This window comes from Cupressus sempervirens, chromosome 9 (assembly GCF_028749045.1).
Source record: "Cupressus sempervirens isolate cs-2001-9-10 chromosome 9, ASM2874904v1, whole genome shotgun sequence".
Lineage (NCBI taxonomy): Eukaryota > Viridiplantae > Streptophyta > Pinopsida > Cupressales > Cupressaceae > Cupressus > Cupressus sempervirens.
In genome coordinates this window covers 513,034,064-513,322,421 of record NC_143126.1, presented here as the reverse complement: position 1 = coordinate 513,322,421, position 288,358 = coordinate 513,034,064, and the positions used below count along the sequence as shown (strand labels likewise).

General features: G+C 34.8%; 2 protein-coding genes across 7 annotated transcripts; one reads left to right on the top strand and one right to left on the bottom strand.

Moving 5' to 3' along the window:
* The first annotated feature begins 56,354 nt into the window (after positions 1–56,354).
* On the top strand, positions 56,355–251,593 carry LOC149539611 (varicose-related protein-like). Of its 6 annotated transcripts, none has more exons than XM_089800837.1 (13): positions 56,355–56,491; positions 115,005–115,504; positions 133,366–133,415; positions 133,652–133,802; positions 133,957–134,181; positions 135,724–135,852; positions 171,462–172,955; positions 173,141–173,482; positions 173,901–174,005; positions 195,672–195,839; positions 207,077–207,217; positions 207,445–207,579; positions 250,629–251,593. In XM_089800837.1, exons 2-13 carry the CDS (start codon positions 115,205–115,207, stop codon positions 250,935–250,937), a joined length of 3,549 nt encoding a protein of 1,182 aa, XP_089656963.1. In that variant the 5' UTR covers positions 56,355–56,491; positions 115,005–115,204; the 3' UTR covers positions 250,938–251,593. The 6 variants fall into 6 exon arrangements, with proteins under 6 accessions (XP_089656963.1, XP_089656965.1, XP_089656961.1 ...); XM_089800839.1 differs by having other exon boundaries at positions 56,447–56,584; positions 173,141–173,374; XM_089800835.1 differs by having other exon boundaries at positions 56,447–56,584.
* On the bottom strand, positions 102,553–103,743 carry LOC149539612 (uncharacterized). The gene is made up of 2 exons (XM_089802597.1): positions 102,916–103,743; positions 102,553–102,793 (listed from the first exon to the last, which is right to left on the bottom strand). Exons 1-2 carry the CDS (start codon positions 103,338–103,340, stop codon positions 102,553–102,555), a joined length of 666 nt encoding a protein of 221 aa, XP_089658723.1. The 5' UTR covers positions 103,341–103,743.
* Positions 251,594–288,358: the final 36,765 nt, after the last annotated feature.

Genomic DNA, 288,358 nt, shown 5'->3' with positions numbered 1-288,358 from the left:
ATTTAGATAAGACCTATTAATATTTTACTCTATTAGGAGGAGATGGGTTAAAGGACTTTAGAACACAAGTTAATTTGTCACCCTGTTAAGGGATTTATACTAAGAACCTGTTAGGGTCCACCCTCGATGGGATTTTTTGTTGTAAAGGTAATTAAAGAATAGAGAAATGATCTAACAATTTAGATTTTGAACTTAGCTTGGTATAGATCCTTTTTTGACTCTCTTGACCAATCTAAAATGATGCTCAACCTTCTCTCAACTTTAGAACTTTGTTCACTGATCACTTGTGTGCTTGCCAATGTCTTCTTGTGCACATGATACTCTTTGTGTTGTTTGGTCACACTCTCCTTTTATTAGCATAATCACTCCTTGAAGATGATCTCTCTGATCACTCTTCTTCAATTTATGAGATTCCACCTTAGCTCGACTCTTTTAGCTCTTTGGCTCTTTTCTTGGCAATTTGGCCTTTACCCTATCATCTTTGTTTTATTTTATACTTTTTCATTGCTTCTCTTGGAAGATTTGATTTTGGAATTCAAAATTTGAATTCACACCCTATTCACTAGCTCAACCTTCTATTGTAGTTGTGTGTTTCTCTTGTTAGGTTGTGGCATATTTGTATGGGAGTCATGGAATTCTCAGTGACTTGCTTTAGTTCTAAATGTTGGAGTTGATGAAAGCCAACTCTGAAGACGCCCAAGATCACGTACATGCAAAAACATGTCAAAGGGAAGCCAAGGAAGGAAGAGCGTGGAGCAAGGAAAAAAACCTAAATGGACATGAGAGACAACCAAATATGAAAACACAACAAAATATGTGTTTACAATATGCAAGAAGTGATGATGTTGTGTTATACAATGAGGGAGCCCGAATATAAAGAGCTCCAGGAATCTCCTAGAACAAGCTAGAAGATGCTAGGAGATAAGTGTGACAACTAAGCATACATCCACATAAGGTGGAAAGTCCTCGAAGAAGGTGAGAGGATAAGTATAACTTTGGAGAGAACAAACTCTCGTGTTGTCAACAACTTATAACTAACTCCTAGACTACAACTAATAAATAAACACATTTACCTAAGTAAGCTTAAGTAGATAGAATAAATAATTAGTCAATTAATTATTTACTCTAACACTAAAGCATTTAATTTTGAATTCCTTTGACTATTTTTTCATCATTTCTCCCATCACCATTAACTACGATGTTGAGTGCACTCTTACCCTCTACATGACTAGGTAGTCATGAGTTTCTTGCTTCATGCTCATAAATCAACTCATTGTTGTGTCTCTCATTTCTTCCACTTCGTTTCCTTCTATTCATGTAGACTTCACATAGCATGTTTTTTCTAAGTGGAACACTTTTGTGATTGCCTCTACTGAGATTTTACATCTCCTCTACTCTTATTACCCTTGTAAGTTAGAGCCACACATTAGTGACTTGTTGGTTGTACTTCTTTACCGGTCATGATTCCTTCACATGTGTTTCCAACAATGACAACACTTTTGACAACTAAGTCTACCAATTAGTTTTTAAGAAACTTACGCCATCAATCTCCCCCTTTGGCATTGATGAAAACACTTAGCCATGTTAGCACTCTTTGTTTTGTGTGTGCTTTCCTCTACTTCTTTCACTATCTCCCCCTAAGATAGTTCAATCTCATGCTTTGATCATCTACAACTCCTTTTTCTCCTTTCTCTTCTCAACTTCCCCCCCTTTGACAACAATTTCAAAGACGACCAACTTGCATGAATTTTCTTGGAGAATTCTCCCTCTATGGATTAGTCACTTGTTCTCATCTATCCACTTTTGGTTTGCTTAATTTCTTGATCATAGATTGATATCTTCCTAACATGACTTAGTTCAGGCCAAATAGGGGTAAGACCCATAACCTTTCTCTTAGATACTTGAAAGTATCCTTCTGAAGAGGCTTGGTAAAGACGTCAACCATTTTCTCCTTAATTGGTATCTAAATAACTTGACCTCTTTTCCTTGCACCTATTCTCTTAGAAAATGGTATTTGATGGATTGGTGTTTAATCTTCGAGTGCATAACAGATTTTTGGATATATTGATTGCACTAATGTTATCATATTGAGAACTACCGATTCCTCCATTTTCTTTTGAATTCCTTTAAATAGTTGTTTGGTCTAACCAAATTGAGTGCAATTTATTACTTCAAAAACATATTCCGCTTCGGCAGTTGATTGTGATGTGCATTTTTTTTTAGTTGATCCAAGAAACCAGTCTTCCTCCAAGAAACAATGCACCTCCAGTTATGTTCTATCTATCATCTATGTTTCCTGTCCAACCAACATCAATAAAGACACTAAGTTCAAAATTACCTTTGCAAGGATACCATAGATGATATTCTTCAGTACCTTTTAGATACTTGAAGACTCTCTTCATGGCTACCATGCGTGATTCTCTGGGTCATCTTCATTCATTTTGTTTCAAAACACCCACTTTGTGGCAATGATATTCTTGTCATCAATTCAAGCGGCTAAGGTCCATGTGTCATTTTTTACTATCTTATCAATCTCTTCTTCTATGGCCTTTCTTTGGTATTCATCCTCCAGAGCTTCCTTTGTATCCTTATGCTCTATGTGTAAGAGTAGACACATTGTCTCTCTCACCTTTGTCCTGGTTATTACTTTGACATCGTTATCTCCAATAATATAGTATGCTAAGTGGTTCCTTCTTACATACTTGGCTAGCACCAGTTCTCCTCTAGGTGGCTTTTGTTGTCTACTTTTCAAGTCTGGCTTCTTCTACTCAAGCTAGTACAATTTCTCATAGGGGTTCTACCTCAACTAATACTCTCTCCAATGTTTCACTTAGTGGAATGTATTCAAATTGTTTATAATCTTTTGGTTCCTTTTTGATGTCTTCCTCATTCTACTCTAAGAAATCATCCACCTTGACATTAACAAATTCCACAATTTAGTTTGTTTGAAAATTTAGACATTGGTAAGCTCTGCTCTTGGTAGACTATCACAAAAAGATACCTTCATCACTTTGTATTCATCTCTCTTGATATAACACATACTTCTGAATACCTTGAAGTAATTGATAGATGGCGTCTAACAAAGCCAAAATTTATAAGGAGTCTCCTTTATCCTTCTTTACTTGTACCCTATTTATGGTGTACACTGTTGTGCTTACAAATTCTCTCCAGTAGATCAGTGCAACATTGTTTTGAATCATTAATCTTTTAGCATAGCCTATGATAGCTATGTTTCTTCTTTCAATGAAACCATTCTGCTAAGGTGTCTTGGGACCTAACATTTTCCTTATAATTTTGTGCTCCTTATAGTAGCTTTCAAATTATTTTGAGGTAAACTCACCTCTCCAGTCTAATCTCAAGTACTTTAATGCTCCATCAATATCTCTTTTCACCTCTTCCTTATATACTTTGAACATATGAAAGGATTTTGCCTTTTCTTTCAAATAAAAAGTCCACATCATTCTAGAAAAATTGTCAATGAACAACATAAATTATTTGTCACCAAATACACTCTTTTTTCTTGTAGGACCATACAAGTCAATATGAACTCGATCCAATACATATTTCAAAGTGACTGAAACGCTAGAGAATCTTAAATTACTAACTTTCCTAGTTGACAATCCTTACACATAACATTGTCAGGTTTGGTAATAGGGGATAAATCCTTTGCACAACTCTTCCTTCCTACTTTGACAATGCTTTAAAAATTTAAATGACACAACCTCATATGCCTTAACCAACTATTATCATTTCTAGGTACCATACAAGTATTACCAAAAATATTGAGGTAAAAAGGTTACCTCTATTTTGCTCTCATGTAGCCAACATCTTGCCTATCTTGTCAAATATTTTGAAAGAACCTTTGTTGAACTTGAAATTGTTACCTTTTTCATTAGTCAAGGTATGCTCGACATGTTATATTTCTATTCTTTCACTAGATACACATCTTCATAAGTGGTGGATTCATTTATAGATACAATACCCTTACCTATCACTGTGCATGGTGAACTATTGCTAAACTTCACCATTCCTCCATTGTAGACATTGACCTTGTGGAACTTGCTTCTATCACCTAACATGTGGTGTGAGAAATTACTATATATTATATAGTTCTTTTGGATACTAGTACTTTTTATCAGGGCTCTCTTTACCCTTTCTTCTATGATGGTGACAAAGGATGCTTTATCCTCATCATCTTTCTCTTCGGTGTTTGACTCTTCATCAATCACACTTTCTTAAATGATGTAGCATCACTTCTCTCTTTTTATTTTGACCACTTCTTGTTGGCATCCTTCCAATTGTTATTTTCTCTCCAATTGTTGGTCTCCTTTATGATTGGATTTAGACATATAGCAACATAATGTCTTACCTTTTTGCAATTAGAGCATTTGAAAGGAAGCTTACCCTTGTAATTCCCTTTTCCTTTGATCATTATTTTTGCGAACAAATCCTCCAACTCTTATTATTCATCTTCTTCAACATACATGCTCTCTCACTCTTTCTCGTGTCTAGACATACTTGGCTCTCCTCTTTCTCTTAGTGTTGCAGCTAGTGCAACCAAGGCCTTAAATGTAGTTTCAACTTTTGGTGGTTGACTATTATCAAAGTTGTTGAGTTAAACGTAGTAAACTTGCATATCAAGGCATCAAGTGATATCTATATCTTGTCTATGGTTCTCAACTCTTGAATGGCTAATACCCTTATGACATACTTGGGTAGTGAGGTTCTCAGCATCTTGCTCATGCACTCATCTTTTGATATTACTCTAATGCATGCTCTAATGGCTAGCATGATGTATTTTAATCACTTGTCATAGTCTATCACTTGTCATAGTCTTCAATCTCTTCACCTCTTCCATTCTCATGTCAGCAAAATTTCCTCTCAGACCCTTAGCTTTGGTCCTCATGACATGTAAGATCCAAATGTACCTATTGTCAATCAGGATTGCACCTATAGTGAGATAAGAATCTAGCTATCCTGTTGGAACATGGAAACCTCTCTCGGATGGTGGGGTTAAGAACAAGAGAAGAATCTTCAAATTTAGGTCGTTCCTATATGATATCACCTATGAAACTAACTTTTAATTGGGAAAAGGATAGAGAATGTATTTGAATAACTGGATACTAAAACTTAAAATAAGTGATACACCAAAATCTGAATGTAACTTTGACCAAAGAACCATAGATTAATATTGATTTGAAAAGGTTTACAATACTCAAACAACTTGCAATCACATAAATATTTCCTTATTAGGACCCAAAATCTAATGCTTTGAAAGGAAAACTAAAGTTTTCACAATTTTTTGCAATAAAAAATAGGACACAAACAAGAACCTGTAATCACAAGTATCACGCTTCAACATGCAACTAGGAACATAGCTTGAATGAAGGACGAACACAATCATAAAAGTAAGGAATTCACAAAATTGCACAAGAATCAATGAGAAGGAACTGTTGAATCTGTATTAATCATTGATAAATCAATCTCTACTACAACTAGATACAATAACTCGATAGCACAATAATCTCGCAAGAAATCAAGGCTCTCATCAAACTGCATCCCTTTCTCATGTAAAATGAGAAGTATTTATTAAATCTAACTCCTAGATTAGTTCCTAATGCACTGGTCGAATTTGCATAAATTTGACCACTAAAATGTACTAAAAATATTGAAAATCATGCAAACTATATGCAAAACTGGCTAAATCATGCATGTGCATGGTCAGACTGAAAAATCCACCCCTCTGAAAGCCAAAAATAACCCATCAATAGCTTGTAATCTGTCATTTCATCTACCATGCAAACTGCCCCATCTAATCCATGCAGCTAAAAATATTGCTAATCTGCTCCATTATCGCATGAGAAACTCAACCTATCCTTAGCCTCCAAAAATAACTCCTTACTCAAGTCTTCATACTGCATGTGACGTTCAATTATCTCCAACAGTCCATCTTTTCCAAAAATAAAGTCCATCTTTGCATGAAAGGGTTAACTGAATGTCCTTGCATTTAGGCATTAAATATTTGAAACTCTTCTAATTCCCTTTAATTAATTAATATAATCAACAGTTTTATAATTACAACCACTTGATATATTAATTTTACAATCAAAGTTCTTTTTATTATATTTACTAATATTAATGTGTTTATCATTATATTTTATCAGTTTTTTTAAAATAACATGTTAGTATTAGTAAATATAATAAGGGAATTATTCTATTAATTCTTTTATTTTTATTAGTATTAATATGTTTAATAATTAATGTTATATTTGTTAAATTTAAACCATATTAGTATTAATAAAAATAAAAAGGAAATTATAAAATATAATTTTTTATTAGTTTTATATGTATAAAATGACTAATATTAGATGTTATTCATTTGATTCACATAAAACTTAATAAAAATAGAGTTTTCAAAAAATATAAAACTTAACCCTATTGCCTTGCATGGACCCGAAATTTTCTAAAATATAACAAAGGAAAGTATGAAAACGTCAAAGGCAAAGGCATTTGCATTTGCTCTCCATTTTGTTTGATATTCTACTCACGCATGAAGGGAAGATGAAATGTTATCAAACTCTACCTACAAATATGGATATCTTGCTACAAATTTCTTGCTTTGGACGTTGTTTCTTAGCCTCCATGATTTGGATGTTTTTATCTACCCTTATTCTCTATGTTGGGTGCCATATTTATTTGTTTTGGCCGCAAATTTCTGTAGGTTTAATGTGCTGGTTTATTTTGGACGTCATATCTTGTATGGCCGTGTGGTGAAGATGCCATATCTCTGCCTGTGTGAGTTTCTTTCATGCTACTGCTATTGTTGGAAGCCATGGGTTTTCTTCATTGCTAGACATGTTGAGCCCTCCATGCATGAGCTTTGATTGCAAATTTTTTCATGGGTTATGACTTGAGTTGTTGGATTTGCAATTTTTATGGTTGGATTCTAAGATATAAGGGTTTTCTTTTCCTTTCAAATGACTACCATAATAACTTTGGTAAGTTGTCCTTTCAAGGCCATGAATTTACTAGTTAAAACTCCATATTTCTTTCAAATTTGGGCTTCTTCATTGGACGGGTTGAGCTTGTTGTTTTTGCATATTATACAAAATTTCTTTAGTGTGCTTGCTGGTTATGGTGCTTTAATACTTGAGTCTGGGCAATCATCTTTAGACTTGTAATTAGGCATAGAAAAACCCAGAAGTGAACAACAATTAGCAAGAGCTCATGATATGATTGTTAACACATAGTTTCTTGTGATGTGAATATCAGGATTTAACTGTGTGATTTTGAGTCAAACTCGATGACCCATGTTTCATGAGTAGTGATTCAGATGTGTAATAGTATTTGCTAGAGCTATACAACAATCTCAAGTATTCATCTGAGTAAATCGTCCCCTTAGTCTTTCTTGATTAAGATGTGTAATAGTATTTGCTAGAGCTATACAACAATCTCAAGTATTCATCTGAGTAAATCGTCCCCTTAGTCTAATCTATTAGCCATATGTATTCTATTTTGGTTAATCTCCACATTATGCAGTACTTCTCAGTTTGCCCATGGGTTGGTTCTGTCTATTTTAGAGGAAAAATAAGAAATATTCTCCATTGATATGTTTTGGCTTCATTGAACAAGTTCTCTTTTGGTTGTTGGATTAACACTAAGTTTTTACTATTATCTATCAGTTCTATTTTTCCTTTATTACTATAACTATATTTTCCTTCAAAAGATTCCTTTTGGCTTGAAAACCCTACATCCACAACTGGTTGTGAGGAGTGTCAAGTCTTTCTATTTCATATTCATTATTTTTCCTTTTTCTTCCATTGAGAAATAATTCAGTTGACACTTAAATATTATGCATATTTCCTTTCGCTGAGGACCTTTGTTAGTGAACAGATTGTCCTTCGAGAAATTGTATACAAATCCGACCCTAAATGCCCAAGTGAAAGGACAAACTAGCACCAACAGTTGGATAGGTTATTATTAGATTAATAACCTTCCTCTAAATTTTATCGGGTGCAGCTCCTCGTGCAAGATTTATAGTGAATTAAATATGAGTGCTTTTACCAAAAAGCATGAAAGGATATCTAACATCTACCTGTAAACACAGAGTAGACGTGAAACCTAAGAACTAAAAAGAAAGGATACAGAATGAAACAGATTACACAAAGTTAACCTGCTGTATACTGCATTACAAAGGATAAAGTTAAAGAACGATTCCCATTCTCCTGAGGAAAAATGAATCAAAGCTTCCAGAAGATCCTGATATTAAATGCATATAGAAAATAGCATATCTGATGCACTTAAAGAAAATTGAAAGTTACAACAACATAACCATCAGTGGAAAGAAAACTACATAGACTCAAAGTTCTAATTTGCAGATATCTTTCAAAACTCCCCTCTTTAAGATGTAAAAGACTACAAAGATCCTATTACACATGCATCAGAAAATGAAAATCATCTCCCCTACATTACATTTCAAAATCAAAATCCCCTTTAATCACTAACACAAAGTCTAGCAAATAAAGCTCTCTTCTGCTATTGCTTCAAAGTCTGTATTCTTTCCCTCAAGATTGAAAAATCTTCCCACCTGCTAACAGCACACAGTCTGTAGCTGCTGGAAGAAAAAGTGGACCTCAGAAGATGAAACTATATCTGTCCAAATTTCCTCCTTCCTTGCTTGAAGCCCAAAGTCTGCAGTTTTGGAAATTGGAAGAATTCGGAACCCCTCCTTGTTTAATGCTTTCATCCTTTATAGAATTTGGCGGCTGTTCAGTTCCCGTAACTTTTCCACTTCATAACTGATTCTCGGTATCCCCTTTTTAGCATAACATGGTGTTTTAATAGAATCCAAGAGACTCGATGACTCCTTACTAATGACATGTGGAAATTAATGCTTTGGTAGTTATAACATCTACAAACCGTAAAAATATTGAGGCACCCCTGCATAGTAGATAGACTGATGATGTGGCCACGGTATTATTCACTTTTATACTATAAATGATGTGTCGATTTCTTGTAATGAGCACAAGTTAATAAGTAGCCGAGCCTTAAAGGAGGTTAAGATGCCTCTATCTCCTGCCAAATTTCCACATTTTTGAGCATTTCCATATGCATCACAAAAGTCTTCATAACTGTATGGTGCAACTTTTTGAGTTCTTCGGATCTTTAAATGGTATACCCGTGCTCCTCCAATTAATTCCAATGGCTTTTACTTTAGCTCACAACAATGATGTCCTGTTTTATCAAACGCTCGCAGTATCTCTGCACTTCAGAGTTTCAAGACTTCTGGTACGCATGGGAGGCCATGGCAGCACTGCGTATGATGGAGGATTCTTCAGATTATACTATCTCAGTGGTGTCAAGCAATCCATGTGCTCATCAAGTTCACTTCATGGCAGTTATCAATCAGCTTTTGCTCCACCTCTCCCACAACTCTTGGTGCAAATCTCGCCATTGTGTTCTAGATGCCCAGTCCAAGTGCACCAAGTTGTATTTTCACGGGATTCATACTTTTTGAACTTGTGAGCATGATTGCCATAACCAAAGTCATGTCTGTTCCTGTAAGCTATGGAGGGACAAGCTGATGAAAGGCATGAATTGACATGAAAAATATTTCCTCTTAATATCCCCTTCCTGGCAAACCGAACTAGAGTAACCCGAAGTCATCACTGTTGAAGATTCACCCTTCGACTCTCTTTTCTATAGTCGAGTTTACTCTATGATTGATTTAATTCCATTAGCTTCCCGAGTGCTCAAATTTGCACTTCAGTCGTCGAGCACCATCTTTCCACCATCAAGCTCGAGCTTGATATTTTGTTGATGCTCAATATATTTTATAATCTCTTCATTTCATTCACAATAGCTTTCTTGCCACAATGAGCATTGATAATTAACTCTTCAATAATATCTTCAATTAATTCTTTAACCTTCTCAAGGTATTCATCACATTGAAATGCATGATGTTGAATAGCTGATGTCATAAGTATATTGGGAAGTTTGGCTTGTGATGTCAAAAATCCGCCACTATACATGCAGCCTGGTCATTGTTACAAACAAAAGCTCTCACAACAATGGCTTGAATTTGAATCTTAAGTTTTACACCGTACACTCCATAGGCATTTGACTTTTATGGATGTATGAGGGAAAGCATACTTAGTGAACGCTTGTTGTTTCCTTCTTCATATGTGGCAACCATACAACTCATTGAGCATGGCAATCAAAGATGGAGGATAATCGATACATCCAAAATAATGACTACCTCTTATAATTTGTATCTATCCTTTTAACTGGTAATTTTGAATATGGTTTTATCAGTAACTTTCCATTTTAAACCGAAACTCTTACCCCAAAAAGCTGACACTTCTTCACATGGGGCTTGAATTCATGTTCCCATTTCAAATTCAACATTTAGGTCTGAACTCTGCTTCAGCATTTCCATCCCTGAAATTTTGTTAAATCTATGTTTGGATCACAACCTTGAGTTTGTAATACGCGACTTTGAACTTCAAAACTCTGACCTCTGAGCCTGTGGATATTTTTATGTAAACTGAACCATTTATAGCTGAAATCCCGAGCCATATGTCTGCTTCTTTGATCACTAAAAATTGAGTTGATATGCCCAGAAAGAACTTGATAAATTTGATGAAGCTTTCTTGTGAAATTTGAATCTAAACTTAATGGTCTCTATACTCCTACACTGGATCATCGAACTTGAAGACATTAAGCCTAAATGTTGTTTCTGAATCTGCATGTCAAAATATTAAACCACTTCTAACTTCTGAACCACTAAACCATTCTGAACTACTTTGAACTACTTCGAATTGAAGTTCAAAGTGGTTCAAAGAGGTTCAACATCTAAAACTGAAAGCTTTAAGAATGTGACCATATTGAATACTAACAGGGGCTCTAACTGTGGGACTGATTTTGATACAAAATCAGAGAACTCCAGCAATCTCTTGGGAGAGGAACAATGCCTTATCCATTGGGCAATAGAGTCAGCCAAAAGAGAAGATCGGGAGCTACTTGTAGAGAGGGCGGAGGGGAGCAGGGCAAAACCAACCAACAAAACAAACACCTACACTACTGGCAAGCACGAAGCTTGCACATTATTCAAACTACACTATGCACACCAAAAAGATATTTACAATATTTACAGAGGTAGGAAGAGAACCTACCATGAGGACCGAAAGAAAAGAAAGGAATCACATGAAACCATTTATTGGCTAGGAGAAGTAGCATCCTTTCCGGAGCAGCAAGTCATGTCTCATTTGAGCAGCTCTATACCAGTACCTACGGGCAACATCTTTAATGCCAAACCGCATGCTGAAAGCACATATCAAGATGTTGACCAACCATTCCTTCCCAAATAGCCACAACTCATCATAGCATTCTTTTTCATCCAAGGATTGATCTTCAACATATGACACGCCAGATTTCATTCCGAGCTCTTGCATATGGTTATTAATATCATGATCAACTTGCAGGCAAAGGAACACCACATCCATCATAGAATTAATTCCCAAGTATATGTTATCTTCAGCTTTTTCAAGAATCAGACCATCATCAGGCATGTAATGCATAACATCTTTTATCTTTCCCAAAGTGCCATCACAGTTTCCAACACTACTTCTACAATCCAAATCAGAAAAACCATGCATAGAGGAATGAAAAGAAAATTTATCAATGAATGCTTCATTCTCAATCTGATTTGAATCAATACCTGAGTGGTCATCAAAGGGATAATCCGACTGGAGTGATGATAGAAATCTACCTATAATTTCCTCTTCTTCATTGGAAAAAGTGCCTTTTGACATTCTATATTCTTCCATGCGCTGATTACAAATTTTTAAACATGAGAGATCATCGTTATCTTCCATAAAAGTACAAGATTCAATCCCGGACTGTATGTTATTCTGAACCTTCTTACAAAGGAAACTCTCCAAAGAAAGATCACTTTAATCAATTTCATTAACAGTGAAAGATTGATATTCTAGCAGCATGTTGTTGTCAAATTTTTTACATACAGGAACTTCTTTATTCATGTTTTCCTGAGTATCAGCATGATCAGCGAGAACGGAAGGATTGTGAGTATTGAAGTATGATGGTATTACCAAGGAATCTTCTTCTTTCACCGTCACCCTTTCTTTATCTTTGTTATCACTGCTGCCATTTTTTTTACTTTTAGCTTGAATGTCTTTATCTACCCATTTCTGGTTGTCTTCAGGATGAACTATGGCTGTAGCTTCCCCACTTTGTTGAGATATGTCTATACTGCTAGAATTTACTAGACAACCTTCTCCTTGCTCTCTTGTTATATAGGAGATCATAGGGTACAAAGAGAGGGTTGTCTTTAACATTTTCAGTATATTCAGAAGGTAAGTATAATGCATTCACGATGCCCCAAACAATCTCACCATCAACATCTTGGGATTGATTCCTTACTGCTATCACATCTTCCATATTTTTTCTATGGCACATAAGAGGGAAATCAGATTTATTACTCTCTTCTTGGGTATCAAAAGATGAGCTATCCTCATGGTATGGCAAGGATTTTCCACAAGTCTCTATATTCATAGGAACAAACTGAAAAGAGACGTCTTCCTCTTTTTGAATGTATTTAAAATTTTCTCTAGAGGAAAATGAAGATGGGCAATCCAAGATATTTACCTCAACCTCATGACTCACTAGATGTGATGTGGAGATGGGAATCATGTGCGGCTGAAGAGCATCTAGATATTCATCATCTTGTCGGCTTCTAGTTTGTTCTCCTTCAAGATCTTTCCCTTGCTTGTGTTCCACTTCAGCTATTTCCTCTTTTTGACATGCCTGTCCTTCTTTTTCTAGATCTTGCACTTGGGGTTTCTTCTTTATGAGGATGGCACCGTAAAAGGATCTTAGCCAGTCTACTTGCTTTGCAACCTCTTCAGTAACCTCTCTGATAGGGTTATCTTTGAAAGGTGGCATGAAGATAAAGATTTTTGAGTTATCTTCATCTCTTGCTAGAACCCATTCCTTCAAGATTTCTTGATATGTAAGGAAGACTTTCTGACTTTCTTCCTCAATAGAGCCGCCAACCTCCATCCTCGGGGAGGTACCTTCAGATTTCTAAGGAAAGAAAAAACTGAAACTGTGATTCTTTCCCTAGCAGAGTCGCCAAAAATTTGTTAGTGAACAGATTGTCCTTCGAGAAATTGTATGCAAATCCGACCCTAAATGCCCAAGTGAAAGGACAAACCAGCACCAACAGTTGGATAGGTTATTATTAGATTAATAACCTTCCTCTAAATTTTATCGGTTGCAGCTCCCCGTGCAAGATTTACAGTGAATTAAATGTGAGTGCTTTTACCAGAAAGCATGAAAGGATATCTAACATCTACCTGTAAACGCAGAGTAGACGTGAAACCTAAGAACTAAAAAGAAAGGATACAGAATGAAACAAATTACACAAAGTTAACCTGTTGTATACTGCATTACAAAGGATAAAGTTAAAGAACGATTCCCATTCTCTTGAGGAAAAATGAATCAAAGCTTCTAGAAGATCCTGATATCAAATGCATATAGAAAATAGCATATCTGATGCACTTAAAGAAAACTGAAAGTTACAACAACATAACCATCAGTGGAAAGCAAACTACATAGACTCAAAGTTCTAATTTGCAGATATCTTTCAAACCTCCCCTCTTTAAGATGTAAAAGAATACAAAGATCCTATTACACATGCATCAGAAAATGAAAACCATCTCCCCTACATTACATTTCAAAATCAAAATCCCCTTTAATCACTAACACAAAGTCTAGCAAATAAAGCTCTCTTCAGCTATAGCTTCAAAGTCTATATTCTTTCCCTTAGGATTGAAAAATATTCCCACCTGCTAACAGCACACAGTCTGTAGCTGCTGGAAGAAAAAGTGGACCTTAGAAGACGAAACTATATCTGTCCAAATTTCCTCCTTCCTTGCTTGAAGCCCAAAGTCTGCAGTTTTGGAAATTGGAAGAATTCAGAACCCCTCCTTGTTTAATGCTTTCATCCTTTATAGAATTTGGTGGCTGTTCAGTTCCCGTAACTTTTCCACTTCATAACTGATTCTTGGTATCCCCTTTTTAGCATAACATGGTGTTTTAATAGAATCCAAGAGACTCGATGACTCCTTACTAATGACACGTGGAAATTAATGCTTTGGTAGTTATAGCATCTACAAATCATAAAAATATTGAGGCGCCCCTGCATAGTAGATAGACTGATGATGTGGCCACGGTATTATTCACTTTTATACTATAAATGATGTGTCAATTTCTTGTAATGACCACAAGTTAATAAGTAGCCCAGCCTTAAAGGAGGTTAAGATGCCTCTATCTCCTGCCGAATTTCCACATTTTTGAGCATTTCCATATGCAGCACAAAAGTCTTCATAACTATATGGTGCAACTTTTTGAGTTCTTTGGATCTTTAAATGGTATACCTATGCTCCTCCAATTAATTCCAATGGCTTTTACTTTAGCTCACAACAATGATGTCCTGTTTTATCAAACACTCGCAGTATCTCTGCGCTTCAGAATTGCAAGACTTCTGGTACGCATGGGAGGCCATGGCAGCACTGCGTATGATGGAGGATTCTTCAGATTATATTGTCTCAGTGGTGTCAAGCAATCCATGTGCTCATCAGGTTTGCTTCATGGTAGTTATCAATCAGCTTTTGCTCCGCCTCTCCCACAACTCTTGGTGCAAATCTCGCCATTGTGTTCTAGATGCCCAATCCAAGTGCACCAAGTTGTATTTTCACGGGATTCATACTTTTTGAACTTGCGAGCATGATTGCCATAACCAAAGTCACGTCTGTTCCTGTAAGCTATAGAGGGACAAGCTCATCAAAGGCATGAATTGACATGAAAAATATTTCCTCTTAATATCCCCTTCCTGGCAAACCAAACTAGAGTAACTCGAAGTCATCACTGTTGAAGATTCACCCTTCGACTCTCTTTTCTATAGTCGGATTTACTCTATGATTGATTTAATTCCATTAGCTTCCCGAGTGCTCAAATTTGCACTTCAGTCGTCGAGCACCATCTTTCCACCATCGAGCTCAAGCTTGATATTTTGTTGATGCTCAATATATTTTATAATCTCTTCATTTCATTCACAATAGCTTTCTTGCCACAATGAGCATTGATAATTAACTCTTCAATAATATCTTCAGTTGTTGAGAATCGATGAAGCCCGATCACTATTATCATAATATGAAAATCTGAATGATGAAATTGAGTTAATTAGGTTTTTCATAATGAATAATTTCCCTGTAGTGCATCAACCAAACACAACTTCTCCCTTTCTGAGCATTATGCCCGATATTCTTTATCGGCATGGAGATCGGGAGGAGTAGTATCACCCGTAGAAGCTGCAACAGAATGTGTATCCTCCAATTCTTTAACCTTCTCAAGGTATTCAGCACATTGAAATGCATGATGTTGAATAGCTGATGTCATAAGTATATTGGGAAGTTTGGCTTGTGATGTCAAAAATCCGCCACTATACATGCAGCCCGGTCATTGTTACAAACAAAAGCTCTCGCAACAATGGCTTGAATTTGAATCTTAAGTTTTACACCGTACACTCCACAGGCATTTGAATTTTATGGATGTATGAGGGAAAGCATACTTAGTGAACACTTTTTGTTTCCTTCTTCATATGTGGCAACCATACAACTCATTGAGCATGGGAATCAAAGATGGAGGATAATCGATACATCCAAAATAATGACTACCTCTTATAATTTGTATCTATCCTTTTAACTGGTAATTTTGAATATGGTTTTATTAGTAACTTTCCATTTTAAACCGAAACTCTTACCCCCAAAAGCTGACACTTCTTCACATGGGGCTGGAATTCATGTTCCCATTTCAAATTCAACATTTAGGTCTGAACTCTGCTTCAGCATTTCCATCCCTGAAATTTTGTTAAATCTGTGTTTGGATCACAACCTTGAGTTTGTAATATGGGACTTTGAACTTCAAAACTCTGACCTCTGAGCCTGTGGATATTTTTATGTAAACTAAACCATTTATAGCTGAAATCCCGAGCCATATGTCTGCTTCTTTGATCACTAAAAATTGAGTTGATATGCCTAGAAAGAACTTGATAAATTTGATGAAGTTTTCTTGTGAAATTTGAATCTAAACTTAATGGTCTCTATACACCTGCACTGGATCATCGAATTTGAAGACATTAAGCCTAAATGTTGTTTCTGAATCTGCATGTCAAAATATTAAACCACTTCTAACTTCTGAACCACTAAACCATTCTGAACTACTTTGAACTACTTCAAACTGAAGTTCGAAGTGGTTCAAAGAGGTTCAACCTCTAAAACTGAAAGCTTTAAAAATGTGACCATATTGAATACTAACAACCTTATAAAGCACTTCACCCCAACATTTGAACCTTCTTTTTAGAAAGCCTATATCTCAGATTTGTAATGTATCACCATGTTGATCACTTGTAATCACCATTTTGTTTCTATTATGAAATAACGATCATGAGTGTTTGCTGCTATAAGTCATGGAAGTTTTTGTTATGTTGTTGATGGCATGATCTGTTATTATTCTTGCATGCTTTTTGTAAATCAAATATTAATAAAAACATACTTCTTCATTGTTGTTTGGAAATAAGATATTGCTAGAAACCTTACTTCTACATTGTTGTTTGGAAATCAAATATTACTAGAAACCTTACATCTGCTCTTTCTAGTTGTTGTTTTTTAATTCACACTATGTTCTACTTGTATACTTATGAAGATCCAAATCCTTTAACTTGTAGACTAAGAATACTATGAGCCCTCCATGATTTGATTGAAAGGTTTCATACCTGTAATACAATCATGTCCCTTTAATAATCTCCTTATGTCTTCAATCTCTTGCTATGGTTCAATCGGAAGGTCCCATAATTGTAATTTATGTATGCCCCCTCGACAATCTCCCCATGTCTTTAGTCTATGCTACTACATGATTTGACCAGAGAGTTCCATGCCTGTAACTTATGCATGTCCCTTCAATGATCTCCTCAATGTCTTCAATCAGCTACATTGGTTTAACCAAAAGGTCCCATACCTAAAACTTATGTATGCCTCCTCGATAGTCTCCCTAGTGTCTTCTATCTTTGCTCGAACAAACTCAGCTAGAAGGCTTCATGCATGTAACTTACACATGATCCTTTAATAGCCTCAAGTCTTCATACCTGTATTTGCACATGGAACAAACTTGATTAGCATAAAACATTATTTTCTAATCTTTTCTTCTTCTCCTTTTGGCACTTCTTGATTCTAATATCTGATTTGACATGTTATGACTAAATGATATGAAGTAAAGGTACATAGGAATGGTTTCATTACTCAATTCGTATGAACTAATTCCTTTCCTCATCATTTTTTGCAGGTTGTTCCTGAGCTGGATGTGGGCCTGAGTCTTCTTTAGCTTCAACCATCAGCCTCTTACTCAAGCAACGAAGGCTTTCCTTCTATCTCTTCTTTATGTCATTTACTTGTAGCATGTTTTTATTTAGCTTTGTAGTTTTATTGCCTCCACAAGTTGTGTGGATTCTTGAATGCTCTGTAAATTACTATATATAAAATGTGAACACTTGTACATTAGCTGAACATTTCGTATTCTTTTATATCTGTATATCAACTCTGAAATGAAAGTGATCAAGTTTTCATTACATCAATATTTTGTAATTTGTTTTCAGCATTCAATTTACTCTAAAACATATGATATCTACAATGTAAAATTTAGAGTTTAAATCCAACATCAACTTGATAGTTAACCATTTAGGTGGTAGGCTAAATAGGTAACAGTACCAATTGAACAACACTTAAAAAAATTCATATCTTCGTATTCCATAGCTCAGTCTCTACTGTCAACTATTAGCAACATCAACTATTTGTCCATTGTTCTAAATATAATAGACTTGCAGAATGTAAACGTTAATCGGTAGAACATCATAATAACATCCACACAAGTTTGATGCTAGGATTTAACATGGAAACCCAATTTGGGAAAAACCACTAGCAACATGTCACTAATTTTCACTCGTCTAAAGTGAGCCATGTTAGGAGCCAACCCTATTAAAGGTTACAATACACATTGTTAAATGTAACCTTGTTAAATGATTTAATCACCCTATTAGGAGTGGCCTTGTTAGAGGACTTTAGAACATTCCATTAGGATGCCACCCTATTAAAGAATTTACATATGACTATTAGGTCACTATGACTCTTAGGTCAACCCTGATTGAAGGATTTCAAATACTTTTTACAATGGTTAAAAAGTAACAGCCTATTTTGATCTGTTAAGTATAACTCACTTTGCATGTAAAACTCTTTGTTTAGTTCTTAAGTTTATTCACTGATAGGCCTCCATTGTCATCTCTATTTCTGATTCACTTGGCAACCATTCAAGCAATCACACTTCACTTTTTCTCAACTCATCTTAGCCTTTTTCTTAGACTTTCCAATCAATAACATCAACATCATCTCCAATTCTTTGAAACTCCTTCACACATGCATATATTCTTTGCATATACTTGGACATCTTGAAAGTTCACCCTTGTATCTCCTTAAATAGGTAATTTTGATCTTTTGTCACTTAAACAATACCATAGATCTTAGAGTTTACAATTAGATCCATCAAATACAATGTATCTGAACACCATTTTATTTTTCTCTTCTTCTCTAGAAACTCATCCCTTAGGTCATTTACCTAATCCTCTTTTATTATTAAGTGATCCAACTCATTGATCCTTATCTTCAACATGCTTTCCATATTCCAAGAAATCAACTTAGTCAGTAGGAAATTTAATTTCTCATAAATAGTTAAAATGTTGTTCCTCAACCAATATCGTATTTTGTCACATTGCCATCATTGGGTTACTTGAACATCACTAAGTTTCTTGCTTGGCACATGCCCTATCACTTCGTCAATATTGATGCTTGTAATGTCCCCATTTTGGCTGACATCATTTTGCGTGCTGGATTAGTCTATCATGGACTCTCATAGACTGGTGGTTGTGACGAGTAAGTCATTCTGGCATTTATTTGGAGATTGGATGGTTTATTATGCTCTTGGAGATATTATTTATATTTTATCATTACTTCTTATATTGAGCCTACACGTTATAATTCTAAGTTGAGTTGCACTTTTTATTTTATAAAGTTATTTTATTATAAAAGTGCATTATAATGGGATTTTATAATGGATGTTTCTAGAAGTTCTTAGTAACTTCTTAGAAAAGGATGCTTCTAGAAGTCCTTAGTAACTTCTTAGAAAAGTAAATAAATAGAGGGCTTGGCCTCTTATTTGGAGGGATAGGAATTGATGATTCTACTACCATTTTCTTTGAGCATTTGTGGCACCATCCAGGTCTGCAAATATTTAACATAATCCTTGAGAACGATACCTCTCAAGAGATTGCATAACTGAGGAAGTGAAAGATCTTCTAAAGGGTTGCACTTTGGAAGTGGTATTCAGCCATTTCAAGTTGAGCTTAATTTGTATACTTAGACTACCTGAGGATTTGAGTTTTAAAAAGAAGTTCGAAAAAGCAGAATTGGAAAAGCAGCCCAAAAAAGTAGATCCAAAAAATTAGTCCAAAAAAGCAGATCCAAAAAAGTAGTTCGAAAAAGCAAAGCAAAAAATTAGATTTGAAAAAGCAAGTGAAAAAGTAGAACAAAAAAAAAAAGCAAAGCAGAGAGGCAGCATTGGAGAAAATTATTACAGCCATCTACAACCAGGTTCGTTTGTTAGCATTGCATTTTAGGTGTTATAAGTTTCAGTTGTAGGTGTGCATTATACCAACATTATCATTTTTTGTAATCCATGTAAATGCCAAAAGTCTTGACCATATTTTATTAGCATTGTATTAGAAATTTTATTGCAATTAAGGAGATAATAGTTGTTGGTGTCATTTGAGCAATTCAATATCATTATTTATCAGGTAGTTAGTTTGCATACCAACTGTTTGTAAAAATGCCAGTTGGTTGTAGGCATTCATTTCTCATGCTTAGATCATATATATGCATTGAATATTTCCAAAATTAGTTGCACATTCATGTTAGGTCATTGTTTAGTCAATTCAGAATCTACTTGCAAGCATTCTTATTGATGCTAAGTGAAGGAAAGAGCCATAAAAGCAAACTGAAATTTTATATCAGTCATATGACCCTTGTATGCAAAGTATTTTCTTGAACCTTTATTAGCATTTTGGGATCAGTTTGAGCAGGGCCATTACAATGTGTGATCAACATTGATTATTCTTGTCACTTACTATAGCTCGGTTGACACTAGCATCACTCCACATGTACTTCAAAAATTATTTAGTCTTCTTCTCTATTGATTGGTCAAGCCTATGCATTTGATCTATCTTTGTCCATACTTTCAAGACTTAAACATTATTGTCTTCTCCACTTGTAACATGATTTAAACAATCAATCTATCTTGTCAAAGTGTAATTAATCAAATGTCCATTTGTAGTTTCCTCTTCAAAACTCAACCTATCCTCTAGATTCTTTTGTTATGAAGAACAACTCAAATCCTCTTCATCAATCAAATAGATATGACATTTACATTAGATAGAAAATTTTCTCACCAATAGGTTTGACATCAATGACAATGCAACAATTGTTTCAATTATAGTTTCCAACAATCTCCCTCTTTGGCATTGATGGCAACACCTAAAAAAAATTTTAAGTTACCATACAATCCAAAACTTGTACATTCTCCAGAAACACCCTCAATGTATTAGTTATTCATTAATATCCTTAGTTTCTTTCTAATTCATATATTTTGGAAACACCTCAAGTAAATCATATCAACTCCCTCTAAGTAATCACTCCCTCTTACTTGGATATCTCTGTTAGCTTTCATTATCTCCCTCTATCATTTTGATCTTCTTATGATGAATAATCTCTCCCTCTTCATTAGATTTTTTTCTTCATGGTAACTAAATTACACCTTCTCCCTAATATTGGATGGTATCTCCCTTTCCAAGGTAACTTAGATAATCTATAATCTCTCCCTCTTTGACAACAATGCCAAAGACTCTTTTATCTCATGTATCTTTCTCATGTAGTAAATTTCATATCAATTCCAAATTCAGTGTCATCTATCATCTTTGTATGACTGATCCATCATTCTATCCTTCTTCCTTACTACTACCTTAGGCCACCCATAAAGTAGAGTGTTTTGTGTGTAAGATAGTTCGATCAACACATTTGATGTAAAGCACCATCTTTGCTTAAGTAGCTTTGTCTAGGGGAATCACCCCTAATTTACCTCTAAGATATTCACAAGCATCCTTCGGTAAAGATTTAGTGAATATGTCATCAATTTTCTCTTTAGTATTCACATTTTCCAATTTCACTTATTTGTCTTAAACTATCTCTCTCAAGTTATGATACTTGATAGCAATGTGCTTTGTCTTTGTGTGCATCACATGATTCTTTGATATGTTAATAGCACTTGTGTTATCACAATAGATAATCACTAGATCAGCAATTTGTTCCTTCATACCTTTCAACAATTACTTGATCCATATGATATTTGAACAATTCACTGCTACTACCACATACTTAGCTTCAACTATTGATTAGGAAATGTAGTTATGTTTCTTGCTTGTCCACGAAACTAGTTTCTTTTCTAGAAAGAATGCATCTCCACTTGTGCTTTTTTTGTCATCAACATTTTCTGCCTAATTAGAGTCAGCGAATACCTTCAATTCAAACCTACCATTCTTCTTGTAATACAATCCATAGTCTCCTATTCCTTTCAGCTATCTTAGTATCCTTTTCACTACCATCATGTGGTTTTCTTTAGGACTTGCAAAAAATATTTTAACTATTCCAACTACTAATGCAATAGCAGGTCTACTATGAACAACATATTGCAATTTCCCAATCATTGATCTGTATTGTGTCTAGCTCACATCAGTAGAATCATCATTCTTAGATAATTTATGTCTAGTAGACATAGGTGTACTCACTAGTCTTGAATCTTCCATCCCAAAAGTTTTCATTATCTCCTTGACATATTTGGGCTAAGTAATAAAGATGCATTGCTTCATTTGATACACTTGTAAACCAACAAAGAATTTGATCTCTCCAAACATTGACATTTCAAATTCCTTCTTCATTTCATCATAAAATGCTTTGAATAATGCTTCCTTGCCTCCAAATACAATATCATCAACAAAAATTTTAGATAGCAATACCTCATTATTCATACCAGTCTTTAAGTACATGTTGTTGTTATCATTCGTTCTTGCAAAACAAATCTTCACCAAATAGTTATGCAGTGTTTCATACCATGATCTAGGGGCTTGTTTCAAACCATATAAAGCTTTTTGTAGCTTACACACCATATTCTTCTTACTAGGATCCAAAAATCCTTCACGCTGTTCTATGTATACTACTGCTTCAAGTATAACATTTAGAAATGCAGACTTGACATTCATTTGATATACCTTAAGTCCTTTATAAGCAGATTATGCAAACAGTGTTCTAACTCCTTCTAGTCTTTCTACAGGGGTGGGTGTTTCCCCATAGTCAACACGTTCTTCTTGTGCATATCCTTTGCATACCAATCTAGTCTTATTTCTTATGACTTCACCTTTTTCATTCAGCTTGTTCCTGAATACCCACTTTGCTCCAATAAAACTTTTTTCTTTGGATCTAGGTATCAATGTCCATATTTTAGTCTTTTTAATCTAGTCAATTTCTTCATTCATTGCTTGTATCCAATCTTCATGCTTTAAAGCATCTTTCACAGATTTGGGCTCAAGCTCAAAAAGTAAGCATGTATCACTTTTGAGTCTTTTTCTTGTCATAACACTAGATTCTTTATCTCCAATGATTTGTTTAGGTGCATGGTGTCTTCTCACATATTTTTCTAACACATGTTATTTTCTTCTTTGTTCTTCTACTGGTTCGTCTTGAAAAATAATTTCAAGCTCATTTACTCTCTCTTGTTTAGGTTCTTGTTCATGTCTTGCACACTCGGTATTGCATTCATGATGTTTGACTTCCTTTGTTTGTGACTTGGCATCATTTCCTTGTTTCTCAACACCCAGAGTCTATTGCTTGGTAACTAACTATTAGAACTTAACATTCCTGATCTACTACAGATTTGCAACTTTGTTTTCTTGTTCAGGTGGAGTGCTTGGAACACCGTCATTCACATATATGAATGAGTTGTTGTCTTTAGATTCTTTCTTGCATTCAACTTTATTTTTCTCTATATATTCATCAACTTTCATATTTACACCTTCCACAACTTTTTTAGTGTTAGAGTGTAAACACTTATAAGCTTTGCTTTTAGTGGGATATCCTAGGAATATGCCTTCATCACTTTTAGCATCAAGTTTTCCATTTCTATTATCTTTGAGTATGTAACATTTGCTTCTAAAAACTTTGAAATACTTCACATTATGTGAATATCCAAACCATAATTCAAAAGGTGTAGCATGTGTACCTTTCTTGACTTTCACTCTCTTCAAAGTATAAACAATTGTACTTATAGCTTCTCTCTAGTATTTATGTGACACATTTTTCTCCATCATCAATGTTTTAGCACAGTCCATTATTGATCTATTCCTGCTTTTAGGTATTTCATTTTGAGGAGGGGTCCTAGATGCTGACATCTATCTTTTGATTATTCTATCATTGCAAAATATGTTGAATTCATTGGAAATGAATTTACCACCTCTATCATATCTCAAACACTTCAAACTCTTCCCTATCTCCTTTTCAACTCTGGCCAAATACCACTTAAATTGCTAAAAAGCATAAGATTTTTCTTTAAGAAACATCACATCCATCATTATAGAGTAATCATCAACAAATAGAATGAAATTTTTGTCTCCGCAATAGCTTTGAACACTAAAAGGTCCACATAAGTCAGTACGAAAAAATTCCAAAATATCACCAGATGAATATGTTTTTTTTCTTGAAACTAAACTTTGTCATTTTTCCCAACTGACATTGTTTAGACATGGCATTGTCAGGTTTCTTCATTTTTGGAAAACCTCTTAGTTTTTTCATTTTACTAATGCTAATCAAATTGTCAAAATTTATATGACATAAGCTCTTGCGCCATAACCAAATATCTTCATGTTGTGCAAACAAATATGTCTCATCAGATAAATATAAATAGAACAAGTTACATCTTGTTTGATCACCACTTCCAATCACTTTACCATCAACATCAATATTTTGGCCTTTCCATGATGCAATTCAACTCTATATCCTTATTTGTTTAACCGTGAAATACTCAACAGTTTATAGTTAAGTCCTTCAACCCAATAAATATTGTCAAATTTGATCTTATCATCCAGTTGAATTGATCATTTACTTTTCACAAGACATGGAACATCATTACCAAATTTAACACAACAAACTTTGCATGGTCTACTGTTCTCAAATTTACTTCTATCACCAATCATGTGATTTGAACAACCACTATCAATTATCCATCTATCACTTGTATTCACATAAGAGACTAATGTAGTTTTCTCATCTTCATCAGAGTCTTCTTTCATAGCAACATAGACTACTTTATTATTACTATCAGATTTAGTATTAGTTTCTTCTTCAACAATATAATATGATTTCTTATCTTTTTCTTTGTATTCCTTGTTCTTCTCATTATCACAGTCATCTCGTCTTCCTTTGTCTTACTTTTCTTTCTCTCATCCTTGTCTTCTCTATCAAGACATCTAGTAGCAATATGACCAACTTTGTTGCATGAAAAATAGATTATTGGAAGTTTACCTTTGTATTTGTCTTTGCCTCTTCCAAATCTTCTAGCTATCAGTTCATCAAGTTCATCATTAGAAGTATCACTATCACTTTTCCTTTACCTTTCTTGCTAATAACTAGTTATGATTTAAAATAAGATTCAACAGTGGCAGGAGTGTAATTATAAAAATTAGACATCTTAAAAGTAATAAGCCTACCAATTACACCTTCCAGAGTTAGGTCATTACCTGGTGTACATCTCAGTTCTTGTATTGAAGAAACCCTAATAACATATATAGGAAGTAGATTTCTCAATTCCTCGTTGATCACTATTTCATCCTCAATCTATTCATTAGCATCTCAAATAACATTAACAACCTTTTTGATTCTTGCATAGTATTGAACTATGTTCTCACCTTCTATCATTCACATTTCATCAAAATTACCTCTCAAGCTTTATGATTTGGCTCTCAGGACATTTTCATCTCCTCCATAGATGTTCTTCATTTTATCCCACATTTCTTTTTCATTATTGCATTATTTTATGTCTTAAAACTCAACATATCTTAGGGTTGAAGCAATCTCCAACATTTCCTAATTGTGCTCTTGCTTTTCTTTCAATTGTTGACCAATTAGAGGGACTGTTGTTATATTTTCATATGCATTGTCTAGGAAGTCTATTGCAGCATCAACAATACTAGCTATATGTAGCCTCATCAACAACCATCATGCAAGAGAATTCTCTCTGTTTAACTTTGGTACCTCCTTTTTGTATACCATAATCTTTAGCTTTGAGTACCTTGAAACTTATCTTTACAAGCACCAATTCTCTAATACTAATTGCTAGAATATTTAGAATAATTGAGAGTGGTGGGGGGGGGGGGGGGGGGTGAGTTAGTTATCCAAGGTCTAGATGTACCAATTGAACAAGAAAATACTTAAATGACTTCATATCTTATCATTCCATAGCTCGATCTTTACTATCAACTTTAGCAACATCAACTAGTTGTCAACTATTCTAAATATAATATACTTGAAAAATGTAAACATTAATCATTAAAACATCATAATAACATCCACACAAGTTTGACACTAGGATTTAATGTGGAAACCTAATTTAGGGAAAACCACCAACAACCTGTCACTAATTTTCACTTTTCTGAAGTGAGCCCTGTTAAGAGCCAACCCTGTTAAAGGTTACAAAACATGTTGTTAAATGTGACCTTGTTAAAGGATTTAATCACCCTATTAGGAGTGGCCTGGTTAGAGGACTTTAGAACATTCCATTAGAATGTCACCTTGTTAAAGGATTTACATATCAGTATTAGTTCAACCTTGATTAAAGGATTTCAAATATTGTTTACAATGGTTAGAAAGTAACAACAGGTTTTGATCTGTTAAGTACAACTCACTTTGTATGTGTAGATATTTGTTCAGTTCTTAACCTAATTCATTTGATAGTCCTTCATTGTCATCTCTATCTTTGATTCACTTGGTAACCCTTCAAGCATTCACACTTCACTTCTTCTCAACTCATCTTAGTCTTTTGCTTATATTTGCTAGTTAATAACATCAACATCAGCTCCAACTCTTTGGAACTCCTTCAGACATGCATATACTTTCTACACATACTTGGGAGTCTTAAAATTTTACCCTTGTACCTCGCTAAGTAGGTAATTTTGATCTTTTTCCACTTAAGCAACACTGTAGATCTTAGGGTTTACAATTAGATCTATCAAATACAATGTATTTGATCATCATTTTGTTTTTCTCTTATTCACTAGAAATTTCTCTTAGAATCCATCCCTTAGGTCTTTAACATAATCCTCTCCTAGTATTAAATGATCCAAATCATTGATACTTATCTTCAACACGCTTTTCATATTCTAAGAAATCAACTTAGTCAACTAGAAATTACAATATCTCATAAATAGTTAAAATTTTGTTCCTCGGCCAACACTATATTTTGTCACTTGGACATCATTAGGTTACTCAGCCACCACTATATTTCTTGCTTGGCACATGCATTATCACTTGGTCGATATTGGTGCTCGATCAACATTGATTATTCTCAGCACTTACTATGGCTCGGTTGACACTAGCATCACTTGACAATGTATTTTAATATTCTTTAGTCTAATTCTCTATTGCTTGGTCAAGCCTATGCATTTGATCTATCTTTGTTCACACTTTCAAGATTTAAAAATTATTGTCTTCTCCACTTGTAACATGATTTAAACAATCAATCTATCTTGTCAAAGTCCAACTAATCAAATGCCCATTTGTAGTTTCCTCATAAAGCTCAACCTATCCTCTAGATTCTTTTGTTATGAACAACATCTCAAATCTTCTTCATTAATCAAATAGATATGACATTTAGATTAGATATAAAATTGTCTCACCAATAGGTTTGACATTAATGACAAACAACAATTGTTTCAATTATAGTTTCCAATAGTCCCCAATTCCTCCACATCTTTATACTCCAAGTATGACAAGATGCTTGATAGAGCATCCATTATGGTTGTCTATATCTCCCTCTCCTTCAACTAGTTTACATTGAGTTGACCAATAGATTCAACATATTGTACCTCTACATGGGTCCAATAAGCATCTCTAAGAGTCTTCAAATGCAAACACGTCTTTCTACACAAGAGCTATAGTTCTCCCTAGAGAACTTTGGTGCATCCCTTTTAAACATCTTGATGTTTTCCTCAAGATTTTATACTCTCAATTCCTAAGGACCTAATCTTTGATACCAATTGTTGGTCCTAGCTACAAGTCATTATATTGAGGAGGGGGTGAATTAATATACTTACTATGGTCTACTTTTTCTTTCAAATCACACTCCTCACTTATCTATGACTTAGTGCAGACTACAATTCAATTGATCAGGGTTAAGGAAAACTTATCATATGAAAAATATCACCACATAGCACAATATTTATCTTGTGGAAACTTGGCTAGGGTAAAATCCATGGTGTGTGAGTCTATCCTCACAAGTTTTCTCTCTTGTGAAGTGCACCCATTCAAGAGCTTATCCTATTAAAGTATTACAATGACATTATAAGGTGTCATCGTGTTACGAGATTTAGATGAGACCTGTTAAGATATTTCTCTATTAGGAGTAGCCTAGTTAAAGGACTTTAGAGCACAAGTTAATGTGTCACCTTATTAAGGAATTTATACAAAGAACATGTTAGGGTCTACCCTCGATGGGATTTGTTGTTGCAAAGACAAGTAAACAATAGATAAATGATCTAATAGCTTAGCTACTAAACTTATCTTGATAAAGATCCTATTTTAACACTATTAACCAGTCTGGATTGATGCACTGCCTTCTCTTGACTCTGCAAATTCATTCATTAATCACTTGTGTTCTTATATGTCTCTTCTTGTGTACATGATACTCTTTGCATTGTTCAAGAAAACTCTCCTCTTCTCAACACAATCACTCCTTGAAGATGATCTCTCTAATCACTCTTCTTCACTTTATGAGATTCCACCTTAGCTCGAATCTTCTAGTTCTTTGGCTATTTTCTTGGCAATATAGCCCTTCCCCTTTGAAATTTGTTTTCTCTTATACTCTTCTCTTTATTTGCTTGAAAGATTTGATTTGGGAATTTAAATTTAAATTCTCACCCTATTCACTTGTTCATCCTCATGTTGTAGTGGTGTGTTGCTCTTATCAGGTTGTGGCATGTTCGTACGAGTCATGGGTACCATGTGTTCTCAATGACTTTCTTTATTTGGAAATAATTCAAGTTTGAATTCTTTCGATTATCCCTCAATCCTTTCTCCCATCACCATTAAATGCAATGTTGAGTGCACTCTTACCCTCTACATGACTAGGTAGTCACATGTTTCTTACTTCATGCTTATCATGCTGACCTAGTTGAATCAACTCATTGTTGTGTCTACCATTTCTTTCACTTTGCTTCATTTTCCTTATGCAGGCTTCACTTAGCATGCCTTGTCTAAGTGGAACACTTTTGTCATTTCTTCTACTGGGATTTCACATCTCTTCTACTCTAATTGCCCATGTGAGTTACATTCACACATTGCCTTGCTAGTTGTGCTTCTCTACTGGTCATGATTCCTTCACATGTGTTGCTAGCAATGATCACACTTTTGATGATTAATTCTACTGGGTAGTCTTAAAGACACTTAGGTCAACACTTTCCTAATGTCAAACTTTCTATTAGGGCTATTAGTTTTTCCCCATTACTAGTTTCATTTTTATTTCTTTTGCTATCTTTGCTATTTCCCTTTCCTCTAAGTTATAAATAGTGCATCTAATGCCTATCTTGCCTAGATTACCTCTCAAGGCTCTATCAAAACTGATCTTGAACCACCCCTCTTAGGGTGGTTTCCATTTATTATTTTCTCACTTGCATTTTGTAGATTCCTCCCAATTTTGGTGAAAGGGGGTAAATTTAGACCAATACATTTCCCCTTATTTTGTCATCTCAATGAGACATTCTATTACCTTTTTGTTTATTCAGTACTCTACTATTGATGATTTCTATGATAGAAGCCTCAATATTACTCAGAAGTTGTTCAACATTCATTTTCCTATCCTCAAATATTCTTCTAGTGTATTCCTTCCATAATTCCCACAAGACTATAGATGGAGTGTATACCCATAATGATCTATAAATACTTCCCCCTCCCCATCAAATGGGCTAGGTTTGTAGCATATCCATTATTGTCTTTGAAACTAATGGAGACAATCCCAGTTGTGAACAAAGCCATTTCCAACACTGATACACATAAGGACATTGCAAAAATAGTTGATCTAGGATTTCTTCCCCATTTTCACATAAAGGTCTGGCATCTTCTTGGGCCCTAATATCTCATTTTCTTAAATCTTTATGTGGTAACGACTTTCCTATTTAATATCAACCATGTAAAAAAAAATCTTTAGGTAGATAAACTTTATTCCAACATAAATTTGTTGAGAAAGAGCCTTTTGCATTTATTTGGAATGATATTAGGTGTTTATAGATCTCTTTTGAGGAGTATTCTCCACTCTTGCTCCCATTTCACATCAAAATTTCTTTACCATAATTAAAAGATATTTTTCTATTAGATAAGGTTTCCCTTAGCCTCTCCACATCTATGGTTGGAATATTCAAATCACTAAAATATTTCCAATTCTAATCTCTCCCTCATCATCAAAGACCACACAATTCATCACTTTGCTTCCCATTTTTACTAAAAAATGGGCTAGGTTATCGTCCGTATTCAAAGCCTGATATCTCCCCCCCACGAGTCCTTCCAAAAGAGAGCCTCTTCCCCCTTCCCAAGGTTCCATGTTAGTTTATCTAGGATGATAGATCTACAATCCATCATAAGCTTCCAAATTCTTGAACCTTTAGGAGGAGATTTTTTTTCTGAATATGCTAATTGGATCCATTTTCATATAGATATTTCATTATTAGAATCTTAGCCCATTTTCAGGTGTAGATTTCTATACATTCTCCATACAATTTTAGCTCCCATAGCCTTTCCTTGAGTTTTGATATTTCTAATTCTAGCTCCTCCATCTTTCGGTCTACATACCTTATCCCACGATAACAATGAGATTTTTTTCTTATCCCCTATACCTTGCTAGAAGAAAGTCCTAAGAAGTTTGTTAAGATCCTTTCTATTTGGCTTCAAATGTAAATACAAAATAATTATTAAATAGGTTGAGCATAGATGACAGATTGAATCATTGTTACTCTTCTTGCAGTGCAGAGCCATTTCCCTTTCCAAGATTTCATTTTCCCTTTAATCTTCTATGTTTTTTATTTCCATAATTTTGTAGGTTGTACTCCCAAATCCAATGGTAGCCCTAAGTATTTACAAGGAAAGAAATCCTTTCTAAATTTTAGAATATTACAAATCTAGGTTTGCACATTAGGATGTGCATTGAATATGAAGATTTCTAATTTTTTAGAGTTTATCTCTTGACCTGATGCTTTAGTGTATATATTTAAGATGTTTTTATATGTTTTTGCTTCCTCTATGGCACTTTGAAAATAGAGCATGGTGTCGTCCACAAACTGTTGGTAAGTTGTCAAATCTAACCTTTAATTTTCTTTTCTTATCTAGCTTTATTAATAGATCTCCCTATCACTTATGCCATTATGATGAAAAGGAAAGGCAAAATTGGATCCCCTTGTCACACTCCCTTATTGATCGCAAAAAATCCTTTGGGTCATCCATTTACCAGTATGGAGAATTTAGGTGTAGATATTCATTCAAAGATCGCATTCACCCACTATTTTGTGAACTCAAAGGCCTCAAGGAATTTTCTCAAAAAACCCCAATCGACTTTATCATATACCTTTTTAATATCTATCTATATAAGCATACTCAGTTCTTTGTTTTTTTGAACTATATGTATGGCTTCTTGAGAAATAATTACTCCATCATAGACTGATCCACCTAGGACAAATCCATATTGTTCTTTACTAATCAAGTTGGCAAGGAGTTTTTGAAGTTTGATTGTCATACTTTTGGTGAATAATTTGTAAAGATTATTACATAGGGCTATGGGAAAATACTCATTTAAAGTGTCTATTTTCTCTTTTTTTTTGGAATAAGGGCTATGGCTATGAAGATGTTATTCACTTCCCTAAGGAGTTTCCCAAAATATATTACCTCTTCCAAAGCCTTTGTAACCTCTTTTCATATGAAGGCCCAAATTTTTTGAAAGAAACAAATGAAAATCCATCTTGACTCAAAGCTTTATCTAGATTAATTTGTTTAAGAGCCTCACTAACTTCCTCCAAGGTGAGCTTACTTAGAAATATTTTTTTTTTCACAAGATATGAGTCTTGGTATGTTCTTAATAAAACTATTGTGTGCCTCTAAGTTTTGATTAGTATTACTATTTAAAACTTCTCCAAATAAATTTATTGTCTGCTTTAAATTTTATTAGGGTCTTCTACTTTTTCCCCAACTTTATTTTGAATGGTAGTGATTATGTTGATAGTTCTATGGTGTTTGGTACTATTATGAAAGAATTTTGTGTTTTGTCACTTGCTTCTAGCCATGTTTCCCTAGATTTTTGTCTCTAGAACAACTCATCTTTTGCTAAGATATCTTCCTGTGCTCGCATAAAACACTTCTCCTTTTTTTATAAAGCTCAATGTCTATCCCTTTATCTATAACCTCATTATTTAGATTCTTTAGTTCATCTTCTAAACTTTCTTTTTTCTCAAAAATATTCCCAAGCTATTTAGAATTCTAGATTTTGATTCTTTGTTTTATGATTTTTAGTTAGTTGACCACTTGGTAAAGCTTAGACCCAAATATCTTGATCTCATCTGACCATTTTTCAAGCAATGGCAAAAAAAATTCATCCTTAAACCAAATTTATTTGAATTTGAAAGGACAATTTGTTGGCTTACTATCATTAATTATAATGAGCTCAACAAGGAAGTGATCTAATTCAAAGATTGATTTTACTTCAGATTTCAAAGTAAAGGGGACATCTGCCAGATTCCCATATGGGAACAATCTACCTAGTTTCTTTGATATAAAGGTAAGTGAAGTAGTCATTAAAGGAGATGATTTCGATTAGTCCTTTCCTATTAATCCAATCATTAAAATTTTATTCAGCTCTAGGGAGATTTTGAGATCTGCCCCAATTCTTAGATGTATTTGATATGTTATTAAAATCTCTACCAATGATTGAAATTTCTCCATTGAATTTGATTAATTTTCTTTCAATTTCATTTCATACTCTAGTTTTCTCTAAATTTGGAACATGACCATATACATTATAAATCTTAAACCCCAAACCTGTCTGATGGCATCTTACTAAGCCACAACACCAGTTAACAAGACATAAACCTAGGATCCCAAATTAATGCTAAACCTCCTGAATCTCCCTTTACTAGTAATCCCTGTATTTCCTTAAGTCCTAACTTCTTTTAAAATCTCTATATCATTTTTATCCAACTTTGTTTCTTGTAGAAATATAAGATCTTCTATTTTAGATATACAACATTTTAAGATCTATTTCTTGTTAAGGACATTTGAACCCCTAACATTCTAGGTTAGTACATTCACAGAAACTTGGGAAGGCCCTTCGCCTTCTCAACATCAAAGATATCAGATAATTTGGTTTTAACATGGGCACTCCCATCCCTCAATCTTAGTTCCTTCAAGGATTTTATTCCTCTCTTCTTATTTATTTTTTTCCATGTCAGGGACATTCCTTCTTGGGTGAGACAAAGCAATCCCCAGTTGTTCTTGATCTTTTAGTTCCATATCTTCTAATTCCCTAAGAAACTATCCCACTTCATTTTTCCCCAACTAGTCTTCTTCCAAAATTTGTTTAATCATTAGTTCCTTCTATCACAATAGTTATGTCTATTGCAATAGTTCCTTCTATCACAACATTTCCTTCTATCACAATAATTCCTCCATAAACTCATCCATCAATTTATTCACAAAAAATTACATAAATGCTCTAACATTATTCCAACCTCTTCCTTTACCCTAGCAGGATTGTCAAGTTCCTCTTCTGTAGGGAATGATGCACTCAAAGATACTTCTTGAGTATTTTTTACTTTTACCACATCATCACCATTTTTATCCCATGTTTCTACACTTTTGTTGACCTCGATACAAAAGCCTCCTCCTTCCATATTAAGTTTGATGCCGATGTTTTTCCTTGAAACTTTTGCTATGGATTTAGTATCCCTTCAAACTATTGTATCTAAACTTGCTAAAGTTGATTTTTCTACAATCTTGCCCTCTTCTAATTCTATAAACTTAGGTTCCTGAGATTCTTCACTAGAAGGGGTTTTTATGTCTAGGCCCTAAGGTTTTTTATTTCACTTTTGAATCAGCTCCCCCATACTCCATCCTTAAATTAGAATCTAGGAATTTGGGTTTAATTTCATAACTCTCAACACAACTTCAAATCAATATTAGTTCTAGGGCTTTGATTTTAATATCTGTATTAACAATCAAAATGTTTTTTGATTCAGGGGTTCCTATTTCAAGCATCCCAACATATTGACCCATGTGATTTCCTACATCCCTAAAGAAAGCTTGGTTGATTAATTCCATAGGTACATCAGGAAGGTAGATCACCATATCTACTTTAATTTTTTTTAGGTTACTAGGATTACATTTTAGTTGCCAATCTAAAAATGTGAACTCATTGCCTTTAAATCTAGGGCTAGTGATATTGAGAAAATTAATTTTAATTTCTAAAGAACTACATTTAAGAAAAATAAAACCATCTAAGAGAAAAGCAATATTTACCTCAACTCCATATTTGGATTTAAACCAATTTGCAGTTTATGCCCAAGAGGTACCATATCCAGTTCATCTCACTAGCACCCCATATTTCTTGCAAACATATACTACTTTCTTTATGCACCCTATTTTCATTTCTATAATAGAATTTGATCTTGACATCTCTATCTCAATAACTTTCCTAATTTATCGGATCTAGGGTTTAGTCTACCTTTGCATTTATAGGTTTGGTTTTGTTATTAAGGGTGAAAATTTGTTCTCCTTATTTGGTAGGAGGAATTTCTCTGTTGTTTCCTACTTTTTACCAAAATCCTCCATCCTTTTCGTCCTGATCTGAGCTAAATTTTTTGATTGATGCATCTAGCTACTGGCATATTTTGTGTGCTCAAAAAATTTGATCTATTTATCAAGTTTTTCAATAGTAAAGAATATTTTTCACTGGGAGGATGTCTAATTGGGGAAGATAGATGTGTGATATTGATAATGAGAATTTCTAGAGACATGGTTTCCCTTCCTCTAATGATTCTCACCAAAACTTCCAAAAGAGGGTATGCATTGAAGCTGCTGAACGATATTAATATAGACTGGATTTTGAGGACCTTCTTTTCCCTAGTGTACACGGGGATGAGACCTACGTGGTGAGATTTATTCATTTTGCAATAAAGATAGAGGAAGGAATTTATTAGAGTAGAAAAGCACACCATGTTCATAGTTTAAAAGTGTCTTTGTCCTTTTCTAGGGAATCTTTTTTTCTATTTGACAAATGCAATTCAGTAGGTTTGCATAATTGATAGTTTTTCGAAGTAAAGCCATTGATGGTGATACTTTTAACACCTAAGGTGGATATTATTATTTGATTCTTTTTTAAAAATTTATTTTCCAGCCTTCATCCATTGGAATAAATGTTTGCTTGAAATATTTCTCAATTTTTTTCTCCACATTGTTTGATATGATTTTTGTCCTCCACAATTCACCTTCTTTTTGTTTTGAAATTAAATTTCAAGTAATTATTATTGCCTGGCTTGATCTTATTTTTGCATCATTGAAACCTCTTTTCAACTAAATGCATACGAAATTTGATGACCTTTGCTAGAAAAAATGTTCTCTCATTTTTCCTTTGAATCCCCTTCGTTAATTCCAAGTTAATCTAAAATTAGAAAGGAAGCAAATATCAATGTTGGAATTATAATCAAATTGAAAAAAATGGGAAATGAATCCTACTGTACTTTTCTCCAATTTCCTTTTGTTCGTTGATTACCACCTCCTTCCCTAATTTTGTAGAAAATTCCCTTAAGCTTCAAGATCGCTATCCTTCAGTTTGTTGCATAGATGAAATCACTTCTCTATTTAGAAAGATATTAATTGCTTTGATGAATTCGTTGCTCTCTTATTTTGGTATTTTCTCCTCTGAGTATATTTTCTATGATGCATTTGTGAAATGCATTTTATAGAAGGAAATTTAATGAATAAGACAATGTCTTTTCTTCGTTGAACTATTTAGGTTGACTGCTAATTCTTTATCATTGACGGGGAATTGTCTTATCTATTTATCTCTCTTTTTTTCCTTATTTGTGGTTGAAAATACATTTTATGTCCTATGTTCTCCCTATCTATTCTTGCATTTCATTGCTTTTGAGGTTATATTGAAATAAATATCTTGGTACATTTCTTGTTGTATGATGTTTGATTTTATTCTTCTAATGTTGCTTATTGTTCACAATATCTTAGCTCACAATTTTTTTATTTTTTAAAATAAACTAAAAATATTATTTATATATATTTAATTTATCATGTATATAAATAAAATGATCATCTAAAAAGCTCTCCACATGAAAAACCTATTATGAAAAATTAATAAAAAATAACATGAATAAAATAGAACAAATAAATATAAGATATAAAAACTAAAACCTAAACTAATTTTAAAAAATAAAATAGAAAAGGTAAAAGCCTACAACACAAAGTTGTATTCTAAGCCTCTCAGAGGTCTTAGATTCAAGCTCACTCAAACTTAATAAATAATAACAATTAACCTTGGCTTCAACCTATTAACCAAAAAAAGAAGTGGTGGAAGCATTGCCAATGTAGAAGATATAAGTCTTGGTAGGAAAATAAGGACTCCAAAGGTATATCTTAAAGGAGATTCATTAATAATAGTTGGTGTGATAATGACGAGTTTAATGCTAGTATGACTATTACTCACTTTTCACACTTGTCAAAAATTCATTTTATACAATGTTTATGAGAACATAAGTTGCATATTTAATTGCTTTCATCACATGACTAAGTGATGGATCAATATATCATTCCAAATAAAAATGCATAATATGATTGTACTTTGTATTCCACATAATAATGTATAATCAATATTTACAGACTAGATGATAATGAAATACTAAAAGTAAAATAACTCTCACGCAAAGTGACCGCAAGAGTAGTCCCTATTGGTGATATACATTCCTATTCTATAAAAAAAATCATAACATGAAAGAAGAGGATAGAGTAAAGGAAAGGTCATGGGCACCAGTCATTGCTTGTAATGATTGCTAATGCTGCATATGTTGAAAATAATTGAAAAGATCATGAATGAAAAGAACAATGGAACTACTAAAGAATGTTTTCAATCATTGCTTTGTCATTGATGTCAAACTTGCTACTTGCAGGAATGACAATTGCTTTAATGATCCAAATACTATTAATTGGTTGATTGACAGGGAGGTGGCAATCAATAAGATGTAACTAGAGTACCTAGAGAAAGGTTGAAGTTATGATGATGTAATGAAGTATAAGGATCAACTAAGCCATTGATAAAATAATGTATTGATGACATACTCTAAGACACAGAGGATGGACACACTAAGACATATCAAAGATGTAAGGATTAACTAAGTTCATTAGAAAGAGCTGAGCAAGCTAGTTAGAGTCAAACAGATTCTCAGTTGAAGCCGAGCAAGTTCAACTTTAGTACAAGCTGAGTGATTACTAAGATGCCAAGTAACACAGAACCCTTTAGGTGCCAAGTAGTAGAAAAAGATAATGGATGCCAAATAAGTTTTCAAGTGCCAAGCAAAGCCGAAATGCTTCAGGTGCCGAGCGCCAGTAAATAACATTAAGAAGTCGAGTAATACAAAAGGTGCCGAACATTAGTTAACCAATAATGCCGAGTTGCTACATTATTTGTTAAAGACAAGATTCGCCAGATCAGCAGCAATAAGGTTGTTACATAAAATTTTGTGAAGTAGTTGGAAGTTATGAATGATGAGTAGATGTCACAGAATTCTATGTAATCCATGCAAACCAATCCAAGGCAAATGCTAATGGATTTATCATGAAGTTTCCAGAAGAAAGAATTTGGAGTGAAAAACAATATCATTTTCTCAAGAGCAAATTAAGTGGGAAATGAAGAACATAACTTCTTTATAAGGAGTTACAAGTTAGAGATCAAGCGCATGCATGAGAGGGAGTTGGTCATAAGTGTAATCATGCAAAGAAGCCAAGAGGAGTAAGAACAAAGCATTAAGACTCTGAGTTGATCGAGTGACCAGAGATATTGCATTGGCATAATGAGTGGAAGAACTCAAGGAGACAGATCTTGAAGGGTGAACAAGATGTCAGCACTACAAGGAAGAGAAGCCAAGCAAAGAAAGGAATTAAAGAGTAATATGAAATCTGCATAGTTAGGGCTGCAATCTGTATTAGGTCAAAAACCCTTCTAATACTTTCTTACCATTGTATTAGATATTGAAAACCCTACATTGCTAGGTTAGCTTAACAACTAGGTGGATAAGCCTCAGGAAAAGAGTAGAAGATCCTCAAGAGAAGGATAAAGAGATCCTTAGGAGAAGGATAAGAGATCCTTAGGAGAAGGATAGGAGATCCTTAGAGAGGGATGAAAGATTCTTTTGAGAAGGTGATTGAAAATCCCATGGACTTGGGTGAGTCTAATATCTCTATGTAAATCCTTTAACAGGGTGATATTCCAAATTGAATGTTCTTAAATCCTTTAACAAGGTCACATCTAACAATGTGTTGTAGCCTTTAACAGGGCATACCTTTAACAGGTAAAACCATCAGAAGTGGTTGAAATCGATTGCGCAGTTATTTTGTGGGTATCATCCCCACTCCAGTTTTACCTTCTTATTCTTGGAGGGTTTTTGGGTTATCAAATCCTTAGTGTTATGGTGTGATGCATGTTTACTTTTCATGTTTGTTCAATGTTTAATTGCATGCATGATAATTTCAATTATGTGCCATCAAGGATTTGTAGAAAAAGTTTTATTGGACATCATAGGACCTTGGATAACTGATTCACACCCCCCCCCTTCTCAGTTATTCTAAAGAATTCTAACAACATACATTTGATTTTGTCCATCCATTGCCTCACACCACATATTCCTAGAGCTTTCAAACACTGTATTCAAAAGGAAGATACATTAGATCCATTAGATCTAAGCAATGCTAGTGTCTCACTTCACCTCAACTTTCATACTCTTGCCATGGCACACTTTTTTTCAGAAAAAAGAATATCTACCAGCAAAAGGAAAATAATCACGACAAATGCTTTATTATTAACATGTGTCTTTCCTATTCAACATGATCATAACAATTTGAATTATTTGCGTGTGGTTGATTCATAATAGAAAACAAAAAGCATTAAAGGGACAAGTCACTTTGATTTGAAACCTTTTTGCTTTCAATAACTAAAGAAATCAAATACTAATGCAACTAGTGTGATAAGGACACACATCTTTTGAACATGAGACCTTATGGTAAAATAGTATATATATATATATATATGGAAAGCTACAAGAGGGGATAAGAATGAACTAGTGAATGCTACAACCAAATACATATTATTTAGAAATGCAACAATAAAGGGAAAAATTAGGAATAATAGAATGAGTTGAAAAGAAATATACATAGTCAGGCCAAGTAAAAAAAGTGGAATGATCAATAAGGATACTACATAAGAACAAATCAGAATTAAGCAGATAGAGGGTGTCATTATTATTCTAAGAAGAATTAGATGAAAAATACTTAGGAAAAGACATCAGAAATCCAAGATTCAACATGTGCTATAGAAATCTCAAAGAAAAGAATTAGGGCTCGAAGATCATTTTCATAAACATCTTAAATTATGAATTTGAGAAAGTTACCATATCAAGTAAAGGAAAATCAATAAAGGATTCATTTTTTTGGCTCACTTTAGGTTTGAAATGTTATAGAAAAATATTGATGAAGTGATGCAAGTTTCAGAACAACAAAAAAGCATTGAGACACAAAAAATAATAATAGACATCTATTACATGATATATCAGATTTTTACTATATCCAGAAGTTAAAAATGGAAGAAAGCATATATGTTTTATCATGTCTAGATATGGAAATAAAAACATGGAGCAATACTACTGCAACAAGGAGTATAAAGATACAAATATCCACACCTATCAGATGCTATTGGACACAAATCATCACATAGAAACAAAACATTTTAAAGATGGTAAATGATAATGAAGTTCTTACATTGAATGTTACCCGCTATGAAAATATTTTAAGATTTGTTAATCACAGGTAGAGCAATAATATGCAAGGGAAGTCATCTTGGCTTTTAGCAAGTAGTGAAAACTTAAATTGAAAAAAAAAAAACTCAAGAAAACTTACAGTAGAGCAATTCTAGCCTGGGCATCACACTCTATAGAATTAAAATGGTGTTGAAATTAGTCATAAAGTGGTAGAAAGCTCATGGCTATAGCTAGAACCCAATGCCATAAGTAAATAAACACAACTAGAAGGAGATGATCAAGGAAACCCAATATTAACTTCAATGTCTTTAGAAAATCATAGATAAGAGTCATGGTGTCTCCAGCAATCATGCCATAACACTCAAAAGAGCCACAATTGTCGTAGCCAGTCATGGCATCTCATACAACAATACCTTGAAATATGGCTAGAGAGATTTGTAGAACTAAAAGATGTAGCCATGATAACTTCCCAAGAGTCATGGCATTACAAACAACACCAACATTCATGGCATCAACACCTAGCCACAATGAGAAGGAAAAAAAAACTCTCTATTGGCAGTTAAATAACAATTGCTTTGCCATGATAACAAAAAACAAATGAGCTACAGATAAAAGGGGTCAACAAAACTCTAGTCAACACCTATTTTGGCATCATAGAAGAGCAGTAAAGAAAGTAGAGAAAGGACTCGTGATAGCAAGATAAATCCTCCAATATGGCTTGAAATACCATAGAACAAGTCGTAGATCAGCATATAATAGCCAAGTATCAAAAAAGTAGTCATGAAAAGAAAAGAAAGACCAAGCAATGGAAAGAAACCTCCAAAAATGAGATCTAGAAGAGGGCAAAGTAAAGAGAAAAATCTAGAATTCCTTGCATTTTGGCTAGGGTTTCTTCAAACCCTACTTCTCTTTTTCCATGAATTGACAAAAGCAATGAAATAAGATAGTGTGTTATTGTTTTACCTCTTTTCATAACATATTACTGCAAGTTTCATAATATGTTCAGGTCCCTAACCTTGCTTTTAGAGATATTTTATGATAGTATATGACTTTTTAGTCTATGTTATTATTTTTATTAATTGAGTATTTTTTTATTGTAATCATTTTTATTGTAATTTTTACTATTATTTTAGTTGATATTTCATTAATCAAGTAATTAATAGTAAAAAATTAAATGCAACAAAATAGTTAAGGGAGAGTTTAGTTTGATAGAATTTGACAAGTCATTAGTTGACTAGTTGAAGTTCTTAAAATGCCAAATTTTAAGGGGGATGTCTCTGTTACTATTTTTAGACTCTCACATCTAACTCATGACTTTGGAGTCAATTATGGAGTCATTTTTGGCATTTATGGACTCTTCTTGGACTTGTCTACGTGTGTAGTTGATCAAGGCATAGTTTGGAGTGCATGTGGCATGTTTTTGGAGCTTTTAGGCTATTTTTGTAAGTAGTTTTCTCTAATTTTTGACTCTCACTTATTGATTTTGTGGGAAGGTGGTGTTGCTTCATCATTGTTATATACCTCTCTTTTTGATAGAGAAAGGGGTTCATTTTTTGATAGGAGAGAGGTGCACATGTGATTTTTTGTCCTTGGCATCTTTTTCTCGAATTTTCTGAGCTATTATGTAGATGTAATGTTCTTTAGGCCTTTGATCATTATACAATTTTCATTAGATTCAACTTTTTGGAGTACAAGATCTAGTTGTATGCTTTGTGGTGATTAATGTTATCTAGTTGTGTTTTATTGATAAACCTTTTGGGTAATGTCTCATCTTGCATCTTCCATGTCTAATATCTGTTATTCATAGGTTTTGAGTTGTGTTTCTTTGGTGATATATTGGATTGTGATTTATTTCCTTTCTTACATTCATTTTTTAGCCTTCTCTTTAATTATTTATGTAGATTAATAGTTCCTTCAAGGTGTATTTTGTGACTATCACTTGAAAGCGTTCATTGTGTTACAAGTATAATAATAATTTTCATTATTATTTATAGTGTATCACCTTAGTTTTCATCATTTAGGTTTTCCATTTTCAAGTTTACGTCTTTATTCTTTTCCATACAAAATTCACGTCTTCATTAGTATAAGTGAGATATCATATAGGAATTGGCCTAAAATTCAAACATTCAATCAGGTCATAGGTTATCCACAACCTCTGATTGATCCAATGTTTCTCCAAAATTGTTGAGGGTTTCAAGACTTAAACCATTAGGGTGCAGATTTTGAAGATAACAATGACATTTGCAAAAATACATTAATATTATTTAGGAAGACACTTTTCTGGGAGACGAATTGTCGAATGGGCATTAAGGTTGACAATCAGTGAATTTCAACGGGATGATTTAAGTAATCTTATTTTGATTGATGATAATTGTGCTGAGGTAAGACAATAATGAGGTGTAGTGAAGTGGATGCTCTTTCCATAAATGCTTAGTGGCTATGGCTTTTGGAAACCTAATGTATAGATTGTAATACTATATTTAGATGACATTATTATTTTTAGCAAGGACGCTATTGATCATATTGTTCATCTTAGGCAAGTGCTGGAAAGATGCAGAGAATTTGGTATTTCTCTCAATCCTAAAAAGTCTATATTTGTTGTTCATGAAGGAAGACTTTTTGGATATATTATTTCAAAACATGGCACTACTATAGATCCAGAAAGAGTGCATTCAATTTTAGAATTACCATTGCCTAGCCATAAAAAAGGGTTGCAAAGTTTCATTGGTAGGATCAATTTTGTAAGGGATTTTATACCTTATATTGCAAATATGTTAAAGCCTTTAACACCAATGTTAAAGAAAAATATTGTTTTCGGTTGGACCAAAGAAGGAAGGTGTTGTTTTGAATCAATCAAAGAAGCCTTATCCACTGATCTCACTTTGGTTAATCCAGATTTCACCAAGGATTTTATTTTATATGCTTATGGCGAATTTGACACCAATTCTGTAATGCTAGTAGAAAAGAATGTCGAAGGATTTGAGAAACTTGTTGCATTTTTTAGCAAAGGTTTGCAAGATTATGAAAAAGGTATAAATTTATTGAAAAACACATTCGTGTTGTTATAAAAGTCTAAAAAAAATTAAACACTTGATTTCTAACAATAAGATTCATTTAATAGCCCACCCAAGTGTGAAATAATTTTACTATGCAGAGATTTAAATGAAAATCGAGTAGGTTGGATAACTTGTGTCATGGAATATGATGTCGACATTCATATCACCAAAATTGTTAGAGGTAAGGGTTTGTGTGAACAATTGCTTGATGACATTGTTTAGGAGATAGAAAACAACCAAAATTTGTTGTCGGTTAACAATGATTAGGTTGGAAATGATCAATCAACATGTTAGTTGACTAAGATGACTCATTATTTGTGAACAAGGGAGTGCCCTTTAAGGTTAGGTAGAGAGAAACAAATGTATTTCAGACTTTAGTCTATTCCTTATGTTTTAGCTAATGATGTTTTGTTCAGAAAAGACCATAATGACATGTTATTGCATTGTATAAATATTGATTAGACCAACAAGATCCTGGAACAATTCCATGATGAAGGGGGTCACTTTTCCCCGAAGACAACAACCTATAAAATATTAAGAATAGGATTTTATTGGCTTGATTTGTTCAAAAATGCCCATACATGGGCAAGAAAATGTCATAAATGCACTTTATTTGCTGACAAGGAAAGGCTAGCAGCCTTACCTTTGCAACCGATCTTGGTTGATCAATCGTTTATGAAATGGGAAATTGATTTTGTGGGCCCCGTCAATCCAAGTTCTAGTGCAGGTTGTAAATGGATTCTAATAGTTATTGATTATTTTACACATTGGATTGAAGCAGTGGTGCTAAGAGAGGCTAATATGTTAGTTGTACTTAACTTTTATAATGATCTAATAACAAGGTTTGAGATTCTCGATTCAATCATTTATGATAACACTTTAGCTTTTGTGGGAGCTAGAGTGATTGAATGGGCATTAAAGAAGGGTATATATCTTAATACATCATCAAATTATTATCCTCAAGGTAATGGTTTAGTAGAGAGCATGAATAAGAAATTAAAAGAATGCTTAAGGAGAATAGACGTGATTAGCATTTAAAGTTAAAATAGGCCTTGTGGTAGGATAGGATCACCCCTAAATGAATCATAAGTGCATCTCCTTATGTTTTTGTATATGGGAAAGAGGATAAATTGCCTATTGCTACTAAGCTTCCTTCCCTACAACTTGTAGATCAACTAGTATTATTTGAAGAACAAGATCACCTCAAGCTAAGGTATGTTAAATTTTTGGAGTTACAGGAAGAAAGGAGTGAAGCATTGCGTGAAATAGAATATCAATAGTTATAGATGAAGAAGACATTTGATAAAAAGGGAATGTATTGTCATTTTAAGGAAGGAGATATGGCACTAGAGTGGGATGTCGTCAAACGAAGACTAGGACAACATGCAAAATTTGATCATTTTTGGGTAGGGCCTTTTTAGATAATCGAATGCAAAGAACACAATATGTCTCATCTCGCTACTCTTGAAGGAGATGTTCTACCAATCCTTGTGAAAGAGATACACCTTAAGGCTTTCTTTGAGGTATTATCTATCTTTTATTTGTTTTCTTGGATTAGGTTTCATGCTTTCAATGAATACATCTACATATTAGTTATTTTTTCCTAAGTGTTGTCCAAGAGCATGTCAGTTTGTTTTCTTTCTTACGGTAGTTTCCTATTTTCCTTAAGTTTTTTAGTTTTTTCAAGTTGTTGGTTTAGTTTGTTTAAGTTTCATTTCATACCTACCCACCTCATTTATATATATTAATGCACGAGTTGAATGCATGAACCTAATTAACACACACATGCATATGCATACACTTGGTATCACAACCATTTCATGTCATACTGTTAGTTTCATTATCCCACACATGACTGTCAACCCTAGCCATATGCATATACATACATCTACTAATCATCTGCATCCATCCAATTCATACACTCGTATGTGCATGCTTAAGATGGATAACTATGAAAATTTTAACTTTTAAAGGTCATACTTAGGTCTGATCATGCATGTCAATCAGTCCAATAAGAGTTTTTAGGTCTCATTAGGCTCATTCACATACATCCCAAACCCAACCAAAAAATTTATAAGTCATGTTAGGTCTAGTCTAGGTCCAAAGGAATGTATAAAATTTAGACTCTCATGCCGCATGGATATCAACAGCAACTGGTCAAGTGTCTAGCGAGTAGACAATCAACAAAAGTTGCCAAAAATGTTACTCAATTTTCACACTTGTCAAAATTCAATTCTATACAATGTTTATGAGAACATAAGTCACATATTTAATTACTTTTAGCACATGACTAAGTAATGGATCAATATTTCACTCCCAAAAAAATGCATAATATGATCTTATCCTTTGTATTCCACATCATAACATTCAATTGATATTTACAAATTGGATGATAATGAAATGTTGAAAGTAAAATATCTTTGACACAAAGTGACCACAAGAGTAGTCCCTTTTGCTGATATACTTTCCTACTCTATAAATAATGTAGAACATGAAAGAAGAGGATAGAGTAGAGGAAAGGTCATGGGCACTAGTCATTGCCTGTAATGACTAGTAACACTGCATCCATTTGATTCTGCCAATCTGTTACCTTACACCACATCTTCTCCAAGCTTTCGAACCCTGCATTCAAAAGGAAGATACGTAAGATCCAATGGATCTAAGAAATGTTAGTGTCTCACTTCACCTCAACTTTCATACTCCTATCATGCTACACATTTTTCATAAAATAAGAATATCTACCACCAAAAGGAAAACAATCACGACAAGTGCGTTAATATTAACATGTTTGTTTACTGTGCAACCTGATCATAACAAATTGAATTATTTGTGTGCGGCTGATTCATAATAGAAAAGAAAAATCATTAAAGGGACAAGTCACTTTGATTTGAAACGTTTTGCTTTCAATAACTGAAGATATCAGATTCAAATGCAGCAAGTGTGATAGGGACACGCATCTTTCGAACATGAGGCCTTATGCTGAAAATAGTATGCAACTTGAATCAAGTGAATGAAACATCAAAGGGATAAACTAAATTAGTTTTGAAACCTTTTATTTCATATATATATATATATATATATATATTTAGCTATAGCATTCACTAATTCATTCATATCTCCTTCTATATATATATATATATATATATATAGAAGGAGATATGAATGAATTAGTGAATGCTATAGCTAAATACATATTATTCAGAATTGCAATAACAAAGAGAAAAATCAGGAATAACACAATGAGTTGAAAAGAAATATACAAGTCAGGCCAAGTAAAATAAGTGGAATGATCAATAAGGATACTACATAAGAACAAACCAACATTGAGTATACAAAGGGTGTCATTATTTTTCTAAGAAGAATCTGATGAAAAATACTTAGGAAAAATCATCAGAAATTCAAGATTCAACACGTGCGATAGAAATCTCAAAGAAAAGAATTAGGAATAGAAGATCATTTTCATAAACATCTTAAATTATGAATTTGAGAAAGTTACCATGTCAAGTAAGGTAAAAGCGATAAAGGATTCATTTTTGGGCTTACTTTAGGTTTGATATGTTACAGAAAGATATTGATGAAGTGATGCAAGTTTCAAACTAGCAAAAAAACATCAAGACAAAAGCAAAATAATATACATCTATTACATAGTATATCATATTTTTAAGATATCCAAAAGATAAAAATGGAAGAAAGAATATATGTTTTATCATGTCTAGATATGGAAATACAAACATGGAACAATACTACTGCATTAAGGTGTATAAATATACAAATATCCACACCTATCAAATGCTATTGGATGCAGATCATCACATAGAAACAAAACATTTCAAAGATGGTAAATGATAATGAAGTTCTTACATTGAATGTTACCCACTATGAAAATATTTCAAGATTTGTTAATCACAAATAGAGTAATAATATGCAAGGGAAGCCATCTTGGGTTTTTAGCAAGCAGTGAAAACTAAAATTAAAAAAAAAAAAACTCAAGAAAACTTACAGTAGAGCAATTCTAGCCTGGGCATCACACTCTACATAATTAAAATGGTGTTGAAATTAGTCATAAAGTAGTAGAAAGCTCATGGCTATAGCTAGAACCCAATGCCATAAGTAAATAAACACAGCCAGAAGGAGATGATCAAGAAAACCCAGTATCAGCTTCAACATCTTCAAAATATCTTAGAGAAGAGTCATGTTGTTTCCAGGAGTCATGCCATAACACTCAAAAGAGACACCATTGTCATAGCCAGTCATGGCATCTCATACAACAATACTCAGAAATACGGCTAGAGAAAACCATGGAACTAAAAGATGTAGTTGTAATAACTTTCCAAGAGTCATGGCATTACAAACAACACCAACAGTCATGGCATCAACGTCCAACCACGATGAGCAGAAAAAAACTCTCTAGTGGCAGTTAAATAACAATTGCCTTGCCACGATAACAACAAGCAAATGAGCTACAAATAAAAGGGGCCAGTAAAACTCTAGTCAACCCTCGTTTTGGCATCACATAAGAGCAGTCACAAAAGAAAAGAAAGGACTCCACAATAGTAAGATAACTCCTCCAATATGGCTTGAAATACCATAGGATAAGTTGTAGATCATCATATAACAACCAAGAATTATAAGAGTAGTCATGATGAGAAAAGAAATACCAAGCAATGACAAGAAACCTCCAAAAATGAGATCTGAAAGAGGGCAAAGTAAAGAGAAAAATCCAGAATTCCTTGCATTTCAGCTAGGGTTTCTTCAAACCCTACTTCTCCTCTTTTTAAGAATTAACAAAAGTAATGAAATAAGATAGTGTGTTATTTTTTTACCTCTTTCCATAATATATTACTACAAGTTTCATAATATGTTTGGGTCTGCAACCTTGCTTTTGGAGATATTTTATGATAGTATATGACTTTTTAGTCTATGTTATTATTTTTATTAATTGAGTATTATTTTGTTGTAATCATTTTTATTATTATTTTAGTTGATGTTTCATAAATCAACTAATCAATAATAAAAAAGTAAAATGCAACAAAATAGTTAAGGGAGAGTTTACTTTGATAGAAATTGATAACTCATTAATTGACTAGTTGAAGTTCTTAAAATGCCAAATTTTAAGGGGATGTCTCCATTACTATTTTTAGACTCTCACATCTGACTCATGACTTTGGAGTCAATTATGGAGCAATTTTTGGCATTTATGGACTCTTCTCAGACTTGTCTACATGTGTAGTTGATCAAGGCATAGTTTGGAGTACATGTGGCATGTTTTTGGAGCTTTTAGGCTATTTTTGTAAGCATTTTTATCTCATTTTGACCCTCACTTCTTGATTTTGTGGGTAGGTGCTGTTTCTTCATTGTTGTTATATACCCCTCATTTTGATAGAGAAGGGGTTCATATTTTGATAGGAGAGAGGTGCACTTGTGATTTTTTGTTCTTGGCATCTTTTTCTTAAATTTTCTGAGCTATTATGCAGATGTATTATTCTTTGGGCCTTTGATTGTAATAAAAATTTCATTAGATTCAACTTTTTGGAGTAAAAGATCTAGTTGTATTATTTGTGGTGATTGATGTTATCTAGTTATGTTTTATTGATAAACATTTTGGGTAATGTCTTGTCTTGCATCTTCCATGTCTGATATCTGTTATTCATAGGTTTTGAGTTGTGTTTCTTTGGTGGTATATTGGATTGTGATTTATTTCCTTTCTTATATTCATTTTTTAGCCTTTTTAAAAACTATTTATGTGGATTAACAGTTTCTTCAAGGTGTGTTTTGTGACTATCAATTGAATGTGTTCATTGTGTTATGAGTACAATACTAATTTGCATTATTATTTCTAGTGTATCACCTTAGTTTTCATCATTTAGGTTTTCCAATTTCAAATTTACATCTTTACCCTTTTCCATACAAATTTCATGTCTTCATTAGTATAGGTGAGATATTAGATATATTAGATAGGAACCAACCTAGAATCTAGAGGTTCAATTAGGTCACAGGTTACCCACAACCTTTGATTGATCCAATGTTTCTCCAAAATTCCCGAGGGTTTCAAGACTTAAAGCATTAGGGTGTAGATCTTGGAGATAATAATGACATTTGCAAAAACACATTAGTATTATTTAGGAAGAATTGAATTTATTTTGAAGAGTTTAAAGTTACACATACCAAACAAGAGGACAATATTATGGCAGACACATTGGTGAATGGGTGTTAATGTTGACAATTAATGAATTACAAGGGGATGATTTCAGTAATCTTATTTTGATTGATGATAATTGTGCTGAGGTAAGAGAATAATGAGGTGTAGTGAAGTGGATGCTCTTTCCCTAAATGCTTAGTTGGGAAATGTGTGATGAGATGGTAAACATGTGTGGGGAGTCTTTAAGAAGGAATGTTTGCATTGATGGCTTGGTGTGGATGTTTTTGGTGTCTTAGAGACGAGCGAAGGTAACCAAATGGAGTTGAATTTCACTCTACTCACAAAACACCAACAACAAGCCTTTTTTGGCAAAGTAAAGGGTAGATGTCTGAAGTATTTTTTGATGTGAAAACACAAGAGGGTGATGAAGCTAGTCTTGAAGGTTTTTAGGTGGATTTTGTCACAAGAAAACACTAATATCACATCACTATGGCTATTGTGAGTATTATATCAATTGAGGAATGAAATTGGGGGAAGATGTGATGATAATCAAATGGGTGATGCAAAATTTAATGGTTGAGGACACATTGAGGTTTGACTCTATCTTCAAATGGGTGTTTTAGGTGTAGGTTTCAACATTTTAAAGACCATTAAGGACACAAAGGAGGTGCAAAAACATGGTATTGTGGCATTTGTATGTTGGTCAAGTCATGTAAATAGAGATACAGATAAAAAAACATGAGAGGGACGTGGACATGATTTAAGTGTGTGTTACAAGTTGAGGATGCTAAAATCATCTAGGCTCTCAATAGGAAAGCACAAATGTTGGATTTAAGGAGCGGATATGTACATAGGACAAGATGTGGGCATGAAAGGAGGAATAAGAAAGTTTAGGGGTAGGGTTAATTGGTGTTGGTGTTAACATTTGGTAGTTGTAGTTGGATAAACTTATGAGACTAAATGAAGTGATATATCTATGTGACACACACACACACACACACACACATGTATATTTCTGTGTAATTAAATAATAAACTATTATATTAATTAAATATTAATAAATAGACATGTCCCATAAAGGGACACGTCTATCCATATCTCATCCACAATATAAAGAGAGATTGATGCACTTGGAACACACATACCAAGAAGGCAATGCTACTACATCTGCAAGCCATCCTCGTAAAAATAACATGATATTAGAGAAGGTTCCCTGCCTGTCCATGATCCTGTAAGTTTTAATTAAGAGTTTATAATAGATTAACATCAGTGATGATGGATCTATGGTCATAGAGTCAAAGCATTACCTTTTACTTGATTGGAATTGCAAGTTAAGACTTCATAGAAGGGATGCGCTCTGTGTAAGAGACCTTCAAGTGATATGAATGTAAAAATAATGATAGATGGGGATTGGTCCCAATAAGGAATAATAGGTCTCCATTATAAACATTCGCCAGTCTTATTTAATACTTGATGTATGTGTTTTAACAAGGGTTCAATACCAAAAGCTTTACCTCTCTATTTTTCTCTTTCTATTGTAAGTTAGTGATACTAGATAATAGAATTAGGGATACAAGATACAAAATCCACTAGTGAATGAATATTATCTATACAAAGAGCATAAGTAAATATTCAGGAATTTCATTATATTGGCTTGTGAACATGCAAGTATTGCAACTAGTTATTGAGAAAACATATATCTGCAACTTCATCTTGGGATAGAATCAAAATCATACTATAATGAAAAATTTTAATCATTCCAATAATAAATAATGGTCACGATGTTGACTTAATATGATTAATGGTCAACACATATAAACAAACATTTAACCAACAAATAAGAAAGGATTATGATGCATTTGGACATGAATGACTCAACAAATCATATTGTTCATTGGTTACAATGACTGTGATAATTTACACACATCATGCTAAACACTCCAACATCACCCCCTATCATCCACGACATGGCTATCTAGAGGCTACTTCGATGGTTGATATCACATATTCTAAAAGAGAAGTTATCACAGAGTTTGTGGCTGCAATGCTGTGATAAAGAAAACTCATGTTTAGCTATAGAGATTATTGTTGAGAGACTCTCGCATTGGACATGAGGCAAAGAACTTGGGGTGGGAATGTCGAAAGAGGTGATCATCGTAGATTGTAGGTCATTGGTGAAAGCACTTACAACTACATACATAATTGTGTGTATGTAATAAGGTATCTTCTTCTAGTACATATGCTCGAACTATGTGTGGTCTACTACTAGGAGAGTTGGGACTCGCCAATATATTATACATGCATGTGTTGAGAACACAATAAGGGGAATATTATGTTTGCAACACAAAATCATATTTAATAGTGACTTTGATTAATGATATCGACAGTTGGAAATTACTCTAGAACATAAACAAAATTATTAAGTTTAGGTGGTAAAAGGATGTGTGGGCCAACCTCTCCAACTACACGTGGGTCGAACTAAGAGGGGTTAAAAATATCTAACAATAATGGTTATGTATTAATCATTAACAATTAATGACATAAGTTTTATGAAGTTGCAAATGAGTATTGATAAGGATGTGGCATAATGTGTAAAGAAAGTATTTATGAATCGACACAATGCATGTCCTTTGACTAGTGACTTATGAGTTTAAATACAAAATATGAGAACATGGTCACACTCATTAGGAAGACGAGAGAGTAGAAAGACTTATCCACACTTGGATATAATAATATGGAGAAGTGCTCTTTGATTGGATAGAATAATAATAGAGGGATTAAGAGCAATTTGTATTAAGGATGCGTATGAGATAAGTATTTATTATTATTGTATATTACATTTATGTCTCATATTTTTCTATGTACTATAAGAGTTACTTGCCTTGATATTTTTCGAGAAAGTTCTTGCAGGAAAAGGAGGATTAATATCAGATTTAGATGGAGTCTAACACTTCTTCAAAGGTGAAGGAGCTTAGAAGATTGATGTTTAGAGGGAGCCTAACACATTCATTTGAAGGAGTAGATAGAGAATATGTTTCAGTTTATCTTTGAAGATCTTGATCATATTAGATTTAGAAGGAGTCTAATGCTCCATCAGAAGCATCATTGGATGAGGAGCTCATATGATTGATTTAGAGGGAGTTTGGAAGTCCGTGTGTGTGACTATATGATTTTAATGGGTCTACCTCCTGTGTAAATCATGAGAAAGTGACAACTTCAAAATGATTATCACTTGTATTTGTACAAGTTATTGAAAGGTAACAATCTTACAAAAACTTAATTTTCTAATATGATGGATATCTTACAATGTCTATGTAGGTCATGATAGATTATAATTTGCATAGTAAGAGACCATTATTCATAGTACTTGGTAAATATCTTGCATCTCGACATTCTAAAGGCCATTACTTAGAGTAATTTGTGAATATCATATGTTGATATTTTGGAGGTCAATACTCATGATATCAAATCTTATTGAGTACATGGTGAATATCATGTGTTGATATTCTACAGGCAATTTGGTGAATATCATATGTTGATATTCTAGAGGCCAATGTGATGTCAAAATGGTGAATATCATGTGTTGATATTCATCATACCATTATTTGGTGTATCTGGTGAAAATTAAGTATTCTGGAGATCAATACTCATGATAACAAAATGGTAGATATCTTTTAATAAAACACATCCTTAAAATTTTTCATTCCTAATATTACCAATGGTGTAATATATGTCTTGTGTTTATCCTCCTTAGCTAAGAGGGAGTGTTAATGTTTGGTAGCTTTAGTTGGATAAACTTATGAGACTAAATTGAAGTTATATATATTAATTAATTAATTAATTAAATATTAATAAATAGACATGTCCCATGAAGGGACACATCTATCATATCTCATCAATATAAAGAGAGATTGTTGCACCATGTAAAGTTGGTCTTGGGAGATATCTGTTATTTTGATTTGTAAAGGAGGAGGTCTATCGATGACGTAAATAATATTTTGAAGTGTAAAGTTGGATATCATATGATTGTAAGGGTGGTAGAAGGTTGATGGACTACTGCAATAGTAATTTTGGGGTAGATAGGCTAAGGTTTTTGGTATACCGTAGTTTGAAAAGGCTTTTTAAAAATGTACTTGCTTTATTACTATTAATAAAATATACAAAGCTTATCGATCAAAAACAAAAAAAAAGCTCTTTCTTTCCAAACATCTTCCATCTTTTCCAACACCCAGATTCACAATAAAACTAACAAGTACTACATAGTGACATGTACTTGCAGTTAAAGTGCATTGTAAAAAATAGCATGTAGGATGATAATTGTTAAAATAAAATTGTTATAGTAAATTTGTAATAATCTAAACACAATTAAATTTGTAGTAGTTAAAGATAAAGTATACTAAAGATTAAAAAATAGGCGTATAATCAAATTATTATTAGTCTCACCTATATAGGCGGAGACTTATGTTTTCATCTCATTTTCTACAATTAATTTGGCCACCTCGTAAAAAATTACATTATATTTATAATGTTTTACAACTATCTTATTTTTATTTTTATTTTTGAAAGATTATTTCTTATTTATGATTGGTTCATCATATTTTTGTTGGTGGTTTTTTTCATTTTTCTTCTAAAGAAATAAAAATATTCTAAGATTACACTTTACATATTCTCGAGTATAGGTTGATCTAAAATTTTTACTTTTAATAAAAGTTGATTTTAATATTTATATAATTCAACATATAATTATATTTACATGTTTAAATATTTTAAATTACAATAAAAATAAAATTACGTTTTACAAAATCAACATTTTATTTTCTAAACTTTACATACTCTCTCACAACTCTCAAATAAAAGTATAGGTTGATGTAAAAAATTTACTTTTTTATAAAAGTTGATTTTAATATTTATATAATTCAACATATAATTATATTTATATATTTAAATATTATAAATCAAATTAAAATTAAGTTTGACAAAATCAACATTTTATTTCTTTACAAAATATTTATTAATAATATATCTAAACTTTAGTTCATAAGTTCATATACAATAATTATCTATAATTTATTAATAGAAAAATGTAAAAGTGCGTATATATATATATATATATATATATATATATATATATATATATATATATATATATATATATATATATATATATATATATATATATATATATTTGTAATAAAATAATATTTTAAATAATATATATTATTTATATTATTATTATTATTATTAAAATTCACAATACTAATTTATTGTAGATCTATTTAATCAAAGTCTATCAAATATATTTCATTTCAATCTTAACTCATTTTGCATTAGGCGGGACTTCAGTTGTATCACAACTCTTGTTAGTATTGAATTGTGTATTATATTATATTTTAGTACTATAAATTTTGATAAGTAGGAGATAATTTCCACAGCTCGTCAAATTGTGATATTACTATCAAGATTTAATTATGTGATTTTTGAGTCAAACTCATTGACCCATGTTTCATGAGTAGTGATTCAACATGAATCCTTCTCTCATGAGAATAAATGGAACACTTAGCACTCATTGGATCTAGGTGATGCTCACAGGGGTGAAGCACCGAGACTTCCCGGGAGGTCACCCATCTCAGTACTACTCCAGCCTGAGCGTGTGCTTACTATAAATTTTCTTTTTATTAATTTAAATTATTTGTTTTCTTTACTAACCACTAAAATGATAGTAAGCATTTAAATTGAGCTAACCTAATTTTAACATAATTATCAATTTTTTATATAGTGTTATATTAAAGTAATCTATAAATGATTTCATAAAAAGTAAAAATCTTAATATTAATAAATGTATTAACTAGCCGAAAATCTAGACGAAAATAAATGAATATGGGAGAGCCTCTAGAAAAAGGGGTCCTATAACACCTAATGAAATCAACCAATTATGGTTGAGATAAATAGTATATATAAGATATTAAAATACCAAATTAATATAGTAACTTTATAAATATTTGATTATCTAAAAAATAGTTCATTCTTATTGGTTGATTGATATTGAACTAATTCACTAATTGAACAAAGTGAATGCAATAGTACCAACCACAAGTATAGTAAGAGTTTTATAATTCAAAATAATTTATCATGTTAATCTTTTGTTTGAATTGAAAAATTATTAAATCTGTTTAATATTTTTATATATATAGACATCTAAATAATTAGTGCTTCCTAAAATCCAAATCCAGACACAAATATATGAACCAATCAAATTAATGTAAAATGATTTTAATGATTTTATACTTAAAAAATTTCACATATAATTAAAAACTAAAACTAAAAATAAAAATATTTACATTTGAACAATCCTCTCCCCTAGATAACAATAATTTGAAATTGTATTCCAATACAAAGCTACCAACACTCTGATCATCTTGTCTAGCTTTTGAGAGAACCCTTTTGATTTGTTCTGCAACATGGGGCACGCATTTTCTCTTTTTGTTTAACCATGTACCGTACGAGAGACGAGACAGTTCACCTTATACAAACAAGCAATCAAGCAAAGTCACAAAACGGCATTTAAAAGTGTGGATTGGAGAGAAGCGCTGAGAATGAGTGTGCTCGACGAAGATTTTGCCTTAAATCAAAGGAACAATATTGGCTGTACTGGTTGGGGTCCCATGGCGGATGTGGATGGACTGTCCCACGAATCGACATGACAGTATCATCACAGTGTGAAAGAGTAGAATATGGAGGAGGGCTTTTACAGGATAAGTTGCATGTGAGGACAATGGTGACATCAAACGGTCAAAGCCAATTTGAGAAGGTACTTCAAATGCTTTGCCATGTGGCGTTTGGAAAGCGACTCAAGTCAAGAACAAGAGCACCGGAAGGAAAGCAAAGGCGTGGCGCTGTCAAATGGCCATCATTTAGGGAAGATAAGGTCATGGGGGACGACGGAGGCGAAAACGTGTGTAAAGCAGACAAATGGACAGCAGCAGCACTCATTATTTATCGGTTGAGTGGGATTCTCTCTGACTTTTTGGGAAACTTGTCATGTCATGTCGTAATCAGTGTCCAAAAGGCTTTGGTGGCTTCGTTCAACAAATTCGTCATAAATGATGTATTTACTGCGGGAAGAAGCAAGGAATCAAGGTAGGCCAAGAGGGTACATAGGGTTACAAATAATAACGTGGCAGAGGTTGCCACCCTGACCTTTCAACGTTGAAACTTTTACATGTCGATCAGATCATGAATTTCAGCCGTTAATAGGATTAAATTTGCGGGCTATGGAATCATGATATGTTTTATTTGAGAGTTGTTTGAATTGATGACAATGATGATGTATGGATTTGATTACACTGTTTATTGTAGTTTAAATTTCGGGATTTATACCAGGTTATTCGGTTTGTCAACTTTTCAATGATTTTACAAATCCATTCTTCTGTTCATGACAATTTAAACGGAAACTTCGTTCTTATTTAAATTTTAATTAATTCATTATTTTATAATATAATTACTATAATGAAATATTTCCTCAATAAAATATTGATAGTAGTCTTTAATTTCGACACGGCCGCTAGGCTTCGCGGCTGTCACGTTACTCATGATTGTGATGGTGATGTCGATGTCTTGTTGCGAACTTCAGACACAATATTTTCGTCCTCCACTGTTCAATTTTTTTTTCGTAAAAACCCTCGAAAAAACAAACCAGATAACACATGGACAAAGGAGGAGAGTTTTAGACGTCTGGCAAGTCACTACAGCCCAAATCCTACATTTTGTCTCTGTGTTGCTGTTAATCGTTTAGTTTCTTGCGCCCTAAATTCGGGTCAGATTGCATTGGTATAACGTTGAATCTAATCAGCTTCCTTCTGCATTTAGTCAGCAGTTCATCGTTTTAAAATTCTTGCAACTTGTATTTTTCTGGAAAGTCGTTGAGCAAGGGAATTGCAGCCCCTGTGTGTATTTCAGCCATTTTACAGATGATTTTTTTGTAATTTGTGTCAGGTTTTATCATATGCTCCACTCATTCTGCAAATAGTAATACACAGCGATCCTTAAAACTATGGCTCATTATTTACGTAAACTGCTCTCTATTTGAATTTTATGTATGGTTATCAGCAAATTAGTTTGAGAAAACATAAACTGGCTATTTTATGGACGGTCTTGAACTCAACTATTTCGATTTTTGTGCATTTTTAACGGTATTTAAAAGGTTGGTGTCTTTTGCTTATGAGGCCAGGTATGAACTACTGAAGAATTCTGTCTTTAAAAAATGAAATGAAATGTTTTGTGTTAAGGACATGTTTAGCTTCACGATTCCTTCTGTTAAGCCCAATTTAAGCTGTATTTAAATGACACGAAATTTTGGTAAAGCACCCGTGCAGATGCTTAAACATTGTTGATATTTGCTTTTGAACTATTTTAGAGTAGTCAATAGAGATGATTGGGCATGTGTCATATCTAGGGAAGGCTTTTCTTTTCAAATTGTGCAGAGAAATTTGGATTATTATTAATGAATCCTTAGGTTTCTTGTCTATTACTTCAAACACATTAAGATTGATTATGGCAGTGTGTTTCCCCAATGCAAAGGACTTACCATACTATTAATCCAAACAGTCTCCAGATTACAAGAGCTTAAAACATGTGTTTCTGTTTAACTATTTTCTTACAACAGGCCTCTGGTATGAGAAGAGAATCTGATATGGTATGAGGAGAGATTCTTGCAAGTTGAATGTGCCAGAGATGTGCAAAATTAAAATTGATGTTCACATTTGTTGCCTAGTAGAGAAAGACAATACCTTAGCAGGGGGAGAGCAACTTTCCTCTTGACTCTCTTGCTGCTAAGTGATAGAAGGCGTGGTGCGCTAGTGCATAGAACAATGCTGCCACATGGTGCCCCTGTAGAATCATAAAGGGTGGGGCTTTTTTTTTCTGAGGGCTCCTCTCTTTAGAGTTACAGGGAGTTCAGCTCGTTATTGATTTTTTTCTGTAATTCTTCTTCTGACATTTTGTGACAGGAGAAGGGAAATGATATCTCAGTGTGTCTTCTTATGTTGCACAATGATTCGGGTCCAGAACCCCTTTGTCTAAAAAGCTTTTGCCTCAAGTATTTCTTGCCTCAGCAATTTCATGAAGAACAAGAAGCAGATTAGGGTCTGTTTTGGGAAATTCTGAAGGGTTTGGAGTGTTAGAGCAAGGATAATGAGACTTGAAAGAGCTTATGGGAAGTAAGCTTGGTTTAAGGAGTAGACGTCCATTGGACAAACTGTGTTATATTTTTTGGAATGCTTGCAGACAGATTTATGGTGGGATTGGAAGCGCAAGAGACTTAAATGGACTATTTTGATGGGATTGAGTCCATTCCTTGTGAAAGTGTGATCAAGAGAAGCTCAGGTGCTTGCCTTCAAGAGGGTACATATAGAAACAAAAGGAATTTGTTGCGATAGATGAGCCTTAGGATAATGGAGGGCTATAGGAATCTGAGAGATATCTTGGACGGGGGCAGCCAACTTTACTTGGGTAAGAAAATTTCATTTGGGATCGGAAGAAATAAATAAATGTTTGAAATGTGAATGGCAGTAAAGTGTAGATCGGGGGAAATAAATAAATGTTTGAAATGCGAACAAAGGGATAAAAATGTGAAAGCATAAGAATTAGAGGATTACTAGGATCCAAGGGTTTAAAACATGGTGACTTATGCACGACATTATTATTATTATTTAATTTAATTAACTACAGGTTAATCTGAGTTTGAAAACTGTTAATTGATTGAAAAGAGCCATTATTTCACTCTCTTTCTCTCTCTCTATGTATGTATTTCCAAGAGATAGTTTAGTAACATGTGCAAAATTGACTTCGGCGTTTTCATGCAATTCGGACACCTATTTCACTTTGGATTGTCTCTAACTTACTTTTTCAAGATCATCAATTGTGCGAATCTTGCAATGGATGACCAACTAAAGCAAAAGTTTTAGTTTGAACTAAGGGATTAGGAGAATATGTGATTCCATTGATGTCAATTGATTTTTGAATCCAATTGAACATGATGTGCTATGGAAATAGTACAAATACCTGAATTTGTATGAGGCAAATTTGTTGGTCTAATAAACATTCGCTAATTATACTTTACTTAAGCTTACTTAGGATAATGCATTGCATAGTACTTTTTCATTGAGACACCTAGGAGTTTGCACCTCAATTAAGCACCTTGCGTTGGAGAATTCCACTCTATGGTGATAATTGTTATCTCAATCCACCAATAATGCACATATCACATTATCATCCTCATTATTGCACATACTTCATTACATAATGGAGGATGATTACCTTTGGTGGACATGTGATTCCATCTTGTGTAGTTGATAGCTTATCTAGTTCTTATCATTGTCTCTTATCACCTTTTCTATATAAGGAGGCCCATTATGTCGAATAAATCCATTGATGTCTATTATCAATAATCTCATTCTTACATCTTGTCTTGCCAATCTCTTATGGAAGTTATCTTGATTTTTCATTCGGTCCTGGTGGTGTTGTAGAGTCATCTAAAACTCTAACATTGTATCAGAGCAATTCTGCCATGGTATCAAAGCTCTCAAGGTGTGAAGATCTCTTCTCAAGGTGTGAAGATCTCTTCTCAAGAATATCAATCTTGTCTTGATTCAGTTGTGGATGGAGAATTTGACAGTTCGGGCATCAACATTGCATAATCTATTTGGAGGAAGTTTGGGGTTTTGTATTTTTTGACTTTCTATTGTAGGTGAAAATTGGAGCTTACTCATGCAAATTAGAGGTTGACATCATATTAAGGAGGTCCAAAACCCTTAAATCGAATTTTATTTCATCCAAATTGAACATCTGAGAACAAATCTAAAGCTATTTGAATTTTGAAAGTGGGGTGCTGGTGATTTAAAAATAATAATTTCGAAGGCAATATTCAAACAACGATATCTCAGTTATTTGGGCTCCTTTTTTGGAGCATTTGTTGCGTTTTGGGGTGGAATTTCACGATCTACACTGTGATGCAGGTGATTTTGGGTCTTGGTTCTTGAGTTTTTTTGAAATTGCAAATCCCATTGTTTGTAACTTTCAAAGCCTCGTTTGGGCTCATATGAATTCATTTTCAGGTGCATTTTTTTTGAAAGTGCATATTTTTCTGTATTTTTCAGAGCTGGTAGTAGTTTCTAGTATCTATAACCAGAAATTCTACTTTTTGAATTTGGCTTAATATTGCAATTATAATGCATAGACCTTAGTTTGGTCCTTTGCATAGTGATCTGAGTCTACTATAGCTTGATTGTGGGGTCTAATCATTTGTGATCTCAATTTGTAATATTAAAAGTGTATCATTGATGTAATCATGAGATATGGTAGACGTCATGCTATAATAGATTTGACTAGGGATAATTTTGAGTCATGGGCAAAAGGAATCATCACATGTTGTAGATGGTTTAATCTCTTACCTCATCTTTATGGACTCATTCCTGAGCCAAAGACAAAGCGGAAGAAAATAGTTTGGGAAGATAAAAATGGTTATATTAAAGGAGTGATTGGTATGAGTTTCTTTTCATATTTACACCATCCAATTTACTCCAAAATCAATGATATTAAACGTGCATGCACAATTTGGAAAATTGTCTAGGAAGATTTTGGAGATCCACACGTTCCTCCATTTCCAAATGATCCTATTGTAGATTGTCTTATTCCACTTGACAATGTAGATAATTTTCCCTATGATGATGATACATTTAGATGAGATTGAGTATAATGCATATATTGAGAGCAAGGATGATCCATTGACTCATCATAGTTGGAGATTCTTTTACACCTTTTTTGGAGATTGACATTCTTGATTCTTCTCCTTCACTTGGTTTGTCACATCTCATGGTTTAGTTTGATGATGTGATGGATCTTTGAGCTTAGAGATACCTATCTAGTCTTCAAAGGTGCATATTGGGAGAGCTTCCTCTCATTTCGATTAGGATTGGTTCGTGGCATCATCATCATACTTCAATTGGATTCCACTTCCTAGTTCTTATCCAAAATGGGAAGCATTCCTGTATTTGTACTTTGTCTATTTTCTTCCCAAGGGGAGAAATGTTGTTTGTAGGCATTGGACTATGGTTTGTCTTCAGACACTCACCATTCTTGCAGGAGATTCTTCATTATGGGGGTTATATCATTCTCCTACTATCCTTCTTATGCGGAGATCATTCTTTGTATATACATGATGTATGTAGTACTTGGGGGGTCTTGAGTACTCCATCCATTCATGCATCTTTTGTGTTTTTATCTATCTTTTTTGGGCAGGGTTTTTCCCATGAGGTTTTCCCTTTTTCTTTGCTTTATGAGAGATTGCATTTCATGTATTGCATTGCATATTATACATGGGTACCTAAGATGACCTTAGTAGCCGGGACCCATAGTGCATTGTGAGTTTAAGTGTATTTCTCTAACTTTCACTTAAGGGGTGGTGATGGTGTAATAAATATTCACTATTTACTCTTTACTTAAGCTTACTTAGGATAATGCATTGCATAGTGTTTTGTCATTGAGACACTTAGGGGTTGGAGCTCAATTAAATACATGGTGTTGGAGAATTCCACTCTAGGTGGTGATAGTTGTTAGCTCAATCCACCTTTAGTGTACATATCACATTATCATCCTGATCAATGCACATATATCATTGCATAATAGAGGATGATCTGCCTTTGGTGGACATGTGATTCCACCTTTTGTAGGTGATAGCTTCTCTAGTTCTTATCATTGTCTCATATTGTCTTTCCTTATAAGGAGACCTATTATGTCCAATAAATCCATTAATCAATAATATCATTCTTGTGTCTTAATGCTACTGTCTTGTCAATCTCCTGCAGAAGTTATCTTGGCCTTTGATTTGATCTTGGGGGTGTTGTAGAGTGACCAAAAATTGTAACACGTTTTTTTAAATCAGTTTGGGAGGTGAACAAGAATACCTATTTTTATGTTCCTAGTTTAGTAGTTCGGATTGATGAGATAAATGAGTAGAGATGCTGTCCATTAGACTGTGTTGTAATGTCCCACATTGATTAAATTGATTTTTGATAATTTAAGTGTTAATGCAAGATCCTTTCATCTTTTAATTACTAAGACCTTGAAATGGGCAAGGTAAGAGTATACAATGATGATGTGAGTACCCCTACTGGCTCTAATTTTCATCTTAGATGCTGGACATTTTGTCAAACACTTCGCGTGCAAACTAGTAAGTTGGTTTCATCAATATCTGATTTTCAGTGAGATTAACTTGCAAATAACTAAGGAATATCATTCAAATTTGCTTAATATTTAACATGACATTTTGTCATACACATTGTCATTGATTAATATTAATAATATTGCATCAAATAAGACAATTAAATCATGTATTAATAATGATCAATGCATAAAAATATAACTTTATTTACCATATGAAGAACTTGGGAATCTGAATCTGCAATGATTGTCAAACTCTCTGATATATGGCGCAGCTCTTTGAGGAGGGACAATTTCTTGATGTCAGGAAATAACAGCACCCAAACATGCCTTGTATATTCAAACGCAGGCCCTTGTAAATATATTGCAGCCTTTATAAATTGATGAAATGGGGCTGCTAATAGTTGATCTCTGGAGTCTGCAAACAGTGATAATTATCTTGGCCTCTGGATGAAGCCAAAGCTATGACATAAATCATTGGGTGTTTCATCTATTCACTATGCTGAAAAGCCTTGGAAGAATATACGATTCTTCAAGCTCAAATCTGAAACCCTTGTTTCAACTTCTCCTCCACACAACCAAAGCAAATGCACAAATCATGAAGGAATGGATTTGCTCACACGAAGACTTTTTATTACAGTCAGTAGGAAATGACCAACTAGCTTCCAATTCATGTGTTACATAACTTAAAACACCCCCTAGCCTTTTGAATATAGTTGCTTCTGGATGTAAAAGCTTTTGAAACATTTGAAGTATAGTATATAATCATATTCCCTCCATAACTAGGCGCCAAGTATTAAACTGATGAAATAACCATTTATTGCACTTGACAACACTTTATAATAAGCTTAAAAATAATTATTAATTATAACTTAATAATTATAAAACAAATAACTAACTTATTAATTCTTCCAAAAGATCTAGATGTTTAGTGCTCGAACTTGATGCCTAGGCGCCTTACACAAATAGCAATTGGCCAAAAATGACTTACCATAAATAGCGAGTCCCTCAAACTGAGCTGATTGACAAATGAGTCAACCACTGTGCACACCATGAGTCTGAGTGCCCTTTCTAGATATAGCAACTCCTCAACAACGACTTACTATAACTATTAAGTCTTGACATTTGTGGCAAGCTGTTCAGGTGCCTGCTAAAGATAGGAACCCTGACTTTCCTGAAATAGACACTTACTATAAATAGTAAGTGTGCCAAACTGATCCAAACAAAGAGCAATCTTGAACATTTCTGACCTCTGGAGTGGGAATTAGCCTCTGGTGTTGCCAATTGAGACCCTCTTACCAATTCTCTTAGTTTACAAGGGCCATTGATAGGCTAATCCAAACCACCAACCATGGTGGGCTAAAATGGGGACATTATAGATGAGACTATAGAATAAGTCACTATATTTGTAAGTGACAAGGTACGCAACTCTATAATGCATGCAATTACAAAATGGTAAATAACTAGCTTTGACCAAAACCCTTCCCAAACAAATACACAAGTTAAACTATAAATTAGTATAAATTACATGATAAAATATTAATCATGAAATTAGGAAAACTCTCAACATCCTCATTGTTATCATCCTCAGAATCTGTATCCAGAACTTGCCTTTCATCTACATTTGAATGAACCTCAATGAGGTGTCCCTTGCCTTTCCCAAGGCACTTTTGTCCTGACTCACATGGCTCCTTACAAGTAAGACACAAATTCCTCCTCCTCAACTCATTCTTGGACTCCTAAATCTAACTTGGGAGGTGGAGGTGGCATGCTCTAGGCTTGTGTAGAAGGCCTTTGTGATGACTTCGTACTCTTGGAGAGCTTATCTTTCTGATAAGAAGATGGAAGTGGTGGTGTATCAAGTCTAAGTGTAGTCTCAATGGCCTCATTAAGGGTCCTGGGCCTAAATACGCGAACGGACCCCTTAAGTGTCTCCTGCAACCTGTCAATAAAAAACGTTACAACACATTTTTGAGGTATCTTCTGTAGCTTAACTTCAATCCTTTGGAACTCACTGATATATGACTCAAATATCTAGTTTGTCTCATTGAACCTAACTCCTTGTAATATAACACTGTATCCTTCCTGTCAAATCTGGCAATAAGTCTCTCAGTGAAGTCTACATAAGAGTGAACAATACCATTTTCCTGGGTCTCCAAACCATGGTGCCACCAATTGTAAGAAACTCTTTCAAGATGTAAAACTGCAAACTAGCTAACCTCTCTCTTAGGCATGGGTCTAAGTGATAGGTAGATATCTAACTTGTGCATTCATGCTCATGCACTCATGCTCCCACTCCCATAAAAAAGAACCGAGTTGAGCTTGCCAAAAGCTCTCTTGAGGTTCTTGTTCTGTTGGGGCCTAGGATCTCTATCACCTCTGAATCTCATGTTCTCATGATGCTGAGCACAATACTGAGGCAATGGAAGTACCTCTTTGACCTTTGGGGGAAGAGGCCCCCACTCATCTGTGGCTGCTAATATTGTCTTGTAAAACCCAACTTTCTCCAAAGGATCATCTTGAACTTGCTACTTACTGGTAGGGACATGTGGTGAAGAGCACATGGATATATTGAGAGTGGGGGTGAATCAATATATTAACAAATTTACCCATTTAAGCTTTTATCCAAACAATTAACTTCAAATGGTGAAATGAACAATTATGCACATGGACACAATAACACAAATTTTACGTGAAAACCCAATGCAGGAGAAAACCACGTCAAATTAATTGCTTTTATATAATTTTGATCTTTTACAATATTTTGTAGGCTCCAACCTACAAGAGGCTTCAATCTCGATTTTTACAAGCAGCAACCCGCTGGAAGCTGCAACTCTCACTGTCTGAAGGCACCTACTTCACTTCTGAACTTAAATCTGAATTTCCACTTTTTTTTTGTTGCTCTTACAACAGATAATGGATACTATTTAATCCTCTTGCTTTGTAGTCAGCCAATATTCCTTTAATATATGTCCCTTCTTTCAGCACTCCTCACAATGTTTCTATAATTCTGATTTAAATATATATCAGATTGAAATATCTGAATACACATTTCTTTTTTTGTCCCCTGCTCCTGCTCAAAACTGCTGATTTATTTTCATGAAGAATGAAACAATCTTTATATATATCTTATTTATTTTGGAATGTGACTTTTTAAGATGAAGAGTCATGCCCATTTTTAAATATATTACTTATTAAGTTTGCACCTTTTCTTAATTACACCATTTACACTAATATTACAAATTTTTTTTCCCAAACTTCTTATTAAGTTCATTGGACTTAATAATCATCATTTTCCATATGTATTTGGCATGTACATATACCTTCTATTCTTCTATTCCACAGGCTCCAGGAGATAGATAAATTCATTTGTCTTTTTGAGCAGCATCTGGCAAATGAATATTGGGGTTCACATCACACTCTGATTCCTCGGGAGAAATAATCCACTTACAACCTTGACGCTACCTCTGCAAGACTTGTATACCGCTATAATATTGTTTCACATCTCATTGCCATTTTAACTTATAATCTTTCCTGTTTGTGTTCTTAATTTCTGTCAATGATTATACGTGTGCTAATATTTCATTGCTCATGGTATTTGTTGAATAATTTAATATAGCCTTCGACTCGTGCTCTATATTGTTCATTTGGCAACAATTTTTCAAATTTGCCGATTCATCGCCGATTCACTGGCGATTCACCCCCGATTCACGATTCGATTCGGCCGTACTGATTCCGATACGATTCCGATTCACGTTACTTTGGTATAGACTCACGATGATGGAATAAATATACAAAAGGGAATGAAGATCAAGTACATGTAGACTGCTGCTTTGTGTTTTCGCATCCTCCACTCACTATGGAAACTCACGATTAGTATTAAGTTAGCTTCTTTGTTGGGTCTGTCAGTTCCAGATGAATACGTAGTCTTCAGGGTGAAACAAAGTAACGTGAATCGGAATCGGCACGGCTGAATCGAATCGTGAATCGGGGGTGAATCGCCGGTGAATCGGCGATGAATCGGCAAATTTGAAAAAACCTTTTAATTGTAAAGATTTTAATTTCATGCACCCTTTATTGAATATAACTTAAAAATACTATAACATCATCAAATAGAATCTAACATACATAAACATGAAACATAAAATCCATCACATACATAACTATGTTATCATTATGTACTAAAATGTAAATTGTATGCTAGCTGAAGTAAATAAAAATCAAATGATCATAATGATTCAAATCATAGAATCAGTAAGATGAAATCATGAAGATCTATAAGACATCAAATCATAAATGTATGTATAAATCTAAGATGAAGATCCATGAAAGTTTGAAACATATGTCTATCAGTGATTCAGTATCACTATCAATATCTATACATTGTAAACAAAATATAAAAACAAGGCTCTAGCTCAAGCCTCATTATCCTCATCATCATCCTCTAGCTCTGCTGCAGCCTCAACCTCAGCTTCTGAGTATCCAGTTTGCCTATGAGAAAGGCGTGTAAGGTAGGTCCTAGAGGACCGCCGAGCCATGTCCCCTGCATGGGCAATGGGCTCATGAATAACGTCGCTAGGGCCTGCGTCTGTGCGTGCGCGTGTGCGTCTACCAATGCTTGAACGTGCTCTAGCTGCCTCCTCTGCCTTGGCCACAGCCTCAGCCTCTACATCCACCTGGTCAACCCACACACGGTCTTCCTCAGTGAAGACTAAGTCCACGGTCTCTGTGATCCACTCTGATTTTGGATCAAATTTCAATCTCCTCCAGAATGATCGGAGAGGAGTCAGTGCCCAAAGTTATCTGATCCTAAGACGAAGGTTGTAATGAACAAAGACAAGATCATTCAACCTCTGCACTGTCAACCTGTTTCTCCTCTTCGAGTGGATGTGCTCGAACATGGACCAACTGCGCTCACATCCAGAAGCGCTGTTCGGTTGACTCAGAATGCGGATGGCAATTTTTTGAAGGTTTGGAGTTTTGCCGGTTGGAAACCTATGGCTTTTCTTTTCTCTTCTTCTCTCTCACTTTTCCTCTCTTCTACTCATGCTTAACAAATAGAAGGCCCTTTAGGGTTATAACAAAGAGAATAGGTCAAAAACAAAGTGAAAAAAACAAGTGATTTTAAAAAAAATTTCAACTTCCCTTTTTACATGCTGTGGGCGATTCATGGCCGATTTTAAAGGCGATTTTTGGCGATTTTTACATGAATCGCCCGAATCGGCGATTCATGGCCCAGAAATCGGCGATACCGATTCGCGATGCAAAAAAAATCGCCCAGCATGAATCTGGTCGCGGAATCGCCGATTCAAGCGATTTTTGGGCGATTCTCGTTACTATGGGGTGAAATGCATTTGCAACTAAATCTTCATATGACATGGACAATTTAGGATGATACATCAGTGCTTATGCGTCTGTCTTCCCTAATTGATATCACCTTCCAATTTTGACTTGGCTGATCATAGTCTTCTACCATTATTTCCTGAGAACTCATCACTCGTTTATGAACGCACTTGATGACACAGAGATGGTTATTGTTTATGCCTTTGTTCTTGGTCAATACATATCAAGTTTTTGCATTTTTACATTTCTTTTCATAGCGTGGCTGTAGGTATTGATTTCAATTCAATTACTCTACATATTTTTGCAAGAGTCTTTATATTGCTGGCTTGGGTCTGTCAACTGCAATAGAAACACATGGTTCAGATAATATTACTGTCCATATCTGAATGTGCTCTACCTTCATATATACATCGTGACTATGAAAAGGGAACTCTCCACATCAGATCATCATCACATGTGATCATTATCAGACTGTATATCATATGTAATAGAATCAGGCACCATCTTATTTTGTGTTCTTTTCATATATAAGGTATGTTCAGTTTTGGCTAATCATTTCTTTCTTTACAAATATATGTCATGGAGTTTAATTGTAGTTGGAATAACTACATTACTTCATTTTTGTATCATTCCCAGTCCTTTGTTTATGTGTCTTGGACTCTTGGTACTATAGAATCATACCTTTGTCAATCATATTTATTAGTGCTTTTGCCATCAATGATACTTCCAACAATCTTATTGTACCTTTGACATCAATGACAAATTTCCATCATGTGGTAGTAATGTCCTGTCTTTGGTATGATTGTGAGTCCGTTCCGGTCTAGGTGAACCCAAGGTGCTGTCATCTGGTGATATGGATCTGTCACTCCTACAACTACTAACTTCTGGTCCTGATCTACTCCTGTCATGTCTACCATGCCGACCTCTATGCTGTCTCTGCTTCATCTGGTGTAATGCGTCCTGTAATCTATCCAAGGCTTGTGTATCCTCGGCTGGGTAGCAATGCGAGTTCTCATCAACTGTTTCTCCTGATCCTCTTTTGGCCCTGTTCATTGCCATGCTGGCCCAATCTACTGCCACCCTGAAGATTACCCATGTCTGCAGTATTTCCTGTACCCAAGGGCAATTACACTCTCCTGTGAGAGTACTTTCTGTAAATCTCTGCTCTACCCGGATGCATAGAATAGTGTATCAATCCCACAGGCTGGCAGAGTCATGCTCTGATAGCGTTGAAAGATCCCAAATAACATTTTGGAGCAATGCTGGTGTTTTAATCAGAAAGATCATTGGCAACGAATTAGGAGCTTGTTTTTTTTTGGGTTTTGTTGTGTTGTGATTTTTTTGTGCTTTAAGTGTTGTCTTGATTTTTTTGGATTTTCTCTCCAATATTGAATGCATGAAATACTAAATGTCTGCACTAAATAAGGATTTGGGAAATTCTATGATAATCATATGGAATACTCTTCAAGTACTTTAAAACTAAATGGATAGAATAGCTATTCTAATTTCACTTTCCATATCTGAACCATACGGTAAGTTCTTTGAATTTATACCAGGTAGGATAGCAATGTATGTATGCTGAGCAATTGAGATATCACCGCAATTGAGTCTGAAGCCAAGAAATGCTGAATTCTGGACATGAAATTAGGTCTGATCTGCACTATTCTATCCGTCCAATTGATACCAGCAAGTTGTGAAATAGAGAATGACTGCTGATTTGATTAAAGCCGCCCCAAATGGATCCTTGGACCGATACTGCAGAGTTGTGGACAGATATTCATGACTGGTCTGCTAAGCTGGGTTCCAATAATGACATGGATGGCTGTGTCATGAGGCCTGATTGATCAAATTTGTAATTAAAATTTACTATAATTCATATCAATATATATAAGTGTATTTTTCAACACCCATAGTTTAATATATAAATTTGATATTTGCATATCATAATTGTCCTAATATGAAGGAATTAAAATAATATATAAATTATTCAAGTATAAATCGAATAAAACACACCTTTAAAATACTTTACAATAACATATATATTTTACAATAATAAATCTGATTAGTAACTTGATATATCATAAATAATAAGAAGGCCTTCCTATAGTCAATTAATGGATTGACTACGTACTAATATTTATATTAACATAACCAATCATTATAATTTATAATTAACATTTAATAAAGACAAATTGGGTAGGTCAAACCGATTTGAGGATGCAACTTATAACCCCTATTCCAAGTAATATATAAATATGGATTATAAGCATGATGAAGCAAGGTAGGAAGTTTTACATGGACGAATGTATCAATATAAAATAGATCTCATTCAAGGCATATAATGACCACCAAAAAGAAAGGACTAAAAAGTATGGGACTAAAAGAGATATGACCACGTGGAGGGAAGCAAAAGTCAAATAAATTGAATAGGGAATCTCCATCATTATAAAAGCTAGGTATATCTATTATGGTAAAATAATGAATGTGTTATTAAAGAAAGATCATAAATGATCTATATAAACAAGTATACACATGAATATTGCTATAACGAATAAAGAGAGAGAAATAGAAACATTTTGAAGAGAGAAAGAGAAAGTGTCCATAACAAACAGAAGGAGTTTATGGAAACATTACAAAAAGAGTCACCATTAGAAATAGATGAAAGAGAGTATAAATACAAACTATCTAATATCGTAATACCCCCCCTTAATGGTCAATCTATTTTTAAAAAACAAAAATTTGCATGTCCTCAAAAAGCATAAAAGGTAGCCTTAGGTTGATTAGAGACGTCTGCATGTTTTGCAATGTTGGCTTGTGGCTTAGACCCCTCCCCCCCGTTTGCTGGTTAGAAGCAATACGAGTCTTGCATTCTTGGATCACATGACCAAATTTGTGGCAATAGTTGCACTTGATTTGCTTCTTCTTGGAGCTCTCTTGAGACTGAGCAAATGACAGAGATGTGCCTTTATCCTTGTTAAAGGAGTGGGCTGAAAATGCTTGTTTAGAGGAGGATGAAGGAGCACTATTGCCAAACTGTTGTTTCCAACGGTCCTGTTGCAGAAGTTTGGTGCACAAATCTGGAAATTTGAGGTCAACAAGAGTTGCAGTAATGTTGAGCATCTCAATAAAGCGCTCATAGGATGATGGTAGACTTTTCAGAGTAATGATCACCATATCCTCTTTCTCTATTGTATGACCAATGGTCTCAAGCTTATCTCTGATGTCCTTAATCTTTAGAAGATGTTCCTATAAGGACATGTGCTCATCCATAATAATAGAGAATAGTTGATTTTTTAGAAAGAAGGCTTTTCTTTTATCTGATGTCTCGTGGAGATCCTTCAGTGTTGTCCAGATTTCTATAGTTGTCTTGCTAGACAACACTCTAGGCAATTGACATCAGTAACTGAAAGCTTAGTAAGCATAACCGCTTCACAATTACGCTCATCAAACTTCTCTTGAGTAGCATTGATTGTGGTAGGGTGAGTCTTGGTACCCAAAACAAGCATCTCAAGGCAACGGTACTCAAAGATCGTTATCATTCTTTGTTTCCAGGTGTTGTAGTTCTTTCCATTGAAATGTTGACTGCCTTCTAGCATAGGACTTGTGATAGATGCTAGTGTACATTTTTTAATGAAGAGATGTGAAAAAACTAAGATGACACAAACTTCAAGTCAGATTCACGAAAGACCTAAAGAATTTGAAGAGACTCGGGCAAGAGCTCAAAAAATGTAGATAGAATTTGCTGTCAGATTTTGACTTTGATAGCTTGAAAGTCAAGGCACGAAGAACAGTACACCTGGAAAAAAGCGAGACTAACCCAATTGAAATCTGCGAAAACTCACCATGAATATGCAACAAGTTTTCTAATTCAACACCAGAATCGTGGATTTTCAAAAAAAACCTTAGTCAAATTAAAAAACTTTAAAATTTAAAGAGTTCTTGAACAGAGGGCGGATTTGAAGAAAAAGGCAGATTTAATCCATGCAGGGGGTCGTGTTAGTTGAAGAATGCAGAAGATGGAGGCAGAAATTGTGTGAAAGGTCAGAGAAGCATTGCGTTTGAGCAAAAAGGTAGTAGATAAACACTAAAAATGGCAATGAAACTCACGCGATTTGTAGAAAAAGAGACAGTGAGTGAATAGAAAAAGGTTGAAGAAGACTAAAAAATGCCAAAGTCATTGATAAGAAATAGGAAAAACACAAGACGTAGCTACAATTAGGAGGAAGATGCCCACAATTTTGAGGAAGAAATGCGATTTTAATGACTTGCGATTTTGCACAAAGAAAACTGAAAAAGAAATTGGATGCCAAATCCGTGGTCGAGTTTGGAGGATAAAAAGGATGTAAATTTTGAACACACTTGGGCAAATATTTCAAAATTTTTGAACTAATAATTTCAACAAGAAATTAATTATTTCGAAGAAGCCAGGAATTTTCTTTGGTACCATATAATGGTAAAATAATGAATGTGTTATCAAAAAAAATCATAAATGATCTATATACACTAGTATACTCGAGAATGTTTCTATAACGAACAAAGAGAGAGAAATAGAAACATTCTGAATAAAGAAAGAGAAAGTTTCTATAACAAACAAAAGGAGTTTATGGAAACATTACAAAGAGAGTGACCATTAGAAAAAGACGGAAGAGAGTAAGTAGAAACTATCTAATATCGTAATAATATTTGCTTTTGAATTTAAGTTATTAATGGTTTAAGACTAGTTAACAAGGAAAATATGTCATTTATAGAAATGAAGGGGAGTATAAGGAAATTTTAATGAAGGGACATGGAAAGTAATGAGAAAAAAGGCCTCCTTTGTAGGAAAAGAAAGGAATACATACCATTAAACTATGAAAAGTCATCCTCCCTTTTAAAGTTAGTAAAGATATTATATATATGAATATGAAATTAGTATTGGTATAAATATAAATTAGCTATAAAAGAAACTTATTTTACATATTAATTATTAAAATGTATAGATGCAAATCAATAATTATGTATTTTAATTATACTATATATATGTTTTATATATAATTACTAAAAATCATAATAAGAATATTAATTCATAGACTATTCCTTAATCTCTTGCTATAGCCCTAGGAAATGATTAGGTGGTGTTGTGTATGGAAAGGCAGAGTGAATTTAGAGAATGTAGTGGTGTCAAACACTTTACGACAAGTAAATCCGCACTCTCCTTAGGGTTGAGTTCAGGAGAGGAGTAAGGAATCAAGCTTAAACATGTTAACTACCAAATGTATTATGAACTATTCATTAATTGCATAATGTTTGTTAATCATTGGAAATTTATGACCATGCAGTCAAAGGCATGACAACTATATATGATAGTAATATATACTATGTCAATTCTTTAATCTCTCATTAATACAACTAAGGGGATAGGGAGTTTGCATAGGGGGACGTGTAATCGATTACTTTGAGTCAAAGTAGTCCTAATATAGGTGAGAATTATGAGGGAGCCTCAAGTACATTGTTTCTATACTTGAGAGCAGTAATTCTAGCATCCACCTTAGGGATAGTGATTAGGAGAGAGTTAAGGAATTGAGGCTTAAGTACATATTATAAAATAGTGATTATTTCTTAGTCTAAAAATGATGAATGTAATCATTAGGAATGGACATTCTCTTAAAGAATGCTTCTAGAGATCTTTCACAAATGCAACCCAAAACCTAAATTAAGAATTTTAGAACAAACTAAGACAGACCCTATTAGGGGTCATTACAGACTGGATATAGCGGTGTGATCCCCATTTGTAAATTGGGTGCTGATTGTAGACTATTGATTTTCTATTAAATGGATGAGAATTGCGCACCAAGTTTGTTGTAACCCGATATGCAAGATTCCGCTAAAAGGGCAAATGCTGGAAGCATATGTTTAGTAGACAACTTATAGGCGAAATATATGTCCACTGGAAATAGTTCAGATTACATTAAGTTTAGTCACTTTGTTGTTTGACCTGCAAGCTACACATTCAAACCTTAACTTTTTATTTCTGATCCAATTTCCTGCCGCTATATCTTCGGGATGATGTGAGTTCAAATCTAGGCACTCGGGCAATGTTTTGTCTCCCTCTATTCCCCAGATTTATACTTCTATTTTTGTCTCCCTCTAGTCTCCCTCTATTCTCCAAATTTATAATTATAATTCCCGCTTGATTGATTCTAAAAGTTATCATGGCCAAGAATGCAATGCCACAACTATTATTAACACATTTCCTTCTCTGTGATGAATTGAACCTCTTCCAGTTGGGCTGAGGGCCACCTCACAACATGAGGGCATGAGAGTTCTACATTCTAAAACCTCAAGAGCATTGCAAATTCCACCTACAAACAACTGCCATCAATCTGTGTGAAATTTATTTCCAAATCACCAAACATGTGAATAGAGACTTCTTACCTCCTTTTAGTTTCTCTAGTTTCCCTTGCCACCCAAAATCTTCTAGTTCACACTCCGACTTTATTTTAAATCATTTTTCCATACAATGCTCCTTTCACAACAATAAATAAATCTTTTAATAAATTATGGAGGTCCTACCAAAGTCCCATAAAATTAATAAATAATTTATTATAAGGTCTGAAAAATGGCGATGTCCATGCCATTCAAATTTACTAAAAAATTGGCTTTATTTTAAAATTAATGAAGCCTTTTATTTATTTATAAAAAATTGATTCCCAAAGGCTTTTTATTTAATATTAACTTTGGCCCATGACTTCACTACGCTTAGGATGATGGGCTTATGGCCCCTTATTATAAGTTATCTAACAGAGTGAATAGTTTTAATAATTTATTTAGAAACCAACTTAGGAAATATTTAATTGTTTCCTTATTAATTAGTAAAATATGGTTCAAAGTTCATCATTGGCCCCTATAGCCCCCGACTATACTTTGAGAACCGCTTGATGAATTCCCTAACCATCCTGTTGGCCTATGACAACTTGGGTGATTGGCCAACCTTCTACTCACCTCCCTTGCGTAGAAAGGGTAATAGTATTTGGAATTAATTTTAATAATTTTCGCTCCACTTTACCCTTTTGAAATAAACTGGGACATTACTCTTTGAGGGTGGGGTGTACCCTTTTGAAATAAAATGGGACATTACACTTTGAGGGTGGGGTGTTGAGGTTCGGAGGTAATCTTTACCGGTTTTCTTTATTTGGTTGTTGGTAACGATCTCCCCAAAACTCTGATGTAGCCTTGTGTATTGGGATGTCAGGGTTTGGTCGAAATCAGCACCTTAACTTTGTGATCATTTGATTAGAACTCTGTCTATACTCGGTGGAACCCCTACTTGTTGGGGTTTTATAAAATTATTTGCTTTTGGACTTCCCTGAAATTAAAACATCAAAAACTTTGAATTTTTCCTATTTCAACCCATTAAGCCCCTCTGCAAGATGGAGTCATCACTTAACCTTTTTCGGAAGCAAATCAGCCAAAACCCACCAATGTTGAATAGAAAGAGAAAAAGAGAACTTGAAGTTTTTTTGGTTTATGTTGATCGCTCATGAATTCAAATGCTCCTTCATTGTAATAACCACCCTTGATTTTTTGAAATATAAGTTGCAAGATATAAATTAATGAAGAGTGACTTGCTGATTGCTAGTTCCAGAGTACATTCATGATAATAAATCTGCATAAAAAATGCTCTCAATAGCAAACTAGATGAATCGGGAGTTTGTCGCCATTGCCACTAAGTCAATACATTAGCATAAGAAGAAAAGAAAATTGTAACTAAGTAGATGAAGTGGAGTTTTGTCACCATCGCCACTTAGTTTGCTACATTAACATACAAAATATCATAGTATTATAGGAGAAATTATTCTTCACATCAAGCATATGATAACTTAATAACATTATAAAAGAGGTGTGATTAACAAACAGAAGTCAGACTTCCTATATAAAATCAATCATGAAATTATCTTAAAAAATCATTGAAGTCTGTTAAAAAGTGTTACCAGCATGAAGCAAGGCATAATATGGACTTGGGAAATCATTTGCAATAATAGAATATGTCACTGGCTACTCCAAGTCTGCCTCAACTCTCCTTGTTTGTGAGTAACAGCATTAAGCTCTGTTGAAGACTACTTTCCAATGCTCAAATAACAGCCTTAACCTTTCCTTACCATAATTATTTCAGTTATTCACCAAGATGACAAAATGATCGCTCAAAATGCATTGTCCAGCAAAATGGAATACTCAAACATAATACCCAATGATAACAGGTCTGACCACTGTCAAATGAGCGAATTTTTGATTCCCAACTACTTGGAAAAAAGCATATGATCAGTACCAAATTTAAACAGAGCTCTAAAATGACACACACCAGACCAAAACAAAGAAAACCACATCAGAAACATAAGAATATCCTTATCGTTCTCAAATCTAGAAACACCAACAAAGCCAAAATCTCCGTAAGACTTGAACAATGAACGCCAACCAGCTGGGATTGATCTCTCACAGAACCAGTAAGATGGGAAGAGGGATTTTGTTCTCAACTAGAAAAACAACTCCTGGAGCATATTCAAGCAGCATAACATTATCTTTACAATATTAAACATAAGGAAATCGAGAGATAGAACTCAATTTTGTAGAGATTCAGTGAAAAGTTAGGGCAACACTACTTAGGGTAACTCCAATAATAAAATAATAAACTTTAGCCGTTTTAATATTTCACTTAAAAACAACTTAAAGTAGTCACTATGTAGGCATGGCCCAAGGGGTTTCTTTTGAACACTTTATTTCAGTGTTACCTGGCAATGCGTCCCCAACATCATTTGATATGTTCTGGAAACTCAGAAATGCATCCCTTGGTTGTCCCATAGTATTAATGGTTGAGTTTTGATGATTTTTTCTATTTTAACTCTTACGCAAACTCTCAATTTAGATTATTTAACGCAAACCTTATATATCAAGGTTCTATAATAGGTTAGCATGTTTTATCCATGCCTTTATATGAATATTTAAAAATTTCCTATATATTTAGAATTTCCCCTGTCTTTTCTATAGCCATCCCCTCAACCCCTTAAAATGCCAAAAAAGATATCTGTCTTAGAAACCGATTTCCTCATTCCCATAGACCCCTGTCCTTGAAACTCGGGGTAACGTAGCATTATTTCACTTAAGAAGTTAAATCTTGAAGTCTCTTTATAAAATATTTAAGTGAAATAATAGAATTATATTTCCCAGCCTTATGAAAACCTAAAATTGAAAACTCTGCACTTTAAAGCTGAGAAAAGCTTGAGATTGGTACTGAGGGGAACTGTGATAGGGACCTGTTAGATATGTCCCTTACTGAAAATAGTAATATGCTGAAAATAGAAACGTTCCCCGGAAGTTTTGAAACTGAAGATGCTTCTTGTTGAAGTCGAGAGGAGGCTGAAGTTATAACCAATTGCCAAAAATAGAGGTTATGATAAATAGTAACTACTAAAAATAGTAATTCAGCAAAAATTCTTCTCATTGAAGTTGATTGGAGGCTGAAGTTATGACCAATTGCCAAAAATAGAGGTTACAATATATAGTAACTACTAAAAATAGTAAGTCCGCCAAAACTCCCAACTAACCAATTGGTGTCCAAGCTAATATTAATTAAAAATAGTAGTCTGAGATTCGTTGTGCAAAATCACTCTAGAAAGTGTTGTTCATCTCCACTGATCCATTTGAATACACTAGTGACATTGAAATACCCCTTTGATCCTATTGACACCAACCCAAAACACCAACACTGGTTGCATTACAAGAAAACTGAAAAATGGGAACAATACATGCATCACCTAAACAATTCACTGAAAAATAAATCAGTTACCTGAGGTACCTTATGCTTAGATGGTATGGCAAAGAAGTCAGCATATTTTGTGAGTCTATCCACCACTACAAAATTATAGTCCTTACCCTCCACCAAGCCCTATGATGAAGTCTTTTGAAATTCTCTCTGTAAAACAAATTTTCATAATAAAATAAAGAATAACTTATATCTGGTTTCACATAGATATGAAAGAGTTTTTCATTAACAAACTTTCGAAACAAAACATCTTAAATCCTTTTCATGAGACATTCACTGATTTAACTACTAACGATTAACCAAGATAACCATTCAACTGAAGTAACTGGAATAACAATTAACTGAAGTAATTGAAATAATGATTAATTGAAGTAACTGAATTAACAATTAATTGAAGTAATTGAAATAACAATTGACTGAAGTAATTGATATAACGATTAACTGAAGTAACTGAAATAACGATTTCCTATCTTTCATATAGTAAAGTAATTACATGATCAGTTACAAGAGGAATATAAATGCATCAGGAATGGAAAGAAGAAACATACAAGAAGTAACTGGTGAGTCTTTAACTAGTTGTGCAAGCCGTAGCTTTCGGTAAGAGGAGAAGCATTGACCTAAGCTTAACCTCCCAACCTTGGACCATATCCATCCCCACACAATCTTTTGAAAAGAAAGGCCCTCCCTACCCTGAAATTAGGCTTGGGGTACTATTAGTCTAGACACCTGAGCATGTTCGGTTTTTAGAATGTCCACACAGTTTTGGACGAACATGTTTGAATAACTGGCATTGCTGACATCAAGTGATCAGAAGATGACAAACATGCCTTTAACAACCTTGGCCAAGGTTTTTGGATGGGTTCAATTACCCGATCACCACCGCTCGACTTGACAATAGGGGAACAATAAATATGAACATGCATGAGCTATTAAATGATTATTCGTTTAAAATAATACCTAATTGTTATGTCATATCTGATTCTGTTTCTATGTTATTGTAGATTTCTTTATCACTTCTTCACCTCTTCCTTGGCCATATAGCTGGGTGAGTCCTTGGTGTTTATATCTTAGAGTAAACCAACTCATTCAGCTGATCCTCAGCTAGTATATGAATACTATATGTTTCAATATATAACAACTTATATGACTTGAGGGAAATAATCTTATGACTTGTAAAAAAATACAATTCGGTTCTGTCATACAACAGTAAAATAAAGATGTATAAACTTGTCATGAACTATTGGTCTCGACTCAACATGGGAATATCTGACTCACTAAGAACCTATTCAGTGATACCAAACAAAAATGAAGTTCAGCATTTCATGGAAATATACCTTATTGCTGTAAGTACAAATGTAGTAGTAATTTGATAAATAAATAAATATATCGATTGAATAAGGAAAACCGACCACATAACCTGGTTGCTGAAGAAAGAAGAGCCTTAGCTGGATGCTAACAATCTAGTTCCTTCATTGTAGTAATTCCGAACGCACAACTTAGAGTGATTATCAATCACGATTTTCAGCAGAGGTAAAAATGAGAAGGAAATGACATGACATGAACTATAGAAATTAATTGGAAATAGTGGGGAAACAGAAAATCAATTCCTGCTTTCGGGTTTCTCATGGCTCCCAAATATATAGAGGCATTCGATATATCAAGGCTTCCAAGAAGCCGTAACTCTTAAAGAATGTTTTTGCTTTCTTGGACACCGATATAATATGCCAAGTGTACAATTCAGTTTCTAGCAAAGAATTGAATAAATAAGGAAAAGAATTTGAAGGTTATAAATCAAGAATAATTTATAATATATTTATCTACTTGCACATAGATGTATTTATAAGATATCATATTATATGTTTTATCCAAGGTCGTATCTTATATTATGTATATCTAAATACATGCTTTTTTTGAATTTTTATTTTATTCTCTTGTACATGCATTTAAATGTAAGTATTAGATAGAATCTTGTATAAAAATGATATTATGGTGTCACATTTATTTCTATATCTATGTGCACGTACATAAATATGTGTTATAATGAAATGATGGAAATGCCAACCATGAGCCGTTTAAGGTATGTATTTTAATTAAGTTAAAATATTAATTTTTTTAATGTTTATCTAATAGTTCATGCGTGTCCAAAAGATTGTACCTTGCTATACAAGTTGCTAGGTCCTTACCAAGATAGTTAGAGGTCATACCTGTCCACTAGATAAGTGGACTAAGATAATGCTTCTCCCTTTCGTCTTCTGTTGCAATCACCTGTGCAACATTTTTTACAATAATAACAAGTTCCATGATAAATCCATAATAACATTTAATGTAGATACTAGCAAAGAATTTAACCCTAATTCCGAAACCAAGCAACTGTTAACTACTATCATCATTGTATGATAAATAATGGATAACGGCCATCATTATTAAATAGTTAAACATTTTTATAGAATACAATGGTTATATTTAACTACCCTTTTCACATGATCATGAAAGAAAATCCATTTGATTCAACAGCTATAAATAATTTTAAATTAGGTCAAAAATTGGGATGTAACACTCTCCCACATACAATTTGTAGTAGGTAGGGGCAGCAATAAGCTTTCTAGAAATGTTTGCTCCATCTTGCTCTTTTGATAGGCACTGCACACTCTAGTATGTTTAAGGACATCAACCTTAAGCTCTTTCCATAAAAACATTTCCCAAATTTGCTTATATTTCTTGAAGTATCTGGGAGGACCTACCATTGGTATATCATGAACCATTATCAAGACTTGATTTTTCATCTTTGGCTTGGGGATGAGATAAATTGTATCATTATGGAAGATGAGTTCATTTGCTATTCTGAACTTGTCATCTTGCAACTTTTCTTGTAGGATGTTTATAGTAAAAGAATAATTAGTATATTTTACTGTATTCTCAAATTTCCAGTCAACAAGGATGTTGCACATAGACAAAACATTAGCTAATAGATTTTTCTTTCCTGTAACATACTCTATAATGGTGTTATAGGATTGAATCCTACTTATCCATTTTTGTTGCCTCTCCTTCAAGGCCTTTTGGCTAAGGAAATATTTCAAACTGTCGTGGCTTATCTTCAGTACAAATTTGTCACCTATCAGGTATTGCTTGAACTTAGTTAATGTGTGCATGATGGCCAACATTTCTTCATAAATTGAGAACATTTTTCTGCTTCCTTCAATTTCTTGCTTTCAAAGGCATATTTTGTAAAACACTACTTTGACCCCCTATTATGAAGAATCGCACTCTAACTAAAGGGAAGGAGGAAATCAGCAACCAGTAGCATATTGCACGAGCTCATTAGTTATTTGAGTTTGACCGAAATATCTTTATGTTGAACTAGTTCATGGAAAAAATCCTTTCTTTGTTTAATTCTTTAAGGGTTCTATTACCTATGACAACCCTTTTATAGATCTCTTATAATAGTTAAAGAGCCAAATAGTTGTCTTAGCCGAGTCAGTGTCTTTGGAGGAGGGCACTTTGTGATTGCTTGTATATGCTCTTGATCTACCTAACTCTTTGAGCGTCAACAACATGCCCTAGATAATTTCTATCATCTTGAACTTGCATTTTGACTTATTAGTGTAATGTCCCCATTTTTCACCAGCATTAGAGTTTGAGGGATTATCCTATTATTGTGATCTTTGCAGGCAAATTATTGTGGATTGAGGGTCTTCTAAGGTAGAGGCTCAATTATGGAGGGTCTTGTGTTCACAATTATGTATGTTCTAGTTTGGTCTTTATTTGACTCAGATTGGACTTCGTTGGGCTTAGTTTCATGTACTTACTATTTATGGCATGTTTGGTGATGATTGAGAGGGACCCTTTCTATTTTTAAAAAGTTCATTTGGTTATATGGGGAAATAATAGATGTGACTCCTATTTCAGACAGTATGTTAAAAGGAGGGAGTCAATATTATTATGGTGACCAAATTATTATTAAATCAGAAAATGACTTATTATAAAGTTATATAATTTAACTTTATAATTTCACTTAAGTTTAGGGTTGACTCATCATTGGATCATTTATTCAATAAATTCATGCAAGCCTATGCCAAGGTATTAATTAAAAGGGTACACAGAGTAATTATTTTTCAAAATTCAAATATGCAACAAAAAAGCAAAGTTTGCATTTAAGTGAAAAGTGTATGGAAGGAGCAATTAGTCGTTGGTGTGTTGAATAAGATTTTGGCTTTTCATATTCTTCGTGAAGGCCTATAATTTTATGGTAGACGTAATATGTTTCTGCATGCATGGGGTTCTATAGTAGTGGGTGGCCTTAGAAGAGAATTGAGATATTCCGTACTAGGATGGCCACTTAAAGTATCAAAATTTTGGTTTGCAATTTTACAATAGGGTGAGGATATGATGATTAAAAATTCTTCTGATTTAGGTAGCTATTCAACAGTTGCTTCATCCAAATTCAGGAAAGAAAATTTCTTTGTAACAAGAAATTGAATAGACAGCAATCAACTACTTAGTTTCAAATAATGCAAAAAAAAGAAACCTGAGATTTTTTTTGCTTCCAATTAATGGCATCTTTCCCCTTGATTACAATCCGATTAATCATGTGGATATCCAACTACCGCGCGTTCTTCGCTATCGACTGTTACGACGACCTTGGAATCAGATACTTGTCGAGCTTTACCCGTTTTGAGCGATAGCATTATTTGATAAATCGCGACTTAATGAAGATGCCCGACTGATGGAAACTAAGTTCGTGGAAGGTCTGTGAGACACAAGGGGGACCAATACCAAATATCAGTCTTCAGCGATATCGATTCCGAAAATCGGGAGACCCTAAACGATCTTGCAAAATAATCTGAATCCTTGAATATCTGATGCTGTAATTCCCTTTACACTCCTGTCCGTCAGAATACGTTTGTTTTGAGATTGCACTGCACGAAATATGGGTCTGTTACCAAGTTAGTTCCAATCTTCAATGGAGGTCACGATTTCGTCTTGCAACAATTATTCCGGGAATCATTGTGGTGGCCGTGCTTCCAAAATACTCCTGTTATAATGCGAAACCCTCAAACTCGACTCTAAAAATTCATTGTTGTAGCTGCTTCAACAACTCCCGGCTCACGATTTTAATTTAATAATCTTCAAGACTTTTGCCCGTGATGAGGTGGTTCAATATGTGTTTGCTGATGCTCGAAGGAACTCCATAATTATTGTTTATGAAAAAAACACGGCTTCAGGAGAGGTCAACCTGCGGAAAATATCCTTGTTGAATCTCGAAATTGCAGTGAACCCAGTATTAGATAGTGCCCTTCTGGATTGTAACAAATTGCCTCGCCTTCCTCGCTAGTTTCAGACCCTTGATAAAAATCGATTCTCTAATTCATCCACCATGAAATGGTTGAATACCATGTCCAATGAGCAACCCTTCAGAAGATATCTCACTTCCTCAGTTATGCCGATCCAAGGGAGTTTTCGTTCCCAAAGACCTAATGAAATGAAAAATAGTAGAAACCACAAAACGCTTGTCCAAATGGGTGCCTTATGTCCTTTATTTATTCACTTCGCTGAGAAGTTACTGGAAGTTTTCCGGAATCATCTTTTATGATGTACTTTAATTATTAAACTTTATAAAATTAAATAAATAACTTTATAAAGTTAGAGTACAACCTTAATTTAATATTAGAACGAGTAGGCCCCACTTACTGAATTATTATTCTCTGAGAGCAAAAATGTAATCATCGGAAGACAAAAATGACCCTCTTTCCATAAACATTTGCCTACGAGAGTCGATGATAGGAAAATTCCCTGTTAAAGTTATGTCGCTAGAAAGGGGACATGACAGTCCGCCCTTCCTGAAATTGCTTGCCCTCAAGCAATCTCAAAGCTGGATGCTGCAAAATTGTTTCATTTTCCCAAGTAGCATCTTCGTCTGGTAGATCCTTCCATTTAACCAAATATTCTCTGATTACCCTTCTGCGGAGCTGTTTTTCTCTACTTTCTAAAATGAATTCTGGCACTAGGATCAATTTCCCTTCATCATCCAAGGGAGGTAATACTGCAGAAGGTATCACTTTCTATCCCAACGCCTTTTTGAGGCGTGATACATGAAACACATTATATACTTTGCTATCTGTTGGAAGCTCAAGCTCATAAGCCAATTCCCCTATTCGCCTGGTGATCCTGAAAGGTCCATAATACCTAGGTTTAAGCTTCTCAGACCCACTCTTTTTGAGAGTAGATTGTCGAAATGGCTGAAGCATTAAGTAAACCATGTCACCTACCACAAAGCTCCTCTCCGTCCTCTTTTGATCTGCATATTGCTTATATTGATTCTGTGCCCGAGCTATGTTATCCCGTAGAGAGCTAATAATGTCTTTACTTTCTTGCATCAAATCCCCGGCACGTGGAACCCGAACATCACTCATTAACAAGTCAATGAAACTCGGTGTATCATAGCCATATAATGCTCGGAAAGGTGTCATCTGGATAGACATGTGGAAGGTTGTGTTATAGCAATATTCACACAAATAAATCCATCTTACCCAAGCCTTTTGCTGACTAGCCACGTAATTCCTCAAGTAGCCTTCCACCCATTTGTTTACTATCTCTGTCTGTCCATCGGTTTGCGGATGATAACTGGTACTGGGTGTGAGCTCAGTGCCACATAATCGGAACACCTCTTGCCAAAAATGACTCAAGAATCTACTATCCCTATCACTTACAATACTGCAATACCTCGGCTACCTGTACGGCGGTATAAGTAGTGGTGATGGGAAAGAAATGAGTATATTTCGTTAGTCTATCTACCACTACATAAATGCAATCATGATCCTGAGCCTTGGGCAACCCGGTAATGAAATCCATGGATATGCATTCCCACTTCTGACGCGGAATGGGAAGTGGTTGTAGAAGTCCTGTTGGAAAGGTGTGCTCCTGTTTATTTTGTTGACAAACAGAACACTCACGAACATACTGCAAAACATCCTTCTTGAGTCCTTTCCATGTAAACCGTTCTCGCACCTGTCTATATGTTTTAAAGTATCCGGGGTGACCAACTATAGGTGAATCATGAAGAGCTCGCATAATAAATTGCTTCACCTTCGATCCTGGGACTAAAAATATCCTGTTCTTGTAAACAATCAACTCATCCACAAGTGTATACCTGGTATCAACAATTGTCCCATCAACTATCCCAGATGCCCATGGGTCTCTAGCATATTCTGCAATAATCAAATGCTTCCAGTCCTCAGAGATCTCAATCATCGAACTAAGATGTGGTTTGCGTGACAAGGCATCCGCTACCACATTCTGCGTGCCCTTAACATAAGATATATCAAAGTCATATGCCTGTAACTTACTGACCCATTTCTGCTGCCTATCATTGAGATCCCTTTGCCCAAGGAAATGTCTTAAACTGTTGTGGTCAGTTTTTATGCAAAACTTGCCACCTACTAAGTACTGCCTGAACTTAGCTAATGCATGCATGATAGCTAACATCTCCTTGTCGTAAATGCTGAATGTTTTCTCTGGCCCACGGAGTTTTCTGCTTTCATATGCAATTGGGTGTTTATCCTGCATCAAAACAGCCCCAATACCATCTTCTGAAGCATCACACTGGAGTTCAAATGGCTTCGAGAAATCAGGTAATGCTAGTACTGGACATGAAGTCATGATCTCCTTAAATCTGTCAAAACAAGCCTGTGCCTTTGCTGTCCAAACGAAAGCTCCTTTTTTAAGCAAATCTGTCATAGGAGCCGCGTGTCACGAATATCCACAAACAAATCTGCGGTAAAAGCCACATAAACCAAGGAACCCTCTTAGCTGTGTTAGGTTCTCTGGAGTAGGCCACTCCACAATAGCGCGAATCTTATCAGGGTCCATCCGTACTCCTTTACTAATAATATGTCCCAAGTATAATAATTCGATCATGCCTAAATCACATTTAGACTCTTTTGCATACAAGGACTCTGCTTGCAAGGTCTTCAGTACTGTCTCTAGATGCTCCATATGCTCATGCCATGTTCGGCTGTATACCAAGATATCATCAAAAAAAACTAATACAAACTTCCTCAGTTGATGATGGAAAACCTTATTCATGGTGGACTGGAAAGTAGCTGGTGCATTGGTCAATCCGAATGGCATTACTACAAACTCAAAATGCCCACAATGACACCTGAATGTAGTCTTCTCAATGTCCTGTTCTCGGACTCTAATCTGGTGGTAACCTGATCTCAAATCAATCTTACTAAAGTAGCATGCCCCATGCAGTTCATCTATTAGCTCATCAATCCGTGGAATAGGATATCTATTCTTAATGGTTTTTTTATTCAGCATCCTGTAATCTATACACATCCGCAACGAACCATCTTTCTTCTTAACCAAGACTACTGAAGAAGCAAAAGGAGACTTACTGGGTCTGATGTGTCCCATCGCCAGAAGCTCTTTGATGGTTTTCTCTATTTCATCTTTGAGCCTTTTTGGATGCCTGTATGGAGTGATCATGACTGGTTTAGCACCTTCTTGTAATTCGATGATGTGCTCAATCCCTCTATCAGGTGGTGTACCAGGTGGAATATCACTAAATACCTTACTATATTTTTCCCTCAATGTTCGTATGTCAGGATGATATTCTATCTTTTGTTGTTCCTCCTGTGTAGGCATGAGAGTACACATGGCTGCCCATTCAATTTCCTCATGTCTGACCAGTCTTTCTAATCGTCTGAGAGAAATTGTTCGGATGTCGCTATTCCGGATAGCTCTCAACACATGCTGTTTCCCATCCACTTCAAACTTGATCTCCATGTCCTAGAATCGAAAAGTGACCTCACCTAATAAACGTAACCATGTCATCCCCAAAACGATATCCAAGTCGCCCATATTGACCACATGGTAATCTGCCTTGAACTCATAATTGTTCAGGTGTAACGGCATGTCTTTAACCATCTTGTTACACTTAAGAGTGTAACCATCAGCAACCTGTACTCGAAGACCTTCAAATTCTTCTGTCTTAATACCACGGCGCTTGACCAATCGTGCATCGATGAAATTGTGTGTAGCTCATGTATCAACCAATGTGATCACCTTCTGTCCTGCTAGAACACCACGTAATCTAAAAGATCCTTCCTGCTGAATGCTAGACAAATGCCCTTGTTGTAAATGCAATTCAGGTTCTTCTTTTTGTTTTGAATTTCCTGTCTCTTCCTCAGACTCTGAACCACTGTGTTCATCCTCTTTTGCTGTACTATCGGAATCTGATCCTTCGTAATATGCCCACATAACCCTATTGGCTTTTCCTTTAGGTCTCAAAGGACAATCATGATCCCTGTTATATGGACATTTGCAATAGAAGCATAATTTCTTCCTGCGCAAGTCGTTTAATGCTTTTGCATCTAGGGGTGTAGTAGATTTTCCTTTGGTTTCAATGCTCTTCCCTTTATTCTTATCAAACTTCTTATTGTCTCTGAAAGAGGTAGTACTCCTGGAAGTGAACCTGCTAGAAGGTGCTGTAAGCTCCATACTCCGTGCTTTCCTCATGGCTTCCTGCAGTGTTGGTGGATCAAATGCCTTAATCCATCCCTTGAGAGGTTCAAACAATCCTTCTGTAAATAAGATAACTAACCTCCTTTCAGACACATCTTGTACCATGACTGACAACCTTTGAAATTCACTAATATAAACCTCCAAATTGCCAGACTGTCTTAACTGTGCAAGTTCGCGAAAATTAATTTCTGGATCCTTCTTATCAAAACGTTCAACCAATCTATCCACAAAGTCCTGGTACGATGTTACCTGATTGTGTTGCAAAGTAATCATTCCATGTGACCACCAATCATGAGCTGCGCCTTCCAGATGCAAGGTAGCATACCTGATGGCATCTATTTCAGACATAGGCCTTAATGCTAGGAAGGTGTCCAACTTATGAATCCAAGCTTGTGCTGTCATCTGACCACTACCATCGAAAAATGGTAAAGTGAGTTTGCTAACAGCTCGCTGTAACTCACTATCATGACCTCCTCTAGGCCTCCTATTCTGGCGGCTGCTCCTCATATGTTCTCTTCTTTGGTTTAGATAGCGATCAAAGTTCAATAGTTCACGCACATGCGGCGGTAATGCTTGCCATTCTGCAGTAGCAGCCCTAAGATCATCCTGGAAATCATCCGGTACATCATCTTCCCCCATCTCCTGAGCCTCTTCCCTTAGAAAAGTGGGATGAGTAGGCCTATTTGCTGTCCACGATCTGCGCCTAGGAGCACCTTGTGATCCGGCCACACTTCTATTATCATGATCAGATGTGCCTCTTCCTTGTTCCTAAATCCTGGGCTGAACAACCCTTTCCATTATGGTAGTCAAAGCCTGTAGTGACTGAGTTATTTCTTGCTGTCCGGTAGTCATGATTCTGTAAAACTTTCTGGTTTCATCATCATCGATTCTGGGAAATCTCGGTGGACTTTGTGATTGTCTTTCACCCATATCTCTGTCCTTAAATATTGTTCTCCTGCGAATATAATACTTGGAAAATGGTTGCATAAAATATTTCTACCCGACAGGATGGCAGGACTACTGCTCTGATACCACTGAGATATTCCATACTAGGATGGCCACTTAAAGTATCAAAATTTTGGTTTGCAATTTTACAATAGGGTGAGGATATGATGATTAAAAATTCTTCTGATTTAGGTAGCTATTCAACAGTTGCTTCATCCAAATTCAGGAAAGAAAATTTCTTTGTAACAAGAAATTGAATAGACAGCAATCAACTACTTAGTTTCAAGTAATGCAAAAAAAAGAAACCTGAGATTTTGTTTGCTTCCAATTAATGGCATCTTTCCCCCTGATTACAATCCGATTAATCATGTGGATATCCAACTACCGCGCGTTCTTCACTGTCGACTGTTACCACGACCTTGGAATCAGATACTTGTTGAGCTTTACCTGTTTTGAGCGATAGCATTATTTGATAAATCGCGACTTAATGAAGATGCCCGACTGATGGAAACTAAGTTCGTGGAAGGTCTGTGAGACACAAGGGGGACCAATACCAAATATCAGTCTTCAGCGATATCGATTCCGAAAATCGGGAGACCCTAAACGATCTTGCAAAATAATCTGAATCCTTGAATATCTGACGCTGTAATTCCCTTTACACTCCTGTCCGTCGGAATATGTTTGTTTTGAGATTGCACTGCACGAAATATGGGTCTGTTACCAAGTTAGTTCCAATCTTCAATGGAGGTCACGATTTCGTCTTGCAACAATTATTCCGGGAATCACTGTGGTGGCCGTGCTTCCAAAATACTCCTGTTATAATGCGAAACCCTCAAACTCGACTCTAAAAATTCATTGTTGTAGCTGCTTCAACAACTCCCGGCTCACGATTTTAATTTAATAATCTTCAAGACTTTTGCCCGTGATGAGGTGGTTCAATGCGTGTTTGCTGATGCTCGAAGGAACTCCATAATTATTGTTTATGAAAAAAACACGGCTTCAGGAGAGGTCAACCTGCGGAAATTATCCTTGTTGAATCTCGAAACTGCAGTGAACCCAGTATTAGATAGTGCCCTTCTGGATTGTAACAAATTGCCTCGCCTTCCTCGCTAGTTTCAGACCCTTGATAAAAATCGATTCTCTAATTCATCCACCATGAAATGGCTGAATACCATCTCCAATGAGCAACCCTTCAGAAGATATCTCACTTCCTCAGTTATGCCGATCCAAGGGAGTTTTCGTTCCCAAAGACCTAATGAAATTTTGCAGACCGAAGACCACAAATTGCTCCAATATGAAAAATAGTAGAAACCACAAAACGCTTGTCCAAATGGGTGCCTTATGTCCTCTATTTATTCACTTCGCTGAGAAGTTACTGGAAGTTTTCCGGAATCATCTTTTATGATGTACTTTAATTATTAAACTTTATAAAATTAAATAAATAACTTTATAAAGTTAGAGTACAACATTAATTTAATATTAGAACGAGTAGGCCCCACTTAATGAATTATTATTCTCCGAGAGCAAAAATGTAATCATCGGAAGACAAAAATGACCCTCTTTCCATAAACATTTGCCTACGAGAGTCGATGATAGGCAAATTCCTTGTTAAAGTTATGTCGCTAGAAAGGGGACATGACAAGAATTGCCTACTATTCTAAGGATCTGCCCTACCCCTACAACTATTATTCGCTCCGCTCCCCCCCCATTTGATAGGCCCTTAATTGTCATAAAAGCAAGCCTCTAGATTTGATTTAATCATCCTATTGCATATGTATTTGTGAGTTTGAAGACTTTTAAGGGTTTGAGGAGTTTGGTGCTGAAAGAATTGTAAATTCTTATAAGATCTTTGCACTTTGAGCTGGTTATCTCATGTCAATGAATTGTGTGTTAAGTACTGCTGCAAATTGAATAAGGGATTGGGGGATTGATTGACCAAGAGACTAGACCAAAATTGCTGCAATCTCCTGGGTATTGGGATGGCTAGAAGAGCAGATCGATGTTTGGCATTGAAGGCCAGGTTTGAGCGGTATCATGACTTCCATGTTGGGAAGGAATTGCCCCTAGCATAGCTGCATTGGGTTATTTGGAGGTTCTGCAAATTATTACAATGGCTATGTATAAAGTAGAGGGCTTGGAATTGACTTTTTTTTGGCCATGTGATTCACACCAGCAGCCATATCAACTGCTGGTCTGCAATTGGGTTGCTGCAGATCATTTGAAGACATCATCTTATTTTGGGCATTATCAGGTTCCTTACAAATTCTGAATTAATTGTGTTGCATTCAGCATTGTAAATAATTTTCATATTTCCTTACAGTGAATGAAGTTAGTGTGCAATTTGGATTGTTTTCAATTTCTATGCATTGTTTCATTTCAAATGCTCAAAAAACAAACCAAAAAAAACATATATATCAAACACAGAAAATTGAAAAAACTTTCAAAACTCAAAAAACACAATTCTTCAGCATAGAGCCAACATGGCTCATTATAGTGGTATTAGAGGAGTTTCTTTCCATATTGCTGGGGGTTGGAAAGTAAAACTCATAAAACTCTTACAGGTGATATTTGAGTGACCAACACTCTTGCTTTGTTTCAATCATGGGTACAACAAAATCTATAGAGGATCTCATGCCAGAGTTCATGCATGCCTTTCAACAGTATAATAATGTCTTTCAACATTATAATAAAAATTAATTAGGGCTTATACAACATCTAGAAATCTTGGATCCTTTGTTTGCACAGAAAAAGGAAGCAAACACTTGTTCAATAAGAATAAAAGTTCTGATTTTTCTGACAACGGTCATATTGGTGAGCCTATGCATGAGATAGCAGCCCTTCTATGTGTGAAAGATGGTTGCACAAAGTTTTGTACTGTTGACACTCGTGTTTTGGATGTTAGAATCAGATAATTAATGCACATGTGAGCAACGGTAAATATGATTTTTCAAATCAGACCTGGGAAAATAAATCAGAAAAGTCAGTGGTTGGTAAAAGGTCCTAGGATTGGATGTTGGATGGACATAAAGCTACCTTGGCAGAAGTGACTAAAGATACTTTAACATCAGCAGCTTCAGCATTACTAGTTGATCCATCTGTTGAGTTGTTTAGTAGTATGTCTGCAGTTGTTGATGTGTGCATTGATGATAGCACGCATGTTGATTATGAGGCGAGTGATGTAGAGATGATGTCATGTTATAGTACAGATCAGCACAGTGGTGAGGTTCGCTTTGTGGACAATTCTATGTTTGAGATGGATGTAGCATTGTCTTATTACAATCTGTTTTTTGAGGTTTGATGCTGATCGCTCACTTTAGAGGACTTGGACACAATTCAGGCCTTTAGCAGCAGTTGGCAGTGTTTGTTTGTTGCTTTTCCTATAAGACCATTTAGCCACTCAATTCACTATTCTCCATCATGTTATGACCTTCTGGTGTTATTTTTTGCATTTATATTTTAATTCTTTGAATGTATAATAGCATGACATCTTTTGCCTATCAATGAATTCATTATGTACATTTTCTCAAGAGTTTAATCTATATTGCATATTGTTCTCGAGATGAATTCATTTATCAGTAATTCCGTCTACATTTTGTGTCGTGCCTTAGATGAATTTATTTCTCAGTAGTCTAGTCTATATTTTGTATTGTGCCTTCAAATTCATTACTTAGCAATTTAGGCTATATTTCATGTTGTTGCAATTTCAAAAGCACACATTTTATATCCAAAGATTGTTTAAGAGGAAAATTTCTTTCTTAGTGTTTACTCTGTAAAATCCAGATTAAATATTTTTTTGGATATAACATAAATATTCAGATCTCATAATAATAGAGTGAAACACAAGGGCTGAGAATGGAAATTTGAAATGAACTATTATATAGAAAGAAATTGGTATGGGGGGCAGAAAACATGTTCGTATAGAAAACAGATACCAAAAAGAGACTTAAGAAGGCTGCAAAAGAATCTTTGTTGATTTTGAGTAACATCAAGCAACTTTGATTTTAGGGGCACCTATGTTCGGATGTCAGGAGTTTTTGTTTGAGTGTTTAGGGCTTGTACTTGAGTATCATGTGCACGTCCTCAACTTTGAATGGCGTATAACTTAGAAGATTAGCTTGCCAAATATTTTCAAGGATTTTTGTCTTTGCAAATTCTTGACACAAAATTTTTGTCATCTACATCTATGATCTATTAGGATTCAAATGTATAGTTTTTGAGTCAAACTCATTGATTCATATTTCATGCGTAGTGGTTCACATGAACCAATTTCTCATGAGCATGAATGATGCATATGAAAATTATTGTTTTAGGGCAAAGTTTATAGGAATAATGACTTACTAGGAGGTAACACATCCTTGTATTAGTCCAACCGAAGCACGCTTCTCCCAAGATCAAACTCACTTAGCTAGAAAATCGATTTACAAAACATTCATCAAGTATTGTGTATTATGTAGAGAAATGAAAATTGCCGCCGCGATTCAGGGGATTTGATTCATGTCAGGCGATTTTTCATGAACGGTGAATCGGATCTCTGATTTTATGGTGTGAATCACCCAAAATCACCAATCGGCCAAAATCGGCCATGCGGGAGCTGAAAGTTGGGACTTAAAAACAAAAAAATAACAAACTTTTTAAATTTTTTATTTATTTATTTAACATTTCTCTTTCTAATAACCCTAAAAGGCCTTCTATTTCTTTAGTATGACAAAAAGAGAGGAAAATAGAGAGAGGAAGAGAAAAGAGAAACCATAGGGTTGCAGCCAGCAAGAAAGAAGAGCATCAAGGAGATCAATTTCGGGATGCCACATGTTTGCATTTTGAGCATTAAGGAGTCGGTTGCAACACTCCTCAATTCATTTGCAATTTGAGCATTAAGGAGTCGGTTGCAACACTCCTCAATTCATTTGCAAGAGGTAAGTGTTGATTTTTTTTGTATGTTAGTGTATTGTTCCTTTTTCGTTAAGTTTTTTTAGTTTTGATTTGTAAATCTTGAATTTTTTTTACTAAATTGCAAATGCAAAGTAGGGTTTGCCGTTTTTTTATTACTCTAAGACTTTAAGTTTTTAATTGAATTTTCTTATTGCAGCAGGCCTTAACTTTCATTTTCCACAATGGGTAAAAAGGATGAAGCTTGGAAATATACCCAAGAATTTCTTGGAAGAATAAAATATCTATTAGTGTATCAAACTATATGTGTAATACTATTCTGAATTGTTCTCCAAAATAAGAATTGAATATAAGATTGTATGATGATCAGGGAAAGCAGAAAAATGTTTATGTTATATTCGCTGATATATACGCTGGAAGACTGAATAACTTATGTGTTTTGTGTGCAATATAATCAGTGAAGATGATGTATTAATATTTCGGAGGTTTGACTATGAGTCATGATTGATAGCCATGACTCATACTTGGGTCACTTCTATCGGGCGTGACTCAATAGTCAAACTTCCCACATATCGACCTTTTCAATATCAATAATCTTTTCAATATTGACAGGAGCAATATGATTAATAAGGCAGTCGATAACTTAATTAATTTATTCATATATGTTTTGTAGTATATCTGCACACACACACACACGAGTATATTTAAATATCCTAAACATATAATAATAACATAAATATCAACATAAGAGTTATTAATAAATCTTCAACTAATCTATACATTAACGCTCCCTCTTAGATTAGTAGGATAAACACACATAAGACTTTGATCAGAAGACTTCTTTATACAATGTCAGATAAGTGTTGATTCATCAATGATAGGATATTAATCAACTTATATTTGACATTATGTAACATGAGAGTTGGCCTATCAATATATCAATTACATGATATTCACCAAGCTGTCTAGAGTAATGGCCTATTAGAACATCAACTGAATGATGTTCACCAAGTACTCAGTGTGGTATTGGCCTATTAGAATATCAGGGCAAGATATTCACCAAGAACCGAAAATATATCTATACAAGCAACTTGTAGATAATCAAATTAATGATATCTAATGCCTAGTTGTTGATTTATAAGATAAAGCCTTTACATGAAACAATTGCACAAAATGAAAATTGCTACAAGTTACTATAAGGATGTCACTTTACAACAACTTCTCCTAATACAAGTGAAATCATATTGAAGTCATCACTTCGTAATGATTAATAGAGGTTTTATAAATTTATAATATATATAATGTACAATAATCAATTTCTCTGAGACATTTCCTCAAATTCTACAATCATACCAAGTTCTTTACGAAAATGCTCCACCTTTGTCTTCGCAAGTGGTTTGGTAAGAGTGTTTGCAATTTGATCCTTTGTACTAATATATTTCCACTTGATTACATCCTTTTCAACCATGTCTCGAACATAGTGGTATGGTATCTCGATGTGTTTTGATCTGTTATGAAACACTGGATTAAGAGATAGCTTGATCCAGCTATGGCTATCACAATAAATAGTAGTAGGTGGAAGTGGCTTTCCAAATAATCCAAATAGAAGTTTTCTCAACCATACAACTTCTCTTGCTCCAATAGATGCAGCTATGTACTCGGCTTCTGTAGAACTTTGTGCTACTGAAGACTACTTTCGATTAAACCAGGATATCATTGCTAAAGCCAAGGTAAAACATCCTGAAGTGCTCTTACAATTCTCTGAATTTCCTGCCCAATCAGAATCTGTATATCTGCTTAGATATAGTTCAGTTTTAGTGTATTTGAGACCATATCCAATTGTACCATTGAGATACTTGAGAATGTGTTTTGCTGCTACTAAATGAGTTTGTTTAGGTTTACACATGAACTGACTGAGAACATTTACAGCATAATAGATGTCAGGTCTTGTGTTTACCAAGTACATTAAAGCACCAATTATCTGTCGATATAGAGAAGGATCAACATTTTCAGAATCTTCTGTTGCTTCTTTTAGTTTCTTGAGGTTTGTTTCCATAGGAGTCTTCATTGTTTCCATAGGAGTCTTCATTGTCTTGTTTTCCAACATGCCAAATCTTTTGAGTAGGTCCAGAGTATACTTCCCTTGATTTAAGAAGATTCCATTTGAATGCTGCCATACGTCTAGTCCCAAGAAATAGTGCAGTATTCCTAAGTCTTTCATTTCAAATTTAGATAAAAGATGTTTACATTTTTCAATTAGGTGATCTTATCCTGTTATCAAAAGATCATCAACATATAAAACCATAATTAACATATCCCCCTGTATTACTTTGTAATATAAATTTGGATCTGTAATGTTTTTAGAGAAATCAAGTTTAGTTAGATGATGATCTATTTGTTCATACCAAGCTCCGGGTGCCTGTTTCAATCCATATAAAGCCTTTTTTAATCTGCATACATGAGATTGTTTATTGTGTACTTCAAATCCTTTAGGTTGTTCAAGATAAACTTCCTCTTTTATAACACCATTCAAAAATGCAGTCTTTACATCAATTTGATGAATTTTCCATCCCTTGGATGCAACAATGGCTAAAATAGTTCGGATAGAGGTATATTTAGCTACTGGAGCAGAAGTTTCTTCATTGTCTATTCCTTCCTTTTGAGAAAACCCTCTTGCTACAAACCTTGCTTTGTACTTGTTGATACATCCATTTGCAGCATGTTTAATTTTAAATAGCCATTTTGAGGAGACAACTGATTTATTTTTGGGTCTAGGAACAATATCCCAAACATCATTTTTAAGTATGGAATTATATTCTTCTATCATGGCATCTTTCCAATTTTGATGTTTTATTGCTTCTTTTACATCAGATGGTTTAGATTTGGATATTTCACTCATTAATGCAATGTAACTAGAGTATATGTTAGGACTTTTACTTTCTCTAATGAAATATGAGGGAATGGAATTGTTCTCTTCAATTAGTTTTTTGGCCCATAGAGGCCTTTTCTTTTCCTCAGAAGTGTGAGAAATGTCCATAGGTTCAATGGAGTTATCTTCCTCCATTAGAAACTCCCTCTCATTATTAGAGTTTTGTTCTTCTAGTGTTTCTTCTGAATTTGATTCGGTTTTGTTACATCCCAATTTTTGACCTAATTTAAAATATAACTGTTGAGGTTCACATGAAGTTAGTTGACAATTCATTTGGTTATAATCCTATGAAATGGTAAGATGGTTAGTTGTTATAATTTCAAGTGAAGATAACAAGCTAGTTGATCACTTATCACAAATTCATGGAATTGAGAAGATGGTTAACCGTTATGATTAAATAATTTATTATGATAATATGATTTAATTGTGGGAAATTTTCTTGCAGGAAACACGTCGAAGAGGTGGAAGCATTGTCAGAAAAGAATTAGTCAAGGAGCATCACCGTCACTGGGTAGATGGGTTGAGGACCTGGTGACTTGAAACAGGATACATCTGTGGGACCCACATGAGCTATTTAAATAAATACATTGAGAAACATAAAATAATTGAGTTAAAATATAATACATACCTTTAGAGATTGTTTATTAATTTTTATCTTATCATTATAATAAACACTTACATACAAACACATAAATATAAAAATGAAATGACACCAATAAATTATAATAATATAATCTAATGATGTCACCTCATCAATAAACTTATGCAAACGTATATAAGAGCATATTATAATAATAAAATAAGTTTAAAACTCTTCAACTCTTTATTTCTTTTCCCTCTTTATTTCTCACCTTTTTAAATTCGAATTTATGATGTATTTGAATGGTCTTCTTGATAACCGATGGTAGCCGAGGAGTCTCGGCCAACCATTAAAAGAATGCCATGAATCGATTTGGGAGGCAACCCTTTCTGCATTCTTCCTTCACTCTTTTTCCATCTGCTACGTATTTTTACCAAGCCGAGTTGGGACGTTTTCAACAGAGTAACCATCCAATATTTCTTATTGCCGATTTTTTCATTCTTTCTTTAACTCTACCGGCGATAGGAATTTTGAGGAAAGTATTTTACAAGTGAACAAGAGTTCCGACCGCGGGTGGAAGAGCCAAATACAAATCGCAGGTCATGTGTCTTCCTTGCTCTGCTAAGTCTAAGCCCGATTATAGTCGGCTTCCCTTATTTTCCTTTTGCTGAATGAAATACCAAAGAAGCAATGCTATACTTAGTTCATTTTACCATTGAATATAATGTTGTTGCCGTACAGTATAAACAACAGACTAAGATTAAAAGTGTATTAAAGATGCATAACTCCCATCTTTCTACCCATAGTCGGATTTACATGCAGTCTGGTATCTTGCTGTTGTTTTTCCTTGTATTACATTGAGACCCTTTTTGATCCTTATCGAGTATCCTTGAGATTATAATATTTATGAATTCAAATGATAGAAAGCTTGATTTAATTGCATGAATCAACATTAATGCATGTGTTATCACAATTTTCCAAACAAATTCAGAATTCTTGAAACACCGAGGAATTAATCGACAAGATGCCATAGAATTGGTGAAGAGGTGTAGATAATATCAGTATGCTCATAATCTTACGAACACCAAGTAATTCACAGGCAAAGAAGCCATGGAATGGTGAAGAGGTGTATATAATAACAAGGTGATCTTAATCTTTTAGACACCTAGGATTCACTTGGGCATAGAAGCCACAAAAGGGTGAAGAGGTGGAATTAACCTGCCAAGAATCAACAATGAAATCAGATTTGAATAATGAATAATTAATAGCTCATACATGTTTTGGTAATGGAATCTGTTGTCAAGTCAAGTGGTGTAGATACCAAGATTGCTCGGTAGATGACAGATGTTCCAAGTCCAATTCCGTGTAGGGAGGGCCTTTCTCGTTAGAGATTGTGTGGGGAATAAGTTAAGGTCTGAGGTTGGGTGGTTAAGCCACTGACAATGTTTCACCTCTCTCCAAGTTATCGTACGAACAACAGACAAAGATAAGCTATACATTCAATTGTTGTTGGAAAACAGATATTATCACTTTTATGATGTATATGCAAGAAGGTAAGATTAATTGAGTTAGTTCATGATTACAATTATTTTACACCTAGAGGCGAGAGATAGATTTATGGATTGTTTTTCATTTGTATGAATATCGAATTTTGAGTTATTGCCATAGTTATGTAATCAGAAGGAAAGGAATGATACAGTGGTATCTGAAGCCCTAATTGATTCAGTGGTAATAGAATCCTAAATGATACAGTGGTATCGGAACCCCTAATTGAATTAGTGGTATTAGAAGCCCTAATTGATACAGTGGTGACTGAAGCCCTAAATGATCCAATGGTAATCGATGCCCTAATTGCTACAGTGATATGTGATGCCCTAATTTTATATAGTGGTAATTAATGATAATCATTATTAGATTTTGATATAGTGGTATTGGAAAGAATTTCGTTATTTGATATTGTTATAGTGGTATTTGTGGACTAACTTGGGTGGTTGCAGAAGCATCCCTACAATGATTTATCTCTTCAAATTCCAAGGTATGTGGATATTATTTTCTATATTAAATTCATTGATGGTGTTTTAAGTTCTTAGTTAAGAAATTTTGTTTAACTGATTTTAATCATCCATCCCTTTCACATGAACATGACTAATATAACTGTCTTCTTATGAAATTAAAGTAGTAACTATATTCCTTTGAGTATGTTAGTCGTTAATTAAGACCCTGGGAAAATGGGATGTTACTAGTTTCATCATTAGATCTTTTGAAAGTTGAATCTTCACCAAATATTACATCTCAACTTAGTTCAATATTTCTTTGTCCAAGAATATAGATATGATAAGCTTTTGAAGTTTCACTGTATCCTACAAAGATTCCTTTCTTTCTCGAGGGATCTAGTTTTGTTCTCTTCTCCTTAGGAATGTGTACATAGACAGGGCAACCGAAAATAGTTAGATATTTAAGATCAGGTTTCTTCTTTGAAAATGCCTCTTTAGGGGTCTTGTATTCAAGATGAGAGTGTGGACATCTATTTTGAAGGAAAACAATAGTATTTGAGGCTTTCCCCAAAGAAAAGTTTCAAGATTTTGATCATGAAGATTGCTTTAGCAGCTTCAACTATGGTTCTATTCTTTCTCTCAGCTATTCCATTTTGTTGAGGATTATAGGGAACAAAACACTCCCTTTTGATCCCAACGGTTTTATAGTAATTTATCAAGATCTCAAAAATGTATTCTCTACCATTGTCTGTTCTCAAAACTTTTATTTTCTTTCCACAAAGATTTTCTACAAGGGCTTTAAACTCTTTAAATTTTGTCAGGATTTCTTGAGATTCTTTATTGCTAAGAAAACAGATCCAAGTCTTCCTAGAGAAATCATCCACAAATATGATATAGTATAGAAAACCTCCAAGTGAAGGAACTAACATAGGACCACATAAATCTGAGTGAATAAGTTCTAAAACTTCTTTGGATTTGCTTTAACTATTTTGAAATGTAGTTTTAATATTCTTCCCTAGAGCACAACCTTTACAGGTTCCTTCATGGTACGGGTGAAGTTTAGGTAGACCTATTATCATTTTTCCTAGAGAAGGTAATCCTCGAAAATGAAGATGACCTAGTCTTCTGTGCTAGATTTCATTTTCTTTGAAAGAATCATGAAGAAGAGCTGAATGAGTGTGAGAGTTAATTTGATAAAGACATCCATGTCTGGAGCCAATCTTGTATGCATTTTTATGTTAGAATTCTTAGGCCAAGCTAAGACCTTTCTTTCCATAAATGTAACTCTGAATCCTTCATCTTCAAGAGCAGAGATGGAAAGCAAGTTTCTTTCTATACCTAGTACATCTAGTACCTTAGTAAGTTCAATTGTTCTCCTTGATTTCAGATGAATAGTACAAGTTTCTATTCCCATTATGGATAGCTTGTATCATCTCCAATGGTTACTTCATCAACATAGTCTTCCTTGATAGATTCCAAGTGTTCTTTAAAACCTGTAATATGTTGAGAGACTCCACTATCAATTACCCAAGTAATTGATCTAGTTGATGCTTCACTGGAAAGAGTTGAATAGAAAGCATTATGTTTAGAATTTCCATTTGAGTTTTGTGTGGTTGCAAATGAAGCTTGTTGCTTAATTCTATCAAGTCATCTAGATGCCGGATACACAATTTTATCACATCTAAAACATTGCATTTTGGAGAAGTCAGGATGCTTTCTCTTCCCTTTGAATTTTCTTTTCTTCTTATTTACATGAGTAGAGAGAACTTGTAAATCTTCTTTTGAGGAGGAGACATTTTGGCCTCGGGCTACTTGCATACACTCTTCTTGTATATAGTCAGCTTTAAGTCTTTCAAATTTAGAAAGTTTAGATCGAGAGCATATCCCTTGTTTTAAGGTATCCCATGATGATGGAAGGCCTTTTAGAGCCATTTTTGTTAACTCCTTCACATCACTGAAGAGAGTTGATTACAAAGTTGAGTTATTCTCATAAAGTATGAGAAAATTTTCTCTCCGTTATTCATTTTAATATTTGACATTTTGTCCTTTAATGTGATAATCCAAACAACATTATTTATCTCAAACATATTTCTAAGAGCATTGTACATCTCATCTGTAGTGTCTAGTTCTGAGATTATAGGAAGTAGATGGGTTTTAACCAAAGTAACAAGAATCGGAATCGGCAAGGCCGAATCAAATCGTGAATCGGCAATGAATTGGCGATGAATTGGCAAATTTGAAAAAACCCTTTAAATTTAAAGATTTTAACAATTTAAAACTTATTTCATGCACCCTTTATTGAATATAATTATATAACTTAAACATACTATAACATCATCAAATAGAAGTTAAAACTTAACATACATAAACATGGAACATAAAATCCATCACATACGTAACTATGTTATCTAAAATGTAAATTGTAGGCTAGCTGAAGTAAATAGAAATCAAATGATCATAATGATGTAAATCATAGAATGTATGTAAGATGATCCATAAGACATCAAATCATAAATGTATGTAAGAATCTAAGATGAAGATCCATGAAAGTTTGAAACATGTCTATCAATGATTCAGTATCAATATCTGTAAACAAAATATAAAAACAAGGCTCTAGCTCAAGCCTTAGACTCATAGTCATCGTCATCATCCTCAACATCATCTTGAAGCTTGGCTGCAGCCTCAGCCTCAGCCTCTGAGTATCTAGTCTGCCTAGTAGCAAGGCGTCTAATGTAGGTCCTAGAGGACTGCCGAGCCATATCTCCTGCATGTAAGATGGGCTCATGAACGTCGCTAGGGCCTGTGCCTGTGCGTGCACGTGTGCGTCTACCAATGCCTGAAGAACGTGCTCTAGCTGCCTCAGCCTCTATATCCACCTCGTCAACCCATGCACGGTCTTCCTCAGTGAAGACTGGGTCCACAACCTCTGTGAGCCACTCTGATTCTGGATCAATCTCCTCCAGAATGATCGGAGAGGAGTCAGTGCCCAAAATCTGTTTGATCCTAAGACGGAGATTGTAATGAACAAAGACAATATCATTCAACTTCTGCACTGTCAACCTGTTTCTCCTCTTGGAATGGATGTGCTCGAACATGGACCAACTGCGCTCACATCCATAAGCGCTGCTTGGCTAATTCAGAATACGGATGGCAATTTTTTCAAGTTTTGGGGTTGTGGCCCTAAACATTTTCCACCATCTATTTGCAATAAGGGAAAATAGAAACAATTAGTCTCATTTACAAATTACAAGTTAACTCTAAAATTACATAATCAACTTTAAGTTTAGAATCTAGATTCATGAACATTGAATATATTATTTAATTTTTACCTGGCTGTAGTGTTGTCTGAGCATTTATGGCCATCCTGTTAGAGAAAAGTGGCCCCTCTTTATTGTTGAACTGGTCTAGCTCAACAATCGCTGTAGCACTATCTTCATCGCTACTCAACCTCTGAATCACTGTGTATAAGCCAGTGAGAACCTCCGCATCCGCCTGGAACTCAGGACGGAAACGAAATGCCGGATTCAGAAAGTAAGTTGCTGCATGGATGGGTCGATGGAGCTGATTCTGCCATTTGCTATCAATGATGTCCCAAATAGGGCCATACCTCTCCTGCGCTCCTGCATATTGGGCTCTGATGGCCTCCTTGGCCCTATCCATGCCCTCATAAATGTAGCCCATAGAGGGCTTCTCCCCATTAGCAGTTCGTAGCAAAGCTACAAGGGGCTCAGTGACCTACATATAAAGTAAAACAAAAAATTTGAGTCAAAACTTAAATATAAAATAATATAACTTAAAGTAAAAGTAAAATACTAAATGTTAAATTGCAATAAATTTACCTTCAGGATTTCTCTAGTGGGTTTCCAAAAACCATCCTCATCAAATATGCAATCCGCCACATCTATCCCTGCAATGGTTGTAGCATAGGAAAAGGAAATCCAGTCCCGCCCAACAAACATGCTCCTCAATTCATCCCTTGATGTCAGCAAGGACTGCAGGGTGATGAAATTCGAGGCAAACCTCGTGATACCTAGGCGAGCTAATTCCTTGCCTTCTGTGTACTTCCTCATTGTGCTAAGGACAAATGAATGATTATAAATGAATTTGCATATGTTTTTTGCCTTTTCCACACATGACTTGACAAACTCAAGTTTGCCAATTTCCTCCAACATGAGGTCAATTCAGTGTGCCGCACAAGGGGACCAAAATATGGTGGGGTGCCTCTTCATCAAAAGTTTACCTACAACAATTTTAAGTCAATTAAAAATTCAAATTTCAAAATTCAAATAAATTTATTTTCAAGACTTGAAAAGTTAAAAGTTTACCTACAACAACATAACTTGCTACATTATCCGTCACTACTTGGATCACATTTTGTTCTCCCACCTCTGCTATGACTTCCTCAATAGCCTCACATAAGTATGTGGCATTTTTTACATGTGCGGAAGCATCGATGGATTTGATGAACATTGTATATCCTACAAGTAACTAAACAACGAATTAGAATATTAAATGGATCATCAACAAATTAGCATTCAACAAATCAAAATTTACAATTATGTATGTAGGAAAGTAGAATGATCAATCACCTCCACAGGATACAAGAAAATTGAGGAGTGTTCTATTCCTCCTATTTGCCCAACCATCAGTCATGATGGTGCTACCCTTTGCAATCCACTCCTTTCGGTTCTCCTTGAGCTCAGCCCTCATGTCCTCTACCATCTCATCCAAGAGGTATCCGCTCAACTCAGCCTCAGTTGGGGCTTTAAACCTCGGACCACAAATAGCAACCGCATCTATCATGTTCTGCCAATAAGGAGCCCTGTCACAAATAAAAATTTAGATGTCAAAGGCTCAAATTATAAAACAAGTAGATATAATTGAAGTTTTACTTTTACTTTTAATTTTAACTTTAAAGAAAACAAAGAAAAAAGAATCAATTACTTGGCTGCAATAAATGGAATGTTGCAAAAGTACCAAAATTTGCATATCTCCTTTCTGGCAGCATCATGAATCTCCTTGTTCAAACCCATGCCCTCAAGCATGGGTTGGGAACCAGGAGTAGTGCGGGGCACAAAGTAACTATCCATTCTATTTTTTCGCACTCTAGGCTGCAATAGGTTGGTGTGGGACTCTGTCTCAGTATGTGACCGACTAGCACTAGCACTAGCACTAGCACGAGCAGAAGAACTAGGATAAAAAGAAGGCCTAGAAGAACCCTCTCCAACACAACCTACGGATGCGGAAGCTGATGCAGATGTAGATGTGGATGCGGCTGCGGATGCGGGAACATAGGAGCCAATACCCCTTAACCCTTCAAGTTGCATTTTCCTATTGGCTTTGTCTTTTTCAATTTTTTCTAATGCCATTAAGCAAGTGCGTTTTGCCTTAGGAGTTTGGTGAGTGCAAATTGTAACATCGTGTCCAGGTATAGCAGCAATGTGGTATTTCAATCTATAAATACCCCCAGAAGTTATTTTTTCTTTACAAAAATTACATTTTGTTTGATATTTGGTTCTTCCAGGAAACTCTTAGTTATATTTCCAACATTCATCTTTTTTACCCACTGTGAATTTGCGAAAAATGAAAGCAAAGGCTGCTGCAATAATTTTTTTTAATGTAAAATATCAAAGTTTGAAGCTAATAAAAGCTACAAAAAAACAAAACCTAGTTTGCAACTTAGTAAAAATAAAGAACATTCAAGATCTAAACTAAAAATCTTGAAAACTATAAAAATTTAACAAAAAATGCATAATACACTAACATGCAAAAAAAAAATGAGCACTTACCTTTTGCAAATGAGTTGAGGAGTGTTGAGATTGTCTCCTTAATGCTTCCAATGCAATTGATGGCCTCCCCAAATAGATTGCTGATCTTTTTTGTGCTCTATCTTCTTGGTGGTTAGAAACCTATGGCTTTTCTTTTCTCTTCTTCTCTCTCACTTTTTCTCTCTTCTACTCATGTTAAACAAATAGAAGGCCCTTTAGGGTTATAACAAAGAGAAAAGGTCAAAAAGAAAGTAAAAAAAACAAGTGATTTTTTTTAATTTTACAAGTCCATACTTTACTGGCCGTGGGCGATTTCTTGGTGATTTTATCAAAATTTGGGCGATTTTTTGGATGAATCGCCGATTTGGGCGATTCAGGCAATTCACTCGATGAAATCAATGATGGCGATTTCCAACTCCAAAAAAATCGACATCCGTGAATTTGATCAATGAATTGCCGATTCACGCGATTTTTGGGCGATTCTCATTACCCTGGTTTTAACACCATCCACAATAAGCTTCATGGCTTTATTATTGTCATTCTCCCATTTTTCTAGTTCATTGTTTCCTTTGGGTGGTGGATCAAAATTTTCAATGAACTTATTTAGGCCATGTTCTTTCAGTATGAGTTTTAGTCGTAGTTTCCAGCCTTCAAAATCTGAATCACCTTCTAATCAGTCTTCTAACCTCATGTTGTTCACCATTTTAGAATTAATATTTGACTAAAGTCTGATTTTGGATCGCTTCTTTAAACCTGCTTTGATACCATATTAGTGTATCAGACTGTATGTTTAATATTATTCTGAATTGTTCTCCAAGATAAGAATTGAATATAAGACTGTATGATGACCAAGGAAAGCAGAAAAATGTTTATTTTATATTCGTTGATATATATGCTGGAAGACTGAATAATTTATGTGTTCTATGTGCAATATAATCAGCAAAGATGATGTATTAATATGTGGGAGGTTTTTCTATGAGTCACGACCGATAGACATGACTCATACTTCGGTCACGTCTATCGGGCATAACTCAATAGTCAAACTTCCCACATATCAACCTTTTCAATATTGATAATCTTTTCAATATTGATAGGAGCAATATGATTAATAAGACAGTCGATAACTTCATTAATTTATTCATATATGTTTTGTAGTATGTATATATATCCTAAACATATAAGAATAACATAAATATCAACATAAGAGTTATTAATAAATCTTCAACTAATCTATACATTAACAATATCAAACAAAATGTATGTTTTGTAAAGAGATAAATTCTGGTGACATCTATAGATTCAAATACCATATTGCAGCCATACCTGGACGTGTTACCTTGTGCACTAAACAAGTTGCTGAGGCAAAATGCTTTTGTTATGTGGCATTAGAGACACTTGAACAAGAGAAGTTAAGTAAGAAAAGGCAACTTGAATAGTTAAGTGGTATTGGCTCCTGCAGCCACATCTACATCCGCATCCGCATCCGCAAGTTGTGTTGGAGAGGGTTCTTCCACGCCTCACTCTCATCCTAGTGGTAGTGCTCGTGCCTCTGTGAGTGCTACTGCTAGTTCTTATACTGAGCTTGGCCCTTTTATATATGGACCTAGAGTGTGGAAGTCTAGATCAGATAGTTACTTTGTGCCATGCACTTCTGCTGTTGTACAACTCTCTCTTGAGGGCATGGGTTTGAACAAGGAGATTCATGGTGCCGCCAAGAAACAAATTTGCAAATTTTGGTACTTTTGCAACATTCCATTTATTGTAGCCAAGTAATTAATTCTTTTTAATTTGTTTTATTATTATTTATTTTTTCTAAGCAAGAGGCCGAAGCCATATGTTAAATATAAAAAGAGCACAATCCAACTCTTGAGGCACTGAGAGGACGAAGTTGGGTAATAGTCCCTTATTTATGCCTAATTTCAAAAAAGTATCCTTTAGTCCTTATCCATTGGCAAATAATTTTTCACATTTTCCAATGAGATCATCTCTGCTGATTTAAACGATCTGAAACGTCACATAAATACTAACAAAAATTGGCAGCTCCACATTTCTTTGTTAGGGGTTAGAAAAATCGTAGATGAAGATGCAATTAAGTAGATATAACCATGTAACCTCAGGATGCTTTCAAATAGTAATTGAAGAGTAGATATCTATTTAAAAGATTTAGAAGGAACAAATAAACCATAAAGCAAGGCAACAAAAAGACATATCTATAGCATTCACAGAGTAGACTAATACCGTCTCGAAATATCATCCTAAATACATCCAGATACCAATCAGAATGATACATCCAAAATACCATCCAGAAAAAATGACAAAAAGGATTGAGAGAGGGAAGAGGGGGGATTAATCCTCCTGCATATGAACAGGTGATAGTGGATCCTCTTCCTTCGGGACTTCTACATCCACCAATATTAGGAGCTCCAAACATTCCATGCTTACTTCATTCTTGTTTGCCAAGCTCCAATGCGTTCCACAGCCACATACTCTAACCAATTACTAATTCTGGATCTTTTTTTTTCTTATCCTTACAACTAATAATTAATAAGGAAGATGAGACAATGATTAAACATTGGATGCTAGAAAGGTATTAATCCCCATGTTAGCTAACTCATCCGCTCGCTTGTTACCTTATCGGTAGATGTGGTTGAAAATAATTCTATCAAAAAATCTGCAAAGTTCTAGAGCTATAGCCAATTTAGAATCTATTCGCTAATCGGGAAGGGTTCCTTTTCTGAGGGCATTTATTATGATTGCTCAATCCACTTAACTTCTAAATGTTTAATATTTAAAGATTTGCATAATTGGAGGTCCTCCACTAGAGTAGAAATCTTTGCCCAGTTGTTAGTAGCTTCACCTAAATATTTGGAAATATTAGCCTCTTCTATCCCTTGATTATTATGAATGCAACAATCTATGCCTGCTTGTCCCATGTTTCCTCTAGAGGCTCCATCGAATTTGAGCTTGAATGAACCATCCTTCGGAGCTTGCCAAACACAATCCAATCTTTTTAATTTACCTAGAGTTCCCCTTTCACCCAGGAAGGGAGGAATTTTCAAACCAATCCATTGACCTCTCATCCTTTCATCCCAGTGAGACATCTTTGCATGTTTGGGGAGAAAATTAAGCAATTTGTTGTTTGTTAATTCAATGATAGAGACTTCAATCTTTTGCTTAAGTTGATCAACAAACATCTGCTTGTCTTGGAAGATTCTTTGGTTCCTCTCCTTCCATAGAACTATGGAAGGGGACGAGATCCAAAGGCTATGATATATACTATTTGGTCTCAAGAGGGGCCAAGAAGTCAACATACTCTTAATTGAACTTGGAAAAGCCAACAAAACTCCTAGTTGCGAACATAGCCATTGCCAACATGAGCTTGAGCAAGGACACTTAAGAAAGAGGTGGTCAGAAAATTCCTCGTCAAATTCACATAAGGGGCATCTGCTTGGACCCTAAATACCAAGCTTCTTAAGTCTTTCTGCGGTGAGGGCTCTATGATGAAGGACAATCCAAGAGAAAAAACTTGTCTTGGGCAAGCAAAAATTATCCCAACACAGGGGAAGAATGAAAGGAGACAGAGAGAAACCTTGAAGAGATTCAAGATACAAATAACCTATTTTTTATCTATACTCTCCATCATTACTTTCATCCTAGATGAGATTGTCATCCCCTCCCTTGAAAGAGATCACCCTGGAACTTAGGACAGATTGAAGAAGAGTTTTCTCTTCCAAGGGAATGTTTACAACATCAAAAGCTCTCTACTTCCAATTCAATCCATCTTCTCCAAAAATAACATAATCTTTACCCCTTGTCCCCCATCTCTCTACTAAATAAGATTTGGCTCTTAGAAGGGAAGGATAACGGTCAAGGTGCTTATACCCACCCCATGAATCATTCCAATACAAAGCCTCCTTACCATCCCCTAGATTCCATGAGAGCTTATTTTGAATAATATTTCTACATTTTAGGAGGAAATTTCCGAATCGTGAGCCTCTGGGAGGGTTGGCCTCCCTAAAGATATTGACTGGATTGAGGGATGAGAGGTATTTGTGGGAAAGAATTCTAACCCATTTGAGGTTGAGGAATCTAACCAACCTCTCTAATAACCTTGCTCCCAAGGCCATTCGTTGACGTCTGATATTCTTGATTCTAGGTCAACCTAGACTTTTGGATCTACATACTTGGTCCTAGGAAAGAAGGGAAAACTTTTTTCAATTTTGCATTACCTTGCCAGGAAAAGGTTCTAAGATGACCATCAATTTCAGTCAATTTGCTATTTGCGATATCCAAACATGAAAGCTAGTAAATAGGCTGAGTTGACAAAACTACAGAGACCATAGTTTTCTTACTTGCCAAGGAAAACCATTTATCCTTCCATCCAGCCATTTTTACTTTCAATTTTTCTACTAGGGGATCCCAAAGTTTGGAAGCATTATGACCCGAATTGAGAGGGAGACCCAAGTATCTGCAAGGCAAAATACCTTTGTTAAAGTCTAAAATGGCACATATTTGTGCTTCCAAATTGGAAGAAGTGTTGAAGAAGAAGATATCAGATTTATCTCTATTTATCTCCTGACCTGACGCTTTGGTATAATTACCCAGAATATCTTTCAAGGCAGAGGCTTCTCTAATTGATCCCTCTCCAAATAACATAGTATCATCTACAAAACGCTGATGTGTACATGGTTTTTCACTGCTGGTTATTGAGATACCTTTGATGGCTCCTTCCATTCTTGCTCGTGAAATTGACCTTCCTAATGCATCCGCCATTATAATAAATAGAAACGGAGAAATAGGTTTTCCTTGTCTCAAACCTCGAGAGATACTAAAAAAGCCCATCGGGTGTAATCACTTAAAAATGGTCATCTAGACTATGAGCCCCCTTTCTAACATTTTTGCATGATTCACTAATCATTCATCTTTGATCAAATCCTCAAGTATCTATTTATTTGATTATAACCTATGGTTTGGCGACTTTATCTTAAATCTTTTATTTAATTGAAAGAACTTGCTTCCTTTTAATTAAATAAAGTCCTACAAAATTGACCTTCCTAATGCATTTGCCATTATAATAAATAGAAACGGAGAAATAGGTTCTCCCTGTCTTAGACCTCGAGAGATATTAAAAAAGCCTATCGGGTGTAATCACTAAAAAATGGTCATCTAGACTTTGAGCCCCCTTTCTAGCATTTTTGCATAATTTAGTAATCACTCATCTTTGATCAAATCCTCAAAAATCTTTTTATTCAATTATAACCTATGGTTTGGTCACTTTATCTTAAATCTTTTATTTAATTGAAAGTACTTGCTCCCTTTTAATTAAATAAGTATCCAAAATTCCCTTATCGTAAGTGTGGACACAAATCATTATTTCTACACATGAATGCACAATTTTTTGTGGGAGGAATCTTCTATTTTCAAAATAACATTAATTGTTCTCCACACATCTTTTGCTTCTTAAAGTCAACCATTGATCTTGATTAGGTGAGATGCTTGTGCACATGGATCACTCAAGATGCATTTTGCACCCTTGATTATGCCTCTCTTACTTCTTAATCTCAACCATCCACTTTTCTTTAAAAGGAGGGCTCTCTCCTCATTCTCTAATCATATGCTTTTGTACTAGCGTTATGCTATAGGATTTCTAGGTGACTTTGGAGCTTTGAAGGACTTGGAGCATTCTTTAATTCTAGTTTAGCTTTCATTTTACTTGCATCATAGCTTCATGGCATTCTTAGCTTAGCTTTCTTTATGCTCTAGATTTGTTCACATAGCTTAAGTGGGAGGCTTTGTTATATCCTCATTTTGTTAGCTTAGCTTGCATCTTGCATATCATATTAGTTTATCTTCCTTGCATTGCATTCTCATTGTGATTCTTGGATGTTGGCACTCATTGCCTCTACTCTTTGAGTCTCTCGTTCTATGGTGCACCTTGTAAGGGTTGCATAGCTTTGGTTGCACATCATATTAGTTTATCTTGCCTTGCATTACATCCTCATTGTGATTCTTGAATGTTGGCACTGATTGCCTCTACTCTTTGAATCTCTTGTTCTATAGTGCACCTTGTAAGGGTTGCATTGCTTTGGTTCATTTGAGAGCCACCATTCCACTATTTGCACCTCTACACGTCATAGATAGAGAGCTCTAAGTCGCCATTCAAGGTTCCTAATCTATTGGATCCTTTGGATAGAATGTCTTAGAGAAGTGTGACACATTTTTAGCACACATTGGGGCGCTATATATTAAATAGACATTTTCGAATTCGATATACATTCAAAAATTAACTCTATCAATTGTTTAAAAAACCCATAAGCTTCAAGGCATTTACATAAAAAAACACCAATCTATCCTGTCATATGCATCGTAATATCCAATTTGATGAGCATATGGGTGACTTATTATTCTGAACCGAATGAATAGCCTCCTGGGCTAAAATGAAGCCATCATATATCAATCTTCCTAGGACAAATCCCGTTTGTTCCTCACTTATAAGATTAGATAGCATCCTTTGAAGTTTGCAGGCCAAAATTTTAGTAAAGAGCTTATAGAGAGTATTACATAAAGCTATGGGTTTGAAGTCATTGCAAGATTCTACATTATCCTTTCTTGGAATGAGGGCTATAAAAGTATTATTGACTTCTCTCAGCAATTTGCCAGAGTTCCTGACTCCTTCAAGGCTTTTGCTACATCTTCTCTTGTGAAGTCCCAACATTTATGAAAGAAAAAAGGCTGGAAAAGCATCAGGACCTAGAGACTTGTCCGGATTCATTTGTTTGTGGACTTCTTCAACCTATGGCTTAGTGATCTTTTGTAGCAAGATTTTGTTTTTTTCCATAGAGACTAATCTTGGGATGTTAGAGGGAACACTCTGCTGAGCTAATAGACTAGAACTTGTACCATCATTATAAATACCTTCAAAAATAAGAAATGACTTCCATGTTGATATCCTCAGCAGATTCCTTTGGATTCCCATCCATTCCTTTGATGGAACTAATTTGGTTAATGGCTCTTCTTTGTTTAGAGCTATTAAGAAATTTTTTGGTGTGATTATCCCTTGCTTCCAACCATGTTTCTCGACTTTTGTCTCCAGAAAAGTTCTTCTTTAACCAAAACTACTTCATATTGTTGCATAAGCTTTCTTTCTTCAAGGAATTATGCCTCTCCCATACCATTTTCCATAACTTTCTTGTTTAATGATTCCATCTCCCAGAGTTATCTTATCCTCGAAGATATTTCCAAAGAAATCTGAGTTCCACTCTTTTAACTTGCATTTGATTACTTTCAGTTTACTAACTACCTAGAACATCTTACATCCCGAGACTTCAGTCTCCTCCCACCATTGCCTAATAAGATTAATACAAATTCCATTTTTGAGTCACATTTGCTCGTATTCGAAAGGATAGTTGCTAGGACGTTTATTAGCCAATATTTTAAGCTCCATAGGATATTGATCTGATCCTAATATTGGTTTAACTTCATATTGAAATGAAACTGATACCATTGACAAATCTCCTTGAGAAAAAAACCTGTCTAATCTTTGTGCGATATTACTAAACCCCTTCCTTCTATTGATCTAGGTGAAGTTGTTGTTGGATCTAGCCAATTCCAAAAGACCTAACCTATTTACCCAATTAAAAAACTCTTTTGATGCTAATGAGAGAGTGCTGGTACCTCCACCTTTTTCTTGAAGAACGAAGAATAGCATTAAAATATCCTCCTAGAATGGATAGACCTTCTCGTTTTAACATTAGTCTGTCTTGTAGTTCCTTCCATAGCCTAGCCTTATCCCCATTGTGAATTGGACTGTAGACAATAAACAACCTATATCAAAATTGAGATCTGATTCCTTTCACCATTCCACTTATCCAATTTTTTGAATTTTGATAGATGAAATTGATACATTCCTAGGATCCCATATTATGGCAAGTCCTCCAGAAGTCCCTTGAATAGGGGAATCTTTTTTCTCCCTCCATCTAAACAATCTTCTAAACTTACCCATCTCTTCACTATTTAATTTTGTTTCTTCAAGAATAATTATATCAATTTTCGTGTTAGTAATGCAGCGCTTTAGGAGCTATTGCTTGTTTGGGGCATTGAGGCCCCTAACATTCTAGGACATTCATGGCTCCTGGGGAAGACACTTCCCTTCCCAACAATAAGAATATCGGTTAGTTTAATCTAACCCTCAGCTAACCCATCTTTTAGACACAGTTCTTGCAAGGGTTTCCGCCCTCGCTTTTTTAATACTTTCGCACAATCAAGACCTCCCTTACTTGGGAGGATGACCCCTAAATCTAAAGGACCTATCATATCCTCAGCCAACTCTTCTAACCCATCTTTGACAATAATGGGGCTTGTCTCCCTTTCTATGTCCTCTGCTTCCTGAATTTTAGAGATCAAAATAGTTTTTTGCAACTTTAGTTCCTCCTCATCACAAATCTCATCAATGAACAGATTCATAAGATCTTCAACCACTATATTATCTAAAGCTTCTATCAAGATGTTAACTTTTTCTTCCTTTCTTTTCGGGGTTTCACTTCGGCCTTCCTAAGTGTGAATCGGCTGACTTAATAATCTTTACTTTCCATAGTGGTCTGGACTCTCTGGTTGACTAACAATTGAGGTGGAACCTCCAAAGGTTGACTTCCTCATCTAGATTTGAAATAACAATGACCGAGTTGAGGCAGGGTGGGCAATCCCTAATTTCCCCTTCCTCTGCCTCGTCATCTTGGTGGTTCGTTAAATCTCTCATCTTCATTTTTGCATACAGTTAGAGTGTTTTCTGCCATTCTCTGAGTTCCCCCAAGATGGGGGTTTTTATTTGTTTTCTTTAAGTTTAAAGTTAAATTTTAATTATTCCTACTTGTGTAATCATAGATTCATTATACATAATAATTTGTCATCTAAATTTCTAAACATCATCTATTTGTGATAGGTCTGCTTATTAGCAAGGCATGATAGATGCCGTAACTATTTGTGGTCCGGGGTTTAAAGCCCCTATTGAGGTTGAGTTGAGTGGATACCTCTTAGATGAAATGGTAGAGGATATAAAGCTTGAGCTAGAGAACCACTGAAAAGAATGGACTGTAAAGGGTTGCACCATCATGACTAATGGTTGGACGGATAGGAGGAATATAATACTCCTCAATTTTCTTGTTTCATGTGGAGGTGATTGATCATTCTATTTTCTTACATGAATTGTGAATTGTGATTTAATAATTTAAATTTTGATTTGTTGATTGCTTATTTGTGGATGATCCATGATAATTAATTGTTTTGATCAATTTAAATTTTGGAGGAGCCACCATGTTCATCAAATCTATTGATGATTCCTGTCATATCAAATGCACCACATACTTATGTTAGGTTATTGAGGAGGCCACGGTAGAGGTGGGGGATGAAAATGTGGTGCAAGTGGTGACTGATAGTGCAACGAGATATATTGCTGTAGGTAAACATAGGGTTACCAATGTACTCCAACATAGATCAAGATAATGTGCTAAACAGGGAGACCAAAATATTGTGAGGTACCTCTCCATCAAAAGTTTACCTACAACAATTTTAAATTAATTTGAATTTTACACATGTTAAGAAACTTAGAATTAGAAAAGTTCAAATAAATTTATTAAAAAAACTTGAAAATATATGTAGCAAGGATTTCTGCCCTTGCTTTCTTAATACTTTCGCATAGTCTGGACCTTTCTTAGGATTTTCAGAGAGTCCAAGCAAGAATGAAAAAGAGGTGGTAAATTAGGGTTATAAAGTACATAAATATATTGTTCAAGTCAAATACTGATTGGAGAGTTTGCTAGGGAAGAATAATTTTTTATTCGAGGTTTTGGGAGCTAAATTTGAAATTAGAGTTTGGATACAAGCATCTCCAATAATTACGGCGTTAGTGGCCTTAAGGAACAAGGATCCCAACTTTCAAGATTGGGATGCTAATAGAGAATGGTTGTGGTTTGCTTGTGCATAACTTATTAGAAATGGGTTTGAAGTTGAGGAAACAAGTTAAATGTGATCTAAGCATGTCTAAGCAGTGAATGCCAAACGAAGCGCTAGTGGCTGTGGGCATTGCTTATGGTTCTCATACATCGGTATTGAAATCATTAAATATTGATGATATTTTTTATTAAGACCCATACGATGCTGAAGCACTATGGTGGATTGCTGACATAATTTTTTATTTTAATAGTGAAGTTTAAAGTTTAAACAATGAATATATTTCATGACAACTGAATTTGGATAATTGACATTGTAGTATTTTTAATTTTGTTTTGATTTATCTTATTATTTGAAGCTATGTGGTATTTGGTTATATATTTTTCACAACCTCCGAATAATGATACAGGATCTGTCAATTATGAGATTTTACTTGAATTAAATTTACATTTTTGTGTCCAGTACCAGTGAAAATGATCAGTATGGAATTGTCCATTCCATCTTCTACAAAAGGCTTTCCATGGATGTATTCAAAAGCTTATATACATACATGCATTCAACATGTAAAGCTATATACATGCATTTAGCATGTAAACTACAATCAAAATGAAGGGCTATTTGTCAGAAGAAAGCTTAAAAGTCAAAACCAATCTTAAAGTTTTCAAGCAATGTCATAGCTGTTTCTATGTACCAACTCAGACACTGCAATGTGGTGATTTGTATATATATATATATATATATATATATATATATATATATATATATATATATATATATATATATATATATATATATATATATATATATATATGTATATTTCAGGCCCTAAGAATTATAACATGGACCCTGTCAATTCTGAGATTTTACTTGAATTAAATTTACATTTTTCTGTCCAGCCTGGGGAATTCATATACAGAACAGATTTGTCCTTTACATATTTTAACAAAGGCTTCTCATGGATGCATCAAAAACTTATATAGATTTATGCATTTAACATATAAAGCTATATACATGCATTTAACATGTAAAATAAAATCAAACCGAAGATCTATTTGTCACAAAAAAACTTAAAAACCAGTCTTTAAATTTTCGTGAAATGTTATATCTTTTTCATGTACCAACCTGGACACTGCATTGTTAAAATTTATCCTTACTTCGATCATAAATGTTCAGATTTTCATCATATGAAGTAGATACTTCTAAAGTGATAAAAATAAGAGCAAAATGAATAACAGAATGGATGCAGAGGTATCCTTTTTCTATTAATTTGTTTATGTTTACACATGCATACTAATATTTTAGGTGCTTGTATTACTGTAGTTATCTATCTGGCTAGAAATTCAACAGCATCAAGCATTATCTGTCGTTTCCTTGGACAGACATCTCAGTTTCTACAGCCCGCTCTATTTTTTTCATAATAACTTTGTGGAACATCCATGGTTAATGGGTTTCAGCGTCAGTGAAATGGTTTCTTCTCGAATTCAAATTCCACACATTTCTTATCGGCATTATGCAAGCTTATGAAGCTACCAATTCAATATTGCTCATCTGAGAATATGTCAGGAAGCAAGAGTCCCAAAGGTTGTTATCTTTCAGGAGAGCATGTGGTGTATTATGTTGATGACTGGCTTCCTGTACAAGTCAGTTCAGAACTGGTACTTTTTCCAAGTAAAGTTTTACAGCATCAAGATCAAACTTTAAAGATTGGGAGTCAAATATCAGCAAATAAGCAATATATTGGCTATTGCATTCAATCAGGGACAATTTGCATCTATAGTAGGAAAACAGGACAACACTGCCTTCTTCAAGGGCATCAACAGGTTTTTATTTCTATTTGCTTTTTCTTTGCAACGAAATACTGATATTTTTACTCTTTTGAAGGTCTAAGCAGTAGCACTTGTGGATTTAATACTAAATAAGTCATGTATATTGAGTGTTTGCAATGCATGTACCCTAAATAAGCTCCTAAAAATTTCAAATTTTTACATACATTGTGTGTGCACCTCCTAGATTACCTTGTGTACTTTATTTTTTTGATTCAGTCCTAGGTTGAAAATTCATTTTCATCAAATCATTTGTATGATATTCTAAGTATGGTTGAACTCTTTTCCAATTATATGATGATTTGTCTTGATTTGGATTATCCATTTCTGTAGTTGGCATTGAGAAAAGTAATTTAGATTTTAACTCTTTGAGGAAAGTAGATCAACATGAAGTTGCTAGAGAATTTTAAACTGTAGGTTCAGCACTCTGTAAGAATACTGTATTTGTGCCTGTTAAGGTTTGAGGATTGCTGCAAATGAACTAAGCACTGCCTATTTGGTATGTGTTCTCCTAAGGCAGTGACCTCTTGTACTTATATTAAAACTATGAGCCAAAGGGACATGTCTGTTCCTTATAATATAATTAATATATTACCATTTATTATTTAATTATATAATATCTCACAAAATTATTGATTATTTAGTTTATATACACACACACACACACACAAACACACACTGTCGCACATATATATACACTTTAGTCTCATAGTTTATCCAACTGAAGTTACCAAACATCAACACTCCCTCTTAGCTAAGGAGGATAAACACATGATAATATTACCCCATTGGTAATATTATGAATGACAATTTTCAAGGATATATTTGATCAGAAGATATCCACCATTTTGATATCACATTTGATATCATGAGTATAGCTCTCCAGAATATCAACATATGATATTCACCAAATACTCTGAGTAATGGCCTGCAGAACATCAACATATGATATTCACCAATTACTCAATGAGGTAATGGCTTGTAGAGTATCAACACATGATATTCGCCAAGTACCTATTATATTTCTATACAAACAACTCATAGACTATCAAGTGAATGACATTTGACACTTGTTGATTTACAAGATACAATCCATCATGATATGTTTCAACATTTACATAAAATGTATATCATGACTTAAGTTACTATAAGATTGTCAGCTTCCAATAATTTCTGCAAATACAAGTGATAATCATTTGGCATTTGTCACTTCCTCATGATGTACACAAGGAGTAGGCCCATTAAAATCATATAGTCACACATACGGAGTTTCAAACTCCCTCTGAATGTCAATCATTTGAGCTCCTCAACCAAAGTTGCCTTTGAAGAAGTGTCAGACTTCCTTTCAATCTGATATCAATCTCCCTTTCCTTGCAAGAACATTCTTAGAGGAAAAGATCAAGGCAAATAACTCTTACAGTACATATTGAAAATAAATAAGAGACTAATATAATTCTCAATAAAATATAGATAAAAATATACTTTGAACATTTATGCATATATTCAATCTTCTATATATATACTTTAATATATAATTTCAACATATGATTTGCTTACCTAGCCATTCATACAAGAACAACCTCAACTCTACACTAACACGTAGCTATTCATATAGAACTAAGCATAGTTCCTACACTAGCACTATAGAAATTTTAATTAATTAATCTCATCTATAGAATTATATTTCTATCTTATTGTTGGGTGGATATTTTGCAACTGACAGTTTTGGGTTAAATCCAGTCACAAAATAGGATGACCAGCCACAGTATAATGCCCCGCCCGAAGATCCTTGGAACAAGTATAAAACATGCACTGAATAATGTTTTTTTAAATAGATAAGTTACTTAACAACAACATGAAGTAACCCAGTGCAAGAGTGAAACATCTTAAACAAGTAATAAGAATAGGGAACACGGCTAAGATCACATGTTCACTACACTAGTGGAAGTCTTACAAACACTTCCAAAGATCCCCAAGCACCAAAAGATAACACAAACCATGAGAATACCCAAATGAACTCCGGATGACATCGACAGATTCAAAGAGGGAATACAAAACTAATAGTCCCAAACAAGATATCCTTTTTAACCCAAAAAACAAGTTCCTAATATGGTTATACATACAAGTCCATTTCCAACTAACCATGGCATAATTAAAAATTACAAACAGAGACCAACAACGGCCACACATAGGATGAGGGCTCAAAGTTACAACCACTCATCTACTAAACACCATGTTGGAAGATAAATGCAGGATCCTGAAATTTGGCCAAGTCTGAAATCCTGAAGCCCCGAGATTTCTTAGATTCTTTATCTTAACTCTGAGAAGTCTGAAACCTATCTCAAACGAATCATCGCATATATTAAAATATATCTTAAGCATAAGGGATTACTTAAATGATATATTTTAAACTCCATAGAAAGACTGTTTTGAATTGGAAAGGTGTGAAATCCAACAAGGTGTCCAAAACCAACTTTCAAACTTTCCTTGGCCAAGCCTAGATGAGCCCTGTTTCTCGCGCGGGGAAGTGCACCAAAGCACGTGAGAAACTACCCTCTCGCACGAAGGAATACCTAGCCTAGCCACCAAACTCACAGAACTAGTGTCAAGGCTCGCGCGAGGAAGTGCAAAGAACCATGTGAAGAAGTGCAAAGAGCTACGCGAGGAAACACAGAAAGCTACGCGAGGAAATGCAAAAAGCCATGCAAAATTTAACACTCTCGTGTGAGGAATCACAACAGCAAGAAAGGAAATCTAAAGATGAAAAGAAAGGTAAAACTATTCCTCCATATCGGGGAGTACCAGATCCACAAATCGAGGCTTAGATACTCGAACACCATAACAGAAAGATGGAAACTACATCTAGCCACTTGAAAACATAGCAGTAAAGGAAATGAACAGAAAGCAACATCGCAATAAACGAACATAACAAAACTCATGCGCAGTTCCTTCCAACCATAATAGCATCATGAGACCTTGAAGGTCCTAGCCATCCCCCGTGTGTAACATCCCAAACTGCCAACTAGATAGTCGAAGATGTCTTATGAGGACGTCACTAATAAAGCATAATAAAATCATAAGAATAGGAAATCCAACATGGTAATTCAATAAGCAATAGATAATCCAACTAAGAAAATCACAACATCTAGTCATATGCTAAACATCATAATATAGGAATGCGTCAAATAAACTAACATCATCTAAACATGATATCCAAGCATTCCAATGTAAGCATAAATCACAAGAAAGCATACTCCGGAACCCATAGTACCAAGTGAACATCTAGCAATCGTCGCACTGGAATAATAAACCGTCTCTATATAACGGTCCGTAGTAGTGGTATAGGTAGCTACGTCTCCCAAACACGTGGAACCCATAGGTCCACTTTTGCCGTGCTGATGGAGATAATGAACCAACTACAAACACACATAACAAACGTGTCCATGGCTATCACTCACGCCAGATAGTAAAGAGGATTGTAACCAAGATCATTAGACAATGCAAATACAATAGGTCCTGGTTAGACACTTTATGGGTCAACTATGCAGGGACTCTAATGGAGTGTCACTACTTGCCATTGGGTAGCGCAAGTACTTCGAACTTTCGGTCAATTCCCTTGAGAGGCCAAACTCGGAAAGTATCTTTAATCAACTCCCATAGGATGCCATATATTGTGCCTTCAATCAACTCCCTCAGGAGGCTAGGTATTTTAAGATCTTACCTTTCATTAAGTTTTAGTACCCATTTATTGATTTAATTATCACTTGTTAGAACCTCAAGCAAAATAACACTCAACTGAATACAAGCTCGAGAGTACGGATTCTGCATGAATCCCAATGAACAGTAAAACCATACATCACGAACTCACTCAACTAGCCTCAATCCAGGAGTACAGATTCTACACCAATACCAATGATTGCAACAAAACCAAACATTATGAACTCACTCAACTGACCTCAATTTGGGAATATGGATTCTACACGAATTTGAATGATGCAACAAAACCAAACATCATGCACTTACTCAACTGGCCTCAATCCAGGAGTATGGATTCCACACAAATCCTAGTGTCCATGAAATAATAACAAGGTTCGAAAGAAACCATAACAATAGGTATAAAATCACTCAACCGAACACAATGTTGAGAGTATGGATGCAGCATGCATTCCAATGCAAACATAAAGATGCAACAATGGTCGGATTGACGTCCTACGGATAATCTAAATCCACGACCAACACTATGGCAAGAAAATCTGAAAAAATTGGGCAGCACGAAAATCGAGGCGAAAAACCTGAAAATTCAAAAACTTAAAAATTAAAACCCATTTGGTCTTACGGCGCAAAAAGCCACAAATATCAAATAAAAACTAGGTTTGGAGTTCGATGCAAAAATGACCAGCATAATGGTGCAAAACCCTAAACTCTCATCTTAGAAAAATGCTCATACCCACCCAACTAGGTAGAGCTAGCATACAAAAATGGAGGGGAACACTAGTTCTTAGCCTCCTAACAAACGGCTACCAAAAACAAAAGTAGAAATGGAGCTGGAACAATAAAACGAGAGCCCTACCTCGCAACCAAAAGGGCAAAACGAGAATCTGAACCATAAAATAAGAATCTCGCAAAAGTAGCCGAAAATCGCGGCAATCCAAGGTCTCCCTGAGCTGGATCCAACGAGACCAATCTCGCACGATCCCACGCCCCTAGTTCCCACAATGAACAAAACAATAATTCCTAATGAAGAGGATTTTGGGTTTTACTCTTGAACTTTCTAATTCAAAAGTGAGAAGTGAGGAATTAAATTTCTTTTTGGATACATTTTCACTTTTCGAGTGAATAATGGATTAGGGTAACCAACCAGGTAACCTAGTTAAACCTTGAATCAACCCAAACGAGAACAGGCTATTCCAAGTAATTGAAATTCATCTATGGCAAGTTGCCAAAAATTAATATTAAATAAAATAAAGCCCGAAACCCCAAAATCACAGAATTTTCTAAACAACTTTCGCGACAAATACGAACCTCTAAATGCACAGACAAATTCACAGGTCTAGTCACATAATGCAAATGAGTTCGGATTTAATCAAATCACCGAAAGGTTTAATTTAAACATTTAAAATAAGATACGTTGACCATACAGGGATGACATTGGTAAATATGAATAGCTGAATCACTAACTCCATATGCCATTGCCAGGATTATAAATCCTGCACACTAAACAACACGATCAACTACAATTGCATATAATAATATAGCCGAAGCGATAAACGCATTAAATCACCTAATTTAACCATTTATTTAATTGTATTGAAATAATCCATTTACATCATTCACTCACATAAAACATCACAAAAGGATGACTTACATAAATCCATTGGGAGAGGCACTACACACAGCGTGTGAGACGGAGTCTCTCCTACCTCAAAGGGAAGGCTCCCCCTTCTCATTGTTCCTTGGATCAACTCAAGGTAAGCAAGAAGTTGAGAGATTTTTTAAGGGGTGTTACTAATATTCTTTCCTCTTAGTTTTCAGGAAAGAATCTACTTACCCGTGGAGAGTAATGGGCAAGATGAAATCTCAAACTACACTTCTATCTAAAGTTGTAAATGGTGATACTGATAAATCAACACTAACTCAAAGGCTAGCTGAAAGCGTACTAGTTTGGTGCTAAGTCTTATTTTAAACTATTCTATAAGAATAACCTCTACCATTGGGGCACAAAGAATTCTAGAAATAGGGAATTCTAACTATTTTTCGTGAATTTGAGATGGTAATACAAGCTATAGTCAAAACTCCTAGTCTATGTATTGTCACAACCAGGCCCAGTCAAAGCTTCGGCTCCGATTGCTTCTCAAATCACTATGCTCTATTATTGAACACACAATAATAACATGAATTGAAGACAATAGGCACAAATTACAATCAAAGATTCTAATTTGCTCTATCACACTTGCTTCTAGTCAAAGCTTCGAATCCAGTTACTTCTTTTATTCACTTTTCTCCCAAATTTGTACTACACAATCAAAGTTATGCTTGCACAAGTTTGACAAAGCTTTCTTCTATCCAACAAACGATGATTTTTCCAATGACGGAGCACTCTTTTATATAGGCAAAGGAGTTGAGAAAAAGATGGAGAAAAAAGTGGGAACAGCTCAACCAACTTTGACCTAGTCTAACTAAAAGAGAAATTATTGGGTTACATGCAACTGCACATGCAACTCGCATTACATGTAATTATACATTTTCATGTAATGCATCCTCTTCAACTACAAACATGAAAGAAGAAGAAGAAAGACATAAGAGAACTGAAACAATCCTAGGGATTGTTTTGAAGGACCTTGTACTTGGCGATGCAATCTCAGATGATCACAGGACCAGGAGTTCCTGTATTTTGTGTCATTGCATTCACCTTGATAACCATGGTCTTGTGTCTTTTGATAGCCTTTGACTCTCTTTGATGAATTGTCCTCTTTCATTTGAAAACTTGATGTGATCAAACTTTTCTCGCTCAAGTTGTTGTGAATTTTCCTTTGTAGATTGACACATTTTGGAATTTTTGACACTTTGAAAACCTTCTTGATGGCGTCTGAATGTAAACTCGGAATAAATTTCCATTAGCACCTTTAATATTTTTTTGAAACAAAGTGCCTTATGCATTCCGACACGAACTCAGGTTGAAGATCAAATGAATTATTCCGTTTTGAAAATCAAAACATGCCTTCTTGATGGGAAAGCATATGTATTTGGATGGAAAATGGTAGGTGAAGTGAGAGTGAAAGGAGATGGATATGCTTTAAGACATGAAGGTGGAACAAATGGGAATGTGTGTGAAAGAAGGCTCTTAACTTTTAAAAAGTGACTTGGGCTTTCAAGATGTCATTGCATGGAAAGTGGATTACGTGTATATGCAACATGTAATGAGAATCGAAAAGTGAGATGATATGCGAATGTGGATGGAGGATGAGATGAAATGCTTTATGACATGGAATAATATAATTACATGTATTTTGTTCATGAAGTGCAAGTGCATATGGAAAGAATAAATGCAATGTGCTTTGAGGCGAACTGAGATTTTATAGACGTCTTTGAGGAAAGGTGAATTCCAAGTACACGAGAAAACATGCACATGAAATTTTTTAACCTTTTAAAAAGTGACTTTTAGTTAAAAGCGGGTTTCAAGATGCAATTACATGTAAAAGACTTTTCATGTAATCTTGACATGCGATTGGGTTTGGAAAGTAAGGAGTGAAAATGGAAATGGTGAATGCGATTACATGTACGTGCAGATGATGGATGAAAATACATGTAATCGTATGTGAGGAATGAGATGTGAAGTATTATGACATAGAAAGATGGAAATAGAATGAAATGATGCTCTTGCATGAAATGGAAGCTGAAGTGAAATGAAACATGCTCAAGTTCTTTCCCCTTCTTTAAAATGAAGAAAAACCAAAATGTAAACAAGCAAACACAAAAACAATCACAAGAGAAAAACGTACCTTTGGCAAAAGAATCAAACACGTCAATAAGAAAGCCACTTCAACATGCAAATTTAAATTTGGATTTTGGGAAAAAAAACCAAAAACATGAAAATTAACCATTTCATCATTTTTAAAGGGAAAATGCACTTTTCATATCATCTAAATTAACAATTGTGAAGCATCAAGCCAAAACATGCATAAAATCAGCAAGATAAGCATGAATTAAATTAGCAAGAACGAAAATATCCACTTACTTGATGATTGTGTGCCAAAATAGCAAGTTTTATAGACTTGAAGACCAATTCTCCCTCAAATTTGGATTTTCAAATAACTTTTTGACTTCTTCTGTACTTGCATGTAATGGACATTCTATGGTCGAAATTGACATGAGAATGCCATAAAGGTAGTCTCCAAAGACAATAGCATGCATTAAAACTAAAAAAGACCCCTCTTGATCAAAGATATGTGCTGGAAAAACAATTTTTTGAGTTTTTTGAACAAAACAACTTTTTGATGCAAAAATATGGGCCTTTTTTGCAAAAACGTTGTCAAAAAATGCATGTTTTTGAGTTATTTTTGTCTTGAGAATGCAAAAACAACTTTCCCAAATGCATATACAATGATGAAAACTCCAAAACGACCCCGTATTTGGCCAAAACATGAATTTTGAAGGCCCAAATCTGGGTGTTTTTGTCCAAAACGTGGCTCCAAATGAGGCTGAAACAAACCGTGTTTAGCATGAATGAGGTTGCCAAATGCATGAGGATGCAAAAATGCCTCTTGAGAGAGATTTCAAGTCAATTATGGAAGAATCTAAGAGAAATCACCAAAAACGGGTTATTGGAGGCCAAAGTCATGAATTTTTTTACAAATAGGTGTTGGAAAAGCAAATGCATGAAGCTGAATGCAAAACAAACGTTTTTTTGTGTGATTGCATGTTTTAAATATGCACAAGAGACCCAAATACACCTTTTAGAGGCCATTGCATGTTTTGAAAACATGTAATGGGCTCTTTGAAGGCAAAAACACACCTTTTTGGTGCATATACATGTTTTGAAAACATGCTTTTTGCCCAAAAACGGGTTTTGGGGACGCATTTACATGTCTTTGGTGCAAAGCACACCTTTTGGATGCAAATACATATTTAAGTTACTTGCATATGCAACTCAAGGCAAAAACTCACATTTTAGATGCATTTTTAGCTCAACTTTTTGATGTCATTGCACATTTAAGTTGAGTTTACATGTAATTGCATAAAAAATGTTTGCTTTTAAGATGTCATTGCACATTTAAGTTGAGTTTACATGCAATTGCATAGAAAAGGTCTACTTTTTGGGATGTAATTGCATATTTAAGTGACCAATTTAAGCACATGTCAATTTAATTTTGATAAAATATTACTTAAGTGGGACATAAAATTATATTTACATTATCATATTAATAATACGTGTAAATATTATTCAATAAGTAATATTTACGAGAGCATTTGATTTAAATATCTAAAATTAAACTGAACTACATAGTTAATAAAGTCACTTAAGTGAAAAATTAAAAAGTAACATAAAGTGCACTATAGTTACTTTAAGTGAAAATTTAAATGATAAAGTAACTTAAAAACGTAACATAAAGTGAATTTAAGTTATATTTTTTCAAAAAGTGAATGTCAGACTAAAAATATAAGATGATATTTTTAATTTGTCCAATTACATCAAAAAGGTCCACCTTTTAGGCACCCTAAATTGGTCATATCTTTTGATTGTGAACTCCAATCAAGCCCTAAAATAGATCAAATCAAAGGGAAAACCAAAAGCAATGACTTGAGTAAAACCAAACGACTAAAAACCAACAAACACACATTCAAAAACGAGAAAAAAGGATTTTGAAGGCTCAAAAAAAGCATAGGCTCGACAAATAGAAAAATGAAAAAGATTTGACGAAAGCCTCAGTAAAAACATTCATTATCTTAATTGGAGTTGATTGGTTGATCAATACGAACCAATTAAATAAAGAATTAAACTTAGAGAAATGCAAAACTAAGTTGAAAAAGTTTCATATTGAAACCTGCATTTTGTGGTGACAACACTTACTATACATCAATTTTACATTTAATAATATTAGATGATCAAATCTTATCATAAATATCAAATCTCATTATATATGTTTTCATATTTATTTACATGCCATATATATTAACATATTAATGATATAAAAAACATAAATAATATAATCCACAATAATATGAAAGGAAAATTTAAATCACATGTGCTTACCTTTAAGGGATCGGTACCCTAAGGTCCTTTGCAATCCCTTGATATGTCTTTAACATCAAGAATGTCTCCCCTCAATGTTTGATCCTTTTCATTGCACGTCACCCAGGGTCTTCACCATTGACATATGCTAATCCTATTTCAGTTTCTAAGGCCATACCTATAACAAATCTGACTCCATATATATGGTAAGTGCCATTTAGTAATGTTTGGCCGCTTCATTCGATTATGCTTTGGGTGCGCTCGATAAAGGGTATTTCAAAACAATATTCATTCACTATGTCTTTTTTTGTTTTCCTATTCGATCCTTATGTCTTTGTACTAACATCATACTTTCTACTTATCTCTCTAATTGTTTCTTTTGGTGTTTTAATAACCTTATTTTAGGGTTTTAAAATCTTTGCACATATTACCATTCGCACACTCAACCATAGGATTATGTAGCTTGTGAGACTACAATTTCAATAAACACAAGGAGGGTATCTAAAGTTAGATCTGCAAAAAATAGGAGGAAAATGCAACTGATGATGCCTCCAACACTAGCAAAGGACAAGCACATCTACAACATATGCATCGTGCTCGTCTTCGCAGCCGTACTCTTCATTGTCCTACATGTTATTACTTGTATTCCTCTTTGTCATACTTTTACAGATCACTGCCACTAAATCTAAGATTAAGCTCAAGAGCCTATGTAAATGACTGTGTCCTTTGTCGCTCTTACTTGGAGGGTCCTTCGCTCTTACTTGAAGGATCCCTAGTACCCATGATTGGTACTTTGGTAGTGGTGTTTCCATGGGAGGCTTCCCTTAATTGCCTGCACTAACGGTTCCTTGATTTCTTCAATTTCCACGATGACAACAATGTTTTTGTTTTATGTGTGAATTTCTCACTAAGTTTGGCAATGTTTTTGTTATATGTGTGAATTGCTGCATATGAATATTGCTCGTCCAAATACCATTCATCAACTCTTTTTTTAATATCTATTCTTACATTTGCAATTGGTTCTAATACCATGTTAAGGTTTGAGGATCGCTGCAAATGTACTAAGCACAACCTATTTGGTATGTGTTTTCCAATGGCAGTGACCTCTTGTATTTATATTAATAATAAGAGGCAAGAAGAGACATGTTCCTTCATGGGACATGTCTGTTCATTATAATATAATTAATATAATAACAATTATTATTTAACTATATAGTTTCTCATAGAATAATTGATTATATATATATCACACGCATGTATACATCTGCACTTTAGTCTCATAGTTTATCCAATTGGAGCTACCAAACATCAATAGTGGCAACACGTGGAAGGATAAACCTATTAGACTCTCTCTCTCTCTCTCTCTCTCTCTCTCTCTCTATATATATATATATATATATATATATATATATATATATATATATATATATATATATATATATATATATATATATAGGAAATTAATATAATAATGATTCATGAAAATTATAATTTTATATATATTCATATAACTAATTTCAATTGTCATTATATAAATGAATAGACAAGGACATGTATCTTCTTGGTTTATTCTCAATATAAAATACAAGAGATCGCTGCCTTTGGAAAATACATACCTCACAAGAAGTGCAATTACATTTGCAGCGATCCTCATAAAATAACAAAATCTAAATACCAATCACAACTTGTAGTCTAGAATACTCTAGTCAGATTCCATTTGAATAATTAGAGATTAGAATAATGGGAATGGTGGAGACTCAAAATACCTACATAAATTACTTTAATAGTCATTCCCTAGACAATTAGTAAATGAGTCTAATAATCTTGAGACAGAGCATTCATAAGGGTTAACTTGCATGAATAATGTAGCTTCATATAAAGAGATATATCCTATTTGGAATGATCACAATTGTGTGTTCCACCAACTACTTAAGTGCAAAAATCTACAAAAGAAAAATATAATTAAACAACCAGCATCCTATAAAAGAGAAAATAACTTGGATCATATTTGTGCTCCAGTAGTAATAAAGCATAAAGAAAATAAATTTCACTTCTTGTGCTAGACAGAAATCCAACATTTATTTTGCAATTTCCTAGAAAAACCATGTCTGAAAAGTATGGTGAAATAAGACACAAAGATGTATTTCTTGCTCATTATGCTGTGGTAATCTGTTTCTTCTTAGACTCTAGAAAGCAAGAAAAATGTCTTCATCTAGGACACAATTTCAACTTTTGAAGGGAAACTCTGCAAATTCAAAGTAAACTTTGTTACTTAATATTAAGTGCCCTGAAAAATATATAAAATTTCATTGGTAAAGAAAACAATAACCTTCAACAATTGTACATTATTCCTAATTCACATATTTAAAGTTTCAAACATGAAATGATACCATTGTTCCATGACTCTCCATGAGTTGGGCAAGTATCTCGGGTCCGCGAGTCGGGTCAGCCTTGCCGAGTCCATGGTCCAGGTCAGCGAGCTGGGTAAGCCTTGCTAGTTTCAATATATAATAGCAAAAGGGTGAAGGTAAGGGTAAATCTTCATAAAAGTTTCAAGGGTTTTGTCGCTTTGGGGAGTCATGACAGAGTCCAAGCCAGTTCAAGAGTCAAGTTACCCTTTCCGAGTTAGGGTTGAGTTTGAGTTTGGGATCTTTGAATCATACACACACACCCACACACAGAGACACACTATTCTTCCTTAAGTTTTGCAAGATGTTTAAGAGAATGTTGCAGAACTTGCTTCTATAACACTAAAGTGTTCATATACTCTTAAGAGTTACGAGTAGTTTGTTTGTGTAAGGTGCCACTCTTGTTGCTTATTAGAATACTATAATGTTTCTTTAATTGTTATGGTTGGGCATACTTTTTCTAAATTATATGCTGCAGTGTTGCACACTATTCTGTCTTAGGAGCTGGATCGATGTCATTCAAGCTAGAGGGCAAGATGGTTTTTGACCGGATTTTCAGACTACGGACCACATTTTGACACATGGAGCTATTATTGAGGAGGCTTGATATTTTTCCTTGAAGGTCTACTATTGCTTTGTGGATTTTTGCAAAGCTTTTAATTGTGTTTCCAATGTGGCTCTTTTCTAGAGACTTTGCGACATTGGTATTTGTTGAGATTCTCTTGAAGGCTATCACGAGACTTTTATGAGATAGTTGTGGGTTATATTAGGACCCCTAGGGGGTGTTAGACTTTATCTGGAGCACCATCGAGGTGAAGCAAGGTTGCCCTCTTTTCCCTACCTTAGTTTTTATCTACATTGACGAGATCGAGGCTTTCCTTCAAGAACATTCACTTCCAAGGGATGGTTGGTCTTTCTACTAGGTCTTGATCCCTATTATGCTCTTGTGCACAATGTGGTCCTCTTGCCATCCTCTTCGAAGGGTTTGCAAATACTTCTTGATAGCTTTGTCTTTGTTTGTGATTCATAGCAGCTGGTTGTTAATTTGGCGAAGAATCCGGTGATGGTTTTCAATAGCTTAAAGACCTCTCATCTCCACTTATTTTTCTAGGGCGCGGAGGTTCAACTTTCTTCTTCATACACATATATGGTGGTCAAGTTTTCTCTACCTCACTTTAGATTGAGACTTGCTATGCAACCTCTCATCAACAAATGGTATGGTTCCCTAGCCCTCGTGGAGAGACAATGTTTCTAACATTACTTCCAGGACACCATGTCCAAGATGACTTTGTTGGACACCTTGATCAGACTAATAGTGCTTTATGGGTTTGTTTTTTGGGGTTCCTTGCTATTTGTGGTAGACTAGGTCTTAGTGGAGTGGGTCCAAACCCCTACTCTTAGGTGCACCATCAGATGCAATCAGTCTACTCCTCACAGTATTATCTTGTTTGGGTTTGGGGCTCATCCTTTCAGATTTGGTACCATCTTTGACCTAGTTTGGTTTTTATATTGTCTTTGGTGCTTCATAGAATCGTCTGAGAGACATCACAAATATTCTTACTTGGCCCACCACTCCTTAGAGGCAATTGCGACTGCTGACCCCTCTCGTCAGGCCTGATGCTGGTTTGCTCAGGTTTTTTCCCTTCTGGGTTTGATTGGGATTGAGATTAACTGTCTTAACCCTTTTCAGTACTCTTTGAATGCTCCCACTCCTCTCCTATTGTCTTTGGAAGAGCTGAATATGCCTATCAAGATGGACATTCACAAATAAAATATCCTTACTACTTGGGTCAACCCCATGGGGTCTTCGTCCAAGGATGGCTTTCTATGTAGAGCAGTTTATTGATATATAGGATTTGATCATTGTGTGTCCTCTATACTTTTCTCATCGTTGGTCACATGCACGCAACATCTCCATGGGCTCTTTTAGGGTGGGTTCATATCGGCTTCGCATCGAGATGAACCATCAGATTGATAGTGAGGACTGTATCTACCAATTCTATGATATGGGGGAGGTTGAAACTGAGACACGTCATTTTCCAGTACCCCATCTCTATGAGGTCATAGGGAGATTCTATTGCTTATTTACAGAGACTCGATCTCTCCCCTCTTTCAAATACATTGATCAATGGTGTCTTGTGCTTTATCTTTAGGAGGTCATGATACTTTGGGACCACACCCTATAACATTAGACTCCTTCAAGACAACAACCCGACTGACTCATCACCTCCTTCATGTTGGTCCCCCCATCTTGACATGTCAGGCCCGTGAGGCCTCACAAATGTTACATGTAACATAACCTTCTTTTAGTGGTCCCCAAAAATGGCTCATAGCTTCCTCTTGCTACAGAGCGAATTCTTTGGTTCTGGATTTCTTGTCGCCTGCTTGGGTAGCTAGCTTGTTTACTTTTGCTTCTTGTTTTGGGTTTTCTTGTTCTGTTTCCCCAGGAACCATTTCATGTTCCCATTGTTGGTTGTCCTTCTGCTGTTCTTTTGTAGTCCCTTGGACTCTCGTTGTGGTCTTTTGTTGGACATTAATAAATTTATCTTGTCTTAATGGTCATCTTAGTATTTAGTTTCTATTTCCAGTCTTAGCCACTGATTGTTTTGTTTAAAAATTGTCTTTGTAAATCTATATAAGGAGACCATCTTTATTTGTAATTACTTGTTTTTGAAGAATGAAATATTTTAACATGGTATCAGAGTGGGTCGATGGGCTTGTTTAAGATTTGGCACTTTTTTTTAAAGAATTCCTAACCCATTTTGCACTGGATTTTATCCCAAATTTTCTAAATTGTTTTTTTATTAAAAAACAACTTTGCAAATTCATTGGCAGATTTGAATATTTTTCGCTGAAAATCATGAGCTTGGTTGAGGCTTTTGGCTGTGCAGTTTTCTTGTTTGAGCAAAAGTCTGCAAATTTCATGAGTTGCATGTACTTGCATGTGCATCTTGTGAGTTGCATGTTGTTTGCATTTTCAGTTTTACCACACGAAGTTAGGTGTTTTGACATGCAAAGGTTTCTTTGAGGGGTTTAATAATTTTTTTGCCTTCAAAGAAACATTTGGTGGGTTTAGATTTTGGTCCCTTAAAGAATTATTGACGGGTTTACTAATTTTGGTCCTACAAAATTAGTGCACAGATTTTTACTATTTTTTTTCTCCTTAAATAAACTCTGTTGGGTCTTCAAAATTTTTTCGCTAAAAAATTTATTGGAGGGTTTTATAATTTTGTCCATAAAAAAATTATTTCGGGTTTTTCGATTTTGTCCTAAAAAATCATTTTTGGGTTCTGTAATTTGTGAAGTTGCTTCTTTGTGTGAGATTTTATGTTAAGTGTTCTTGTTTTAGGGTTTTTACTATTTTGTTTTGAAAAAATAAAGATTTGGGATTTTGAGTTTGGCAATTTTTTCCTCAAAAATTGTGACTTTTTGTCATGGTTGCACAAGGACGGAGGTACTTGGGTATGACATTTTTTTAAATATAATTTTATATTTATAGAAAATCTGAAAATATGGGTCATGAAAATTGGTTTTCAAAACAAGAGCAATGATAAAGTTTGCAGACGTAATGTATTGTTTTCAGTTTCAGATTCGCAATATGTTGGTAATAATAATATATCCTAAATGGTTAGATGCACAACAAAAAGGGCAACCATTAAACATGAACAGCAAGATCATAAATCATATAACAATGACATATTAGCAAATAATAAAATTCTGACTTGAACAGTAATAAAGTTTACTATTAATCAGTATTGTACCAAAGTTTCAAACTGATTATCTATTGAATTAAGCTTGATAAACACCAAGATGATACATAAACAAAAAACTGAAACAAAAATAAGAAAACTTAATCATGGTCCTTGCAATGATGCTCTCCACTAAGTACCCAGTACATGGGTACATGTGCCAAGGACTTGGGTATGCCGTATGTGCACACACATTCTAGGGATGTGGGTATACATATCCATGCAACATATCATTTTGGAGTCTGTTTTGGGGTGTTCCGTTTATCTACAAAAGTTTGGAGGATTTGCTGACTCTCTAGTGCGTAATATGTGATTCCTTCTAAGGTGAGATGTGTTATATAGGGGCAATGAGTAGTTTCTTTGATTGACATAGGAGCAACACATAAATTCATTGATGAGATGGTAGTGACTAGAATAGGGCTGCAAATGGAAGAGCATTCCAGGTTTAAGGTAATGTTGGGTGATGGGTAAAACTTTCCTTTTGGTTGCAAAATTTCAAATCTAAGTATGCAGTTGAGTGATTATCATCTGCAAGAAGAGTTTTATGCTTTGTTACCTAGGGATGCTTTTCCATTGAAAATCCATAGATACCAGAAATGAAAATAGTTTCAGGGACTTGTGGACGACCGGAAACATTTCCAATCCATCCTCGGACAAGAAAGAAAATAAAAAATGGTTCCTGAAACTTGGGTACTGCCAACATAGGTATTGGAAACACTTGACCATCCCTAGTATGCTTGGGAACATCCAAGATGTCCAATGATTGTCCTTTTTTGCTGTTATCTAAACTAGGCTTTGATACCATGCTAAGTTTTGCTCAGAAATTTACGATAAACAACAATAATGAAGAACAAGATAGGTACAAACAACACAAGAAATTATCCTGGGAAAACTCTTTCACTTGAAGGGAAACACCCAGCCACATAACAAAAAAATCACTTTTATTGATAACGAAATGTTCAAGTACAAAACTTTTCACTTCATGATCTTACAATACACCAAGCAATCACATAAATACATTGCATTTAAACTTTTCATCTTCCACATGAAGTTCTCTTCAAATCCTAAATGCAAGACCCTTCATATTTCCAAGTATTCAACACTTCATATTTCCATACGTATACCTCTTTGCATGACGTATGACACGTCTTTTTATATAATATTATCTTAAATATTATCACAAATGTCTCTTTCAGCTGAAGATGATCATAACAGTCATAACAAACATATTTCTATTTAATAAAATCAGAGATTAAGATATCTATTGCAGCTACAATCTTCAACACATCTAGGTGTCCTCTGGCTGTTCTGGGGATGGCTAGCTGTGCCCAATTCTTTTTCAGTAAAATGCAAAATGCCCATGGGGGACATTTCCTAATGGGGATGGCCCCTTTTAGGACATGGATGTGTCCTTGAGTAACATAGGAATGAACTCTAACAAGGACTTTTTTGTATCATGCGCAATAAATACAGAAGGAAATTCATTATGTCATGGGTAGTGTAATTTATTATTTTTCACATTGTGGGATGTTCATATGAAGGGTACAAGGCACATTATAGGATGTTCATATGAAGGGTACGAGGCAAACTACATTGATCAACATAAGACAAATGGTTCAGTTTACCAGCATGAGTCTGATGCATGTTCTCTTACAACATATTTGTATCTAATGCATAAAAAAAGAGCTAAAATTGTCTTCTAAAAAAGAGGCATAATTGCCTTGTTAAAGATACTAATTACACAGACATCTTTGAATTCTAAAACTAAGATTTGAATTTCAAACCTTCTAGGCATCACATTACATTAAGTAAGACATCATGTTTGATTTTACGCTTCTTTCTTAGAGAATTATGGTCCATAGATGCATTGGTTGTTTTGTATACTTGAACTTGACTTCTGAACCTTTCTTTCCAAATTAATTGAAATATTGAATAAGTTGCTAATGTGTTGCTATTACTCGGTTTTCTCAGAGAGTTACTGACATGGCATTTTGTGGTGATCAAGTGGGCCTTTTAGCAAGGTGCATCTTTAGCCTACAAGAATACATACAAAATTCTCAACATTTCCACACTGTTGTATGTTCTTTGATGTGAAGGTTTATGCATATTCAGCTATGTTAAGACATACCTTTTTTTTCCTCCTTATCTTTCTACATTAATCTAATCAGAGAAGAATGGTTCAGCAGCTAAGTGGTTGTTTCTCTTCTATTTTTTACTTATCCATTTGAACATATAACCATTCTGGGTTTCTTGACAGTGCAAGCACAGATGGCTATGTTTTCATATGGAGCATTACAGAAACATTGGGAAAAGATAATGACCAAATAATGAGAGGGAAAATCTTGCTCTCTATACAATTACTGGGAGAGTGGGAAACAGTTCACCCACTTGTTTGCTGGCGTAACCAGGTCTAAATTACAGAACTTATCAAAAGAAATCTGTGACAAGGAATTGATGTGGGGCTGTCTTAACTTTTTCATGTGCAGTGCTACTGTTTCATGTTGGGGATAGTTTTGAAGTCCTCTATTACTTTCAATAAGGAATCTAGCTATGCTTATGCAGGATTTGGCAGTTGGCATCGACAAATATGTTCTAGCCTTAACAGCAGAGGAGTTGAAGCAGAATTTTGTATCTTCTGGTTTTGCATTTGACAATCCCATGAGATGTCATGTGGGAAATCTTATGAGGGGCGTTAAATTTGCTGGTGTTCATGACCTTGAAGTAACAGCTTTGGCAGTCATCTCTAGGTGTCCCACTTTGATTGCCTCATCATCTAGAGATGGCACGGTATGTATTGGTCAAATTTAATGGTCAATGAATTTTTTTCTAGAATGAAAGTATTCTAGCACATTCTCACTTAGTTGGATAGAGAGATGAGTTGAGGGGATTTCTTTGCTTAATTTACTGCATCATTGGAACACTTTTTTATCCTGATGTGTAAAAAATGTTTCACTTGATCTGTTTTGATTCTTCTACTCATCCAGATGAGAGATGCTAAGTAACTGTTTTCATAAGATTATGAGTAGATTCATGATCGACTGTTCATTACCATTTCTGCTCTTTCTCTGTTTTCATAAGTTTATGACTAGATTCATGATCAATGGATCATTATCATTTTCTGCTCGTTCTTTATTTCTCAACCCTGTCTACTTCACTTGCATTTCTAAATTCAGGTCTATAGCTCACCATGTGCTCAAGGTCCATGACCTTTTTCCTTACTCCCTACATGCTCTAACATTTATATGCCCCCTACCATTTGAAAGAAAGCCTATTTGAAATTCCTAAATCATCTTTAAGCTATACAATATCCTGTATGAGACAGCGACCACTTCTATTAGAGAACATAATCCATACATTAGTGGCTCAATGTATTGTTCTGACTTCAGAGAAGTAATGTGCTCAGATTTGAAGTGTGCGTTTTTGACATTTGTTGCATTATATAGTCCGGAAAGATGTTTATGACTCCTCTATCATGTTTTATGTTGTTAAACTGATCTAGCCAGTGAAGAATTAGAGGCGTCAAGGACTATAAAGGGTCCAAGGGTTTTGCCCGACAAATTTAATTTGAACAATGGATTGGTTCAATGCATTTATTAATTAGGTTAGTTCATTCTTAAGGAGTCTTTCTGAAACATCCTGGGCAAGTCTAGGTTGAATCTGGTTTTGTAAACTATCTGAACAAATTATTAATGAAGCTAATTCTAACTATAACATGGATTTAATATAACCTCGCCTGCTTTTTGATATCTGACAGAACAACAATGGTGGTTGATGGTATCTCTACTAAGAATTTTCTGACTTAATTTTCATTTTCTATGAATTCTCTCCATTAAAGAGCTTTGATAGGTTCTGGCTTGTATTTTTAAAATTCATCTAAGATGATGGCTTGCTTTATATCGATTCACTGGCAGAGCCCTTCACTGTTAATCCATCTTTGTTTTACATGGGCCTTGTTTAACAGGACAAAAATGTGCATATGACATTGTTTGTCTTCAAAAAATTATGATTTGCCTACATTGTTCTCATGAGGGAGCTTGGCCTTTGATTAAAATTTTCCTTTTATGTAGGGAATTTACAGCATACGCTTGGTGACTCTGCTTTTCACCATCCAAATCACAGATAGTTTTGAATCAATCTATCTTCATATATATGCTTTTCTACTTCTATTTTTCAGTTCATCTATTTTATCGTCTGTTGCTTTTGTTCTATTATATAGCAAGAGGGAGGTATGGTAAAGTTACTTGAATGTATGCCTATGGCACACACACACTAATATGTGTGAAGGTTTTCATGCTAGATATAATGGCTTTTTGATTGATTTCAACTCAGGTCAGAATATGGAGAGATCAGGAACCTGTTCCAGTTACCAGATTTGCACCATATGAAGGATTGCCTGTTGATTCGGTTTCATGCTTATCTCCATTTGAGAATGATCTGCATATGATCCTTACATCCGGGGTAATTGTCTTTCTTTTGGTTAATATCATTTCAAAGTAAGACATTTCACATATAGTTTTTTTTTTCTTTGATTGTCACATGGATATTTGAATATAGCTATGGGGAACTCTATCCATATTGAAGCGGTGATATGTCAAAATTGTTGAGGAGTAGCTCAGTGTGTTCAGTGTTCAAAATATTTTGTTTATTCTTATAGGTCTAGATTGTCATTTGTGAATCACTGCTTGTTTTGCGTTTCATTTGCATTGCTTCTTAGAATTCAAAATTGTATGCCAATTTGGTTTGAGTCTTCCATTTAGGGGAACATGGAGAAGACATGGTTCCCTTAAAATTACACATGATAAGTCTAGATTTATTTTTTGTTACCAGTGAAGCCTATTGTTAACAGTAAACAAATATGACATCTTGGAGCACCAAAAAGTAGCCCTTATTTTGCAGCAGCGCCTCTAATGGACCCAGAATTTTAATATGGATTGATTGAACATTTGAACCCTAATTATATTTGATACTGGGTATTTGTGTCATATGCTTAATGGACTAGTAAAAGCTTACATTACTATCTATTTTGATATATGATGTATATTTATATTGCAAAGAGAGAGTTCCCAATAAAAGCAAATAAGGAGTTGTGAACAAGAGTGCAGGAAGGTATTATTATTACAGAAGTTTGCACTCTTGTGGAGATATCAACTCAACAACCTTGTGAAGCATGGAAACAACCTTGAAGTGTGGGACCTTGTGCAATAGGGTTGAATCTCCATAGAAGGCCAACTTCTTTACTGATAAGGGTGCAAGTGTTGAACCAATTGAATACCTCAAATCTCACTTCTAAATCTACTCTAACCACTTGCAGACGAAAAGAGAAGATGGAAACACATGAAAATAAAAGGAGCTGATGCACCAATATAAGAACTTGTTTCTCCTTGCCTAGTATTGTTTGGAACATCAATGAAAGACACTAAAGCTTAGACAATTTCCTACTTTTATCAGTCTCCAAGTCTCACACAAAGGTTAGAATGTATGAAACATTGAAAGAAAAGGGAAGACTTAACAATACAATATCCATGGGCATAATTAACACAATCATAGAGTCTGCAAATAGAGAAATGAGCATTCAAATACAAGGGCAAGATTGTTTGCTCAAGATATTAAAAATGAGCAAATAGGCAAAATAATGACTTTCCTTAATGAATAGGCTAGGCAAATTTAAAGTTACAGAACATGAATTCTGTAAGAGAAAAGAGGGGAGAACAAGGAGAACCAACAAAAATATGTTACAGAATCACCTATATGCATCAAGCATAACTCAGATTTGAGGTTTGAGCACAAAACCACAAGTCAACTTATAGTTGTAGAATGATTGGTTAGACAAGTCAGATTGTAGATCTGATATTTAGCATGTAGATTGATCTTCTAGAAGGAGAAAATCTGCATCAAGAATGTTTCTGTAGTGGAGGAGGATGAGAAGCCTGTGAAATCAGGGTGGCTCTTAGATTTGATAGGGTGTCTGATTGTTCTTTGACAACACAGAAAGGTCATTTGCAAGCCATAGAATAGCATGGGACACATGAGGATGCATGTACAAGGTTCGCAGAGAGTAACTGTGTCATTCTTGTCGATAGATTCAATCAAAAAAGTTGTTGGAGTAGCTATGCATTGAATGTTTCTCTCATTTCTAGGTTGTTACTGACTAGCCATCAAAATTTCAAAATGGGCCGCAAGTTTGAATGTTGACCAACGATCTTACAATGGCATGACAATGAATGGCCAAGATGGGCCCAAAAGTCTTCATGACTTGATTTTAAAACATGGCCATTGATTTTCCATCCAACAATGCAATGCTGTCCTGCAAGACCAAGATGTGACCCACCACATAGAGCATGGGGGCACATGTAAGATTCCCTTATTAATTCTGCCTGAGAACTCAGATTGGGCTGACATTCTGGCAATCACTTTATGTAAGCAACTGAAATCTATTTATTAAGATCTTATGGGTTTTGCATATCTTCATTTATGTTCATGGATGATAACAATATCAATCAAGGAACTGAAACAAAGCTAGCAGGATATAAAATCAAAATGGGAGCACGCGCTTGTCACACTTGATTCCTTACCTTTACAGAGTGCTTATATTTTATTTGCATCTACAGATAGACTCAACTCTCCTACATAGAAGGAAATGTACAAACATAAAGAATGGAAATATTGATATTCCAAAGACAAGCATATGCAACTCAAGCCAGAGCTACCAAGGTTTTGCATCCCGAGAGAGAGCCAAATTGAACTACTGGCCATTGCTAGATTATATATGAACTGTGTCAGAGAGAATCACCCACAATCTATGTCACAAGGTTCGCCGCACTTCTGGCTTGAAGTTCGAAATTCAGCGAACATCTTAAAGCAGTAGAAAATTCGTCAAAAATGCGTATCAAATTCGCATGGCAATCGGGTCGTTTTTTCACCAAGTATTTTCCTAAAGCGTTTCCTTAGGTTTTTCAATCTGCTGGTTCAATGGAGGGTTAACCTACCAATAAAAAGAAGCTTGAAGCCGTAGCTTGTTCAGTCGCTGAAACTAGCAACTAGGGCAAAAAAAAATTGCAGCAATTGTTCTTTTTTCAACACGTTTTCCCATCTGCGTCGTGAAAGGAGTGAGTTCAAGCATCAAATTCATCAATCCGTTGGTAACGTTTCACGTCGCTTCATCCTGCATAGTAGCATCGATTCTGTTCAAGTCTTTAAGAGATTTAATCGAAGTCTATAAAAACTAAGTAATTTTAAGTTTTACGATAGGAAATTAAAAATCAATAAAAAACTTAGTAATTTTAAGTTTAACGATAGTGAATTAAAAATCAAATATTATTAATTTTTAGTTTTACGATAGTGAATTAAGAGTATATAAAATTTAAAAATATAAATATTTTATTAGTTTTTTTGACTTATAAAAGTTACGAATATTTTTAAGTTTATTACAAATCATTTATATTAAATAAATTATTTATAAAGTTTTAAGAGTTATGAATTGTGTTTCTTTACATAGAATGATTTCTTATGGTTTATATTTTATAAATGTTAATCTATTTGATATTTTTATAGATATATTATTTATATTTTTAAAATATTAAATTTATATAAGGCGAATTTAATGTCGAATTTTTTTCGAATTTTTGCCCTTGTCGAACTTCATCCGAATTTTATAGTTGACGAATTCGAACTCGAACTCGAACCTTGTGACTTAGCCCACAATAATCCTAGTGAATCCTGCTATGGAGTAGGAATCAAACCATAGCTTCAAAAATGGGAACCAAACATGAAGTGGTTAATCAAAGAAGATCCAGGTTAATGAAAGAGCACTGCCACAATGCACTTAGTCTTGCATTTGTGTAGCCCAATGCTCAGGTAATTTACACAACTATAGAATTTACAATGAATGGCTTCAGTTACAATGCTTCATGGGATCAATGCAAATAGGCTACAATAATGTCATGAAATCTCTAGGACCAATCACAAGCTTGTGCCAACATTAAATTTTAAAACTTTTTTTAAGGTTCTCATAATAGTTTCCACTGCTGATGATATAGTCAGCCTTCACCTTCTAGCCACCACTTAGTTATTAGTTCGGTCTTAATAAACTTCCCATGTTAATACATTCTTCCTTGATAATGCGTACCGCACATAAATATTGGACCCCTTGATAAACACAATACTTGGTAATGGTTTAGCGCATTGGATATTGAATTTGGGATCCACCAAGTTTGAATCTAATAAGTTATACAGAATAACCTTTACTCACCAGTCTTTTATAATATAAGGTGTGATATTATAATATTTTCCTTAATTTTGTACCTGTACTAACAAGAGTTTGGCCCCATCAAAATGCAATATAATAAACAAAGGATTATTTGCGCTTAACTCGAATGATTAGGATGCATACAACCAAACCAAAAGGATTATAAAATTCAGAATATAAACTCTCACCGTCAATGTATCAAATGCTCATATTTTTTCTTTGGCATTAGATTTTCAGAATTAATAACCTTAATCCCAAATAGAAAATATCTTAATTTCTAGAACAGATTTCAATTCTTACAAATCTGGAACAAGTGTGAATTCCGTCATGAATGCACTCACAGGATGGACCAAGTTTTTTTTGATCAATTTTCGAGGGTTTTCATTTCCAGAAATCTAGCTAATGTTAATGCAGCAGACAAATTCCTCAAATCAAAATAACACCTGAACATAACAAATGAATGAAAAACCCCTCCATTTATAACAATTAAGAGAAGCTTCTAGAATTTCTTTATGAAGTCGCTTCTCAAACAAGTTGAGAATTAAGTGATTTCATAGTGTAACTTTATTTTTTCAAGTCACTTATTTATTAAATCAATTAAATAAAGTCATCCATTTTAATATTTAATTTATTTGGATAACTTCAAAATAATTCATTTAATCAATTATTTTGCTAAAATTGGGGACATTACAGTCCTCCCTTCATTGAGTATGCTTGTCCCTAGCAATTCACACCTGCATGCTAAAAACCAATGCCTAGATCCCATATCAACCTCCAAAATACTATTTTGCCAGCTAGTGTCAAATGATGGTGGGAGCTCAACATTTTGCCAGCCTCTTTTAGGGTAAGGATGATACAAATCCCTCCCACTGGCTCCTCGAAACATAACTATCCATGGGAATGTTCCACTTGGATCCCACAAGCAAAAGGGCCATCCACATTTCCTATTATTTATAATGTTGTGTTGCTCCAAACTGATTACAAATGGAATGGTCAACTGCCATAATGCTGCCTCTTTAATCAATATCCCAAAATGGTGACCATATGGGAGAAGAAAACAACTAGTCTAACTAGATCTGACCCCTTCCTAAGTAGGAAGCCAACTATTTATCCTACTTTTATGAAACCGTCTCTCCTTCTGGGTACATACTTTCGAGAGCTATAGCAAGAGGTGCAATCTGTTGAAAGTAATTTGTCTTTCCTGTTAAAGTCTTAACCTTCAAGGCTGCAAGTTGTATAATTATGTGGCCCCTTCTCCACAACTGATTTACAATGTCATGGCTGCAAATTGAATCTCCCTGTATTAACTCTCCGATAAAGTTCATCGATGAATCCTATAACCTGATTTTCAGCTTCATAAAGTGCCACTAAGGTAGCCTCAAGGGTGTCCTTACTATTTGAGTGACTGAAGGTATGGGTGTCTACTTTTTCTTCCTTATTTATCAATGCCTTTGAATTAATATCTACAAGATCAAGGAGATGATCTTAATCTGAAAGAAGATTTAAATACTCTGTTTTCATTGTTTTCATCCCTTAATTACTTGCAAATGTGAGAATTCCTCTTTGAGCCCCTTTTGTCTCCTATTTAGTCGTTCCTTCCAAAGGTGCTTTTCAATCATCCCATATATATCATCAAAATAATGTTAAAGCTGCAGCAATTTTATTTTCAGAAACTTTCACTAAATTCTCCAAAACATGTGAGCTAGCACGTGTGTGAGAGAAATCAGATTCACATGATTGTCCTTTATTACACATCCATGCTATTAATGCCATCTTTCATGCCCATTTGTGTAGGTGAAGTGAGGACATTACTATGGTCAAAAGTAGATCCAGCCAAACAAGGACCCACAGCATATGTAGGGACCAATTCACTTGGACGAACATAAGCATTGACACTCACATAAGATGTGGAGCATCGTCATTGGCTGATTGGACAACTTCTTCATGTGGCCTATCAACCATTTTCTCCACGTCACCCACTAACAGACTCTTGCACTTCTTTGTAGATGCCTCATATTCTTTGTAAAATTGATATGAATGCATGGCTAAGCTTGCTGCTATGTCTTGATTATTATGCATCTCTTCATATACGAAGATTCATGCACTTCATTGGAGACATCCTGAGACTCAAATATACTCCTTCCTTGAGTTAAGTAATCTTCAAATTTTGTAGCCACATTTGTTTGGATGTTCCCAACACTACTTGGCTACAATAGTTCCCTTTCCATATTAACTCCACACGTGTGATTAATTGATCGATGTTCTTGAAAAGCGAAACAGATCTGTTCTTTCCTCATCTCATCTTATTCTTGCTCTTTTCTGGATACCCAGTATCTTGTGTAGTAAATTTCTCTTGATTCGTCGTGTGATGTCCCCTTTTCTAACCCTTTATTTTTTGATGCATTGTTAGCTCTTTCTGCCATTGTCCTGTGAGCTAACCAGGTTGTTACACTGATCAGTGTGGGTTTTGGCCTAGGCACTCCATATTGTAGGCTGGTCGGAGTTGTTTCGACAGGGTTTCCAAGTACTTAGTATTTTTCATGCTATTTTTAGTATCTTTCATGCTATTTTTGAGGCCAAAATTGATCCAAATCCCCAAAGGATGGGGAGCCGCCGAGGATAATCTGCTTTTGTCTTGGTCTGCAAAGTAACAGAGCAGGCCTCCATTTACATAAATATTATTGATTTGGCTAATATTTAAGCACGGGAAAAAGATTATGACCCTGTGGATATCTCCAAGCGGGTAACGTGAGGACATCATGCTCTTCATTACCTTCTCCATCCATGAATTGCTAACTCATTACTGGCGTGTCATATGAAATGAGCATCCCACCCCAAATTTAATATATGTATATACTCCTATGTTGTCATCTGATGAACAGAGAAGGGGGATTACCCATGAAGAGAATCTTGTGTCCGAAAAGAATGAAGCCAAGAATTTACTCCCCTCTAAAGAAAGAGCTTTCCCCCAGTTGAACGAAAATGAAAGCACTGCAAATGAAATAATTTGTCGAAACTTAGGAATATAGAGTAATGTAAAGGTGGAAAAAACCATGATAGAGCCAACACGTTCGAATGTTATGCATACAAAATGACCCACCAAAGAATAGTAGATGGGATAGACTCATTTTTTGTTCGACTCAAGGTATGAGGCAGGTTAGCAAGAATTGAACCTGGAGATCCATTTTAAGTACAAAGATGGTCAAAGTATTGGGCAACATTCTCAAAAGTAAGTTAAGCTAAAGTACATTTAAAACTTCCTTACACTATTGAGATGAATTAATATATCTAGCCATATATAAATGCTTATGGAAATAAATTATGATAAATATATTAATAATTATATGGAATAGTGAAATAGAATTAATTCATGATGAATTAATTATAGAATCAAATTTTTAATGTTCTTATAGTTAAAATATAATAATATTATTATTTGTGTTAGCCCCAAATTTGTCTTGCTGACTATAGATATTGATACCCAGAATCTCGCTAAATCGAAGTTTAACTTGAACCTAGTACCCATTTATTTCAACTTCTACTTCAAGCCGGTATCTTTCGCACAAATACTGAATCCTTCTTTCTCATGTCCCCATCAGTCCAATGGATCCCATGCAAAGGAGTTGAAGTTGAAGCAAGAAAAGGTAGTTTCAACTTCAACTTCATCTCTTTTATTTCTAACAATTACACTTGTTTTCTTCTTGCGGGGATTTAGTTAAACAAGGCATGTACGTTTTACTTAAAGGAGGCCCCACTTCCTTGCCATGTGTCGAAGATGTAAAAGGCAATAAATGTGACAGTTAAGTGGCATGTGTCAAGTACCAATTATTTATGGGAAAGTAAAAGTAATGATTATCTGGCATCATTAAAATGAGTCGCATGTTGATGTGATGGAGACGAGCATTGATAAATGGCTGGAAAGTCTTGTCAAATAAATTCACACACCGACATTAATGATTTCGCAAACTCCACATTTGTCCTTGATTTTCCAAAATCTCGTGCTTTAAAATCCTTCCTTTTCTGGTTTAATTGCCTATCTTGCTATGTCGGATCCCAAAACATTAAGCTGGTAAGAACAAAACTGGAAGTGCTTGACTTAGCAGAAACCAGTGAGTGCACATTTTGGTTTCCTCTATATATTTTGGTTTCTTGCTCCTGTTTCTCTGGATTAAAGTTTTCTTTTTAAGCATTTAAGTTTCTGATTCCTTGTCAAGGCAACCATGACTCTTTTTCGACCTAAGCTCCCTAAACTTGAGAAACTCTATTTATTAAGCTCTCTGTCTAAGATATGGGATACTTTCGTAGTCAATGTAGGCCTAACTCAACTAGTAGAGAGAGTAAAGAATGCACTGTTACCAATTTAGCATACCTCCTAAATTGCTATGTTATGATTTCTTTTATACTGAGCTAGGTGTTTTAAGTTGCTCAGCATATGTATTATGAAATGGATGTAGAAAGTAAAGTACAAAGATCAATAAACAAGAATAATTGATCATTTTTATTCGAGATACAAGTACCAAAATAATACATTTTATTGAGATATTCAAAACTATTTTGATAAGGTACAAAGTGTTCAAAATTTAAACAGTACTTAATATAATATATTCAGTTACCACGCAAGCATTCTCAGCTCCTAACATAATATTTGAATAAACACATTGTATAAATAGAAAAGTACTGATAAGATAAAGGGAAAGGCCTCCATTGCCTGAATGGAAGGATCGTTGTTTTGAATGTTAAAGGTTTGAGCCCACATCTCCATCTGGGAATATTCCTGCAAAAAATGTAAAAAAAAGAGGAAGGTTAGTTCATATGAATTGAGCAATGGAAATCTTTCCAATTATCTCTACACTACTCGGTGTTCCTACAACATGGTTATTTAGATAACTACATTAAAAGATTTGAAGGCAAGATAGATATCTAAAAGCAAAGTAGTTTTTATGCTAATAAATTTGTTTTATGTGCAGATATAGGTATGAAGTTTGAGGTTGTTGAAGGATCTTGCATAAATTACATGCATGAAGCCTTTCGATTGAATCATGTAGAGGCCAAGATTGAAGGACTGAGGAGACTATTGAAGGGACACACATAACTTACAAGTGTGAAACCTTCTAGTCAAACCATGTAGAGGCGAAGACTAAAGACATGGGGAGACTATTGAAGGGGCATACGTAAATTACAAGTATGGGACCTTCTAGTTGAACCATAGTAGAAAGTTAAAGACATGAGGAGATTGTCAAAGGGACATATATATGTTACTGGTATGAAACCTTTTAGTTGAATCATGGAGGAATTGGAAGTATACAAGTACACAGTCAGGGATAAAATTTTCAAGCATGTACAGAAGGAAGTAAAAATTTATCAACAAACAGAGATTTTATTGAAAAGATCTAGATATGTGATGAAACTGAATAAAGCTACAGCAAGCAACAATAAGACTTATATTTTTTATTGGTTGGAAAGAAATCATTTTTTAACAGTCTGAACTCTCATATGCCGGATAATAAACTGGGACAGTGATTAATGTTTCCTCATTACTGCCACAAATATTTCAGATATACATGATTAAAATCTGAAATAACGTTGAAGACTGCAATAAGGGTATGCACAGAAAATAAATATTATGTTACACAATTTGGGACAGATTTCATGGGTAAGATTGTTATTTATATAGAAATTCCTTCTTTCATAGTCAAGGTATGTGACTCATTCAAACAATGCTGGAGTGAGTCTTCAATCAATTAGAATAATGGAGTCACAACAATAAAAAAGGGAAAATAAGCCACAAAATAGCAGCAAGTATCTTAGAACAGAGAGTATTATAAAAAAAATCAGTTCAGAATCTATGAAAACTAATGCTAGTTCATTCAGCAGGACAGTACTTTGACATAGGAGATACAAAACTTGCTTTTGAAGGAGATGATAATATAAATGATGATACAGGTTCAAGGTTGTCAGAAGGTTTTGAAAGTGCTATTAATGTAGCAAATTCTGCTGGACATGGTGATGCTGATAAAACTTTGGATATGTAAACAAGTGCAGCAAGATAGTAAATTTTGCACAAAACATACAAAGAAGTCTCTTTCAGTGACAATATAGGAAATACAATCTATCAGAATTTGTTTACACTAGAATGAAAATAAGCAAAGCATTTTTTTTAACCACCAAACCATCATATACAGCAGATAAAGAAGAGCCATCTCCAAAAAAATGTTAAGACCCTGCTCCAATCATGAAAAGATATCATAGTAATGGCTAAATCCTCAAGAAAAACACAAAATGCAACTTTGGCAAGTTTAATACCTCCAGAACTTGTGCCATGAGAAGGAAAATCGCCCAGAAAATGACATCAACAGCAAGGAAATAATCCTCAACAGTGTAACCAGTCATGGCTAAGAAAGAAACCCAGATTGTAACTCTAGCACCAAGAAAATTGCAGAGCAAGGTGAATGGAATCTGTGCCATCATCAGCAAAGTATCTCATAGCATCAAAGCAAGCCATAAACCCATGAACATGAAATGGAGTTACGGCATGGAGGAATAAACTCATGGCGTCCATAACCAGTAGATAAACTCATAAAAAAGCAAGCCATAAACCAGTAAGTCAAAAGAATCATGAAATGAAGTCACGACAGTAATACCCTGCAGCTCATGCACTTACAAATGCCATTAACCCACGGCTAGTAGTGAATGTCGAGAACAGCAAAAAACGTTTGAACCCTAGCCACTGCAAGAAGAATAGAAATCAACAGCAGAGCCATCAAATGGAGGAACCCATGACTGAATACTAGACGTCCAACAACGACAAGGAGGAGAAAAAAACGTGAAACACTGCAGATATGGCAGCTAGGGTTTCAACCCTATTCTTTTCTCCCATCTTCTCAATTCAAAATGTTGAGAATGATTATGTTTTTACCTTTTGATAGCCCCTTCACCACATTGCATAATATTTCGGGTACATGGTAAAAGCTTTTTTGTGTTAAAACTATAAAGCATTTTTATAAATGTTTATACATATCAAATGAAGTTTTATATTTATCTTTTGATATATATAAAAATTATAAAAATGTTTTATTAAGCCGTGAGGCTTTCTACAATGGCAGCAATCTTCAATGTAAACATTTTTCATTTTGAAAAAAAATTGACGTTCATTTACATGTCAGGAAAACAAAATAGAAATAGACTAAATATTATTATAATTAAAATCGTGAAAATTGCAGAGAGGAAATGGAAGTAAAAATGAGGCAGATCAAGAGTCTTGAATCATTTCCTCACACCTCTTAGGCTCGAATAAATATGCGATGATGAAAATTATGGGATTATGAAAATAGTTGCCCCGAGAAGGATATCCCTCGGCTTATTTTATATATATAAAATACTAAGTTACCGATTCGGATGCGGATTCCGAAGTGGATTCCAGAAGCGGATACGGGATGCAGGGATTTTTGTTTTTTAAGGATGCGGATGTGAGAGGAAACGTATATATATATATATATATATATATTATAATATTAACATATGCAAAGAAATGCAAGAAATACACAAAAAAAAATCATTTGATAAATCATAATATGACTATGAATCTATGATACTAAACAGTTAACTGGAACCCTTAAACAAAATTCAAGATATTTCAAAATTCATATGATATTCATATATCAATATCAATATGTGCTTGTCCAACATTAGCGTTTATTCTTGACTCTTAAACAATAAGTTCAAATAGGTCATGTTCAAGATTCCAACAAAATAAAATTTAAAAACATGGTAAATGATTGAAGTCTGAAGATTCAATCAATCAGAGTCTGACTTTGAATCATAGGGATTCACAAGAAAATCCACATTCTCATTGTCATTTCCAACTGCTGAAAGATCATTTGAACCAAGCATGGTTCCACTTATGTTAGATGCACCACGTGCCACACTAACATAGCCCAGGCTTGTGTAGTCAGCTGGTGATTCTTTGATTGCTGCCACCATTTCCTTCCAATATGGTGATCTCACCAAGTTGAAAGAAAGCCCACTCGCATAGAGGCAACGTGCAATAGCTTCTTCAGCGTGGTCTCTTGCCCCCATTTTAAATGCGGTGTCCAATGGGCCTCTTTTATAAGAAAATAAATAAATTTTAATTAGTTCCTAACAACTATGAATATCAATAATCATGCATACAAGTGGAAAGAAGTGAGAAAAACTACTAAAATAGATACCCAAAGTTGCTTCTACATATCTTTCAAAAAAAAAAATTGAAAAAAAACTTTAAAAAAATCTTCAAGAACTTGAAAAAAATCATCAAAAACTCAAAAAAAATCATCTAAATACTCAAGAAAAGAATTGATCATTTACCTTGAATGGTTTAAACTTCTTTGAGAAAGTTATCTCTCCCTCTTCAATCGATCCTGTTCGAAAATGCTGAACTTAGCTTCACAATGAAGGAGTGGCTGTAGGTGCAAACAAAATTCTAAAATGACTCTTGTGAATACTTCTATGTTGTCTTCTAGGGTCGTTTTAGGGTTTTATTGTGAAAAAACACTTTAAAAAATGCTTTTAGCCACATGTTGTTATGAAAGTTTAAGTTAAAATATACTATATTTTATTGTTTTCCCGCCTAACTCCCGCGGATGCTCCCGGATTCCCTGCGGGTGCTGCTCGGAAGCCACCCGCAGGCATCCAGATGCGGTTGGAAGCTGATACTCAGCTTCCAACCGCATCCGGATGCCTGCAGGTGGCTTTTGGGCAGCACCCGCAGCGCATCCGAAGGCTTCTCGCATCCGTCCGCATCGGATGCGGAAGCCAGGCCCTACTGGCACGAATCGGTATCTGAGATAAAATATATATAAGCTAGTTATACCCCCCTTTTATCATATTTATCAATATTAATCTGTTTAAAATTAGTAAAATAAATGACATTGATTATTAAACACATTAATATTTATAAATATAATAAAAGAAGAATATTGGTATAAATATCGTAAAATTAATATATCAAAAGGCTATAATTATAAAGCCTTTGTTATTATTAATTATTATAAAAGGGGGAAAGAACAAATTGAAGTAATACAAAGTTGGGAGTTTATTTTAAGATCCGAAGTGATATTAAGTCTTTCATGTAAAGACAAAAGTTCAATTTTTAGTACAGATAGACTGTTTGAGTTAACTAAACATTACATGCAGTGATGGAGCACTTTAGTGCTATTTTTGGCGATATATGGAGCAGCTAAGGCCATTTTTTCATGTAGTTCGTTTTGGGAGCCTATTTTATGCGCACTTTGCATATTTTTGAAGAGTTTTACATGTTATATTTTTGTGTTGATTTTGAAATCCGAGTTAGGGTTTTATGCATGATTTTAAGGAGTTAGAGGCAGTTTTCTAGTTAGCTATTAGTTGGACAGGTGCTTGAGAGTAGTTTTCTGTAATGTCCCTTGGCCAGCTAGCTTCAAATATCGGAATAATCTTCTCAAAACTTCAATTGCAAAGACTAATACTAATACTCTATGAAAAATTTGTGTACAAGCACTATACTCATTGTAAATATCAACTCTCTTCATAATGACCCGTAGATGTTTCATATATACCAATCTTTTTGATTTTGTATTTTCATCAACAACTATACTTGATTATATCTACTTTGCTGCTAATTGGAGGGTTTGTAAGTAATTTGGATAGTTTCATGGTTATATAATATCACCATGACTATTCACACTATCAGATATAGTATATATTAGTGGACTGATATGGATATCTTGAGATGTAATCCATCCTATGTGTTCCCCCTTTCTCAACAAACTGAACTGTCCCTACAAGATTTAACTTATTAGGTTTGACTCAACTTCAAGATATAATTATACTTTATTAGATCCAATAATCTTCTGACGTGAAGAAGGTTAAATCTGAGAGTACCACCATTGCACTAATATATTTTGCTGGTGTAATCCATCCTCTCTTTACAAGCTATTGGTTTATGAACACCCTTTCTTCGACATTTGGCTTTAGTATTTGATTAGATTTTCAATAGAAATCTTATCCCTGACTTGTAGATGTTATTATCATTTGTTGAATTAATTTGAGACTCCAATATTATTACATTGCAACTCTCTGAGATGTATTGAACTGCATCTTCAAATCTTCAATATTTGATGAATAGTGATCTCTATAACGTTCTTATCTTCATGATTCTCCACACTTTCCTTTGTTTGTCTAGATTTCGTTTCTCTTGTGATTCTCGTCACCCCGTATGCTTTGTCGCGTCCTCTGCCTATTCTTATTTCTTTCAAGTATGGTGGTGGTGTTATCAAATTATTTTTGGATTATCGATCCTTACATCTCCCTACTCTCCCCTGATTGTGCCTTTTTATTTCCATGAGTTTATTAGTTGAGTGATTGCTGAGTGTGACAGATATATCTCTAGGCAATGATTGGATTCGCTGAGTATACTCCACCATTGTTTCCTTCTGTTGGTCTTGGTGTGGAATTAGTCTACCTTTTCCTAATTTTGTTTTGATTGCTCTTGACATCTTTAATGATCACTTCTCCGTCCTCCTTCCTGCGATGATCCTAGCCATGATCTATTGCCCATTCTCCTCCTTGAGGACATCTTATTTATTTGTTTATATTTGTGTATATGTCGGGAATGGTTGTGACCTCAAGATAATGGGTCACGACTGCTGTCTTTATTACATTTATAATGTAATGATTAGACATCTGATACATATATTTTGTAAATTGATTATTTCTCATATATATTTATAATAATAATATATGGCATATGACAAATTATTGTGTATTTGTTATAGATCACACAGTAATATTTGATGCATATTATATTGATATATTAATACATTTATTTATAATAATATATTACATTAGATAAAATATATTTTACTAATTATTTTACTGATAAATTAGTAAAATCATGTTAATTAAATATTATTTAAATTCTATAGGAGGAAAATAGGGGACATGACATTTTGAGTGACTTCTTCATAGTTTGGATCAATTTTGACTTTTTTTTTCTATGCATGATTTCGAAATCTGAATTAGGGTTTTGAGCTCTATTTATTGTACATTCACCTCATTATGAGGGGATCTTCTTTCGGATTCAGATTTTTTCACATTGCAAATTTTGAGTTGATTATAAGAGCAATATGTATTATATAGATTCAACGGTTCCTTCTCATTGATTCTCATGCAATATTGTGGATTCTTTACTTTTATGTTGTGTTCGTTCTTCATTTAAGTTATATTCCTTATTGCAGGTTTGAATCTTGATACATGTGATTATAGGTCTTTGCTTGTGTCCTTATTCTTTTTGCAGAAAATAGGTAAAGCCTATGTTTTACTTTCAAAGCAGAAGATTTCGGGTCCTTGCATAAAATCACTTTTTAGTTGCGTGTTTGTCAAAGTATTGTGAATCATTTATATCATGCATAATTTGTGTTGATTTGATTAAAGTTACATACAAAATCATTGGTGTGTCACCTCATTTAGGTTAGTATTCATTATTTGTCATTCGCTTCTCATCCCTTTTCTCGCATACAATTTAGGATTTAGGTGATCACTATTTAGGAACTGGCCTAGCTTCTGAAGATTCATCTCTCGTTTTAGGACAACCCACCAGTCGAGAGAGTTTCAAGCTTTCAACAGGATAACTAGATTTTGCATCTTGCTATAGGCGCAATCCTAATTGACAACATGCTCAAGCTGGACTCATTTATCAGAAACTCATCAGTAGTGGTTTGATAGAAGCCGCCACTTTCCTGAGTATCATCGGGTGTCCAAAGTTGATTGTTGAGTGTGTAAATCATTATGATCCTCATACTAGATGTATAAAGGTGGTCACAGGTGAAGTTCTTGTAAGAATTGATAGAGTTACAATCAGTTCCTTCTAAAGGATACCTCATAAAGAACCCTATGAGCCATGTACATTTGAAGAATCTAGATGCTTGTATGAAAAGAAAAAGAAAGATTATGATTCTATTGTAGCACAAACCTGGCTTTTAAAGCTACCACTAGGAGGCTCAGGGTTACCCAAATGACTAACTATTGAGCATTTCATTAAAGAGATTGTCGACATAGTTTTTTTGCTCAATAGAGTAAAAGGAAATGAGCATGCCTTTCACTGGGATGACTAGATGTATTTGTTCATTCAGAAAATTGTTAAGGGATAGAAATTCATTGACAATGCAGATTTGATAGCTGAAGGTTTGCACTAAGGTCTTGTAGGTTTGAATAACTTTGGTCCTTTCTTCATGTCCTTTTTGGTTTACATCCTGGCTATGTCAAAAGAATGGGAAGAGTTACCACATGAACCTTGGACCAAAGACATGACCATATATCAATATTATGGCAGTCTACAAGTAAAAGGGCTCTACAAGGAGTTCTGGAGAATTAATGATGTGTTCCTAGGGAGACTAGTTTTTGAGCTCCGAGGCCAAGAGAATTGTAGATCTCTGAAGAATCTATGCAAGCTATTAAGATTTATGGTTGTTTTTATATACAATTCTCTAGATTCACCTACATCAGAGTTGGTGGTTTCGCTGGAGAACCTCTTAAGTTGCCTCGCTATTGTCTTGGTGACATTGTCCTTTTTGAAATCTATAGGCAACTCCTACATGTCATTGATTTGTTTGAAAATATTAAAAAGACTCGTGCTGCCCTATTTCCTATAGAAATCAGCCACTATAGATATCCTAATGTCAAACAAGCTATGTTGATAGATTCAACAATGTCCAAATTGTGTCTCAAGCCCTATCTTGCTAGAGAGAACTTTGATTATGTAGGATTTGCTAGGGAAAATCTAAAATATGTATCCTCCATCAAGGACATTCCTCACTTAGAAGACTACTAGGCCAACTGCTCTGGTGAGTTTGAAGTGAGAAAAAGATTGTGGTCGAGATTGACCATAAGCCAAATACAAGTATTCAAAGTTCAACTTGACATCAGTGAGATAAAAGAAAATGATAATGAGGAAGTGGTTGATTCTCTGTATATTGAACAAATCGAATGTCTCCCTATCCCTAAGCTAGATTGGAACAAGAGAGAAGAAGATGATTTGAATTCTCGCATGACAAGAGTTTTGAAGAGAACATAAAATTGGTTAGCTCAAAAGATGAATCAAGTATCAATTCGAGAAAAGCCCAAAAAGCATTCAAGACCTTAAAAAAAAAAGAAGCCTTCAAGAAAGCTGACTGTGCCCTCTAATGTTGCTATCGGCAATTCTATTGCAGGTCAAAACGAAGCTGAAGTTGAAGTATTTGTTCCTCCAGTTCAACTTCAAATAGCGGGCACTAAAAGAACTACTCGTTCGTACACCTGAAGCAAGAGGGCTGTGTAAAACAGATAAGAGAGTGAGATTGCGATAAGCTTGGATTCCCTAGAAACCGAAGAGGTAACAGAACAGATCATTGCTTCTGATATGTCTGACTCAATAGAAGTCCAACTGAAAATAGTAGAAGGTGATAGTGCACCAATGAATACTTTGGCTCTGATTGACAACATTGCCACGCCTGGAAAGGAGCCTTCGATGCCTAAGTGGTTGGAGACTTCTATAGAAAAGAAACGAAGCACGGTACCACTTTCCATGCCAGTGGATGACTTGGTGAGTAAATGCCTTAGAAGGTCTTCTAAAGTTAAGAAAGCAAAAACAGAGTTCCAAATCGATTTTGACAAAGAGACAGGATAGTGGTTGGCAGAAATTACCAAACCTCCATAGGATAAACTTCAAGAAGAACTCACGCCTCAAGATTATCATGTAGCAAAAGTAGACCTAGGTAAAGGCAGTAGAGCTATGAACATGAAGATATTCAAGGTGTCTACCAAGAAGATTGTAGACTAGGTATGGAAAGATGCCAAAGATAAGCAAAATATGAAGGAAGCTATGGGAAGCATGGTCCAATTCTACATCTTGAACCGAAACCAATCAATGAAATGTTAGCCATTATTGATGTCAAGTCTCTAGCCATATCAACAATTCTTGGATAATTTACAAAAGTGTAAAGCCACAGCTAAGACATTTGAAGAATGGGTTCACACTATGCGAACTGAAGCAATAACACAAGTGAATCTCCTGAGTGATACTCGTAAAGAAACTTCAATTATCACTAAGAAGGTTGAATCAAATATCGAGGGATATGAGAAGGAGAAAAATAATTGGACGAAAGTGATACTGTGGATTGATGAAATACAGGGGCATGGCCTATAGAAATTTCTCTCTGAATGCCCCATGGCTGGTCTTGATGATAAAACTTTCCACGTGATCCAAGCATGCATTAAATGGAGAAATGAAGCAATTGCGTAGGGTGTAGTTGAAATCAAAGATACTCTATTTGAGCTTGGGGTCATAGATATAATTTTTGTCGACTTGAAGTGGTTTTATAAGCAGCGTGCAGAAGGAGAAGGTGACTTTGTCTTACGGTTTACCCATAGAAGATATCATCAAACAAGTACAAAAGAGATTCTTGGAGCTTCTAGAAAAGAAATTAGTTGTGAAACAAGACTTTTCGAACATTGCCCATGTCGAGGCCATGTTAATAATCAATTAGAAACACCTAGAGATGCATAAAGGAAAGATAGCAGAGTTGAAGAGGGAAAAAGAAGTCTGGAAACATTTTGAGTAGTTGGTGAACATCATTGATATTTTGGGAGACCAGTACTGATGATATTAGATGTGATATCAAAACCTTTTGAGTACTTGGTGAATATCAAATGTTGATATTCTGGGAGACCAATACTCATGATAATAGATGTGATATCAAAACTTTTTGAGTACTTGGAATACCACGTGTCGATATTCTGGGAGACCAATACTCATGATATCAAATGTAATATCAAACCTTATTTGAGTATTTGACGAATATCATGTGTTGATGTTTTGGAAGACCAATATTCACGATGTCAAATGTGATATCAAAATGGTGGATATCTTCTGATAAGAGATATCTTTAAAATATTCCATACTGAATATTACCAATGGTGTAATATGTGTCCCGTGTTTATCCTCCCTAGCTAAGAGGGAGTGTTGATGTTTTGGTAGCTTTAGTAGGATAAACTTGTGAGATCAAAGAGAAATTAATATAATTACAATAATTCATATATATATAATTAAGTTTTTTATTATATTAATTATATTTATAAATGGGACTTGTCTTTTCTTGGTTTATTCCTCATACAAATTCAAAGAGATCGATGTATTGAAAAATACATACCAAAATTAAATGGCAGTGCTTATGACATTTGCAGCAATCCAGAAAACCAACAAAAGGCAACACTTGTTTGAATAGTTTCTGAGGCTAGGACAAAAAATATTTGATGCCAACTTTACCAATATATTCACCACAATATCAGAACATTTATGAGAATATTATGGCCCAATTGAATAATATCAAAATTTTCAATTTAATGAGTTTAGATGCTAATGTTCTCAACTTTAATCACCACAAACACATATATTCACCTGACAACATTAGTCTTGGACATTATTAGCGACAATGACTTTTTTGTCGATCTTTAAAGCCGAAACTTTAGAGTAAGCACATGGATTTATGGAATATCGCCAAAGTTTCCATTCACCAATATTAATTCACAACAACCAGTTAAGTTTTGAAGAAGATTTGGCTTTCATAAATACAGATGGGTCCCATGGCAAGATTTAAAACCATAGCTTGCGATTTAGTCATGGAAGTAATAATTTTCTAGAGACTATATGGAAACAAATACTTTCCTCCGGATGAGATTGACAGGTAGAAACCTGCATATCGTACTTAGTAAATATTAAGTCCGCCTTTAAGCATCTCCCCCCACGTCATAGATTGTTCCTCTGATTAAATATTAAACTTAAGCCCATAAGGCAAGTCAATTCCATTTATGATTTGAATCGGGTCGATTAATTATTGTTATGCTCCCCAAAGTTTTGACATTCAAAATAATAATAAAATGCCCTGCAATACTCACACAAATTAAAAATGTTTCAAGGCTTAATCATTTTGTGACCCCTAAAGATGCCTTTCTCTTTATATTTGGCAGGTGGTTATGGACTTAGACATTCACAGTAAATACATTTTTCAACCATAAGGAAGTTGGATGCATCATCAGAAATACATGAGGCTCTTACAAGGTGACTGAAAATACTAATCACTCACTCAAACACTCAATATTCTTGGAATTTCCTTTGCACTTCTATTACTCACAAGAACAAGATCTGGTAAAACCTTTCTCAAATTGTCTCTGATAAAACTTCACAGGCTGGAAGAAAACCGGCTCTGATGCCACTGTATCGCTAATGGATAGTTGATCCTGATTTTTGAACATAAAACTTTCAAACAATATTTTGCATGCAATTGATTTTAAATTCATTCAACAAATTACAAATACCCAGTTGAAATATAAATTCTGAAATGATATTGCATTACAATCTTTAGTAGAACAATAACAAGATCCAATTGTAAACACAAAAATCTAGTCAGGTTGGATGATAAGAAATAAAGATTTGAAGCAAAAGTAAGATACCCGTGTTGGCATCTCTAGTAGACAATGGATTTCGGTCCACTGCCTACAAGTTCCACAATTTCCATCCTCAAACGTGCTGAAAGCTGAAGCTTTCTAGAACTCTCAAAGAGAGAAATGAAATCCAAAAACATAAACCAAGCTTAATGAGAATGAGCCTCCCGCTTATCCTTAAAAACACAACCTTGCAACCCTTCATTTCCCTTAAGGGTGACTCTTTGTATTCCTTTTCTTTTCTTTTTAATTTCACCTTTAAAATATCATTCCCACTTAAAGTGTTCTTTTATTAATAAAGTGACATAAAAATATGTTTCTAATTTAATAGTCTGTTTATTAATAAATCATTCAACTTTCAGCATTAAAATTACTGAGCAAATGAACTCATAATCATGTGTGACAGCTCGTTGGAAAGGTCTGGGCAAGACGCTCCCAGTCCAATACTAAAATGCCAAGAACACTTGAGCCCCACTGACTTACTATAAATAGTATTTGGAAATCCAGCTGAAACAATTTCTTATTGGGCTAGTCCTAGAATTGCCTAGGCAATTCTTACTCCAATCATGGCAAATCCCTGGTTAGGCCATGAGACCAAGACAAAATGGGCTAGCGATACATCATAGATTAACGGCCTAGAAAAGGGGACATTACAACTAAATTTAATATTAAATAAATTATTTCCCCTATGATTTATTGTTAACCCATAGAAAAATAAAAGAGGTTAATAATCAATCCGAACTCAACTATTTTTGGAAAGGGTAGATGATTATAAATATGATAAATTTATTTGTGGGCTACAAAAAGATTTGATCAATGCCAAACTGATAGATAACAAGAAGATCCAATCAATAGAAACTGTGTAGATTACAAGTAGTCTGGTCAATGCCAAATTGGCGGATAACAAGCATAACTAATCGATGCCAAATTGGTAGATAATGGATTGCAAATTTTAAATGTGGGGTCTGGCAGTTGGCCTCCTAGAATTCACTTACAAAATCAAATGCAATCCACTAATTTGTGAAAATCCTTCCAATTATTTCAATTTATGTGAATAAGCATGAATACTGGAGTTCCATTCAACCTTCCTCATTTACTATAGCAGAAACTGATTGAATAAACTGATATCAACAGCAATAGCACGCTGGAAATATTAATACTAGCAATTGTTGAAAAGAAGTTAAAGAACAATGGTAAGATTGAAGATTCATGATTATTCAGTACTGTCATACCCATATTGTACAGCCAGACCAAGAGAGCTTGAAGGTAATCAAACAATGCCAAATTGAACTGATTTCATCAAATTTGTGGCTATTTGCAAGTCTGTATGACTCGTCATTAGCAAGATATGAGATCCGAAATTCCCTAACACTTGTTCAACTTAGAATTAAATTGGTATAGATAACTGTAGTAGCCATACAAAACACTGTAGCAGTCGGTATGGAACATAAATAGGAGCCGTATAGAGAAAAAAAGTAGAAGAAGTTCATTTTTTTTGTATGATAATCGAAACTTGGAAACACACAAAATTTGTTTTGTATTTTTATGAATATTGCACGTAATATCACACACACCCTGATCTGAAGTTTCAATTGTCTGATTTATTTTTTATATTTCTGAATTTCTGATTTTTTTTTATGTTGCAGTTTTCTGAATTTTTTGTTTTTTTCCAGATATTGAAAATAAATGCAGGAAAGACTAATAGCAAAACAACTTCGGAAAGCAAACTTTTAAAATATTCAATAAACATAGGGTTTTTATTTCAATTAATGTAATCTGGTACATACCCTAGTTCCAACACCTCAAGCCCCTTGCAAGGTTCCACAAGCCCCCTACAAGTCTTCACAAGCCTTGGGTGGTCAATGAACAACTTGTCAGTCTCCTAAAAAATAGGAACCCCTCCTAAACAATAGGAGACTAGCTCTGAGCTCTTGAAATGAAATCCAGAACTCCCAAATAGGCCACAAGACCCTTGAATGTGCTCTCTATCCACTGTATTAGCCTATGGGAAGCCTGCTGATAGGCTAATCTCCTCAAAAGACACTGACATAGGAAATCAGGGAGTTACATTCCATATCATGCATAAACAAACTGATAGTCTCTAAAATGGTTTAGCAACAAGGTAATACTCAAGTGGGATTACACACATTAAGGAGGAAACTTTTTGAGCACTTGCCTTCTTATAGGTCTTGAGAGCATATAATTTAATTTTAAATTATCTTTATTTTTGCCTGTTAAAATCTTAAAATTACAAACGTTTTGTTTTATAATAGTCACCCTTGGACCCCACTCCCAGTGACACTTTTTGACCCTCTTTTAAGAACACTTTGTAATCAAAATGAGTGGCCTTTTTACGATATAACATAAAGTTACTTTTGGACAACTTAAGTAATATTATTATTTCCCTTATAATGCTCCACTAGCCTACATTAGACAAAATAATAGGCTAAGCCTCTAAGGTGCTCCTCAATACTGTAACAGAAATATGCTCAAATGAAGCCATAAACGATTGACATTCTTGTCAAATTCTTAGTGGTGAGATCTTCATAGAGAAAAGCCTTTCATTTTGGTGTTGAAAACTCTGTGGAAGACCTGCAATACGATTAATGAACAGCCTTGTTTCTGCTATCGGCAGCAAAAGTGAAATTTATTCATGAAGTTTGATCAATGAATTTCCTTAATAAACTTCAAGTCACCCTTCCTGGCATACTCTAGACATGTTTTTTTTGTTTTAAAGCAATGCCAGAAATCAGACACTTGCAACTGTTTAACCGAGTAGGCAAAGTTTGGAATGGTTAAGCCAAGAGTATAGTGCACTGAAGGAGAATTAGTATGGCAAGGCAAAATATATTGTGGAGCAATGCCATTTTTAATGCTGTCTAGGAGATTGTGGAGATTTTAAGTGGCATGGCACTTGAAATGTGTGCTTAGAGGAACTTTACATGGGTTAACCCATCTTGCCATGTGCCACTCGTGGTTTTGCTTCAATCAAAACATGTGTCTATGCCTTCTTTTCACAGCCTTTGGTAGAGCTTACTTAAGTTGTTGCCAAGTTGTAGGCAAAGAATTGTATGTTTTGTCATTGTGCTTTCCCTTTCATCTAGCTGAGTGCTAATAACAAATGCACTTGCCATAATTTATTATGTTTGGTAGAATTTTTGAATGATTTTGTCACAAGAAATCACACCTGATATTTTTTCTTTTAACCCTTGGTAGAGATCACATATGCTCTGCTATCTTAGTTGCATCTTGTTAAGCTGTTTGCAACTAGTTTGGGCAGAACCATTGCGGAACCAAGCCACAAAATGTGCAGACTTTTTCATTGGTTGTTTCCTTGTTTCTGGGCATGCTTTCATAATGCTGTCGCCATTTTTTGAGTCATCGGCAGAACTTTTCCTGTGCGTTGCCATCACCAAATATCACTTAGATTTCTTTGATTATTTCCTTGTCTATGCTGGGCACTAATCATTTGTGTCTTTGTTTCATTGGGTGCGGTTTTCAACAAGTATTGCTGCTTGATTTGTGGGTTATAACTTATCAACACTAACATGCTTGGCTAGGGATTCATCAATTCTTTGCCACATTTTCCATACAAGCAGGTGGAAGATTGAAGTGGTCTCGCCTCTTAGAAAGTGCGCCAACTTTGTCACTCATATAGTGCATTAGAGGAATTTCTAGGTGGCATTGTCAAGGAAAAAGCGTACCTTGAGAAATCCACTTATTCATTTGCCAGTCTCATTGATTTCAACCCCTACTCTTTTTGATTTCAGTTTTCAGAGAGACTATCAGCGAGGAAGTATAACTTTGAGCAAGAATCGCTAATTGAAACAGCAGACCAGGAGGACAGAACCTTGCAACTTGATAGAGGAAAAGCTCAGTTGACATGAATGAATACAACACGTATGACTTGTTTAATGACAGGAAATGAAGCAGAGGTACTATGGAGCCTAAGTTTTGTATGGTTACAACAAACCCTTACCTATGTTGTGAAAAAAGCTAGATTTCTATATAGGTTCAAAACCAGGGACCACATACCCAATACTTGCCTTTTTGCTGAGGAGATATGACAGAACATTGGAGTTCCCTCAAACAGAAAGACGCAAAATTGGCACTAAGGATTTAATGCGTATTGCTATGAAATTCTTTAATCAACCTTTGAACTTTCTCAAGTATCTTTATGGGATGATGCCCATGTTTTATTTGTTAGATGTAATGGACACCTAGGAATGCCCAAAAGCTGAACCAACTGCTGAAATTATATTAATTCTAAAAATGCTGCAATCAAGTACAAAGAGATGTATTCCAAAGGCCAAACCCTAAGGGAATGACGTCTAGAATGTTACAACAGAGAATGAACGTCCCCTATTTCCAAAACAGAGTGTGATTCACACATCCAAGCTGTTATCAAATGCAAGTCATAATCATTCGATACAATAATCCCACTGTAATGGGCACCCCTGAATGTCCCAAAAACTAAACCAAATTGCTGAAAGGAATTATGTCAAACAGTTTGCATTCAACTTCTTATTTCTCCGTTTAATGTTTTAAACCCCTTATAACTCCGGAAATCAAACGTTTATTTATTTGTTGTGTTTCGTGCATGGAATTGGTATCATACAACATAAACAAAAAAGAAACTACAATGATATGCAAAGTGGAAATGAACTGCTGCTAATAAAATGTTATTTTCAGAATTCATAAAACCAAATACATGGCAGATTTATCAACTCACTAATTACTTCAGCAGTATTGACATAATACTCCAGCCCATGCTTTCGAACTTGCTGCTACAATACTTTGTCCTTCAATCAGTCCACTACCTTCATAATACCATTCCCTCAAAGCAGCATAAGCGTCGGACAAGTAGTGAAGAAGATATGAACAAAATACCAAATCTGCCTGTAGCCGAAAATGCAACTAAACTGCCTAATAATGAAGCCAATAACAAAGAATTCCAAAGGCCAAACCCCAAGAGAATGACGTCTAGAATGTTACAAGAGAGGATAGATGTCCTCAAATGCCAAGAACGGAGCTGCAACTCACACACCAATTTCTTCTCATATTCCACCTGCCTAATGAAGCCACAAATGCTTCCTTTTATTCTATTTCCAAGGGTCCGCTCAACTCATATGGGCAATGTGGGATAAAAGATGTGTAATATATAAAACATATATTAAAATACCCCTTATGTCTCCCTTGGGTACACATCACCATAAAATAAATATTAAAGTAACACTTTAATATTTTACAATTAAATTAGACGTTACTTTAATAAAACTTCAGACATTAAAATGTGTTAGCAATCGGACTCCGAATAATGCGAGTGATAGCTCATCGAAAAGCTCTCACCGAGGAGTATCGAATCCAATCACCAAAATTGACCTGCATTGTGTCTTGTCAACTTACTAAAAATAGTAAGTATGCCTGAAACTGAGTAAATCAACTTCGTTTTGGCCCAAACTGGAAATGACTAGGCCAAAACACTCCAGGATCCCATTAAACCCTTCGTTAGCCCTCGGGACCATGTAGAACAAGGCTAACGCACACACACTTGGTCAACTACTAAAAGAACGTGAAGGCCAAAAGATTGGATCATTACATTAGAAAATACGGCTTCAACAAAACTGCAAATGCATCAAAGCCCATCCCTGGAACAGGCTTGTCAGTGTATCAAAGACAAAAGACAACTTAAACTATAGTTCTTGTGTGTCAAGAATATGCTCCTTCTATAGGTCTCTAAGCTTCAGCAGGGAGGAATTTTCTATTGGCGAATTTCATTTGACTACACACTGCCAAGGTTCCAGGTTATGGGGATCTTGATATGAAATTACCCACTCCCCTACAAGCTGAATTATGTTGGGGCCTATTTTTGTTCAAGTGTTTGAGCCACAATGAAGTTTTCTTTTCTTGTTAACATGATATATTTGAACTTTCTTAAAAAAAAGTTATGTTTTCACCCAGAAAACTGGCAAGGTAGAAGAGACACAACAATGTGGATGATTATTTTTGAGCATGTCAAATTGTAATCTGCACCACATTGAAGATATCAGGGAAATATAATATGCTATCTATCACACAGGAATGATGATTATTGAAACCAGCATGCAGACTTTAGGTTCCTTATTTGATTTTCTATCAGTATGCAGACTAGTGCTATATTCTTCCTGGGTGGTGCTAAGATGGCTTCATCAATTAAGGGCAACGACTGAAAATGACCACCTTTAAGAAGAAACAGTGCAGGGTAGAAGATCTTCAAATATGAACTTCCACATTTGTTGATGGCAATCAAAATAATTTTGAACTGCTTTTCTCTGATGTGCTGTTCTTGAATTTATTTGTCTCATTCCTTCATATATTGTTAAAGTTGTAGTTTCAGGCAGATAGATTCAATCTGATATACATTATTGTTATTGGTAAATCATCATTTCCCATATATACTTATCCATGTTAAGTATAATATATATATATATATATATATATATAATTTATGTTAATATAATATTATTAAGTGATGATTACACCATAGAGACATATCTTCTCTCATATTTATATGAGATCTAAATATGCATTTGGAACATATCACTAAAATTTGGCAATGTTAGTACATTTGCAAAAAATGATCAATGTTACTCAACATGGTATCAGAGGTAACTGCAGATGTACGAAAAATGGAACACATTTGGATGACACAATGAGTAATGTGCAAGATTACAAGACACCCGATGATTGTTGTGGTCTAATGCAAAGAGAGCGAAAAGATTACAAGAAAGAGGGAGTCATCGCTACAAAGGATATTTCACTCCTCGCTGAGTTTAGTCAAATAGACAATACCAGTATTCGAGCTATTTATCGTAGAGATGGGTATTTGTTTATTGGTAAACAATATATTAATTGCTGAGTATTTGTCTATCGGCATACAATAATATCTTGTCTATTTAGACAAGTATTCGGCTAGTCGTTGCTGCTAAATATGTTCATTGTCAGTTTATTTACGACAATCAAAAGGAATAACTAAGATATTATCACCACTTGCATATTCGGTAAACATCGCTCCTACATTAGAGGAAAGGAAAGGCATAAGCAGGGAAGGATGATTTTATTGGTAAAAAATAGTCGACAATCAAATTCATATTGCCCACAAGAAAATACTGTACATGAAGCAAAGGAATAATGAAAAGAACAAGCAAGTGAAGAAAATGCTTGAACTGTGACTTGAAGCGATTGTAGATGGGCGTTTTGTTGATGGAGATTTCACACAATTGAAGACCTTTCATTTGCAACATTATTGCATATATCACATAGAATACACTTGCTGCCTCTCCTTCTCATATGGATCCTTCTACTTGGGTCACTAACATTCCATTCTCTCAGAATGTGCGACTAAGGATGGAAAGTGGTGAAGATAGAAGAGTTGGTGTTACATCCCAAATTTTGCCCTCATTTTAAATTTGTTTATAACCAAGGTCACCAGGAGACAGGGAGACTTCGAGGTCTCTGGTACAAGTACTGGTACCGGTATGGCAATTTTTCAAATAGGAGACGGGGGTACTTGGAGATGGCAAATTTTATTTTTAAAATTTTTTTTTAATAGTTCAAAGAGTCTAATACTAAAAGTAAATACAAAATTTGAAAATAGTAATACTGTAAGACTAAAGTAAATAATAATAGTAATGTCACATTAAAAATTAAAATAGACTCATAGAGTCAAAGATTTCAAAACTCACATGATCACAATATTGTATCTCATAGACATATTTTTTTTTCAAATATTGCATATGATCACCATCATATCAGATTGATAATCGCTGAGATTATCATTACATATTCAAATTTTAAATTCAAAAAAGTATAGTTTGATGCTGAATTGCTGATATGCAAACAAAAATAAACACTTTGTACAATAAACAAAAAACAGAAATATATCTAGTATTAGTATGTTGATGGTACTATCATCTACTCCACAAGGTTGTGATCATCCATCTCAAGGTCTTCAGCTATCATACTCTCCAAAAAATCATCACTCTCCAAAAATATTTTAAATGATTTAATCATTTAAATTGTTGAATAAAAATAATTTTTTAAAAGTCTTTCTAATGTTTTTAAAGTTATTAATTTATTAAATAAAATATTTTAAATGATTTAATCATTTAAATTGTCGGTGGTCTTAATTTTTGTATTAAAAACATTAAAATGAGGGCTAAAATATATAAAATTATTTAATATTATATTTTACATTTATATTTTACCAGGAGACTTCGGGGAGACTTCGTCATGAAGTCTCCAACCTTTTTTGAGGTCTCCGGAGACGCGAAAAGTCTCCGAGACGCGACTTTTAGGGGGGAGACGAGTCTCCCGGTAACCATGTTTATAACTGTTGGATTTAACAAATTATTCTTTCATGATCATGTGAAATAGTTAGTTATTTATATACGTTGTATTAACTGTTGATGAAATGGTCGTTAACCCATAACTGTTATTAGATGATTAGAAGTTGTTTGATTTAAAATAACAATTTATATGTTTTTATGAATTACTATGGAATTATTATTATGGTGAAAGTGTTTTTCATGGGTGATTGCAGGAGATGATGAAGAGGGGGGAAGCATTGCTAATGTGATCATCGAAATGGGATGTTTTCTTAGTTCAATCACCAAGATCGGCAGGTATGACCTTAAACTTCCTTGGAAGGGATGCGATGACTTGACCACAGGGTACACTTATGGGACCTGCATGAGCTATTAAGAAAATAATCTAATTTAAAATATAAAAACATACCTCAAGAGATTTTTTAATTTAAAATGATCTTCATCATATTATTATAATAAATACTTATATACGTACATATAAATATACAAATGAAGTGGCACCGATAAATTATAATAACATAACCTAATGATGTCACCCCATTTATATACTTACATAAAATGTGCATAAGTATATATTATAGTAATAAATGTTTGAACTATAGCTTTTTTTTTCCAACTTTCTCTTCGACCTTTTATTCTTCCCTCTCTTTTTCTTATTTGATTTAATACTTGGAATTCGAATGGTTTTAAATCTTTTAGAAACCGGCAGAAGCCACGAAGGCATGACCTTCCTTAAACTTAAGCTGCACATGAGGACCGGCACTTATTTATGCTCGATTGCCTTTGCATTCAGACTCAACCTTGAATATATTTCCGCACATCTCAATCATCTTCATACTACTGCGTTCCTTGTCCCTCTAATATCTTTAACATTCGAGCCCACATAATCTCGTGAGTCGAAGTTCACTCTATCGACTTCCAGATTATGCTCTCAATTGTCATAGAAATTTTGCAGCGAGGACTCAGGCCTTGGAGTAAGTTTGCATTGAAATGTCTGCAGCAAAAGAGGAACAGCTTCCAATTCAGATTTGCAAGGGATTCAAGCATATCCCGAGTTTATATGAGATCTTCTTATGACATTACCATATTATTTTACTTTCCAAGCAGCCAGTTAGGCATCTTAGATAATCATCATATTAGATTTATTATCAAGATTTAACATGATTTGTTACTTAACTCAATGTCCTCATTGGCAGTCCTTTTTCCTTAAACTTTCACAAGTCAATTAGATACAACCCATATGATAGTGTCTTAAAGTATATTAACATCTGAATTGGAAATACTATCCAATGAGTAATGCTGATCTTAAGAATATGCTTCATGTTGTCACAATTGTATTAAAAGATAATAAGGGCAGAATGCTCATCATTTTCCAAATCACTTGGGATTCCCCGACAATGTAGCCTAAAGGGTGAAGAGGTGTAAATAGGGTAGAGTGCTTGTAAATCATTTAAGCCCCTAGGAATCACCCCGCTATGTAGCCATGCACGGTGAAAAGGTGAACTGAATTTGCAAGAATAGAAAATAGAAAAGAAATCAAACATGAATCACTTAAAAAAATACTTAATAGCTCATGCTTATCTCTATAATGGAACTCGTTGTCAAGTTGAGCGGTGGTGATTGGGTTGATGAACCCATTGGAAATCCTTGGCCAAGGTAGTTTATAGGCATATGTTCCATCTAATGATCACTTGATGTCTGTAACGACAATTATATAGGTATAACTGAGTGGGCACTCAAAACACCTGGAAGCTCGGATGGCTGGATTGAAAAACATCCCAAGCCCGATCCCGAGGTAGGGAGGGCCATTCTAATATAATAGAATGTGTGGGGATAAGTATGGTCTGAGGTTGAGAGGTTAAGCCTATGACAATGCTTCTCCTCTCACAAATGTCGAGGCTTGCACAACTAGATAAAATATCTTCCAATGATGCTTGTATGTTCCTTTCTTTCTTGTTAAGCATTCTTGTATGTTCCTTTCTTTCTTGTTAAGCATTTACTTTACTTGTTAATCATTTATCATGAATGCATATGTGTTAGTAAGTCGTTTTATTTCAGTTGAACATAACATCAGTTAGGAATAGTTATTTTAAATTTCAATTGAATATGATTATGTTTATTTTGAGTTGATCATGATTACAGTTATGAAAGATAGTCATTGTTCTATCTATTTTAGTTGACCATGAAGTTACAGTTATTTTCTGTTAATTGATAAATGTAGTCATTGTCATGTGAATTGGATCCAGTTATTTATATAAAAGTTGGAAGGTTTTAGTATAAAATGTCTTGAATTAGATGTGAAAATCCGTTTGTCACAATTGGTTTAAATCAATATCCCCTTCCATCATTCAATCAATGATAAGAAGAGGGTATAGACAGTAATGAACGGTAATTATTATTTCTCTAGAACATGATGATCCTATAATTGATGGATAATGGTCATCATCTTTACAGCTTATATTCAGACGAAAGGTTTTGAACGCAAAATTAAGACCTTTAGATCATCATAGAAAGCATACACTGAAGGAGAGCTACATCATATAAAGGAGATCAGAGATTATAGAAACAAAATTATAATTCATGTAAGGAGATTACAACATTGCAAGTTGGCTATGGAAAATTTGATCCAAACATTCACATGGAACAAGTTATGTCATCATCAAGCCATCAGGAATCTAGAAGTGCTTACTTATGAATGTGGCTCTTTATGTAAAATATGTCTAAAATCAACATATAGATTTTGGAAATCATGGAGGAGAGTGGGTAAAATCACTCTAGCAAAGGAAGTATAGAGTATTTAATACTCCTTATTTCCAAACACTAGTTTTATTCTATGTGCGGGATGTTGCAAGCTACAGAGCCTTGGAAATATCGTAGTGTGGGTTTTGAATGGATAAGTGTAGATTAGTCTGGATTTACTCACGTTGTAAGGTGAACACAACTCGTGTGTACTTGTGCACCCTAGATTAGAGGAGCCTTGTTGGTTGTCTTGTAGATCGCATTTGGCACAACGAGCTCATGCACCTTGTTTGGAGATAGTATCTTGGTTGGTAAGGATCATGGATTGTGTATGTGCAATCATATATAAGCATTTGAGGATCAACATGAGGCAGTGTATCATTTGTTGGTTAATTTTGAGAACCTTTGAATGGATGTGTTGACTCAAAATCATTACATTGCATCGAGTTATTGTTGCATATGAAAATCCTTTAGATGTATTTATGTTTTCCAACTTGAGAAAGGATAATAAGGTTGTTTATGCAGTGTTTATACAAATCTAACATATGATCTAATTTTAATATTCTTGTAGGAGCAAGAAACATGCCTATAGATTGAGAGTACATGCCGGAAGATTGGATAAGGGGAAGTCATAGTCTTCAGGATTGACAACTGAGCGATATCTTGTTAGTTGATTCTAATGCATTAACAAGTGATGGAAAAGTTAGACAAAAGGAACACTCTAATGACAATCTTTTGTGTATATATCAATTGTGACACTTTTATTAAGAAAATGTGAAGATGTTATTTTATGTTAAACTATAGGATTATTTTGAGCAGCAGAGGAATGTGCTCATTATGGGAGAATGAGAAATTAATAATACAAATAAGCAAAAGATCCACTGACACAAACATGAAATGAGAATGCATAGACATTGCAATGAACGGTTTAATTAATTGCCTCAGTGTAATATGGGCTCGTGGGTTTCCATTACTGCGTAGTATGCTTGAGAAATGATTTTCTAAGATTTGTGTTCATGGTTGAAAGAAGTAACAAATTGAAGATTGGAATGGATGCTCAAATAAAAATAAAATGACATCGAAATTCTTGTGAACATAACCTATATATATCTCGAAGTATGATACAATGATAAATATGTGTTCTCTAATCTATGATGTACACTCCATGATGGGTTATATATGATGAATTGATGGTTCCATGTGCTTATAAAGTACATTTGCCATCAAGTAACATATGTTACACTAATAATTGTGTAAATGGATGTTCAGCTCTAAGTGTGATCACAATATAGTCACAACTCTCAATTGATTCCTCAATTAATAGAAGAACTTGAGCCCTAGGGGGAGCAATCGGAGGATTTTATTTTCTTGATTTTCAAGGAAGTGAAGCATATAAAGAAGATTTAGGTAGTGCTTGAAAACACTATATAATGGAGTATGAGGGAATTTTACATTGTTAGGGGGAATAATACCCAATGTTCCATTCCCTTTGCTTGAAAATTTCTTATATAAGGCATCAAGTATGGTGATGTACAGATAAGTATTTACTATTCTTAAGTATTACATTTATTTACACATTATAGTCTTTCTGTAATTTGTAGTTTTATGTGTTATATGAGTTTTCTTTGATCTTTTCCTTGTATCTAAAGTTGATATTGTTGGAAAAGAAGAATGGCACATTAGGCAGCTTATGATAGTAGCTTCAAAGAAGTTGTGACAAGCATGGATAGAGTAAGGCTTTGATAGTATGAGTATCCTTCTACATTAAGAGGGAGTATGACACTTGTTCGAAGGCAATGCAGGAGCTAAGAAGATTAATGCTTACAGAGAGTCTAGAAATACATGTTTGTGACTATATGATTTTGATGGGCCTACTCTTGAGTGCATCATGAGGAAGTGTTGACTTATCACTAGATAATCAGAAGATTGATATCAGATTCAGAGTGAGTCCGACAAGAATTTTTGGGGGAAGAGAGCCTCTAATGGAGTAACTACTGGACCTGACTTCCCAGGATCATTGTTCAAAGGGAGAATTTTGAGGTGCAATCCCTTGTGAATGATATCTTCTCTATGAGGAAAGTTCTAATTGAAATTCCTTGTAATGCATTCTTCTCTGTGAGAGAGAATTGAGATGAAAGCCTTTGTACCACCCTTTAACTTGGTTCACGGTGGTTACTATTTCGCATATGATATGTAATGAAAGGTGACGCGTCGTCTTTCATGTGTGTAAGGTCACTATTGTAAGGTGACGACCTTATCAATAGTTTGATCTATCTCTAAGATATGCTACATTAACTTGTAGCACCTAAATGCCCTGGATGTTGAGGAGCAAGTGTTATCATGGTTCTTTGGGCCATATTTTGTTGGACACCATGATAACCTACTCATGATGGTTCCTTGGGTTGGATTTTGCCGGACACCGTGATAACCAACTCATGATGGTTGTTTGGGCTAGATCTTGCCGGACACCATGATATAGTTTCTATTACAAACCACACTTAAGGTGGTGTTTAGGCTTATATTAAAGTTATGGAAATTGTTTCAATTGTGTGTTATGAAAGGTGAGAAATTTAGCCTCAGTGAATTGAAGATCATACTAAGATGACATCTCTTCATATACTTGAGAGCATAATGTGTTCTACAAATGCTCCCTAGCTAAGAGGGAGTGTTAAAGTTGTAGCTTCAGTCGGATTGATTCGATCTGATATACATTATTGTTATTGGTAAATCATCATTTCCTAGATATACTTATCCCTGTTAAGTTATATATATATATATAATATTATATATATTATAGTTGGAAAACTCACCAAAGCCAAAAACTTGCCAAGCCCCCCAAAAGTTTAATCGGGAAAAACTCAGCCATTTTAAAAAAAAACTTGGGAACCTAAAAAAACTGCTAAAATTTAATTCAAAATACATTTTTTTTGCAAATTTCAATGAGAAGATGTATCTAATGAGTTCATTATAGAGAACACAAGAAACAAGTAGGAGTTTAGATATATAAATGCATAGTGGGTACAAAATCGAATTCTCATGTGGAATACTGATGGCGGGAAGCATAATAGTAAATAGTTTGTGTGAAACGAGAAATAAAAACATCATTACAATCACATCTTCCTCTTCTTAGCTCTACTAGCATATTGTAACACTCTGTTTTACATAATATATATAGGCTTTTTTTCCCTTTTCTTTTTAACAAAAAACAAAAAATTAAAAAAAATAAAAAATAAAAATAAAAATGAGTTTTCTTAAAAAATTTGCCGATTTTTTGCAAAAACTCGGTGATTCTTTCTATAGCCGAGTCACGATTAAATATGGGAAAAACTTGCTAGTCCCAAAAACTCGGTGATTATTAGAAACTCGCTAATTATTTGGCAATTATGCCAACTATGATCTATATATTGTTATACATAGTATTATTTATGTTAATATAATATTATTAAGTGATGATTACACCATAGAGACATGTCTCCTCTCATGTTTATATGAGATCTAAATCTGCATTTGGAACATATCAATGAAAATTGGCATTGTTAGTATATTTGTAGAAAACGATCAATGTTACTCAACATATATGACATAATTTAAGACATGTGCCTTCTCGGTAATCATTGTGATTTAACAACTTTTGGACATTTGCTGTTTTTCCTGATGAAGCCTTTACACATGGGAAGCTTTTGTTTTGAATGCATTTACACTGATTCAGATTTTTATCTAGAAGGTTAACATTCAGATTTGTAAGCAACAGATTCAACAAGTTCTATGAATTTAAAATATGTATTTTGACTTGATTGAAGAGTTTGAAGTTCATTACAGATGATAGGTTTTTGATTTTCAATTCTCTTGCTGATGAATGTTATCTTAATTCATGTAACTCTAGGTAGTTGGGCATGTTTCGATTTTTGCAGAAGACTCTTTTCTTCTAGACAAATTTATGTCAATGTTCTTGTTCCTGTTGTCACTTTGTTATATGAATCCTTTCAAACAAAATTGAAATTTGATATTTTTAAGTTGTACACAGAGCATCAGAATTCATTTAATAAACTCAGTGCAAATCCTCTGCAGAATATTTCTATTTTCTGCTGATATCCGGCATGCATAATCATGAGGCCAAATGCCTGGAAAAGTCATGTTATTCAGCACGTATCCTCAATATGAATTCTCTGTAACTGCATAAACTTGCAGGCATATGATGCATAATCTTTTTCCTCTTTTCTTTCCAGGGTCCAGAAAATCGAGAATTGAAGCTTTGGGTTCCATTTGATTCTTCTTGTTTAGTTCCAGCAGAAGTCAATGGAAAATGGAAATGCATAGAAACAGTGGAGTTGAAAAATTCAACAGATAGAAGGCCATGCCAGCTATATTTTAACAGGACATTAAGAGATTCTGAGGCAAGCTTACTTGTTGTGGGTAGTACACAAGATAATTCAATATATGTGGTACATATAGAATTTGAGGCCCAGTCTGCTTATATGGATTATTTGTCCAAGTTTTGTGTGGAATTGCCCATTTCTAACCTTACCGCAAGAAGTGATAGTTCAGGCAATGGGGAAGGGATTGTGGAGATATTTTGTGTGCATGAGGAATCTATACAGCTGTACACTTTGGACAGGTCTCAATGTGCTCCCCCAGCACATAATGCCATACCAGACAGTTCATCACCATCAGGGCGCAATAATGACCTACAGGAGCTTGACTTTTCAGGCTCACTTGGTTTCTCTTCTGTAGAAAGTATTGGTTATTGCACATTTAAAGTGGATGAGAAAGCAGAATCTTTATCACCAGTTTCAGGAGTGAGGAATTCTCTCTCAAGTCAATCCACCAGCTCAGGTTTTGGGAGTTGGATTGAAGTCCCCGGTTTACTTGATCAATTAATAAATGCTGGAAGCACTCAGACTACGGATTTTGTTTTGCAAGATAAAAATTCTGCACATTTAAGCCAAACTACTACCATATCATTGGCTTCATTTTCTCAACAAAATCCTGTTTTAGATCTGACGAGAAACACTACTTTAAATGGTATTAAATATTCTCCCGTTGATTCTCTTAGAAAGCTTCCCGAGACAGAGGCTGTGACCAACTTTGATACATGCACTGTTCCAATAGTACCTCTAGGACAGACTACATATACAGATTTGAGAGGCTCGAATCATCGATATCCGTATGCTCTTAATTCAGCATCATCAACAATAGATAATACAAATCCTTTTATAAGGGATTCAGTTCATTCATCAGTTACAGACCAAACTATCACAGCCAATATGCATACAGTATTTTCAGTTGACTTCAGTGATGAGAAGACTGTGGCTATGGAAACCCATGAGCTCCAGGGAATGGGACAAACATCAGAGTTTAATAACTGGAGGATGTCATCAGATATGATATCTTCAGGGAATGTTGAGAAAGTTGGAGAAGACATATTGTGTTCGAAGTGTATTATAAACACGGGGGTAATTGAATGTCCAGAATGCTCTGACTGGAATTACATTCGTGCCAGGTCCACTTCTACAGATATCTATTTGCCATATGTTCTAGGAAAATATCCATATGATGGAAATACAGATCCAATTCATTTACATGGGGGGAAACTTGTAAGTAGTGCTGCAGCAGTGGAAGGACGTTCCTATTTGGGGGGACAGAGTAGAAAGCCAGTTAATTTCAATCATATTAAAGAGTTGGGTCTGCACACAACATTGGTGCAGGAATCACTACACAATGTAAAATTTATTTGAATTTTTGTTTCAAGTTAAAAAGAAGTTGTTCATAATTATTTTTTTCCGCTAAATAATCAGATCAGTTCTCATAATTTAGTGACACTCTTCCATTTCTGTATGATTGAAAACATTCAATTTCTGTAGAAAATAATTAGCAGGTTTTGCTAACTGAAATTTTCAAACTGCAGCTGGCCAACATGCATGCAGAATTTCACAAGCATGTTTCTATTGCTGTGGAAGGGTCAATGAGGGAAGAGAGCAATCGACTTGAATCATGCATTGCAAAGCATCTTGAAAGATGCATTGAGGAAAATGCTGATGAAACTTACTCAGGGTTTGATGACACTAGCACAAGAGATTATGAGCACAATCTTATGCAGCATATGATATCAGCCATCTTCAAAAATGACTTACCTACAGCAGTATGTGAAAATATTAACGGAATTCTGGGGCCTGCTATTGCCAGATCAATTTTATCATATTCTAATATAATGGACATGGAAACAATTGTTGTGAGAAACTTGTCAGAGGTTAATCTTGCTTCCATAATTATTTCCTTTCATGTTGCTGCTCCCATTCTGTGCTTGCTTTCAATGCCCGAAGTCATGTGATAGAAAATTCATTACACTTTTTAGTTGAGAAGGTTTAAATTTTTTATAAATGTAAACAGGAACACAAAATCATTTATGAGTAAGGAGTTTCTTTTTGTTCCTTTCCACTTTCTTTTGACTCCTCCCTACAGGACTGTGAATCTGGTTTTATTCTCATTGTTTACTTGATTTCATACACGTAACTGTTTTGTTTAATGACATGCGACCTCAGCTTGTAACTATTCTGTAATATTGAAGTACTTGATTTCTGTGTCATCAAGTGCAGTCTCCAATATAAGTTCATGTGGAAGCTGAATTTCAGTAACTTATTTGGATTTTGTATTTTGCAAAATTGCAGAGGCAAGAAATTATTGCTGAAAAGTTAGAGAAATTCCTTGTAACTGTTGCAGGCAAGCACATCATAGAGCAACTGCAGGAAAAATTCTTGTCTGAAACATTACAGGTTTAGTAAATGATGTCTCTTCCTCAGAGAGTATCAAAATGTTTTCTTTGGCTTTTAAAGAAATTTTTAGAAAGCAGGGCGATTTTTACATTTTTTTTACAAGTATGCAAACCAATTCTAGGATGGATTTTCGGATGTTTGAAAATCATAATACTGAAAAATTAGACTGTGAAATTACTAAAGATTTGTGAGTGAAAATTATTTCCAGTGCTGTTGTGCCATATTCAATAGCATGCTTCTCATGCTACTCGTCACAATGCTTCACTAAAATAATTGCTTGCTTTACCTTATGCAAGTAACAAAATAAAAGGGTGCATGGAGAGGAGTACTTGGTGACTTTAGAGATGGGTACTAGTACTGGTATGACATATTTTTTCAAAATAGGAGTCGGAAATACTTGGAGATGCCAACTTTTTAATATAATTTTATAATTCATAAAAAATCTGGAAATATAATGACATTGAATTATCAAAACAAGAACAGTGATAACATTTTCTGTTAATCATTAACTTTGAAGATTAAATATACAGATGTCATACAATCATAATGTCAGAGTTTGTAACTGATTACATATTGAAATGATAAGAAGCTAGCTGATATGCAAACAAAAAACTGAAACAAAAATCAGAAATCTTATATCTATCATTTACTCTTGTAAAGCATGATCATCCATATTAAGGTCCTCGGCTATGATGCTCTCCAAATAGTCATCACTCTCAATCTCAGGGTCCTCTATTGTTAGGACAACAGGGGGTAAATTTGTAAGGGCCTAAGGCCATCAGCTTCAAACACTTTATCCACAAGTGCTGCAACTTTTCCATTAGGTGAAATTTTATCCCATTTTGCTGAAGGAACTTCATTGTATCCAGGGTCTACACAAGAGAGAGGTCGAAGTGAGCTATGAATGTACTCTAGGGTCTTTGCTTTGTTTGAATCTAATTGTTTCATCTTTAGTGACTAATGAACCCTTAAGTACTGCAGTTTTCCTCACAAGACAAATAGCCAGCTACTTGTGAGAGCAACCTTATTGCTGTATCGTAAAAGATTGAATATGTATATGAGTGGGGGTGTTATTCAACCTTCAACAAACATTAGGGAAAGAGGAAGAGGGGCTTTCAAGCACAACCTCCAAGAGAACCCAAATTAGATTCACACAACCCTAAAATGGATGTAAGGGTGCCAATACTAAACCCATGTTCTTTCAACATGCATACTGAAGGATCTCTTTCTATTTGTTGTTCTTTCCCTTTAATGTGATGCAAGCTAATTGATTATGTTTAATGAATAGATTTAATGCAAGTAGATTGACTAATTGAAATGCAAGTAATCTGCAAACCCTAAATATTAGGAAGGTGGTATCTGCAATCGCTAAAAACCATGAAGTTGCAATCCATAAATGCTAAAAATTAGGAAACTAGAATCTATAAACCCTAAAACTCTAGAAGCCTCAAGTCAAGGTTGACTTGAAGGGTTGAGGTCGACTTGGCTGAGGTCAAGATCGACTTGAACCCTGTCTACATGCAATTTTGTAGGTTTAGAGCTCCGACAGAAACATAAAACCCTAGATTTGCAATCCGAATTTGTTGATCCAAAAATCTGCGAATCTGCTCCATCACAGAAGAATAATAGAAACCATTGTGGGGTGCAAACGCTTGCCTTAGTCAAACCCCCATAATTAACCTTGAAATGAGAAAACATGTAAAAGTAAGACAAATGTAAATATTCACCTAACTTGGCAAACCTCCATGGATGAATTTGAATCCACTATCCACAAAGATGTATGAATGCTTGTATGTAAATGTATGATGATGTAGTATCTCTCTACAAATGCAATAGATGTACAAGTGCCAAATCATAGATCCATGGATGTAAGTATGCTCCAAATGCTTGAAATGATGAATGTAGATCTCCTTCCTTGATGACCAACTCCACTATCTCCAATGAATAAAGAAGCTAGATCTAGAGAAGGAAATGCATAATTGATGACATAGAATGAGGGTCTTCAATGAATCTTGCTTGCTTGGCTTGAACTCCTTGAATGCACCTTGAAAACTTGCTTGCAAATGATAATAATTTGTGTGTCCTTAAGGGATCGAAAAATAAAACTGCAGGGATGGGACCTTAAAAGAATTGTTAGTAATCCAAGAAGGGATCTAAAATGCGGGGATCATGCCGTGAGGATTGTTAGTAATCCAAAAGGGATCTAAAATGCATGTGTGCAAAATGTGAGGAAAGTGTATGACCCCATGTTAAAGCAATTGCAATTGTAAACCCCTCAATGGGAGCAATAGCTTTAATGGAGCATACATACATCCACTATAGATGTTTCCACTATAAAATGCCCCCAAGAACAGACATATCAAGGGACATGAGCACATGAAAAAAAGACAGCACAAGAGGGATTTATCAATTCTATGGTTAGTATGATCAAGTTATAAGATATGAAATATTATGTCCAAAGGAAATTTCATCATTCCCCTAAGGAAGTAGAACTACAACACAATGAAAGAAAGACATGTAAGAGTTACAAAGAAGAGTCTTTTTGGGCCGACATCATGGACACCAAAAAGAATTAGGTGCTACCATGTTGCATTATACCATGTGGACTACAAAAAGGCACATTTACAAAAAATGGTACATGTACAACACATGTAACAACATACAGAAGTAGGGTGCAAATAGAAGAATGACATTTTGGATTCCTTTATCACCATGTGCCAAATGGGGCAACAAGGTTTGGTTAAAGAAATCTGGACAAAACATGTAATAGGAAACACATCATGGAGGAAGCAAATTACAATAGATAAAGACAAAAAATTCCATTGCAGAAGAGGAGCTAATCAAGCATATTGCCTACGCCTTAGCTCGGTCTATAGTGTTTAGGGAAGGTGGGCAACTCACAAGAGGAGCAACATGAAGCACAAAAAAAGTAACAATAACTAGTTCCAATTAAGGGCCATGCTACAAAGGTCATTGTATTCATTACTGGGAGTGATCAATAATTGTGTAGAAAGCATAACTGGGTCTTGAATTCTCAAACTAATCATTAGAATCACTAGCGTGTATATCATTGTTAGTATCATGAACATCATCAAAAGTATCTTCTTCATTTAGATTAATCGTAACATAATCCAAGATACAAATAGTATTACCATGTTTATACATTTTAACCTTGTTCAAATTCACTTCCTCCATAGGTTTGTTCATGGGATGGTCAAAGCAAAGGGAAGAGAAGCAGGAGGTGATGAAATAGTTTGAGAGGCATGTGTGCGAGGTCTAGTGTGATGCTTGCAAGGATGATCACGAGCATGTCTATTACATTTGGTCTTGGTAGATATTTGAGGTGGTATAGGATCAATCAACATCAGGCCCATTTCTTCTTTTGAAGGAAGAGCTAAGGGAACTTTATTATGTTGAGAGATAGAAACAGGAGGATGCACAATAGGTGTAATAGGAAAAAGCCCATGGCTAGGATCAAGCTTAGATTTACTAAGTTCATACATCTTTTCAATTTTGAAAACTTGATATGATCGAAAGATATAATCAAGATGAGTTGGAGGAGATTGAGTTATAGAAGGCTAAACGAAATTAATGTCAACATACTCTCGAGGCCAAGAAGGATGATAAAGACTATGGTTAATGGTCTCGATCTCACGAGCATGGGGAAATTTAAGACATTTATGAATAGGAGAAGCTAAAACTTGCATGGAAGAGAGCCAAGAAAGACCAGGTTTAACTTGGAATTGATTGGAAGTAGGGATAACAATGCAAATGGTATTTAATACTTTACCACAAAGTTCTACAGGAAAAGAGATAGAACCATGAGGACAATTAAGAAAACTATTGGCAGTTTGATTCCAAGCATTAGATGTGTCCTAGAAATCCTTTTGCAAATGTTTACTAAAACGATGCTCTTCAATTATGATATTCACTATAGAAGTAAAATTGACAAGAATACCACAATAAGGTGTTGAGGTAGGAGGAGATTGTTAGCATTGTGAGAGATTGTTGAGATGCTTGACATGCTGGATTGATGAAAAGTTGTCATTGATGTCCATATATGTTCTATGTTTGTAGATAGACTTAGATTATGTATGTTGCAGGCTATTGATAAGTATAGTACGAAGAATGTTTGACATTCTTAAGTATGCGAGCATATATTTGTGTTTCCTGGTGAATTTTAACCTTATGTATAAGGTCACATCTCTTTATGTTTTGTGTTGAGCGAGTGTCAATTGTTTTGATAAAGACTAGTTACAGACCAGTAACATGGAATTTTTCCAAAGACAGTTGCAGTATTTTGGGTATAACTTGTTGTCGAACTAGACATGATGTTTGCGAGCATAGAAGATTTTTGAAGACTGTTGTGTATGTATGTTCGAATTTGAGGATCATTTCGTTCATGCTAGATTGGTCGCTAGCATGTAACATATGGTATATTAACTTGGTAGCCTACAGGATGGTGTAGCATGTTGGTTTATTTTGGCAAGCATTGATTATGGATCCTAGTGTGTGATTTAATCTATGTAATTGTTGTACAATTGTTTAAGAAGGCGTGCATGCCCTAGCATGGATCGATTTGTTTATTTGTGCATTGGGGAAGTCCTAATTGGCCAACCTAATTGCTTGTTTGTAATTGGTAAAGGAAAGCAATTTTATCGTTTGTAATACATGGAATGGTATGTTATATATGTGAGCCTTGATGCTGGAATATTTGAGTAGAGTTGAAGGATTGTCAGATGCTTTGAGAAGCGGTACCAGTGGAATCTATTATCATTCCTATTGGACTTCAAAGGAATTGTTAAGGCAATTGTGTTATTGTTTAGTTAGTTCATCCCTTTAGATTTGTAGATCCTTCAAGGTGGCTTTGACCTTCACCTCTGAGATAATGAGTCCTCTTGAAGGCGGATTTAACCTTCATCCTTTGGGCAATGTGTTCGGGTAGTAAGCCTTTTGTTCCCATCAATTCTTATAGAGTTGTGAACCTTTCAACTAGGGTTCAAGTCCTTTAACAGGGACTAGTCCTTTAACATGGACCATTGTACTTAATAGAAGACATACCAATGACTCCAGCAAGTATATAAGGAGGACCATTAGGTGCTTTAAGCATCTCAACATGATCAAAGGTAATGCAGAGCTGAGGTTGAATTTGAGGTTTAGGTTTAGGTTCAGTTTGGATATGCTCAACATGGTTGGCTTCTTCAACTTTATCACCGTGAAATGTGTAGAAAAAGACAGTTGCATAGTAGTATTAATGGAATGAGATGGTAAAGGATTGGTGTAAATTTGCAAACTTTGGTTAGGAGGTGCAATAGATTTGTTTCCATGATTAATATCAACATCAACAGATATAGCATTAGAATTAATGAGATCTTGAATAGTGTTTTTCAAAGAATAACAATTCTCAATAGCATGAGCAGTTTGACGATGGTATTGGCAAAAGGCTTTGGAATCAAATAATTTAGGAAGAGGTTTGTTTGGATCAATTGGTTTGATAGGAGGAAGCTTAATATTACGATTTATTAACTTCATCACCACATTATACAAAGATGCAAATAATGGAGTATAAGTGCAATTAGGTCTAAAAATAGAGGACTAAGGAGTCGCACCTTTAGATGCCACTACCACTTGATCATCTACTATGTTTGTTACATTAAAATGTTCATATAGCCGTTGAGGTTTCATGTGAGGTCAGTTAATAGGTACAATTAGCTATGATCTTGTGAAATGGTAAGATGGGCAATTGCTATAATTTCATATGAAAATGATATGTTAGTTAATCGTTATGATGCAATCATGCTATTATCTTCAAATCTTGTAAAATTGGTTATTCATCTTGGAAGTGAATTGGTGGTTAGCTGTTATGATGGTTTATGAATAATAACTTGTTGAGGAATATGATATTATTGTGGGAATTTCTGTTTGTAGAAGCACGTTGAAAGGAGGAAAGCATTGTCAGAAAGGAATTAGACACGAGGGGCACCACCATCACTAGGAAAATAGGTATGAGTTGTGAACCACCATGGCTAAGGGTAAGTGACTAGGCAAACAAGAGTGTATGTTGGATAGTACCATGAGCTACTTGGTCAAACTTTTAAAAATAGTATGCTTTTAAATATTTTGTCAAGGAGCAATTACCTCTCTATTGATCTGAATCCCTATATATAAATATATGTGATCACCTTGATACATGGATAACATCTATACTCATACATATATGTATATGTATATATATGGGTGTGCGAATACAAAGGGGAAATAATGTTAGAAATAAATTATATATTCTCTCCGAATTGCATACATACATAAATATATGTACACATATAGTTATAATTATAAGGATAATCATGTAACATGATGATTCAATATATATATATAAAGTTATATTTTTCATGTTATCCAATAAATTCATTATTCTTTTTCCTTCACATCAATATGGTGACCCAAGCAAGTTGATGCCCATGTGCTCATAACTGCAAAGTCTTTTCCGAGATTCGTAAATCAAGATTTCATACCAACTGATATTTTTGTTTTGAAACTGAGCGAGAGTTCTTATATAATACCTTTGCGGATGCGGTTTGGGGCATCTCTCGCTTTTCTCTTGCTAAGTCCGTAGAGCAATCATTCTGACATTAATACAGAAACATCTAGTAACTCTGCAGAACCGGCATCACATTTCCTTCTTCATTCCATCTTATTCATTCCTCATTCAGTTCTGCGGCCCTGATCTTAGCTCACGCGAGGGGGTTGGGAAGAACTCACATATATTCAGCTTTCGAATTTAGGTGATGTTGCTTTGATACAATTAGATCATGTTTATTATATCTTTGTATGAGCGGTTGATACTATATGTCATTGTTTGGTTGGGCTTTCAATTGTATATCAGAGAGCCGAACCTTAGGCCAGATAAGAATCTATGTCCATGATGCTATCTCTCTCATGTTACTATAATTCTTATGAGATTTTATCCTTAAATTAGCTCTGTATTTTCTAGGAGTAGTAGACAAAGTACAAGTGGGTGCATGCTGTACTTTTGATATGTGAATATATTTCGTGAGACTGTGTGTTAGGGTCTCAAGAAATTTGGTAAAACTCCAGGGACTCACCAGGGCAGAAAGGCCTTAGATAATGGGCGAGAAGGAGTGGTTCCTCTGCAAGAAAGAAACTATATGATCAATCATTCCATAAATAATAAGAATCTTTAAATACAAATTACTTAATCGTTAGCTCATGATTGCCCAAGTATACTTAGTAGCCAAGTCGAGTGGTGAATTGATACTCTATTACTAGGATGCTCAATTGTAGGATATAGTGTTCCCCATCTATTTTTGGGTAGGGAGGGCCTTTCTCAGATGAGATTGTGTAAGGGATAAGTTTTGCGGTTGTGAAGTTAAGGTCCGCGGTTGGGAGGTTTATGCCCTTGGCAATGTTTTCCCTCTCCACAAGATGTTAGGACATGCCCCAGACAAAGATAAGTAATGCAATCAAACATTTGTTGGCAACAAGTATTTTACTTTTATGATATATATACAAGTAGAAGATATGACGGATTGATTTATGTCATTGGTTCAGTTATCTTCTTTAAATGAACGCAACTTTTTTTTTCAATGAAATTTTTAATTGGTTAGATTGGTTGATCTCCCAATTGAACATGAAATATATCTGTATGCCAGAGATAGGTCTATTTGATGGATTGTTATTTCAGTCTTCCATTTATGTGAATATTGAATATGAGCATACCTTCTAACTGCATGTTATTGCCATAGTTAGGAATAGAAAGAAAAAGGAATGATACAGTGGTATTTGATGCTCTAATTGATGCATTGGTATTTGATGCCCAAAATGATACAATGGTATTTGATGCCTAAATGATATAGTGGTACTTGATGGTATTTGCATTTCGATAAGTGGTATAGCTATTTGATCCTAAGTGGTATATATGGACTAACCTGGGTTTTACAGAAGCATTCCTAGACGGATTTTGATTCTACAGTATGTAGATTTTATTCCTTGTTAAATTCATTTATGATATCTTCAATTGTTAGTTATGAAATTTTCGTTTAACTGATTGTAACCATTAATCACATTCACATGAACATATTTGTTATAACTTATAACTATCTTCCTATGAATATGAAGTATTAACTATATTTCCTTGATATGATATGATGTTAGTTAAGACCCGAAAAAAGTGGTTGTTACAGGGTTGGATAATTTGTTGAATTTGATGTAATTGTTAGGCTTATGATGCGAATAATGGAGTATAAGTATGATTAGGTCTAAAAACAGAGGACTAAGGAGTCACAAACTAGATGCTATTGCCACTTGAACATCTATTGTGTTGGATAATTTGTTGATTTTGATGTAATTGTTAGGCTTATGAAACTTATGAGGATGGGATACGACATTACTCTTATTAATGATAACATGAGCCATTGGAGTGTTTCTCTCAAGTTGACTCACTTGTAGTTGATAATTACAAAGCACTGTACATAATTGTGGAAAAAAAGTAAACTCAATAAGATAAGATAATAATATTAATGTCCAACGAAAAACCACAAGGGTTTATGGGACTGAACATACAAACAAAAGAGCTGGCAACCACTGGAGCACCAAATAGTGATTGAAAAGAAACAAAACAAGAGAAAAGACCAAGAAACACAAGGTAAGGACTAAGAATCCTTCCTTGGTACAAAGTAATCAGTCACAGAAGGATATAACCGTGTATGATTCAAAGTCATAGATCTTCGCTGAGACCCGTTGGAGGAGTGCCACTGCTTGGAAAGACTGGTGCAATGACTGACCGATCTGGAGGGAGTGATGCTGGATGGCCTTTTCACACCTTGTGACTAAGACAAGGGGGTGAAAAAGGCGGTGATGAGCTGGTTTGAGGTATGGTCTGGAGATGTGATTGACTGAGGGGTATGCTCACGAAGTTGGGTGGCCTCTTGAAGATAAAGTGCAAGACACCACTGGTCAACATAGTTGAAGAACTCTGAAATAAAGAAACAATCTCTGAAAAGACAATAAAATCTCCCTCCTCTCTCATAGTAGATAGGGCAATGAAATATAAAGTGGGATTCAATCTCGACCTCTGCCAAAATACACAATCTACAAACCCGATCCTCTTTGTCAATATGGTGATCAGTTTGGACCCGAAGATGGTGAGAACCAGCTCTAAAGGATCCCAAAGAGAATTGAAGGGCGTGACACCAACGCCGATAGAGATAAGCAGGATGCACAATAATGCCATTTTGAATATCATGAAAATGCTCAGCTTAAAATGTCATCTTAGGATGTAATCCACCAGGAGGATTACTTCGAGTAATGATAATGTACTGCCTGTAGATATCCTGTCTGATATACTTGTTCAACTCTTGACAAGATGGGAGGAGATGAGGAGGAGCATCCAACGAGAATTGGTATGGAGGGAGACGATCAATGTCAATCTCGATCGAACCCAACAAAGAGGTGGCTAGGGTGTACCAACAACAGGATCTAGTGCTAGTGTCGGATCTCATAATCTAAACAGAAGAACAGTATGCTAGATGAGAGTATTTGTGATGGTGAACATCAGAATCCATAAAGCCACGAAGCTGATGGAGAAACTAGATCAAGTCAAAAAAGCTTGCAAGTCTAAAAGGATGAGCTCCAAACTCGGCTAAGACAATGCTGTGGGGGGTGAGTTTGTGTCACCCAATGATGCGCCACAAAAACAACGTCTGAACATGCTCAATAGAAGCCCAATCAAAAGCAAGAAGAGAAGGCCCCCAAACCACCGAGCCATAAAGAAAGGTCGGTCTATCCAAGGAGTCCAAGAGGGACAATTTGGATGAAATGTATTGAAAATGATGTCTGAAACACTATAAGAAGAATCTTAGCTCGAATTTTTTTTTGCAAATTACAAATAAATATGTGTTATATATCAACATCAAGCACATGATAAGAAATTTGTGCATGCAAATGTTAAATCTACCAATAAAGTCACTAACATTTTCTTGAACTCCTTGTTTGTAGTGCATGAAATCAGTCAAAGAAACTTGAGGACCAATATTGTTTCGAAATTGTTGAATTTTGAAACAATTGGTAGACTTTTCAAAGGACTCAGTGAAATAAGAAGAAAAGGAACAATGCCATTGCAAAGCTTTTTCTTGAAAGGTCCTAGTGAACAACTTAGTCATGAACCTATAATCATGAGCAAAATCACTACAGAGGGTTTGAAAGGTTTTAACATGAGTCATAAGATCATCCTTACCATTATAAGTCTCAACACGAGGTATCTCAACATGTTGAGGAATAGCGGCTCAGATAATGTCTAAGGACAAAGGATTTTAAATTGTCACATGTAGGAATGTTGAATTTGGATTGAGTCAAGGAATCAATTTTCTGTTGCAAGGAAGAGATGGTTTGAGCGAGGCTATTAATGGTGGAATTGGTAGAAGAAACTATAGGAAGAGATACATTGGATATGTTATGAAATTTATTAGAAGCAGAGGGAATATTGGAAGAAGCATGAAGCATGTTAGAAGTGGTGGTAGGAAGAGGATTGGAATATACAAAAGGAACACTATGATAAGGAGGCATAGATGAAGGTAATGCAACACACAAGACACCCATAGGAAGAGTACAATTAGGAAGACTCACATGTGTAGGATTGGAAACTTGAACTAAAGTGGTAATGAGAGTTGGTAAATAAGTAGAAATGCTAGGAATAGAAGTGGAAATTGGTAAAGAAGGCTTAACACTTGTAGAAGGTGAGACATAGCTTAAGTCTTGAGCACCATCTACAAAAGTTTTAACATTGGAATCAATAGTCTTAACACTTGTAGAAGGTGGGACATACCTAAAGTCTTGAGCACCATCTTCTAAAGTTTTAACTTTTAACATTGGAATCAATGAGATGGGAAATGCTATGCAAGAGGGTAATGCTATGTTCAACATTATGAATGAGTTTTTGTAAGGCTTCTATATTGGAAATGGTATTGGGATTATGATGTTCTTGAGCTAGCCAAATTTCCAAGTTCTCAAATTCGTGAGTGAGCTTTTGAATTGGGGAAGGAGGAGCTCTTGATTGTGTTATATTCATTATGAGAAGAATGAGAAGAGTTACTCTTCATGATAGGAATAGGATCAGAAGGGGGCATGTTGGTCTCATCAGTATTCCTAGGAAAGGAGGGTTTAGGATCAAACAAAGCCATGAGTTTATGACATCTTCTAACTAGAATGCTATAGTTTAGGCTCAAAGTGGTAAAGCTCATGCACAATGATATGATATGAAGAAACTAATAATGTAGCAAAGTTATAATGCATACAAGGTAGCTTTAGATATGGAAGTATTAGATGTAACTGCAAGATAAGATCTAACTACCAAATCAAGGTGGTGTAAAGGACAATAATGCATACAAAGAAATATCAGACAAGGAAGATCTAACTACCCACTCAAAAAGGTATAAAGTGTACCAATGTCGGGGTCACCAAAGTGTATCATAAAAGATTATGTATATGATTGGGGCTGTTACTCAACCTTCTACGAACATTAGGGAAAGATAAAGACGGACCTTCAAGTGTAACTTCCAAGAGAACCTGAACTAGATTAGCATAACCCCAAAATGGATTTAGGGGTCCCAATACTAAACCCAAATTCTTTCAAACGTATATATTAAAGGATCTCTTTCTATTGGTTGTTTGTTCCCTTTAATGTAATATAAGCTAAATGATCATGTTCAATGAGTTGATCTAATGCAATTAGAATGTGTAAAGAACCAAGCTAGTCCCAAATTGTGATGTTGAAGCACAAAAGATTTTTTGATGTTTTTTTTGTTTTGTTGTAAGTTTTTGCAATATATTATTTTTTGAAATTTCTCTGGAATAATTGACAGCTATAATGAAAGAAATGGAAATGCAAATATAGATTCTCTAACTAAAATTTATTACCAAACAACATGTACTGCTTATTTGCATATAGGGAAGAAATTACAATTTTTTTTAAAGGAACCTGATTTCAGTTGCAAAGTCCAGCTTCACAATCCCACGAACTAGAAATCAATCAGGCCTGGAGATTAATTAAATCAGCATGATGCCAAACGCAGACCCATTATATTGCACAATCAACACAATGAACTGGATGCCGTTTCTCCACAATGAAATGTTGGCCCTTACACAAATTGTTGGGCATATGAAATGGATCACAGGCCCACAAAGAATAATTGCAGGGCTGTAATTTGAACTGCATGTCTAAGGTAAAATACAGAACCTTCGATCTGCAAACACAGGGGTGCTAACAATGTGTTGTCCACTCTTCTACAACCGCAAATGGAACCTCCAACTCACAACACTGATCAGGGGTTTACTAATTTTAAAATATAACAATCACACCTTCCAGTCAGCCTCAAAATTTGCAGTGATTAAGACAATTGATTCCTTCACCAATTTCGATAGCCACAATCAATGATTACTTCTCCATAGACACAAAAATCACATTAGGAGAGAGTTGCAAATTATATACCTCAGCATAATTTGCAATCACCAAATTCAGAATTCTCAGACTTTTTAAAACCTCAGCGAAATGCTCAATAAATTCAACATAATAATCAAGATTATTCTCATTAGCTACATACAACAAATACAGCAGGAGATGTTGGCTAATTGTATACTTCAGCACAATCGCCAAGAACTTCTTAGAATCTCAGACTCAACCCTTATACTTCAGCAAGGGCCTCAAAATATCAAAACTCAGAAAAAGCCACGAAGGCAACAAAAGAAAATAAATTATCCAAGCACACTTTTTCCAAAGAAATGAGCTACTATTTATAGTCCCTTGTTGGCAAAAGTTTTCCAAAAGAACTCCAATTCAAAAACTGCAGAAGTTTCCAAAAGAACTCAACAGCTGAAACTTTCCAACACACTCTTTTAGAAATTTCTCTTCATGTCATTATTATAGTAACATAAATATTATTATAATAATGCAACTTAATTAATTAATTAATAGATAAGAGCTCATGGAATTATTAACTTCATCCACTGCAGGTGACAACCAACTGCCACAGCCATCCTCTGTACTGCTTAAAATAGCAACTGCCAAAAATAGACTTACTAAAAATAGTAAGTCTACTACTGGGACCCCCAAGTCACCCTGTCAGCTTATGAGGGTCGCTGTGATGAGCTTGCCGAAAATGGGGACATTACAAAATGATTAATTGAAATGCAAGGAATGTAATAGTGAATATGACAACCAAACACATGAAGAGATCTGATCCAATATGTCAAAATAAGTGCTGTGAAATGACAAAGAAGGAATCACACTAACCTCAAGGGCTACTAGAAGATGCCAATTTAGATCTAAAAATAGACTGTCAAACTGCTAAAGGAACTAGAACCAAGCAGGATTTGGAATCAAGAAGTTGGAATCTACAGACCTTGAAATCTAGAAGCCTCAAGTACCTGGAGGGTTGAGGTCGACTTGGTTGAGGCTAAGGCTGACTTGGACCTTGTTCACACAAAATTTTGCAAATCCAAAGCTCCAAAAGAAACATAAAACCCTAGATTTGCAATCCCAAATTTGTGGATCCAAAAGTTTGCGAATCTTCTCCTCTACACAAGAAAAATGGAAATTGTTGGGGGGAAGGGGCTTGCCTTGGTCAAGCCCTCGTTTAGGAATTGACCTTGAATAAAGCATGTAAGAGTAAGACAAATGTAAATATTCACCTTACTTGCCAAATCCCTATGAATGAGTTCGAATTCGCTATCCACCAAGATGTATGAATGCTTGTATGTAAATGTATGATGATGTAGGATATCTCTACTAATGCAATAGATGTACAAGTGCCAAATTATAGATTGATAGATGTAAGTATGCTCCAAATGCTTGAAATGATGAATGCTGAAGTGCTTGTGCAATGTTGATGAATGTAGATCTGAATCTCCTTCCTTGATAGCCAATTCCACTATCTCCAATGAAGAAAGAACCTAGATCTAGAGAAGGGAATGGATGATTGATGACTTGAAATTAGGGCCTTCAATTACTTCTTGCTTGCTTGGGTTGAACTCCTTGAATTCACCTTGGAAGCTTAGTTGAAAGTATGAAATGTTCGCATGAATGATTGACATGAAAAAAATGGATTGCTTGCACAAAAATTGGATGACCAAATGAAGTATGCCTCTTTTTATAAGGATTTCAGGATTAAAATCAAAAGGGCCAACTGCATTGGGCAGGTAATAATTGGAAAACCTCAAAATGGGCCCGGGATCTTGAGACAAAATATCTCGGGTTGAGGTCGACCTTGACCTCAACATAGGAGATTTCCTACATCGGGATGCCCTCTAGGATCTTGGGGGTAGAGGAGAAATGGTTGGAAAGGGACAAAACTTCAAGGAAAATGTGGCAATTGGAGCATAAATGCATCTATGTTCTAGGAGATTGCTAAAATGGGGCGTAAGAAGTCTTTGAGCTTCCAGATTATTGGGTGCTAGCTTATAAGATAGAACAATTGCAAATAATTGCAATTAGGGGTTTCATCTCCTTGGTTTCACCACCACTCTATAGTGTCTTCCTTACTTTCATATCATATAAAGTTGCAACGGAAGCAAAATCATCTTTCCCACCTCAAAACTTATTCCATTGAGTCCTCAAAACTGAATCATTCTTACCTTGACCATAAATCTTTATTATTGCTGCCCAAAATCTTTTGATTACCTCACTATCCTGATGCACAACCCTCTTATTAGTCTCTTGTATATCATACTATTTATCATTAAGGGCATGAGCAACACAATGAAGAGATGGGTTAACTTTTCCTCTTTTAAAGGATATAGAGAAAGATCTTTCTTTCGATTATAGTCTTGACCTTTTCTGATATGGAATCTATAGTTTCATAAACATCTCCCAATTATGCCTTATTTGAATTTGCAAATCTGATCAGCTCACATATGGGTAGTAAAGTTCACAACAAATTTAACATCAGCCCAAAAACGGTCATCAAGAACCATACATTTCACCTCAACTACAACATATGATGTAGTTTGTTTCCAAGTTGCCCAACTCTTTTGACTTCACAAAGGTGTTCAAGATGAACAAATTAAGAAGCGAAACAAGTATTAGTAGGTTTGAGTAGTTCCACCTTGGCGAATTTGTGATAAATGGCTTGTGTGTGGTGATGGTTACGTATGAACATTTATATTTTCCCACCCTTGTCTATGAGGTCTATACTCTATTGGAACTTGCTAGTATCTTTGAGTTTAATATTCAAGACATACACACAATATAATGTCCAAAATATATGCATGTACGTTTTTTGCACCAACACATACCTGTTGTTTTACGAGTAGGGGTAGCATCAGTAATAACTTAGATCACATGTAATGTTCCCACCTCCTCAATGCCCTCACACAGTTGGTTATGATGGTTTCTTGTACCAGTCTTCCTATCCATCACAAAACTGCAACCTTCTATAGCCCACACTATTTTCATTTGTGCAGTTTGATCATATAATTGAGTTTTTTCTTTACAGTTTAGAGTGATGCTTTTCATACCCAAGAGGTTTATACCCTGTTGGTGCATTGTTGATAGCTTGGACAATCTTAGAGTAGAAAAGTGAGTGAGCAACATTAAATGTTATTCCATTTGCTTAAAAGAATAGTGCAATCTCTACATCAACTGCTTGTCAACCTTGCACACCAAACAAACTTCCAATAGAGTTTGAGCTACTGATGTGTAGTCTCTTGTGAGCATATCTTACTGCTACATCTCTAGAAGACATATCCACCTTTGACTCTCGATCTTGGCATTGAGTTGTAGCAGTTGATTCTATTGTTGAAGCACGAGAGATTCGATTAACAACTTTGCCTTCATCTCTTTCTTGATCCCTCATAACATCAGATTGTTCTACCACATTTCATAAGGATCAATAACTTTTCTAGGCTGGTGAAGGAAATGAACCTTCATCCTCATGTCAGTACCTTGCCACGCCATTAAGCTTACATTTGATTGTGGCTGTTCCACCTAAATCATTTGGCCTGGAATACAATCAACATATTTCCAAGGTGGTTTCAATTCCTTGTTTTCCTCTATGTGACATTCTATATGGAAAAAATTTATTAGCTTTGACATAAAACTGTGCTATTGTTTCAAAACAGTTTGGACTTTGAAATGTAGGATTCAGGTTTGTAATTGTATTTCATGGTTTCTGGTTTCAAACATTGTTCGCAATTGTATAATTGACTGTTAGTATCCATACACCGCATATTTTAACTATACCAAAATTTAAAATAGCATAACAAAGCAATTATACTCTATATATTTGTACAAAGTTTTAAAATTCAGACACTGTTGTGCTCAAATTTTAAAATTTGGTATAGATGTATGTACAAAGATTGCTTTGTCGTTCTCTGTGATGCTATTTTAATTTTTTTTCCATAAGAAAAAAAATACGCTTTGTATCTGGTAGTATATGTACAATTTTTTTAGAATTCATGATGCTGTTAGTAGATGTATATAGTGTATACATCTATAACAGCAGTGTCTGAATCTTATAATTTTTATGTATTCCTTTAATAAATAAAGGTTTTTTTATTAAAACTTTCAAACTATGTTTCCAACATTCTGCACCTATCTGTTTAGAGTATTTATAACTTTATGGAGTTGAATATAATCATGGAAACTTTGAACCTAAGTTGTTGGTTCAGATTCGGGTCGGTTGTGGGTTCGAGATTTGGATTCGAAATTCGTTCAATTTTTTTAAAGTGTGGGTTCCAAATTTGCTTTGGACTCGTCTGTATAAAAACATGTTTTTTAAAAATATATGTGTGTGTACATGTATATGTATATGATGTATATGTACATATATGTAACAACAAATAAGTTCATACACCACTATGCTAATAGGAAAGCAACATAGTAAAATACACCATCATATTTTTAAACGTTTTAGTCCAAATTACATGTTTTACCTTTTTGGCCTTTTTAGTCGTCTATTTTAGGGTTGAAGGATTGGATTAACTAAAATAGACCCAGAAAAAACTTATAAAAAGTCAATAGAATCCATTTTTTGGCAAAATTTGGGTTGGGTCCTGCTGCAGATTTGCAAACTGTGGCAATACTGCTCCAACCATGGTTTGGCAAAATACCAAGGAGAAAGGGGAGTTGTTTCATTAATCGCTCAATTATGTCTAATTAAGACTAATCCACACCAGTATACGGTTGACCTAGTCAAAGGTAGAACTCACATCCAAATCTTTGAAATCTCTCAGTATCTCTTAAGAAGGTTATTTGGAAGAAATTCAAAAGATGAAGGAAAAACCGAGTTGGGAGGGCTAATTGTGACACTGTCTCCTTCTAGGTCTATTAGCAAAATTCAACAAAATGGTACTAAAGTGCTCTAATTGTCTAAAAGAGTTGGGCATATAGGAGTCTTGGAGTCTATCAAAAGGCCCCTGGAGTGCATGAGACCACAATTTGGTCCATCTTATAACCTTTGGTTTTTGGGCCACTTGGTGGGGGGAGCAAACTAATCTATCTGTTGCTTAGTCATCACCTTGTCATTCTTCATTTTAGTGACATTGTAACATTCATCAATCCGAGGGGTCTTTGATGAACCAACACCCTTTGATCCCCTTTAGAGGCATCTATCATGCAATAAAGATCTCATTCCATTACCTCACGATTGTATTAAACTTATCGAAGTTAATCTCCATAATTACATCTAATTAAATAAGTCAAAATTCCATGATTGCATCAAAATGATTGTAAGGACAAAAGATTGTATTTTCATGCTCACAAATTTCTCTATGGACATCTATATGAAAACTCCTTATTCTATCAAAGTGTTTATACCATTATTTGCACAATGGAGAACATCTAAACTCAACTCAGTGTAAATAACATCATTATAATCATTCATTTCAAATTGTCACAATCAAATTAGATCTTCTCAACAATCAAGAGATATGGATCTCGTGACCATGCATGGATTGGCATCAACGAATCAATGCAATATTGCATAGGAAGATTAACATCATTTTGGACCTTGGATTGGCGTTAACACACTGTACTGAATTGTTGAATTGGACAAGGATTAAAGCTATAGGGCGGAATTTCATTATGCCTTGGATTGGCTTTGCTCATCGCTCATGGATTGGGAAATTGATGTAGAGGATTGGGCTTTTCACCTTGCAGATGAACAAACCTTTCACCTTGCCAATGATAGGATCTTTCATCTTGAGGAGGAATAACAAGTTTTATAAGGGGTCCGGGATTTTGATGTGCAATGGAAGATTGGATGTTAAAGGAGGTTGGGGATTTTGACCTTGCAAAGAGGATTGAACCTTTTAGATGGTTAAGGATTTTGGCAAAAAAGGATTTTTCTCTTTTAATAACATTATCCCTGGCATCACTATATTATCGGTCTTAATGTTTTGCATGGTTGGGTCAACTTTTATAGCCCATTGGGGATATTGATCCCTTATAGATTTCCCATTCAATGCCTTAATCCTTGCCCTTGGAGAATTATCAAATTTGGCATTTGCTAGCTTGTGGTGGCCTTTGTAGTCCATCAGGATATTGATCCTTTTTGGATTATCCCATTCCATTTCATTCTCCTCGCTATGGAAAAAATGCCAACCTAAGGTTTAGAAAAAAAAACCCAATCTATGTTCACAGCTACTTCAAGTTGATTGTTTCAGGTTTTACATAGAGTATTTCTTGATCACAAATTCCGCCCAACCAGATTATAACTGAATCTCCATGCAATCCCTATCAGTTCCAATTGATTTTCAACATATAACTCATGCAAATATTCGTCCTTTCATCGCTGTGAGTAAAAAAGGGTGACCTAAACCTAAAGTTCTATTGTACTTAGCTTTCATTCTATGATTGTTTTCGCATTCATGATTTTCAATCATCACTGCATTTCATGGTTATCCTCGAGATTTTTTAAAATAAAAAAGTGGGCTTGGTAAAAGTGCAAGGACACAAAAAGGATCACACATACTTGTTTTGGCTTTTGCAATCAGTAATTTAGTTGGAGTTTGACATTCAATTGACATTCCCAGACAGTTTGATTAGTGGCCAGCTCTTCTCAATGGCAAAATAAAAAGTGGTGCATTCTAACTAAGAACCATGTAATTTATATAGAAGTGTGGAGTTTTGAGCGAATAAAAAAGTTGGCTCTTTGGAGCAGCTTTAGAAATTTGGGTGGGACAGTCTCTAAGGGATAACAAAGTCCCTTAATTTTATAAAATATTGCCATTCCTTATTTGAGTTCTATTTCTTCTATCTCTTAGGGTGGTGAGCTTTTCAGGGATCTTTGGATTGGCAGTTTAGGCATTGTCTAAAGGATAGATAAATCCCACAATGAAATTGTTGATCTTACTTTATTTGATTCTCCTTTTGCATGTCTCAAGGGCAGGTTTGAGGGCACCATTTGGATTAGCGGGTGTGAGTCAATGGAGACCAAAATCCCTGCCCCTAGTGTGATACTGACCTCTTTTCTTTGGTTATTATATTTCGAATAAATTGAAGTGTTTGAGGGTGGTAAATTATCATTTAGAAGGAATCCATGGCTTAGCCACATTCTTTCCTTTTCTCAGTTCTTCCATGAATCAGTGGATTGGAATGATACTTCGAAGTTGTAAAGTCATGCAAATTTGAATACTATGTTCATTCGATGATTTGTTTTCAATTTCTTGATTCTGTTTCAATTTATTCCTCAATGTAAAGTTCTGAAATCTCGTCATAAACCATTGAAACTTTATATCTTCCTTTGCTTCATCTTCTCCAAAAGAGAACTTAAGTACTTGAATGACTCTCGATCTGCACTATTGCCCTCTTGTTCAATCCTAAGCAAGTTTTGAATTGTAGCTAGCTTATGCAGTATGACACAAGATACATTAAGATTTCCTAGATGCAGAGGTAGATTGTAAAATCTTGGCAAAAAAACCTTTAGGGGGAGAGAAACAACACAATGTTAACCTAAACTAACCTAAGGTCACAAAGACAGACAAGTTGGGTCTGTGTTTACCATGGGGTATGTGGGCAAGGCACAACTAGAAGAAATGAAAAATTGTAGAAGATAAAATTTACCAAGTATCCTGTTGCCTTACACATAGCTAACATCTTCAAGTGACTAGCTTCATTTTTGTTCCATTGCTTGTTATTTCCTAAGTTACCGATGCTGGTTTTGATGCTGATGTGGGTGTGGGGTGCTGGTGCATGGATTTGTTTTTTGGGGGACTTTGGATGCGTTTGGTTGCGTCCACATAAATACATATTTACATACATATATGTGTGTGTGCGCGTGCACGTGTGTATACATATACATACACACACACACACATACATATATGTATATATGTGTATATAAAACATATAGGCTGTTCAATATAAAGGTATTGTCTTCATCAAGCACCCAGAATTGACTGTTTACTACTCGTCAAGGTGAGACAACTAATTGCAGATTTATCTGTGTGTTTAGCTCTGCGAATCAGTACTGCAGTTATCTATTAAATAGATAAAGGTTGCTTCAGAATTCTTTTGCATAGCTATTTTGTTATGAATAATCGAAAGAAACATTATAGATTTTGTTACATAGATGCTCTCCACATGCAACCAGATGCTGTCTGGGTTCTCTCCAGATGCTATTGGACGCATCCCGCATGCATCCACAGGTGCTGGAAGAGCTTCCTGTGCACATTGGTGCAGCACCCAAATGCATCCGCACATCCTTAGGCACCCGCACCAGCATTCAAAGAATTCCTGAATGCACCGGCATCTTAGATTATTTCCTTAAATTTGACGTATTGATTCTTGTACTTGTTTATGTGCTAAATATAGATCAATATGGGTCATAGTTAGTTCAAGCTTTATAAATTGAAGCTTTAAATATAGGTCACTTAGTTTGAGCATTATAATTTTAAGCTTTATACGATTTTCCATTGCTCATCTATCTTTTATGTTTGGTTTACCATGATATCTTCTGTCAAGTTTTCTTTGTTATTGATCCATCCTTAGCTTCCTATCAAACTGAGCAACTCACAATAAGGATGCATGTGGCATAACTGTAAATACAATTGAAAACTTAAATATACATCTAGATTTAGCCCTGTATTGAGGTATTAGGAATTTAATGAACACTTTTACAATGGTTTTTTAATCAACATTATAGTTATTTTTGAAGATTTGAAAGTATAGTAAAATAGTAACGATTAAAATTTAATTCCATCGTGGAAATAGAATTAAATGATCAAACATTGATAAATATGAACTTAAGCAATTGAGGTTTACATGTAATGTATTAAGTAGGAGATCAGTTCAAGATCTTGATAACTTGGATGAAGTCATTTACGCTTTTTTTATGGTTGATGGAAATTTTGACCGGAAGTATGATAAAATTATCTAATTTTGTTTGTGTCGGTCATTATGCATATTATATCTGGCATATGAATCTTCTCATTATAATTCCATTTCCTCCTCCCATGAAGTGTTATAATATCAAATATGTTAGTGATTTTGGAAAGTATGCGTAAGATTATTGGTATTCATGTAATATCTTTACAAGCTGACAATAGTTGAGTGAGAAATATCATTCTATAAGCTCTATTTTGTAATTAATAAAGATAATCCTAGCTTTTTGATATGAAGGTTTTCTTGATCTTTGATACTTTAAATGTTTGCAGGAAAATATTGTGTCTTATTTTCAAGAGAAAACATTAAACTTATTTGAGCACTTATTAAGTGAAGTGATAGGAAGAGTAAAAGCAATGATCCAAGAGGAGCATGGACATTCTTTTGAAATACCAGGAGATCTTGCAAGTTATTTGATTTTGATAGCATCTTCACTTAAGGTAATCAATGAAAACCAATGTTCATTATGATGCTGTGAGATCTTTCAAAATAGTATATGCTGTATGAATGCTGGAATTATGTAACATTTTCAAAAAAAATTTGGGAGACATGTCTCATAGGAACACCTTAGATGTGATTTTTCTCTAATGAACTAACTAGATTTATGACTCTAGCAAAATGGTCCTCTTGAAAATCTCCAGGAATCCCTTTTGTTGATTATATTGCCCAAACCAAAATGATTTGTGTGTGATCTATTTGTGAAATTTGTTGCCACATAGTTTCTAAATGCCAAATTTAATTGTACAAGATTGTTCATATGATAAGTTTTGTCTTCTTTTGTTTTATATACAAAAATTGGGGCAAAAGTTTATTGAAACGCAAAGAGAAAGAAGCTCTAAAGAACCCTATCCTTAGTTTCAAGTCATCTTACGTATCTATGAGACATTGAGTTAATGTCTAAACTAGAAGGATTCCAAGATTTGGTGTGTTTCCTTAAGTAGCAAGTTGAAGCTGTTTTAACAAGGACTAGTGATCACCTTGAATAATTTTATACTATATGGTAGAAATTAATCACTTGACTTGTTTATTTTTGTTGGAAAATGCATTAAGGTATGTTTTTATATATAATGCTTGACACACAAGGTGTATTAATCTCTTATTGTCCATTTTTGTTTTTCTTTTCGCTTCTATTGTTTGTTTTGTAGTTATTTTTTGAAAGTCGGCATGATTAAATGGTGCAGGAGCACATGGGTGAAAACTCAATTGGCACCACCCAAAAATAGTTTCAGCAGTTTGCATCAAGTTTTGGTTTGTTTTTCTTTGTGTTGTTTTTGTTTGTCTCAGATGGCAGCATCCCTCTGACCAGCAAGCAAATGCATTAGGTCTAAGAACCCTCTGTCTCTTATAGCTTAAACAACATCGTTTTCTTTCATTAATCATCAATTTAGCATTCTGTCAAACATTAGAGCATGGTTGCAACAGGATATTATTTCAAAAATCTCCACTCACTTGATGGATTAATTAGTATAAGCAAATGTGATGCCAATTCTCTACTTTATTCAACTTAAAATTTCACATACATCCCTTCAACAGAATTCTATATCAGAATGATGATAGACCCCTAAATAAACAGTTCTTCCTTATTAATTGCTTTTTAACAAAATTCACAAGAAAGCATTGTATCAGAAATTTTAAGAACCTGGAAATGGAATCCATCCTTATTACAATTGCAGAAATCTCAGATATCCACGCTCAAATAACAGTCTGTAGTATGTACAATTGCAGCATGGAAACACAATGAATTTTCCATCACAGTTGGGTAGCTGCTTCAGATTTGTCTGGGTGTCAATGTGCAGGTTGTTAACATCCCAGCTTGCAGCAGAGAGATGACTAGTGTGGTGTAGTGATGACAGCCTTCAAACAATAGACATTTACAGTCATCGTGACCTTCGCACATGAATCCTAGATCCTCTTTTCACTCCATGCAGCCTTTCCAAACTCAAACACATGCACTCAAAGCTAGATCGCAGGTCCTCTAAATCAGTTTGCAAGCCCTCAACTGAGTCGCAGTCCACTTTCCATCACATCCGCTACTTGATCTTTGCAGGCGGCAGCCTCTCAGCATGAAACACAGGTGTCTAATCTTATCAGCTCAAATTGATTCTGACTCATAAACAGAGCTTAGGCTTATTAACGCCAAACTCCATGAAAAATGGCACACGATAAAATCCTGTTCAATACCTTCCCCTTCCAGAATCTGGAATGCTACAATATCAACAAATTAAATACCAGACAGAAGTGAAATGTTGCTCCCAACCCAAAAATAAGAGTCACCCAGTTCCTTCACAACAACCTTTGAATCAACAGTAAAATATTGATAACTCTCAGCAAGCATATATCTTCCTAGCCATAGTAAATACAGAATGGAAGATGCCAGTCTACCTCCAGAAAGCAGATACAAAAACCCTTATACAACAGCAAGGGCACTAAATTCAGAACCTCAGAAAAGTCACCAAGACAACAAAAGCAAATAATATCCAATCGGATGCTTTTCTTTCACAATGAGCTGATATCTTTAATCTCCAAATGACCTTTTGAAACCAAAATGTAACTTCACTTACAAAGCTTTTCCAACACAACATCACTTTATAACATTTAATAATAATAAAGTGTCATTATAATAAAGTAAACTTTTAATAATTAATTAATACATATGACCTCATGTGATAAATAGTCCCATTCACTGCAGGTGATGACTGACTGCCAGTGCCACCATCTGCATTGCCAAATATGGTAACTGCCCAAAATGGACTTACTAAAAATAGTAAATCCACCAGTGAGAGCCTCAAACCACGCTGTCAGCTCATGAGGGTCGCTGTAATGAACTCACTTAATCAATTGCACAGACCTACCAAAAATGGGGACATTACATTAGGAAGGTCTTAGGCCAAATTCTTCAACTGTTGCTAGCATCTAACCTGCCCATACCAGAATGGAACCTTTTGAACAGATTTTTGACATCCATCAAAGCATAATAGAAAGGGAATTTTGTCAGATGTTGTAGTTGAAGCTGCCTGGTTAACATGTTTGCTAAATATGGAAGCACAAACAAGGCATGCGACTGTTTGACAGAAAGTGTTTTTCAATTTTTGCATGATGTACACAAATGAATTTGTTGAAATGGCTCAAAAACTTGAAGCAAACCGATGGGCAGAGGAAAAGCCAATTTTCTCAACCATCACCAGTATATGGCGGTTTCCCCAGAATGCCGTCAAGAAAATTGATTAACGCACAGGAAAAAGGAACACAGAATTTTTTTAAAAATTATAGGTCTAAGATGGTTGGGAGCAGCTGCATTAAGGGAGGAAGTTCTCTGTTTCCATTGTGCATGGACAGGATATAGTGAGACTAAGTGCTAGAGAAGTAAGAGAAGATCATCATCAAATAATGCAGGATTTTAATGGATGAAGAGGAGAATGATTGTGGTACAAGGAGCTGCACAGGAAACTAAAAGAATTGAGGGCAGCAATCTTTGAAGGGAAGAAATAAATTGGACGGGCTGCGCAGGATGTTGGGGAGAAGAAAGAAATATAGGCTGTGTGAAATCTTAAGTAAATAGGTGAGAAAAAAGGGAGCGCCTGTGTAAAAGAAAACAGAACAGCGTTAGGGCAATGCAGAGATTTTCAAAGAGTGCAGACTTTGTTGGGAAGGGGGATCAATTCATTGGTTTTGTTTTGCAGATAATGAAAGGGGAATAGAGTGCATGTGAGAATGTGCAGAACAGATTGGATGGGGTACATTGGAGAACAGAGAGTCCTTGGATCAAGAACAAAACCTCTGAAGTAAAAGGCTGTGCATTTTGATGTAAATTTATGTTTATGTTTTGTGAATTGATGTAGTTTTAAGTAGATTTAAGTTCATTACTCTCGAGAATTCTGGATCAAGAACAAAGCCTCTGAAATAGAAAGATATAACTTTGTTCTTGAGTGTAATCTCTGCACAATCATCATGTGATGTGATTCTCAAGCTAAACATAAATAGTGCTGGATGGATGGTTAAGATAGCCAACTGTCAGCTCCCGACACAACTGCTCAGGAACAACTAATTACATTACTAAATAGTAGCAAGAGTAAACAAAGTATATTTCTTTATTAGCGGCAAATTTGATTTCTACACAAATCTGAGGAGTAATTCATGTAAAGTTTCTGCTAATTCCTTACCTTTGAATCGGACTTTTGATCCTGTCTTTAAATGCTGAGAATGGTCTTCTAAGAATTCTGAATATTGATGAAGTTAGTGCTTATTTTGATTCAGATCCAATAATGAATATTTCAACCTTTGATTGTGAGGGAGTATCTCTGATATAATTCGCAGGATATAAATGCTTAAGAGGAGCAGACTTTGTTGTAGCTGTGTGTCCTTAATCTGCATCTATAACCTCCCTATATATCCTTCCTAAAGGGTATGTCCCTCAAGGGGACATAACCCTTCCTAAATTAGCACTAACTAAACTCTTCCTAAGTCGGCAATCTGGAAGACAAATTTAATAATGCCTAACTATGTGTTAGTTTAATTAAGCATCAAACTGTTGCTTCATGAGAAGTCGCCAGCTCCTAGGGAAGAGTTATATATTATATAATGCCAATTTAGAGATATATTACCATTAGAAGAGGAAGTATGGTCTATACTATCAGACCTGTAGGTTATCTAGTTAATATTTTAACACTCCCTCTTAACCTGATAATCCTACAGAGAGATATTATATCTAGCAACACCAATACAGATGAATAAGCAAGAATTAATACTCTATATTTGTTTGTCTCTTCTTAGAATGTGGTATCATACAACACATGATACAAAGTCATATTACTAAACCTGTGATATGACAAATCACTGCTACTAGTGATATTATACAGGATAAATCTTGAAGAGTAATCTCTTCATTCATCCAAGTTGTGATTTCATAGAAACTGGTATTTCTATATCACAACAAGATTTTGAGTTTTAAGATCTACCAAAATATAGGATAAACCTGGAGAATACTAAAATTCTTCCTTTATCCAATTCGTGACCCATGAATATAGCAATGTCAACATCACAATATGATCTAAAACTCATCTAGATCTTATAGTAAAATCTACCGTTTAGTACATTATCTAAGAGATCGTCATCTCTCATAATGCCTTTTATACAAGTGTTCATTATTTCAGAGATTGTCACTTCTTTAAATAATGAATACACATGGTGGAGCCCATACCAGTCAATAGCCTGACAAAATAAAATTATTTTATTAATAATCAAAAGAGTACAAATCGGTTACAACTCAACCATACCAAGTCTCCTCCTGAAATGTTCTATCTTCACTCTAGATATAAGTTTGGTGAGTATGTCTGCTGTTTGATCTGCAGTGCAAATGTATTCCAATTTTATAGAATTCCTATCTACCATGTCTCTTACATAATGGTAAGGAATTTCAATATGCTTGAAAACTGATTCACTGACAGCTTGATGGAACTCTGATTATCACAATGAATAATCGTAAGATTCATGGCTTGCCCAAATAATCCCACAAGTAACTTCCTCAGCCAAATTGCTTCTCGAGAGGCCATCGCTGCTGCAATGTGTTCGGCTTCTGTGGAGCTCTGAGCTACTGAAGATTGCTTTCTGCATATCCAAGATATCATAGCTTATCCTAAACTGAAACACCATCTTGAAGTACTTTTTCTGTCTTTAATACTTCCACCCCAATTTGAGTCGGTGAATCCATGCAAGTCTAAAGCAATTTTCTCATGTTTGAGTCCAAAATTAAGAGTGCCTTGTAGGTATCTTATAATGTGTTTAACAACAACTAGGTGAATCTCCTTCGGTTCACACATAAACTGACTTAAGACATTAATTGCATAGCAAATATCTGGCCTTTTATTTACTAAGTACATAAGGGACCTAATCATCTATCTGTAGAGAGTAGAATCTATGGAAGGTGATTTTGCTGCTACTTCCTTAAGTTTATGTAGATTAGTTTCTGTTGGAGAAGACATAGGTTTACAATTCCACATTCCAAATCTCTTCAAAATGTCTGATGTATACTTTCCTTGGTTAAGTATGATACTGTCAGAATTATGTTGTACTTCCAGTCCTAAGAAGTAATGAAGGAGTCCCAAATCTTTCATTTCAAATTCTCTAGTTAGATCTTTCTTGCACTGATTTATGAGATGATCATTACCTGTTATTAGTAAATCATCGACATACAGTATCAGAATTGCCATATCATCTTTATCTCTTTTATAATATAAATTTGGGTCAGCTTCATTCTTGGAGAATCCTAAGCCGGTGAGATACTTATAAACTCTTTCATACCAGGCCTTGGGAGCCTGTTTAAGCCCATAGAGAGTTTTCTTGAGCCTGCAAACAAACGCGTTAGGATCATGAGTTTCAAATCCTTCCGGTTGCTCCAGATATACTTCTGAAATCTTTCCATTTAGGAATGTTGTTTTTACATCCATCTGATGCACTTTCCATCCCTTTGATGCGACAATTGCTAAGACTGCTCTTACAGAGGTATATCTGGCAACAAGAGCAAAGGTTTCTTCATAATCAATCCTGTCTTTTTGAGAAAATCCTCTGGTTACAAATTTGGCTTTATACTTATCAATACTACCGTCAGCAACATGCTTTATTTTAAATATCCATTTGGAAGAAACAACAGATTTTTCTTTAGGTCTTGGAACATTTTCCCAAACATCATTTTTCATAATAGATTGGTATTCTTCCGTCATAGCTTCTTTCCAAGTTGTATATTTAATAGCATCAGAAGGATTGGTTGGCTCTATTTTGGATAAATCACTCATGTTTGTTGTGTAACCAGAGAATCTTTTAGGTCTTTTGCTTTCTCTGATTGTTCCGAAAGGTGCAACAAAGTCTTGAGCTGCTTCAACTGTTTTAATGGCCCAAAGTGGTCTTTTCTTTGAATTTTCTTCAAGGTTCATATTTTGAATTTCATCTTCGATTTCTTCTAAGCTCTCCCTCTGGGATCTAGATTCACTATTTCTTTCAGAACTAGATAAAGGAGAAGGTTCATCAGAACTTATGGCTATTTTGAATGCAAGATCTTCTTCAAAGATTACATCTTTGCTAAGTTCAATATTTTTCTGTCCAGGTATAAAAATCCTATGTGCCTTAGATGTTTTACTATACCCTACAAAAATAACTTTCCTCCTAGAGGGTTGTAACTTGTTTCTCTTTTCTTTTGGAACATGGATATATAGAGGACACTCAAAAATTCTAAGATGACTTATATTGGGTTTTACTTTAGTAAATGCTTCTTCAGGGGTTTTATATTTAAAATAGGAGTGAGGATTTTTGTTTTGAATATACACAGTAGTACAAGAGACTTCTGCCCAAAGATAATATTCTAGATTTTGATAAAAAATCATAGCTCTAGCAGCTTCTATAATTGTCCTATTCTTTCTTTCTACTACCCCGTTTTGCTCTTGATTATAAGGAACAGTGTACCTCCTCTTAATCCCTGATTCTTTACAAAACCTTTTAAACAAATCTGAGATATATTCTCCTCCATTATCAGTTCTAAGGGTTTTAATTTTATGCCCTGAAAAGTTTTTAGTTAATGTTTTGAATTCTTTAAACCTTTGTAGGATTTCTTTTGACTCCTTGCTTTTTAAAAAATAAATCCATGTTTTCCTAGAGAAGTCATTTATGAACAAGATATAATACCAAAATCCTCCAAGAGAAGGAATAGACATGGGTTCACATAAATCTGAATGAATTAATTCTAGTGCATTATTTGTTTTCCTAGTGCTATCATGAAAGGGACTTTTGGTGTTCTTACCCAGAGTACACCCTTTGCAAATACTTGGGTGGTCTTTATTTAGTTTTGGTAATACAGTAACCATCTTCTCCATAGTTGATAAAGTTTTGAAATTTAGATGCCCTAATCTTATTTGCCATAATTCATTTGTATCTGCAGCTTCGTGAACTAGGGCTTGAATAGAATGACTAGGTTTTGTATTCAATTCATACAAATATCGTTTTCTTTGACCAATTAACTTTGCTTTCTTGATAGAGGTGTTCTTAGCCCAAGTTAATACTTTGCCATTCATGAATGCAACATTGTGCCCATCATCTTCAAGTGCTATAATTGAGATTAGGTTTCTTTTAATCCTTGGTACATAGAGTACACCTTTAAGAAGAAGAGTATTTCCTTATTTTAGTTTCAAAGTACAATTTCCAATTCCTTCAATGGAGTGTGCTGAGTTATCACCAATGGTAACTTCACTGTTAACCTTCTCTGATAAAGAATCTAGAGTTTCTTTGTATCCCGTTATATCTCTAGAAGATCCATAATCAATTACCCATGCTTTATTTGAAATTTCGTTTGATAGAGAGGAATAAAAAAAATGGTTTTCAGGATCATAAGTATCTTCTTCTCTAATGATATTTGTACAATTTGCTTCTTGTTTGGAATTTTGAGGACAATTAGATCAATAGAGTCCAAATTTTTCACACTTGAAACACTTTATTTTAGATAGATCTTTCTTGGGTTTTCCATTCTTTTGATTCCCCTTTTTCTTCTTGATATACTTCTTGCCCATATAGGAGTTTGTATTAAGAACATGAAGTTCTTCATCTTCTACTTTTGGTTTCCCTCCTTTCTTTAGTTTTCTGGATTCCTCTTGAAGACAATCATTCTTGAGTCTGTTAAAAGTCCGGAAGCTTATCTCTGGCACTTATTCCTTGTGCAAATGTCTCCCATGAATTTGGCAATCCATCTATAGCCATAAGTGTTAATTCTGTGTCACTAATGATGGTTCCTATGCTTGATAGTTCATCTTTAATGCCGACAACTCTTAGGAAGTAGGAATTTATCAATTCTCCTTTCTTGATTTGAATGTGATTCAGTTGCCTTTTTAGTGCAAGAACCCTAGTTGCATTGTTTAATTCATAGGCATTTTGTAATGCATTCATCATATCAAAGGCAGTTTGATGTTTTGTAAGCATAGGTACAATATCATTTTTTACTCTATCCAAGATGATTTGAATAGCTTTTCTATTTCTTCTGTTCCATATAGATTTGTGAGGTTCAATTGGGGGTTGTTTGGATGCTCCATCAACGAATTGTTTTACATTGTTCTCTTCAAGAATCATTATGATTCTGAATTTCCAGGCTTCAAAGTGCTCTTTCCCATCAAACCTTTCCTCGGGTCTGATTGTGTATGCCATTGAGGATAGAAGATAGTTGCTAGATATATATAGAGTCTGATAATTGAATTTTTCAGAGCCTAGGTTCGACTACTAGAGCTCTGATACCATGTAAAGTTTCTGCTAATTCCTTATCTCTGAATCAGACTTTTGATCCAGTCTTTAAATGCTGAGAATGGTCTTCTAAGAATTCTGAATATTGATGAAGTTAGTGCTTATTTTGATGTAGATCCAATAATGAATATTTCAACCTTTGATTGTGAGGGAGTATCTTTCATATAACTCGCAGGATATAAATGCTTAGAGGAGCAGACTTTGTTGTAGCTGTGTGTCCTTAATCTGCATCTATAACCTCCCTATATATCCTTCCTAAAGGGTATGTCCCTCAAAGGGACATAACCCTTCCTAAATTAGCACTAACTAAACTCTTCCTAAGTCGGCGATCTGGAAGACAAATTTAATAATGCCTAACTAACTATGTGTTAGTTTGATTAAGCATCGAACTGTTGCTTCATGAGAAGTTGCCAGCTCCTAGGGAAGAGTTATATATTATATAATGCCAGTTTAGAGATATATTACCATCAGAAGAGGAAGTACGGTCTGTACTATCAGACCTGTAGGTTATCTGGTTAATATTCTTAACAATTCAACCAAATTTACTTAATGTAAATATTGGCTAGTAAATGGCTATGATCATGTTGTTTCCATTTGTTCTCTTGAAATAATTTGCTTCTCTTTTACCAATTATAAAATTGTAGTCAGCCATGTTGAGAGATTAGTAGATAGAGATGTAGCTCTACATATCTTAAAGGATGCCATGCCATTCTGATTCATCTTTGTTTGCCTCTTTTATTACCTTGGAGTTTGATTTTTTAAATTTCATCAGATTCACATTTTACACACATGGACACACCCACATTCCATCCACATGTACATTGCAGACTACATACAAGAATTCGTACAATGATACACATGGAGGATATTGCTTTCTTCTTAGGACAAGAAATACAATTTTGTTTGTTAATGGAAGGTAGGATGTTTGATATTCTGTCATAGAAATATTAGCAAGGTTGCTTGGCAGTGGTACTTGGATACTTAGGGTACGGGTACAAGTATTTTCCAAAATAGAGGACAGGGGGTGGTACTTGTGTACATCAATATTTTTAGTATAATTTAATATTTATAGAAAATCTGGAAATACGAGTCATAATAATCGTTTTTTTAAAACAAGAACAGTGATAAAGTTTGCAGATGTAATGTATTATTTTCAGTTTCAGATTTGCAATATGCTTGTAATAATAATATGCGCAAAATATTTAGAGGCATAACAGATAAGGTAGACTTTGAACATGAACAAGAAGATCATAAATCACATAATGATGACATATTGAAAATGATGAACTTCTGAGTTGAACAGTGATAAAGTTTACTGTTAGTCAGTGTTATATCAAAGTTTCAAGTTGATTATGTATTGAATCAAGTTTGATAAACATGCTGATGTGCAGACAAAAAACCAAAAACAAAAATCAGAGATCTCAATCAAGGTCCTTAGCTATGATGCTTTCCATTGAGTACCCGGTACTTGGGTACGCATCCTAGGGGTGTGGGTATGCATACCCATGCAATCTTGAATTTTAGTTTTAACTTCTAATTTCTGCCATGAATACCCTTTGTGCAAAATGGTTATGAATCTTTCCCATTATCATTCCACACTGCTATATAATGTTTCCAAGTAAGTTTGAAAAATATGTTTCATGCTGAGCTGATTGTGTAACTTGGATTATCTCTATCTTGTCAACAATGCACATAGCCATGCAAACAACAAAACAGTGAGTTACTGTTATGGAAGAACTTCAATGTGATCCTTATTGCATTAAAGGTGCAGCTGTGAAGGAGATTCCATCTGAATCATAGAACATGGGCCTCTAGGTGCAGCTGGGTTTGCCCCCAGGTTTGGCCTGGATATCTGGGGGCAAACTCGAATCGCACCTGAACCTGGGCCAATTTAGCTGAACTGAGCAACTTAGATAAATATTGATGAAAACAATTATGCAGAAAGAAATCTGCCAGAACTAGTTCATGAACAGATAATTTCCAACCTGTTGCCTTTTTAATTATAAATGTTACTTTATGAATATCTAATAGTGTCTGAAGCTATGGTTGTAAAAATTACAACAGAAAAAATGACCAATCTTTTCAGAGAATCAGCCACAAGAGAAAAGAACAAAACGAACAAAATAAAATCTGATTTATTAGAAGTTTTCCTAAAAGACAAAGTTATTTACTATTCTTTACCATTAAATATTGAAATTGTTAATATTATAGTAACATTTCTGGAATATTGGTACAAAGTCAGTTTTTTTATTTTATAAAAGAAAAATATTTGAATAACTTTACAAATAGTAGAACACAATTTGTGAAACTGTGAACATAGTAGACTCTAAAAATCAAACATACATTAGTTCTTTCACGTAATATGCTTGCTTTTTAAGACTTACAATATTTTTTAAAAATTTGACAGGAAATAATCACGTTTGCAACAATGGATATAAGATCCATGGAAGAAGAACTTAGAGAGGGGCTAAATAGAGTATTGGATATCATGCATTCTAGTGAAGACTGCATGTTTAAAAGATTGTGCAATAATAGCAATAATACAGAGGTAATACTGTGGTATTTCTGATTTGTAACATTGCTATAGTACTTTATTTATCTAGTGTATATTTGTTCTGTTTTCACATCTCATTATTGATTTTTTTGAAGTGTATGTATTTCTAGGTTGTATCTGTTTTTATCTGCATCAAAGTAATGTTCTTTGGGAACAACACACCACTATATATTTACATTACTGTTAGTAACTTATCATATTCGTGCCAATTTTTCTGGCAGCTAAATGATTATAATGATAGAATATTGCAAACCGCTTATTTCTCAAAATTGGTTGGAGAAGGAAAGTTTGAGGAGGCATTTATGAGAATACTCTCCCTACGAGATGTCAATGCTGTATTTTGGTTATGCAATCAGGTTGGACTGTTATATTTTATTTCGGTTGTTCATATGTTTCTAGTTGAATTAACTATTTTATGGAAGATATTTCTTAAATTAGGAATGGCATATAAAAAAGATCTATTGTACCGGTTTGATGCTTTTTCCTTTTATTAGAGAGAGAAAATAAAGTTTTTTATGGAAGATCAAGAAAACTTTCAGACATATAGAAATATTTGACACTCAAATTTGTATAAGCATAATTTATCCTTGAGATTGAGATTGTAGACAAGAGGTCAGACATTTTTTATAATGTTATAAATAAACAAGACAATGTGGAATTACCATTTATAGGATTAAATAATGGCTATGTAATTTCTGCAAGTTTCTCTAATTATGAGTCATTATTCATGGGAGTTTCAGGGGTTTTTATGTAATTGACTTACGGTCTTGTCTATTATGGCTACTCTATATGAACATCGGCGATCATTAAAATTGAGATACATGTGCTTGATTCTCTAGACATTGTATGACTATGAACTATCACTCATACTTTGGAGCCAAGATATATTACAAACATTAAACAGAACAATTTAATTATGAGATATCTAGTGCCTTATCATTGATCGATTTTTATTGATATATTACAATGCTCAAACTTATTTTATTCCACGAAACAAGCTTCAGGAATATATTTTGTGAAGAAAGATCTAAGTTGACATTCTGGGCCAAATATATGATTCCATGTAGGGGTTATTTCAGTTGCACGAAATAAAGTGAATATGTTTCAATACAAAGCTTAATACTAGAATAAAGGAATGAACCTCTGTTTTTTTCTCGAATCCTTACCTTTGGGGACGAGAGCACTTAACTTTGCATTTAAGTTTTAAAGAACAATTTTGGAGACGTGAGATTCCTCTACCACCTCCTAGAAGCCCAGGCCTTAAAGTTCCCAATAGGCTAAAGAAACATTTCCCAAAAGCCATCTGGGCTTGGAGCACAATCCCTGGTCCTATTAATTAAATCCTTAATTACTTCTTCCTACATTTTGTATCCTTATTAAAGTTAACCTTTGGTCTGGTTAATTGACAAATAATGATTCACATGTGTGTCAGTCAAACTCAAGCCAGTCATAGCTTTCCACTCATCAAGTTACAAGATTGGTGGTGCTGTGGCCTTGTTTTTGACTAACAATTATTTCAGAATGATTGAGTTTGCAGATGTTCCAAGATGATATAGTGAGGTTTGAGATTGAAAATGACTGATAATAGGAATATGGAAAAAGACAGCAAAAGTTCCACCCAAATCAGCAAGTTGTTATATATGATCAGGTTCTCAGTCAAAGATCATGCACATGGTCATGACCAATTTCTTTTCTGCCAGGGCATATGAAAAAGTGGCTGAAATTGACCAGGTCTCCTCCAAGGTGGTTGAATCCATAAGTAGCCTTGAGTTAGCATCATAAAATAGGGCTAAAAAGGTGTAATCCTCTGCTAGGTGCACTTGGGCAGAATCGTGAGTGAACACTGCACAATTGATTTTGATGTCAATTAATCAGTTTTCTTTCCTTTGGTTAAGTGAAAAATGGAATAACATCACTGAGTTACACATATTCATTAGCTTAACCAATCATTTTTCTGCCAAACAACATTTAAAAAGTGGTAATTGGATAAGTTATTCTGTTCCTGCTCCAGATAGTGAAAGATAACAGACTTGAGTGTACCTTTTGAAGGGTTAGAACTTAGAACTTAAGTTATTTATCCCAAAGCATGAAAAACGGGTTAAGTGGCTGCTGGCACATGATAGTGATTAACATGACAATAAAATCAGACTTGGGTGCACATATCCCTTGGCTTTTCCTCTGATTTTGTTTTCTGAAAACTTGGCTATGGTTAATGAAAGTTACACCTCAGAATGCATAAAGTGGCAGACATTCTATTAGTTTAATTCTTCATTTTTTTGCCAGCTTATAAAAAGAATGTTTGAATCTTAAATAATGTCAGTTTGGAGAAAGTAGATCATGTTGTGGAATTCAGGTGCACATATTAATAGGCAAGACAAAAAGTGATTTTTTCATCATAATCTTGAACAGAACAGAACAGTTTGGAAAGAAACTCAGATCCATTTCGCTGAGGGCTATGCCCAGGTAACTTCCTGCTGGGGTAAAATGATTTTACATTAGTGATCTGTGCCCTTGCAGAAACCATTTCAAAGTTTCAAATAACTTAAAACTGGTGTAGTTTCCTGTTGGTCCGCCACTCTTTTTTTCTGCCTTAAACTCAGTTGGCCAGTGAATTTTTTTGGAGTGTTGTGAAAGTCTAAAATTAGAAATGGTCGCTAAAACAGAAATTAGAGGTTGCAAACGAAAGATGATAAGATCTATTGCCATTTTCAGCTCAATATTAATTAAGGGTTGATGTCTTCAGCAGAAACAGAGGGTTCCTTTCTTATTTTTGTAAGTATACAGACAATTTTCAATAGCAGATCACAACATTATTTCTAGATCTCTCTCCCTTCTTATTTTCTTTGCTGCTATGTGGTCTTGGACTGAATTATTGTAAATTTTGTACAAATTCTGAACAACCAAATCTGATATGAAGCCTTTGTACTTTGCTGAAGATGGTCTTTATCAACACCAACCGGTATATACAGTCACCTTTATCTGATGTATAATTCTGCAACTATATATTTATATTTTCTATAATTCATAAGAGGCAATGAATGCTAAGGAGCAGACTTAGTATTTCTTATGTGTCTTTTATCCACATTCACACCCTATTTAAATATAGTAACAAGGGGTATGTCGTTATAAAGGACATGTCCCTTCCAAAGTTGGCCTTAATTGCTCTCTTAAAATTGGCGACTTTACAAGGAGACATATTGTTAATATACAAACTAACCAAGATGATTAGTTAGTCTTTGACTATGTTGCCCAAATGAGACGCCGATATCTATTAAGGAGAAGACAATTATTTATAGGACTAACTTACTAAGGGATTTTATGCAAGAACAAATTTGTACGATTTGTAATCAGACCAGTATGATATATCAGTGTTACAAAATTAAGACTCCCTCTTAACTTGATAATCATACTAAGAGATAACATATCTAGCAACATCAATTAAGATGAACAAGCATAGATTAATGCTCTATATCTATTTGAATCTTCTAAGCATGTGGTATCATTGAACACATGATACAATGTCATATTACTATACTTGTGATATAACTTATCACTTATACTAGTGATGACTGTATTACATGGAATGCAACATATAGGATAAAATCCAGAGAATGATTAAATTCTTCCTTTACCAAAGTTGTGACTCATAGGTACTGGCAGGCTTATATCACAATATGATCTTGAGTTAAGATCTACCAGTTCACAGGATAAAATCCGGAGAATGATTAAATTCTTTCTTTATCCAAGTTGTGACTCATAGGTATAGAAATGTCTATATCAAAATCTGATCTTGAACTCATCCAGATTTGACAGTAGTTCTCTACTATTTAGCACATTATCTAACAGATTGTCATCTCTCATAATATCTTTTATACAAGTGTTCATTTTCTCAAAGATCGCCACCTCTTATATAATGAATACAAATGGTGGAGCCCATAATAGTCAATAGCTTGACAATAATAATTTTAACTCAAAATTATTTCATTAATAATTAAAGAATATAAATGTATTATAATTCAACCATACCAAGTCTTTTCCTGAAGTGATATCTCTTCACTCGAGAGAGAGGTTTGGTAAGAATATCTGCTGTCTAATCTGTAGTGCAAATGTATTCTAATTTTACGATACTTTTGTTTACCATATCTCTTACATAATGGTAAGGAATTTCAATATGATTGAACTTGTCATGGGAAATTGGATTCATAGAAAGCTTGATGAAACTTTGATTATCAGGATGAATAATAGTAGGATTCATGGGTTGACCAAATAATCCCACAAGTAACTTTCTAAGCCAAACTGCCTCCCAAGAGGCTATTGCTGTGGAAATGTATTCAACTTCTATGAAATTCTATGCTACTGATGCTTGCTTTCTACATATCCAAGATATCATCACTGGGCCTAAATTGAAACAACATCTTGAAGTGCTTTACCTGTTAGTAACAATTCAAGCCGAAAGTTAAGAGTGCCTTGTAAGTATCTCGTAACGTGTTTGATTGCAACTAGGTGAATCTCCTTTGGCTCACACATAAACTGACTTAAAGCATTAACAGCATAGCAAATATTAAGTCTTATATTTACCAAGTACATAAGAGAACCAATCATCTATCTATAAAGAGTAGAATCTATGGAGGGTGATTCTGCAGTTGCTTCCTTATGTTTGTGTAGATTAGTCTCCATTGGAGAAGACATAGGTTTGTAATGCCACATTCCAAATCTCTTTAAGATGTCTAATGTATACTTTCCTTCATTTAGTATGATGTCAAAATTTTGCATTACTTCCAGTCCTAGGAAGTAATGAAGTAGTCCTAAATCTTTCATTTCAAATTCTCTGATTAGATCTTTCTTGCATTGATCTATAAGATGATCATCACCTATTATTAGTGAATCATCAACATATAGTATCAAAATTATCATATCATCTTTATCCTTTTTATAATAGAGATTTGGATCAGCTTCATTCTTGGAGAATCCTAAACTGGAGAGATACTTATCAATTTTTTCATATCGTGCCCTTGGAGCTTGTTTAAGCCTATAGAGAGCTTTCTTGAGCTTGCAAACAAAGACTTTAGGGTTATGAGTTGCAAATCCTTTAGGTTGTTTCAAATATGCCTCTTCTGTAATCTTTCCTTTCAGAAATGTTGTTTTCACATCCATCTGATGCACTTTCCATCCCTTTGATGCTGCAATAGCTAGAACTACTGTTACAGAGGTGTATCTAGCAATTGGAGCAAAGGTTTCTTCATGATCAATTCCCTCTTTCTGAGAGAATCTCCTGACAATGAATCTGACTTCATATTTTTTAATGCTACCGTCAGCGGCATCCTTGATTTTAAATATCCACTTAGAAGAAACAACAAATTTTCCTTTAGGCCTTGGAACAATTTCCCAAATATCATTTTTAATAATGGATTGTTATTCTTCCATCATAACATCTTTCCAAGTTGTATGTTTAATAGCATCTGAAACATTGGTTGGTTTTAATTTAGATAAATTACTCATGTTTGCTACATAACTAGAAAATCTTTTGGGTCTTTTGCTTTCTCTGAAGGTTCCAGATGCTGCAGCGAAGTCTTGTGCTTCCTCTACTGTCTTAATAGCCCAAAGTGCTCTTTTCTTAGGATTTTGAGTTTCTTAAAGTTTAAGATTTTGAATTTCATCTTAATTTCTTCAATGTTCTCTCTCTAAAACTCAGATTCACGATTTTCTTCAAAACTAGGTAAATGTGTGGGATCTTCAAAACTAAGGGCTCTTTTGAATGCTAAATCTTCTTCAAATATTGCATCCCTACTAAGTTCAATTTTTTTTGAGCAGGCATGAAAATTTTGTATGTTTTAGATGTTTTACTATACCTGACAACAATACCTTTCCTCTTAGAGGGTTCTAAGTTAGTTCTCTTTTCTTTTGGAACATGAATGTATACTGGGCAGCCAAATATCCTAAGATGGCTTATATTAGGTTTAACCTTAGTAAAGGCTTCTGCAAGAGTTTTATCTCTAATGTGGGAGTGAGGACTTCTATTTTGAATATAGACAACAGTACAAGAGGCTTCTGCCCAAAGATAATATTCTAAATTTTGATCAATTATCATAGCTCTTGCTGCTTCTACAATTGTTCTATTCTTCCTTTCTACTACCCCGTTTTGTCGTGGGTTAGAAGGAACAGTATACTCCGTCTTAAATTTTGGTTCTTTATAAAACTCTTTAAACAAATCTGAAGTATATTCTCTTCCATTATCAGTCCTAAGAGTTTTAATTTTCTGTCCTGATAAGTTTTCAGTTAAGGTTTTGAATTTTTTAAATCTTTTAAGGATTTCTTCTGATTCTTTACATTTTAAGAGGTAAATCCAAGTTTTTCTAGAGAAGTCATCTATAAAAAGTTTATACTACTAGAATCCTCCATGAGAAGGAACATACATAGGTCCACATAAATCTAAGTGGACTAATTCCAAAACATTGTTAGTTTCTCTAGTGCTATCATGAAATGGACTTCTGGTGTTCTTACCAAGAGCGCATCCTTTGCATATGCTTGAATGATCTTTATTCAACTTAGGTAAACTAGTAACCATCTTCTGCACAATCGATAAGGCTTTGAAATTTAGATGTCCTAACTTTCTGTGCCATATTTCATTTATATTGTAGAGTTTCTACAAATTCTGAACTTCGAAATTGAAACAATGCTTTTCTACTTTTGCTGAAGATGGTCTTCTATAATTTAACTTTTATGAAGTGCTACCAATAATATAAATATTATTTTGGAAATGTTTTATCTCTGCAAGTATTCATATAGGGCAGTATTGCTAAAGGAGCAAACCATGTAATTCGTGTGTCCTTTATCCACAAACATACCCTATATAAATAAGGCAACCTAGGGACATGTCCCTATCTAGGTCAGCCCTAAATTGTTTTCTCATAATCGGCATCAAAGGAGGAATAGCTTTTGTTAGTAATGAAACTAAGATTAGTTAAGTTTATACTCAAATAACATTATTCCAAAGGAGATGCCGATCATGCCTAAACAAGGAACAATTATATATAGGCCTTTATTATAAAGGCATTCTATGCAAGATTAGGTCTGTACGATCTGTACAATCAGATCAGTATGAGATCAAAGTTACATATTTAACACTCCCTCTTCACTTGATAATCATACTGAGAGAACATATCTAGCATCATCAATTAAGATGAATAAGCATAGATTGATACTCTATATCTATCTGAATCTTCGCATGTGGTATCATCAAACACATGATACTGTGTCATATTACTATATCTTTGATATGACATCACTGATACTAGTGATAACAATATTGCAAAGAATACAATATACATGATAAAATCCAGAGAATGATTAAATTCTTCATTTATCCAAGTTGTGACTCATAGGCACTGGTAGTTCTATATCAGAACATGGTCTTGAGTTAAGATATACCAGAACACAAAATAAAATCCAGAGAATGATTAAATTCTTCATTTATCCAAATTGTGATTCATAGACATATAAAAAATGTCTACATCACAATATGATCGTAAACTCATCTAGATTTGACAATAGTTCTCTATTGTTCAACACATTATCTAAGAGATCGTTATCTCTCATAATGCCTTTTATACAAGTGTTCATTATCTTAAAGATTATTACCTCTTAAATAATGAATACAAATGGTGAAGCCCATAACAGTCAATAGCCTGACAATAATTTTTTATTTATTAATTATTTAAAGAATACAAATGTATTATAATTCAACCATACCAAGTCTTTTCCTGAAGTGATCTATCTTCACTCGAGAGAGAGGTTTGGTAAGAATATTGTTGTTTGATTTGCAGTACAAGTGTATTCTAATTTTTTACAGTATTCTTGTCTACCATATCTTTTATATAATGGTAAGGAATTTCAATTTGCTTGGACCTATCATGAAAGACTGGATTCACAGAAAGCTTGATAGAACTCTGATTATCATAATGAATAATAGTAGGATTCATGGGTTGACCAAATAATCCCACAAGTAACTTTTTAAGCCAAATTGCTTCTTGAGAGGCCATTGTTGCGGCATTGTATTTAACTTCTGTGGAACTTTGTGCTATTGATGCCTACTTTCTGCATATCCAAGATATCATTACTGAACCTAAACTGAAACAACATGCTGAAGTGCTTTTCCTATTAGTAACACTTCCATCCCAATCTAAGTTTGTGTATCCATGTATGTCAAAGCCAACTTTCTCATACTTGAGTCCAAGGTTAGGAGTGCCTTTTAAGTATCTTATAATGTGTTTGACTGCAACTAGGTGAATCTGCTTAGGCTCACACATAAACTGACTTAAGGTATTAACAACATGGCAAATATCAGATATTTTATTTACCAAGTACATAAGAGAACCAATCCTCTGTTTGTAAAGAGTAGAATCTATAGAGGGTGATTTTGCAACTGCTTCCTTAAGTTTGTGTAGATTAGTCTACATTGGAGAAGACAAAGGTCTATAGTTCCACATTCCAAATCTCTTCAAGGTGTCTAATGTATACTTCCCTTGATTAAGTATGATGCTGTTAGAATTCTGCCATACTTCCAATCCTAAGAAGTAACAAAGGAGTCCTAAACGTTTCATTTCAAATTCTCCGATTAGATCTTTCTTGCATTCATCTATAAGATGATCATCACCTGTTAGTAGGAAATCAATATAGTATCAATATTATCGTATCGTCTTTATCCTTTTTATAATAGAGATTTGGATCAACTTCATTCTTTGAGCATCCTAAACTAATGAGATAATTATCATTCTTTCATATTAGGCCCTTGGAGCCTGTTTAAGCCCATAGAGAGCTTTCTGGAGCTTGCAAACAAAATGTTTAGGGTTATGAGTTTCAAATCTTTTAGGTTGCTCAAAATATACCTCTTATGTAATTTTTCCATTCAGAAATGTTGTTTTTACATCCATCTGATGTACTTTCCATCCTTTCGATGCTGCAATAGCTAGGACTTCTCTTATAGAGGTGTATCTGGCAATATGAGCAAAAGTTTCTTCATAATCAATTCTCTCTTTCTAAGAGAATCCCTTGGCTACGAATCTGGCTTTATATTTTTTAATGCTACCATCAATAGCATGCTTGATTTTAAATATCCACTTAGAAGAAACAACGGATTTTCCTTCAAGTCTTGGAACAATTTCCCAAACATCATTCTTAATAATGGATTGGTATTCTTCCATCATAGCATTCTTCCAAGCTGCATGTTTAATAGCATCTGAAACATTGGTTGGTTTTGATTTAGATAAATCACTCATGTTTGCTGCATAACTAGAAAATCTTTTGGGTCTTTTGCTTTGTCTGAAGGTTGTAGATGGTGCAGCAAAGTCTTGTGCTTCCTCTACTGTCTTAATGGCCCAAAGTGGTATTTTCTTTGAATTTTGAGTTCTCTCAAGATTAAGATTTTGAATTTCATCTTCAATTTCATCAATGTATTCCCTTTGAAACTCAGATTCAATATTTTCTTCAGAATTAGGTAAGGGAGAGGGATCTCTGGAACTTAGAGCTCTTTTGAATGCTAAATCTTCTTCAAATATTACATCCCTACTAAGTTCAGTGTTTTTTTGACCAAGTATAAAATCCTATATGCTTTAGATGTTTCACTATACTCGACAAAAATACCTTTCCTCTCAGAGGGTTATAACTTAGTTCTCTTTTCTTTTGGAAAATGTATATATACTGGGAACCCAAAATATCCTGAGATGACGTATATTAGGTTTAACCTTAGTAAAGGCTTCTTCAGGAGTTTTATCTCTAAGGTAGGAGTGAGGACTTCTGTTTTGAATATAGATAGCAGTACAAGAGGCTTCTGCCCAAAGATAATATTTTAAATTTTGATCAAATATTATAGCTCTTGTTACTTCTATAATCGTTCTATTCTTCCTTTCTACTACCCTTTTTTGTTGTGTGTTATAGGGAATGGTATACTCCCTCTTAATTCTTGCTTCTTTACAAAACTTGTAATGTCCCTTCTCTAGGGACATTAGAATTATTGAGAAGGAACAATTTTCAATATTTAATTTGACCATGTCACTTGGAGATTTATTATTAAAGGTCAAATTAATATCTCATGCGGTCACAAGAGGAGGGAGAGGAATAAGACGATTTACCAGGGAGAAGTTGAAGAGTCACCGTTGTAAAGATAAAAGGAGATGAGACTCATTCTTTCAGCATGCTTGATTTATTATTTAGTTCAGTTTCCTCTCTTGCGAGAGTTTCAGAAAGCTTCAGCTTTCAGCTAGTTGGAGGACGTAGCCCCTCATGCTAGTAGGCAGTGGATGCAAACCTATTATCTCGGAAAACATCACTTCAAGTGTTTCATTCGCACTTACAGGTTTTTATCCTACCATTCCAATCCGACTGTTAAATCTATATTTAGGATTGGCTTATGTGTACTGGTTATTGTATTGTTGTTGTATAATACAATAATGTTTTAGTTGCTGGTTGCTATATTGCTGTTGTATAAGGCAATAACGTGTTTAAGGAACTATAAGAGTTTGCTAGTTTCATTTCATCTCATTAGTTTGTAGCTCAGGGTTATATGTTCGACATCTTGAATGTTATTGTGGAAATAACGAATGGTTATCTTGTGGAGAACAATTGGTTTTATTGTTTCTCGTATTGTATGTTCTTGTAATTGAATTTGAGTATTCCATTTCTAAAAGAGACTGGATAAGTGCCGGTTAGTTTTGCTACTATTTTTGGTGTTGCTGGAAACTATCTGCCAAGTTTAATTTTTGATTATATTGCTCAAAGAGAAACCAATAAATATCCTGTATCGGGATATTACACTGGTATCAGAGCCTGTGTATCTTGCCAGCCTGTAGGGCTTGCATTTGACCACGCATGAGAATTTGAATTTCAGTTTTGAGAGTATTGAAGTTGATCGAATCTTGAGATGCAGTGAATAATCTCAAAAAAAATTCTAGCATTGAATCAAGTTTTGAAACTGGATTAAAAGACCAATTTTATTGATATCGTGGGCCGTAAATATTTAAGTGGTCTTCATAATGTTTTTGGGAATAAATCAATATTTTGGAGCTTCTAGACATATATCTTATGGATGAGCCAAGTGCATACTTGGAATCTGAGCAATATATTGTTGTAGCAAAGGTTATAAAGAGATTTATTCTTCATGCAAAGAAAATTGCTTTTGTGTTGAGTGTGATTTTATCAGGGCCACATAACTGGTAGATAGGGTTATAGTTTATGAGGGCCAACCTTCGATAGATTATACTGCAAATGATCCACAGAGTTTTCAAATAGGAATGACTTGTTTTTATTGCAATTGGATATTTCATTTAGATGAGATCCGACAAACTTCAGGCCTCGTATAAATAAATTGGATTCAACAAAGGATGGGGAACAAAAGAACGCAAGACCAACAGAGCGCTGCAGACTGGAAGGTAACTACATCTATCTATAATATTATTTTGGGGAAGCTGCACTGTGATCACTATGGAACAATGTGCATACAGGAAAGTGGTGAATACTCTTGTAAGCTAAAGGAGCAATCTATTATTGATCGCAACCCACACCAGGTGCAAGGATTTGTTCAAGATAGAAGTGGCAATAAGGTAGCTACTTTAATAGGAAAATGGGACGATAATATGTATTTTGTTCTTGGTGATGTGACAACAAAGCCAAAAGGATATGACCCGATGTCTGAAGCTCGCTTACTATGGAAACGAAATAAATCTTCTAGTAATAACAACAGATACAACCTAATGCCCTTTGCAATAGCGGTTAACGAGTTAACACCAAATCTTAAGCTAAAACTTCCACTAACTGATTCAAGGCTAAGGCCAGATCAACGACATCTAAAAAATGGTGAATATGATTTGGCAAATGCAGAAAAGTTGAGACTGGAACAGTCACAACGTCAGTCGAGAAAACTCCAAGAAAGAGGATGGCAGCCACAGTGGTTCCGAAAAGAGAAAGGAAAGGGCATATATGAGTATATTAGTGGATACTGAGGTGGTTACAACACTCTCACTCTAGTCTTGTAGTGGCTCCATTGTGAATTTCACTTATAGTTGGTTTGACAGAAAACCATATGCGGGTGAAGCAGCAGTAACGCCCTCTCGGCACTCGCATACACCTCTGCGAGCTTGGTTACTTAAGCAGAGTAATTACAAGCATTTCTTTGTGATTCTTGGAATCAAGAATTAAAAACTAACACATCATTGAACCATATTGTGGAAATTTACAAAATAAAGGCTCTTGGAGTTATGAGTAACGCATAAGAATAATTTTCTGGGTGGTTAGTTTTTTTGGACTTCTAGAGCCCGACAGAGATCATCCTGCCGTTATAAAAGACTAGACGACATGTTTAGAGGAGGGGACAACTGTCCGCTTGGGGATATGGAAGCAACAGTGCTGGTCTTCAACGCACGACTGCTTGAGGATTAGTGTTGGTTTATGGTATTCATTGGCAGTGAATTAATTGGAGCTATCTGCTAATCGCGTCAGTTTTTTGTATGCACACTCATTAGAAAATCTTGCCGCCACTTGTGTTGGGAGTCTTTGCGGAGTATCAGATTGCCAAGTATGACCGAGTTAAGGAACAAAGAAGTGGGGCCATTACGGATTATGCAAAATGTTATACGAGCAGGTGAATATATTAGAGTTTTTTGAAATGGTTGTCTATTCTTGAGAAAACCGTTCATTGTTCTAGACAGTGTGGCATTATTTTCTATAGACTACATATTGCAAACTTCTACCATCAACCTTGGCAATGTGGTATGAATGTCAGTAATGACCTGCATTTAACATATTGATGGAATTCGAGGAGTTGTGACCACCAGGACCAAGATTACTGTATGCGTAAATGATTGCAGATTAAGGGGCAAGCTCAATTTTTAGCTAGAGGTCGCAGGTTGAAACTCACACTAGCACAAGTAAAGGGAATTCCTAATGTGGCGTTGATGCTCTGGTTGTGATAATGTTGTCTTAAGGAATTGTTGCTATGCGGAGACTTATGTCCATCGATGTATGGGTATAACCAGTCAACAAGTTACCGTGACTACATTTGGGAATTATAGCATGTAGTAGAGGTTACACTATCAAATCCAGTTGTGATATTCTAAGTACTTGATGCTTGTATGAGAGATGGCTCTATATCGGGTATGGAGTGTGGGTTGCTAAGCATTGATCATTAGTCCACAATGTCATGCAAGACTTGAAAAGAAACAGTGGGCAGCATTACTATATGTTAGTTCTACAAGACTGGATGAGAGAAGGTTTGCCAACAAAATCATTGAATTGGAGGATTGAATAATGTATGACTAGGTTAATTTATGTTCCTGAAATCTTCAATTTACCTAGTGATTCTTTAGCAATATATTGGGTTTTAAGCAAGAACAAAACTACTAGAAAATTTGTCTGCAATTTCGTAAGCCTAGATAATGTGAAGACTTAACATTAGAGCTTTTGAGACATTTAATATCAATTAAACAAAGCAGGTTTCTTAATTAGGTTTCTAGCTCTTTTGAGGAAATTTAAGACTGTTCACATTAGACTTTGGCAGTTTGGTTTTAGGTTTTGAAAAAAAAGAGAATCGGATAGTACCATTTAAGTGTTAGCACTGCTAGACTGCTGTTGGGTAGTTACTATTAGGTTTGAGAAGTAGATCAAACTGCCTGGATTACAAAATTAGGAAAGGAATTGGGTAGTTTCATGAAAGCTACTATGAAGCCACACGAATCGTTAGCCCGTAATTCAGATTTCGTTGTAAACACTGAAATCCTCAACATCTACAAGGATTATCAAAGGCTCACTAACCAAATTCAGAATGATCTATCATTCAATGATTATATGGATTTTTATCTTGAGCGACTAAATATGGCTGATATGGCAAAACGAAAGTATTTGGAGTTGGCCCAGGATCTCCTTGCAAACGAACAACACATAGGAGTGTACAAAGAAATTCCCATAGATCAGAATTATCTTGAAATAGAAGACCAGACAACTACCAGAGATGGGCAGCCTTCTTGCGATCACATAGCAGATGTTACGCAAGGTACAAGTTTCTTTGTTGGTGACTTGGAGGTGAGCTTTGTCAAGTAGAAAAATGAAACAGATTGCATACGAGGTAGTAGTAGTTTGGGGCCTTGGTATCATAAACCATGTACTCATTCGTGTGTTGGGCAGGCATGGTTGTGGTGTAGGATCTTGTCCTAGACATGATCCAAGGTGTATGCTTGGGGCTGTGTTGCAACTTGTTCCCTCCAACATAGTTGTGGTGTAGGCACAGTGTTTGATCCAGGCTGAGGTGTGATCTTGGGGCTGTGCTACGAGATGTTCCCTCTAGCATAGTTGTGGTGTAGGTGAGGCTTGGAGCCGAGCTGAGGTGTATCCGCAGAGAGTAATGCCAGTGTGCATGATGGGTGACTTGGAGAGTCGACCTCCCTCAAGAGGGACGAAGCAGAGTAGTCCCTCCCTCTAGTCTCAGGGAGATAGAAGTGACGCAAAGTCTTTAGGAGCAATGAAGTGTTGCTCTGCCGTATCGTAATGTGGTGAAGTTTGGTGTAATGACAAGGGTCCCTAACTTAGTGAAGCGGAGTAGCTGAGTCAATGTTGATGGTCTTCTGGGAAGGCTGTCCGAAGTCTGAAAGCAGGGGAAAGGAGTACCTAGTCCTATGGTAAGAGGCAAAGTGGTTTGTCCGAGTAAGGAGCATTGGAGGCTTATGGTTAGCTGTGTGCGGGATTGTTAGAGGAACAACCTAAGATGACACTGCAAAACAATGAATAGTTGCAGTAGGAAAATAATGAAATACATGCTGTACAAAATCAATTGAAGGTTAGTGAAGACATGGTTGTGGCATCCTTGGTGCAATTTGATAGTACCCATGAGTTGGTTGGGCAACTCTATAGCAAGGTCCCAAGGGAAGGAGAAAGTGTTTGGCAGGCGGCCGAGTTACAGAAAGTCAAAACAGCCCTAGAGACTATGAAATCAGATTACTTATATCTGCTGTACAATAGGGATTGTATTATTAAAGTGACGGAGATTTATGCAGCATAGTGAAATAGGGAACGGGATGAGATTGAGGATCTCAGCAGGACACTTAAGAATGTTTGAGAGGCCCTAAGTGAAACTCAATTATCTTTACTGGGAGTAGAAAAACAAATCACGCTCATGGAACACACTCGGAAACATGAGAATAGGATGAAGCAGGAATTCTTCCAGGAAGTTATTGATGAACTTGAGAGCATTCAGCAGATGTATGACTTGGATAGCTGCCCCAAACGGTCAAGTAGCAAGATTTCAGAACATTTTCAGCTTGTTGACAATCCTTTGTTTGAAGTTGTTGCTGATTGGACATTCGACAATCCTTTGTTTATGTTAAATGAGGAATTATCTCTTGTTTTCCATGAAGAGGAAGAGTTAGATTTCAGACTTTGGGATCCTAACTTAGATTCTAGCAGTGAATCCGGTTCTCAGCATGGGAATGATGAATCGCCCCAACACATTTTCTGATTTCACCCCATTTAGAAGTTGGGTGAATTTTTTTCATCAGCCTCCGAACAGTTGTCGATGGAGTATTTATGTGAGATTTGGGGGTAGATTCTCAGCATTCTTCATATTCTTAGCTCCTATGTGCTGGGGAATTCTCCAAGTTTATGCCGACAATATGAATTCTGATGTCCATGGGATGGTGTTTTCAGTTTTTGAGTAGTCCATTTCTTACATGCTCCATCTAAGTCAGGTCTTCACTTTCTATTGGATGATACATCGACCCTGGATATATTTCTATATCATCATAGCAGTGAGGCAACATGACAGAGTTTGGGATCCAAGTGTTGGCAGGTTGTATCCTTGGTTGGATGAGGATTTTATTGTGGTCCTATTCAGTTTGAGGCTGATTATGGTGATGATTAGTGTAGATCAGTTTACCGACGCAACATTTCTTCGAAGATTAATATGGGATCCAAGAATTCGGTTGATAGGTATTTTGCAGAGTGGTACCGTGCTTCACAGTTTGACCAAGTTTGTTGATAGTTTGGGCTGTTGGATTAACTACAGATTTATATGGGATCCTGGTACATATTGCTTGAGGGCAAGCAATCTTAAGGAGGGGAGATTTGTGATGTCCCTTTTCTGGGGACATTAGAATTATTAAGAAGGAACAAATTTTCAATATTTAATTTGACTATGTCACCTGGAGATTTATTATTAAAGGTCACATTAATATCTCATGTGGTCACAAGAGGACGAGGAATAAGACGATTTACTAGGGAGAAGTTGAAGAGTCATCATTGTGAAGATAAAAAGAGATGAGACTCATTCTTTCGGCATGCTTGATTTATTATTCAGTTCAGTTTCCTCTCTTGCGAGAGTCTTAGAAAGCTTCAGCTTTTAGCTAGTTGGAGGACGTAGCCCCTTGTGCTAGCAAGCAATGGACGCAAACCCATTGTCTCAGGAAACATCACTTTAGGTGTTTCATTCGCGCTTACAGGTTTTTATCCTATCATTCCAATCCGACTGTTAAAGCTGTATTTAGGATTGGTTTATGTGTACTAGTTATTGTATTGCTGTTGTATAATACAATAACGTTTTAGTTGTTGGTTGCTATATTGCTGCTGTATAAGGCAATAACGTGTTTAAGGAACTATAAGAGTTTGTTGGTTTCATCTCATCAGTTTGTAGCTCAGGGTTATATGTTCGACATCTTGAATGTTATTGTGGAAATAACGAATGGTTATCTTGTGGAGAACAATTGGTTTTATTGTTTCTCGTATTGTATGTTCTTGTAATTGAATCTGAGTATTCCATTTCTAAAAGAGACTGGATAAGTGCCGGTTAGTTTTGCTACTATTTTTGGTGTTGCTGGAAACTATCTGCCAAGTTTAATTTTTTATTATATTGCTCAAAGAGAAACCAGTGAATATCCTGTATCGGGATATTACAAAACTCTTTAAACAAATCTGAAGTATATTCCCCTCCATTATCAATCTTAATAGTTTTAATTTTGTATCTTGATAAGTTTTCAGTTAAGGTTTTGAATTCTTTAAATTTCTTAAGGATTTCTTTTGATTCGTTACATTTTATGAAGTAAATCCAAGTTTTCCTAGAGGAGTCATCTATAAAAATTATTTAGTACCATAATCCTCGAAGAGAAGGAACAGACCTAGGTCCATATAATTTGAGTCGATTAATTCCAAAACATTATTAGTTTTTTCAAGTGGAATCATGAAATGGACTTTTGGTGTTCTCACCTACAACGCATTCTTTGCATATGCTTGAATGATCTTTATTCAACTTAGGTAAACTAGTTACCATCTTCTCCATAGTTGATAAGGTTTTGAAATTTAGATGTCCTAACCTTCTGTGCCATATTTCGTTTATATCATCAACTTTATGAATTAAGGCTTGAATAGGTTCACAAGGTTCTATATTTAATTCATACAAGTATCCCTTTCTTTGACCAATCAACTTTGATTTCTTAAATGAAAAGTTCTTAGACTAGGTCTTTACTTTACTGTCCATGAATGCAATATTATGGCCATCATCTTCAATTGCTGTAAGAGAGATTAGATTCCTTTTTATTCTTGGTACATAGAGTTCTCCTTTGGGATGTAGAGAACTACCCAACTTCAATTTCAAGGTGCAATTCCCAATGTAGTAATGTAGTCAAAATAAACTAACTATTATATTTAGTACTTGTTTATACTAGTCGGGATGGATAGTTAGGAGGTGAGGGAATGCGATAGTTGGTTTCCAACCGATCGACCCTTCTATAAGTACTTGGATGATTGTCACTGTACTTATGTTGATTTTGGGTATTAATAAAAGAAACCATCTCCTCGCCTACTGGTATTGTGTTATTAATGGCACATTCAATATTTTACTTTATATGTATCTCAATTGTGTTATTCTATATGATTTGCATATCTCTTTATTTGTGAACTTGAGTGATATTGTCACTCTACATTTTTGGCACCATTGCCTAAGTCTGAACTTGGAGGTTGGCAGGATAGAGTAATGGGAAGGGCCTTTGTACCGCTCATCCAAGTAACAAATAGTGACAGGAAGAGGAGGAAATAACCAGGGAAGATCAGTGGACTCGTGATCTAGTGATAGCCTTGGAAGTTGTGGTTGATCAGTACGTACAAAGGTAAGCCCATGTGAGAATGGCCCCTAAAGGTACAGTACGCGACGAACTCTTAGTACCACTAGTGATGTACGATCTCCTGAGAGAGATTCCTCCCCTGTTAGCACACAATTTGTTACGAGTAAAAGAGAAAAGACAATAAAACTAATTCATGCCCTGGATTCCAAATATATATCCCAGGCGGGTACAAGGAGAAGAAATTGAGGAAGAAGTTGCCTTGAGCATACTACGTCTCCAACAGCAGGAGGAGAGATGTCGTAACTTAAGGGGAGGACAAGGGGATTCCACAAGAATCTAAGAAGGGTTGATTGAGCATACAATCGAAGGTATAGAAAATTCGGTCATCTCGAAGACACCAGCAAGGAAGTTGGGATATAGAAATCCAGAGACGCCTACAGGGAGAGATCTTTGACAGGAGCAAACTCAAGAAGAAGAGGATACTTTTAGTAGTTCCTCTTTGAGAATGAACTTCCAGTCAAGAGGAAGTGTTCCATTGGGAGTTGTTGACATAATGGCAATAGATAAACAAAAATTACCAAGGTTCACAGGGGACGGCTTTTAGGACCCCTCTTGTCACTATAAAACATGTGTAACCATATGGCTAGCGAATGGACAAAATGACACAATGGAATGGTTAAAAGCCTTTCTAGCCACATTAAGGGGTATTGCCATTGATTGGTATACGGATTTGGAGGTAGCAAAGAACACATGGAAAAATATCTACACAACCTTCGAGGAAGAATTTAGACTCCTAAGAGATGATGATGAAATAGTAACTGAGATTTATAACACAAGACAAGGGAAGAGTGAATCTGTCAAAGCCCACAACAGAAGAATGAAAGAACTGATAGGGAAACTAGATAAGTTTACATAGGTGTATCTCAAAAAGAGATGTTGTAGACACCATGTGCTCGAATAAGTTGCTAACTCCTGTGTTGTCAACAAGACAACTCATGTGTCTATGCATATTCCTAAGTAAACTTAAGTAAAGTGTAATAATAATTAATTATTTACACTAACACCCCCCTTTAAGTGCAACTTAGGGGAATGCACTTAAGCTCACAAAACTAAATGCAAGATGCAATGTGGGTCCCGGCTACTAGGCCATGTTAGGTACCCATGTACAAATGCAATGCTCTACATACAATGCAATGCAATGCAATCTCTTTGAAAATGGAGAAAGACGGTAAACCTCATGGGAAAAACCTCCTCCAAAAAGAGAGATGAAGAAATCCAAGATGCATGCAAGGATGGAGTAATCAAGAACCCCCTAGTATGACATACATCATGCATGTACAAACATATATCCCCCCATAAGAAAAAAATACATGATGGTATCCCCCCCCATATTGAATAATCTCTTGCAAGGATGTCATGAAGACAAAAAGTATCCAATGTCTACAAACGACATTTCTCCCTTTAGGAAGAAGATACACCAAGTATAGGTGCAACTAAACTTCCCATTGTGGATAGGAAGATGGATGAGGAATCCATATGTAGTATGCTATGGATGCTGCCTTTGAAGTTTGCTCATATGTTGACAAGTCCTTGATGAATGTAGATGCCATAAGCCAATTTGGTGGATGTCCAAAAGGAGGTGGCAAACAAGGTAACATGTCCACGTATGAAAGTGAATCAAACTCCAAAGACAAGGAATCATCCTTATAGGAAGATATGGGAAGAGAAGCAATGTAGCCTCCCCTCAATGATGAATGCACACCCATGAAAGAAGCTCCTTGATGACTGAAGAAGCTGCACCATGAATAGTGAATGATGTTCCTCCTTGTAGGAAGAAGTGGTGCCATAGGTGTAGTAGAGAATGCTCCCCAACTAGTAGGAAGAATCCTCAAAAGATATGATGTTTGAGGAAACTGGAATACAATCTCCAAAGACTGATATGTCTCTTTTGAAGTAAAAGAGTCGTCCAATTATTGAAAAGAAGTGTTCCACAATCATTATAGTCTCAAAAGAAAGATCAAGTGGTTGAGGATCAGAGTGTTCCCTCGCAACAAGTGAAGAAGAATTCTCCTCAACAAAGAGATGATTGATGTCATCCATAATGTCTCCCACATCTTCAATGTAAGACTCCGCAAACAACACTGCAATGTCTAGAAGGAAGTCATCCCATGAAGCTGAAATAGGAAGGCATGGTGTTTCCTACTACACTGAATCAGGAGTATCTGTAGCTGGAACTAGATCGGTAGAAGCAACAGGAGCATCAGGAGGTATGATCTCAACTAAAGTTGTAGGTACCACAATTGGAGTGATTAGAGGTAGAATGCCCTTTGGTAATGGACTTGTGGATCTCCATATGCTTCCCAAAGACACATCCAAACGTCATGAGGACTACTTGCCTTACTAAGAGGAGCAAAAGATTCCTCACTCATACTGTTATACATAAAGCAAAGAAGAAGAGAAGGATGTCCCTAATTAGTATTAGGTGGAAATATTTTCTAATATAGATAAGGAAACACTTCCTTATGTTCTCTTAGATGATCAGTCATTAAAGCACTCCATTTCTAATAGTTCCTTTTTGTCAATTTGAATCTTAAACCAAAGTGACACTTTTGACATGACTCCATGAGATCAAATAATGTATGCACCCCCAAAATGCAAAAAAAATCAAAGAAACCCCCCTTAATGCATGATTTGGCACTATATATTTAGTGCAATTACAATGGCCAGTTACCAATTTAGGGCATAAGTGGACTTTTGATTTTGATGGTTACAACAACAAATATGAAGCTATATCAGAGTCAACAAGATAAGACACAAGACAAGATCTAATTAATTACAAGTGCCAATAAGCCAAAATGAGACCAAAATTTGAAAATAATATGTCTACTCAAAATTACTCCAAACTGATGCCAGATCTGGAAAGTAGACAAAAAATCATGCACTTTCAAAAAAAATAGCACCTGAATATTTGTCCATATGACCCTGAACTAAGCCTTTGAAGTTGTAAAAAACAGGATTTTTGATTGGTAGAAAAACTTAGGAATAGAGATCTCAAACCACCTGCAGCAATGTGTAGATTATGAAATTTTACCCCAAAACAAAAAAAATGCTCGAGAAAAGGAGTCCGTATGAGGGAGATATCACTGTTTGAAAATCACCTCTGTAATTATTTTTCCTCAATCGCTGTCGTCGCACCTCCAAAAATCAAATGATTCTAGATTTCACCTTAGATGTCCGATTTTGATGAAACAAAAGTCGATTTGGGGTTTTTTTGACCTTCTAAATGTGATGCCAATATCTGATTTGCACCAATAAGCTCCAATCTTGACCTGCAAAAAATAATCTCTCAAATGGCTATGCAATGAAACTCCTCTGGCTCTGATAGCATGTAAGAATTTGGTATAACTCTGATACCATATAAGAATTTTCCTAAAGCAAGAATGAAATGCCAAGATCTAGAAGCTCAGTAGATAACACAAGAGAGACAAATGATGATCAAATGAGAATTGATATCAGATAATTGGATGATTTGATATTAGAGAATTGGATATCAAATGATTGAATACACACTAGAAGTGTCTGTATATTAAGGCAACTAGAATGACTAGGAATCAGCGAAGAGATAAACATCACAACTAAGCACATATCCACCAAGAGTGGATTATCCTCCATTGAGCACAGGAGTTTGTGCAATGATAAATTTACATAGGGGTATCTCAAAAAGAGATGTTGTAGACACCATGTGCCCAAATAAGTTGCTAACTCCTGTGTTGTCAACAAAACAACTCATGTGTCTATGCATATTCCTATGTAAACTTAAGTAAAGTGTAAAAATAATTAATTATTTACACTAACAAATTACATAGGTCCAAATCTAATAGTACCAATCTACGTTTAGAGTGATTAACTAGTAACCTTTAAAATTACTGAAAATAAACTTTGAAATCATTGGCTGCATACTAGATAATGAATGTTTTGATAGGGATATGCTCTAACTTTGCTTTCAAGCAGTTTAAGTTTGGAATAATAGTTATAAATTGGCACTAAGAAATATAGAGAGAAGTTAATAAGAAATAGGCAAATAAGAGGAATGCTCAGAATCATGTAAATTGGATTAATCTTATAATTTGCTTTTGATATATGCCTCCTAAAGGCGTGGAAGAAACCTTACTTTACGAACTAGGGTATGTGCCAGGTAGTTTAAATTGTAGTATATGATCAGTTTTAAGACTTTAATACATAAAATTATAATATATGTTATAGTAATACCTACAAGATTTATTCAAACTGGTTTAATATTATCAACATGATATTTGACTAGTTTCTCAACTAAGAACCTCATTTTGACTCTGTAATAGTGTGGTACCCATTTATATTCTTGTATTAGTGTGCGTAGGGTTTGAATTTTGACGTGTGTGCCGAGGGTAAAGCGGATGCCAATTTGGTTATCTATGATTAGTCTAGATTGGTTCTTAGTTAGTTTGTTTGCTTCCTTCATAATCATTATCATATCCCCATTTTAAGATAAAATTTTAATAATTATTAGATAATACAATGTTATTAAATAAATAATAAAGTTATATTAAAACTAATACTAAAATTTAAAATAAGAAAATAATATTTATTTAATCTATATTATTAATAAAATAATATTTAGTATGATATTTTAAATAATTAAAAATAATAAAAGTTCAATGAGTAAAGAAATAAATTAAATTAAATACAAGAGACAATATTGTAGAAAGTATGTTAACTTTCTAAATAGAATTTAATAATAAATAAAATAAACATAAATAAGTAAGTAAATAAATAATATAACATAGAATAATATAAATTAACTAAATCCAATAAAAAGTCAAGAGATGTTTAACATATAGACATGACTCCTTAGAATTAAGATATAAAAAGGAGGAGAGTTATTTTAGAGAGGGGAAGAAAGGAAGAGAAGAGGAGAGGAGATCAAAAGGAAAAATGGAAGAGAAAAGTAATATGAAGAAAATAAGGAAGTGACTTTCTGAAAAGGTATAATGATATTAAAAGGATGCGAAACTTTGAAAGGGTCATAATTATGAACAGTTGTGACTCTTCAAAAATATTTTAATTATAAAGTATTGGGACTTTTACAAAGGATTTTAGTTATGAAGGGTTGTGACTTTTTGGAAAGATTATAATAATGAAGTGTTGTGACTTTTCAAAAGATTTGTATTATGAAAGGGTGCGACTCTTGGAAAAGAAGAAGGTAAGAAAGGTATGTTTATGAATTATATTTGTTTAATTATGCTTATAAATTTATTTATGAACCATACTTGTGGATAATATTGTGTTAGCTCATGAGGTTAACACCATGGATATTAATGAGACTCGAAGCATGGAGCATGTGAGATATTTAAGATTCTATTGTCTGCCATGGCCAAGAATCAATGTTACTCATAGCATGGAGCATGCGAGATATTTAAGATCTCCATTGTCTGCCATAGCCGAGTGTCGATATTGTAGTATGGAGCATGTGAGATATTTAAGATCTCCATAGTTCACCATGGCCAATAATCAACCTACTAGAATATTCTAAAGTTGTCAACATATGCATATGTGAGTAGCCTTGGATAGAGGATGCCCGTCCAAGAAGAATCTTAAGGGGTGCGCTCCTGGGAAGATGGCAAAGTAGCTATGAGCTAGGAAGCCCTACTTGGAGACATCCTTAAGGATGGGGTTAACTTAGAGGGTAGAGTAATATAGTTAGTTTTGTTATTGTTGTGATTCTAACCATTATTTTGCAAGTATTACTTGTCCCTAACTAACCCTATTAGTGGGGACATTACAATCATTCTACTGTTCAATAGCAACGAAAATTATAATTTGTTAGACTTTTAATCCTGTAAACTTTTCGATCTTGACGGCTTCAGTTAAGCTTTGATGTTGCACTTTTGTCATAACCTTAGAACAAACAAGCACTCTGAAGAGATTGAAAAGTACAAATCCCATCATTCACTTTATTTTTATTCACTGCTTCATCTATATATAGATTGAGTAATTTGTTTATATAATGTTGACTAACACCGACCAGGAAATTCACTTGTAAATATGTGAAGCAATTGACTTGAAGGTCAAAGAAGGGGACTGAATTAACTAGGAGCCTTATTATAAGATGTTTTAATAATAGTTTTATAAGCAATTGTGGAAACGTATCCCTTTCTCTGTTCCTCTTCACATGCTTTGACTACTAACCCGTTGCTGGCAAAAGTGGTTTTCATTGTTTTGTAGACGTAGAGCAAAGTATCTCCTTGATTGGATCTATAGGGCACATGTATTGTACTGTGCCAATATTCAGCTTTCCTTCTCTATAGAATTTTCTTTGTAATCTCGGACTTCTATAATATGTATAAGTATGCGAATAATGCCATAATCAAACACACTAGGGAATGCTCTTTTTAAATTTGTATAATATAGGACTTTTGTCCCAGGCTAGATTGGAGGTTTTCTTTCTTTGTTCTTTCCTACTAGTGCCCATTTAAACGGAGAAAATACGTAAATTCTCATTTATTAATAAAAATGTATACAAAGGCTTCAATCATTTACCTATATAGTTATTAGAACAAGAACAATTCAAGTTGATATATTTATATATATATATATATATAGAAAGGTCACTGGGAGACAGGGAGACTTAAAGGTCTCTGGTACTGGTACTAGTACAAGTATGACAATTTTTCAAAAATAGGAGATGAGGGTACTTGGAGGTTGCAAATTTTTTTAATAGTTTAAGGAGTCTAATACTAAATACAAAATAGTAATACTGTAGAACTAAAAGACTACAATAAATAACAATAGTAATGTCACATTAATATAGAGTCAAATATTTCAAAACTCACATAATCACATTACTATATCTCATAGTCATACTTTTTTTTCTGAATATTGCATATGATCTATTGGAAGTATCAGGGTTCTGAGAGGGGGGGGTGAATCAGAACACAATTAAAATTATCTCACAATCTGATTTCAATAAGTTTAATTCACAATTTACAGCAGTGGAGAAATCAAACTGTACTAAAATGTAAACATTCAGAATAATATCAACTCACAGAAAGAAGAGACACCAATTTTGTGCCGAGTGGAGAACCCTCGAAAATCCTCACGGTTTCGTCATAGGGAGAAAAACCACTCCATGAACCTGTATTCTTTATTGAGTTCCAACTCTTTTACAATCAGTAGCTTCTACTGCTTAGGGTATTTTAACCCTTTTATCATGCTGTACTTACAACCTTATACACACATATAAATGTGTATGTATGACATTTATACATGCATACAAGTTTATAATAGGACTTTCAGTCTTTACAACCTGTTTTGAAATATAAGTTTTCTTTCTTCTTTTTCAACTCACACCCTTTATTTACAAAAGATCTCTATATTTATAGAGAAGAATTTCGAAATTGTTCAGTTACATGGAATCAACTGAACTAGTTAGGGTTGTTGAAAACCCTCTTAAAAGTTGTTTGAAAAACCAACTTGTAATTAGTTACAACTCGAATTTGTCTTCCCTTTATAAAACTGTCAGCCATGTCTTCCCTTTCAAAACTGTACATATAAAATTCTGAATTTAATAAAAATTTAGCCTTCAAGAGTATTCTCAAAAACTTTCGAATCTTGTTCTGAAATAACAGAGCAATTTGAAATAATTCTTCACTTTAGAGACAGCTTTGAAGAAGTCCTTAAATCATTTAAGGTTTAAGAAAAAAAATGCCCTAACATTTTTGCCATTAGAATCATAGCTGAACCAGACAGTGGTAAGTAAATAACAACCTTCATTTTGATTCAGCAAACTGTCTCCTTGAAGAATTGCTTTTTCACAAAGAATACAATGAGACTTTCTTTCTTGTGAAACCCTAACTGAAAAAATGCTTTGACAGTGATGCTTGACAGGGCTGAACAAATTCCTTTTTAACCCAGTTCCTTTTTTTTTAAAAACATTCTTTGATAATCTCTGAAATGACTTAAGACCAACTGTGATTTAATTTCTCAAAGACAAAAATAAATGAATCAGAGATATCTACCTTTGTATTCCTTTTTAAGAAATGAGTATACTCCAACATACCTGAAGATGCTTGATTTATTACCTTCATCATTTCAAAAATTTCTTTCTTGAAGATACCTGTTTCTCCTTTTCAACTGAACCCATTGTTGTTCTCTCGAACATGCACAGGAAAGAAGACGAATGAGTGTATGTAAATATCAAACATGAAGACCTATTTTTGCATATTTAAACACAAGCAGATTTTCTGCAAATCTTTTCACATAGATGATAAAAAATATTGCCTCCTCTAATAGATTTCCATACACACCGAATGATTAGAATAGATTATGCCTCCTCAACAAATTTCCAAACACATAAAATGATCAGGGATAAAATCATCGAACTTGCAGAAGAAATGAATGAAAACAACGTTCTCTTTGTTTTACTACCCACAACCTTAAGAGTTTTAAAAATCAATTTGAAGTCCGCCACACAAAATGGACATTTGGTGAGATCTCTTAAACCATGCAGACCTTCTTTAAATGACCGTGTACAGTGCAAGAGCCACGTTAGCATCTTTTCTGCCATGTTACAATAGTGCTGCCGAAAACATTGCCATTTAAAAAACTGCCTTTTAATATGACATTTTCACAAAATGTAATTTATACGCCAATGACAATGGCCTTTATATTTGCCACCTTTTTATTCACACATTTTGCCATATTTCGAAAAAGGACATCATGGTCAACATGATCATCATCATATCAAATTGATAATCGTTGAGATTATCATTAATTTTAAATTTAAAAAAGTATAGTTTGATGCTAAATTGCCGATATGCAAACAAACTTAGTACAATAAACAAAAACTAGAAATCTATCTAGTACTAGTATGTTGATGGTACTATCATCTATTCCACAAGGTTGTGATCATCCATCTCAAGGTCTTCAGCTATCATGCTCTCAAAATCATTTAAATTGTTATTGGTCTTAATTTTTGCATTAAAAAAATATTAAAATGAGGTAATATTATATTTTACATCTATTTTTTATCAGGAGACTTCGGGGATACTTCACTTTTTGGATTAGGAGACTGGGAGACTTCATGATGAAGTCTCCAACCTTTTTTGAGGTCTCTGGAGACACGAAAAGTCTCTGAAACGTGTCTTAAAGGGGGTAGACAGATCTCCAGGCAACCATGAAATACACACACACACACACACACACACACACACACACACACACTTTATAGCCATAAGGTTTAAAATATTATTCAAAACAGAAAACTAAAGTAAAAGTAAAAACTAAAACTTGGATACATGTTTGAGACATTTTGATTGGTATATTTATATTGATAGTGGTTTTGAAGTTTGAGAGTATTTTTATAATACTGTTATACTAATTTATATTGCTGCTATTATCATTCATGATGTTATACTACTATTTTAATTGGAGAATCCATGATTTATTTGCATATTATCTTGTTATCTCTCTCTCTCTCTCTCTCTCTCTCTCTCTCTCTCTGTGTATATATATATATATATATATATCAATGCCATGGATGGTGATAGTGATTCTTCTGAGGATACTACTAGTTCACATCATACCCAACAAGAACAAGGAGAGTCTAGTCATGCTTTACATATTAGTACCTTAGTAAAAATCTAGATGATGAAGGAGATTTTGTTCCTATCATTGTTGGGGAATTCTACAATCTGTCTCTATGCAGTAAAGATTCTCGAGAGTACGAATTCAACTCTCTCTCAGAAGCAACTATAGACAAAGACATAGATCAAGTTCATGTCTATGAAAACCTCCTCGAAGTAGGTGAATTGTCTAGATACATACTATCTGCTTGGCATCTGAGTGACTCGACACTTGAAAAAGTCACATGCACACTTTCTGATGTCATCAACGGTCAATAAACTATCTCTAGTTCACTGCACAACCCTTTACTGCAATTGTAACGAATTGTAGCAATCATACAATAGGAACTACTTTCCTAATACTTTGTTTCTATATGACTTTTTGTAAATCAATCATATCTTCCATACATTGTCAATTCAGGTTTTGCACACTTTCTCATGTAACAAATACGCTCAACATGCTTTGTGATGGTAGGCAATGTCTGTAGATCTTGGCAAGGTCTAGGAGCTTGACAATGCTTGTGAGATTGGCAGTGCTTGTGGTTTTTTTGTCATTAGAAATACTTACACTGAAGGTTAATGGTTCTAAGGGAAAACTTTCAACATGTCAACAAAAGAGAAATCTAATGCTTTATTCCCAAGATGTTCCTTACTTTCCCTCACTATGAGCTTTATTGTACAAAACCATTATATAGGACAAGAGACAAACCTTTCTCCTATTTCAGATAGGTGAGGATTGGAATGGAGTATGGAAAAAAATCATCTCTTAATTTCACTCACTACCCTCTTTAAAATCCATTATTTTTTTTATAAACTAATAATTTACATATTTTAGAAGTATTGGTGTAAACATAATTTGCATTTTTTCATTTAATATTTGTAGAGGGAAGAGAAATTGTTGATTAATTTGAAGAAGTGTAGCTTTGTCAAAAGAGAGTTAGTCTATTTGAGGTTTATTGAATCAGCTGAGGGTCTCAAAATGGACCCAGAGAAGGTGAAGGTCATCTTGGAATGGCCTACTCAAGGGCCTACCATTGAGGTGAGGTCATTCCATAAGACATCATTCACCATTGAATGATTAGAACTCAGCATTCTCTAACTATATCAACTTATTGATGATGAAAGAGGACATGATCGGTCATCGTATTGCCAACAATCAGCATTAAAGAAAGGTGCATATGGAACATAGTGAAAGGAATCACTAACGATAAGGATATATTCCTAAGTATTATGCAGCAGCTAAAATAGAGGCTAAAGTAACAACAATCATCTTGTTGAACTTCTTAAGTCTCATGAGATTGCAGAGTGGAAGTGGGATACTATATCTATGGATTTTATTGATGGTCTTCCCATGTCTTCAAACCGCCATAATGACATTTTGGAGAGGGTTGACACATTGACCAAGGTTTTCCACTTCACACCCTTACATACTGCTTTCACAACATAAGATACAACTCAAGTGTTTTTGTAGGATATTCTTAGACTTCATGTCATTCCCTGTAAGATCATCTTAGATAGAGACTCACTATTCACATCTACATTATGTGATTGGACCAGTAAGTGTGTCTGTGCATTTAGAGGTTCACACTATTGCGAAAGTTGTTAAGTGATTTTCTATGATTTTGGGTTTTTGAGCTTTAAATCTTCTCGAATTTAATTTCTAGCAGTTTGCCTTAGGTGGTTATCACCAGATCAAAGTTAGAGAATAGGACATCGAGAAGATAGCCTTTAGATGTCATTGTGGCCATTTTGAGTAGACACCAAAAGCTGATTTGATATGATCTTTGTAGATTTCACGCTTTAAACTCTGTCATATTCATCTTTAGCCTCGTGGACGTTAAATTTTTATCTATCTATCTTATTACCATTATTTCAGTCCATGCAAGCAGTCACATCGTATAAGGTCATCTCTTTCTATCGCAGCCTTAGTAAATACAACTTCCCCCCTATGCCGATGTAAAGAAGCATGCATGTAGTAGCGCACATACGCCTGTGCACACTCCACAAGGGTGCACACTTGTGCAGGTGCACAACTGCACACTAAATAAACTTCTAAGGGTTATTTAGCACACCTAGTGAACCTATTAAGGTTTGCTAAATAGAGTGAGATACAAATCATAGTTATGGTATGAAATCTCACATTGCAGAAGATTAAAGAATTGTGGGGTTCAGAAAAGGCACTAGCACGAGCCAAAATGGTCGAAATCACCATAGCTAATCCGAAATCTCGAGATGCAGATAACGTCGGAATCAGAAATTATGGATGCTAATTTGAAATCACCAAAGTTTAGTATGAGCAACCCCAATGAACCCATTAGGTTATTTATTGTGGTTTTACAACGCACGCCCCATTTCACTTATAAATGGGGACCCCCTACTTTATTTTTTAGCTTTTTGGATGCCTAGTCCAGGGTCCAAGTCTTTTCTAGGGTTTTTTGCCTAGTGTCCTAGTTAGACCGGGATACTGGTGTGAAAACTCAGATCTCAAAAAATAAAAAATCCGAGGGTGCAAGTCTTTTTTTTGCAAAAAAGAGGCGCACTAGAGCACCTTATTAGGTGCACTTGTGCGCCAAAGAAAATGTACAAGGGATCACCCTTGGTGATGCGCAATAGCACAATTGTGTAGCTACGCAGCACTAAGGGGAGCCTAGGTTCACTCCCTCACCTTCTTTTTTCTTCCACAAAACACCCGAGCATAGAGCCGCACCTCTACAGGTGCGTCTTCATCACCTCCTCTTAACTTGCAAACCACACTCAAACATAAAAAATAACCTAAACCCTAGAGACGGTGGTGATGCCAATTTCTCTTGGATTAGAGAAGTATTTGTCTGGACGGTTGTTTGGTATGTGAGCATTTTACAAAACTTTTAAAATCAAATTTTAAACCATTTTCCATTTTGGCCCCACCCATGGATTTTGGGTCAACCCCCTAGTTTGACTTTTTCCACATGGTAGCACGCCATTGGCCGAACTTCGCACACCATTGATGATTGGCCTATGTTAATGACCCAATTTTCATAAAGGAAGGTGCCACCTTGGAATTCCAAAATGTTTCACCAAAATTGAGTTTGGATTAGTGACATTAGCCATTTATGTTATCCAAATAGCTTTGTTACAACTTATTCTTCTAGAGTTTCTAAGTGTAGCCAATCTCTGTATCTTCAAGTGTATTATCAATACATCATTTTACCATTGTCTTAATTGATCCTTGTACTTCATTTCAAAACCATAACTCAACCTTTTCCTTAGGTGCTTTTGTTACATCTTATTGATTAAATCCTCTTCATCAATCAACTAAGTGATAGTACTTGGATCTTATAAGAAATTGTCATTCCAACAAATAGCAAGTTTGACATCAGTGACAAAATAATGATTGAAAACATTCTTTATCAACAATCTTCCTTCTTCTCAATAATCTCCCTCTTTAATAGTGATCTTTTCAATAAGATTTCAACAATCTCCCTCTTTGGCATTGATGGCAAACCAAACTGATCAACCAAGTTATCAAAATGCTAACTAGGTTAAAGCAGTAAGTCAAATGCCAAAAGAAAACTTTGTATCCAAAATTGTTCATTCTATTAGCAACTTTGAATTTCTTATGACTCCCTCTGAATTCTGTAAGTAACTCCCTATCATTGTACACTGGTCCCTAGCAGTGGTGAAGGTAGCTATGCCTTCCAACCACATGGAACCCATAGGTCCACTCCCACCGTGCTGATTGAGATAATGACTCAACCACAAACACACATAAAGAAAACGTCCATGGCTAACACTCACGCCAGATAGTATGATGACTGAAACCACGAACATAGACAATGTATAAATTATAGGTCTGGTCAGACACTCAATGGGCTACTAGGTAGGGGCTTGCATCATAGAGTCACTTGGCATGCAAAAGCCCAAGCTTAGACCGTGTAGATTCAACTGCTCGATGGAAGGCTCAGCACACCACATTCTTTTATTATCTTAAGTTTTATTGCCACTCACACATTTTATTTCTAGTTATCACTTGATTAAAGCTCCCTCTGCCAACTTATGGTGCCATGATCACCAGGCTACGAGATAGAAGCCCCCTCCATATGCTAACGTACCCTACCCATGCTCATCCGATGATGAGTACCAGTAGGCATGCATTTTTCCAACCCAACCCAAAATGATCACAACTCCCAAAAGTACCACAAATGATCGGGCCTCGCAAGTCACCCAACAAATGTACTCACACATAATTGTGTATGGCACACGACCATCACGAAGAGCATAACACAAGACTAGATGAGAACACAAGAAAAATATTAGTCAACCCAAAACAAGCTTAGGAGGACAGATTCTACAAGAACCCCAAACATCATGAACTCACTCAACTGGCCTCAATCTGGTAGTATGGATTCTACATGAATCCCAATGATGCAACAAGACCAAACATCATGAACTCACTCAACCGGCCTCAATCTGGGAGTATGACTAAATTAAATTAATTAAATATAAAGTCACCTTTTAATTTTAATTTATTTAATGAGTTTATAAGAAATCAATTTAATCAATTTTTCCTTATTTCTCCACTTAGTGTTTGAAGAATGTAAAGGCTAAGAACTCCCTTGAAATGCTAAAAAAGTGGGGACATTACACTATAATTCGTTATTGAATCTAGTGCATTAATTGTCACAAAACAAATTGGTTATTGGCAAACTTGGGACTCATCTATCTAATGCTCAATTATCCATTCAACAGTCACTCCTTTAGGTATCATGTCTCTGGTCACTCGGATGCCTTCGGTGATAGGGATGATTTTAGTGACATAGATATCTTTAGTGACATGGATGCCTTTGGCGATGTTCCCTTCATCTTAGGACACTCCCTTCGCTTTGAGAGTCTTGCTTCACCTCAGGAATCTTTCTATACATTAGGACATTCCCTTCACCTTGGGACACTCCATTTTCCTCGAGAATCTTTCTTCACCTCGGGACACTACTTTCGCCTCAAGACACTTCCTTCACCTCGTGAATCTTCTGGAGGTGAAAGAACGATATAGCTTGAAAGAGCCTATCCACCTTAAAGCCTAAATGATGAAAGTGGTTTTGGGATATAGTTATAGTGGTTCTAGTAGTGGTTAGGGTTCCAACACATGTTGTAATAGGTGAACAATGAAAGAAGACTCTTAAACCATAAATAAATTGATAAATTAATTAAATAATATTTCAATCAAATAAAATATCCATCGAATATAAAGGTTAAATGAGGGAGGGAGACTAAACATGGATATTGTGAATGAGTTCGTATCATTTCATGTTTCTAGTTTTGTAAAGTTATTTTGACCTAGGACAGTGACCTACTAAGTTAAGGTATTGTATGATCTAATGGATGCATGCATGTTATGGTTTTATGGACATGAATATGTTAAGCATTAAAAAGTTTTATTTGTACATTTGGACCTTGGACAACTGATTTACCCCCTTTTCATTTATTCTAAAGAATTTGAATAACTGGTATCAGAGCCTTGGTGCTTGTGAGGAAATAGTTTGAAGGTACTATAGGCATTCTTAATAATAATTTGTGTTTATTTAAATTGACTTTGCCAAATTTTATGATCACATTGGATGACTACTTATAGCCTTTTATATATAACAAGATTTATGATTTGGTGCTTAATACGTGTTTTATTACTAATGCTCTTAGTTAATACTTTTGTGTGCACTACCATTAATAGTCAACAATCTCACTCTCCTCATCCTTTCGAGTTGCTTTGTCCTCAGTTGGATTGTTTACAATTACTGATTGTATCCATTACATGGAAATCTGATTGATAACTACAAAACAGTGTCATAAACCTATCAACAATCTGTCAAAATCATCAAAAATCTCTTCAAGAAATCAAAACCCATCATCTTGGTAAAAAATTTGCTGCTTGTTTTGTATAATATTGCATGAGAAAACACAAATTCTGCACTTTCTCGCGTGGTTCACTGTACATCATCACATGAGAAAATGCCTCTTCTTCACTTTCTCGCATCATTACCAACACTTACTTGCATGGCTCTTCCTAGATCCTCGCACGATAATATACCTATTTGGTTAGATTTTGTCAAAATCTTTCTTAGGGCAGTCAATTATGTATTCCAAGGGGTTCTATGAGGGAGAACTTGATCAAGGAGAAACCTCTAAAGTTGTTCTACTAGGACCTGTGACAAATCTCGATCATGCAACTGTAAGTTCCTCATTGCCCAAGTACAACCTGGTTAACCAATTACTTAAGACTCCAGCCCATATCTCCATTTTTGAACTATTATAGATCTCCCCAAAGCATAAAGGAATACTCACCAAAGCCTTAGTGCCAAATGACCTAGATGTAAGTAGATTTCAAAACATGGTCAACAATCTAGTTGCCCCTTCTGAGGACTTCTTGATGAAGTTCAAATCTCTGTGTATAGTTTTGCAGGGATGTGGGAAAAACAAAATAGATGATGAGTGTATTTATTTTTGATACTCTTAAAGTTGTGAGGACATCAAATATATATATATGTATTATATTATCTTCAAATATTTGTCAAATGTCTGGATTGTAATGAGTAAATCAACTCAAATCAAATCTATAAATAGTGAAATTTGTTACCAATTAAGAAATATATATTTTATGTCAATATTTCATAGTAATCTCAGCAATAAATTCTTTAGTCAATTTCACTGTGACCCCATGCAAAGTGACCCTATCTTCAAACCAGTTTTTAAAGAAGGAATCTGTAATGTGAGGTTTATACCCATGGAGTCTCTCAATGTAGGTCATCACTTTACCTTTCTGAAAAATCTCCCACACAGAGGCCTTTGTAGGGTTTGGAAGGCAAAGGCCTCTGTGTGGGACATTATGCAGAAAGGTAAAGTGATGACCTACATTGAGAGACTCCATGGGTATAAACCTCACATTACAGATTCCTTCTTTAAAAATTGGTTTGAAGATAGGGTCACTTTGCATGGGGTCACAGTGAAATTGACTAAAGAATTTATTGCTGAGATTACGGGGCTTCCTATGGAAGGGATTAAATTCGGTAAGGAGACTAGTATCTCTAATGCGGCTTTCAAGAAATTTCCAAAGACGAAAGCTGAAGAGAAGAATTTGGAGAAAAATGGTGAGTTTTACAAACTAAATCAAATAAACATTATGTGGAGGGATGGGCTATCATGTATCCATGAGTATTTTATTCTTGATGGTAGGGCTAAGAGAGTCCATAAATTTCGCTTTGTTTTCCTAAATAATTTTAGGCACAAAGATATGATTTCCTTTCTGACTTGTAATTCAAACAATTGGTATTAGAGTATGGTTCTTTGAAAGAGAAGTTTTACAGCTTAGAGGATAGATCTTGAAATGGAAGTCTACAAATTGTTAGGACTATTCTGTTAAGAGATTTTTACTGAAATCACGTATTAGAATGTCTCGGCTTTGATCCCATGGTTAACACTTGCTTGCCTGATAAAAGATCACCTCTAAACTAATGTCTTTTTGATCCTTCAATTAAAACCTTGGGGTTCATACCACTTTCCTTAAATAGGTTCAACAAGATTATTCTTTGAATTTTCCACTTATTGGAGTACTATAATCTCTAGAACCTAATGCCACTAGTAAAGTCTTCAAATAATATGGAATCATTAAAGATCTATAACCCACCAATTATACCTTGATACTAAAATCTTCATTTATAATGTAGATTTTGCTTCCTGGGTTCTAGTTCTCACGCTAGAACTTCAAAGGAAGCTGCGGTAGGCGGACCCAAATAGGACATGGTCATAAAAATATGGGCCTCCCTCAAAGACCCTGTTCCGATCTGAAATGCAAGAGAAAGCCAGCAAAAAGTAGCTATTACCAGCCAGCATAATATCTATATCACCTTTCACCGGCCACAAATGACAAATCCAGGCTTCCAGAGCCGACAAGGAAATCTGGATACCAAGAAACTTGCATATCAATGCATGTGTGGCCAAATAGTCCACATCTTCCATTACTGCTTCCAGAGGGATAACCAACACATGCTGATTCTAGATGTTGGTGTCCTCCTTGTAACTGGAGAAGTACTCTCTAACACCTATCATATGAAATGATGCCTCACTATCTATATACCAAACACACTGTGAGGTTGAGCTAACCATACAAGCTATGAGTGCAAACTCATCTTCCATTCTACTAGAGAGTTCTTCCGCACTTGTTGAAGCAAGGATCCACTCAACATTGATTGACATACAAAGTATGATCCTTCCAATCATGGATGCTATGCAGAAACACATTGTATATTCAAAGACTCTGATCCATGATAGGCCAAGAGTGGGGAACGAGAATGCTCATCAAGATATCCAAGTCTCCAACCAAGACTCATCTAAGAACTATCTCCTCTCAAGTCCATATCAAGTGAATGCCCCTCGGACTTCCTTTTGAAACCTTAAATAGTGTGTGTGCGCTATAGTGCACACTTGCTATTCAAAGAATTTTTAAATTTTGACTTACATAGTGTGTACGCACTATAGTGTGCACACACTTTGTAAGCCTAAATTTCAATAGAGAGGGAAGGAGAGAGGGTAAAGAGTGAGAGAGTAGAGGATGGGGAGAGAGTGGAAGATGGGAGAGGGTGGGATAGGGAGATAGGGAGGTAGAGAGAGAGAGAGAGGGAGAGTAGGGGATGGGAGAGTGTGTGATAGGGGGGGAGAGAGAGATGTGTGTGAGAAATATATAGTAACAGAGAGGAGTGGGAGAGAGATTTAGCTAGAGAAATATGGAGATGAAGATCAAGATAGATACATGAATATATATATATATATATATATATATATATATAGAGAGAGAGAGAGAGAGAGAGAGAGAGAGAGAGAGAGAGAGAGAGAGAGGGTGGGTATCATGTTTATATATATATATATATATATAGAGAGAGAGAGAGAGAGAGAGAGAGAGAGAGAGGGTGGGTATCATGTTTATATATATATATATATATAGAGAGAGAGAGAGAGAGAGAGAGAGAGAGAGAGAGAAGGGGATGGGAGAGGGTGGGTATCATGTTTCTTCATGACTGCACAAATGATTGATTAATCACCTTTTTGGCTACTTTGACTGCTCTAAATCCATTTTCGGGATCAAATTTGAAATTTGACACACTTAAGTAGCTCAAAAACAAATTTTAAAATTTTGGGACCAACACAATTGAACGCTTGTTTAGTCCATTTTTCTAATACTTTGTGAATCTTGGAATCTTTTTCAAATCACATTTCCTTCAAATTTTTCAGATTCTAGAAAAAGTCAAGTCATGTCAACTCTGGTCGACCTTTGTTCAAACTTGGTCTTCTAGACCTTGAAATCACTTTAAATTGACTCAAAATTTTCTTATGATCATTTTGATCTCTTCTATATTCTTTTGAATAACATATTACTTCTGTATATAGTGTTGTCCCCTAGCATGCCCTTTTTGGGCCCTTTAAGAAATGTTCCCGAAACATCTCCCCTGTCGTCCCCATCCCTGTCTTGGAAACATCGTGGAATATAGCTATAATTTTATAATAATACATTTGGTATATCTGGTCTTGGTATCGCAAATTTATAATTCACATTGCATTATTAGAGAAGATAAACATACATGTTGCATATCACACACACATCCACATACGCATATTTGTGTGTGTACATCCCACAGTTTGCGATGAAGCAGAGAAGCTTAAGTATAAAAACTAACACAATCCTATCTGTGACTAATCCTTGAGGCATAAATACAAAAATGTCAAAACAATCATAAACTAAGGTTAGTTGTATGGCTTAATAAAAGAGACCAACACAGTCACCTTAATGTAACAAAGCGAAACATATACAGATATATTTTTTACAGTTTGCAACCAACCAAAGGGGCTGAAGAATAAAAACTCACAAAATTCAATCTGGGACTAATCCTTCTGGCTTAAATACAAAATCTAACACAATCTTAAACTACGGTTAGTTGTATGGCTTAACAAAAAAAACCAACAATCCCCTTTATGTAACAAAGCAAAATGGTTTTACATTATCGACAAGGTCTATTTATATGACAAGCTGAATGGCTTTTTAAACCAACAAGATCATTGCTATAACCATAGTAACGAGAATCACCATTAAATCGATTGAATCGCTAGTTTAGCAATTCGATTCATGGTTCTCGATTTTTTTTGAAGTGGTGAACCAGATTAGTGATTTCATCACATGAATTGCCAATTCATGCAAAAAATCGCCAAAATCACCTTTGTGAATTGTGAAAAATTGGCCCCACAGGGAGGCAAAAAGTCAAGTCCTAATTTTAATAAAAAAACAACTTGAGGATGATGATGAGTCTTGAGCTAGAGCCTTATTTTTTCATTTTGTTTACAGATATCGATAGACATACGTTTCATGGATCTTCATCTTACATACATTTATGATTTGATGTCTTATGGATCTTCATCTTACATGCATTTTATGATTGACTCATTGTGATCCTGTGATTTCTATTTACTTTAGCTACAATTTACATTTTATGTGTAACGTAGTTTTGTATGTGATGGATTTATCATTTAGTTTCCATGTTTATGTATATTAGCTTCTATTTGATGATGTTATAGTGTGTTTAAGTTATATTCAATAAAGGGTGCATGAAATAAATTTAAATTGTTAAAATCTCTAAATTTCTAGGGTTTTTTTAATTTTCCAATTCGTGGCCGATTCAATTCCGATTCATGGCCGATTTGGGGTTCGATTCGGCCTTGATGATTCCGATCCAATTCCGATTCTCATTACTTTGGCTATAACAACCAAATGGCTAATTAAACAGTCATAAGCTGAGAGGCTTATAAACCAACCAATCCAAGTATTTAATCAAAGATTAAAACAAATGCTTTGAACATTGAAGTATAAGAATGCTAAAAGCCATAATTAAAGAACCCTAGCTTTATGTAGCATAAACTGCTATTCCATAATTGCAGTAATAAAACAATGGAAGGATTTCTCATTCACATTTTTCAAAAAAATTTCTTTTTCTTAAAAACATGATCTCTCTCTTTTCCTTTATTTTCTCTTTGGTTTGAATTTTCTTCCAAATGTGCTATTGAAGTTGATGAAAGAGCAACCCCACAACTCCCAAGAATCACCTGCATGCAAACACTTGTCACAAAAAGAGAGAAGAAAAAAGCTATGGACGCTGGAATTCTTAGATCCATAGACGAGACATTCTTGATGAGCAAAAATAGAGATTGCTATTATTAAAAGTGAATTAATCAATTACAAAGAGATCAATCCTTATAAAAGGAGATTAAAACCTTAACAGGTAACTAACCTAGGTTGCATGATAATAATTAATAAAATAATAGATTATTATATGCCTAGAGTTTAGCTTATGTAAACTAAAGATAATAAGTGACATAATAATTAAATCAATATGATTTAATTAATGAGAAAAAACTTTATTACTCTGACATCCCTCCTAAAGATAAACTTAAGGAGTAGCTAAAAACTTAGAAACTACTACTAAAAGTAAATTTGGGCCTTGACAACAAGACTTGATTAGATACCCAAGCACAACCAAATCTTTGAAAAGAGGAGAAATAGAGAAGCCACATGGGAAAACCCCTACTTCAAAAAGAGATGGAAATAATGTTCTAGAAGATAGGAACAAAAGGATGATCATGAAGAACACCATTGAAGCATGAAGCTACAAACACTTCCAAACCATTGATCTGAAGAACCTCCACTGGATAGAACATGACTAGGTAGAGAAGACTAAGTCTGAAGAACTGATCAATTGAAGATGGAAGGTATCTTTATAGCCTCCAAAAATAGGAATGAAAGAATGTCTATATGGTAAATGATCCATCTCACTGAAATGGATAGGTATCCAACCACTGCAATTGCCTAGTACATAGGATCAAATATTGAATACATAGCTCACTCCATCAAACCAAGAAAGCAATATAACCAACATAACCCCCCTATAATGCTGAGAGGTAAGACATGAACACTAAAACTGAATGCAATATCTCTTACAAAAATAAGAACTAGGAACAACGAGAGTGCACAAGATGTACAAACACCTATAATGGCATGTGTAATCAACACATCATGAGGCTAATGTCGTGGAAGGAACACTCACTTGACAAAGGAAGATGGCGAATATGGCCAACATGAAACCCTCCAAGACACTTTATAATGTAGTGCGAGTACAAAAAACACAAAGATGTGCAAGATCCCAAAATGTAATAGAGTGACACTTTATCTCAGTGCGTTTCCAAAAATACTATAAAAGGATGTTAGCATAGAGAAAAAGAGATATAAGGCTGATAAAAGAGATAGTACAACCCATGACAAACCATTTGAAGCAACAAAATCAATCTCCGGATCTAAAACAACCAAGATATTCACCAGAATGCAAAAATGCAAAAGATTGAATAGAATGTGTATAGATTAGAATCTGGAAAAACAACCAGCATCACTAGAAAGATCTCTAAAATACCTTTCCAACGATATAAATAATTCCCAAATTAGAGATCGGATACTAAAGATGTCTCCCGAAGTACAGAATAGAACCCCTGGCTTTGACTGCATAAATAGGAAACCGAACTACATCAAAAGTCCAAATAACTTACTTCATCGTGATGGGCTTGGAAAGAGCTTTCTGACAATATAAGATTCGTCAAAAAATACTTCCATTTGACAAAGCTACGGCCAAAAAACCATCAATAGTTCTCTATGACAAAACAAATCAAAGAAATGACAGTTTGAAGGGCATCAGATTTTGGCTAAAAATGCTGATGTCAGCACTTGCGCCCAAGTACTGATGATGTCAGAAAATTTGCAGGTCTGTCAGTACCTGCTGATGTCAGCATACTTTGATGATGCAACATTACATGATTTAAAGAAAAAAAGAAAGCACGAGTTTTATAAATAAAGTACTTTTTCTGAAATTTTTTAAAGCAACGCCCCTTTCTTTTATATATCTATATTAATAAATTTTTCATTTATTTTTTTATAAAAAACCAAATCTTCGCCTCTGGAAGCGTGCCCAAATATGGGTGCAATTTTTTTTTTTGTCTCAAATTGCAACTATGTCCAATTTGGACAAATTTTATATGAAAATAGGAGTTTTTGGGTGCTCCAAGTTCAACGGTGAGGTTCATTTGGGCTCAAAGTGTACCTAAAATAGGTGACCCCCAGATCCAATACAAAAATACTAATTTGCCGGTTCGGATTTTGATACGGATGCGGGTTCGAGATTCGGGTTCGAGATTCGGGTTCGAAATTCGTCCAATTTTTTTGGACTTGGGTTCAGATTCATTTTGGCTTCATCCATACAAAAACATATTTAAAAAAAAATAGGTATATGTGTGTATATATATTGAACAAAAAATAAATCCATACTTGAATCTGCTAATAGCAAACGAAGATAGCAAAATACACCAAATCTATGTTTCAGTTCAATAGGACATTAATTGCATCATTTGGCACTACATACAACTTGATACACTTGCTTGGTCACATGTATGGAACATATTTCCATATCATGGGGACAATTTGAGAATGAAAGGAATTATCAAAAGTGCAGTTATCTTAATTTTATTTGGTATTGGTTAGTTCATTTCTAACCATGCTATATCAAAAGGTGAGATACAAATTTGAAGTCCTAGGTTCAAACATATCGTTTCTTTTTAAAGGCATTTCTCTGTAATCATCAATTTAGATGTCACCTATATTGTCAATTTGGATTTTTTTTATATGCAAGTTTTCATTTTCATAGACAAATGCATAAATGACATATAAACATCTTTTTTGGTCTTTTTAGTGGTCACAACAGGGTTGAGAGGTCAAAAAATCACTTTAAAAAGTCTAAAAAATGTTCTAAGACCAAATTCAGCCAGGTCTAGACAACAAATTCTTCAAAATTTGCTGCAAATTCTGTTGGGTTCCTCTGACAGAATTTGCAGCAAATTTGTAGCTCTGCAAGAGAATTTGACAAGGACTAGACTTTGTATAGAATTGAACTAGACTTTGAGGGTTGCTGGAGAGAATTTGGTAACCTAGCCAAAAAAATCTGAAAAATGAAACCCTTTGAAAGAAAAAACATAGATTTGAAAGCCAAGCCAAACTTCTTATAAAACAAAATAGGGGCATGAAGAGTTGGAGCTCTGATACTATGTTGAAGTTGATGAAAGATCAACCCCACAACTCCCAAGAATCACTTGTATGCAAACACTTGTCGCATAAAGAGAGAAGCAAAAGCTATGGAGGTTGGAATTCCTAGATCTATAGAATAGACATTCTTGATGAGCAAAAAGAGAGATTGCTTTTATCAAAAGTGAATTAATCAATTACAAAGAGATCAATCCTTATAAAAAAAGATCAATACCCTAACAGGTAACTAGCCTAGGTTGCATGATAATAATTAATAAAAAAATTAGTTATTATATGCCCAAAATTTAGCTTAAGTAAATTTATAAGAAAAAACTTTATTACTCTAACATTTGTTTCCCTCTCTTGGGAAATGCTTTCCCTCCTTGTCAAGGAGGGGAAAAAGTGTCCTGCATCCACCTCATCAAACTAACAAGTTGTTTAGTCCATTAAATCATATCATTAAACATAATATAAATCATTCATTAATCATAAAATGTTGATAAATTTCACGTGCATCAATTATAATTTATAGACTATATTAAACCGATATAAGACTGAATCATCATAGCATATTAGTTAACAAAACATGTTTGACATCATCAACAAAATTTAACAAAATTTAGGGGCTCAAAATGGGATGTGACAAATATGGGTGTGGCAATTCCAGCCATAGATATATGTTGGCTTTGTGTGTAGCTGTGTTATAGCATTGATATTTGATATCTGATGTGCGAGTAAATTAATTTCTTACATATATTTAGCTCATGAGCCTCTCCTCCTTTAGCTCTTTTATCCTAATGATGGATCACAGAATGTGATCCAAAATGTTGATGCAAAATCTGGAACACAATCTACCTAGAAAACTCAGAAAACATTGTCATGGGTTGTGGAAAACTACTATCTTTCATGAGCATTTTTTCAATCGTTTGTCAAAAAATACAAAAATATCAGCTACAGATATTCCAGGAACAGCATGAAACAGTCAGCACAAAGTGGAAAATAATAGCAAAGCAGAGTATATTATCTTTTATTTTTATGTGAAATGTTTACTTTTGAAATTTCCCATCTGATATTTACCATGACATTCAGATTTTCCATTTAATTTCAGAGATATTCTTAAACTTTGATTTAACTCATATCTTTAATATATCTGGAAGAGGGCTTTGTAGTGCTGAAGATGCATTCCAATCAGCAAATAGCTAATCTTTCCTTTCAGCTCCATGCCACAAGTCCATATGCACATTATGGAAAGGCTTTGGATTAATAAGATTTTGGGATTTGTGTACAAGCATAAATTCTTGAACATGCTTGTGTTTTGTTGCGTTTTCCTTTTGTTAAAGAAGAAAATTGTCTCAATTAAAAAATTACTAAAGCTACATATTTGCAATGTTTGTAATCCAAGCCTCCATTTTTCTTTTTCTTTATGTTGTTTATTCAGATAATGTGCTTGCCTGTATAATAGCGACCTTTCAAGTTCAATCTAAATGAAGCTTATTGATAAATAAATTGTTTTAAAATTTTTGTAATAGGTGGACGCATCAAATATTTTTACAAGCAATCCTCTTCCTGTAAGTCAAATTGTGTTGCTTTTTCTTATCCAACAATTATCTTGTGATCTGGAAAGCGAGATGGCAAAGAAATTGTTATGGATCTTGGAGGCTGCCACTGCCATCAATCCAAATGATCCCTTACTGTCTGATTACATTAGACCAGTGCTGAAGCAAGTTTATCTGAACTTACAGAGGCAGCTAATAAATATAAATCTGGGGAGTACATTAATAAAACAAGTTAAGCTTATAATGCATGTTATAAATTCTCTACTATTGTCTTGTGCATAACAGCTTGTTTAAAAACATGGTTTACTGGGATAGGAATTTTTATACCAGTCAAGGTCCACTCATTTTTCCTCTAGATCCCAATACATTTTCTTCAGGACATCAATGTCCGAATGTTTTTGGATATTGGCAATTGAGCGGCACTATTACGCACTTGTGAAGGCACGAGTACCTTACATTTGTGTACATACTACATAGTATTGGGAAATTCATACAATCAATGATTGGGTTATCCAAAATATGGACATAGTAAAAGACAATTGTAAACTGATTTGGGAAGGAGCACAAATCCCAGTGCAGTTTCACAAAGCTAACAAGGCGGCGAAATTCGAGTATGCTGAACTTTTTATACTGACATCATTCAACTTGCAGAACTGGTTGGTTGGTATTCATGAAGGCAGTTGTAAAGACTGAGCAAAAACTGTGTTCTTGAATGTTATTTTGCAAATGTAGCTTTCTTGCCAATTTGTCAATATTGATAAATTGGGTTTCTCAGTTCTTATTGTTATAACACTTTCACTCGGATTCTGCTCAAGGAATTTAGCACAATTATCTTGCTGTATAAACATTTTATATTCATACATCATCTTGAACAATTGTACAGTATGGACTTGGTGTATATTGATGTTTATAAATTGTTAGCAATTGGGCCATTTCTATATGCTTGTCATTTGAAGCTGTCGGTGTCAGCTATGTAATTTCTAAACGATGCAATTTGGACTGATTGCTACTTTAAATATGACTAACAAATTGCTGATGTAAAAATACGTGGATGTAATAATCACACCTTACACAGGTGCTCTAGAACAAGTTCAATATTCATTTAAAAGATCAAAGTTTTTTCACATTACTACAGCCAATGAATAGAGATATATTGAAATTTGGCAGCTTTTATGGAATATCAAACATATAAATTGCACTTGTGAGATAATAACAATATTTTGTTGACTAAAATACTGAAATAAATTGAACGGAAGTTACTAGCAATAATTTCTATTTCCTTTTAGAAGTCGGTGCGTTCCATAAGCTGAAGTTTAGGAAGCAGTTCAATCTAAAATTTTACAGTATTTTAACCTTCCTTCTGCTCAAAGCACCAGGACCCATGCAAAATATGCATGGAGATATAATAACGACATGTAAGAACATGAGCTAGGCCACGACATTACATTTTTGACTAGATAAGAAACCCTTGCTTATAAATTTCAAATTGTGTGGTCTTGGACAATAAAGTTCGGTATGCTTTCCTTTTTCCCCCTTTACTCCGGTTCATATGCAATGTTTAAGAGTGCTTTGTAATAAGATTATAAAATTAGGTTATAAATTTCAGTTTTGGTAGTTATTAAATAGCAGTTGAACTGTTATATGACTACTTTATTTATATAATGAATCTCGCTCAATAGAATATAATAAAGTTTCATACATTATTGTCTATTACATAAGATTTCTAGGCCTAACAGTGGTATCAGAGCAGCTAAGAAAGAATGTGAAATATTGCGGGCTCTCTTGTTGTTGGCAACCATGGCCATCAATATGAATGCATAGAAAATGGATGATGGCTGCAGGTTTAGATTTGTGAGTTTAAGTTAGAAATTTTATATCATAATTGATCAACAAGAAAGTGTTGTTTGGATCACTATTTTATTTCCTCTTTGTTACATTTCAAATGCTCTCATATATCAATATTATTGGGTTTGTTGTCACAAGAATCAGGAATTGAAAATCAGATATTTTGAATTGCATGATAATTAGTTTGAATGGAGAAAATAAATTTTGCATTTAACAATCAGTTTCGGGACTGATAAGATTTCAATGATCTCTTTATTGGGACCTTTTTGTGTTTGAGTTACCAAGCACTATACAGTAAGCCTAAGAAGTAGATTGGCATAAATGGTGTGAAGAGGATCAAAGATTACCTATGCTTGTAAGATATATTTGGGTATAGATTAGAAAGTCATCTATTTCATCCAATTAATTTCCTATCATTGCAATAGGTCCTTGCATCCGTGTGTGGTTTCTGGTTAGATCACATGCAACATGATAGTGGCCTCAAGGAGGCAATCATTTTCACCTGCAACTATAAAGACAAAATAACGGTTGCATATAGGTGTACAGAGTTGGTTTGAGTTCGTAAATTGAATGGTAATGTTATTAAATCTTTGGTCAGATGACATATTTTGTTTTCTTTCATAGTGTATTATTTTATCAGTAGATGGAATGCATTGATATATATTGATCATCAAATGTTGACACGCCAGTGATAATTTTTGGTTTCCTCCACTCTTGGTAAAGTTCCTTGGAAACATCTAAAACATTGAGAAGGTTTATGTGCTTTCAGACATAGAGAAGATATTGTTCCTGTGACTATTGAAAGCACCTATTAAATGTTTGAATAAACTCAGCCAATGTGTTAAAAAAAAAAAAGAGGTTTTCTCACAATCTACAGGATGGTAGGTTAGCAGGTTAGCACTGTCAAGAATATATAGCAGAAGATTTGATAGATTTCTAGTGTGGAGAACTCAGAGAATTTATAAGGGAAAAGCCTTGGAAGTACAAATGTGTCTGATAGTGTCTTCATGCATTGGATACATGTTAATTATATGCTTGTTAGTGATCAAGGACTAAGGATAGGTATATTTTCTTCATCCTGTTCTTGAAATAAGAAGTATGCATTTCATCTTAGAATGATGAGATAAAAATAATTTTTTTAATGTTGGAGATAAAATTTGTGGTCTATACTGATGCACTCCACCTAGCAATGAAGATAAATATGTGGCATCTTATCCAATTTCTTATCACATGAATTTATTTCCTCTCATTTGTCAAGAGGAGGATATTCTTATGTTAGATTCAGAAGTGAATGCAATTTCAAAATTCAAGTTCAAGTGAGTTCCAGGTTCAAGTTCAACTGAATGCAATTTTAGAATCAAGTTCAAGTGAGTTCCAGGCTCAAATTTAAATGAAGGACAAATACACAATACTCAATGTGTTATTTTATTGCACCTAATGTGTGCTATTATCAAAATTTTATATGGGCAAAATAATTCATAACACCCTCAAAATAATTCATAACACCCAATGTGTGTTATTCTATTGCACCCAATGTGTGCTATTTTCAGATATTATGCACCCAAAGTGTGCTAATTCCAATGGAACAAAATAAGTCTTAAACTGAGACCTATCAAAGCAATAGGTCCACTATATAAATTTGAAGTCCAACAATGGACAACATGTTGAAGTATAAAAGTTTGAACCCTGTAAGTTCAAATGAATTTTAGGTCATACCATAGGTACAAGCTTTCAAAAGATGATTCATATCAACTAGCAAATGTTTCTGGTTGAGTTCAAATTTTTAAGAGTTCACAATACTCCTAATTTCAAATAACCCTTTCTGATTAAGAGGGGGATGTTAATGTATTAATCATTAGGGTTATAGAATTAGGTTATAAATTTCAGTTTTGGTAGTTATTAAATAGCAGTTGAACTGCTATATCACTACTTTATTTATGTAACGAATCTCGTTCAATAGAATATAGTAAAGTTTCATTATGTTTACATTGTTTTCTATTACATTAGATTTCTAGGCCTAACACATATATACATATATATGTACATATGTATATAAATATATATATGTACATATATTTTCAAGAACATATAGTATCATTCATTCTTGTTTTGAAAATAACTATGGCCAAGAAAGTTGGTTTTTGATCATATTCATATAAGGATAATATGATGGGTTGACTAGAAGAATTGAAGCATACTAAATTAGGATAAAATGAGGAGATGGTGAGAACTCTATAAGAGAAACAAATGTGGAAAGCATATGACATCTCTCAATAAACAATTATAAACCAATCCATTGTATATTTTAAATATGGGAGATTAAATCACCATCAAGTTTTTGATCAAATAAATCTTGGTAGTCATTTTAAGGTGTATTAATGTGACTTTGACTGGCTTGTTAGGTGTCACATAACATATAATAGGTGTAAAAACTTGTTTTATAACATTCTATGGCTTGAATGGCTCTCGTCCGTTCTACAATTTCAAATGAAATGGTTCATGCTTTCGTTGTGGGCTCCTCCTTGCTCATCGACAGTCCCTCTCCTACTTACATTGGTCCATCTATTGTTGTTGGCACCGATATTGGAAGTGTGGGCTTTGTGGGATCTCCCCTTCTTGTTTTGGCCACTGTAAGGGTTTTTTCTCCTAGGGCATGTGTGGCTACGTCGAATGATGTTGGTGGTGATGTAGTGTTTGCTTCTATGGGTTGTGTGTTTGGGGTTGCTAGAGTGTAGTCTACCAGCGTGTCTTTAGAGGGGCCTCATCCCAACAAATCTTTGCCTTATCTTTTAACAATTGTTGGTACATGGTGCTCTCCACTTAACGTTTGTAGAGTTGTTCCCACTGTTGTGGGATCTTCCTTGAGCTTTGTTGTTCAATCTTCAATGATGCCTCCGAGCTTTGCTGTCCAGTCTTCAATGATGCCTCCTCATTTCTTTGTGGCTCTGAATCTGGCTATTAAGGCTATGCATGTGAGCGTGATTAGGCCTTTGAATCTACAACATAGGGTTCATGTTCCTATTTGGAAGTCCTTGGCCCTAAGGTTGTAGCAAATATAGAGAAAGAGACTACCCACAATATCTTCATTTTCCTATCTAATGTGTTGATATGTTGATTTTTGGGTTTCTGGCCAAGCCTTCCATAGTTGCATTCTTGGATCACTGAACAATGGGAGCATCTCCTTACGGGTTTATCCCATGGCCAAGGACTACTTCATTGCTAAATTCAATAATGTGTAAAATATAATCCAAATCTTATGTGATCATTTAGCTGGGATGATAATTTTTTATCAACAGTGAAACCATGGCATTCAAATTTCAACCCATCTTCTGACAAGTTCAACAAAATTCATATTTGAGTTAGGCTCCCCAACCCTCCTCTTCCTTTATGGATTGACTCTTTTTTAAAAGAAGTGGGTGAAACCCTCAGGGATTTTTTGGTGATTGATTAAGAGTCATTTGAAATTCTCCATTACACTTACGCTTGGATTTTGGTTGAGTTAGATGTTTCTAATGGGCTCCTTGTTGAGATCTCGATTGAGTCTTCCCAAGTTCTTAGATTTAGCCACTTGATTTCAAAGATGTTTTAAAATTGAGCATGTCTCTTCTCAGTGTGAGTTGGAGAAGAGGAAAAGAGTTGTCTCTTGGTGGAAGGGTGCTTCTTTTGAGTGTTATTTTGTTCAAAAGAACAACTTTTCTTAGGTGGTCTTACAGGAATCCCCGAGTGTTGAGGCTTGTTAGCCTCAAGGTGCTAATGCTGGTGTTGGCTCTTCTCCTATTGTTGCTGACTTGGATGTTGGCTCTATTGGTGGTTATCCTACAGTTGCCCAAGGTTCTACCATTGTTGATTCTAGTCCTCCTCCGGATGTTATTGGGGCTATTGGCCCTGATACTTCCCTTGAATTTGCTAAGTTATGGGGGACCTATCTTGACTTCTATGTTTTTGTCGCTATTACTTTTGTTGGCTCTTCTTTGGGTCCTTGTCTTCCCACCTAGGGTGGGGTTACTTCAGTGTCAGATTCATTATCTTGGCAAAATGTTGCTACTAGGATGAAGAGTTGGATTGAAGTTAAAAGCAAGAAATCTAAATCTCCCCAGTCCTCATTTGATATGACACTTCATTTCCACAAGGGTAAGACAAAAAGGAAATCTTAGTTGTCTTTGGTTGGCTTGGGTGCATACTAGTGTCTCTTTTATTTTTTCCTTCTCATGCAACTTCTCGGTTTGGTGGGGTTGCTTGTTGGTTTGGCCTCCTTTCTTTTTGTCTCATTTAATCTACTCAGTTATCTTAGCTACAGGGTTTTCGGTCCCTCTAAAAACTATTAAGGGTTTCAAGATCCCTTCAAGTAAAAAAACTTATAATAGAAGACTTCTTATGAAAAATATCGAGAACTAAATGAAATAGTTGAACGAGAGATGTGTACCTTGACTAACCTAACTACTTGATAGATAATTCCACGATTCTTGCTCAAATAAATCATAAGTGTACCTTGACCTACCTAACAACTTGATAAATGATTCCATGATTCCTACTCAAACAAATCTTAAGCCATTTTAAGGTTAATCCTAAAAAGTTCTATAATCCATCAATTAAAAAACAAGCTATTTTTGAATTCGATTGTGATTTTTTGCATCAACGTTTCATATCTAAAATGTTGATGAAAAAAATTCTACACAACAGAATCTAGAAATAACTTGCTCCTTTGTTTTAAGATAAATAGATGTGACTTCATGTCTTTTCAAGTGCTACATAATAGATAATAGATGACTCCCCATAAAAATATGTCAACTAAATAAAATTTCCATTAGATGTATAATTTGACAAACCTAATTACTTGATAAATGTTGTCATATTCCATGATTGATTTTAGATTAGGTTTGACAAGCTACAAAATGTTGGAATTTTTTTAGAATAACTGAGAGAGGGGGTGAATCGGTTATTCAAAGTTCAAATGTACAAATAAAACTTTTCACAATTCAGTGAATCCATAAAACATTCATACCCATGCATGCATTCATTTTGTATTAACTAAGACTTATATGTTATTGCCAAATCAACTTGCAGAAATGTAAAGCACAAAACACATCACATCCATCAACACATTTGACACAATGATTTAACGTGAAAACCCAATTTGGGAAAAACCACCAGTAACATGCTACTCCTTTTTCACTCTTCTAAAGTGATGCCCTGTTAAAGGCCAACACTATTAAAGGTTACAATACACACTATTAAATGTGACCCGGTTAAGGGATTTCAATCACCCTGCTAAAAGTGAGCCTTGTTAGAGGACTTTAGGCCATTCACTTGGAATGCCACCCTATTAAAGGATTTTCCAATGATTGTTAAGTCAACCTTAGTCCAAAAAAATTACCCTAGACTGATACAATTATTAGAAAGTAACAGTAGAGCTTTGATTTGATACAACTTACAACCTTACTTGCAGATTACAGATCTGTGTTCAGTCCCCAACTTTGCTTGGCTTCCATTCTTTGCAGCTCTGACAGCTTGTTCACCCTTCAAGCATTCATCCTCTTAAGTGTTCTTGTTCAATAAGCCATTGTAGACTTCTTCCCTTTTTCCTTCTCTTTATTAGATTTTTGCATCAAACTCTTTATCTCTTTTGCTTCATGACTAGACATTCCTATATATAGAAAATCAAAACATTTTCCTACTCATTATCCATTGTCTAAATTAGGGTTTTTGGATGGATTGGGTAGGATACAATGTATCTACCCCATATCTTATGTTCTCTAGAAACTTCTCTTAGAATGCATTTGAATTCACCTCCAAAATGGTTTACATAAGATTTTGTGCCACCAGCTCATCAATCTTATCTTCCTCATGATTCACAAGTTCCAAGAAAACAAAATTTTCAGCTTTTATTTGGCGAATCTTTGATCTTTGTCATAATGCAGCAGCTCAACATTATTAATCTTCTGATGCTAGCACATACTGCATCACTCAACATTAACTATAAAATCACTCGGCATCTACTAACTTGCTCGGCATCGACTAGAATTTTCTTTCACTTGGCTCCAACTGACTTTTTGCTTGGTTTGAACTGACTTTTCTCGGCACCTACTATCCACTTGGTCAAGCTTGGCAAATGAACTTTGTTTAACTTATCCTTCTCAACTTTCTAATTGTAGGCAGCCATTTTGTAACCTCAAGTAAATCATCAATACATTATGTTATCACTGTCTTAACTGATTCTTGTACTTCATTACATAATCATAACTCAACCTTTCCTCTAGGTACTTTTGTTACATCTTGTTGATCAAATCCTCCTCATCAATCAACCAAGTGATAGTACTTGAAACATATAAGAAATTGTCTTACTAGCAAATAGCAGGTTTGACATCAGTGACAAAACAATGATTGAGACACAGTCTTCTTCAACAATCAATATTCTTTTCAATCAGATATCAACACAAAATAGTAATTTTTTTCAAATAGAGAAAGAAATCATCATGTTATAAGACCATTTAGATCTTCAATACCTTGATGCTTATCATGGTTTATAAAAAAATTGCATCATAGAAAATTTGAGTAGATTATGAGACCAAATGAATATTGAAAGGTCAATTTTCAATTCTAGAATAAGAAATATATATCAAGTATGTTTACAATAAATTAAATTTAAGAAAATATGAGATTTTCTTCAAAGCCATTAATGTAAGTGATATTTTCTTGTATATTTATTCGTAAGTGAACCCTACTTAATGAACTTATGTCTCAACATTGCATAGGATCAGTCATATTGAATTTTTATTATTATTACTCAAATGTGGTCACATCTAATGGATAATGGAGCATAAATGCTTCAATGGCCAATGAAACATAAAGAAGTTAGGTTTAATAAAAATTTATTCATTAGGTAATTACCAAATTCTAATACAATTCTAATTAAAGATAGCTCTTAGAAAATACAAGAGGGGAGAAAGATAATGCTTGACTATTGATATTGACAGTATAAATATTAATGGAATCTGATTTTTGATAGGTAAATATTAATGGAATCGTTAACTTGAATAAAGGAGGACAATTCATCATAAGAGAGAAATATTGATAAAAAAAATAGACAATAAGTTTGGAAATGAATAAATAACTACAAAATTGACCCAACAAAAGGTAGAGTAGAATCTGATTTGGATTGTGTTCACCAATTATATATTTGGTGAGATTCTATATTTAGTTAATCAACTACTCATAAGGAGAAATAAAAGGCATCTATCCTAAACACGATCAGAGAATAACATACCCAAAATTTAAACTAGGCTTAAGTGATGGTATTAATACTAATGAGGTAGTAGAAATATGCAATAAAATCATGTTATAATATGTATGCTAATCAAGCAATAAGTATATTTAAGAAATCACAACTTGGTGTGCAATGGGTATGCCAAAGAGGTATGGAAGGTCAACTGGGGAAATTTTTGTGCATAAATTTGTGCATGACATGAGGTCATTTTGTAAGACGTAAATAATATGATATTGTTAATCTAATGAAGTAATATCTTCAAATAAAATATGCATCCACTCACCAGAGTCCAAGCCTAAGGTAAAAATAAACCTTAAAATCATGAAGATAATAAAGCTCAATTACCAAAAGGTTCATTTTATGCTTCCAATAAGGTGAAAGGGAGAGAGCATAGAGGTAGGGATGTAACAAGAGAGAAGTGTTAGGATAAACCACGGACAGAAATAAAAACTACATGCAAATATAACCAATAACAAAAATAATAGAACACACAGAAATGAACACAAGGCACCAAAATTTAACGTGGTTCACCCAATCCCTAGGCTACGTCCACCAAACAGCAAGTCCGATCTTATTACAATCCAGTGATTACAACCTGATTACAATCCGTAATCCCTTACAGCTCAATACCGCCGCAAGAACCAATTTCGTATCACCACACATAAAAAAATACCCAACCCTAAGCCCTTTTTATACAAGTATTAAACCGCTTTAGGGTTATAACATGTCGGCCATATGTCGGCCATAATATGTCGGCTACCATGTTGGCTACTTCCAAAAAAAAATTTCTATTTATGAAGTATGTACAGTACTTTCCTGACCAGTCACCACAATCTAACAATCTCCCACTTGGGGACTGATCAGGCTCCACACTAAACAACAATCTCCCACTTGGAGACTGATCCTGTAGCAATACAACTACCGCATGGGGCTCCCACTAGATCAAACCACCCTGGACTCTGCTGTTCTTTTATTCACATTTAGTCTAAAAGACCAACTGAAGCTGAAGAGGAGTTCAGCTTCTCCCTTGTGACAACCTTTGTCAACTTATCTGCTGGATTTTCATTGGTATGTATCTTCTCTAGCTTTAACTGTCCATCCTCCAAAACTGACCGAATGAAATGGTACCGCAACTGTATGTGTTTGGTCTTAGAATGCAGAGCTGAATTCTTAGCAAGATGAATGGCACTCTGACTATCTGTGAACAAATAATTATCCTTCTGAGGATGTCCCAATTCTTCCAAGAAGAACTGAAGCCATATCATCTCTTTGGCTACCTCTGTAGCAGCAACATACTCTGCCTCTGTAGTGGAGAGAGCATTAATCTTCTGTAGCCTAGAAACCCAGCTCACGGCTGCCCCGCCAACAGTAAAGACATAACCTGTAGTACTCCACCTGGTATCAATATCCCCAGCCAAATCTGAGTCAACATAGCCTTGTAAATCAGTAGTAGAGCCCCCAAAGTATAAACACTTATTGGATGTTCCTCTCAAATATCTAAGAATCCACTTGACAGCATTCCAATGCTCAAAACCTGGATGACTCATATACCTGCTAACGACTCCCACTGCATGTGCAATATCTGGCCTAGTGCATACCATAGCATACATCAAACTTCCTATAGCTGAAGCATAGGGTACCTTGGACATCTTATCCTCCTCTTCCTGTGTCTTGGGACACATCTCCTTAGTCAATTTCAAATGACCAGGAAAGGTGTGCTGACATCTTTAGCATTCTCCATAGAGAAACGTTGCAACACCTTCTCAACATAATCAGCTTGAGATAGCGTCAATGTTCTGTTCTTCCTATCTCTGCAAATCTTCATACCAAGGATTTGTTTTGCTGCCCCCAAATCCTTCATAGCAAATGCATGTGCTAACTGGCATTTTAGCCCCTTAATATGATGCATGTTAGACCCAACTATAAGCATATCATCAACATATAGACATAAAATAATGTAGCTATCATCATCCAACCTCTTAAAATAAACATAGTAATCTGAATGACACCTGTTATATCCATGCTCGTGCATAAAACTGTCAAATTTCAGATACCATTGCCGAGGTGCTTGCTTCAGGCCATATAAACTTTTCTTCAATTTGCACACTAAGTTCTCCTTACTTTTGACCTCAAAACCCTGTGGCTGAGCCATATATATTTCTTCATCCAAATCACCATGAAGAAAAGCTGTTTTAACATCCATCTGCTCTAAATGCAAATCTTTAGTAGCCACAAGACTTAAAACAGTACGAATAGAAGTCATTTTAACAACAGGAGAAAATATCTCATCAAAATCAATTCCCTTTTTCTGTGCAAATCCTTTTACAACTAACCTGGCCTTAAATCTTTTCTTACCTCCTTCCTCTTCTTTCAACCTGTAAACCCATTTATTCTGTAAGGCCTTTTTACCTGCAAGAAACTTGCACAAATCCCATGTCTTATTTTTCAGCAAAGAGTCCATTTCATCTTTCATTGCAGACTCCCACTGAATCTTAGTATCCACCTGCACAACTTCATCATAACTTTCAGGTTCACCAGCATCAGTAAGTAAAATAGAATACAAAGAGGGAGAAAACCTTTGTGGAGGTCTAATTGGCCTTGTTGACCGTCTAACATTCACTGGTGTGTGTGGTATTTGTTGTTGCAGTTGTTGCACATCATGAGGAATGGCTGGAACATCAGCTTTTGGAGTATCATCCAGCACTACATAATCATCTTCTTTCTTCTCATGTTGCTGCAACAGATCTTTGTACAACACTTTTTCATTGAATATGACATCCCGGCTTCTTATAATTTTATGATTTTCAAAATCCCAAAGCCTATAGCCAAATTCATTAATGCCATATCCAACAAAGACACATTTCTTTGATTTCGCTTCTAGCTTGGTTCTATTTTCAGAGTCTATATGAGAAAAAGCTTCACAACCGAAGGTCTTGAGAAAAGAATAACTCACCTTCTTACCAGTCCATGCTTCCTCTGGAATACCACAGCCTAAAGGAGTAGAGGGACCTCTATTAATCAAATATACTGCAGTATTGACAGCCTCCGCCCACATGTGTAAGGGAAACCCAGCATGCAACCTCATGCTCCTTGCGCGCTCCATTATAGTCCTGTTCATGCGTTCAGCCACTCCATTTTCCTGTGGAGTCCTTGGAACAGTTTTTTGTCTACGAATACCATTAGTGGAGCAATAATCTTCAAATTCATGACTGCAATACTCACCACCATTATCAGATCTAAGACATTTTAATTTCTTACCAGTCTCATTTTCAACCAAGCATTTCCATTTCTTAAAAGTTTGAAATACATCAGATTTATGTCTAAGGAAATAAACCCATACTTTTCTAGTTGCGTCATCAATAAATGTAACATAATAATGAGAGCCACCAAGGGAAGATACCTGAGCCGGTCCCCATACATCTGTATGCACAAGCTCTAATTTCTCCTTTTTGTTTTCCTTCCCTGTCTTTACAAAACTCACTCTCTTTTGTTTTCCATACACACAACTTTCACAGAAATCCATATTCACACATTTTAGACTTGGTAAAACTTTCCTTGAATGAAGTACTTTCATACCTTTCTCACTCATGTGCCCAAGTCTATTGTGCCACAGCGCTGTATCAAAATCTACAGCAGCTATTTGTTCTCCCTGCTCAACTGCAGTAATTGTTCCTGAATATTCATTTTTCTCTGAAACAATCAAAGTAGAAGGAACAATATGACCTGTACAAAGATATAAGGTGCCTACTTTCACACCTTTTGCTACTACAAGGGAACCTTTTGAAACCTTCCAATTTTTATCATTAAAAGTAATTACACAACCCTCATCACCGAGTTGCCCTGCTGAAATTAAATTCCTACTCAGCTTTGGAACATGTCTTACCTCATGTAGTAGCCAATGATTCCCATTCTGCAACTTAATCTTAATTTTTCCCTTTCCAACAATCTGACAGGGTTCATTATCCCCCAAATAAACAAGCCCAAAATCCCCTTGGACATAATCAATGAAATAACCTCTATGAGGTGTAGCATGAAAAGAAGCACCAGAATCTAAAACCCATGAATCATCAACACTCTCTAAAGACAGAAGCAAAGCATCCTCTTCGGATTTATTACTTACCACATTTGCCTCTTTGTCTCCATTTGATTTATCTCCTTCATTTTTATTTCGAGTCCAACAATCTTTCTTTTTGTGCCTTGGTTTCCCACAGTACCAGCAATCATTTGGTCCTCTCGATTGAGACCTCCTCCCCTTTGACTTTCCTCTTGATTTCCCACGATTTCCAGAGTTACTTCCTCTTTTAGTCATTCTGCCCCTGCTTTGTGCATTTAAAGCACTTCCTGATGTAGATCCACCTGAGGATTTTCTACGAGTTTCCTCACTTAAAATAACACCGATCACATCATCATATTTTAGGGTACTTGATCCAAGAACAGAATTACTTACCGCCATTACCAAGCCATTCCAGCTTTCAGGCAAAGAACACAAAATCAAGAGAGCCCTAATTTCTTCATCAAAATTGATACCCACAGAAGATAATTGACTAGTAATAGTATTAAACTCATTTAAATGATCTGCAACAGATCCACCTTCTGCCATTTTCATATTAAATAAACGCTTCATGAGAAATACCTTATTTGAAGCGGAGGGCTTTTCATACAGTGTCGCTAGGGTTTTCATCAAATCTTCTGTCGTCTTTGCTTTTGTAATATTAAATGCCACCGATGGTGCCAAGCATAACCGAATGCTTCCGAGTGCCTTTCTATCCAAAAGATCCCATTCAGCCTCTGACATAGTTCCCTAATTCTTGGCTTTTCCTTCCAACGGCTTCCATAAATCCTTCTGATATAAATAGTCTTCCATTTGCATCTTCCATAACTGGAAGTTCTGCCCATTAAACCTATCAACCCTCAGCTTACCATCATCTGCCATTGCTCCCACTCAACCGTGAGACTCCCACTTAACCGTGAGACTTTCCTGCAGAGGATAACTGAGAAACAACTAGGCTCTGATACCACTTGTTAGGATAAACCACAGACATAAATAAAAACTACATGCAAATATAACCGATAACAAAAATAATAGAACACACAGAAATGAACACAAGGCACCAAGATTTAACGTGGTTCACCCAATCCCTAGGCTACGTCCACCAAACAGCAAGTCCGATCTTATTACAATCCAGTGATTACAACCTGATTACAATCCGTAATCCCTTACAGCTCAATACCGCCGCAAGAACCAATTTCGTATCACCACACATAAAAAAATACCCAACCCTAAGCCCTTTTTATACAAGTATTAAACCGCTTTAGGGTTATAACATGTCGGCCATATGTCGGCCATAATATGTCGGCTACCATGTCGGCTACTTCCAAATTTTTTTTTCTATTTATGAAGTATGTACAGTACTTTCCTGATCAGTCACCACAATCTAACAAGAAGAGGAGATAAATATAGAAGGTAAAGAGGTAGAGATCAATAAAAAGATAGAGATGGAGAAAGTAGAGAGAAAGATGAAGAGAAGTAGACACATGATGTGATAAATGGAGATGATCGTGGAATATATAAGCATGGAACAGAAAAATAAATGGAGGAATAGAGGGAGTAATAGAAAGATAAATGTAGTGATAGGAAGTGTTATGCATACATACATATATAGGTATACATATCTAGTGATAGAGAGAGATCGAGAGATCAGTAGATAGAGAAAGAGGGATATGTAAAAGAAAAAATACACAGAGATAGATATAAAGATAAAATAAGATATAGAGGTCTAAAAAGAGTGAAAGATGGAGAGAGAAGTATAGATAGATATAGATGTAGATAGACATGGGGAGAGGAAAGAGTGTAATATCCCCTTTCTAGAATGGAAGTGGATAATAATAAGAATCACAACATAAGATTAAATAATAAAATGATGAACAATGTATGTAATTAAAATTACATTGATTAAATTAAACAAATAATAATAGATTATAATATATAACTATCTAAATAATGAAGGGAGATATTATGATTACTATTATACATAAGATATGAATATAATAATTTAATAAATGATTAATAATAAACATTATTAAATTATTTTATTGAAATAATAAAAAAGAAACATCATTAGGCAAGAGCTTAAATACAACATCTCATGTTGGAGGTCTTGAGTTCAAATCTACATGAGCTTAACAAAAAGAAATAGTTACAACAAATAATGATAACTAATCTAGACTTTGGCCCATTCCCGGTTATAAAAAAAGATCAAATGGTTGATATTGAATAATAATTGGATAGAATGTTATCACATGTAATTGACATGCATTTAAGTGCAAGAAATATGAATGACAGTGGAAGATTATATATCTGCTATATTGAAGTATGGATGTATTTCAAATTTCTCCCATTTATGTGTAGAGAGACAAACACTCAATATGGCATTTTTTTTTCTCCTAAAACCCACAACTTGCAATTAGGTTTTTTCTTTTTCTTTTTTGACTCCTCTACTTGATGGCAACCACAAGTGAGCATAGGTTTTGGAGAGTTCATAAAAGGAACACCTATTGTTTCATTTAAAAAAAATATTATATCTTTGCAAATGTTGATCAATCCACCTATGATCAGGTACTTCACCGATATTAGAATTCATGTATTTTTTTTGTTTATTCACCATTAGAGAGATATTAATATATCAATAATACTTTTTATTTTTGTTGATTTCATGATTTTGTTGGTTGAAATCCTATTCCATATGAAGAGTATTTTGTTTGTTGTTTCTTCCTTTGTAATCTTGAGAATCAATCCCTGTTGAATAGATGTGAAGAACATTTCTAATAATATAGTGGATGCTGATTCTGTCATTGGTTATCTTCATAGCTTAACATTCCTCTCATATATTTCTATTTTTAAATCCATAGCTTTGTGTTTCCACTCTCAAATCCATGGTTTTGGTTGTCTATATTTTTTGAAGCCTTCTTTTCAGACATTATGTCAATACCTTATGCAAATCCTCTAATCGACCAAATTTGATGTACATATCTACAAGCATAGCTACAACATAAATTTTTGACCACAATTGAGCTTTGAATATGCAAGAATGAATATGCTTGCCCTCTTGCAAAGAAAAGTCTGCCACTCTTTATTTTTGATGTCTTAGAAAGCAACCAAAAAAAGGGGGGGCTGACCCCAAGTTACAATAGGTTGAACATTAGCCATCAATCATCCAACAATAATTCAACCTACACCATTTATAAACATTAAAAAGTAGTTCATCTTCACAAAAAGGTCATAATCCATCATACTAGTTAGCATAAATGTAAGTCCTAATCATAATGTTCAAATGTCCAGACCAAAAACCATAGCAACAGTTAATCCTAAAGATAATAATATACTTCCTACAGTGAGTCCAATTATATATATTGACCCATTTGGGTGAAGAGTCCATAATAAGCCAAAATATAACAAAAATTAGAAAGAAAAAACACAGGGGCTATATCCCCTATTTATCTCCTTGGTCATCCTTCACAACCTTGTCATCTTCTTCCTTTACGGGTTTATCCAGCAAGGTCTTGAACTAGTTATCTACTAGGAAATTATAGAGTGAGCACTCTTCTCTCCCTTCTCCAAAAGATAAAGAATTGTTACTGCCGAATGCATCACCTTGGTGGTGTACTTTGCAATGGAGTTAGATTTATGGTACATGGTCTCTTGGTTATTTTCCAAGTCCTTAAAGGAGGCTTTCAACTTACTAAACTTGTTAGAAATGTTATTGATATTATATTTATCATTTCCTTGTGGGTTCCCCTCCATCTTCCTCCTAATTGTATCAACAATCCTCATAGGAAAAGTGATATCACCACCCAAAATAAAATTTTATGGGGTTAGATTACCACTATTAAGGGTATCTGAAACATGGGAGGGGTTGGGATTATCCTTGTTCTTAGAGCCATAGCTAGCATGCACCATTTTTATTTTTCTCCTCTTGGTAGGTTTTGTCTCTGTCTTAGTGGAATCAAAACTCACGATAGTTCCCTTTTTGGGTGGGGTTTGAAAATTCTCTATTTTTAATCTCTTATTTGATCTCTTAGTGCTTTTCTTGTTCCTATCGATATCAATGTCTGAGTAAATAACACTAATATCCTTCAAGTCTCCTAGGGAATTCTTAGCAAACTTATTTTTCTTCGAGACTAACTTGGGGCTCAAGTTAGTGGAAATATGCGGGGTGGTAATGGAATAAGGGTTATTAGTTGGAGATGGGTGGAGGGCTTGGTGGAATTTGTGAAGTTTAAACATGAAGGCTTGGTGAAGGATATAGTAAGATTTCCCTTCTTCCCTCTTTCTCTAGAGATTTAAAACATTGTCTTCCATGGAATGCAGAATGAGATGTGGGAAGGAAATCAAATCATGGTTCCTAAAATGGTTTAATATAGGGAAGTGGTAATAGTACAACACCTAGAAGCGGTCTTCAAGCATAATGTAGTGCATTATAGTGTAGTAGACCACATCCCAAGGGTTTGGAAGATCTTCCCTAGAGAAGCCACTACATTTACACATTGATTCTTCCTTAGAAAAAAAGAATTTGCACAAGTTCACCTCCTTTGTGAATTTGGGCTATTTTCTCCAATTCTTACCTTCTAGAGATTGACCACCCACTTTTTCTATGACCTCTTCTATGATTTCAAAGGAGATCCCATTAATAGTGGCCCTTCTGTTATCCTACGAATCTACAAATTGCATGGATACATGTTCATCAAACCCTCAACATAGTCCATCAATGGAAAAAGGCCTCCTTCCCACAAATAGACCCATGCCTCTTTATTGTTCTTGATATCTTCTTCAATTTCATGTGACTCAATGCGATGAGAGATTGCACCCATGTATTTTCACCGAGATCAACCACCAAACCCTTCTCACCCACTGACATGCCCTTGTTGCAGATAATAATTTGAATGAAAGAAAATTTAGAGGCATTACCATTATAAATAAACTTTTTGGTAAGTTCACTCATTTTTTTATGATTATAAAGAAGCACCTTTTCCCATCACCATTTTGTCATTACACAAATGTAGGGAATGTTACCTGTCACGCTGAAACAAATCTATGTACACCACCATTTAATTTTACAATGCACATGAAATTTGTAACTATGATTAGTGGTAGGCCCATCTTTCATGGCCACTTGATCCTAACAAGATCCCTATGGATCCTCCATACAAAGATACCATAAAGCCACTTAATAACATTCCATAAAGAATAATGTGTCACCACTCTTATTAATTTCCTCATGGTTTTAAAACCATAAATTGATTTGCTTACTAGGAGAAATGATAGGGTGTCATGCGTTATGTATATTCATATCACTAAGATATATAATTTTTTCCACTATCCACATAGGCTTGGGTAGATAGTGGGAGTTGCATGACATCATTCCAGCTTTGCATCACATTGAAATTATGTCCTATTTTTGCCAAGTCACTAGCCACACTGTTGCCCTCACAATAGACATGGTCCACCATCACATCTTGTAGTCTATTCAATAGTGCATGAATATCTTGAATAATTGAATTAATCTTCCAATTAATACTCCTATCACCTTTTACTACATTGAAAATTAATAGGGAGTTCCCTTCAATAGCTAGCCTCTCAATCTTCCTTGTAATTGCAACATTCATGCCCCATAGTAGAGTCATGACCTCATCATCATTGTTTGATCCGACCCCACAACTTCCAAAAAAGGCCACAATAAGCCTTTCCTTTTCATCATAGATCACTCCACCTGCCATTGTCTTCCCATCTTTAGTTGAGCCATCAAAGTTGAGTTCAACCATGAAGAAGGGGGTGGTAAGTGTTGTGTCTAGCTGAAATTTTGGAATTATCAAATTTCTCCACAATATGATTGAAGCCCCATTCATTAGCCTACTTAATATCACAGTCTTTGTGGGGGGGTGAGCGGGATGAGAGGCTTCCAATGCCAAACAACACTACATTCCTTCAACAGATTCACAAGTCAAAATGCCATGACTGAGGGGGGAGATAACTTGTGCTAGAAGATATGATTGTTGTGTTCTTTCCAAATCTTCCAACACACAAAGGTGGGGGGGGGAATCCTCCAGAAGAATCTTAAAAATGGGTTGGAGGTGAGACCTTTCCAATCCACAAACTGATAGTGATCATAGTTAAAACACCAATGTACCTCCCACTTGAAGAGAATCTCATTCTAGATAGAATTATCATAGGGATAGTGTATAATTATGGAGTTGGTGGATGGATTCCTCCCAATTGTTACAAAGAACACACCGATTTGCTAGCCAAAAACCTCTCTTTTTAAGATTGTCAATGGTGAGGATACTTCCATGCAAATATGACCACCAAATTTTTTTATTTTGAGAAGTATCCATGGGTTCCACACATGTTTCCATACATTTGGTATGTCTCCTTGATGAATGCAAAAAGTATAAGTAGATTTAACAGTAAATTACACATGAGGGGACCAAGCTCCAAACTAACAGACCTCCATCAGGGTTGTGGGGATACAAATGTCATTGATAATTTTTCGTAGCTCTCTGAGAAGTCTAGTCTTCATTGGACTATAATAAATGCATAATCTCTTCCATTGACTATTGGGGGCAATGTAGTTCTTCATCTACCCTCCAAATTGACCTGTGCAACAACCCGTAATTGCCTAAAATATGGAGCAAGAAAATGGCTCATCCCCTAGCCAAGTCTCTTCCCAAAAGTTAATTGTGGCTCCATCCCCCAACACCCATTTCACACCTTTCTTTAGAACCTTCCTGGTGTGTAATATATTGTTCCAGATTTTTTTACTGTGGGGGAAGATTATTATTATAAAGATGTTGGTGGAACAAGTCTCCCCTTAGGTACTTGGCTCTAACAATTTTGCACCATTTAGCTTAAATATTAGTTAGTCTCCACCCTACCTTAGACATAAGGGTTTTGTTTAAATCACCAATCCTCCTAAAGTTCAAGCCTCCCTAGGACTTGGGCTTTCATAAATTTTCCTAGTTAACAAGATTTAATCTTAATTTCTCCTTCGTGCTTGACCGAATTTTTTTTTGTTGGATTTTCTCAATAATGTCCTTGTATCTACCCAATATTTTAGAGAGATAGGAAGTACACTAGAATTCCATGTAGGGAAGCTGCAAGGAGCTGGAGTTTTCCTGTATTACTAATAATTTTTCCTTTCCACCCTGCAATTTTTTGCTGCATACACTCCATTAGACCATTTCAAAAAAGGGTTGTGACCTCCTTGATGGATAGTGGGAGACCAAGGTAGGTGTTCGATAATTTTCCCTCCTGACAACTTAGTTTTTTAAGGACTCTCCTCCTAAGGTCTCTATCCGTGTTAAAGAAGTTACCCTATGTTTTCTAGTAAATTATTTGTTGTCCTGATACCTCCTTATACAGATTTAAATTTTTTTTCCAAGCCTTGGCTTCATGAATAAAGGAGATGCCATAAAGAAAAGTATTATTGACGAATTATTGTAGGACGTCCAACAAAAAGGAGGAGGTCAGTTTGATACCTTTAATTTTATCTTGTTGAGTCAAGGCCACAAAATTTCTCCCTAGCACCTTAGCAACAATCATGAATAAGTAAGGTGACAAGGGGTCACCTTGTCAAATTCCTTGGCGAGAGGAGAATAATCTCCTAGCGGCGCCATTCACAAGAACACAACAATGGACAATATTAACATCTTCCTGGATTAGTCTCACAAATTTCTCCTCAAATCTCAACTTGACTAAAATTTCAAACAAAAATTCCCTCCTTACCTTATCATAAGCTTTAGAAATGTCAAGTTTCATGGTGATACCTAGGTTCCCACATTTCTCCATAGAGTGTATTACCTCATCAACAGTAATCAGCACATCTAGAATTTGTCTCCTAGGGACAAACCCATTCTAAGAGGGGCCAATGAAGTTGTATTGAAGGGGTTTTATATGGTTAACAATAACCTTAGAAAGGATCTTATAGATTGTGTTACATAAACTAATAGTTCTGAATTCTCCAATTTTGGTCGATACATCAACTTTAGGGATAAGCATGATAAAAGTTTGATTGAGTTATTTTAAAAAATTTCTCGTTTTGAAAAAATCCCTTGTAGCATGGGTTCGATCATATTTGACAACCTACCAAAACTCCTAGAAGAATGGTGGGGGAAACCACTAGTTATCGACACCTTGAAGGACCCCATACAAACATTGCTTCACTAACTTCCTCTTTCATAACCTTCACAAGAAGGTCCTTGTTTGTCTACTCATCAATGATAGGGTTCATAATCCTTAAGAGTGTTTCCTTTACATTGTTGTCAAGATTGTGAGGAGGTCGATTATAGATTTTTTGAAAGTAGTTTTATGCCCAAGCTTTGATAGCTTCCTCCTCTATTAGTCTTTGGCGATTGTTATCCAAGAAATTACTTACAGTATTTCTCTTCTTCCATTTTGAGGTTGTCCTATGTAAAATGTTATGTTTCCATCCCCCTCTTCAAGCCACTGAATTGTCCACCACTGTTTCAATAAAAAATCATCTCTTCCTATAATCATTTTCCATTGAGAACAATAGTCCTATTCCTCCTATTGTGTTTAATTCGAGGGGGTAACAATAGCCATATCATTTTGAAGGATCTTCAATCTCCTTTAAATATCCTTCTTATCTTTAAATATATTTCCAAAGAATGATTTGCTCCATCCCATAGCCTCCTTTCTTATCCTTTCTAAATTCCTAGCAATATGAAACATTGCTAACCCCTATACTGGGACATTCTGGTGCAGGAGCACGTCTGTGCCAGGAAGACAACCTACAATATGACTAAAATGCAGGGCACAAAGCAAATATCAAAAAGTTTTGAGTTTAAAATCTGAAATTTGAAATGTTTGTGTGTGAGTTTAGAGTTTTATGTTTTAAAATAAATGTCCTTTTTTTTGTGGTGGAAATGTTTAGGTGGCATTCTTATAAGCCTACCCAAAATTATCCACTTAGGACTTAGTATGAGTTTATTTTAGATTATTTTGGGTGTGTTAAAGGTTTCTAATTTTTGAAAATGTTTATGGGAAAAATCAAAAGGAAGAAAATGATGAATATTCCTAAAGCACCATGTGTAGGCATTCAAAATGTAACCGCTACAAGAAAGCTATGATGAATTTTTGGGAGTTACATTAGAAGGTGAATATTCCTAAAGCACCATGTGTAGGCATTCTAAATGTAACTGCCACAAGAAAGCTATGATGGATTTTTGGGAGTTACATTAGAAGGTTTTTCAAAAAAGAGAAAGAGTGCATATGGTAAGAGAGATTTTTGAAGAGAGATTTTTTTTGGGAGAAAGTGAATAGAATGAAGTTCTTGAGTTTTTCTGTAATTTTTTTAAGTTTCTAGTGTTGTATAGATGTGATTGTGTAGTATTCTACATACATTTTTCTATCTATATTTAGATTAACAATTTGGAAGAAATCTGAAAATCAGATCTTAATAGTTTAATATTTTCTTATTGTTCATTTCCTATCAGTCGGATCTCTCTGTTGTTTTGAGAGTGGTCTTTGCATGGGGGTTTTCTAAAGATCCTCCAATGGTCTTTGTCAGCCATTGGGGGATCCTCTGTAATTTTATGCATTTATTTATCTCTGTATTGTTGTCTCATATCAGGTTACAGGAAAACCCAATTGTAATGCAGATTTGAATGGGCAACATCTTCATGTGTTGATCCTCATTTCATTAAATTTCTATGCATTTGCTGAAATCTACATTCATGCATGTGAAGACTTAAGTCATGTATTTGATTTTCTAAAGATTTTGAAATCCTCTCCATCATTTTTGGTATCAGAGCCCAGAAAAATATTTGGGTAGGGAAAGGTGATTTGGTATTTGATTTTGAAGTTATATGGGGTTCCATGGAGGAAAGAATCAAATCACATATTTGTTTATGAATGCTGAAGGAGAAGGGATCCAAAATATTTTTGGATTGATTTGTTATTAAATCACTTGGATGAATCAAAGGAAGTAAATCACTATCATTTGAAAGAGAAATATCTGAAGTTGAAACTATTGCATGCATGTCAACATTCCTTAAATCTGAAGCTTCCTGATTTTGGGCAGTGTGGTGGAAATCTTTTCCTTATTTTTTTATGAAGTATTTCCTTGTTATGCATGATATATTTTTGGAAATATCATTGAATATACTCTCATCTGGTTCAAGTTTGGTTCATTTTCATATAGAAATGAGCAAGTTATGCACAATTCTGTGAAGCTGGTCTGTTCAAATTTTAGATTTAAAGTCCAAAGAAAATTTTTATAGCAGTCACGTATGATTTCATAGAGACCCAAAAATTTGTGGGAGGATAGTTCTTTATGTTTTGAACAACTTTCATTCTTTCCAGAAAAATTTATCTCATGATTTGAGGGGTCAAAAAAACCCGTTTCTAAAAACTGTCCTATTTACTGTCACTGTTGCTACAGGAAGGCAGCAGTTTGGAAAGTCTTTTCTTTCTTGATTTTCATGGTGTCAGGAAGGAATGTGGTTGAAAGAAATTAAATTTTAATATTTGAAAATAAATTCCCAGCTCTAAAATCAGCAGCATTGAGTTGGACAATTTGTTTTGGTCATGGTTAAAGTATGGCTAGTTTTCTTTAGTTGAGGGGATAAGTGTTTGACAAAATTCCTGTCACTATGAAGACACAATTACCACTACTTGGAGTCAATGAGTGAAAGAACAAGACTGATTTTTTGGGTGGAAAAATATTTGTTTTGTTTAAGTGTCCTATGTTGCTGAAGCATTCTATGTTCATGTAGTAGATTATGTTACTGTAGCAAAATACAATGTGCAGATTGTGAAGGTTTCCAAATTGATGAGTTTGAGCCTTTGAAGCAACCCTTCGAGTTGAGTATATCCACGAAAGGTTTCCAAAGTGTAGCTCTGCATCATAATGGAAGAAGAAGAAGCAAAAAGACAAAGCTATAGAAAAAGACATTCTATATTACGAACAAAGTGCAAGTGCAAGTGCAAGAATAAGGTATGCAAAGTTATAGTTGACAGTGGTTCCTTTGAAAATATAATCTCAATAGAAATGGTTGAGAAATTGAATCTTCCAAGAGTACCTCATGATTTACCTTACAGAGCATATGGGTTAGGAGATGAACAATGGATTGATGTGTTTGAAAAGTCATATGTTTCTTTTAATATTGGACCATATTTTGATACCATTGAATGTGATATTATGCCTTTAAAAGATTGTCACTTGATTTTGGGAAGAGCATGGCAATATGACAGGTCAACCATATATGATTGTAGAGAAAACACATATACCATCAACAAGAATGGGAAGAAGATGCTTTTATTTCCATTGAAGGATGATACAACATGGAAGGAATCAAGAAGTATAGGTCTTATTGATAGGATAGCATTTCCAATGCATGATGAAGTGAAAGAGGAAGTGAAAGAAGTTTTGGTAGAGGCAAATGAAACTATAGAGAAGGCAGCCATAAAGAGTGCAGATGTATGTGAAGTTGGTACAGAAATCTCAACAATGATAGATGTAAGTTGTCCTTTGGAAGGGAAAGAACATGAAGAGTAGAAAGAAGATAAATTGCAGCAAGAAGTAGTGCAACAAGTAAATGTTGATGAGAAGAATAAAGAGGAAAGTCCTATGGGATTTGAGTGTGATAAAGTTATGGTTGGAACAATAATGTGTCCTTTAAAAATAGAGATGAGTACAATGCTGAAAGGTACTCCTATGAAAGAGAGTTTGGAGGAAAATAATGAAGCCTTCAAAATGCATGGTGTAGTGAAATGTCAAGAGCAATGGCATGAGGATGGAGATAAAGATTGTGTAGCAGCAAGTTCTGAAGAAGAATCTGATTTATGGGAAGAGTTTACAACCATCATGGGAGAATGGCAAAGGAATGGTGGTAGTATGGAGACTCAACATGAAGAAGTTTCCAAAGAAGAGGTATTAGATGATGTTATGGACAACAAAGAAGATGAGGCTGAATATATTTAAGACAAGGCAACAAATTATTTTTGGGACATAAAATTTAGAATAAAAATTCAAGTGTATGCAGCAATAATAAAAATTTAGAGTGTGATGAAGTTACAAGTGTATGTAGCAGCCATACAAATTCAAAATATGATGAAGTGGATGCATAGTGAGCAGCAAATAATTTTTATCTTACCAATGGAAAAAAAAACCAAAGGTAAAGATGAAGGAGAAAGAGAAAATTCAAATGATACAAGTTCAAGAAAGGCCAAGTTTTCTAATGGAGGAAAAGTACAAACCAAAAGTCAAGATGAAGGGATCCATATGTTTTTCTAATACTTTGTTTTGCAGGTGTTTCCAAGGGACTTGGAAACTTTTGAAATTTGGGAGTAAGGTGCAGGAGCACGTCTGCGACAGGAAGACAACCTACAATATGACTAAAATGCAGGGCACAAAGCAAATATCAAAAAATTTTGAGTTTAAAATCTGAAATTTGAAATGTTTGTGTGTGAGTTTAGAGTTTTATGTTTTAAAATAAATGTCCTTTTTTTTTGCGGTGGAAATGTTTAGGTGGCATTCTTATAAGCCTACCCAACATTATCCACTTAGGACTTAGTATGAGTTTATTTTAGATTATTTTGGGTGTGTTAAAGGTTTCTAATTTTTGAAAATGTTTATGGAAAAAATCAAAAGGAAGAAAATGATGAATATTCCTAAAGCACCATGTGTAGGCATTCAAAATGTAACTACTACAAGAAAGCTATGATGGATTTTTGGGAGTTACATTAGAAGGTGAATATTCCTAAAGCACCATGCGTAGCAATTCTAAATGTAACCGCCACAAGAAAGCTATGATGGATTTTTGGGAGTTACATTAGAAGGTTTTTCAAAAAAGAGAAAGAGTGCATATTGTAAGAGAGATTTTTGAAGAGAGATTTTTGGAGAGAGATTTTTTTTGGGAGAAAGTGAATAGAATGAAGTTCTTGAGTTTTCCTGTAATTTTTTTAAGTTTCTAGTGTTGTATAGATGTGATTATGTAGTATTCTACATACATTTTTCTATCTATATTTAGATCAACAATTTGGAAGAAATCTGAAAATTAGATCTTAATAGTTTAATATTTTCTTATTGTTCATTTCCTATCAGCCGAATCTCTCTGTTGTTTTGAGATTGGTCTTTGCATGGGGGTTTTCTAAAGATCCTCCAATGGTCTTTGTCAGCCATTGGGGGATCCTCTGTAATTTCATGCATTTATTTATTTCTGTATTGTTGTCTCATATCAAGTTATAGGAAAACCTAGTTGTAATGCAGATTTGAATGGGCAACATCTTCATGTGTTGACCCTCATTTCATTAAATTTCTATGCATTTGCTGAAATCTACATTCATGCATGTGAAGCCTTAAGCCATGTATTTGATTTTATAAAGATTTTGAAATCCTCTGCATCACATTCCACCACTAGGTAATATAGTGGTTGATTTCTAGATGTGAATGCCATATAATCCCATATCAGAAAGGTTTCCTTTTAGTCCTTTATTCTCATTCTAGGAAAAAAGAAGCATGAAATGATCAAAGATTGTCCTGGGGAATACTTTAAGGGAGGTAGGTGGTGGGGAGAATTTCCTAGGCAGTCGAGATAAGAGCACAATCCAATCTAACCTAGATAAGGTTATTCCCTAGCCTATTTTTCAACTAAGTAAAGGGAACTCCTTAGAGGTCAATATCAAATAGGTCATTTCTCCCTAGGAATTTTCCAAGTCATACATGCTTTCAAAGAAGTCCTCTAATCCTCCCATCTTCTTTGAGGGATAAAAGGAGGAATTGAAATAACCCATGCACAAGATATTTTCATTCTTCATCACATGAGCAATATCAGATGGCTCCTCCCAAACTTAGAGTCTCCCATTTCTAGTATTAAGGGCATAGAAATTAAACAAACTCCATTTTTGAGTTTTATTGGTAAATCTAACAACTAAAAGTGGGGATCAAGGTTCATCTCCTCACCTGTAACATTTTCTAGGTTCCAAAGAATAGCAATTCCTCCAGAGGCCCAAATAGCTTTACTGAATGAGAACATGGCTCCCAACCAAACATACTCAGTAACTTTAGAGAAGGTTTTTTTAGTCATCTTCACTTCATGTATGAGGACAATATCAAATTTTAACTCAAAAATATTTTGTTTAACTTCATACTACATTCTGGGGCTATTGACCCCCCTCACGTTCCAAGATATAACTTTCAACTGCACTACTTATGAATCTCCTCCAAGGTTTTTTGTTTTCCCTATACTATATCTTTCCCTGCCTCCTTGATACAGGTGGCCTTGGCCGAGGGTTTCCTAGTTTTAGCAACTAAAGTGACATCTTCCTTTCCAACACCTCTCATTTTCCTCATGGAAACAAGCCAACCTGCATTATTATCGAGGGTGTCCAACAATAGTTGTGAGATCAGGGATGAAAGGACCAGTGATTGGACCTTAACTATGCTCGAGATGGGCACAGTTAAGTTCCCAACCATGTGGGGGGTTTTGAAGCAGGGGTATAAAATCAATCTGATCCTTTTTTACCTATTCCCAAAAGTCCCATGAAGCTATTCATTGAAACCCTCGCTTGGATGGTTCCAGCTATTGCCTCCATTGAAGGATTCTCCCCTTCCTCAAGACATGTCTCCCCCTTCTTTGAGGAAAGTGACTATCCTTAGAATGGTATCCTCAAAGGGACAACCCTCATCTTCTTGATGACTATTTCCCTAGGCTTTAGGAGGTATCAACAACATGATCTCCTTTTCCAACCCATCCTCCTAATGTTGAGTAATCTCTTTACTTATCAGTGGCACAATGGACTTCAACCCCTCAATAGTCATGCCCTCTTGTACACTAAGTGTCTCAACTTTCCCCAGACTTCCAGTCCTATCGATCACAAAGAAACCATGTTTAACCACTCCTAGGGAAGAGACTTTTTCCTCTAGCTTCTCATTTTTAAGGGAGGTTTTGCAATCCAAAACCAAGTGCCCAAATTCTTTACACTTCTTGAAAAAGAGGGAGACATTGTCATAATGGATGGAATGAGTCCATATTCCCCATTTTAATTTTTAGGGCTATAGAAGCAAGAAGAGTTTTTTTCACAACAACATTCATACAAAATCTAGCATAGGTCAACTAAGATTTGCTAATAATGGTATTGTTAGACTTAATAAAATGACCAAAAGAGTCCCTAATCCATTTGAAAATATTTTCATCCCAAAATTCTAAAGGGAGCTTACGAAGACAGAAGTAGAAAGAAGTAAGTCTATGCAGGTCCTGGCTAGGATTAAAACCCAACTTCCATTTAGCAAGCATTAGATAGTGCTTGCCATAGTTCCCAGTGCTTGCCAAAATGGTGTTCCTATCTGCTTTGACTATGAAGATGAAAAGAAAGAGTGCACTTGACATCCTTGAGATGATCATTAATCCCATGAGCTTCCATTTCGAGTTGCACCACTTCCTTACTATATCCATAGTTGGCCTAAAAGCCAAAAATATTCCAACAAGACTCAATGAAATACTAGAGGAGATGAAGTGAACCACTAAGTCTGGGAGAGATATCTCAGGGCCCTCCTTTCCAAAAACCACTTTTGGTTGATCCCAAATCAATGTGAGTGCTCATAATCCCAATACAATACCTTTCCAATTCAACTTTGGGATTGCATCTTCCTTCAAAACCTTAGGGACAGGAGACACATTGGGCCAGAGGGGACACACGAAGGCCAGATCATTGAAAACAACATGCTTCTCTAAAGAGTCTCATACATTAGCATTTGTCCCATCTATGGGAGTGGCCTATGATCTGACATATAATACTAGGAACAAATTCAGACATGCCTATGCTAGATCAAGTGGGGTTGGAGGGTGAGGACCCTCCGGGTTAGTGTGTACCATAGGTAGGAGTTACAATTGGAATTGTAGGTGGGAGTTGCAAGAATTAACATAGAAAGCAAAAAAAAAAATTCTAGACTCTGTTATAAAAAAGGAATGGTGAAATTATTCAATTGAATTCCAATAAAATTCATTGTAGAATAAGGGAAATAACATCCTCAAATTACCCATTCTTGGCATACCCTCTTATTATTATGTTCCGAGAATTTTTTTTGGCTTTCACATTTGGTTAGCATTATCCACATCATCAAATGAGACACATATTGACATGTTCAATGCTTAAATAATTATTTTCCTGAAGCCTGAACATGAGGATGTGGGCATGGATTTGGTTTAAAGTTTGGATATTGGTACAAGAATGCATATTAAAGTATAAAATGTGTTGTTGGCCATAGAATCTAGTTGAGTAGACTTGCCTAGTGCATAATTATGGGATGACTATGATTTCTATTACAATTTATGTTTAGATTGTAGAATAGTTTCTTGAAAAAAATGATGCAAATCATCATAGCTATGATATTAGTGAAAAATCCAATTCACATGTTGCATTTTTATTGTAAGCTTTATACTTATTTTCTTCCATTGTCATTCTCAAGTTTCAACCAATTCTTCCTCTAGCATGGATGAGGTAAAATACCTTCTCATAATGTTAAGAATAGAGTATAGTGGATCATTAGTATGGGGTTTGATTATTTGAGTTCTATTATTTCAAATAATTTTATTTGATAACAATTTCAAGTATTTTTAGTTATAAAAAATTATGTTATAATCTATTAATAGATCTAATCTAATTGAGGACGAGTTAATATCCAATACAAATTACAAATTAATACATTTACTTGATTAAGAATTTGATCTTCTTTGCTATGTCAAATTGAATACTCAATACAAATAGGACACACGTGACAACTATCTCCAATTGAGAATTAACATATTTTTACACCATTAAGCCTCTCTTTGCATCCTCTAGGTTTGCATTGAGCTTTACATATGGGAAATAATCATGTCTTAGTTTTAATTCTATTTATACACTTTATAGTTGTATATTCTAATTTATATTGCAAAAATATTGTATCTATAGTAATTGGTCATATATATTGTCAAATTTTAATTTTATACTTTTTTCATATATTGTCATTTTAACAAAAAAAAAAAATTAAAAAATTATATATATAAGAAATAGTAGTAGGTTACATAGAATCTTGTTGATATTTTTTTACTAATTATAGTCATTTTTAGAATAAGAAGAAATATTACTATCATACAATAGAGAGAAAAAATCAAAGGAGTGAAAGATTGGTCCAAAAACTATTTGTAACATAAAGTCATGGTCACTATTATAAACTCTTCAATTACTCAACAATATTCAAAAGTACTCTTTGAATAGTTCTCTTTAAATGTATCTTTAGAGCATAGAAATATATTTGTATGGAGATATGATTCAAAATATAAAGATGAAGAATTTTTAATTTTGTATTGTAATATAACTTTAATATCATTTCCTTTCTCCTATATAAAGGAAGATTTATATGGATAGTAATGAAATAGTAAAGATTATAAATGAATATTAAAGACCTAAAAGCATAAAACATATTTAAAATAATTTATATTTATTTTTCATTGAATATATACACATACACATACACATACACACATGTGTGTGTACTTATATATAATTATATGTATATATGTGTGTATATACATATCTATACATGTGTGTGCACAAGTATGTGTGTGTGTGTGTGTGTGTGTGAGTGTGTGTGTGTGTGGTGTGAGAAAATAGAGTATAATGTATCACTTTTTCCTTGAAATTAGATAATTAAACCTGAACTTCAAACAAATATTATAGGGTCATGCACTCAAAACTAGGAGTTGAACAAAGACTATGAATTGTAGTATTTTGAATCTAATTTCTAAACTATTTTTAAAAAAATGTGGATAAGATTAAGATGGTCAAACCCTCAGAAGATGATAAAATTTTACTATTATTTTCAGAAAACTATAACATAACAATTTATGTGCACTCAACAAAAGATATAGTTAGATTTAGTATTTTGAAAAATTATTTGGCAGAATGGTAGTTAAGTGTGAGATATAGAAGTTGTGTATTTTTTTGTTGGGTATTATCTATTATAGCTTTTGACATGATTGTATCATAAACATCTTGTACATGTTTGTGCATTGGGCATAACTTGGTTTAAAATAATTGAAAATGCAATCATTTTTGTAGAGTGTATAGATTCAAGTGTAGAGCATTAATATGTAATTTTTTGAGCATTTGGTTAAAAAAATGGTAGACCTAATGTCTATGAGGCTTGTCAAGATATTGGAAAATAAAATTCAAGTTCACCATGTTAATATATTTGTTGAAAAATTGAAAAACTTATATGGTTAGAAAGATGAGAAAACATGTGAGGTTAGGGTGGTAATTTTAGAGATACCCACTTGATCATTTGAAAACCTTTAGACAATAAATTTGAGAAATCATTTTGAATGATAAAAAGAAATAGAGAGATAAAAATAGAGGGAAAATATGCATTCATGTCTTTGGGTCATTTCCCAACCCTATTACCAATACATAACACACCTGGGTCACTAAACACTACATAACCCACTTTTGTTATAAAATGCAAAAAGTTGGGTTTTGTTTTTACATAACCTGCATGTGTTATGGGAAATTGTAAATGTAATATTATAAAATAAACATACAAAATACATATGTCTATAGATACATACAATTGTGTGTGTGTGTGTACATATGTATGTATACATCTCTCTCTCTCTTGCACTTCGCCTTCCACCCTCCCCCCCCTTCCATTCACGATCTCTCTTCCTATCCCCTTATCTCTCTTTCTCTAACCCCTAACCCCTCCCTCCTCTCCCTATTTGTCTATATCTCCCCATATCTCCCTATTTATTGTTGATTCTCAATTTTACAAAACTGTATGGGTTACGGAGAAGTGGAAAACTATATTTTATCATAACCCTATAAGTTATGAGGAATTATATGTGTTAGATTTATATTGTCTTCATTATCATTTTTTATTAGTCTCATGTAAAGACATATAATTTTAATAGATTTTTAATGTATTTTCATGCAAAGCATTTAAACTTGGTCATGTTTGCAAATTTATAAGGGCCATTTATTAATACAGGAATATCCTAGGTTGCTTCGCTATCTTGCTTATCTTTGCTTGTTTGGCCGAGTTGTAATAGTGGCCAAGTTACAATGTTGGTCAAGTTCCAATGTGTGTTGAGCTCAAGTATTTGTTGAGTACTATATGGGCCGAGCCTATTTGATGGTCATTTTGCCTGATGCTCGATCGTGTTTAAGTCTTTCTTTGGCCATGTTTGTTTGTGTGTTGGTTCTTTTGTGAGTCAACTTGTTCATTTATTTTAAGTTATGATTTTTTGTATTTATTGTTAGTATCATGCATTCGGATGTGTGCATACCATTTTTTGGTCAACCTTCTCTAATGCAAAGATCTAGAAGCTTTTGTAAGCCATTTTGGCGAGTATAAAGACCTAGATGTGTGTATACCATTTTTTGGTCAATCTTCTCTAGACTTAGGTAAGGGTAGATGAGAAGCGATTCAAATGATTGAAAGGATCAAGTTTAGAGTCAAAATTTGTAGGGAGATCATGGATCTTGATTTGTATCTTGTAAACCATATTTGTTGGCCACAACTCAAAAGGCCTCATAGTTGACATGTTTTTAGTTCATTTGGTGAATCTGTAAGATATTATTATTCCTCTCTCTCCTTGTTCTTTTTCTTTGTGTTTTTCTTTCATTTTCTTTACTCAACAAGGTGGTTTTATAGTTAGGACTACCTCTGGCACTAATTACCTAACTTTCCTTGCTTCAAGTGGAATTAAAGAAATGATTGTCATTGTGGAGAATAGATCATGTAGAACCCTAGTTGATATTGGTTGTAGGGTGGTAGATCTAAGTTTGACCTATAACTTATAGAGGATTATGATCTTACAAGAGCTTGTTTAAGATGGTTTGTGGTAGAGGAAATTTAGATAATTCTATTATGGATATTTTGAGACAAATTGCAACCCGATTAGATGCTATTGAGACAACCTAGATGAGAGGAGTACATCTTGATGATGTTAGTGATAATGAAGGAGCACCTGGAATACCAAACCCTAATCCTGAAGCTTAGGTGGAATCTAACAAGGAAAAATTATTGTGAGTCATTTCTAGAGAATATTCAAAGCCTGTTGTTGAAGTGACAAGTTATGATGGAATATTGGACACAATTTATTTTTGGATTGGATCTTTAAGATGTAGAAATTTTTTAAATTTGAAATCACTTTTGATAATAGGAAGGCAACAATAATTGTTTCTAAGTTGAAAGGTCATGCCTTGCTTTGGTGGGATAATTTGAAAATGGATAGACAAAGGAAGGGAAAATAAAATATATGAACATGGCTGAAGATGGTGAATAAATTAAAGAAGAATTTTTTTCCTACTGACTATCAAGTGACTTTGTCAAGGAAGATATAGAATTTAAGACAAAAGGACATGAGTGTGAAGGAGTAAAATGAGGAATTATATAGATTCGACATCAAATTAGGACATGTTGATGATGATGTTGAGAAAGTTGCAAGGTACCTGAATGGTTTGAGATTTGCAATTCAAGATGAGATCACTTTTGTGAAATTGAATATTTCATAGAAGTAAAGGTAGACATTGGAGAATGTGGAAGATTTGACAATGCTATGCAAGATAAGGGAAAAATTGTGTGGAAAAATGAAGACAAAGGCAAGGCCAAGTGGAAAGGTGGTACTTCTTATTGAGGTAGTTATGGAAAAGGAGGATTTAGTGGTACATGTTTTAAATGTGGTGAAGAAGGATATAGATCCTTTGAATGTAAACTTATGGAAGGAAAAATGAAGGTAATAATGGACAAAATTGCGTGGTTCAAGGAGATCTTGAGGGTTCATTGAGTGAACTTGAGGCTGGAGAAAACATATGGTAAGGATAACTTTGTGTAGTGAAAGAGTTGGTGAGGACCTTGTCCTAAGGAGAATCCTTTTCAAAACCAGATGTAAGATGGATATGAAATGTTACAAAGTGATCATTGATAGTGGTAGTTCAACAAATTTGGCTTTTGAAGAGCTAGTTAGAAAGTTGTAGTTGGAAAGGTTGAGGCACCCTAAACCCTATCATGTGTCATGGATCAAAGATGAGCATAAGTCATTGATAAGCGAGAATTTTTTTGTGAAATTCAAGATTGGAAACTACTTTGATGAAATTTTTCGTGATATTATGCCTATGGATTTTTGTCATATTCTGTTGGGTAGACCTTGGCAGTATGATATAAGCAATGTGTATGATGGTATATGTTGAGCTATCATTTTGCATGATGCTTAATGATAGGAACCCTTTCAAATTCCTATCTTGAAAAGCTAATTTGAGATCAACTCCAAGGTTCCAAGTGATCTTGCGAGCTACTAGAATCCTCTTAGCTGAAGATAAATATGTTTGTTCATAGGGAGGCCTTTGCTAACTTAGACCAATTTCGGATAAGATATCAATCTGCTTGTTGTTTCAAAATTAACCACAAAAAGATATATGTTTTTGGTATTTTCTATTTTTAAATGAATTTGATCTAACAATGCAACTATATGAATTCCTAATTTAACCAAGTGTTAGTAAATAAAATAATGAAGATAAGGTAAGGAGAGATGAAAAAAAAATAGCATGAAAGGGAAATTCCTAATGGACATAAACCATAGTAACAACATGTCTATGAGTTAAATCATTGAAAAGCTTGGGTAGGAAACCAATGAAACTAGGAGCAATGCTTCCTCAAATCCACTGATGCAATAGTCAATGGGAATTAGTAAAACCAAAACATGTTTCACTTCTTACCAAATTTTAAGGCCATGAAAAGTGCACTCATGCAAGACAAAAAGCTATGTAGGAACAATAAGGTGATGTCTTCTCTAACTTGGTACATCAATGAGATTTTTCAACACGTGGAAAATACTAGAACTAAAATATCACACAATCAAATCAACACAAAAAAACTATTGGCTCCATTACTATCATGAACAATGATGCACAAAAATAACACACTCTAACAAGAATAACTACACTAAGAATGAGAGCACCAATAGCATATATTATTGCATCAAAATAATAGCCTAGAATACATGTTACATTCCTAAATTGATGAAAAATTATCTCCTCAATTTATGTTGAGAGTGAGAGATATCTTCATGCAATAATATACCTAAAACTAATAAACAAATCTAATTATGTACAAACTTACTCTTTAGTGGTGCTAAGTAGGATTGTACTCTTGTTTATATCAATTAATGCGTGTATGAGCCTTTACATGTCTTAAAATAGAGAAAGAAGTAATAGATAAGAAGAAGGAAGTTGTAAGAGAATCTGGGAGTTGCTGGAAGCTCTAAAAATGGAAGCTTGGCCTTCTCTAAAAGTTAATAGGAGTTAAACTATTGTCAAAATGCATATCTAGTGCTTGGAAAGCTCTAAATTTGGAACTAGCAGTTAATTGTTGGTGCACCTCTAAATTCTTCAAAATTTCTAGTGCACCTTTGGAGTAGCACACCTTAGTGGTAGCTTCAAAAAATACAAAATTTCCCATGTGTCAAAACTGAATTTCTAGCTTCTGGGTTTTCTTCCCCTTTATATCAGAGCAATGTTTGGATCTTTGCTCTTGAATTCTCTATAATCACCATCACTTGGGAAGCTTTCAAAAAATCTAAAACCTCATATTTATGCCTAACTGTTTGTTGATAATTATTAATATCCATTCAAGTTTCCACAAAATTGTCAATTCTACTATCAAGTTTCAACAATACCTCTTCAATCTTGAATGCTTCTTCATCAGATGAAGTGTCCTCAACAGTTCTTCAGAATTGTTCAATCACTGCTTGCACTAACTTGAGATTCATCTTTGACTCATGTTAAAAAATCTCAAGGGAAATAACATCATAATATCTATCTGCATCCAAAATTTTCTCTTGATACTAGGCTTTTAACTTTTGAATATCTTCATGAAGTTCTTCCATGACCTTATTTCTAGTAGCTATATTTTTAATCCAATCCTCAAGTTTATCAATCTCATCTATTGTATAAACTTTAGTGAGTGTACGATACCTTTGACCTTATATTGTTTGGAGTGTTTGAAGGTCTTTTCCAAAGGTATGTGCCTCATCTGTAAGCCCAAAATCTTGGTGTACTATAGATACCAATTTCTTTGCACTAAAGTGAATATTATGCAACAAGTTCAAATTAGCCAGTATTATCTCTACACCTTTCTGCTCAAAATTGTCACACCATTGTTGACATGTTCCCAAAAAAGAATCAACTTGGACACTCCCCTTATCTCTCCTTTCTAGCACTACAACAAGAGTAACCTCTGGGTGATCTTGATCTAATGGACCTACAATTCCATGCATATAGCCTCTTAGTAGCTTGTTCTCTTTGCGCAAATTTATCAATTCATTATCATTTACATCAAAATTCTTGAACATCTCCTTCACACCCATAGTAATTATTACTTTATCCATATCTACTATGGGATTTCCTAATAGGACTTCTTCAAATAGATAGTCCATAGGAGTCAAATCTTTGGTCTCAACATGTGGAAGAGGAATGGCTATATGAGCAAGTAAGTCCTGATCTAAATTTTTCATTATGAAGGTCAATTATTCTGCATCACCCATGGGTGGCTTAGGTCTCTTTATGGCTTCTACTAGTGCATCTATACTCTCCTCTTCATTCAAGTTCAACTACCTCTTTTGTTGAATGATAACCTCCCTCTTCAACCAAGTCAGTGCAGTACCCATAGGAGATGTCCCTGTATATGTAGTATCCAAAGACCTTGCCTCTGTATCTTGAGAGTTTTACTGAGGTTCTTCAAGTATCTTTACTTCCTCTGATACTTCATTGGTTGGCCTTTGTTCTAACTTTTCTTCATACCTTGCTCATTCTTCTTTAGTAACAAGAGGGAGATGAGTGGCTAAGCCTTTGTCCAAAAATGGAAAATCCTAAAATAATGGTGGTGAGGTACCCAAAGATCCTAGTGGTAGAGGTAGCATTTGGTTCCAATCCTCTCCCAAGGGTTGATTCATGGGTTTATGTCATATTTTATCACCCACCATTTCAGTTCCTACTGGCATAAAGTCAAAATCATTTATGTTGAAAATATCTATTCTCTACCCCTCTTGCTCATCCATCCATTGTTTCTGCTCATCCTCTAAACTTGTAACCTCAATAGATAATGGTGGAGCTTCTCCTTTTCTCTTCCTGGGCAACCCTTGCCAAGCATATCCTTTGATTCAATGAGAGATTGTCTTCTTCATATTCTTCATCTTCTTCATCTATCTCAGATATGGTTTTCGGGAATAGAGGAATAGGTATAACCTTTCTTTATATCTTTTTCCTTCTAGTCCTTCTAATTGTAGGTCTAACCAAAGATTTCTTAGTAGTTGAGGGAGGTGCTTCTTCCTCTTGTATAGGTGGTCACACCTCCTGTGCTTCCTACTCTAGTTCTTTCACTTGTTCCTATTTTGGTGGAGACACTTGTGGAATATCCCGACCTTGAACCACTTCTTCATTTTGAGACTCTTGGTTCTCAGGTGCTTAAGCTGCCTCTTGAGGTTGAGGTTCTTCAACTTCGGGCTTAGCTTGCTTAGGAGAATCTATTTTCCTTTTATTTTT

Coding starts and splice junctions, on each gene's coding strand:
- LOC149539612 (XM_089802597.1), bottom strand. CDS start 103,340: ATGGCATTAGAAAAAATTGAAAAAGACAAAGCCAATAGGAAAATGCAA. Junction 102,794..102,915: donor ATTCCATTTATTGCAGCCAA/GTAATTGATTCT, acceptor TATTTGTGACAG/GGCTCCTTATTGGCAGAACA.
- LOC149539611 (XM_089800837.1), top strand. CDS start 115,205: ATGAAGCTACCAATTCAATATTGCTCATCTGAGAATATGTCAGGAAGC. Junction 134,182..135,723: donor CATCATCTAGAGATGGCACG/GTATGTATTGGT, acceptor ATTTCAACTCAG/GTCAGAATATGGAGAGATCA. Junction 195,840..207,076: donor TGATAGCATCTTCACTTAAG/GTAATCAATGAA, acceptor AAAATTTGACAG/GAAATAATCACGTTTGCAAC.